This window comes from Labeo rohita, unplaced genomic scaffold, assembly GCF_022985175.1.
Source record: "Labeo rohita strain BAU-BD-2019 unplaced genomic scaffold, IGBB_LRoh.1.0 scaffold_86, whole genome shotgun sequence".
Classification (NCBI taxonomy): Eukaryota; Metazoa; Chordata; class Actinopteri; order Cypriniformes; family Cyprinidae; genus Labeo; species Labeo rohita.
The window spans coordinates 385,512-619,026 of NW_026129810.1; the positions used below are offsets into that span (position 1 = coordinate 385,512).

At 40.1% G+C, this 233,515-nt stretch overlaps 10 protein-coding genes and 1 long non-coding RNA gene across 21 annotated transcripts; 5 read left to right on the forward strand and 6 right to left on the reverse strand.

Moving 5' to 3' along the window:
- Positions 1-2,083: 2,083 nt before the first annotated feature.
- Positions 2,084-4,847, reverse strand: LOC127162218 (uncharacterized). Its single transcript, XR_007827276.1, has 3 exons — positions 4,544-4,847; positions 3,836-4,184; positions 2,084-3,081 (listed from the first exon to the last, which is right to left on the reverse strand). It is a non-coding gene; the product is annotated as an uncharacterized LOC127162218 (long non-coding RNA).
- Positions 4,077-32,145, forward strand: l1camb (L1 cell adhesion molecule, paralog b). 3 transcript variants are annotated; one of them, XM_051104986.1, is made up of 28 exons: positions 4,077-4,221; positions 8,076-8,090; positions 8,413-8,515; positions 9,543-9,712; positions 10,623-10,748; positions 10,852-11,022; positions 11,893-12,007; positions 13,894-14,078; positions 15,013-15,144; positions 16,388-16,531; positions 16,777-16,888; positions 19,803-19,963; positions 20,131-20,290; positions 20,598-20,725; positions 20,820-20,921; positions 21,436-21,636; positions 22,222-22,292; positions 22,590-22,815; positions 22,906-23,021; positions 24,468-24,675; positions 24,769-24,891; positions 25,274-25,450; positions 25,563-25,676; positions 26,215-26,355; positions 26,428-26,559; positions 28,017-28,089; positions 30,178-30,189; positions 30,282-32,145. In XM_051104986.1, the coding sequence occupies exons 1-28, from the start codon at positions 4,119-4,121 to the stop codon at positions 30,544-30,546; spliced, it is 3,786 nt and encodes a 1,261-aa protein (XP_050960943.1). In that variant the 5' UTR covers positions 4,077-4,118; the 3' UTR covers positions 30,547-32,145. The 3 variants fall into 3 exon arrangements, with proteins under 3 accessions (XP_050960943.1, XP_050960944.1, XP_050960945.1); XM_051104987.1 differs by lacking the exon at positions 30,178-30,189; XM_051104988.1 differs by lacking the exon at positions 8,076-8,090 and having other exon boundaries at positions 4,082-4,221.
- A 9,121-nt stretch (positions 32,146-41,266) lies between these two features.
- Positions 41,267-56,825, reverse strand: samhd1 (SAM domain and HD domain 1). Its single transcript, XM_051104998.1, has 16 exons — positions 56,573-56,825; positions 55,342-55,408; positions 55,149-55,221; positions 54,888-55,048; positions 54,551-54,666; positions 53,996-54,066; positions 50,711-50,866; positions 50,269-50,369; positions 50,085-50,193; positions 48,666-48,757; positions 48,462-48,577; positions 46,213-46,352; positions 45,866-45,955; positions 45,119-45,223; positions 42,419-42,556; positions 41,267-41,631 (listed from the first exon to the last, which is right to left on the reverse strand). The coding sequence occupies exons 1-16, from the start codon at positions 56,712-56,714 to the stop codon at positions 41,437-41,439; spliced, it is 1,872 nt and encodes a 623-aa protein (XP_050960955.1). The 5' UTR covers positions 56,715-56,825; the 3' UTR covers positions 41,267-41,436.
- An 8,734-nt stretch (positions 56,826-65,559) lies between these two features.
- mtg2 (mitochondrial ribosome-associated GTPase 2) lies at positions 65,560-68,867 on the reverse strand. Its single transcript, XM_051104985.1, is given in 7 exon segments — positions 65,560-66,344; positions 66,690-66,828; positions 67,455-67,673; positions 67,762-67,877; positions 68,460-68,490; positions 68,492-68,608; positions 68,679-68,867. Coding segments are annotated over 7 exon segments (1,110 nt in total). The 5' UTR covers positions 68,793-68,867; the 3' UTR covers positions 65,560-65,970.
- Positions 68,868-69,290: 423 nt separating this feature from the next.
- lsm14b (LSM family member 14B) lies at positions 69,291-72,637 on the forward strand. The gene is given in 10 exon segments (XM_051104984.1): positions 69,291-69,547; positions 69,946-70,109; positions 70,182-70,323; positions 70,414-70,526; positions 70,528-70,600; positions 71,051-71,128; positions 71,201-71,362; positions 71,472-71,628; positions 71,702-71,872; positions 72,169-72,637. Coding segments are annotated over 9 exon segments (1,173 nt in total). The 5' UTR covers positions 69,291-69,426; the 3' UTR covers positions 71,865-71,872; positions 72,169-72,637.
- Positions 72,638-74,629: 1,992 nt separating this feature from the next.
- On the forward strand, positions 74,630-128,632 carry LOC127162209 (calcium-responsive transactivator-like). Of its 5 annotated transcripts, XM_051104979.1 has the most exons (12): positions 74,630-74,881; positions 75,167-75,216; positions 75,899-75,975; positions 100,828-100,912; positions 102,893-103,022; positions 103,269-103,436; positions 107,658-107,819; positions 114,549-114,650; positions 115,400-115,492; positions 126,895-127,014; positions 127,137-127,264; positions 127,524-128,632. In XM_051104979.1, exons 3-12 carry the CDS (start codon positions 75,899-75,901, stop codon positions 127,548-127,550), a joined length of 1,092 nt encoding a protein of 363 aa, XP_050960936.1. In that variant the 5' UTR covers positions 74,630-74,881; positions 75,167-75,216; the 3' UTR covers positions 127,551-128,632. The 5 variants fall into 5 exon arrangements, with proteins under 5 accessions (XP_050960936.1, XP_050960937.1, XP_050960935.1 ...); XM_051104978.1 differs by lacking the exon at positions 74,630-74,881 and having other exon boundaries at positions 74,916-75,216; XM_051104980.1 differs by lacking the exons at positions 74,630-74,881; positions 114,549-114,650 and having other exon boundaries at positions 74,915-75,216.
- Positions 128,633-128,741: 109 nt separating this feature from the next.
- Positions 128,742-135,759, reverse strand: kcnk15 (potassium channel, subfamily K, member 15). The gene is made up of 2 exons (XM_051104977.1): positions 134,834-135,759; positions 128,742-132,422 (listed from the first exon to the last, which is right to left on the reverse strand). The coding sequence occupies exons 1-2, from the start codon at positions 135,120-135,122 to the stop codon at positions 131,533-131,535; spliced, it is 1,179 nt and encodes a 392-aa protein (XP_050960934.1). The 5' UTR covers positions 135,123-135,759; the 3' UTR covers positions 128,742-131,532.
- A 9,778-nt stretch (positions 135,760-145,537) lies between these two features.
- ogfr (opioid growth factor receptor) lies at positions 145,538-156,031 on the forward strand. The gene is made up of 7 exons (XM_051104999.1): positions 145,538-145,808; positions 147,631-147,699; positions 147,803-147,884; positions 147,999-148,077; positions 148,197-148,263; positions 148,361-148,509; positions 154,428-156,031. The coding sequence occupies exons 1-7, from the start codon at positions 145,704-145,706 to the stop codon at positions 155,401-155,403; spliced, it is 1,527 nt and encodes a 508-aa protein (XP_050960956.1). The 5' UTR covers positions 145,538-145,703; the 3' UTR covers positions 155,404-156,031.
- A 4,956-nt stretch (positions 156,032-160,987) lies between these two features.
- On the forward strand, positions 160,988-182,677 carry col9a3 (collagen, type IX, alpha 3). Its single transcript, XM_051104971.1, has 32 exons — positions 160,988-161,095; positions 161,806-161,877; positions 162,470-162,505; positions 162,861-162,932; positions 163,045-163,098; positions 165,776-165,811; positions 166,044-166,067; positions 166,194-166,247; positions 166,600-166,653; positions 166,735-166,776; positions 168,459-168,515; positions 171,166-171,219; positions 171,330-171,383; positions 172,157-172,210; positions 172,307-172,360; positions 172,472-172,525; positions 172,632-172,685; positions 172,764-172,817; positions 172,898-172,951; positions 173,224-173,268; positions 174,747-174,800; positions 174,995-175,048; positions 175,331-175,384; positions 175,606-175,677; positions 175,978-176,013; positions 176,500-176,544; positions 176,626-176,658; positions 180,462-180,608; positions 180,694-180,748; positions 180,832-181,014; positions 182,016-182,093; positions 182,399-182,677. The coding sequence occupies exons 1-32, from the start codon at positions 161,030-161,032 to the stop codon at positions 182,581-182,583; spliced, it is 2,040 nt and encodes a 679-aa protein (XP_050960928.1). The 5' UTR covers positions 160,988-161,029; the 3' UTR covers positions 182,584-182,677.
- Positions 182,678-183,345: 668 nt separating this feature from the next.
- Positions 183,346-190,591, reverse strand: LOC127162204 (uncharacterized). 5 transcript variants are annotated; one of them, XM_051104973.1, is made up of 8 exons: positions 190,563-190,591; positions 189,443-189,958; positions 187,607-187,742; positions 187,333-187,474; positions 185,482-185,677; positions 185,228-185,369; positions 183,652-183,759; positions 183,346-183,570 (listed from the first exon to the last, which is right to left on the reverse strand). In XM_051104973.1, exons 2-7 carry the CDS (start codon positions 189,955-189,957, stop codon positions 183,676-183,678), a joined length of 1,215 nt encoding a protein of 404 aa, XP_050960930.1. In that variant the 5' UTR covers position 189,958; positions 190,563-190,591; the 3' UTR covers positions 183,346-183,570; positions 183,652-183,675. The 5 variants fall into 5 exon arrangements, with proteins under 5 accessions (XP_050960930.1, XP_050960933.1, XP_050960932.1 ...); XM_051104976.1 differs by lacking the exon at positions 190,563-190,591 and adding an exon at positions 190,363-190,406 and having other exon boundaries at positions 187,333-187,462; XM_051104975.1 differs by lacking the exon at positions 190,563-190,591 and adding an exon at positions 190,363-190,406 and having other exon boundaries at positions 187,333-187,465.
- Positions 190,592-192,512: 1,921 nt separating this feature from the next.
- On the reverse strand, positions 192,513-214,616 carry si:ch73-181d5.4 (death-inducer obliterator 1). Its single transcript, XM_051104983.1, has 15 exons — positions 214,449-214,616; positions 212,588-213,390; positions 210,716-210,911; positions 208,633-208,848; positions 204,814-204,988; positions 201,643-202,009; positions 200,673-200,832; positions 200,503-200,586; positions 200,297-200,416; positions 199,348-199,486; positions 198,176-198,653; positions 197,885-198,026; positions 197,655-197,744; positions 197,371-197,566; positions 192,513-197,281 (listed from the first exon to the last, which is right to left on the reverse strand). The coding sequence occupies exons 2-15, from the start codon at positions 213,388-213,390 to the stop codon at positions 193,470-193,472; spliced, it is 6,978 nt and encodes a 2,325-aa protein (XP_050960940.1). The 5' UTR covers positions 214,449-214,616; the 3' UTR covers positions 192,513-193,469.
- Positions 214,617-233,515: the final 18,899 nt, after the last annotated feature.

Below are 233,515 nucleotides of genomic sequence, written 5' to 3' on the forward strand. Positions count from 1 at the left end.
CGGAACCGAACAATGTACGGGACTTCCTAAGCTAGTCGCATCCAAAGCCATATCTAATGCCCTCACATTCTTACTATCCTCGATTAAAGTTTGGATGCGTGTCTCTAGTTCTGAAATCTTCTCTGTCAGCCTAACTATTTCCCTGCATTTATCACATGTGAATCCCTCGCTGCCGACAGAGATTGATAAACTATACATATGACAGGTGATGCAGGTTACCAGGAAAGGAGAAGAAGCCATTACTCACCGTAGATGTAGAATGATTTCAACTCACCACTGTTGTCTGATGAACTTGTGTAGAAAAAGGCGTAGAGAAAAATTAAAAGTGAATGGCAAGCTAACCGGCTAACACACTACAAACACGCTGCACTCGCGGTTGTAGAATAAAAACGAGCGATCAACGAGAGCGAGGGAAGAAAGGAAAGCGGTAGTAGACGTGAATAGAGACGTGAGTGGGAACGCAAATGGCAGGCTAACCGGCAAACGGAATGCTAACGCACAGCGCGGCGTTGCACTGGCGGTTATAGATTAAAAGCGAGCGATCGGATTAGTTTGATGGATAATAACAGAAATCTGGTGGGGAAAAAAGCTATATTTTATCACTTTAAACAACAGAAAGTAATCAAATGCCTATTTTGGTTTGTTATTTAGCATTAAGAGATTGTGTTAATCGCTCCCAAAACACAGAACTGTAAATTCCTGTGCAGAGATTGCGCTGATTTCAATGTAAATGTGAACGTGCTCTGACAGATGACATGTAACGTGAGGAGAAGCTTGAATGGGAAACACAAATGGGATGCTCTGCTTTTGTTCGGAGGAGCTCCTCTAGGGTCGGGATTATTGAGTTATTTTGGCAGGGTCCTGTGGGGAATACGGGGCTCATTAATTCTGGGCTCTGCTGTGTGTGTGTGTGTGTGTAAAAGTGTCACAGTCTTGCTTTGGCTTCCAGATGGTCTGTGTCTGATGACATCCTGACATTAAACATTGCCTAACCAATGAAACTGACGCTTTGGTTTGGACTGGAGCCGCTACTGTGGCGGGTGGCGTTGTCGCTTCTCTATTACAATGTGTTTACAGTACTGTACAACAGGGAAAACGTTTGTTCATTTATTTTTTTTTTCTCTGGTTTATTATTTGCATGTTCTTACCAAAAGATCATAGATGAGATTTCGTAAGCTTAGCAGGCTAACAGGCGAACGGTATACTCAGCTACTATACTGAGAGATTTCACAGTCCAGCTCAAAAATAGCTTTGTTTCTTTACCATTATTAGGAACATCATTTAAATGTCAATTATATTTACATGAGTTCAGTGTGTAGTTTGTCTAATGACTTTCAAAAGTTTGGAATTTGGAATTGGTGCCCTGCATTTAACCTATTCAAGTGCACACAAACAGCAGTGAGTAGCGAACACACACACACGCAAACACACACAAAAACAGGACATTTTTGCTGCAGCACCCAGGAAGCAGTTGGGGGTTAGGTGTCTCGCTCAAGAGGCTCATCTCGGTCGTGAGAGCACTGGTTATTCACTGCCATCACCTACAATCTGTGCTGGTACCAAGACTTACACCCACAACCTTTGAGTAACTTACGGGTCTGAGTCACTAACCATTAGGATATGACTGCCTTTAAAGGGTTACTCCACCCCAAAATGAACGTTTTGTCATAATCACTTACCCCAAACACGTAAAAGCATTGCTCGCCTTCGAAAACAAAAACAACGTCTTTATTGAGCAATTTGTCTCCTCCGCATTTGTGTTCCGAATATGAACGAAGCTTTTACGGGTTTGGAACGACGAAGGGGTAAGTGACTAATGACAAAATTTTCATTTGGGGGTGGGGTAACCCTTTAAGGGAATAAAGGGCCTTTTAAGGTCCTTTCAGCCATTTTTCTAGGACAGTGGTCAGCAACCGTTTCAAGCCTTAGCACAATCTACCTATTAAAGAACTGATAGACAAAGACAGTCTAGATTGTACTTTCAAATTAAGGCCTTTTATTTAGTATTTTAATTAGTGATGTGTGCACTGAACGTGATTTTTTTATGGCTGATTCAGATTCCAATATTTTTTTCACAAGCAAATTGACCGCTTCTGAACTGAATTTTTACCATTTTTTAAAGCAAATTTACTTATTGTTTGGTTGTTCTACAAGAAGCAAACTGGCCTTAAACATAATCATTTCAAATTGGAGGCAATCACCGCATTTTAATCATGACCCAAACAAAGATGCCACACACAAGTTCCCTGAGCCGTTGTTTTTTATTTGAATTAGATTATAAAAATTCAACAAAACGGTCCGACTTTATCTTTGTGAAATTATACTACACAAAACATCTTCATGAAACAGAAACAGCAGATGGACTGAATGGACTCTGACAGCAGGTGGCGCTTCTGGAACAGATTTCTTTTATTGGTTACCGCAGGAAAAAAAAGTGACAGTGAAAAAATGAGAGAAAAAGAAGTACAAAAAGATACAGTACAAAGAAATGTGTTTTTTTCTGTTCTGTTTTTTTCGAGAGTTACCGGAACAGGGATAAAGATCGACGAGTTGACGACCACTGGGCTAAGAGGAGCCTTCTATCCATGACAGCAGCTGTTGATCTTCATAGCCAGTCTATCTGCATGGGTTCCAGAGCGACCGGACAGTCAGGGGACAGGATGCTGGATGGTCAGTCTGTGACCTGATGGCAGCTCTGTGGAAAAGGTCCATACGTTTGGCAGCCCGACCGCTGTGTTCTGTCGGTTGTGAGCCAGTTTCTGCTTTAAGCTGGTTTCTGGGATATGGAGACTATGTGCAATAGTTGCTTGTGTTGAACAGAGTCAGAGCTTGCTTAATGTGGTTTTGGCGTCCTGCTGCCATATCCGTGACAGCGTTGGCGACCGTCAGCGCTGGGCTGCTTCACACACAGCGGTCGGGTATCCGCGTGTTCCTCCGGTGTGGGGGATTCCGAGGGGATTCCGTTGTCATGGAAATGGAGATGAAGAGGAGGCGGTGATCCATGCGTGAACGCTCTCAATACACCTGCGCGTTCTTCACAGGCAGCGTGTTTGACGGGAACAGCATTTTGCTGGTTTCTGTCTAAAAACACACTGATGTGATTATATGTACGAATATTAGCACACATTGAAATAATACATACACACAATAAAAGCGTTTGATACATTAGAGAAGTGCAGGGTGTGGCAGACTGATGAAACAGACAGAGCGAATCCTCTGACTCAGCATGATCGAATCAACTGTCTGGAAAACAAATACAGATGGACGGACGGATGGACAGAACGATAAATGTCTGCTCCCCCATTTCATCCATTAATGGCACTTACCACCACAGCTGCCACTGCTCAATATTTCAGTGCACACACACACACACACGCGCTGCACCCCTCCCTGCTGCTCACGCTCAGAACAAGACAAAGAAGAGCGGTATTAATTTAAAAATAGCTATAATAATCAAAGCTCTAATTAATGAATGTTAATGTGTGTGTTTTAAATATTTTGTTTATTTAAAATCAATTCTGTAAAAACCCAGAGCTGATGGTATTATGTGTAGCTGATGAGATCACGTGAGATTTTCAGTAAACTGACATCAGACCTCACTCAGGGTGACTTTCTCAGATGGTTCCTATGCTACTAACCTTACTGTCTTATATGAGTGGTCTTGTTATTTAATAGGCCTAATATCCAAATCTGTCATTTTCTTTCTTTCTTTTTTTAATTTATTTTGTTGTTGTCTTCTGTGTAGGCAATGACATTTCACACTTTCTTGAGGAAAGTTCATGTTTTTAGAATGGTGTCATTAGCATTATACACACACATATATATGAATACATACCTTTCTGTTTCACTGCCATTTCTTCTTTGCTGTTTGTATTTCTCTGTTGGATTTCCCATGCTTTCGTATGGACTGATGGGTTAGGGTAAATCTTCCATCTGTTCTAATTCGGTCTCTTGCTTGTGTTGTCCTACAGCCCTCCCTTCATCCGCCTCTCGTCTCTCTCTTGCAGGACATCAGAAGTGAGCCCCATCTCCAGCCGCCTTTCGGTCTGCGCTTCCTCCGGTGGAGGCTGTCTGGACCCAGCTGTGTTTTCACGCAGTGGCTGCTGGTTTGATGCAGAATGCCGGCAGGCAGGAGAGGACGCGACAGGACGCAGCTTCATCTGCTGCTCCTCTTCCTCAGTGTGCTACAAACACATGGATACATTCTAATCCCTCCTGATTGTAAGCACTACCCCTTCCAGACTCTAAACCGCTTTCAGAAACAATCTTGTATAACGTGCAGTTGCAGTGTTTTAGCAGTCGTTCCTCTAACGGCGATTAACAAACACCACCCGGGTGTAGTTTCACAAGTTTTGATACACAACTATGTATTTGGTGGTTTGTATTTTACGCATAGATATTTCGTACGTATTCATTCAGATAAATGTACCACTCAACTCTATTTTACTTCCGAATTCTAGATTTAATGACTTGTAGATAAAATAACTAACAAAAATGTGACAGATTTACACTGAGACACTTTTACTGAAACATATTTGCTCACCATGGCAGGGCTCTCAAGTGTCACGCATTGAGCGTGACAGTCACTCATTTCGGTCTATTGTCACGCACTCCCGCCACACATTGTATTTCTCACGCAGAAAAAACTATTTATAATATATTTAATATACCGCAGCGCCCAACATTTCTCTGGCCGCGCCGCTCTCGCTATGGAACCGGCAGGATTCAAGCGCGTCTCCCCTGGAGTTCTTAGTCGAGCCTGCCACTTATCACCCAATCAAAAAAAAGAAATAGGCTACACAATAGCCAATCAGAAAATAGCACTATTGTATCTGGGTAAGATTTAACGCAACAACCAATGAAAAAAGCATCCTGAAATTATTCACCATCTTCCTCGTTCATCCACAGAGGAAACCACTGGAGCTAGGGCTGTTCGATTCCGAAAATTTTGGAATCGAGTCCGATTCCGATTCCTGGTTCTGGAATCGACGGGATTCGATTCCAAGAATCGATTCCTTACTGTTGTTTTCTATTCTTTTTCGATTCTTGTTTTTTTTTTTTTTTTAGGTTGGAGGAACCTAATTTCACCATGACTGTAGGATAAAGGTCTTAGAAAGTAACCTTATCATAATATGAAGCTTTGTTTTTAAAAATTATGATACATTTCTGTATTTTTTTTTTTTATCTGCATCACCCATGAAATTAGTCATAGCCCACAGCTGAGCAGTGGACATGCGTTTATTGCATAAATTAAACAAGAAGTGTACAGTTAAGCTGAATGATGTTTACTTCAACCGTATGCGTTGCACAGAATTATAACGCTCGTTTGAAAGGCGCCCATATATACGCTTTTTGAACTGAAAACGGCTCTGCATGGTGAGTCGATTCCCCCTGATGGAATCGATTCCGACCTTTGGAATCGACTCTCGATTCCCAAAGCGTCGGAATCGAAGAATCGATTCTTTTTTGAGATTGAGATGTCACTCTTGCCTGTCTTCAAAACTTGAGAGGCCTGCCATGGTATTGTAACATGGACAAAGAGACAAATAACTTCCTGCACCTGGTGTACTTCATATTTCAGTACAATACTAAAAAAGTACTAAAAAGTGCTACAAATTTCTGATAGTAGTAATTTTTTAATAAATTCAAAAACAAAACAAAAAAAAGCTAGAATTGAAATGACATGAGCTAATGATTGATCCCGATTTACAGGCTATAATGGTAATTTCATGTCATATTCATCATAAAAGTCTTTGTTTTCTGTCAGGTGACATTTTATGAATAAAAAGTGAATATTTCAAGTGAATTTCACTGCACAGCTGAAGAGTTGAGAAATAATAAAGGCTTCAAAATATTATAAGTGTTATTATAACATGTGTTCATGAATATGAAGGTAAGTTATTGATGATCAAGAATACATTATAATGTTGTTTGCAAGATAGCATTGCTGGCTAGCTAACATTAGCCTAAACAGTTGTGATAGTGTTTAGTGTCAGCATTTAAATGTACAAGTAGGTATCTAGGTACTGTCCTGGGATTAGCAGGATTTCATTTTGTTAAATGTTGTTAAACAGAATGAAGTTGTAAATTAATACCATTATCATTATTTACAGTGGTTGCAATTGTTTTGTATTCCAGCTAGAAATTTGTCACATTCTGGTAATGTTTTCAGTGGCAAGTTTTATTTTAGTTCCCAGAATGTTCTGCTAAAAGGTAGGATCACATTCTCTAAAAACACTCTACAAATGTTTATTGATAACGTTGTTAGAACATTATCCTCTAATATTCTAATAAAGATGTGGACTTACATTGCTCAGATGTCAAATTTTGGTTGAAAGTGAAAACCCAACCTTTGTTTGATGTCAAGCTCCAGCGTCATTAAATAACTCCAAAAACAGCATTACCAGCTTCACTTATTATAAACTGAATTATTCTATCTCACATTTACAGTAGAGTCTAATCTATGCAAATAACTTCATATTAGCGACTGTAGAAAAACATTGCAACTACATAAGAGCCGGCAGGGTTTTAATCAAACAACCTATATTTGTATCTATAAATTTTTAAAACACATCATTCGCCAACCACTTTGAACTACTGAATGTTTAGACACACACAAACATCAAGAATCAGTGTATGAATTTCAACAATGGAGACATGCATTGCATTGCAACATGAAGCACGTCACCATTGTTGAGATTCATACACTGATGTTTGTGACAGTGAAGGTTGTTTTTTTTTTTAGTTCTTGAAATTGTATGATTAAAATTCTGTTGGATCTCAGTTTGTGGAACCATTGTATTGCCATTATAAATAATGTGCAGCTAACACCATAGATTAGACTAGATATAATCAGACCATTACTTGATAGCATCTTAATCATCAACAAACACACAGCATCATTTAACATTTTCTCTTGCTGTTTTCACCATAACAAACACAGTTACAACAACTAGAGAAAAACATTGAAAAGTCAAGAGTCAAATTGCCCAACTAAAGCAAAGCAAAAACTATTACTTTTAAACAGACATCAACATCTAAAGCTCTGTTAATCTCAAAAAAACGTGTATAAATGTACAACAGAAATAAAGTCAGTCTGGTTTATAATAAGTGAAGCTGGTAATGCTGTTTTTGGAGTTATTTAATGAAGTTGGAGCTTCATCAAACAAAGGTTGGGTTTTTACTTTCAACCAAAATTGGACATCTGAGTCCACATCCAATGTCCAGTGGGAAGCTTCCCGATTAAATCTTTATTAGAATGTAAGAGGATAATGTTCTAACAATGTTATCAATAAACAGAACTGATAGACAGAATAAACAGAATTGATTTTGGAAAGTTTTTAGAGAGCTTTAGGAGAATATTCTGGGAACTAAAATAAAACTTGCTGCTGAAAACATTACCAGAACATAGCATAATATTCTCGGAACATTCTTGGAACAATAACATTCCTAGCTGGGATACCACAACATCAAATGGCATTTCACTGGAAGTTCTCGAGCTGATTTATCTAGAGAATGCTCTGTGCAGTCCTTTCAACTCCTGGATGGCCACTGTCCCTCAGAGTGTAACTCCAAAATAGTTGGTTTTGGAGTTTGTAGTGATCCTGCAGACCTCAATTAACTCATTCAAGTGTGTTTCATTAGATTAAGAGCTGAACTTTGCAGGACAGTGGCCCTCCAGGAACTGAGTTTGACACCCCGGTCTACCTCCTGGTAAATAAGACTTTATGGGCTCATTCAAACCGAACTGGAAAAAAAATCTTTGAAAGCTGCCTCCCCTTAGTTCAGACAGTTAGCCAGAAATCAAAATTGCCTGATCCCTTATATATTAAATGCATGTAAAGGAGTGACCTCAAAGACATGGACATGGACGGATTCATTTGGGATTTGATTTCTTTTTCAATGTTGTTAGGAAAAAACACTTTGATAAATCCTTTTCTCAATAGGATGCTATCCCATGTCAACAGAAATGCCTGAGTGAAAGTCTGAGTGCCTGCATGACGCTACCTAACCCTGTGCTCTCTCTCTCTCTCTCTCTCTCTCTCATTTACTGCTTCCTTCTGCCGCTCTATCAGACAAATATAATGACCGTAAGTACTTCAGCTTCTTCTGTACATGTATTCCTTTATTTCTGTCTCTGTGTCTCCGTGAATGAGCGTCTCATACAATTGTGTTTTTAAAAGATACCTACAACAAATTGTGCTGTGAGACCGTATATTATTTTGTGCAATCATACTATAACAATGGCTAGATATGGTCACTATTTTTTGCAGACTTTATTCAAATGTTTATCAGTGTTTTAGGAGGAAAAAACATGACGAGGAAGTTAGGGTTATGTTTAGGAGCATTGTTATTTTCATAGCAGTTTTTTTCATTGCTATCGTTTTATACTCCGATCATTTTTCCCCCCAGTGAAACAAGCTCCGAAGATCATGGCTCAGCCCGTGTCTCACACCGCTTTCTCTCTGGACGATGTCAATCTGGCCTGTGAAGCGGATGGGGACCCGACACCCAGGTGAGTCTGAGAGTCAACTGCCAAACATAAACTCCTCAACCAGCATTCAAACTTTAGAGCTGGGTGGGTCAGATACTGTACATACAAAATGTGCAGTACTATAGACTCCCAGGACTTAGAAAGTTAAAGATCAGGTCAGAACATGAGTTTTGAGCAATTTTTATTGATTTTTACCATGAATCATTATTGGTGATTGATAATTTCTCTGGAGTCACTACGTACAGCAGGGCTGCACAATTCTGTTCCTGGAAATCTGCTTTATTTTCCAGAGCAGGGGTCACCAAACTTGTTCCTGGAGGGCCAGTGCCCTGGAGTTGGAGTTGGAGTTTGCCTCCAACTTTCCTCAACACACCTGCCTGGAAGTTTCAAGTATACCTATTAAGACCTTGATTAGCTGGTTCAGGTGTGTTTGATTAGGGTCGGAGCTAAACTCTGCAGGGACACCAGCCCTCCAGGGCCGGGTCTGGTGACCCCTGCTCCAAAGCACTTGGTGATTACAGACAGCTGTGTTGATGCAGGGTTTGCACTGAACTCTGCAGGAAGGTGGATCCAAAGGAACAGGATTGGGCAGCCCTGATTTTTGCGGTCAGCTTTTGTAATAGTTGTGTGTGAGTCCCTCAGTCATCCTCAGGGTGAAAACCACACAGTTACTAATGGGAAGGGTTCACATATACAAATGACGCTGGACAAGCAAAGAATGTGCAGGATCTGGAGGATTTTTCGAAACAGTGGACAGTTTAACTGCTCAGGATAAACAAGGGACTCATATACAGCTGTTACAAAACATACAACCAGTTGTGGATCACCCATGAAATGATATTAAGGTAAACTTTTGAACAGGCTGATTATTTTGTCTTGTGGATCATATGGAAACATCTGTTATGTGAGTCTGTAGTTTAGCGCAGGACATTTAGCATATTCTGTGAACTTGTGACTGCAACTGTATGTACCCCTTTGTGTTTTTCCCTCTCCGTCTTTCTGAATTTACATTTAAAATAGTCATTTTTTTCTTGCCTCACACTGACAGTTTCCGCTGGGTCAAAGACGGCAAACAGTTTAGGGATGTTCTGCTTGAGTCTGGAACCCTGACAGCAGATGACAAAGAGGAACTGCGATTCTATCAGGGCTCGTACCGTTGCTACGTGGCCAATGAGCTGGGAACCGCCGTCTCAGACCTGGTGCACCTGATCACAGAGCGTGAGTCTTTCCTCCAACACCACAAGCACTATGTCTATATATATCAACACTATGTCTGCAGCATACATTATGGTTACCTGTGCATTATATGCAACATTGCTGTAGAACACCGGGATGACCCACCACATTCTCAACAGCTTAGCGCAGAATGATAGCATGCGTCAGTATGAGTGGAGAAAATGAGTCCCAACACCCTGCTTGGGTGACGAAACGAAGTGCGATGACCCGCTGCTTCTACCTCACAGACTGACAATAAAATCTTCAGCATCAGGTGCTGAGGGCAATCTCACAGCAAAGGACAGAACGCTGAGCAAAGCAATGCAGAAGACTGTCACGTACATGCACAAACCACCACAACAAAATGAATAAAAAAATCAAGACTGAATCCTTGTCCATTATGGATGTGTTTTAAGCCAGCTCGAGAAAACAAAATGAAAGACGGATCAATATTTCCACTGTGAGTCAGCAGCAGTTAGTGAGCAGACTTTGTGCCTCCAGAAAGATAGAGGTCAGTATACAGTCCAAAAGCACTGTGACTATCAGGTACAACAAAAGAGCCCGAGGTCACCTATGAGTCATTTTTCACTCATTGAAATCAAATGTGAAAGATGCCCCAGACTAAAATTGCTGAATTACATTCAGTGCCGTAAGCAGATGGGACACAGCATTACGATGTTTTATCACTGAAATATGTTTGAAGATTATGTCAAAGAGGAAGGTAACTAGGCAGTACACAGCACATAATGCACAGCCAGTGTGAGAGTCTGACATCATTCATGTTGCTTAGTTACTGTATGATGTCATCAGAGTTGCTGCTGTCTTTGTGAAGACATAAATATGACAGAGCCCTCCGAATAAACAGTGAACATTGCATAAACTGATACAATGATTGATTTTGGCTATTTCACAGCCATCCCAACCTTGGCCAAAGAGAAGAGGCAGAAAAAAAGATCATTTGAGGAGGGACAAAGCGCAGTCCTCTACTGTAACCCTCCCAAGAGTTCTGTCGCTCCCAAAATACACTGGATGGATATGCGTAAGTGTTCTTTTCAATCTCAGTTGCCAGACTAAATTGCCCTGCATAGTACTTGAATTGATGAAACTGAACCCCCTTTCTTTTTTATTTATTTTTTGACCAGAGTTGCGCCACATCCCTTTGAATGAGCGGGTGACGACCAGCCTTGATGGAAATCTGTACTTCGCCAACTTACTAGTCAGCGACAGCAGAGAAGATTACACCTGCAATGCCTACTACATCAACGCCAGCGTCATCCTACCTAAAGATCCCATCGCCATCAGCGTCACACCCTGTGTGTAAACTTTCTTCTGACTAGTGATCAGTTACACAACTCGACTGTAAAATTGAAATCAACTAAAATGAAAATAACAACACCCAGGGATGCTTTACAATACAAAACAAAAAGTAGGAAACTAAACCATGTCTAATGAAATCAACACCAGCTGAAAAGTGGTCAAAACATTTTGATCGCACCCTGGTGGCTGGATGCAGAATAGGTCATAAACCCCTTAAGCCCTTTCATCTAAACCAGAGGCGCTCAGACCTGTTCCTGGAGATCGACCTTCCTGCAGAGTTCAGCTCCAACCCTGATCAAACACACCTGAACCACCTGAAGGAGCACTTGATAATTACATACAGGTGTGTTTGATCAGAATTGGAACTAAACTCTGCACGAACGTAGATCTCCAGGAACAGGGTCGGGCATCCCTGATCTAAACGAACGGGACGTGGGCCAAACTAAATAATCAAATACAAAAGACACGTCAAATACATTTTCCCAAAGATTAAATAATCACCATTTTAGGTTTTTTGTATATCAAGCTGTTAGTTAGTTATAGAAACAAAACGCTGTGGTGACATGATTGTGAGCTTGCGTTTGGGTCTGCGGGAGTTTGGGCGGGACTTTGATACAGCGGTTCCAGCCTCAGGATCACTACTGCGCAGACTCGCTCGCCAATGAATCACTGTTGCACAGACTCTGCCTCCAAACTAATCGCTCCTGCGCAGACTCAGGCTCCAAATGACCTCCCATACTGGGATGTTTTGCCTTCACTTTTCTGCATGCAGAAGTGGAGACACTGTTTGACAGAGCTTCATGTGGAAATAAATATTCTTTTTAGACATTGAAATGAGTGAAATTTGTGTTCTTCTATTTTCACAGCAAATTCTGTGGTGAAGAATCGACAGCCCAAGCTGCAAAAGCCAGCGGGATCCCACAGTTCCTATCTGGTGCTCAGGGGCCAAACGCTGACTCTAGAGTGCATCCCAGAAGGCCTGTGAGTATTCAGCGTTCAGTCTTGTCATGGCCGCTGAATTTACAATCAACAACAACAAAGACAAACACTATGCACTCTTCAGCCGACAAAAACAACAAATAATCAGTCAGTAAGCATTTTGATCATACATGTAAGGACATGTTCACTGTAGTTTACAAGTATTTTGACAGTTTAAATGTCTGAATAAAACATTAGGCATGAGGATGTGTCAGGTGTGAGCTCAGGTGAACAAACCTGGAGGAATCAGACTGCTGCTGCTATCTGAAATTCAAAAAGCACATTCAAAGCTTTACTGTCAGGTGTACAGAATTCAATATTTAATGTACAGTGGCATTTATGAACCTTTCTTCTCAAGATTAAGACAGATTTGTACAAATATAACAAACAGACACATGGCTAAACATACTGAAGACACAAATCAAATAAACTGGTAACTATGCCTATAATGGTTACTATACGTATCTATTTTTTGTATTCAACGGCTAGCTGTACATTACGCAATTTGAAATAGAATGTTACAATGACAATAATCACCCGAGAAAAAAACAGACATATTCAAGTAATAATAATGCTGCTTATGTCATGGTCACTGGACAAGTGAAAGCTGTGATTGGTGTTTGCGAAGCAAAGGTTTACTGGAAGGGTAAATAATGGTTTTAAGTACTTAATATTCTTCTTTTATTGAGTCATTCTATAATTAGGGGGACATTTACAATTTCACAATGTAAAGAAAAACGTTCTCCTGTTTCCCAAAAACCCAAACATGACCTTACATAGCTGCTTTGAAACAATCCATATTGTATAAAGTGCTCTATAAATAAAGGTGATCTGTAGGAATTTGTGCATAAAATACCATCTGTGCTTGCTACTGTCCACCATCAACTCAGCATGGAAGCCTAGACCTACTGAGCGTATGGTAACATTAGAAATATATTTTCATGAACAAAACGTAAGTTTTAGTTAAATTGTCTTGTTAAAAATTGTAGCAATAATACTTGTGTAACACTGTTGACAGTCAATGAATCCACAAACAGGTTTGCTAGTTTAACCAATATTAGGGGAAAGAGAGAGAACATCACTTCTAGTGTTTCATTCATGTGCTTCTACATGAAATATCATCACACTCTGCAAATTATGCGAGAATGGGACAAACCATTCCAAATAAAACAAGTTATATCATAATAAACATTTATTATTTTTGAAGCGCACACTCAAATGTCTTGATAACCTAATCTAACTGAAGGCAAAACTATGAAATTAATTTATATTTAAGGTCATTTTCATGCTTAAATGCAGAGTAGAATGAGCAACTTCAGCAAACAGCTGAATACCAGGGTTGTATGTGATTTGAACATCATTTCTGAACAAACGATATGGCTTTTTTAACATATAGTAGTGTGACTGGGAAAAATATAATTGTGTACTAGAAAATTAACCATCAGGTCTTTATATTGCTGAAAATATACTAAAAATATGCTTCACGGACATGAGATGTACCCACAATTATAGAATGACCCTAATAATCTCTCTTCATTTTTGTCCAACCATTCAAAGTCTGCAAAACTTGAGAAAGTACATCGTAAATATAATCCATATGAATCAAATGAAAGACACACACAAATTGACCTTTACATTTTTTTTTCTTTTGTCTACAGCAGCTTCTAAAGAACAAAAAACAAAGGAATTCATCAAAAAGCCAATAATATTCGTAGATGTACAGTGCCGGCATTATTAGGAAGCAGTTTTTCAAAGTTTGTTTTATTATTATGAATGGCTCTTGCACATCAGTTCTTCGTCTGACCACTGGAAAGGCATCAGTGGGCTTATCTGACTGAACTGTAAGTCTTTAAGGACGGCTTTGCTGACTATTGCCTCCTCTGATTAAGACCGACTCCAGAAGTGCACTGGGAGAGGATGGACAGCGCTCTCTCGCCCACCCGTGCCAAGAAGCTGAACCACGACCGCTGGCTTCAGATCAAGAGCGTGTCGGAGGCGGACGATGGCGACTACACGTGCACCGCCCAAAACAGCCAGGGCTCCGTTAAACATCACTACGCCGTCTCAGTAGAGGGTAAGACGGAAACACTCCTCACACACGTTGTGGACTTACTGTAGTGAGAACAGCAAGTTATGCATAAATGCTTCTAGTGCAAACTGGTATTTGTTATCGCTTTATTTGAATGCGTCATCCTAATCACGAACGCACTGGTTTGTAGCTCATACAGTTTTACCGTTTATTGCAGTTTGTTACTTGCCTGTAGTGGCTAATGAAATCTCTTAACACAAAATCACTTCCATGCCGAAAAATGGTGTTAATGATATTGCTCAGTACTTACCCGTGCAGCAGCGACACTTTGAAGTGGACCCACACGCACTGCTCTTGGTCAGACTGGATAACACAACGGGTTGCACTCACCTGCTGTATAGTAACCCCATGGGTTAAGGTTAGGTTTCAGAGTAGGTTCAGTGTTAGCACCTAGTTATTACCCAGTAATTGTTATCGCTATAATAAGTTTTGCTGTAATGAAGCGTGCTCAGTTGACTCATTATGGCGGATGTCGCAGGTAATCCGACACACCCCTTATTTGTAACTCGTTGTTACAAATTGTTACTGTATATCAGGGCTGTGGGAAAACATTGTGCTGGTACCATAACTATACATTAGTAGACATCTTGCATTGTGGATTTTTGCATGTTTTTATTAGCACTCTGTGTATATCTGTCTTTACTAATATTGATAACTTTGTTATTCAGCTGTGCAGTCAGTGTAGTTACAGAGTAAACTAGCGGCAAACAGCGGCAGTTTTAACGTTTTTCTAGAGACGTGCGTGATATCCTTACTATAGGCACCAAGCTATCTCTTCCATCCATTCCCCTCACATCTCGTCTGTGTTGATTAAAATGTGTTTCTGTCTTGACGCTGCCAGGTGTCACAGTACGTAACTGAATATAGACAATGCTTTTATTACAGTTTAAACAGTTTCAGTTGTTTTTATCGTTCACAGCCGCTCCTTACTGGACCAAGTGGCCTGAAGACCACCTGTACGCCCCAGGAGAGACTGTGAGACTGGACTGTCAGGCTGAAGGGATCCCCACCCCAAATATCACGTGGAGCATCAACGGTGTTCCTATCGCAGGTACACAAGCGCCAACGCATTATCAGCAAATGCTTCATTTCGGCTGATCATCAGACACCATATGAGGAGCTGTCTGTAAACTTCCAAAACAAATTGTTGACTGGCCAGCGAGCGGCAGTCACGTTTCTCATGATGACACTCAAATAACCTTGTGAATTATGATGGCTGCTCAGACAAAGACATCGCAGGCCGATTTAGAAGTTGCCTGGACCGGCGGTTTCAGTAGTTGGAGCCAACTGCATGTTTGTTCTCTTTTATAGTGCCATCAAGTGGCCAAGCCTCACTACTTCAGCGTATATGTCCTAGATTGATGCTTGACATAAGTGTTTCATATTTAGTGAAAACAGATTGTGTTTATTAGTTCTATCTGTTAATGTAAAGCAGCAATCTTTTCAGGCTCCTTGGTGATGTGACAAATACCAGGTTTCATTACAACACGACGCGCTGCTGCTGTGTTAGCTGACACATCTTCATGGTGTTGGGCAGCTAAAGATTTGCTGCTGTAGTGGCAGCATGTCAGTTTTTAGGGGTGTGTTCCATAACATAGATAGTCTCTTCAAATTTAAGCAGAAAAAAGAATGACATAAAAGTAAGTAAACACAAAAGTAATAAAACAAGACAGAATAGAGAGGAAGTGCTGGATTTCCTCTGCAAACAGCAGCCGCATTACACGTTTGCAGTCACTTGTATGCCGCAACCTGTCAGGAGAAAGAGAAAAGCAAAACCACTAAACACAAACACTACAAGGGAAAAAAAAACATTAATAAACCAATTCATATTAAATCATTATAAAGAATCTTTTTATTAGTTTATTTATATGCACATTTCATGCACTGTGGTAATTCAAAGTGATTTTCATAGAACAAGTGATCTTAAAAGATGCATAAGAAATAATAAAAAAATACAATAAAAGTCAGAGGAAAAAATGTATTAAAAATGAGATATGGTTATACATTAAAATAAACATGAGATACATAAAAGGAAGAGAGGATTAAAAACAGTTCAGTGTTTATACATGTATGTTTTTATATATGACTGTGAATTGTCTTCATTATTAGCAAGTGAGGTTCTGACAACGAACAGCATTAATAGATTTGTTTTTTCTTCAGTAAATGCCACCCGATTGGAAATGTGTCTTGGTTTTCATTACTTCCTTTTTATGTGAACAATCTTGCAGTGTTTTGAGACAATTTTCTCTCTGCTGTTCAAGTCTCATGTTTTTCCTCATCTCTGTGTGTCGCAGGGACGGATTTGGACCCGAGACGTCACGTGAGTTCTGGCACGCTGATCCTGACCGATGTTCAGTACAGCGATACGGCGATCTATCAGTGCGAGGCCACCAATAAACACGGCAATATCCTGGTCAACACACGCGTCCATGTAGCTGGTGAGCATCATTAGAGTAACGAACGCCCTTTGATCATTCGCACCACACCGTAGAAAGCCTGGGAGTGCTGCCGCTCCAGAACGGCTCCAAATCAAGTGACTTCCTGTTAGAATATGGATTTGTGCTTAAAAATTGGGGGAAAAAGTTTGTAAATGATTCATGCCAACAGCATACTGAAAACAACTGAAAATCTGCTGTCGGCCTTGTGACGTCTTTTAATAAAAAACTTATCTTCTGCCTGTCAGAACTGCCTCCTCAGATCCTGACGGAGGATGGGATCGTGTACAAGGCCACAGAAGGGCAAACGGCTGTGCTGCAGTGCAGAACGTTTGGCTCCCCTCAACCCAAAGTGGAGTGGTGAGCATCTGTTTTTTATTGTTCATTTTCTGAACACTTTTATTATGTAGGGTGACCATATTTTACTTTTCAAAAAAAAGTGGACAGTGGGGGCATGATGGGTGGGTGTGGGGGTGTGTGGTTGTTAAAATAAAATACATCAAAATTAGCGCAATGACCATATCCCATATAAAAACTCAAAATATGTCATTTCCATACCTAAAACAGTGACCCTTGTGCAGATTGACCATAAACACAGCTAAAAGGCTTCCTACAAAACTTAACATCTCGCACAGTTTTATTATAGGTAGAATACAACATTTTCAATACAAGCATTTCAGTCAAATGTACTTTATGCAATAATTTTTAAACATTTATCCCATGGGAGAAAATCAACCCGTCGCAAATGTTTAAAAGTAGCCCAGTTTCCTGAAAAAAATGTGGATTGATTTGGCAACGCTGCACCCAACACAAGCTGCAGGTCAGGAGTCAGATTTGACTGATATCACGGGTCGAGAGTAAGGAGAGGTGACTGACAGACCGTGTCGGAGGATTTGCTGCTCAACAGATAATGAGCTCTCTTTATACAGGGTGCGTGCGATCGCGAAATCGAAAGTTAAAGTGAACAGCGACCGCTCATTCAAAAGAGATTTGAATACTCTGCATAAGATAGCAGCTCCCTGATGTGTTTATGTATAAAAATTACGTATAATCTTTATTATTGCATATATGCAATATTAGAATGATTGCGTGAGCAGGCGGTAATGGTCAGAAAACAGTCCCGCAATACAAAAACGCACACAATGAATGGCTACTGTAGGAAGCAAAAGCCGAATCCCAGACATTTTGGGCGATTTAGAAATCCTGGCCGGACGCATTTTTCTTTTTTTAGGTCCAAAAGGAGGACATGTCTAGGGAAAAGAGGACATATGGTCACCCTATTATTATGTATTAAAGGGATTGTGACATCAGAAATCAATTTTCCCTTAATAAGAGGTATTTGTACCATTCTTCAAGTTTCATGGCTTAAACATCCTCCTCCTCCATTTATATAATAGGATACTATTTCCTATTGACCATTTGCACGCTTACTTCCTTGTTTTAGACAAACCAGCTCAGTCATTTCCGGTGAGGAAAAAATGGATAAAAAATGATGCGTGCAAATCTGCTAAATATGCGTGAGTCCTTTGATCTGATTGACAATAATAACCGAACCAAACATCTGACAAGCCGATGTCAAAAACTGAGCTGTGCGTTAAATGATTCAGAGTAAATTCAGAGAAACAAAACTACAGCAGTAACAAGTTTGTGTTGGTTGAATATTGGCTATTTAATAGCTTTTACAGTTCAAGATAAAACTTAAAAGATGTAGTTATTCAATTAAATTATATTTCAAATTTATATTGACTCATATTAAATGCATTATTTAATTCTTATACCATTAATATTTCACTTATTTAATTTGTAGTGAACTATATATAAGTATTCAAATAATTCACACTTCTAGTCTGTTTGTGTCTGAGTTTATTTCTTTTATTGACTTTCTGCACTTGCTATACAATATACTTCAGTGCGGTAAAACTACTAAAAATTGTTATACTAGTAATTTTATAACAAATCGAAAAGCAAGACTAATAAAAACGTCGAAAATGAACGTAGAAAAGTCAAAATGGCAGCTGCAGCCAATGAGTGATCCTCTACTGCCATCTTCTGGTCATTTTCATCTTAAAAAGTTGTTGTTTTCCGTGAAAAGACATTTTTTTATCTCTTCTTTATGAATGAAAAGTGAATTTTTGAAGTGAATTTTACTGCACAGCTGTAGAGTTGTAAAATAATAAAGGCTTTAAAATATTACAAGATTTTAAAAATGTGTTCATGACTACGAAGGAAAGTTGTTGCTTATCAAGAATACTATTAAGATGTTGTTGAAGAGAAGCATCTAACGTTAGCCTAAACACTTCTGATAGTGTTTAGCTGTCAGCATTTAAATGTACAACTACATGTCTATGTAATCTCCTGGGATTACCAGCTCTTTATATGTTGTTACATAACATGAAACTGAACGATCATGCCGCTATCATTATTTACGATGTTGCAGTTATTATTTTTCTCAGTTTCTGATAAGAACGAGGCAGGAGAGGAGTCTCAAGAGTCTCCACTTATATCTAAGCACTTATAAAATGAGCAAGTTTACGAGCTGGTTTATCATTATGCGGAAGTTCAAAAGGATTCTCCGTGCATATGGTCAATTTCACTGTGGTTAGCCGGTCATAACAGCGGCCGTTTAATGACAGGCCCGAAGGGACCCAAGCCATGAACCCTTTAATGCGAAGCAATGATGTATTTAATCTTTGTAGTTTTCAATGAAAAGACAAATTTTTATAATACAATTATAAAGTAATTAAGCTGTGTTTACGGTTACAGCTATCGTTTACACTACTCCAGGGTTTTCAACCCTCAAAAACGGAGACTTCTGAAAATGCAAAACGGAGACTGTAGAAAACAATGGCGTGGAAGCTCACATTCGCTCTGTGTATTCTTGACGACCGCATAAACAGTAACATCATGCTCGTTGTTGTAGCCATAGATTTGTATAGGTAGATTCCCCATTCAACCGCTTCAAGCCATCTAAATAACAGGGCATCTACCTATACATATCTATCTTTGTACCTGCATGACTGGGCATGTGACATGTGTTTTCAGTTGTGTAGTGTAGACGGAGATCGTTTCTGAAACGCACTGAAAACGGCAGTGTAAACGAGGATCATTTTCATTTTAAAACGAAAACGCACTGGTGTAAACATGGCCTTAATTTATTTCACACACACTCTGGAATTCTAGAAACTGGAGAAAAAAAGAATGCACTAATAATGCAGCTTTTTTTGTTTGTTTCGTTGTTTTGAGTGAGTAATCCAGTGGGTTTGAATGTTTGCAGGAAGATTTCAGACTCTGATTCAGTTCTGGCTAACGCTAGAATGTCTCAGACGGCCGATGGAAATCTTAAGATCAGTAACGTGAGTGAAGAAGACACCAACATTTACACATGCTCGGTGAAGGGCAGCAACAACAGCATCAGTGCTGAGCTGGAGGTCTTGAGTAAGTATCACACTTGACACTGAAGGTACAGTAGCTCACTTGATACACTTAATACACTTTTTTTTGTAAATGTAGAAAGAACTTTAGCTTCTTTTGAGCTTTCAACCGTACTTTATGGGTAAAAAGTAAAATGGGTCGTGAATGTCGTTTCATGTTCTTGTTTCCAGACAGAACTAAGATTGTGGGCCCTCCCCAGGATCTGCAGGTTTTACGTGGAAATGATGCTGTTTTGCAGTGCAAATTCACAGTGGACCACAAGTTGAAGCAACCCACGATTCAGTGGAAGAAGGACAAGCAGAAGATCAGATCATCTGCTTACGATGACAAGTAAACACACGACATAAAACATTTCAAACTAGCCGCATCTCTGCTATTTTGAGCTTATCGGTGTCAGCCGATCTACAGTTCGACTAAAGTGGTTAAAAGTGTGTGCAAGTTTGATTACATTTTATCAGCCACTCTTTTTCGAGATACCCTATCAACTGATCAAAACAACCCCATGAGGGCGTAAACATCACATACAGCGATAACATCAGTGCACTGCTGTCAAAGCAACTGCTCATTTCTTGTAAGAACTGCATTTTATCGCAGTGGATTTGCTGGTGTTCATAGATTGCGATTTCACTGGTTGCAGATACACTGACTACCCAGACGGCTCTCTAAAGATCACTGATGCGCAAATAGAGGACACGGGAATCTACAGCTGTGAGATCAGCACTAAACTCGACTCGGTCGGCGCCACCGGCTCCATTACCGTACAGGGTGAGTCTGTCGCTTCCACGTAAATGTCACGAAATACAATGTGGTTGTATATTTCTTTGCTTCTAAAGACACTGACGTGTTGGACGCTCCTCAGATAAACCCGATTCTCCTCAGTCTCTGGAGTTGTCTGAAAAGGAGCAGCGTAGTGTCACGCTGTCCTGGATGCCAGGCCCTGAAAACAACAGTCCTGTATCTGGTAAGCGAAATCAAATATTTGACCGTGTTCAGAATAGCCCAGCGCTCACTCCTTTCTATGTTTTTATGATATTTATTCAGTCTTGACATCATTATACATCATTAGAAAGGTCTTTTTAACCTCTGTTTTATTACAAACGTCTTATAGTGTAATATGAAAAAAAAAAAAAAAAATTCATCTCATTCTCATCAGAGCCCTTTACAAAACATTGTTCATTAGGGCTTTTGGTCCAAAAGATTCAGATTTCTTTAAAAAGGAGTATAATTTTATTTATTTTTTACCCAAAATGAGGCGATGTGAGCATTACGGAGCGCCCCTATTGATCAAATCCTCAATACACTCCGGATGCTCCAAAACAAACCCCTCTCCTTTTAATCCTTTTTCGTGAACAAAACCTCCGGACTCTACGGCAGGCGCTTGTTGTTTGAGTTTGTGAGTAAAAGATCTGACTTGACAAGAATCAGACATTGCAATTGATTGGATTGTCTGACCTTTCATCCCTGTTGTCCACCAGAGTATGTCATTGAGATGAAAGAGGAGCAGATTCCAGAAAAAGGCCAGTGGGAGGAGTACAGTAGAGTTCCTCAAGACATCAGACGCCTGCAGATCCATCTGCAGCCATACAGCACGTACCGCTTCCAGGTCAGGGCTGTTAATGACATAGGAACCAGCGGGCCCAGTCCTCCCTCAGAGTCACACACCACCGCACCGGCCAGTAAGACTCTCCAGCATATTCTACTTTAGCATTGATGCCTCCGGCCACACGAGTGAATAAGAACACGTTTTACTCACACCAACATTTTTTTTAACTGCAAAAGCAAGTTTTCTTCCTCTGTATTTTATAGTCTTGTTTTCTAGTCCAGAGACCAAGATACATTTCTCTGAATAATGTAAGATTCTGGAAAAAAAAAAAAAATCAAATGTGTTTTATGCTTAAAAACAAGACAATATATCTGCCAGTGGAGTAAGAATAATAAATAACAATATTAGTTTTCTGACTTTTTCAATAAATTTGGAAAAATGTCTACGTTTCGCTAAACAGACTACAGCCTACATTAAATCTCCATTAAACACATGGAAAACTGCAATGGAAGTTCGACCCCAGTCTCATGAAAAATACAATTTTACAAGGTGGTGATTTCTCATGAACTGGTAACGATGCCATTAAACCTAACCCATCAGTGGAACTTTCTATGGCTCCAGTGGGAAAAAAAATCTTTCAGTGCAAAGTCTTATTGGTGAGAAACGTGTTAATTGTGATTAAGAGAGACTTCGTGTTAATGATCTCTTTTGCACACAGAACCTGACGTGAACCCAGAGAATGTGTCGACGGTGTCTACTGATCCACACAGTTTGGTCATCACGTGGAAGGTGATTAACAGTCTTCCAGTAAAGAAAGAGTCTCCAGCGCTGCTCCTGGTGAGCTACAATTCTGCAGATTTCAGCTCCAACTCCAGTCAAACACACCTGAAGCGGCCGATGGAGGTGTTCGGCGTTGATCGTTACAGGCAGACGTGTCGGAGCAGAGTTTGACCTGAAGTCTGCAGGACGCTCGCTCTCCAGGACTCTCCTCCAAATGAGAAATCCGTATCACACATGACAAAGAGAAGATGATGAGGATGTAATCGTCACGTTTAACCTCTTTTGTTGTTGTTTTCACTTTGGAAGGAACTGGAGCGACGGCAGTTTAACGGTCCTGGTTTTAAGTACAAAGTCTACTGGCGTCAAGCTTCACACAGGGATTCAGTTTGGAAGGAAAGCAGCGTCTCCAATCCTCCGTTCGTCGTGAACGAGACGGGGACCTTCGTGCCCTTTGAGATTAAAGTTCAGGCGCTCAACGAGCTTGGTGCAGGACCAGAACCAGATGCTGAGATCGGCCACTCGGGAGAAGACAGTGCGTTCTTGAACATTTCAAAATGATTTTTCAGTTTATTTTTAGAAATCTTTTGACAGTTTCATAGTAACGCCTCTCAATCTCTCACAGTACCTCTGGAAGCTCCTTCAGAGGTGAGAGTGACCGAGCTGAACAAAACCGCCGTCATGGTAAGATGGAGTCCAGTCAGCACGGAATCTGTCCGCGGACACTTGCTAGGCTACAAGGTACATCATCTGTTAGTGCTGCGCAACGATTAATCGCATCCAAAATAAACGTTTTTGTTTACGCAGTATATGTGTGCGTACTGGGTGTATTTATTATGTATATATAAATACACACACATGCATGGATATATTTAAGAAAAAATAGTTATGTTTATGTATTAAAAATAATTGGGTTACCCTTTATTTTGATAGTCCACTTTAGACATTCTACTAAGTATAAATAACTTTGCAACTACATGTCAACTAATTCTCATTCATTTGCAAGTCTACTAACTCTCAGAGCAGACAGGTTAGGTTTAGGGTTAGTAGAATAAGTTAACATATACTTGCAAAGTTTAGAAGAGTGTGAAGATATTAAGCAGACAGTCTACTAATACTCTAATGACTAGTGGACATGCAGTTGCAAAGTTACTTACTGTTAGTAGAATGTCTAAAATGGACTATCAAAATAAAGTGTTACCAATAATTGATAATAGATATAAATATGTGTCTAAAAATACATTACATGTAAATAGAGGGTATGCACGTGACGTCACCTTCAGCTGGAGCGGCCGCGGCTCCGCCCGCCGAGTGGCAAAAAGACCAGTGACTGCACTGGTTTTCGACGTGAATGCTGCGACAGAACACACAAGACACATCTAAAACCAGAAAGAGCTTTGCGATTTACTGTACAAAGAGAGTTGACAAAAAACTTCAGGTATATTTTTACAGACGGCCGAAATCTACAGAAAAGAGAAGCAAATTAATCGCTGTAACTCAAAGAAACATGGATTTGCAGTTAAATATGTTGAATTTTGCAGTAAAATCATACCCTATATATTGTATTACAATATTTCGTATTGACTGCTGCATAGCTGGATGTTTTTAAATAAACACTGACAAAAATGATACAAGTTTAGGGCTGGACGATATAACATTGATCTAAGCGATCACCGGGGTTTAGACCAACCTATTTAGCATTTACAAAATTTGCAAATTTGCTTTATTTATTTTCCCGGCATATAAATGTCAGAAAACACGATTCCTGGCTGCATACCAGTATCCATGGATCACTGGATATTTGGTAAGTTGTAAGCAACGCTACATCTAGTCCAGCAACGTTTAGTTTAAACCGATTACCGTTTGTTTTTGCAGCTTCCGTATCACATCTATTCACGCAGCAGCTCTTTTGCCGCTCCGTCCGGCTGAGGGGGCGCGTTCCGGCGGGAAAGTGATGTCGATGCATACCTTCTATATTTTCAAAATGTGTGTATATTTACATACATACTAATATACACAGTACACACACATATGTAAACAAAAACTTTTATTTTGTATGCAATTAATAGTTGCACAGCACTATTATGTATTAACCATAATTTATAGTCTCTTGGCTGCTGATTCACATAGCTGTTGTCTCACTGCTGCTTTCCCTCTCTCTCTCTCTTTCTCTCTCTCTCTCTCTAGATCCATCTGAGAAAGAAAGACCCCAGAACTCAACGAAGTACAGAGTACTCGAACAAGAACAGAGTGATCGAGGTTCACGGAAATAAGGTGGAGGCGGTCGTGAGCGACTTGCAGTTTTACTCGACCTATACTCTGACAATTGCACCGTTCAACAGCAGAGGTGAAGGTCCGCATTCTGAGGTGTATCACTTTACCACTCCAGAGGGCCGTAAGGACACTTTTTTACATTTTTACAGCGCATATGAAAACCTCTAAGAATGTGGATTTAGATCAGCTGAACTTGTGCTCCTCTGCCCTCTAGCTCCTGGACCAATTTCGTTGTTGACCTTTGACAGCCCATCTGAGACAGAGATCACCCTGTTCTGGGAAGCTCCAGACAAACCCAACGGAGTGCTCACAGGCTACCTGCTACAGCACCACGAAAGTGGGTGAACTCTGGGTTACTTGTTTCAAGTTTAAAAGCACTTTACATAATACAGATACAGTACCAACAGTGTCTCACAAAAATGAGCAGGAATCAACAATTATACAGATTATACTGAAGAAAAACCTTGTGGGAAACCAGGGTTTACGGTATGAGCTCAGTGTGATCAATGAGTCCAAGCCCGAGCACAGTCAGACGTTTATAAACACATTGAAACAGCTTGAGATACGGTTATGCCTATTGGTGATTTTTAGATGGTCCCCTTTAATGCATTTAAGAATACGTTATCAGTTATTAATGAGCACCTTTACAAACCTTTACAAAGCAACGTTTATTGTAAAGTCTTATTCATTGCGATGGGTTTCTGTTCTGTCCTGTTTAGTTGAGCCTGGAATTTCGAGCCCTCAACAGGTGGAATCCATCGATCTGCCTCTCGTCACTAAGTTCACACTGAAGGGTCTGAATCCTCAGAGTCTATACCGCTTCGAACTTCGAGCACGCAACGCTGCTGGTGATGGGGAGCCTATAGTAACGGAGGCCGCCACCTTGCTGAATGGAGGTGAAACTGCACAGCCAATATTTCAGCATTCTAATTGTTTACTGTGTTAGCAGGACACAAGCTAATATTTTCTGATCTACAATATTGTGTTGTCTACACGTTCCCTCCGCAGAACCGCCATCTGTGATCAACATAACTTCCGGACAAACATCGGTTAACTTCACTTGGGTGCCGGGAGAAAGACAGCGTAACTGTGCCTTTAGATTCCGTTACCTGAAGAAAAGCGGTGAGCGCCTGATGGAGGTCAACACTTTTATGTGTTGGATCCTAGAGGAATGTCACATACTGTGTTTTCCCCTCTGTCATAGTGTCATCCTTGGTGTTGTTGATCATCATGATCAAACATTAGCAATGCTTTGCAATCGTAATTTTTGTAAATTTTTGTATATTTTTGCGTGTTCGGATGTATATAACATCATTTCTAATTTAAGTTCCATTTCTAAGTAAGTTTGTAGTTGATATTATAGTTGGGTACAATGGAGTGTTTACTTTCATCCCCACGGCCCTTAGTTTAAATTTCTTGGCATTATGCTCAAAGGCTCACATAGTGGACAAAGTCATTCGCACTTAGTATGTATGGCTGAAATGTAATGGTATGAAATACAGGTGAAACCCTATCAATGCTTCAGTGTCAGTGTAGTGATCAGTACTGATTTGTGTGAGTTGGAGGTACAGGTTTTCCCCAGATGTTCCCAAAAAACGGAAAAAAAGTACACCATTCATGCTGAGCTTGTGAATGACGATGCTGTTTGTGTGTATGGTAGCGGGCAGTGAATGGGAAGAGTCGGAGAAGGTCAACTCTACGCAGGCGTTCTATCAGCTGCAGGGTCTGACACCGGGCGTTCATTACCACCTGCAAATCCTGCCCGGAAACAGCTCCTGGCATTTCGAAACGGCCGGACCAGGTACAGGCTAGTACCGACCACCTCCGTGTGGTTTTATCTGTTCTGTGCTTTCACGTGTTGTCTCTTTCCCAGAGCTGCACGAGTTGCCCAGTAGCTTTGCGACCCAGGGCTGGTTCATCGGACTCATCAGCGCCATTGTTCTGCTGCTGCTGGTGCTGCTCATTCTGTGCTACATCAAGAAGAGCAAAGGAGGGAAGTATTCAGGTAACACTCGAAGCACTTCTCACAGTTTGCTGAAAAAAATCATGACGTGTCTCTCTGGAATATTTGAACCTTCTTGGTGATCCTGCGGCCTGATGGTGGTCTGATGTTTTTGACTTAATTAAACCTTGGGCTGCCAAAACGTCGACCAGATGGAAATAGTTTTATCATTAATTACAAGAAAGTGTTCTTTATACCATGCAACAATACTGAATATCTCATTAACGTAACGCCAAAAGTCCTTATCCTTATACAGAAGGCCAAGACTGGCAGTATCATCTGAAAATTTTACAATAATATTCCCAGGATGGTGACTCGTTAGTGTACAGTGTAAATAACAGTGGTGAACACGCACACCCTTGGGGAACGGCGGTACTAACCTGCTTTTGGAAAGTGTCTGCTTAACTTGTTGAGCCCTACCAGTAAGAAATGAATGAAACCATTTGATACTGTATGGATTGACAGCCGAGCTGTTAAGTTTAGAGAGCATTAGGTGTGGCTGCACAGAACTGAAAGCAGAGCTTGGATCAAGGAAGAACAGCCTGGCATAAGCCTCAGGATCCTCCAGATGTTTCACCACATGATGCACAGGCTGACAAACTGACAGGGGGTCAAAATGGTCCTTAAGGTTTGGAACAACACGAGTGATTAATGACAGAATTTTCATTTTTGGGCGAACTGTCCCTTTCTTTAAATAAATAATGTGTATGAGTTTCTCTTATTCTGTGATTAAGCTTTTTGAGCCGGTTTATTTCATAAGATCAGTGCCCTTCTGATTAAAAGCCAAGCCTTTCTGTTTTTTACATTCTTCAACCTCCTTGGTGATACAAGACTTGTTGTTTGGAAAAAGTTTAACCTGGTTAACTGGTATCACAGAATCTACACAGAACTTGATACATGCAGACCTGATTTCATTATGCCCGTGAATGCCTAGATCTTACAGCACTTCCCAATGAAAACAGCCTTTTTTAATATCTCCACATTCTCTGGAGACCAAAGTCTCATCACCTTGGTTACAGGGTTTCTTGAATTCCGCAAATTTGCTAGTGGTGGTTTAACTATTGCTCCTATAACGCTCCAAAATATTAGCGTTTCTTGTGTTACATCTGACATATTTTTGAAAACCAGGAAGAAACTGTCCAAGACAACATTGGTTGAAAAACAAAAACAAACCTAAAACACTTGAAAAATAATGCTATGGGGAAGACCTTCAGTGTTTGCCAGTTCTGAAGCCCTTTAAACAACACCAGTTCTATTGGCCGAGGCAGTCATGTGACATCGTTCGGCACGCTGGCATGAATATATAATCGCATCGAGTTTGATTTGTCTGAAAGAAGAAGCGCAGGCATCAGGCACGCCTGAAATATGGTAAAGCGACGCAACATATGGTTCTTAGAGAACCGGGGTCACATATATAAGCTCTCAAACCACAAATTGATTTTTATTTTTTTATGTTTCAGTGAAAGATAAAGAGGAGGATCAGGTCAACGCTGGGGCCCGCCCGATGAAAGAGGATGCGTTTGGCGAGTACAGGTAAGTGCGGTCAGTCATTGCCGTCACAAGTAGTTCTGACATGTCCTGTTGTTTCCAGATTAACCTCACAGAACCTGTCAAGAACTGGTCAGTGGCCTAGAGAGTGACTAAAAATTAGCATTTTTGTTTTATTCTATAAACTGTTGACAACAGCATTCGATCTCGGGCTCCTGGACCTCGAGTGCGGTAGCATATCAGTTGCCTCAAGTTGCTAGCGGTGCCGCTTGCAATAGACCAGGGGTGGCGAACTCCGGTCCTGCTGAGTTCAGCTCCAACCCTAATAAAATCTCATCTGCCTGTAGCTTTCTAGTAAGCCTTCAGACTTTGATTAGCTTGTTATGGTGTGTTTGAATAGGGTTAAAGCAAAACTCGGCAGGGCCGCGGCTCTCCAGGAATAACCAATTTTGTCCATTGCTTCAGATCAGACATGCGCTCATCTGGACGGACAACATTGTGACGGTTGCGTACATAGACCGTCAAGGTGGGGTATGCTCTCATTGCATGCTTAAATCGCTGCGTGCCATTCACATCCCAGAGGAGCCAACGCACTCTTATGTCCTCCCATTGCCAGCTGTTTTATTCCCTGGCCGAGCACCGTTTTGGTGTCTGGATCTCTAGAACCTCGACATGTGGCTTCTGGATGGGGTTGAGCAGACTTAAGTGGCTCATCACAGGCAGTGACAGACACCATCACTCAGCAGGATAGAGCCCCCTCTGCTAGACAGGCTTATGCTCTGAAGTGGAGTATATATTTATGAGCTGTGTTCTTCTCACCAAGAAGCTCCCTGGAGATGCCCGTTCAGAGCGGTGCTTTCTTTTCTGCAGTGAAGGCTGGAGCGGAGGCTGGCCCCTTCCACCTTCAAAGTGTATGTTGCCACCGTGTGGGACATTACAACGCAGTGGAAGGCAGGTCCTGGGAAAGCATGACCTGATCATCAGGTGTTTGAGTAGTGTTAGAAGGACTACAGATCCTGAATTTTAAGAGAGCTGTCTTGGCTGCACTCACTTCCATCGAGAGGGTGGGAGTCCTGCAGGTATTTTCAGTTGACAAAATGCGCCTTGAATTTGTACCGTCTGATTCTCATATGATCTTGAGACCCCAGCCTGGAAATGTGCCCAAAGTTCCCCCCACTCCCTTACGGGATCAGGTGGTGAACCTGCAAGTGCTCCTGGAGGGGGCAGACCCAGCCCTTGCTTTGCTGTGTCCCGTTCGCTGAAGATGCTCTGATTAGCTCTTTGTCTGCTTTGGAGGTCAGCAGAAAGGAAAGGTTGTCTCGCTGGCTAGTGGACGCCATCATACGCAAGGCTGAAAATGTAAAGTTTACGGACAATGAGAAAATAACAAATTAGCTCTGCACTAAATTTTTTGACCCCCAAATCAAATTTCTTTACAATCTCCAGTAAACACTGCCTGCAAGTACTTAGAAGCATCTGCAGAAACTTCTGGTTTATTAATAATCTTTGGCTTTCATGCTGCCACTGCTTTCCTCAAATTACACCAGATATTTTCAATGAGATTTAAATCTGGAGACTGAACTAACCATTCAAGAATATTATACAACCAGTCCCTGAATAGCGATAGTTGCCCTTCTGTCAAATGATAATCAGCTTCAGTCTCTGCAACACAGGCATCACAGTCTTTGCCAAAATGGCCTAATACTCCAAAGAATCCACAATGTCCTTCACACAGTAGTTTTTTTTCTCAGTTGCTCAGGCACTGTATGATCAGTACTGTTGGCTCCTTGAGGAATTGTCTTTATTTGTCTTTTTATTCGTCTTCAAGTTGCTTTGAATAAAAGCGCCTGGTAAATGGCTAAATATAAATGTAAACTATAATACAGTAAAAACATTACAGCAGTACTGATTTTTTACTCAAAATGACACAAATAAAACGGTAGCACAACAATGTATGTATGCGCGATGTATAAACACGGGTTAAATTCTGGGAGAAGCGCGCTTCTTTGACGTGAAATAATGACAGTGGGGAAAAAAAAAAGATTTTGGGTACATTTTGAGCCTGGCATGTAGATTAATCTAATGCTGATTGTTTGTCTCTGCTTTCACACTCATGCTAACACACACACACAGGTCTCTGGAGAGGTAAGAACAGCTTTCGTTTACCAACTTTGTCGTGACTGTACTCCAGTTTGCGGTCTGCTGTAATCAAAGCATCTGCTCTGTGTGTTCTTCAGCGATAACGAGAAGTGCTCCATCAGTCAGCAGTCCGTCTGCGAGAGCAAACGCAGCAGCAACGACAGCCTAGCCGACTACGGAGACAGCGTCGACATCCAGTTTAACGAGGACGGCTCCTTCATCGGCCAGTACAGCGGACGCAGAGATCCGAGCGGCCACGGCGCTCACGGCAGCTCGGGCGCCGCGTCTCCCGTCAATCCCAACATGCCTCCACCCAGCATCAGCTTTCCCACGTCTGTGACAGGATTTCTGGGGCCAAATTAGCACCGATTGAATGAGGGGCCCTGATGGTATTAGACGGGATATTGATTTCAGGACAGACAGTCAATTACTGAACGACGCAAGAAACACCGCCGGCTTCACTCTCGCGCACTAACGACACACACGCATCCGACAGACACGAATAACGTGCGGGACAGTTGCTTATAACATTCCATCCGAAAACCGTTTACAATGCTCACCTCGCTGCTTCAAGTGACGTTTGGACTGTAATTCTCCCTCGCTGGTAGTGTTTTCAGTTCTCTTGCTGAATTCCTGTAAAATAAGGTGTGATAGACTACAGACGCAAGCGGGGAAAAGGCATTAGAAACAGCTGTTTGAGAGTGTAGGGCTGACTTACTGTAGGCCTTGTTCACGTGGCACACAATCCGACTTGTTTTGAGGACGGGATCCGTAGGAGTGACAGCCTGCGCTGATTTTTACAGTCAGTAGAACTGAAGCTGACCGATTAGACGGTGTAGTCAGTCTGTAATAACGTACAGCAGACGTCAGAATGATGCTCTCTAACATGTTGACAAGACACATGAAACCACTATTTACCACATAGGAAATGGGACAGAGCTCACTATTAAGTAAACGAGTGACTGAAAAACTAGTGAATTTGAACACTGCACACTTTCCTACACAAACAAACGACAGTCCAGACTAAGATGCATCTCCAGAAATCACATGAACGAATTGGATTTTTTTTGAAACCGTTCAGACTAAAGATGCACACCAAAACAAACCGATTGTGCTGCCTCTCTGAACAATGCCTTAAGTAGAATACATCAGCTGAAATCACTGCAGTCAACAGAAGTCAGGTCTTAAAGGCTGAAAAGCAAGATTCTTTTTTAATATTTGTTATGATTTGAAATCATTCTTTTCCCACTCACGATTACGAAACGTTACCGTTATTTTAAGTATTGCTTTTGTATTATTCTTATACATGTTCTTACATTTTTTTTAATATATGATATACGTGTATATACATCATATATTTTGTTTCATAAAGGCTAATATATTTGGTTTATATCATCATTTTTTTTATTTGTTTATTATTATTTCATTTTTTGCTTGTGATGCGTTTATCTTTTGTAATACAGTATGTATGAAGATTATTACTCTGCCATGTGTGTCTCTCTGTCTCAATAATCAAAAGTTCAGGGCTTTTATCCGTGTATCATTTGTACTGTCGCCCGAGTGTGTTTCCCAAGTAAGTTTTTAAAATAATGGTGTTTTTGATGCAATTTATTACGTTAAATCCCTTTGAAGTACATACAGCCGCTGCACTAAAGCCAAATTTTGTGATCTTGACACTAACATATATTTTTAAAAGAAAAAAAACAATGACAAAAAAAAGTATGTATCAGCTAGAATTGATTTCCTGCAGCAAATAACAGCATGAGATGTAGTGCTAGGCTAGTCGATGTAGTGTGAGGCCGTGCCTGTTGTTCTGCTGTAACGCTGAGGCCAAACCGCGTCAGAGTCGGAGAACGTCTGTGTCATCAGTCTGTCAGCTTGCAAATATTAATAACACTCGAATGTTGCTAATTATGTACAGTGAATTATTACTAACAATAACAGTCATACAGTATAATGCATCACGCATTTGTCTCGTGTCATCAATTGTTCTTCCTAGTGTGGGCATTCCTCCTTGAAATAAACGTAGCTGGGCTGTTCCTGTCTGAAGGAAACGGCCTCCAACAATATCACGAGCCGCCGGCAGCAGGGCTGCGAATAGACACAGACTACAGAAGAACAAATTGATGGTTCATATTCTGAATGTAAGTCATCTGTTACAACCATTATTTGGTGTTTTCACCTTCTTTATTACTGTTGTATTTATACCATATCGAGCTCTGTTACAGATTTAGTGTTTTCAGGGCATTTTCCTCTTATTACGCTTCATCTGATCTTTAGTATAGAAAACAGGTCCTAAGTAAAATGCAATGTTTATCAGATTTCTTCTGAATAACCAATTTCTTTAAATGCATTTGGGGTCTGAGAGGAGCGGTGATGATGTCACGAGGGGCCTGCGGTTTCATGACATCTCAACCGGCCCGTCTGAAGACTGTGGAGCGAGACATCGGTGGCCTGATACTTCATTTGGTTTTATGTTAGAAGTAGTAGAAAGATCTTCAGACATTAATTATGGCTTTGAGTTCTCACTGTAACCTTATTTGTCTCTCTTGCATTTGCCACTCACACAGCATCCTGAATTGTACCGATCGAACGCCCGGTCAAAATCAGATTGTTAGGAATATTTACAACAAATGTATGTAAGATTATGTAGCCTGTGTACACATTAAAATCTATTTTCCTACGAAAAGGATTTGAGCTGAACGGGTGGCAATGCAGTGCATGGCTTTATACGACGAGCTGCGAAAGAGCTAAAGCGAACCTACGCCGCAAAGCACGTCACCATCCTTCCCAGCTGTGTGGGATATCTCCATATTGTATGTAAGCTTCTTCTTACCTCTGCTTTCTATTTGTAAATCGAAACACTAAAATGACAATAAAAATGTAGTCGGAGTGGTATTTCAAACAGCCACAGCCTCTACGAGTGGTATCTGACCTCCGCTGAGAGACGACCGTCGTGACGGATGTAGCGGGAATGTGACGGGTCGGGCCTGGAGGTTCCGCAGTGCTGCCATGTGCTGTTTCCGAATACAACTAAATAAAATGACATCGATTATGCAGAAAATACTGTGAGACCCTTTTTATTTATGCTTCTCATTCGTATGTGTATCCAATTATATTTTAGAATATGACTTCACCAAAGATAACTTTAATCTTCTTCTTGCTGACTTTGAGTCCTAATCAGTCCTTAAAATGCATAACTCATTCATGATTACATATCTGTCCAACCTCAAGAGCCTGAAATACAAGAGCAGCACACAAATCACCCAAAACATGAAAAGTCACAAAGCAGAACAAGAAACGACGGGGCAGCGAGAAGAGCCTTCCCGATTCAGGCACATCACGGGCCGTCCCAACAACAGCCGCACCTGCAGTCTGCAGCATGCGACCACTCCCTCTAGTTACATGACACGTGTTTCCTGTTTTTGGCTCAGCTATTTAAGTGGACACGAAGAGCAAGGGTGTAGAACGAGGGGTTACGTAGATAACCTGGTTCTGTGAATTAAGTCAACACATCACAGTACGGGTCAATTGCTTAGGGAGATAAAACCCAAGCAGGGCAACAAAACTCAGGGAAAACAACTCATGCCAACAGAACATTTTATTAGCTTTTCTGTTATATACACCGTTAAATCAGCAAGTTTTAGAACCTTGATATTGTTTACATCATGCCTGTTCTGCAGTCTACAGGAACATCCAGACGACATAATGACTCGACTGTCATGCTGTCTGAATGAACAAACACCTGCTTCTCCTGGAGCTGAGGAAGAAAATGGATCAAAGCCCGAAATACCGACTCTCACTCCAAGAGGTTTATGGCGCTCCTATTCACGAGGGATCTAATTTTCCCTGCACTGTATTGCCTAGCCTGCCTGGGAGACGTCTGTTGTTACAGTCTCCCTTGAATATAACAGACACAGCTTGACTCCCTCCTTCAGGCCTGGAGCTGAGTGCCACCACTTGACTGGTGGAAGACAATTCAAGGCCTGTATTCACAAAACATCTTAAAGCTAATAGTAGCTCATAACTTGATTTAGTTAAAAAGTCCTAAATTTCAGACTCTTAAATTTTTGCTCTAAGAGTATTTCACAAAGCGTATTTTTAAACCTTTATTTGAATGACAACATAATAATCACGCTTTACAATATTTCTATGAACAAATCTCTGACAGAGACTCCTCCCCTATCAGCCAATCACTGTGTGCATAGTTAGTAAGCATGCTGACATCATCCATAGCAATGAGGTCAACCCACCCTTACTCTTAGCTTAAGACTTCTCTCTATTCCTTAGTAAAAGTTTGTCTCAGCAGCTTTGTGAATAGGTTTTAAAGGAGAAAACTCTTGGCTTAAAACGTTTACTGCTATTTAGGAGAACTCTTAGTGGTAAGATAAAATGTTGTGTGAATACGGGCAAAGGTCTCTTGGACTCGCTTTGTACTTTGCTGACCATCGCTGCAGTGGGTGCACCTCAAAGGCAGCATCTGACTGGCTGGTGCCTTTAGGCCAAGCAGTCTCCGGCCCGTCCTCACTGTAACTTGCTCCTCTTTGAGGAACTTGGACAGGCACTCCTTCAACAGTGACTGCCTCTGTGGAGTCAGAGATGCTCTCATTGTAGTCAAATTCAGACTCAAGCCTAGATATGTCACTACCCACATGAGACAAGTCTATTTGCTGTTCAGGGTCAGCCCCAGTTTCTGCAAGTGGGCTAGGACCAACTTAGTGTTGCTCCCGGCCTGCTTCTCTGTAGGAGAGCAAATTACCCAATCGTCCAGGTAATTGTCTACACATATTCCCTGGCTGCAATGGGGAGTGAGTGCCACATCCATACATTTGGTGAAGGTGCGGGCAGCCAACGACAGACCGAAGGTGAAAACGCTCTACTCGTAAGTGTTGCCCTGAAAGAGGAATCTGAGGTACCTCCTGTGGCCCTTGTGAACTGGGATGTGGAAATGAGTGTCTTTGAGATCCACTGTTGTGAATCAATCTCCACTTCTGATGGAGGTTAAAAGGGTTGAAAAGCAAAGCATACTGAAGGGCAGTTGCTGTAAATAATGATTGAGCTTCCTGAGATTCAGGATAGCCCGAAGACCCCCACCTTTCTTTGTAATCAGGAAATAGGTTGAATAAAACCCCTGCCCTATTGATCCTGCAGGCAGGTGTGTTATTGCTCTATTTCCTAAAAGAACTGAGACCTCGTCTGTCAGAGACCTGGACTGTGTCTATCCTCTCTCATCAGTAGAAACAATACCACCTATAGACACCGAGTGCACTGGCGCCAGTGAAAGTGATGTTGACTGGAAAATTTCTTCCCCATTGTTTCTTCCATCGTGTGCTGGAAGACTGTCCAATGGAAACAGTATCTGAGGCCTCCAAAGAACTATCCCCCTTTTTTCTGACTCAGAGATGTCCAGGTGCTACTGAAGCTGACCACTGTTCCCTTTTGCATGCTTGCATTTACGAGCGTGTTTACATCTGACCCCTTTCTCCTGAGGATCCCGTTCAGACCAAAGTGGCTCTTTGTCTGCAGGCATTCTAGAGGATAAACCAGTAGTGTCCTCCTCTTGCATCATAACACAAGGAAACTTAAACCAGTTCGTAAAGCAGCTTTCGTCTCGAGAGACTAAGAGGCCTCTTTGTCTGAATTGTAATAAGACTCCCACACTGTGATCACAAACCGCTCAGATTTATGTGGTAGCTTTTACCCTTACAGGTGAAGAGGCCCCTTTTGGCTACCTACCCCTACTATGAAACTACAAACTATAAATAAGTTTAAATATAAATACTATAGCATGTATAGGAACCTATATTGAGCGTGTTACGGTACTGTGCAAAGAAAAATAAAAGTTGTTAGACGTTATGGTTGGCTGTTGCGTTGTCCATCCTATGAAAGGTTAATGTTGTACCTACTAAATGACAGAACATGGTGTCAGAAGTATAGAAAGTAAGCGATAAGCTCGTACGCGAGTTAACAAAGTTGCATTCAATAGAGTTTTGGTTTCGTGGGAAGAGTGGACGAGACGAGTTAGTGGCACCATCATGAATCGGTTTCAAGTCTCTCCGCCAGAGAAATTCATGTTCAAAGTGGATAAAACTTTTTGAAAGTTGGCTTGAAGACACAGGTGGATGAAAATCAAGTGAATGCCTTGACGATGGGGAAGGAAGCCGAGGATATACTAACCTCCCTGCATTTAAGTCCTCAAGGGGCGAGTGACTGTGGTAGTAAAGAACAGATTATACGATCATTTCGCAGGAACATGATTTTTGGGAGGGCTAAATTTAATCAGCGGCAGCAAGGAGTGGGCGAGTCCGTGGATCACTTCATAACGGCACTGCACTGTTTAGCCGAGCGCCGTGGATACAGGGATCTGCACAACGAGATGGTAAGAGATAGGCTCGTCGTGGGTCTGACAGACAAAAGGCTGTCAGAACAGTTACAGCTTGACCCTGAAGGCTGTTGTACGAGTTCGACAGAGTGAAAAAGTAAAAAAAACAAAACAAAAAGAACTGCTCAAGTCAAACTTTAAAGGGGAAATTACAAACGAAGAGCTGGATAGTGTACAAACTAAACAGTACAGTAATGTGAAATCAAAACAAGCAAAGCTACTACATGGACAACCGGCAAAGAAAACAATAAGAAAGACCTAAAAAGCAGACGCAGTATACTAGATGCAGTGGCACAAAAGGGCATAATCTGCAGCAATGCCCCGCAAGAGATGCAAGTCATCACTGTTATAAAAAGCTACATTACGCTATGTCAAATAAAGTATATGAGGTGAATATAGCAACGTTAACTTCGGATACAAAGAAGGACATTGCATTCCTTGGTTCACTGACATCTAATGTAACAGGAAGTCCCTGGATGACTGAGATAAAAATTGACAATTTTCGAGAATATGTTCAAAATTGTCACAGCTCACATGTTCAAAACTGGGTGTACAGCAGTTCTTGTGACACTGTACACCCAGGGCCAGTTCCAAAAACTGAAACCTCCTAGAAAAATCCTCCAGGGATCAGGTGGAAGGTCACTGAAGGTAAAAGGGACCCTCAGATAGCACAAAAAGTGTACAAATCAGGACATTTATGTTGTGGACGGATTGTACATGTGTTTGTTGGGCAGACCAACAGTAACCGCACTTCAGCTGGTAGCCAGGCTGCACGTTGTCAGCTTAACCTCAAAAGAAAATGTGGAAAGGGAGTTTCCAAAACTCTTTAGTGGCTTAGGCAAAATGGAGGGTATGTACAGCATTGCGCTAAAAACGGGTTCAAAACTTTTCCCTCCCTCTCTTATCAAAGGTGAAGGAAGAATTGACGAGTATGGAACAGCAGGGTGTAATTTCAAAGGTGGAGGAGCCAACTGAATGGTGTGCTCCCATGGTTGTGGTCCCGAAGAGTACAGGTAAAGTGAGAATTATGCACAGAGCTCACTGAACTGAACAAATCAGTTATGAGAGAAAAACACCCTCTCCCTTCTGTAGAAAGTACCTTGGGACAACTTGCAGGAGCCAAGGTGTTTTCCAAACTTGATGCCAATGCAGGTTTTTGGCAGATTTCACTTTCGAAGGAATCCTCTTTGCTCACCACCTTTATAACTCCATTTGGCCGATATCGTTATAATCGTCTATGCTTTGGAATCTCTACTGCACCAGAGCATTTCCAAAAGCGCATGTCCAGGATTCTTGAGGGACTAAAAGGTGTTGTTTGTCAAATGGATCATGTGCTCGTCTGGGGGTCGTCGCAGAGTTGCGATGATTAGAGGATGATTAGAGATTAGATGATTAGAGGCTTTCAAGACTTTAGGAAGCAGAAGTCACTCAACGAGAAATGTTCTTGTTTTCCAAGGTGAAAATCAAGTTCCTTGGACAGATCATTAAGGCGTCAAGGGTAAGTGCAGACCCAGACAAGCTGGAAGCAGTTAAAGCAATGAGACAACCATGTAATGTAAGGTGGGTTTTGGGAATGGTCAACCACCTTGGAGAATTCTTACCACATTTGGCAGCGAAACCACAGCCACTCAGAGACTTACTGAGAAAGTCCAATATGTGGGTGTGGGGGTCACATCAGCAAGAGGCCTTCGAGAAAATGAAAGAGGAACTGACAACCCCCCAGGTTTGGCGCTGTATGATCCAAACAAGGATACAGTTGTTTCTGCGGATGCCTCTTCACTTGGACTAGGTGTGGTTCTCCTCCAGAAGCAAGCAGACAACACGTGGAAACCTGTGGCAGATGTGTTGTCTAGAGCTCCCATAAACAGTACAGCAGAAGGGCTTTCAGAAGACGACATCAATTTGTATGCTGGCAAGCCTTCCAGCTACAGAAAGGAGGCTCAAAGAGATCCAAGAGCACCAAGACAAAGATTCTATACTCCAGCAGCTGAAGAAGTACTGTGTGGAAGGTTGGCCAGATAAGTCCTCTGTTGACAAAACTTTCCAGCCTTACATGGCATTCTCAGGGGACATTTCAGCACAAACTGGGCTCTTATTGAATGGAATCAGAATTGTCATTCCAAAAATCACTCCAAGCTAATCCTGGAAAAATAGCATGAGGGACATCTTGGCATAACAAAGTGCAGAGAGAGAGCTAAGCAGTCAGTTTGGTGGCCAGGTCTCAGCAAAACCTTACAAAATTATTGACAACTGTAACACTTGTGCTCGAGAGAGAATAAGCTTCAATGAAACAAGGCTGTGGTCTACAGCAGGAGCAGATTTGTTCCAAAAAGGTAAAAAGCACTACTTGGTCATCGTGGACTACTTTTCTAGTTTTTTTTTTTTTTTGAAGTTTCCAAACTGACCTCAACAACAGCGGAAGCTGTAATTGAACACTTCAAATCCATCTTAAGGAGAAACAGGTTTCATCTCCAACTCCAAAAAGCTCCTGTGATATCGGACCTTCCAGACTCAACTGAGATACAGGGATCTCTGTGCTCTGAAAGTTCAACCATCATGCCAGAATTTCAGATGGTATGCCAACCGACCTCACCATGTACCAGTCGGTATCCTTCCCTGATTAGGGCTCCTCCCGGGTATTTAAAGGACTTTGTTTGTAGTTAGAGATACCCTGGAGAAACACTGAGTGGTCAGTGGGGCAAAATAATCCCCACACTTGGTTAAAGGTTTTGGGTAGTCCATCTAATCCTTCTAGGTAGAGAAACTGTTGTTTTTACTTTTCTTTTGTGTGAAAAAAAAAAAAAAGATGTACACAATTGTTATTTACATGTATGAATGTTCAATGTCTAATAAGACAAGTATAATCATTGCTAGTTTATTTCGCTCCACCAAAAATGAAAAGAAAAAAAAAAAAGAGAAAGAATCATATTTGGATGTAGTATTTGGTTCTATTCGGTAACGTTATAATGCATATAGCATGTGTGGGAACCTATACTGAGCGTGTTACGGTACTGTGGAAAGAAGAATAAAAGTTGTCAGACGTTATGGCTGGCTGTCGCGTCCATCCTGAAAAAGGTTAATGTGGTACCTACTAAACGACAGAACGCCGCTCATGCCGACATGGCAGGTCGCTTCCACCCTCACAGCCGAAGAGGCTCCTTTAACCTGTACCGCCCATGGTACATTTTTTGTGATTGTAAACTTTGGCACTTTAAATATTCACATCCTAATCTAATATAAAACACACATACTAATGTATGCACTAATGAAATGTGGAACATGTGGAAATGTGTTACTATCAAATTACGTCTGGCCCGTGTCTCAGGTGTGGCAGGTGTTCTCCTTACATCTGGGGGTTTCTTCAAGCCCGGCACAATTGGATGAATTTCAAAGCAGTGGTGCTGCTGGGATGTTGAAGAACTGATGGATGTGAAATGGCTCGTTTCCACTAAGCGGTATGGATCAGTACGGTACGATTCGGGAAGGAACACCCTGATTCATGTTGCAAACATCACACGAGCATCACTACAGGGGCAGAAAATGTCCGACTTGACGTCTCTGCTTTCAATTCCACCCCCGAGTCTTCTGGCACACACCTCTAGACTACACTATAAAGCAGACTACTGTTAACGTGTACACTACAACTGAAGTGTGAACACCCACAGGCGATTCCTGACCTGTGAGCAGCCACGTCGCTGGCCTGCCCTACAAACCCCTCCTGACCGGAGAACCAGCAGCTTCTTCTTCAGGTAACATCAGAAGACTCTCTGGCCACTTCCAGTTCAGCTGCAGTTTATTGGTATAAGAGGAAAATGTACATTTGGAATCACAGACAAATTTCCAAGGTCTGCAACAAAACCCCGGATCGGAGTCAAAGCGCTGCTTATTGCTGTCGCTGATGCTCATCATGCATGAGTGGGTCGGTGACGTGATCCGAGCTGCTGCAACAGTTTCAAACCTGTTTAATATCACCACCTGATCTCGCAGTGTTCGCCACAAAACAACAGAGAAACTGATGCAGCCACACACACCAAAAAAACACTACAAATGTGCCCAGTCTACCAGTAAAACTGCTTCTTTGCACAGCCTTTTCAATCTTTCGCTGGATTTGGTGACGTCTGCATTGTTTCAGCACGACATCTTTAAGCATGACACGCACAACGTGCAATCCTTAAATGAACCTTTTTCAGTAAATCAGACTTGTGATGTGATTGTGCTGTGAGAATTTTAATATTTCAGTACAGACTGTAATGAGAATAACACAATCAGGTAGATTTCTGTTCACAGCAAAAGTCTGTACTGATGATGAAAACATCTGAAACAAGATCAAGACAATCACACCATCATAACCCATCACTATTATATAAACTATCTGTAGTGTAAAATATATAGCCTGCTCAAAATAGATATATAAAAGGTCATCACAGTTGAGAAAAGACCCATTGTAACAAAAATCGAGTAGATCCATGAGTTTTTACACACGACAGGTGAGTGGAGGGCCACTTAACAAAAGAAAGAAGTAACAGCAAGTCCCTGATAAAATGTTTTAAATAAATAAAAGGATGAACAAAAGAACGCCAAAACGCATACTTTTTTTGCCCTCTGCACTGAAACATAATGTTGGAGAGAGACATTCATTCTGAATTGATGCATAATAAAGCGTTTCTGTGTCAGAGGTGCGAGTAGCATTAAAACCCTGGCAAACGTGATATTAAAGCTGAAAATAAAAGCAAACGGGCAAACACAGTTTAAATAAAGAGCAAAAACAATGAGCTTCTGGTGATCTCTCCAGATATTCTCAATGAGAGAAGCACAGGGCTGAGCAAAGCTTTACAACGGATCGAGATCCCTGAGAGCCGACAGCTGGTAATTCAGAGTCTGCTTCCTCCCTGAGCTTGAAAAAGGTTGACTTTCACTTGACGTCCAGCCTTTCTAGGCGTTTCGTCTCTCGTTCCGGGACGAGCGCCTTCACCGTTGTCATCCGGCTCACTGTCCTCGTCGTCTCGCTCCAGCGTGTGCCAGTCACGTTTGAGTGGAGTGAGCTCTGGAGCAATTACATCTCCGTCCTGAAACACATTCACATACGCACCGGTGTTACTGCACAACGAATGAGGGGCGGGGAACACGCGAGGTGTGCGCTTCACCGCATGGACGAAGAAAACAGTGAGCACGTTCACATGCACCAATACAATGATGCACCAGAACTAACCAGCGGACTGAAATCAGCCATTTTACTGATTTACATGCAGACGGACAGCCCTTGTAAAGTCACATTCACAAGAATGAAAAGGATCAGGTTATTATTTCCCATTACTGCACAGCAAAACGGTTAATGCGATTACACGACCGCAGATAGTCAGCTTATTTTGAGTCATACAGTTTTTAAACGACGTGACGATGAATAAATGACATTGATTCAACTTTCGATTGACCACAAAACAAAACAAAACAATAAAAAATGTATTTTTTAACAAGACATGTTTATGGTTCACAAACTTTTAGCAAGTTAATTTCTCAGAAGTTCTCCAGCTCTTTGTGAATAATGATTCATGATTTCCAAACTTAACCTCACAGAAATGGCAGCATCCAGCCAATGTTATTCACTTCTATGAAATCACACCTGTAATATCGCCTGATGCTTTTAGGTTTTGCATCACAATCAGCACGTGTGATTTTGGTCATTCTCAATTAATTATTACACTATATACATTTAAAAAATAAAATAAAATAAAACAAACACTGTCTGTGAATACTGAAATATACTGAACAAATTCAATTGCTGAAAGTAGCAAGTATATTTGAAGATAACAGTGAAACCTGAGTGATTACACAATTGGAAATGCAGAGTCTTGCCTGGGGTTTGGTGAAGTTCCTGTCCATGCACCACTGGACAAAGTACTTCTTAGCAGCTTCTAGGCTCTTGTCGTCTGTCTTCTTACAGTAAACCCTGATCAGCTGCTCGGCGAAGCGCTCCGGCAGGAGTTTGGACACCTGTTGTACGACACGGACATCAGGAACACAGGCCTTCATTTTGTCTGGCTTATAAAATTAGTCCAGGCAACGTCTTTCCTCAAAACAACACGCATTTCCCACAAACGATATACTGAGGATATCTTCTTCTTTTGGACTAGAAGCAATACAATATAACATACACGCTCTCTCATGTAACATGGAAATGAAACCAACTTTCTAGACATTTCTTTGTGTGGGTCACTGACAGAAATGTTCACATTAGGCACATGACCGTATCAGATATTCATGCTGCAGTATTTGCTAAAGGTTTTATCACAGTATATGCAGTAAGTAAAAAAAAAAAAAAGTAATTATAACTTATAATTATACTTTTTTGTAAATCATAAAATGAACTCTATACATTGTCAGTCTACGTCAGTGGTTCCCAACCCGCAGCCCGTCACGAATCCAAATGCGGCACATTACAATTACACATTACAAAATAACTTACCGTTTTACGATTCATTTGTGTTTTTAAATTAATTTAAAAATGTACTAAAAAAATATAAACTCTAATGTTTCTATATGAAATAATAATTTGTTTTTCATATATTATTTTCAGACATTAACAATTACAAGTGCACGCTTTGGCAGAATTCAGTTCATATAGTCATCATCATCAGCCATTAGTTCAGTAAAATTACACATCAGAATGAACAAAATTGTTAAGGGAGAAAAACGAAACGTAATGCGGAAAATGCCAACAAAGGAATATGTACATACAAACAAGGAAAGTCCCAGTATCATCAGTGAAGGTAGGAGAGTGCTGACTTTCGCCATCATTCGTGAACGCACATTTTCTGCAATGTTGCGCATCAAGTCACGCTTCCATGCGTGTCTTACAGACAGACAGCATTTCAGAATCGCAACTTCATTGTGCTGTTACTCCTTTCGAGGCGAATTTCATAAAAACGGTATTAATAGTGAGCAGAATTATTTATTTACAGTGGTGTAGTGCAGCCTACTCAATTCTTTATCAGTCAGCTCTGTGTATACCCAATTCTAAAACCCTGTGATGTGCATCATTCAGTAGTGTCCTGCATTAGTGAAAGTCATGACAGTCCACCACATGAATAGCATGTGAATAAATGCAAATATTCCCTAAAACACCCAGTCATGACGGTGGCGTCAGCTTCCTTTGAAAACGTTTGATGATTGCGTCTCATGCGCCCGCGTCATCCGCTCCCACACACCCCAAATACTGTCTGTTCACACGCGAGAGCGTGTCAGGGGAGGCGCGCAGACTGGTATAATAATTACTGTTAATTACTAATTTGAGTCAGTACATTAAAACCCAAACAATACCTTAAAAATGAAAAGCAGCAGGTTTTTTTACAATCAGAAATTTCTTAAACCAGTGAATAATTTATTCCAGGGGTATCGTTTACATATCATAATATTTATAATATTATAAATCTGGTTGGTTTGTATTGGTGATGTAATATGTAAATGATATGCGGCCCGTGAGACTTGCACTTGGACCATAGTGCGGCCCAGTGGACAAAAGGTTGAGAACCACTGCTCTATGTTACAGGCATGAGAATGGGTCAGGGGTGAAAAAGGTGAGAAGGGTGCTCGAGGGGTGATGTGGCCTCTGATGAGGCCGGGAGGTGGGGGGACTCCCACAGAATAAATATTACGGCCTCATTAGGGGACATGCTGTAACTTAACTTATTTATTCTTCCATCATGATTGACAGCCAAGTTTTTTGTTTGTTTTTTTGGGCAAAGAAATCAACCTAGTAAGTGTTTTCTACCATTATCGAAAAACATACCATCAACCACAAATGCTATTTGCTATTGCAGACAGAGCATGCCAGAAAAAAACTTGTTTGATAAAAGTTTCCCTTTGCCAATTTTACAGTAGCCAAATAAGTTGAATGGAATAATAAGCCAAGCACAGGTTCTGAAAAAATACTGTACTGACATTTGTCTAAAGACACATGAAATAGAGCTGCATCGTTCTGCCCGAACACACTCATACTGCAAAAATAATGTTTGTATTAGTGTTAACGATACTTTAGCATTAAATGTAACTTACTCTCTTAAGGGCACGTTCACATGAAGCGTCTAAAAACGCGTGGAAAACGCGAGGCGCGTCGCTTCCTCCAATTTCAGAGCGCGTGGGCGCTCGTGCTTCTGTAGCGTCTGCTGTTACTAGGCAACCATGAAGGCGCTGTCAGTTACAAAAACATTTCTGCTTTGGATTTTAAACTGCGCGGCTCCATTGAAAATAAATAGCTTGCGCGCGCAAAACGCGCCGCATGTGAACGGCGACTAAGCTAGGGCATGCTGTAGTCCAGGAAAACAAAAACAAAAAAAACAGCAAAAAAGTTTGAAAATGAAATCATGTTTCAATTAGTTTGAAAATCGGATGAACAGCACTGCCAATACAAAAATCTGAATGACCATTATAAAGACTGAAACGCTCCTCAACCTCTTTGTCCTGACCCATGTCGCCTGGCTTTGTGTTTTTTCTTTGGAGATGGAGATGAAGTGACAGGGGACACTGCTGCGGTGACGGTGTGTTTCTGGAGCGTACCTGCTTTTTGCGGATCTTTATGGCTTTGGTGGGATCTTTCTTGCAGTAGAAGTGGACATTGTTGATGGGGTTTTTCTCCTTCATTCCATAATCCATGTAAATGACCTAAAGAACAAAAGTATTATTTTAAACAACATTTTTAAGCACACAGTTTTTGTAAGCTCACGTTAACTGAGAAACTAGAGTTGTCGTTCAGATCAGCTAATGACTCGCCCTCGCAGCGCGTGACGCGTGTCTTAATGCTCGAGATACATTTGACAGAGGTATCGCCCCTGTGACTGATGGACAGACGTCACGCGAGTCAGCAAGGTGTAAACAAAGGTGTAATTTACAACAGCTTGGAATGCGGCTCGACCAATCAGAATCAAGGACCGGAACTGTCCGTTTGATAAAGGTCGTCACGTGATGAACGCGGCGATTCCAAATGCTGCCATTCCACAAGTCCATTCATGACCCATTTAACCAAGTACATTTAAAACAAAAATCAGTGTTCAAAAACGTTCCCTTCACAACTTATAGTAATGGTATATAATCTGAGCTGTTGGGTTGAATTTCATGGGAAGTGTCGGTTTTAATGTCATCTGACTTTGTGTGGTTATGTAACATCTGTAAACAGGAGAAGGTCAGACTATTACAGCATGTGTGTGGTGTGATGGGAGCTGGGTTCGACTGACAGCTTGTAGTAGTAGGCAAACCATCTGAGGAATCAGCCACTGTTTAAAAAAGAAAAAAAAAACAACAACGTACACTAACTACAAAGTCCTCAGCTATCAGGTTGGCGTCTGTGCCGCTGGGTTTTGAACGGGCTACTTCCTTCGCCCAGTCTAGAAGTTTCTCCTGCAAGAGATCACAGAAGTGATTGTGGTTATTTAATCAGCAGCAACTCAGTCACTTCGCACATACGGCTCACACACTTTGATCTTTCTTTATCAACTGGATCTACAATCTTTCCTCTCTCATTATTTTTATTGAAAAATGAAAGTCACACCACCGCATCAAAAATACACACATTGTGTAATCAAATATGAGTAAATCCTGCCCCTTTACATTTTACATGAACAAAATTAAAAGTCAGAATCTCTTAAGCCGCTCACCTGCGAGGCGTCCACATGCGTCTCCGGCGTGGTCTGACCCACACACTTATACAGCCGCCTGCAGACGATGTTGTTGAGGATGGCTCGCGCCTCAGACAGCTCTGGCTCAGACGAGTACAGAATCTGCTCAAATATGTGATCTAAAACAGGATACGTTCATATTAAAAAAAATAAATAAATAAATAAAAATCCCTTATCAAATAACCCTCATTTCAGCATTTACATCTTTCAGCACTAAAGAATGTCATTCTGTAACATTTAGTTCAACATTCTGCTTTCTAATCCTCAAATAGAGCGGGAGACCCGTGATGTTAAACAGAGTTATTAAGCGCAATAAGCAGCGAAAGAGACTTGTTCTTGAACGGTCAAATACAGGCAAAATGATGTCAAAATGCCCATCATGTGGAGTACTGACATAAACGCAGTCGATATGTCTTCAGCGAACGTAAACAGTTCGTAACCATCAATATACTGTGTCTTATAAATATGATTTTTGTCATGTCACCCACCCCTGCCACCACCGACTGAGTGTTAAAAAATAAATAAATAAATAAAACAGGTGTTCAGTCAATTTGCGATTAATTCGATGAATTAACTGGCACATCATGTAATTACTTCAATTAAAAATGTTTAATTTGTCGACAGCCCCCAAACTAAAATGCAGCAGGATTTCTGTGAGGGTTACGGAAAACGAACGAGAGCAAGCGATCACAGAAATATCACTGGACCGGTACGAGTGGCCCGCAGGATCGGGAAGGCGATGGGGGTCGACCGTTTATCGGCGCCGATAGTAGGCATTTTTATGATAACCGGTATCGGTCATTTTCAAAACAGATTCTCAGATCATATGATTTTATTTTAAAACGGCTCTGATGCAGCCTGTCGGATCTCACCACTCTGTGGCCGAAAGCAATCTCCGCCCACCGCCCATCAGATTGTTGGGAATCACGAGTCCGACCAATCAACGCGGAAGGCTGAAGGCACTGAGTTTTGCACTCCCTCACACCAAAGCGCTTGCTAACTGGAGCTGCTTCAGTGATCACTCACGCATCAGTTGTCGCTCAAAGTTAAGGCAGCAGCAGAAATTGCTGAAGTTGCAATCAATCACAATACACTAAAGATACACTGAAGTTGCAAAACACCTCAATATTACCTATGATTTCTGCAATACGGAAAACACGTCATACGTGGAATTTCCTGTATAACGCGGAATGTCACGGAATTTGAAAGTTTGGATGAATCAATCAATAGTGGGACAATACACTTGAATCGAGTCCCAGTGTGGACTAATATCTGTAAATATTAAGCCACAAATATACTATTTAAGTATGGATCCTGCATGTTCTGCGTGTCCGTGTATGTGAATGGCAAGGACGCACATATTTATGTACTGCGCAGACTGACGCTTGCCGGGATTTCAGCGTCTGTCGTCTCACTAAATGAGGACATAAATACATGAACAACATCTCTAAAACTATCGTCATATCATGTTTAATAGGCTATAGAAACTTAAAAGGTCCTCATGGCAACCCATCAAAATATAAGATCCGTCTAAAAGAAACTGTCAGAAATATATTACTGTGGTGCAGTAGATTAGAATATACGTAATAGGCTACTACTAGTACACATATTACAATTGTGTTTAAAAGAATAATTACACTGCGCTAGTTCAAACCCCTATGTTTAACTCTTATTTGATTCAAAAATAAATGAGACTGTACTGTAAATTAAAACTAACTGAACTTTTTTAGTGTCACATGGGCCAAGATTAGGATGATATAAACTGAGACATTTCAATAGGCTGCTTAACTAAGTGTGCCTATATTAGTCTATTAGTGTTATAGTTTCATGGAAATAGTTCTACAATGGAGCTATGAAGACAATTCAATTATTTACACATTCTCAGAAAATAATTAATGAGGAATTCCGAGAGGTTATGCTATTACACATACATTTCCACAAGATGTTTAGCTGTTGTCCACCATTCGTAGGCTTCATCATGAAGCATACAGTGGCCCCACTCTTAATTCTCTCTATATATATTACTCTCATTGTACATGAATGAACAAAGGAAGACAAAAGTAAGAAGTGCAGTGTGGGAGTACTACACTCGACCAACACCAGGGAAGGCAGTTTTTGTCAGAGCCCTTGTTCAAAATATCGGCTAATACGTGTACTTGATCTGTAATAATCGGTATCTGCGTCGGCCCTGAAAACACATATCGGCCGACCCCTAGAAGGTGACGCACCTGTGAGTTTGGTGTAGGCCTCCATGTCTTCTATAGCTGAAGAGATGGTGAAGATCTTCCCCGAGGAGCCCTGGATCCGAATATGAGGATCAGCTTTTACAAAAGCCTCCGCTATCCTGACACAAAACAACCACGACAGAACACTTCAGTCAAACCGAAAACTACGAAAATAACTGTGTGCTGTTAAATGATGCTAATACACACATGGTCTCGATGATGTTGGCCACTTTGTGTTGATACGCCCGCCGATGGAGGCAGTTACGAGTGTGAAACATGTCATAGAGATTGCCAACTTCCTGTGAACAATAAAACAATTCAGCATGCAAAATCAGAAAGGCCTTTTTATTTCTTTGAAATTCTGACTGATACAGAATCACACCTCTTCAAGATTTATTACGTATAAGAGAATTCAATCGGTCAATCAAACTAAACTGAACAGAAGACTCCAGGGGGCTTTAAAAAGGTCCTCTGCTTTTTCTAATAAACTGGATATTTCAAAATCACAATGACGGTAAGAAATAAATGAACTACTCAGGTTACAAAAACAATGACTTTGGGAGATTTGGCAATGACGAACGTTAGCATCAGCGTATCATAGTTGTCCTAACTCAGCGGAGATCATATGCTGTACATATTCTGTATTGTGTTGGATCTTTCTTTCTGTGGTCTGTCTGAGCACATCACGATCAGCCGCGCTGGTGTGTCTCTCAAGAAATCATCATCTAAGGTTTCACGTCTCTCGATCCAAATCCTCAGCAACAGTGTCACTATTCAGTTTAATTCAGTTCAAGTTCTGTTCTCATAGGGTAGCGTCAGTGCTGTTGATATAATAAAAGAGTAAGAAGAGATGACTGAGGACGATGGGGAATGATTTACAGATCCTGAGCACCACTGACAAGCATCTAATCTTGTAAAATGTGTGGTAAGACCTGCCGCTGTACTATACGCAGAGCACATGCGATGGCAAGTCTCCGAAGCGAAAGTACAAAGTGATTGTGCATTCAAAAGTAGTTTCAGTGCCACACATATTAATAGCGGCTCCCCGATTAAATATATATTTCCCCCGTGCGTTTCCTTCCTGCTGTGTGAGCTACTGAAATGAGCCGCACTGTGAAACAGCCAATCGGAGCAGAGCTCATGGTTATTACTCATGACCCTTCCAAACAAGGTAATAATAGGCCATTTCATTCTAGGGATGTAAATGGACATGTAAACCATTTCTGGAGAATTTTTGCCCTTACCTAAGCCACATACCTTCTATGTAGATATCAGAGAACAATTTGAAATACTGTATCAATGCATTCTATGGCACCTTAGCAGTACTAAAATATTTGTTGTTGGACAATAAATGTGCCAAATTTTTATGTCATACTATCATAATGTTTTATGTTCTGTAAACATACAACATTAAATATATATAGAATTTTTTTTCTTTACATGAAATAATTTGCTGTCACCATACTGTCTTTATGGTTCTTTTCTAAATGACTGCCTGACTCGGCTGAATAAATAAATGCAGCCAAAAAGGATTTTTTAAAAAACAGGCACTGAAATCGGTCAAGCACTGTACGATAAACTAAATCAACAGATGTACACAGTCAGTATAACAACTGCAAAACGTACCTTGTCTCTGGTGCAGATATGTTTCTTTCCTCTCACTTCACACACGCGCGCAAACTTGAGGAAGCGCTGGTAGTCAAAGTTGTTCTGAATGCCGAGGTGGTAGCAGTCCCTGAACACGTTTCAGTTAGTTGAATAAGGGTTAGCGACGCTGAAAACAACATCAGCTTGGTGTAAATCACCTTACCTTGCGAAATAGTCCCACTTATCCACGTCGATGCCGTTCCTTTTGTTCGCTACTATCTCGTACAGGAACGATTTCTCCAACGGCCTGCCCTTATACGGCCACTGTGGGGGGAAGAGTGAGCAATTTGCTTCAGCCGTTACAGTATGGACAAAGACTGTTTTCCAGAACAAGGAAACTCATACAGAAATGACAGAATCGAACCATTGCATAAAGGCTTTGTCACATTATTTCCAACAATAACCGTTAATAAACTGTTTCCATGGAAACAGTGGCTTGGGAAAGTTACTGAAACTGAAATATCAAAGTCTAATTATTTTGACCTTGATATTTTTTTTTGAACGGCAACAACAAAGCTCTACAAAAACACAAACGTCACGTTCATGTCAAACGACGCTTTGCCGTAACGTTTTTGCACGAGGCAGCAGACGACACGCGTACGTACCGAACTGTCCAAGACGGAGTTGTCCAGGGGGCCGGCGATCTGCTCCTTAATAAATATAAGGTCGTCAGGAAGAGTCAACCCGTGGTGAACCATGACCTCCTCCAGACCGTTGACCTTCACCAGGTGGTCAAACATCTGAACCGATGCCACCTCATGCTGCGGAGAGAGAAAACCAGCAGAAATCAGTTTTGGCGTCTGTGAATATTACTGACTGATCAGATCTACAGGTACCTACACAGAGCTGCAGGAATAAATGTGTTTCTATCATCTGTGTGTCAACCGGTACGACCTCCACACGCACACAGTAAAATTCACAGAGTAAAATTAACTCTAGTCAGAGAACATTTGGTCCCTCTCTAAATAGAGTTAAATTAACACTGAAGCAGAGTTAAAGTTAATGAGATAATTAAGTGATCAATTAAAAGGTGATTGAGCATTAGTGATGAACACCTGCTGTTAACAAACAGAATCACTGAAGAAAAGAGAAACACAAGAACTACAACTGATTTCAGACACAGATTAAATCAACTGAAATAAAAGACAGTAAATCTCTCAAAATCGGATTAAACAACTCCACAAACAGCATCACCAGCTTCACTCATTACTAAGCAGACTGGCTTAATTGTAATAATAATAATAATAATAATAATAATAAAATAAAAAAAAATAAAAAAAACATAATGCTACCATAATTGTGGTCAAGGTTTGCTTTAGTTTGTCTCTTGACCCTTTTAATAACTTACAATAATTTTGTTTCACAACAAACATTTGTGTATTGCTGAATCAAATGTTTGAAGCAACAGATTATTTTACACTTTCTGCTTATAGCTCATTTGTGTGAACGTTATGAAGCGATCTTTCGCTTTGGTTTATTGATGATCATATTGCTGAAAAAAGGTCCTGTTAAACAATCACCACCATAAAGCTTCAATTTTGAAAAAAAAAGAGGTGCATTTACTCAGGATTTTAGACATGAACACTTATCATATGATCCTCAACAGTGGTGACAATAATTATTCATACTGCAGTGCATGATGGGAGTTTTTACTATGTTGTTACCCAGCATGCATTGCAGCATGAAGAATTTTGTTGATTGTCACCATTGCTGAGATTCATATGCTGGTACTTGATGTCTGTGTGTCTCTGAGTAATAGTGGTGTTTACTTATTCTTTACTATTACATCATAGTTTTTTTTTTTTCTTTTCACTGCTGAAGTTTCACAGGGTTGGTTATGGTTATCTAAATGCATAAATTGAGAAAAAGTTACCCTGGATGTAATTGAATCATCTCACAATAAACATCTCAACATAAAAAGTCAATTAAAATGTGCTTAATGTAAAGCATTGACCACTCTGTTTTACAACATTACACATACAGTTAAACAGAGATCGAACCCAAAAACTGAAGGGTCAAGATCTAAACTAAAGCAAATGCTGATCTCCATGATGGTGGCATCATTTTAACCACTAAAACAACAACTTTTGATCCTCTGTAAATCTCAATAAGACCTTCTGTAGACGTGTGACAAAAATAAAGTCAGTCTGGTTAATAATGAGTGAAGCTGTTTGTGGAGTTGTTTAATCATCATCTGCTGAGATATTGAGGGATTTAATCACTTATTTTATTTCAGTTGATTTAATCTGTGGCTGAAATCAGTTGTAGTTCTTGTGTTTGTCTTTTCTTCATTGATTCTGCTTGTTAAGAGCAGGTGTTCATCACTAATGCTCAATCACCTTTTAATTGATCACTTAATTATCTGATCAACTTTAACTCTGCTTCAGTGTTAATTTAACTCTATTTAGAGAGGGACCAAATGTTCTCTGAATAGAGTTAATTTTACTCTGTGGATTTTACTGTGCACTCTCCAACAAAACCCAGGCATAAGATTATGAAATTAGATTTGTGAAAATAAATTTCACGAAACCAGAGATTTTTTATTTGTTTTCTTGAAACTTAGTTTTACAACATTTAGCACAAATCTAAAGTAAATAAGTAAGTCATTATTTACTCAGCCTCATGTCGTTCCAAACCCTCAAGACCTTCGTTCATCTTCTGAACACAAATTAAGATAAGAGTTCTGATGAAATCTGAGAGCTTTCTGACCAGGGACTCATTTTTATCATTCATAAATCTGCTGCTGTCAACAAAAAGAAGCACTGAGGTCTTCCTGTGGGTTTCCAGCTAAATAAAAGCTGATAAAAACTCCATCAACATTCTTACATGTTAGTATTGTAATTTTACTGTTGTTCTGGTAAAATAAAATTAAAAAAGACAATAATAATGATATTAATAATTATAGCATATAATTCTATAAGTTCTATTAATGCATTATAACATTCACACACAGTGTTCAAATTGGGATCTGTAATATTTTCTAATATTTTAAAAGACGTCTCTTCCGCTCAGCAAGGCTGCATTTATTTGTACAGTAAAAAAAACTCACGTCTGATTCGAGAAGGAGTTTTAAATGTGTCCAAAAAAAATTATTTTACCAACTTCTTAATTTTAAGTGAAATTGCGCTTTGTTGGTATAATGTCTGCTAGAATATGAACAAAAGTTCAGTCTTTAATACTTTTAAGGAGCCGGCGTTCTCACGTAATACACACATGCACTGCGGCTCGTTTACAAGCAGAGAAACGCACACGCGTGTTGTGGTACTCTCGTGAACGCACGCTGAACGCTGAAGAGAAGAAACTGTTGAATAAAGTTGTTATTTTCACTTGCTTTGCAGCCAGAAAGTATTCTCATAGCTTCATAAATTTATCATTGAACCACTGAAGTCACATGGACTATTTGAACTATGTCTTTACTACCTTTCGGGGCTTTGAGCGTGTCAGTTGCGTTGCTGTCTGTGGAGGTGTCAGCGAGCTCTCGGATTTCATCAAAAACATCTTAACTTGTGTTCTGAAGATGAACAAAGATCATGAACATGATCATGAGGGTAAATAATTAATGACAGCATTTTCATTTTTGGGTGAACCATACCTTTAACTGTGCACAAACTAACGAGAGTAGAGAAGTGCAGTCAAGGTAGTCTTTCATCAGTGATGTTTTTTTTTGCTTACACTTTATTTGAAGGTGTCCTTGTTACAGTGTAAATATACATTTAAAAACTGAGTAATATTAATTAACTACATGTACTTACTGTACGGTTAGGGTTAGGATTAGGGTTACTCGTATGTAATTATTCATTATTAATTGGTATTGTAATAGTATGTAGAAGTAACGTGTGTAACAAGGACACCTTAAAATAAAGCGTTAACATTTTTCCCCCCAGACGTACCTTCCATTTCTCACCAGGTCTGACTTTAGGGATGAACATGCCATCAAACATATGAGAAAACGGGCCGTGACCTGAACAAAAGACAAAGGGCTATTTTAAAGAATGAAGATGCAAAGCCATTAAAGCCATTAGCATGTGCTATCAGATCAGCCGTGATGACTCAGGAAATCCGATCTGCCCATCTGAATCCTGAAAAACGTCCAGTCACCCGCCTGCCGATCGTTCCCGGTTTGTGGTCACATTTCGTAAATTGGGCCCAAATTACAAAGAACGAGAGATGATGTGAGAACTTTTTCTGGAAAGAAGGCCCAAAGTCAGTCATCAAATCTCAGAAAGTATCTTGATTATGAAAATGTCCTTTTAAATCAATCATTTCATCATTTGATTGTAACGGATATGAGTCACGTGAGGAGCGGACAGGTCGACACGTGCAGCTTATCTTCACGGTTCCAGAGAATCCCGGCTGAGCAAGATGCTTCTGAACCTGAATGCAATTGGCTGTAAGGATGTGAAACCTACAGAGGAAGTCAAGATCCGCACGTGTGCGTCACTCACCCAAGTCATGGCACAGGCCAGCGATCTGCACACACAGGACATCTTGTTTTGTTATGAGGAGCTCTGGCTGTCTTTCACTGAGAGCCCGCACTAGACATCCGGCCAGATATCCCACCCTGCATCACACAAACACAAAGCCGCACCAACACGTAAGAAAGCAACTTTGTAGAAAACACAAATCCAAACCGCCCCTGCCTGAACGCACGTTACTGAAATACTGCGCAAGATTCACCTGTGCTCGATAACCCCGATAAAAATAGCGATTATATCACGGACATGCAAAAACCTGCTCTTTCACGACACAGTCAAAAGCTGACGGACGCACTTCCACACCTACCCGACAGAGTGCTCGAAGCGGTTGTGCGAAGCCCCGGGGAAGACCAGGTAAGTCGCTCCCAGCTGCTTGATGTGGCGAAGCCTCTGAAACTGAGGCGTGTCAATGAACTGCACCAGCAGAGGGTGCAGCTCGATGTGGCCGTGGATGGGGTCGTTGAACACCTGCGACACAAACACGTGAGCTCTGGAAAGGTCTGGCGCGAGCGCGAGAGAGGCCGGCGTTTCGAAAAGTCAGCAAGCGCTGTGCGAGGCTTTCGCGTACCTTCATGGGCTCGTTCGAGATCTGCCAGAGTTTCTGAAGGCAGTGGAGGATTTCCAGACGTGATCCCAGAGGACTGAATCAAGGAACACAGAATTAATGCATTTAAAGCTCAACTGCACGCCATGTACAAAACAGGTTTGACTGTGGCAGAACCCTACGTTTCTGATCACTGCGGTAATGGAGTAACACTTACGACACACCCATCTTCTCCAAATGCGCTTCGGTGAGGTACAGTAGCCCTGGCCCGGTCATGCCATGCTCTGAGAAACAGAAAAAAACGGAATCAAATGCACGTACACAGAACAGCACTTTTGTCAGGGGACATGCAGCTGCTGTAATCGTTGGGTTTTCCGTCGTGAAAACTTAAGAGAGAAAAACCCCCCACAAAACTCAAATCATCATGCGATGCAATAAAACAGCTTCTCTTCCCTGCAAACAACACAGTGAAGAATGAATGAATGTTTAACTTAAAGACAAAAACAAAACAAAAGATAAGCAGGTATCTGTACAGAGAATGAGCAGTAACCGAGGCAACGGATAATGTATTCCGCTGATACGGCGGGGCACCTTCCCAAAATGCAACAGAGCGGAAACATTGTGACATAACTCCTCATTCTCTTTTACAAAAACAACTTTTCAAACCAACATCACAACTAAATTTACTGAGCGGTATCTGTGTCCGATTTTAAAGGTTACTTCCTTCACTTTGTCTGTCAATAAATATTTGTTTGGTAAAGTCCAGAGATGGCCTCCCATCAGTGCACTGCAATAAGTGTGACAGATGTCTTTTTGAAGTAAAGAAGGAACAGTTTATTCATATTATCTATATCTCCCGCAAACACACATTTTTCTAACTGCAGTATCAAGTAAATCAAAAGCGGAAGGGGCACAATACTAATTTGGTTATCCGACCTGAATAATGTCAAAACCCCTGCGAGAAAGAACTTCATGACAGTAGAAAACAAGTGAGCAACAAGTCTCCTGTTTTAATAATTGATTAGCACCTATTACGCCTGCCAAAACTAACAAAAACCATAAATAATCCCGCTCGATAATGAAAGCGTCGGTTTCTGCCGGCGGTCCTCGCCCATTTAACGTGGCGGCTTCAGCAGCGCCGCGGGACTGAGCGATCACGGCTGTTTGGACGCGTGTCGTTACACCGACCAAACTTACCTCTCTTGAGCCACACAGTGTTCAGTCTCTGGAGCACCGCAGTATTTCGCAGACGCGCCGCTTCTCTGTAATTACGGTCCTCTACACACACGGATCGTGTCATACGAGACAACCATTATGAAATTCTAGTGCAATATTTCTTGTGAATATGTTATTAGTGAGTGTCATTTGAATAATATAATCATTGTTAAAGTCAAGTCTAACGTTTCTTGTTGTGAATATGTTATTGGTGTTATTGATCATCGCTGTACCTCTGAATTTCTGCTCCCATTTTCCAAACCCGGCTCTACGCAGATAGACAACGGTTTCCTCGACGTCCCAGCGCCTGAAGTCAGAGACGTGATTCTCACAGTCTTCGTCTCGTCTTGGGCGTTTCGTTCCTCTCTCCATCATGAAACACTTGTAAATGATCACACTCTGCACACTGTCCCTCGGTTCGCCACCGGCGCCTATTAAGATAGATCGGCATTTCCTCTGAGTTCGCGCGTTCGCGCCGCCTGTCGGGGAGGAGCGTGCGCGGGCCGTGACGCAGTGCCGCAAAGAGGGCGGAGTCAGGCACGTTTTTTACATTTCCGTCTAAATGATATGAACTGATAATCTGCTAAAACAGTAAATCTGTGCACGAATTTTGTTATAGGTTGTTTGCAGTCACGTGATTCTGAGGACGCGCGAAATGCAGCTGGAGGGCAGGAAGTGATTTTTCTCTATAGGAGTCAATAGCAGAATCTCAAAATGACTGTGTTTTCAGTTGTTTATGGAAATCGGTCAAATCGAGAAGTTTTATTTCATATCGTGTATGAACATCTGCTGTTGCGTAAGGTGGAAAAGGCAAGAAATTGACTGAAAAAAATTGGGAAAAGTGGCTTGTAAAGCTGCGTCTGCGGTCAAGAGGAGAGTCAGATAATGCTTGTGTGTGCGAATGGTTAAGAAAAGATGAATAATATTAAGATATGAAGAAATATATAAATAGACACAGGGTGAGACAGTGAGAATTCACTCAATGCTAAATGCCACACGTACATACAATGCAAATAGGATATTATATCTGCAGTTGATGACAGTTGAACCTCGTGAGATTGCGATAAATTGAAGTGAGTCACAGCTTTTTAGTGACTATATGAAAGCGCTATTTGCTCGCTTTCTAGGCTATAATCAATTCAGAATTTGAAAACAATATATCTTGCATCCTTCATATAAATGTGGGAATCACTTTCGAAAGAGTTTGTTTGCTATCAGGCTTAACGTTAGTTGCGTAGCTTATTTCCACCGCCTCGATGACAGACAACTGAGGCAGCTATTTCAGTTTAGTTGAAAAATCACTCCTCTTCGTAACATAAGGATCACATCTAACGTGTTGTGATTTTCTGTTTGTACAGTACAGACTTTCGTTTCTCTACGTTTCTCTTGTACTGTAATAACTTTTGGCTGTTGGTCCTGTTAGCAGCACGTAAAGCGAAACTTTTATTCAAATTCCGAACTGATTATAGTAAGCGAACAAATAGCGCTTCCATATAGTCACTAAAAAGCTGTCACTCACTACAATTCATTGCAATCTCACAATGTTCCGTTATAATCAATGACGCTCTCGGAACTACAAATATAAAATCTTACATTGTGTCTACATGTGGCGTTTAGCATTAGGTGAATTCTCACTGTCTCACCCTGTGTATATTTATATATTTCTTTATTAATATCTTAACATATTATTATTAGGGCTGTCAAATGATTAATCATGATTAATCGCATACAAAATAAAAGTTTGAGTTTGCCTAATTTATGTGTGTGTACTGTGTGTCATTATGTATATATAAATACAAACATTCATGTATATATTTAAGAAATATTTACAAGTATATGTATTTATTATAATTTTTATATAATTTATATTATCTGTAAATAAAAATATTTTGTACATAAAAACATATTTCTCTTAAATATACACATTAGTTTGTGTGTATTTATATAAACATAATAATTCCACACAGTACACACACATATTAGACAAACTCAAACTTTTATTTTGTATGCGATTAATCGCGATTAATCGTTTGACAGCCCTAATTATTATATCTATTCTTAACCATTTGCACACACGAGCATTATCCGACTCTCCTCCTGACCACAGACTGAGGTTTACAAGCCACTTTTTCCTGCGCTTTTCAGTCAATTTCTTGCCTTTCCGCCGTTATGAACAGCAAATTTTCATACATGATAAAAGATATTTTGTGGTTTCTCGGTTTGACCAATTTGAGCATCCATAAACAACACAAAACATAGGCATTTTTGAGTTTCTGCTAGTGATTCCCAATGGAGAAATATCACTTCCTGCCCTCCAGCTGCATTTCGCGCCACAGCAATGACGTCATGTGCAAACAACCTATTAGGGCCCGAGCACTGCAGTGCGAGGACCCTACTGGAATTGCTCCGTTTATTGGTCTTCTTCTTCTCCAAAGTAAATTGCATTTTTGAGGCCCTAAACATGCTCGAAAACTCACAAAACTTTGCACATGGCGAAAATTTACATCTGATACGGGTTTCAGAAGTGGGTGTGGCAAAATGGCTCGATAGCTCCACCTATAAAATTTCAACGGTGCGCGCCTCGAGCTACGTTTCACGTACACGTACGAAACTCTTGTCGCAGTGTCCTTATACAACCGGCAAACGTCCTATTGCTTTGGCCAGTTATCACAAACAAGCATTGCTTTACTGGGCACTTCTATACAAACACAATTACAAGTCATTATACATGGAGAATTGAGTTCGGCATAACATATTAATCGGTCTTTGTCAGGTGACGTCACACTCACGAGAATCGAATTGCATTTTGGGTATCGCCGCCATTTGTAAGGTATCAAAGCTGAGGTGTTCTGCAGTTGCAGAATCATCCTTTTGATTTGCTTCAAAATGGTATGTTTTTGTTGTGTTAAAGTCAGCGATGGTAAATTGCAGGATAGAAAAGGTTAAAAACTGACCACGAGGAAAGATATTTTAGGTCTCCCACTTGAAAGACAACATGCAGCGGAAATAACCAAGAAGCGTCGTATGGCCTGCGTAGCAGCGGTGATACGCAAAATCATCATATTTGCGCTCGACATTTTCATAAAGGTAAGTAAGCGATTTTTTAGTTTGTGCTTATTTTCTCTTTTTTTAGTACCTAATGTTATATCCACATGTTGTTTTGGGTTATCAATGCTATTCAGTGGTGTAGTGCAGGTATACGGCGTAATGACAAGTGTGGATAAATGCAAATATTCCCTAAGAGCACCCAGTAAAGACAGTGATGCGGTCAGGAACATGGCGCCGGATTCCTTCGAAATATATTTGATGGTTGCGCCGGCGCGTCCCCCCACCACAGATGCTGCCTGTTCATACGCGAGAGCCTGTCAGCTTATATAATTATTATTGATAACTAATTTGAATCAGTACATTATAACGAAAACAATACCTTAAGAATGAAAAGCAGGTTTTTAAACCGATGAACCGGTTAGTGGTGCCAGGGCAGCACTAAACAGGCAGCGAGGGAGCAGAAACGCGTCACGTACCATGCGATGTCACGCAATCGTTTCATGCATGGGTGTAGAGATTTATTTTATTTCACTACTGAAATTCTTAACTAAATACTTAACTGAATACCCAACTAAAATAAATTGTTAATGTTTTTATTTTTTATGTATTTCTGTATTTCATATAGGTTGGTTGCAGCCAGCTGAGATGATGACACCAGGCTGGAGGAGATGTTCAGCTCCACACTGAAGGCTGGAGGAGATGGCCGACACCACTCGATGCCACAAACTGAATGTAACTTGTGTGTACACAGAAGAAAACGGACTGCTTTTTGTGTCAGACATAAGGGAAATTCTCACTTCATTTTAAATACTTGTGTTAACTTCATGCACCTCAGATTGAATCTGCCTGCACAAACACTGTTTTACACTGTTACAGGCACAAAATTATCCCTCATTAGTTTGTGGAGTCCTTTGGACACAGTATAGCGATGATTGACTGCTGTGAGATTTCCACAGAGAAACCATTCAGTGTAAAAGTGTGTGCCAGAATGTGTTCTACCTACAAACTATTAATTATGTGTCAGATCATCTAGCACTTTTAAGAATCCATGTAGGGTCATCAGAAATGTTTGGCAGAAGCATCAAATCATCATCATCATCACATTATTATTAATATTATTAATTTTATTATTTATTTTCATTTTATTATTATTCAACTTTCTTTGTAGTACTTGCACTGTGTCCACTTAGCAGTATGTTGATGTTCATCATGCTTGTCACATCTTCTGTTATGCATTTTGAAGCTGATTTTTAACACAGTGTTGTATTTATAATAAAGTATGTATAATGACATTTTCATAAATGTGTTTTTGATTGACTCCTCATCAGTACTTGTTATCAGCCAAAAGAAGTATGGAAAATGTTGAACAAACAGGGTAAAGTTTAATGGTATTAATGGTGTAAGGGAATGTGCAAATCAATGGTAGACAAAAACAGAACATATAAGTGTATTTGTAAGTAAATAATATACGTTTTTATACCGTAAACAAGAGCACGTCATATTTCCAACTAGGTTTAACACCGGCAGCACTCAACTTTTTGCAGTCAGGTAACGTTAATATGGATCAGCGTTAATTGTTAATGACAAATTATGTAAGTTAGGGTTCCTAAAACTTCTGCTGAGATGATCTCGGTCCCATATCTACTTGGTTTGCTTCTGTTTCTCCAGTATGATGATTTAAACGGGCTTTACTGTACGGCTCTGTATACCTTCAGTTCACGGCTCAGTGCGACGATGCCTTCAAAATGGCGCCTCAGTGCCGTCACAGATAATAAACGCACGTGACTGACAAAGACCGATTGTTGAAGAACGGGCAATGGTACACTTATTCTAATGTTATTACAAAATATGGCTTTTTTTTGTAAATGAAAAAGAATTTAACAAAGTAATTAAGGCTTTTCCCAATGGCATAATAACTTAAAAAAAAAAACATCTCAGATACAAACACTAATAATACAACCCTAGAAAATCCCCAACTTTTTGTAAATGGTCTTTCTTTATTTGATGAAAGTAAAAGAATACTGTACAAAATTGTTCACAGATGTTACCCTGTAAATGTAGCCGTCAGCAGATATATTAATAGTTTGTGATAAATGTACTTTTTGTAATATATATGTAGAAGATACTGAACATTTCTTTTTCTATCACCCTTATGCTATTTTGGACTGACTTTAAAATAGACATAACAAAGAAATTAAGCAAACCCCTTAATTTAGATTTTCATGGTATTTTACTTTGTTTTCAAAACCCCTCTTTTTCTGATAAACAGGTTTATATTATAAATCTTGTAATTATCTTTGCAAAGTTTTATATTCACAAGTCAAAAGTAAGTCAGAAGAAACTATTATATATTACATTTTGTAACACTTATCTTAAAATTGACCTTGAAACTCTCTCCAATATGAGATCTTAAAGTAAGAAGCTCATAAAAACAAAACAAATGTTAAAGCTTTTCACATTTATGTAACTGCCCTGGAATTTTCTTTGTTTTGTTTTTTTTTGGTATGTTTGTGTTTATTTTGTGTTTTCTCTTTCTGCTGTTGTTTATTTATTGTTTTGCAAATGAATTTGCAATTTGAAATGTGCGATGTTGCCGTGTCTTTTTGTTTGATGATGAAACTGAATTTAAAAAAAAAAAAAAAAAACATGTATGAAACTCGGTACACACCTGTAACACACCAATACCTACAAAAAAAGTCTCCTGGCACAACATCCGAAACCCAACAGGAAGTCCGTTATATTGAATTTCCGGTATGATTTTTGTGCAGTTTTTGCCATTTTCAGGCCCCGTACTTTAACAAACTCCTCCTACAGTTTTAATCCAATCTTCCGATCTTAATCCGATTCTTGACAAATTTCGATGTTTCGCCATGAAAAAGGAAGTGGCTGTAACTCAGGCAAACAATGTCCGATCTGCCTCAAACGTCACACGTTTGATAACAGTCCGGTCCTGAACACATCAGTGCCCATATTCAGTTATAGTCATAGCGCCACATGCTGACAACAGGAAGTGACATGTTTAACACTGTGGTGGACTATTAAAAGCACAGCAAAATATGCCATTTTGTGCTAAACATGCTAGCAGCACTTACTAAGTGCTAATGCATCTTATTAATGCCATGAAAGAGGCATGCAATGTCCAATCTGCCCCAAACTTCACTTGTTTGGTAAGAGTCCTGACCTGAAGACATGTGAAAGGCCAATATTCAGTTATAATCATAGCGCCACCTGCTGACAACAACATACGTCATGCTTTGCACTAACTCATTCATACCATGTTCAATCTGCACCAAACTTCATATGTTTGATAATAGTGCTTACCTGAACACATACACACGGCTAATATTCAGCTATAGGCATAGCGCCACCAGCTGGCACATGTAAATGACTTTGACATATTCCTCCTGTATTTACTATATTAAAGGCATACTGCCCACCGTTCGCTGTTTTTCCTAACGCCACCGGTCGGCGGTGAGCCCGGGTGCGAGGGCCCTTTCATCGCTGCTTGCAGCTTTAATTAAAGAATGAATTTGTTGCCATGCTCTTAGAATTATTTTTCCGTGGAGAAATCAAATACTTTGAGCTTTGCACCGACAAAAAAAAAAAAAAATAAAGCTGTGAAATGATTAACTACGAAAACCAGTGTTTTTTTTCTACGGTCGCCGTGATTTTGCCAAGTGCGACATGTTCCTGGATCAACATCTTTTGTTGATCCTGGATCAACATCACTGTCCAAAAATATAGACTTAACCCATTCCCTACCCCTAAACCTAACCATAACTATAACTTATTCCTAAAATCAGAAGGAAATGATAGCTGATTAACACGGGTGTAGAAGCATCAAACTCTGATCGTAAGCCTAAAACTGATATTTCCTGAAAAGTTATCCCTCAATTCTGATCGGCTGATTGAAATGCTGTTCCAGGATCAACAAGGATGTCGATCCAGGAACACGTTGTACTTGGCGCAGTCACGTTCACCTTTGTTCTACTGTTGTTCCCAATCCTGTGCGAGATTCTCTCTTCTGTTGAACACAAATGTTATGATGAAGAATTTCCCCATACTGTGGAGTCAGTGCAGCATTTCATTTAAAGGTTAATTCCAAAATGAACTACTCCTTTAATAGTCAGCTGTATAAAGTTTGAGTGCTGTTTAAATTATTATTGTAATTCAGTTTTATTATTTAAATGTCTTTTTGGTTTTCGTGTGACGAATTCAAGGCTTTGTCTTATATGTATGATAATGTATACAACGTATTGGACATTAAAAATGGCCGTACTATGTCTTAAATTTGCAAAGACATAAAAGTGAAGGAAATAATATTGTCACGTAATCCATTGGTTGGGTTATGATGAATATCATTTAATAAAAAAAGCCTTTACATTTTTTGGTTAACATAATTGAAACATTTCTTAACATATTTTTAAAGTGTAAAAGGCTTTGCCATCTTTTGTTGCAAAAGCAATGAGTGTCACTAACCAAACTGCACACTTTCACATCAGATTCTGATTGTGCAGCTCATCCTTTATTAACAATGTACTACATTAAAGAGATCAAACGTCATTTTAGTGATTATGGTGCATTCACTGAAACTAATATAGGTCAAATAAATAAAACATTCAAGTCCTTTGTTTGTTCACAGGCAGGGATCACATATGAATTAATCCTGAATTAATCATATGCACATATGAATTAACATCATCCCATTAAATGATTTAAAAGCAAAAAAAACCTCTCTGATACATACATACAAACTGTTTCTAGAGGAGGCGTCGGCAGAAATCACATTCTGGGTGTGCTGTGCTGTGCCGCAGAGGTCAGGGGTCACGGTGATCTGGACGGCCGGATCGGCTCCACGCGGCGCTGACGCGGCCCACAAACACTAAGAAACAGCGTGCGAATAACGTCTCGTTCTGCGGTCGAGGTCGGCGCGTCTGGGAAGAGACTAGGGAGTCTGATAACATATTTTCAATTAAAAATATTTACAGATAACAGGTGGGCATATTATGGGATGTTGAGGAAGACCAGTGTGGATGAAGATCAACCGGAAAGCCTTAAGATAATCTGTTCCTCTGTTGATCCGATCAGCTTTGAAAGCCTCTGTCAGCGTGACCTTACTGAATAAACACTCTGTTCTGCTTAGAGCTGCTGAAGTGTGTTTTGGCTGTAAGAGCACAGCTGCAGACAAATAAGTTAAATTTGATCATTTTAGCACTGACTGGTCTGACCAGAAATGTACAGGTGAACTCCCATTGCAGCACATACGTTGTTCTCATCAAACTGGTATGTCTGGTCCTGGAGGCTGAACACATAGATGTGTTTTTTTGTGGGTTGCAGTCAGAGCGCCATCCACTGGCAGCAAGAAGTGTGGCACACACAACAGACTTTGACTGCCTTCTGGTGATGTGCAAATTACCTTCAACTTCAACCTGCAAGAACTGACAGAAAGTTTCTGAACATAAGCTGACTTTAGTACATTGTGTCAAAGTTCGGATCGAGGTTGTCTGCTCCGCTTCTACGGGCCGGGTTCACGCGCACACGAGAGATTCGACAGGGCTTTAGATCGGAGAAAGGAGTTTGCCCAGAACTGCAGCCGCCGGCACCACGCTGTAAAAAACAAGTTGTTGAGTCAACTTAAAATAATTTGTAACCTGGCTGCCTTACAATTTTAAGTTCAGTCAACTCAGAAAAAGTTTGTTCAACTTGAAATGTTAAATTATAGTGACAACTTAGATATTGGAGTTGAATCAACTTCAGATTTTAAGGCAGCTGGGTTACTTACCCATCTGTTAAGTTTGGCAAACACAAATATCTAAGTTGTTACTTAGTACAACTTAACATTTCAAGTCGACTAAACTTATTTTAGTTGACTGAACTTAAAATTTTAAGGCAGCAGGGCAACAAATTATTTTAAGCTGACTCAACAAATTGTGTTTTTTATTTTTTAGTGCACATCTCAGAAACGGAGGTTTTCCCATCATCACATCTGAACACTCCATTTCACACATTTCCTCAGTTGAACGTTAGTTTAGAGGAACCTAGATTGCGACACCAGCACCATGACCTGAACATATCTGACACGTCTGAGACCAGCTCATTTAATGCATTGCTTCTAAACCAGAAAATTAGAAACCATTATTAAATCGAACAGCGTGTAATGATTTACTTACAATAATATAATTAAGGTTTATTAATAAAAAAACAGAAAATACATTAAATACAAAATATTTTTTACACTGCAGCAGCCTATAAGCTCGTGTGAGTGACGAGAGCCAGATGTGCAGAAGCTCGGGTTTATTTTGCAGTAATGACCGGCCGACTATACCAGTGTGCACGAGCTCTGAGTCACATGACTTCCCTTTTTGGCATCCTCACGTGTAGAGAGCAAAAAGTCCCTGCTCTATGTCATTATGACAGCACTGAAAGACTGATGTGCAGTAGCTTGTCATGTTCAGTGTAATTCAGGTCTAATGGCTGTCGCCTGATCACAAGTGCTTTTCTAGATCAACGGCAGAAACAGACGGAAGGCCTCAGCTACATCCGTGGAAATGAAGATTTCTTGGAATCTGGAAGATCTCTTCATCTACGAGCAGGCGGCGTTTTGCGGGTAGCTGTCGTACATCTCTCTGAGGTGCAGGATGAGCCGTCCCATGTTGTGTCCGGTCAGCGCAGACACGGGAATGACCGTCTGATGGACGCGGCTCCTCAGAGCCTCCAGATTCTCTCTGGCCTCCGGCAGGTCCATTTTGTTGGCCACGATGGCACAAGGTCTTTGGGACAGATGAGGTTTGTACTGGTCCAGCTCGAAGCACAGCTGCTGGAACTGCTCCCAGGGCTCCGCGGACGACACGTCCAACACGAACAGCAGAACCCGACAGCGCTCGATGTGCCTCAGGAAAGAGACGCCGAGCCCGCGGTTCAGATGAGCGCCGGGAATCAGTCCGGGAATATCGGCCACTGTCATTGAAACGGGGAGAGACAGAACAAGGGCTGTAACGGCTGACGAGTCGGTGCTTCAGCGGTTCTCTTAACAACACCAAGCACACACACACACGTTGTGTTTCCATGTTTTATGGGGACATTCCATAGGCGTAATTTTATTATACTGTAAAAAACTGTATTTTCTATCTCCCTACACCTAAACCTAGCCCTCACAGAAAACAAGTTTGCATCGTTACACTTTCAGATAAACATCATTTACTATTTTTCATCATTTTTTAACCCACAATGTCAAAAATTTCAGGTTTTACTATCCTTTTGGTCCCCACAATGTAGCAAAAACAAGTACACACACACACACACCTGCCAGCTGCTGGTGGTCTCTGTACGTGACGATGCCCACGTGAGGTTTGAGCGTGGTGAAGGGGTACGCCGCCACAGCCGGACGCGCGTTACTGATGGCCCGCAACAAAGATGACTTGCCTGCATTCGGAAAACCAACCTGCCAAACCAAGAGACACGACTTCAGTCAACAGACACTTGATCGCAGTCAGAAAAAATGCCATTTCCCATCACAAAAATCATGCATCTTTCTACAGTACATACACAATGGACGGTTCTATGCTTGTAATTTGTTTATTGTTCTTTTGTGCATTTGTTGCTTAAATATTGTTATGAGATTGACTAGTCATTTTTACAGTGATATTGGAGTCCTTAAGTGTACGTAAAGTGTGTGTATTATATTTCTGTCTTTACTATTATTATTATTATTATTATTTCTAATATATATGTAAAAAAATATAGTAATATACTACAGTCGCAATATGACAAATTTTGCCCAAATATTGCCTTTAAAAAAAAACAAAAAAAAACATCATTTTGTTTACGTGTATGTCATTACCAATATCATTAGCGCCATGTTTTGTGTGCAAAGTCAGTTGTTATTTTGTTGTGTGGTCTACAGTTTATGAAAACATCTTTTAGCTACAAATATTGCTCCAAATATTGGTTGACTACACACATTTTTCAAAATATCTTTTTCTGTGTTGCACAGAAGAATAAACTGCATGAGGGTTTGGAAGGACATGACAGTGAGTGAGTGATTTTGGACACTGGACGAGCACTGACCAGTGCGGCGTGGGCCATGGTGCGCAGCTCCAGCTGAACCACTCGCTCCTGGCCCTTCTCTCCTGGCGTGGCCGTCAGCGGCGCTCGGTTCTCATTGGACAAGAAAAAGCGGTTCCCCTTCCCCCCCGCGCCTCCGTATGCAGCCGTGTACAGCTGGCCGTGGTGCGAGAGGTCTGCCAGCGTCCGGCCCTCCTCTTTCACAACGGTGCCTACAGGAACCTGCGTTCAAAGCGTGACGCAATACACCTGACTTCACACGCAAAAAAGCAGTTACTACATCCTGCATGTGCTCGTAAGGGAAACTTACCGAGATGTAGGTGGGGCTGGCATTGCGTCCAAAGCAGTTTTTACCGCTTCCTGCCTCTCCATCTTTCCCACGATACACCGTTGACACGGAGGACAGCGATTTCACCTGCTGGTCCACTGCGAATAAGAGCGACGGGAAAGGCGCTGTCAAGTTAACTCGACAGAGTGGAATATTTCTTTATCACCGCACAACTCACTCAGAATAAGAGTGACATTAATATACAGTGACATTCACATTTATTAACACGGTCTTTGACGTGGACGTGTGTTCAGCGTCTCGTCGGTGTGTAAGCAGACACAGGTGTACACACTCGTACACGTAGCGAAGCTGTAGTACTGCAGGTAATATAAGCAAATTCTTGCCACCTGCTTAAAAATAACGTGAATATCATTTTTTATATAAAAAATATATAACTTCATAAAGCCGGTAAAATAATGTGAACTTTCCTTTCTCTGCATCACATGCACATCAGTCTACATTTGACAACCCATAATGACAGAACAACAAAAAAAAACATCTTTGAGAAAACTCTGCTATGACACTTGATCCTCTCAGAGGAGCCGCCGTACAGCAGTTTCCCTGTGAGAAACATTCCGTAGAACTATTTATTATTCTACAGTACAACTGTAGTTTTTCAGTAATGTGTGTACGAAAGGCAATAAATAATAAGTTAGTAAATGCACGGTTTAACGCATTACCTTTGATGATGATGTCTCCTCCCGCGCCTCCGTTCCCCCCCGTCTGGGCCGCCCCACTCTTTCCGGGGCTCACTGTGGAAAGTGGAGGCTCCGTTCCCTCCCGATCCTGCCACAACCTTCACCCTGCGATGATCCACGAAATAGCGGCTCTGTGAGGAGACAGACAGGTGGAGTCAGACGCTCGTTGTGAGGCGTGTGTCTGTGGAGGATCATACACACCAGCTTCTTCTCGGAGAGCCGCGCTGCTCTGTGTTTGTGCGCCCGCTGGAGCAGCAGCAGCCCGGGACACACAGTCCTGCCGCACAGCCGCGCCATGTGCTTCTCAAACAACATAGCAGCGGATCAGATATGGCATTACTCTACTCAACTGTAACGTGACGAACGTGACACGTCTACTTCTTCTTCTATTATTTTTAATGGCGAGCTGGTGTCATGAGCACATGGCGCCACCTACCGCTCAGTGTCTGTCATTTCTTGCCTTTCCACACACACATTTATTTACCGCGAGTCCAGATCCAGAACTGCTGCGTGTCCAGCTCCTCCAGATTCCCTCTGGACCCATGCTGACCTGACATGTCTTCTTCTTCTTCTTAATTTATTGGCGGTTGGCAGACAAGCTCAGCGCCTTATTATGGAAGCATGTGAATAAAGTTGGGCTTTTCCCAAGAAATTCCTGTGCGTTACGGACTTTTTAAAAATTTTCTTTAAAAACGAATTTCCTAAATAAATATCCGTTTTGTACATAACAAATGCCGTATTTGTTTAGTGAAAATGTGGGACAGGTGCAGCGGGTCAAATGATGGGCGGGGTAAATCATCATCTCTTATAAATCACAGTGGTGAGCGCCTTCTTTCTTTACTACAGCTTAGACTTGAGGAGCGTCAGGATGGCGGCAGTGTTGCAGATGTGCATCTGAAGCGATTTCGTCAGATTCGAGCTCCGTTTAAAAGTTGTTTGTGTTGACACAATGAGCAGCGGTACTCCTTACATCGGCAGTAAGATCAGTCTGATCTCTAAAGCTCAGATTCGCTATGAGGGAATATTATACACTATTGACACCGACAATTCGACTGTGGCCCTGGCGAAAGGTGAGTGTCCTGTCCTGTGAATATATAGGCCAGTTCAACCTGGTTTCCACGTGGTAAACTGATCGTAGGCATCCAAAAGGACGAAAACGAGTAGTTTTTTTCCGAGCCAGTTCTGTTAAATCTGATCATAGAATGTGTTTAAACGCTCAGAGAATGTTCGTGTGTCACGTGTTCACAAAATCTGCTGTTTTTAATCCGTTAGTAGAAACGGTCCAGAAAATTATTAACGAAGACCTGATCAAACGTAACACAACTTCCTGTTCGTTTCATAGTAATTGCTTATAGTGTGTGACGCTGTCCCGTCACTGGTTTCATGGAGGGGTGAAGTTCGGTTCAGTCTGAGCTCTAATTTTCTTGAAGATGCAGTCTCACGGCAGCTTTTGTTTTGTTTTCGTCAGTGAGGTCTTTTGGAACGGAGGGCCGACCGACAGACCGGCCCGTGCCGCCGAGGGATGAGATCTTCGAGTACATCATCTTCAGAGGAAGTGACATCAAAGATATCACCGTCTGTGAGCCTCTGAAGATCCACCATAGTCTTCCTCAGGACCCCGCTATTGTTCAGGTGCGTTTCGTTCCGACAAGCGTCCCTTGTTTCAGATGGCAGCGCTGTGATTTTTATTTCTCTCTCCGTCAGTCGTCTGTCGGGACGTCGTCCATTCATTACCCTTCGCAGGGCGGCTACAGTCCTTACAGGAGCATGCTGCCCTCGTACAGCCAGCTCGCGGCCAGCTCGCTCTTCAACCAGCAGTACGCGGCGGCGGCGGCTCTGGGCCTCGGTAAGCTGACGCTAGGTGCTTTTCTGAAATGTCTCCCTTCACGTTTTAGTCCCATCGCCTAAAGTGACTTTCGTCGTCGCTCTTTCTAAGGGTCTGGTTTGCATGGCGTTCCTGTGAGGAGAGGCCCAATGGTCGAACAGGCTGTTCAGACCGTACCAGCGGAAAAAAACGACGCAGAAGAAAGGCTTGACCGGAGCGCAGCAGCAAGGCGGAGAAACGGGCAGAGCGCAGAGAGGCGGCAGAGGACCGCAGGCCCAGAGAGGTGCTGCCGTCAGCGGTGAGTCACAATCGGAGTAAGAGCTGAGGGATGTTCTGGGAAGCAGACGTGGTTTGTGCTGATCTAGACATGTCCAGTGTTTGGACCCCCCCCAAAAAAAAATCAGTGCTGAATTCAGTAGTTCGTATGTAGCTGACAATGCAACAGATTAATTGTAGCACTTCCTTCCTGTTTTGTAAGCGTCGCTAGCATTCTTCACTTGTCTCTGCACTAATACAATGTGCGTCTGTAGCAGTACTGAAGGTGGATTTGGTGTTTAAGGCACTCCGATAGCCAAGACCACAAACGTAGGTGTCGGGACAGGCCTCGGCCTCCAATACCCTAAAATGAAAATGGTAACTGACTTGGCCTGTTTTCTAGGATCCCTCATGCTGCTTGTTAGTGTTTATTTTTCTTTATCCTCTCGTTCATTTCCTCGCAGCGTAAGCCTTCTGTCTGCTGTCGTTTCAGCTGCACAGCAAGGAGCCTTGAAAGGACCGAGTCAAACCAATGACGAGAACAAGCCTCCGACCAGCAGGAGAAGACAGGGTAAAGGTGGAAGGGTTTGTTGTCCTGTAGAAATGAATGCAGCGTCCCGTTCACACGTGCGGTGTCTTGCAGGAACGCGACGGTCCAGGAACCGCGGCCGAGGTCAAATCCTCGTGGGCAACGCGAAGCCCAGCACCCTGCAGTTTGAGTCCGACTTTGATTTTGAAATGGCAAATGCTCAGTTTAATAAAGACGACCTGGAGAAAGAGATTGAAGACAAGCTGAGCGTAACGGGTAACGCTGCGCTTCTCCACGCACATCCTGCCCTTCATCTGCCGTCTTCTGTTTTTGAGCCTGCAGTGAGTCGTGGTGTCTTTTGTGCGTTTCTCCGTTGTCCCGTCAGAACCAAAAGAGACTCCGGAGGAAAGCGGCGATAAAGAGCAGGACAAGCCTGACCCTGACCCAGGACAAGCCGTCGAGGAGGATCCTCTCGGGCCCAAGTGCTTTTACAATAAAGCGAAGTGCTTCTTCGATAACGTCTCCTCGGAGCTCAAGTCAAGGTAGAAGTCGTTTGTATTTTTTTCGGCAGGAGCGTTTCTTTTGGGTGACTCTCTCTGTCGGTCTCTCTCCCAGGCGAACCACGTGGGCTGAGGAAAGAAAACTCAACGTCGAGACCTTCGGCGTTCCCGGTCGGTTTCTGAGAGGCCGTGGTTTTCGGGGTAATTACAGAGGGCGGCGAGGCAGAGGGGCCGTGCAGCATCCCGTTCCGCAAAGAGTAGGGAGCGGACGACTGTGAGACCTGAAGTGAGTGCATCTTGCTCCATTTGCTAAACTACATGTCATCGAGTAGGACGGCACTGTAAAATGCAGGATATTTGTAGTTTTAAGTCCATAAAGAGAGAAGCGTCCTGAACATGAACGGTTCGCCTGTGTGTTTATGGCGACGTGTTGTCAGTCTTCCTCTGTTTCTGAAATCTGCCCGTCATCACAGATCCCTCTTCACTGTCTGCTCGATTCCTGATGAGCTGTGCATGTTGGCTGTAAGTGAATGGCTCCTGCTTTGGCTGAAATTGCTCTTCCTTTATACCCCTTTCCTCCAGATACATCCCGCCTTCCTCTGGGACATGGTGATTTGGTTTTGTCTATGAGTTTGATTTTTTCCAGTGTCCCAAACCTTCAGTGGTAAATATCACTAGACTGTTCTCCTCCTCTTGCCCTCCTGTGAAAAACAGCTACATCGTTTGTTACTTTTCATTTGATGTTGAAACGGCGTTTTCCTTTTTGTTTAATGTGTGTGAAGAATCTCGCAACTTTAACCTGTGAGTGCACCTTAATCGATCAGTGATTTTTGCATTTGAATTGGGATGGCACTTTTATTTGCATGTACGGCCAATTAAACAGCCATTCAGGAAAATCCATTTAGATGGAGTAGATAAACTTCAGCCTATGGTATGTGATCCCCCATACATTCTTATTTAGTATTACCCCTTTTGTTTTTGTGCGTGTGTAAAATTGTAAGGGGATCTTGTTCTTGATTGTAACTAATAATAAACATAGGAAATGAAAGTCTTGATTCTGTATGCTGTGGTGGTTGTATGGACTCTGTCTTGTCACGGAATGTGTTTAAGTTGACACTTTGTGAATGGCTTTTAATTCCTCAAACCTCAATAATACAATCAGAGTGTTTAAAATCATTGAGAGGGGTAGGAAAAAAAAATTGCCTTCTGAAATGTAGATGAGTTCGTTTCTTCATCAGATTTGGAGAAATGTAGCATTGCCTCTACAGTGAATGGGTTCCGTCAGAATGAGTCCAAACGGCCGATTAAAAATGTGGAATCACAATCCACAAGTTCACTCCAGTCCATCAGTTAACATCTTGATGAAATGCTAAGTTTTGTTCCAATTTTATTATACATGTAATGTTTATTAATATGTGGCTTTATGTAGCAAAAAATAATAAAGTTATAGACCACATTTTGGGAGAAAGGTCTTATCAGTGCTTTTCAGTTTTGTTCAGGGTAAGTGAAGCCACTTATTATACTTCATACATTTTTTTTTTTTTTTTTTTTTTTTTTTTTTTTTTTTTTTTTTTAAAATGTGCAGGTATATGTGGGGTAAAAAGTGCCTCTTATGTTAAGGCTGAATGTACCGTAATGGATGGAAGTTAAAACGGGTTGGGTTGGGGGGTTGGGGGGGTTTGAAACAATATTTAAAAATATTTACAAATATTTATCGTAGTAGTTACTGCTTTCTCGTGTGTGTGTGTGTATAAAGTGTCTATACTGTCTAAATACTGTGTGTATATACCTTGAATTACAGAATCTCTAGTGTTTTCAGAAAATGATTGTTTTGAATGTGTTAATGTGGTTATTTTTCAAAACTTATTACTTATTTATCCCATGCTGGTGTGTGTTTTTTCTCTACGTAAAAGACATACATTTATACGAGTATTATTATAAAGATTAAAAAAGACACTTTAATGAGTTGTTTTAGTACAAAATCAAAGGAAATAAATTGGGATGTGTTCCCAGGTTTATTTGGCAGGCTGTGTCTGACCTGCCATGTCATGAAGTGCTGTCTACATTTGAAATATCCTATTAATATTGTGTCTTTTTTTTTTTTTTTTTTTTTTTTTTTTTTGAGGGGGGTTATTTTGAAGGATGCATCAAGTGTATCCCATGTGTCCTTCAGTCTCCCACAGTGCTTTGCACACGTTCCAATTCACAAAAAAAGGATTGGTGGAGAAAATAATCAACATGGAGCCTGTCCGATTTGATTATGGTGCAAAAATAAATGAAAGCATTGTTTTCTTTTTAGTTATAAATTAATCACAAAGTGCTTAACAGTCTGTAGTCCACCGCCTGGCCAAAAAAAGTCACCATCTGGACTTAAATGAGATACATGTTAGTATTTAATCATTATAGCAGTGATTAATACATTTCTGGCTTGTTGCATGTTTTGCAACAATTCTTTGCAACAGTAACCTTAACTACAGTGTGTAGCTTTTTGTTTCTCAAACAACCATATTCATGAGCATCACATCCTCATGTGTTCATATTCCAGGATGACTAGAACAGGCACCACTCTGTTCCTTCAGTAAAAATTAAAAAAAGTTTAATCAAATTATTATTATTATTGTTGTTGTTGTTGTTGTTGTTGTTTTAGCAGAAACGTTAGCTACTTAACATGCATTGCTCTACACAATCATTTGGCTCAGCTCGACGCGTTCACCTCCCAAATGGATCTTCAATACAACTTCTGGTTTTTACAATTAAGACAAATTAACTGATTTAATGTAATTATACTAAACATTACAGTTTTATAATACCTTTTTTACAATTAGTCTGATAAATAAAAACATCAAACATTACACGTTTGATACATTCAAGAATTATATTATTCAAAAGAAATCATACTCCAAACAGTACACGGTGTGCCACAAAAAAAAAAAAAAAAAAAAAATCAATTACAATGTGTAAATGGCTGAATCGTAGTATTGCTGTGAATGTTGAGATCGTGTGCACGTGCACGTGTGACTGATGACATCAAAACAACATTCTGTGTCAGCGCACGGAGGCGTTTGAGCGCGCAGTGTGGCAAAAAACAAAACAAACCATATTTCACTGTCTGCATGAAGTTACAAAATGCCCGTTCTCTTTGTTCACTCAAAGGAGCCGTTCACGAACATCACTGTGGCTTTGTCCGTCGTTTCCGTGGGAAAATGACGTATTCTATTGGTGAATCCAAAACAGCGTGACGGACCGCACCGGCCCAATAGAGTCGAATAGATTATACCAAGAGAGACAGGAGGAGGTCAGGTTCTTCCCTACATAATACATTTATTTATGAATGAGCGCGAAAATTGCATCTCCAGCTTGCTGCAGCACAATTCGACGCGCTTGTGTGCTTGACATCGGCCAGTTATCGCAACGGTTCATTTTATGCGAGACTGTGACACTCAGGCGCTGAGACTCCCCTGTGTTTCAACAGCAATACTCGCCCGGAGTGTAATAAGCGCCTCAACGCGGAATAATATATTCGGATAAAACATTTATTATTATCATTTTTACACTGAAAACATGTCTGTTACATTTTCAGCTGTGCGTCCGAGGGGGAAAGGAGAGGTCACACAACAAACCATACAGAAGGTAAGCGGTATTGTTTGGACCGGATCCGATGATGAATGTTGAGCGTCCGCGGCGGACAGACGGCGCTTCACTCCTGAACAAACAGACGCAGAAAATGACACACAAATGTCGGAACACCGGAACACTTTTACTGCTTCTGTGTCCCAGTCGAACCCGAGCGCGCGGTTATTCCGCTATGACACATCAGTGTACTTGACCAGATTCACTGATTAGCGATTAAATGCGCTGACACCAAAAACACACACACTGTACCGCATTATTACTAATCGTTCAGGTTTACGTTAGAAAGTTGTTTTGTGCGATTTTGAGTTCAGTAAACACGAGTGAATATTTGCGCTTGGTTGGCGGGATGTCACTTACAGAGTCTCGGTTGAAATCAGACAGTCACTACTAGTGAACCAGCTAATGTCAGCAATATTATATGTAATATAATTTCCAATAATATCAGTCGAAGTAAAATCAGAGGGTGATGTCAGCAAAAGTCAACTCAAAGTAATATCGATCGGTCTGCTTTAGAAACGCCTGTCCTTTCTGTAGCATGCGATTCATGTTTGTGAAGTGCACTTACTATCCGTAGATTTGCCACTTAAAATCAATTTGCTGTTCTTCGACTATTGTTGTGTAATAGCAGCAGCAGTTATCTGAGCTCACGAAGCTTCTTCTTTGCTTTGTTCTTGCATAGATGCTGGATGAAAATCATCACCTGATACAGTGCATCATGGACTATCAGAGCAAAGGCAAAACAGCTGAATGTACACAGTATGTATTTGTCCTGTATGTTCAAGGCCGACGATCTTTTAACATTTCGTACATTTCCTAATTCTTTAATGAACACACAGAAATGTTTTACGTTTAAAAGTGCAGTCTTTTTTTATCAGTAAAAACAGTTTTACAAATCAAGTACTGAGCAGTGCATTTGAGTCTCACTCACAAGAGACGAAGACACCAGACCGATCCGCTGGGCCGCTGCTATTACTGTGTTTGCTATACTGTATAAAACGCTTTCAAACACTTCTTTCTAACTTTTACAAAGCATAAAATCATTAAGGTAGACAGACAAAACAAGCAAACCAAACAATATAACAACAAATAAAACTTCCATGTTGAAATGGACTGATTGACTGATTCAGACTTCCCGAGTAAGCACTGAACCAGCATCACTGTCAGTAAACGAACAATATGTGTCCTGAAAGAGTCTGGAACCGTCTGTTCTTTAGAGAGGAATAAAGGCTGAAGTACACTACACGATTTTTGCTCTAATTTTCTGTATTTATTTTTTGAAGCTGACACTAGTGTGATTTGACAGATTTCGTAGAAAATCAAGTAGTGCGTGATGGTCACAGACTCCAGTGGGAGGATGTCAAACACACTTTGTTTTCATTTGTCATGCAACAAAGCACAGGACTCTGCATGTGATCAGAACAGCTTTAAAATCTCGAAGTGTACGATTCTCGGTCGTTTCGTGTATTATGGCCAGTTTTTCCTTCTGTGACTGTTTACAAAATCAGTAAGTGTTTGATGCACAGTGTTTTAAAAATCTCGTCTGATCTTAAGTCATGTAGTGCTTTCCAGCCTTAAGAGTCAGATAATCATAAGCAACAACTTATTGAGTTTACCTTGAAAAGAAAAAAAGTTTTCAAACATATTCATATTTTACTTTTTAAGCTGTCATGATATAAGATGGATTGCATATTGGGGAAGTGATCCTATTAAGCACACCTTAAATGGTTGTTTTTTTTTTGTGGAAAAAATCACCCTGGGCTTGTTTTAATGCCATATGCCCCTTTTTTCCTCAGACCACAGAAGGAGAATTAAAAAAATGCCCAGCTTGTAATTGTCCATATAATGGAAATGGATAGCAATCGGCATCAAGCTTTTTAAAAAAAACATAATCAGGAATGGACCCATGTGACACCCGTCATATACTGATAGGGTTTAGTGAAAAATGAACCAGAATGTAATGTATTATTTAAAGAAAAACTTGGCTTTGGCTGTCTTTTGTGTGCAGCCGCATATTCACGAGACACTGTTACAACAGCAGTTCACTCCGACTCACCCAGAAAAAGAACACAAGTTGTGAGAAATCTTTTCTTTTAACTTATTTATTTATTTGTTGATGCATTTCATGTTCTGAAAAAGACAGAACGGCATACTGAACAATGACAGGGTGAGTAAATAATGACTGAAGTTTCATTTTTGGGTGAGCTATACCTTTAACCCCTTACATGTAGATGTGTGAATAATAATGTGGCAAAATAAGATACAGGTAGATATGTAGCAGTTACGGCCACCTGTGTTCTAAATAAGCCCACTACAGCTTTTTATATAATCACTTCAAATGTATTAAATAATGACATTTTTAACTTTTATCTGGATGTTTCTTTTGTCTTAATGTCTGTGGCCTACACTTCTATCTGATCTTAAAGGGGTCATCGGATGCTAAGTTCGCTTTTACATGTTGTTTGAACATTAATGTGTGTTGTCAGTGTATGTACAAATCTACATTATAATGATAAAAATCCATGCAGTGGTTTTTAATTAATCTGTAAAAATAATATCCCCTTTTTCAAATCGAGCCGTTCTCAGATGCCTGTCGTTGTGGCGTCACACCCACAGAGGCCGCTCCCACGATAGTTGATTGACATGAGCGTCTTACCTGAGACCAGCTGTAACAGGCCAACCTCTTTGTTTCGATGTCGGAGCAGGGATGTAAGTTAGACAAGAATATCTCAGATTGAGCGATTGAAGTGTTGTGTTGCTGGATGTAATAATGAACATAGTGGTCGTCATTTACTCCCGACATCTGAGCCGCTGAAGATGCAGTGGATTACAAGCTCATTTGCATTTAAATCAGCCTCGACCAGAATGAGATGATTTTTGCAGAGCTGATTTTGACAAGGTAAAAAGGGTGTTGTTTTACAAAACCATTGAGAATTTTTAACCAAAGTATATTATAGAGTTTTCATAAAGACCCAAAAGAATCATATCAGCTTGTGGAAAATGGGCATCCGATGACCCCTTTAAGATCCTTAACCCTGTCTCAGTTTCTTCCTATCAACTCTTTCTTATGAGACTTTTCTTATTGTTTAACCTTACAACTTATAGTAGTTAAAATCACAAATTAAAAGCATGTGTTTAGAGCACAATTAATGAATTTACTGCTTTTTATCTGAGGTTTGGTGGGTTCTGAGCTTATTTGCAGTAGTGTACAGTAGAGCGTAGATGTATTCTGTGGGTAGGATGAGTCCCTACCACATTGTTGCAGAAGTTGATTTGGTCCCCACCACTTTCTGAAAGCCATTAAAAAAAAACAACAATAAAACACTTGTAAAGTGTCTTATGCAAAGAAAAGGCATCTCAGCTCGGTCGTTCAGAATCCCAGTCTTACACATAACACAAAATACATTTGTGCTAATGAGATCTACACGTATCAGGATTTATCAGACATTATAATAGTGTGTGCAGCGCCGCTCATATGCACTCTTATACTGTGTGATTGAAGAGATGAAGTAAACAGTGCTTTCCATACATTCATTTACATGAAACGTGTCAATGACATGAAAGTATTATACAGAAGTTCCAAAAATGATAAGAATTAAACAGAAATATATAATGCATGTGCTCCTTTTGAAACACTTGTCCCATTACATGCTTTTTTAAAGTGTTAATGACAGCAGTGATTACGTGGCTTTGATTCTGGTTTAATTCTTGGATTAAAGTCTGCTTTAAATTGTGTTTTGTATTGCAGAAATCACAGTCTGAGCTGTAAGAAAATATTTTCACTTTTATTATTAAATAATGGATAAGTGATGGCTTAGCAATGTACAGTACATCCACGGACAGATGCCTTTGGCCTACTGTACAACCGCTGTCACAAATGACCATTTTATGTGCTAGTTTTTGAAGACCTACACATCTGTCTCTGCTTACCCCGACACTCAATTCTGATCATATCCTAACAATCAGTACAAATTAAGCTCATATATTTCTTGCGACTATTATTATTCTATTATTATATATAGAGAGTTTCAATCGTTTTAGGTTTTATTGTTAATACTTCACTAGTATCACAGTCCTGTAACGGGACTCTTGAGAAGAGTGATAGATCCAGGTGCAAGCTTTATTAAACACAACGTAGTCAAGACAGGCAGGGTCGATCTCCAAACACACAGCAAAACGTAGGGCAAGACAAAAGCGTGATCCAAAATAAGCAGGCAGAAGGTCAAAATCCAAGAGAGCAGTCCGAAGTAACAAATGAACAAGGCTAAGAAACTAGGCAAAAACTTTGGCAATGAAGCTAGGCAAAACTATGGCTAGTTCATGCCTAATTCAACTAGTTCATGATAGGCCTCCTTGGCCGTGACACGATGGGCAGAGAGTTCATGATAGGAGGACGCTGCCCCCTTAGGAGGTTCTGCAGCAGGAGACGCCACCTCCGGAGGTATTGGCGCAGACTCATGGTCAGATGAGATCTCTGGAGTAGACTCATGGGCAGACAAGACGGTGAGTTCATGAATGGACGTCACCTCCTTAGGAGGTTCTACAGCGTATGCTGACACCTCAGGAGGTACTGGCGCAAACTCGTGGTCAGATGAGACCTCAGGAGCAGACTCGTGGTCAGACGAGGCCTCTGGAGCAGACTTGTGGTCAGACGAGGCCTCTGGAGCACAGTGTGTAGCCCACACGCTCAAAATGGCAACAGCCATTACAGGCAGCACAGTAGATAGTGGGATGCCTGCCGGTCTTGAGGGTGTGGACGCTGTGGACATGTGGCCTGGGAGCGTGGGCTCTGCATGGCTTGGGAGATTAGACGAGACTTGGAGAGGCTTTGGAGGGACGGCTGAGACCTGACGAGGGATGTCAGCTGATACGTGACGAGGCTCTGGGAGGTCTGCCGTCACTTGACTTGACTCAGGGAGGTCTGCCGTGACCTGACTTGACTCAACAATGACTTGACTCGACTCGTGAAGAACAGCTGTGACTTGACTTGGCTCAGAAAGATCAGCTGTGGCTTGACTTGGCTCAGGAACAACAGCAGTAACTTGACTTGGCTCATGAAGATCTGCTGTAACTTGGCTTGGCTCATGAAGATCTGCTGTAACTTGGCTTGGCTCATGAAGATCAAGTGTGGCTTGGCTTGGCTCGGGGACAACAGCAGTAACTTGACTTGGCTCATGAAGATCTGCTGTAACTTGACTTGGCTCATGAAGATCTGCTGTAACTTGGCTCATGAAGATCTGCTGTAACTTGACTTGGCTCATGAAGATCTGCTGTAACTTGGCTTGGCTCATGAAGATCTGCTGTAACTTGGCTTGGCTCATGAAGATCAAGTGTGGCTTGGCTTGGCTTGGCTCATGAAGATCTGCTGTAACTTGGCTTGGCTCATGAAGATCAAGTGTGGCTTGGCTTGGCTCGGGGACAACAACAGCAACTTGACTTGGCTCATGAAGATCTGCTGTAACTTGGCTTGACTCAGGAACAACAGCTGTGACTTGGCTTGACTCATGGAGAACAGCTGTGACTTGGCTTGATTCATGGAGAACAGCTGTAACTTGACGCGGCTCATGAAACACAGTTGTCACTTGACTTGAAAGTGCAGCCCTGACTTGACTTGACACCGATCAGTCATCACTTGATTAGTTTTGGGTGTGGCAGATATGGGATGAGATTCAAATGAGATGATTTTGTACTGATGTGGCTCAGGCGTGGCAGCCATCTTGGCCAGGGACTCAGATGGGGCGGCCATCTTGTGAACAGGCTTGGGGATGGCGGCCATCTTGTGAACAGGCTCTGGGATGGCAGCCATGTTGTGAACAGGCTCGGGGATGGCGGCCATGTTGTGAACAGGCTCGGGGATGGTGGCCATCTTATGGACTGGCTTTGGGATGGCGGCCATCTTGTAGACTGGCTTGGAGATGGCGGTCATGACAGGTGCAGACTCTGGAAGGGCGGCCATGACGTGAGCAGGCCCTGGAGCGGCAGGCGTGGCGTGAGCAGGTTTTGGCTTGGCAGGCTTGGCATGAGAAGGCTGTGGCTTGGTGGACATGACTTGAGCAGGCTTTGGCTTGGCAAGTTTGGCATGAGGGGGCTCTGGCATGATGGTGACAATACCGGACATGACATAAGAGTTCTTTGGTGTGGCAGATACTGGAGAATGGCAAGGTTTATCATCAGCGATCCCCACAGTGAATGCAGAGCCGCTCAGAAGCAACGCAAAGTCAGTGTAATGTACCAGTGACCAGTGCCGGTGATGACCAGGCATTTTATTAGAAATGTCTTTACATAAACCAAAGAAGAAAATGTCCTTGAGAAAGCTCTCTTTAAAGTCCACCAAGTGACATAGTTCACAAAAGTCCATAACGTACAGCTCAATAGGTCGGTTACCTTGACAGAGTTGAACGAGGCGTGATGCTGGATCCATGGTGACTGTTGGTCGTGTGTTCGGTAAGCCGCTGGATTTTTGGTAGGCGAAGTATTCTGTAACAGGACTCTTGAGAAGCGTGATAGATCCAGGTGTGAGCTTTATTAAACAAAATGTAGTCAAGACAGGCAGGGTCGATCTCTAAACAAACAGCAATACGTAGGGCAAGACAAAAGCGTGATCCAAAATAAGCAGGCAGAAGGTCAAAATCCAAGAGAGCAGTCCGAAGTAACAAATGAACAAGGCTAAGAAGCTAGGCAAAACTATGGCAAAGAAACAAGGCAAAACTATGACTATGAACCAAAACCGTGGAAATAACAAAAACAAGGCAATGAAAACAGGGAAGACGCTTGGTAGCGTCTGCACAGACAAAACAATACTTCGCTATAGTTGTTTGGCATGGCCTTCCTTATATGGCTGCCAAACAGAAAGTAACCATAGAAGCAGCAGAGGGAGCGATAACAGTCAGTCAATGGGTGAGTGCTCCCTCTGCTGGCGTGGTGTTACAAGTCCCCACCACTTTTTAAGACAAAATTACAGCAGTGCAAGAGAGCCATTCACTATACTGGATTTAAAAAAGGCATTTTGTAAAAGCTAAATTCACTTTCAATTCATCATGCCACAGATTTGTTTCAATTATGATCTTCCATGACTGATCTATTAGGTTTTGATTAGGTTTCTGTCGGGGAGAAAAAGCTTCATAATTTTTTAATTGGGATTGCAGTCTCATTGATGCGCAAGTAAATTGTAGTGGTTCGACAGATCACAAAACTCACGATTTGTGTCATATTATGGTTTTTGAGTCAAATCAGCGTCAAATCAACTTTTTCCATTTATTACTTAGCTAAGTGCTTCTTTGATACTACAGCAAAAACTACTAGCGTAGCTAAGAAAGATCAGAAAAAAATAAAAATAAATAAATAAAAATAAAAAAATAAATAAGCATAGATGAATACAACAGAACAACGGTACAAATAAAATAAGGTCGATTGTATTCAGGCAGAGAAATGTAGTAATTAAGTAGGGCTGATTATTTTGTTAATCAAGTAATCAGGTAATTATAATGATAATGATTTTTTTCTGATTCTTTGTTTGTTTTTCTTGTGGTAATAAAAATAGATCCAAGTTAACATCAGCCTATAGAATTACTTAAAATACACACATAATAGCAATAGCAACAGTAATTAGTTCAAATAAAGTGTCAAAAACGACTAATCATATGGTTTTATTGAAAAGAACTGTTAAAATACAGAATGTATTATAAACAACAGAGCTAATGTACATTACGCATTATAACAATGACTGCAGTAAACTCCTGACAAATGTTTTTACACTTAATTGCGTAATATTGATTAAACAACATTTAATTCAGATGTGCACTTAATCTTTAATATTCGGTTGTTTCCTTACACCACTGGAATATGTGGACATCCAAAACGTGTAAACTCAGAGCGAGAGTTTAAGCTTTTAATCGAATCGTAGCGTGAATTCACAACAGCATTATTCTTTATTATGATTTGTAAATGGGTTTAATATATCTGAATTTTTGCCAATTACTCGACACAGGCAAAATGCAATTGAGGATTTTTTAAAATCGAGTACTCAAATTGAATCGAGGAATCATGACAGCCCTATAATTAAGTGTAAAATAACGCAGTGTTCACTGTATAAATTTAACTAGCATTAATAAGGCTGCTGTCCCTTTAAGACCTGATGAACAGATCCAGTACAATAATACAGATCCGATTCTTTTCTCCGTTGTTTTCATTCACTTAAGACATATCCGACTGCATTTAGCAGAACAATTGTCATAATTTTATGTGTCTGTTCAAACGCAAGGAGGATTCAGTTTGGCGCTCACACGCTGTGTGAAACGCGCCTCTCTGCACTGGAATGGCTTAAAATTGTGTGTAAACATGTACGAATTATAAACTTTAACTATTGTTATGGAGGAAACGAGGTGAGGAGCGGACGGATTCATACGCAAGCTTTTATTGACATTAGAGAGAAACATGGTCATAAACAGGCTGGGTCGAACACTGGCAAACAGGTATACAGACAGCAAGACACAAGAGTATTCCACGAACAGGCGAGGGTCGATCAACGGCGAACGTGATCTAGGGGTCTTGGCAAAAGGGTAATCCAATGAACATGCGAGAGATCCAGGGCAGGCAGTGAAACAAACAAGATGAGATAACATGGCTAGAAAACAAGGCTTGAATGACAAAACAAGAAATAATTAGAACAAAAAACTAGGAAGAGGCTCCGTAACGCAGCTAACACTAGACGAGTGCCTAACACTGTACAATACTCAGCCCAGAATAGTGGGAAGGGCCTCGTATTTATGCTTTTCGTGATTGGCTGCAGCTGTGAGGTGGAGCATGGGAACAGTCTGTGTATTGGCAAGGCCTCTGGTGGCAAGCGGACCGAAGATCAGGACCAGACTTGTGACAGTTATGGTTAAGTTTTGCAATTAATCCCAATCACACGTGTGCCGAAACCTTGGGGCCTGGTCCGTATGAATCATGAATCAACTGCTACTTCTAGTAGCAATTAATACACAATTAATATGCTGTGCTGCTGTTTGCAGTGCGCTTCTAAAAGAGTGTTTGACACAACTAAGAAAGTAACATGACTGCCCCTAATGATCGCATGTGCAGTCTCTTTGATGCGCATTCTCAGTGGCCAAATCTGTACAACTGTACATCAGAAGCTCCACAAAATTAAGCCGTTATCACCCGAGTACTATTTTCAAACAGGTTACTTCCTGTTTGGTAGCATTTATCCACCTTATTTTGCAATGCAGAAATAAGCATTTTTCCTGTGAATATGCAAGACTTCTGGTTCATTAGTTGCTATCCATAAATAACTAGAAGAACATAAAACTGTTTGTGCTACTGTTTATAATAATGACAATACATTACAATAGTATGCTAACAAAAAATACCAGTTTGCAATATAAAGTAGCATAATGGACTGATTTGTACTGCTAAAAATAACTAGAAAGCAAATGACACCAGAAGTCTTGCACATTCAAGGTAAAAATGGTAGCATGCTAAAAATAAGGTGGATAGCACCAGGGTGCATCTTATCCTTGCAAAGTCTTGTTTGCACATGTACTGCATACTGAGCATTTTAATTCTCCTGTTCATTCATTTGTTGTCTCCTGTTTCTTACTGGTTTGGAGGCTTTGTTGGACTGATAACTTGGTTTTGACCCATGCTCTGAGATTGATGTAAACCATGTGCTGATAGTTGGCGAAATGTTGACGATCTGCTGCGTGAGATCACATGAATCTTGATAATAAATCTTAATATCTTGTAGTGTATGATGCGCCACAATTTTCAAATCTTGTAGTGTGTGTATGTTTAACATTTGAAAGAAAAAAATCTGTGAATATTCTCCTGTGTCAGCTGATTTCATAGTCATTTAGGATTTTGGTCTAAATCTTGTAAGCACTCATCAAGGAGAAGTCCACTTCCAGAACAACAATTTACAGATAATGTACTCACCCCCTTGTTATCCAAAGATGTTCATGTCTTACTTTCTTCAGTCGTACAGAAATTGTGTTTTTTGAGGAAAAAAAAAAAAATCCATTTCAGGATTTTTCTCCATATAATGGACTGATATTGTGCCCTGAGTTTGAACTTCCAAGATGCAGTTTAAATGCGGCTGTAAACGATCCCAGCCCAGGAAGAAGGGTCTTACCTAGCGAAACGATTGGTTATTTTCATTAAAAAATACAATTTATATATATTTTTTTAAATCTCAAATGCTTGTCTTGTCTTTCTGTCCCTGAATTCTGTGTATTCTGACTCAAGACAGTTAGGGAATGTCGAAAAACTCCAATTGTATTTCCTCCCTCAACTTCAAAATCATTTCAAAATCATCCTGCAGAAGTACCGATACAGTCTTTGCAAACACCAAACATCAAATACCCTTAACAAAAAAGGTAAACAGCGATATAAGACAATTTTGAAGACGAGGGAGAACATGAGATAGGAGTTTTTCGGAATACCCTAACTGTCATGAACCGAACAAAAACATGAACATGAACAAAAACAGCCCAGGCAGAGTAGGACAAGATGAGCGTTTGAGATTAAAAAGTATATAAATTGTGTTATTTTAATGAAAACAACCGATCGTTCCACTAGATAAGACCCTTCTCTCTTGGCTGGGATCGCTTACAACTGCATTTGGGATTGTTTGAAGGTGCATTTAAATGTTTCCCTCAAAAAACATATTTTTTTTTTTACAGCTGAAGAAAGAAAGACATGAACATCTTGGATGACAAGGGGTGAGTACATTATCTGTCAATTTTTGTTCTGGAAGTGGACTTCACCTTTAAGAGTGAGCAGGTCAAATCAGGACCCTGCGAATGTTCGTAATTCAAAGATCATTTACAGTATGTTCCATTGCAGTCAAAAAAACACTCAAATACTTCCTTTTTGTGGATGGTAAACACCATGGTGTGGAAGATAATTGTTCTACTTGGCCCTTCAGTTCATTAAGAGGAACTACCTCTGCATTCAATTCTTCTTGAATTCCTTTTTCAAACTTTGCAAACACTGCTCTGCAAATTGATAATGATTTGGAAGAATTAGACTGTTTCTAAACAATAATGCCTATCTTGCATCTTTACTAGGTTCTGTAATATTTCAGTAAATCTTTTGTTCTGTATGGACATTTCTAGTGTCTCATCTGCTCCCTTTTCATTAAAATCATGATTATATTGTTGTATCAACAACTCTTGAAAATTCTTCAAGCTCCACCACCACAACAGAAGCAGCCTTACGCATAAGTTTGTTCAGTCTATCGGCGTCAGCTACCTTCAGTCCCCTGCCCCTGCATACAACAGCAAAGATAGCTCTGCCACCACAGACTCGTAGAACATCTTCAGCATCGTCCTACAGATGTTAGAGGACTTAAGTCTCCTCAAAAAATAGAGGTGGCTCTGGGCCTTCTTGTAGACGGCTTCAGAGTTCTTAGTCCAGTCCAGTCCAGTTTATTATTCATCCTCTACAATATCCACTGAGACCCAATGAATAGAAACCGGGGTCATAAGTGCCATAGTCCTCCGCAATTTGACCACCAGCCCCTTTGTTTTTGTCACAGTGAGCTGTAGATGGTTCCGCTCACACCATGTGACAACGTTTTCCGCTGTAGTCCTGTACTCAGTCTCCTCACCACCACTGATGCAGCTAACTATAGCGGAGTCATCAAAACAATTCTGAAGATGGCAGGACTCAGTACAATAGCTGAAATCTGCGGTGTACATGGTGAAGAGAAAAGGAGACAGAACAGTTCCCTGTGGAGCTCCAGTTTTCCGAATCACTCTGTCTGACACACAGTGCTGCAAAAGAACATATTGTGGTCTGCCAGGCAGATAGTTCACAATCCAGGACACGAGGGAGGCATCCAACCGCACTGCTATCAGCTTTTCCCCCACTAGAGCCAGATGAATGGTGTTATAGGCACTGGAGAAGTCAAAAAAACATGACTCTCACAGTGCTTGCTGCCTTTTCCAGGTGAGTATAAGCTCGAGCCAGCATGTACGCTGACCAAAATTATATTTGTTAAAATTATATTATTTTGTTTTTGCCCCCATTTTTAATGAGCTGAATTCAAAGATCTAAGACTTTTTCTATGTACACAAAAGGACTATTTCTCTCAAATATTGTTCACAAATCTGTCTAAATCTGTGTTAGTGAGCACTTCTCCTTTGCCGAGATAATCCATACACCTCACAGGTGTGGCATATCAAGATGCTGATTAGACAGCATGATTATTGCACATGTGTGCCTTAGGCTGGCCACAATAAAAGGCCACTCTAAAATGTGCAGTTTTATCACACAGTACAATGCCACAGATGTCACAAGTTTTGAGGGAGCGTGCAATTGGCATGCTGACTGCAGGAATGTTCACCAGAGCTGTTCATTTCTCTACCATAAGCCGTCTCCAAAGGTGTTAAAGAGAATTTGGCAGTACATCCAACCGGCCTCACAACCGTAGACCATGTGTAACCACACCAGCCACGTGTATCCACATCCAGCATCTTCACCTCCAAGATCATCTGAGACCAGCTACCTGGACAGCTGCTGCAACAATCGGTTTGCATAACCAAAGAATTTCTGCACAAACTGTCAGAAACTGTCTCAGGGAAGCTCATCTGCATGCTCGTCGTCCTCATTGGGGTCTCGAGCTGATTGCAGTGGGCAAATGCTCACATTTGATGGTGTCTGGCACTTTGGAGAGGTGTTCTCTTCACGGATGAAGCCCGGTTTTCACTGCACAGGGCAGATGGCAGACAGCGTGTATGGCATCGTGTGGGTGAGCGGTTTGCTGATGTCAACGTTGTGGATCGAGTGGCCCATGGTGGCGGTGGGGTTATGGTATGGGCAGGCATTTGTTATGGACAACAAACACAGGTGCATTTTATTGATGGCATTTTAAATACACAGAGATCCTGAGGCCCATTGTTGTGCCATTCATCCATGACCATCACCTCATGTTGCAGCATGATAATGCACGGCCCCATGTTGCAAGGATCTGTGAATAATTCCTGGAAGCTGAAAGCATCCCAGTTCTTGCATGGCCAGCATACTCACCGGACATGTCACCCATTGAGCACGTTTGGGATGCTCTGGATCGGCGTATACGACAGCGTGTTCCAGTTCCTGCCAATATCCAGCAACTTCATACAGCCATTGAAGAGGAGTGGACCAACATTCCACAGGCCACAATCAACAACCTGATCAACTCTATGCGAAGGAGATGTGTTTCACTGCGTGAGGCAAATGGTGGTCACACCAGATACTGACTGGCTTTCGGACCCCCTGGACCCCAATACAGTAAAACTGCACATTTTAGAGTGGCCTTTTATTGTGGCCAGCCTAAGGTACAGCTGAGCAATAATCATGCTGTCTAATCAGCATCTTGATATGCCACACCTGTGAGGTGGATGGATTATCTCGGCAAAGAAGAAGCGTTCACTAACACAGATTTAGACAGATTTGTGAACACTATTTGAGAGAAATAGGCCTTTTGTGTACATAGAAAAAGTCTTAGATCTTTGAGTTCAGCTCAAACAAAAGTGTTGCAAGTGTTGCATTTATAATTTTGGTCAGTGTAGATAATGGCATCCTCAACTCCTAGATGGGGCTGTGGGGAAACTGAAGAGGATTTATACAAGGCCAAACCATGGGCCTGAGCTCCTCCAGCACCAGTCTCTCCAGAATCTGGGACATTAATGCCACGGGCCTGTAATCCTTAGGGTCACTGGAACAAGACTTTTTTGGAACAAGGACGATAACAGAGGGACCTTCTGCAGTCTCAGGTTCATGCTGTAAACATGGTGAAGTACACCACAAAGCTGGGAGGCACAGGCTTTAAGAACACTAGGATGGATCTTATCCGAGCCTCCAGCCTCGCTGGAGTGAAGCTTTCTCAGCTGTCTTCTCACATGGTCAGGTGTAAAGTGCAGTGTAGAGGTGATAGAGGAAAATGGTGCAGAGTCCAGTTGGAGAGGGCAGGATGAGGGTGAAGAAAGTGAAGGCTGTAAGCAGTTAGTGAGACCATGTGGAGGCGGAGGTTCAGAGAATTGAGCGACTAATGATGGTGGATAAACAGAGGAGGACATTGGCCCTTTCTATACCACCACCAACACCTTCACTAGTGGACCTCTGAAAACAAGTGATGGTCCTCATGCCACTCCAAACCTCTCTTAATTTGTTCTGCTGAAGCTTCCCCTCCAACTTTCTATATGTGTCTTTAGCCTCTTAGATTTTTACTTTTTAGTTCCCTCTGAACTCTCTTCACCTCCACTCTGTTCCCCTCCCTAAATGCTCTCTTCTTTGCATTCAGGGTGGCCTTGATATCTTTTGTTATCCATGGCTTGTTGTTTGGATAACAATGGAAAGTGCTTGATGGTACGGTGAAGTCAACACAGAAATTAATATAATTGGTGATGCACACTGTGAGTCCATCATTATCCTCTCTGTGTGGCTCACAGAGTGCCTGCCAGTTCATAACCTCAAAACCTCAAGCCTGAAGTGCCTCATAAGCCTCATCTGTCCATCTCCTCATGGTTCTGGTGGTCACAGGCTTGCTCTTAACCAGAGGCATATAACAGGGGTTAAGGTACACCAAATTTTGGTACCTTATTTGAAACGGTAGATACTCCATGAATGAATGAATGGATGAATGAATGAACGAACGAACATGGTAAAAAAAAACCTCACAGACAACCAGTGTATCCAAGCCAAGTGTATTACACATATAATAACAAAGTGCCCGATCAAGATAGCCCCGTACAATACAAAATTGTGCGAGTGTGCGTGACATCTCTCAGCGTCCAAACTGTACACAATATACAAGAATGAGTTCGGATTGTTCTCACCGGTAATGTCTTTTAGCGCGAATCCATACAGTGCTGGTGATTTAAATGGCCTTCAAGGTGAGTATCCCAAAGAAAAAAACATACTCCACAAGAAGATGCTGACACAGTCAACAGGGGAAAAACAGCCAACAAAGAAATCCACAAGATCGATCACGAGAAGTCTTGAGAAACTTTTGAGTGATGCCTCTCCTGAACGCCGCTCCATATATGGAAAAAGTACTACAAACTTCTCGCTTGGATTACACAACACCACATGACGATGGAGCGCGAGCAATTGTGATGTAACATTATGAATGACGCTGCTCGTCGACTCTAGGTTAGCTGATGGCAGAATATAAACAGCTACTACAAAGACATGTGAAATCTCTCTGGGCAGATAATGAGGCAGAAGCCCCACGGCTAATAGTTCAATGTCCAGGCAACATATTCACTCCTTAACTGTAATATGACATGGGTTGCACCATCAGTTCTCAACTAGAAGGCAAGCCCCCCTCCTGTCTCTTACTGCTTTAATTGCAAACCCGGTCGCCCCGAACTGTCTGAAGCCCTCGACGGAGACGTTCTGATCTGGTATGTCCTGATGTAACCATGTCTCCTTGAAGCAGATGATACTACATTCCCAGTGCTCCTTCTGGCTTCTGACTATCCCTGTGAGCTCCTCCATTTTATTAGCCAGCGATCTCACATTGGCCATAATAAGAGAGGGAAGACTCGGCTTAAATCTTCTCCTCTCCTCAAGTCTCTCCCATCTCAGCCCAGCTCTCTTCCCCCGCTGTTTTGTTCCTCCCCTACTACATCCTCTGAGTTTTCCTCCAGATTTCAGTAGGTGAATACACTGGCCGGCTTTAGATCGTTCAGCTGATCCTGGGAGTACTAGGATACTAATACTTCAAGTTTTGCAAGCAAAATTTTTGTACAACCTGGCCAGTATTCCAGTACATTACATTACCTTGCTCGCTGTAGTCTATTCATAAGATTCTATATTTGAATCTGTTTCAGAGATATTTGCAAGAAGAAATTTTGCTCATTTGAACAGCATCTGAAGCTACTGCAGACATGCAGTATTGTGACATTTTTGAAACAAATCCCACGCCTCATATTGAATCAATTATTAGAATATTTGGAAGAATTATTCTCTTTCTTTTTTTTATCTCTTTGTTTTTTTATATAGCCAGATGATTCAGGTGCAAAAATAACTGTGTTCACACTTTTTCAGCACTAATTCTTCACTGCTCATCACTATTTTAATGCCAAAAGACGGTTTGCGCTGATGCAAGCTGTTAGTAAATCTGGCCCTTAAGGTCTCTGACACTTTAGAATTACCCAGTGTTAATTATTTAAACCCCAGGTAAATGGGATCCCAGGTAATCTTATTATACGTTACACACTGTTCGAGATTGATTCAGTGTGCATCAAGGACACTGCGCTTTGGCCTTTTTAAGACCAGGGACAGTCTTGCGCACTTACGTCCTGCCGCATCTCAAGCGGCCAAGGCCGCAAGTGTGAGTATTTGGACAGGGCAGCACTCTTTACTTCAACTTTCTTTTTTTCTTTGTGCAGCCCTTGGGTTACCCAACATCTCACTAGTGCCACCCACAGGACAGTTAGTAACACCACAAGGGGTCAAAACCAAAGGAAACAAAAGTCCAAACAGTAAATCCGAAAGACAAAACCTGAGACAGAAGAACAGAACAACAAACAGGCAGAGGTCGAAGCATGGGGTATGTCCAAAATGTAGGAAAATGCTCATAATTGCAATACGGATACTGGCATGACTTTGCAAAGAACGAATGACCTAGGGTGTCTGTTTTCAGAAATGGTGGAAAAAAGTTTCTTTCAAAATTTGAGAATGCAGGTGTTGGCAGAAGCGAAGACCAGGAGCTCTTGCAGTCCTCAAAAGTCTGCAGTCCTCAAAAGTCTGACTAAGGCAGTGATACATTGTAGTTTATATACATTTAGGGGGCAGTCCCCTAAAATGTAGACAAAGCACCTGGGTGATGATCCTAAACAAAGCATGCAAATGAAGTACTCAAGTGTAGCCAAGTGCCCCATTTACACCAGTCCTAATCCAATCATCATAACTACTCAAAGACTGGGCAGAGGCACCGAGAGCCATTACAAACAAAAGGTGAACATCTCAGTAATCTGGCTCATTTGACTTACAATAAAAGAACAGGAACTGGCAGGGACATCTTGCTACAAACTTTGCTTGAGAGAATCATTTGTCTGATAACCTCATATTTACCTTAAATGTTAAATACAATGTACTTTACCTTAGTTTTATTGTGATGCTATGTCAGAACATAGGATCAGCATATTTTCAACAGATTCTTAAATTTGTAATCCTACAGTCCCCCTTTGAGAGTTTTAATAACTCTCACATAATACAAATTTAAACACTTAAAAAAGTTCTGTGTTGATTGTCTGTAGTCATGAACAGCATGCTGACACAGAAACAAACATGCTTCTAGGGTCCGTGAAGTTCTTACGGGTAATAGTCTTTTCTGGTTGGAACTGTTGTTTCCTCATGATGGTCGTGAGTCATTTGTTGAATGAAACACTTGATACTGTGGACGCATAGATAGTATACCAGTAGGAAGAATAACAGCAGAATTGCTATTTCCTTGATCCACAGCCAGGGTTTACCTAACAGTTCTCCGAACCATGAAGAATTATCTTCAGTCATTTGGTGTAATTTGTCTGATCATGTTGATGGATGACTGAAGTTCTTTTTTTAATTCTCGTTGTGTTTTTTTTTTTTTTTTTTTTATGTTCTGTCTTCCGTGACAGTTGGCTCGGCAGTGGGTCTAGTTGTCCTTTAAAGTTTGTAGCTTCATACACAGGTGAGGGGGTCGATGTGTATGGGTCTCGGGACAGCCATCAAGGGGTATCTGCACAGAGTAAGAAAGAAAACAAAAGACGACAGAGCAGTATTTGTTGTAAAAGGCTGCAAACAATAGAGTTGTAGCCTCTGTTTAATCTGAGTCTAGTCTTGTTGTTCCTTCTTTCCCTAGTTCTTAATTCCCGTGTGACACCTAAAGAACAGTGAGGTAAGGATGGACTAGTGGATGGGGAAGGCCTATGAGGAAGTCTTCACCTCAGGGTTGGCCCCGAAGCCTGTTGCATTCGGTTCTTCCCTGGGCTCCTCACTGGTCTGTGTGTCCTATCCTATCCCTGTAGGTGGGGGAACAACTTTACAGTGTGACACATGAGTCCAGGTTTTCCTTCCCTGACACAAAACTGCAGCTGCTGTAATCAACATCACTTGATGTGGTCCGTGCCACTTAGGCTCTAATGGTTTGTTTTTGAATGACTTTATCATAACCCACTGACCTGGGATGATTGTGTGTCCACCTTCTGGTGGATTCTGCCAACATGACTCAACTCTTTCTCTGGAACTCTGTACTGCCTTTGTAAGGTTTTCACAATAAGTGATCAGGGCATCTGAGGCAATGTGCACATCAGCATTTCTAAGATCAATCACACCTGGCATCTGCATTGGGCGTCCTGTAATAATCTCATGAGGGCTTAGACCTACTGATCTGTTAGGTGATGCTCTCAGACTACACAGTACCGCTGGCAGCGCTTCGACCCATACTACTCCTTCCTGATGCATTTTGCTTAGCCTGGTTTTGATTGATCTGTTTGCACGTTCGACTTGCGCCGATGCTTGTGGCCTATAAGGACAGTGAAGATTCCACTTAATTTTCAACATTTTAGACACTTCCTTGACTACCTGTCCTGTGAAGTGGGTTCCTTGATCTGAGTCAATGCTATCTGGTAATCCCCATCTGGGAATGAAATCAGTGACAAGACATTTAGCAGTATGTGCAGCTGTGGCACGCCCTGTTGGATAAGCTTCTATCCATCTTGAGAACTTGTCTATTACTATCAAAACGTCAGTTTTTCCCTTACAAGGAGGCAATGATATGTAATCAACTTGTAGGTGACGAAACGGTCCTGGTGGAGCTGGGGTATGTGTTGCTGCTGTAGTTGCTGCTGGCACATCATTATTTTTTTGACATGTAACGCATCTCTTGACTGTTTCAGTGGCTACATTTCTGAATTTTGGATTCCACCATTGATTTGAGAACCTGTGATTCATTGTTGCTGGACCACTGTGACCCAAATTGTGTATTTGTTGAGCCAAATATGGCAGCAGTGATTCGGGAGCAACATATTTTCCTCCTTTGGTCCAGCAACCAGATGAATCCACTGTGGCTCCTTTGTCTAGCCATGTCCATGCTTCATATAAAGGAACATCTTTGTACAGATCAATGATTGATTCAGGAGGCAGAATTGTCTTCTGTGCTGTACTACCTGAACACACCTGTACATTTGCATATGAACAAGCCTGTTTAGCAGCTACATCAGCAAGAGCATTACCTTTAGCTTCCGTAGTATTAGTTGTGAGATGTGCTTTCACTTTGATCACAGCTAATTTCTTTGGAAGTTTCATGGCAAACATTAGATCTTTCACTAATCCAGCATGCTTAATGGGTGATCCAGCAGAAGTTAAAAACTGTCTACTTTGCCAAATGATACCAAAATCATGAATTACCCCAAAAGCATACCTGGAATCAGTGTAGATATTTGCAGTTGATCCTGACGCTAGCGTGCATGCTCTAGTTAAGGCTACTAGTTCTGCAGCTTGAGCTGAAAAATGATCTGGAAGACGACCTGAAGCTACGACTTCAGTGGTAGAAGTTACTGCATAACCTGCTCGTCTGTTACCTTCAATAACTTGAGCTGAACCATCAACATACAACTCCAATTCGGCATTATCTATGGGAGTTTCTGTTATTTCACTTGTAGGTGTGTATGTAAGCGTAACACAATCATGAGCCATTTCTCCTTCATCCTCTAAGACAACTTCAGTCATTGCAGACATCATACATGAGGATGGGTTTGTGACTGGTGCACGCTGTAAAACAATGTTCGGGGCTGTGAGGGTTGTTAACCAATTTCCCCAACGAGAGGATGTGACAGAAGTGACTTTTGCTTGATTCATTAGTGCAGACACTGCATGAGGGCATCTTACATTTACAGTCTGTCCTAACACCATTCCTGATGAGGCCTGAAGAGCTAGATGAACTGCCTGTACTGCTCTGAGACATGGGCCCATACCTTGAGCGACTATGTCAAGTTTGCCAGAATAGTAATGAATTGGGCGTAAATTGCCCCCATGATCTTGCATTAGACATGCAGTCATAAAGCCTAAGTGTTCATGAACATAAAGCACAAAGGGCCTATCAGATTGGGCAATTCCTAATGCTGGCGCTTGACATAGTGCTCTCTTCAAATCATTGAAAGCTTTGAGGTGAATTTCTTCCATACAAACTGTATCGGAATCTCTAACCTGACCTTTCAACAAGTCATAGAGTGGCTGAGCAATCGAGGCATAGTCTTCTATCCAAGGTCTACAGTAACCTGCTGTTCCTAAAAATGATCTTAGTGTTTTAATGTTAGTAGGCGGAGGTATTGCTTTGACTGAAGCGGCTCGATCCTGTGTAATGGATCTATTTCCTGTACCAATTGTTTGACCCAGAAATGTAACTTGATTTTTAGCAATTTGAGCTTTGTGAAAGCTACATTTATGTCCTTTTTCTGCAAATAGTCCAACAATGCTGTCAATTCAGTTTGATGTACCTCATGATCTGTTGAGGCAAATAAAATATCATCGATATATTGAATCATAGTGGACTGTTTGACTGGACATTCTGGGTCACACAAATCACGTCTGAGAGCCTGATGGTATATGGTTGGGGAATTTTGAAATCCCTGGGGCAAACGTGTCCACTGATATTGTTCATAGTCAACTGTGAAAGCTAACCATGGCTGGCTGTCAGCGTGCAAGGGTACAGAAAAGAATCCATTAGACATATCAATTACTGAAAAAACCTTACAATCTAATGGTAAGCCATTACAAATTGTAGATGGATCGGCTACTAGGGGGGGTGATTTTTTCAGTATGCTTATTGGCTACTCTGTAGTCTATTGTGAGTCTCCATGACCCATTGGCTTTCTTGATGGGCCATATGGGTGAATTACAGGGACTGTTGGTTTTAACGAGCACTCCTTGCTTCAGCAATTTTTCTACAATAGGTTTGACTCCCTGTATAGCTTCCTTACTGATCGGGTATTGTTTGGTAACAGGAGGGGCGGTTCCTGTTAATTTGGCTGGTTCTACACCAGTGAGAAACCCGCAATCATCTTTGTCTTTAGCCCAAATTGGATGATTCTGTAAGAAAGCATACTCAGGAGTGATTGCATTACTGGTAGAAACTTGTGCTGAAGCAATTTTTATGCTAGCAGATTCTGAGGACATGTCTAAAGTTAAATGTACTTGTCTCAGTAGATCCATGCCTAGAATTGCACCTGTATTTAATGGAGCACATAACAATTTTGTAGTCAGAGTTTTCGGGCCTAATTGTACCTCTATGGGTGGAGTTTCATACAAAACAGAATCTTCACCTACTACACCAGTTAAACAAAGTTTAGTTTTCTTGTACGGAATGTTTAAATCTTTAGCCAATTTTGTAGGAACTACTGTGATTTCTGCACCTGTATCAAGCAAAAAGTCAATCTCTTTCTCTTGTATGCTACCTTTCACAAAAATTCTTTTGTCATTGTGATGTATTACAGGGGAAAGGTAGCTACTCACAGCCCCAACAATTAGTTTTTTTCCTGCTCTTTTTGTGCTCTTAGAAGAGCCTGAGCGAGCTGTCCTAACGTTTCACTGGTCACTGGTGGAACTACTTCAGGGTTGTAGGCGGGCTGAGAAGGAGCAGAATTATGCATAGCATTTCTTTTATTATCTTGCAACTTCTTCCTACACTCTTTCTCCCAATGTCCTAGTTTTCCACAATAATTGCATTTCCCTTCTTTTTTTAGACCATCTCTTGTCTCGATTTGTTGTGCTAAACGTAGCTGCTGCTACTCTCACTTTTGCCTTAACATCAGAATCTCTTTCCCAAGTAGCTAACGTGTCTAAGTTACTTCTGAGAGTTTTGTTAGACCAAGTTAGATCTAGGAATGGCAAGGCTTTTCTGTACTCAGCTACAAGGCCATCTGACCAGATGCGGACTAAGGGTCCCTTGTCATCTAGCACACTTTCAGGATCATCAACTATTCCACTGTAAGTTACAGCTGACTGGCAAAACTTCTCAGTGTATTCACTTACAGTTTCCTCTTTCTTTTGTACACAGTTAGTGATTCTGGACCAGTCTATTTTGGGTCCCATAATATTCTTTAGAATTTTCAAAACACCTTCTCTCAAATCCGCTTTACTGGCATGTCGTAGTTCAGAAGTAACAGCAGACTCAAAACTGTTGAATTCAGATTCAGTTAGAATTTGTGACATCAGCTGTGTGACTTCTACTAACGACATGTCGTAGAGACGCATTTTGCTAATCAGTGCTCTTCTAAATTCACAAAAATTTGTGCGTGCTGAGGGTAAGCCCTGGGACAATCTCTCTATATCTTTAGGTTCCAGCATTTTTGCAATTGCTTGAACCTGGACAACAGCAGAGTTGGGAGGAACACTTTCAATTCCCTCAATTCCCTGAGATCTTCTCCTAGCACCACATACCTTCACCGAATCTACAGGCACATCAGTTACTGATTGGATGGCTACATCTTTTTCAAAGAAAGCTTGTAAGTCAGGATAAATGTTATCAGGCTGACTAACTTCCATATCAGTTTTTTCTAAAGCTTTGTTGTGGTTCAATTTCTTAGTCAAAGCGGATATTCTAGCCCGAAGCTCTTTGTTCTGTTCCTCTAGCTCTGAGTTACGCTGAGACTGTTGTGTAGCTAGCGCTAAACCAAATTCTCTGTGGCAGCAGATAATGCCTTTCACATTGTTCTTACGAATACATGCTCCAAGTACTTTTTTACACTCATCTACAGACCAAGTCTTGTCTGGATGGATCTCATATTTCTTAGTCAATTCTTGTCTAACTTTTTCAGTTACTATTAGGTTCATTTGCACTCCTAACAGTGATTTGAATTCGCTATCTGACCACAAAGGAGTTGCGAGACCACCTTTTTCAGTTGTGGGGATCAGCCTAGCGTTCTTTCTAACCATTTTGTGAGTTTCTTTGTTACCACACAATCACAACACTAAAACTTCTCTGATCAACAGAGGGTACGCTTGTTAACACAGATCAACTATAGTTAACCTTTCCTGAATTAACAGAAGACAACACAAACTACTAGCACTTTACACTAGTCTTCTCTGCCTAAACAGAGGGTAACAGATATTAGCACTTTACGCTAAACTTCTCTCTCTGAAGAGAGGATCAACAATTCTTCTCTGCCGAAACAAAGGATAACAGATATTAGCACGTAATGCTAATCTTCTCTACCTGAAATAGAGGATATTAGCTGAAACAAAGGTAGATGCTAATCTTCTCTACCTGAAATAGAGGATAACTGATATTAGCACGTAATGCTAATCTTCTCTACCTGAAATAGAGGATAACTTGTCTGTTAAACAAACCCTGCAGCTGTTTGTTAACACTTCTCTGGCGGCGCAGAGGATAACCACATGTACTGGCTTCTAATGGTTCTTTTGGATAGAGTGATACTCACCAACCCTTGGTACAGAAAGATTCAGTCTGGAACGAAGTCAGATCTTTGTTGAGCTTGAAGTTTCAATCTGGATTCAGGTGAGGAGCTCTATCCGGGTCACGGCACCAAAACTGTTGGAAACTCAGAAGCGAAGACCAGGAGACTCTTGGGTATCTTCAGCAGAATTCTTTATTGAGAATGCGCTGCGTAGCTCTGCAGTCCTCAAAAGTCTGACTAAGGCAGTGATACATTGTAGTTTATATACATTTAGGGGCAGTCCCCTAAAATGTAGACAAAGCACCTGGGTGACGATCCTAAACAAAGCATGCAAATGAAGTACTCAAGTGTAGCCAAGTGCCCCATTTACACCAGTCCTAATCCAATCATCATAACTACTCAAAGACTGGGCAGAGGCACCGAGAGCCATTACAAACAAAAGGTGAACATCTCAGTAATCTGGCTCATTTGACTTACAATAAAAGAACAGGAACTGGCAGGGACATCTTGCTACAAACTTTGCTTGAGAGAATCATTTGTCTGATAACCTCATATTTACCTTAAATGTTAAATACAATGTACTTTACCTTAGTTTTATTGTGATGCTATGTCAGAACATAGGATCAGCATATTTTCAACAGATTCTTAAATTTGTAATCCTTTGAACTCTGGGCTGAACATTAGTATACACCGGGGTTGGGCAAAAAAAAAGGGAAAACCAATTATTATAGGGTTAACATTTGCGTCTACTACATTTAAAAGCTGAAGCATCTGTCACCCTAACAGCCCTGTTGTTTGGTGAACAACAGACTTTGTGGTTTTGACTGCAGACACAAAGCACAGCAAGACTTCGTCAGCAAAGATTAGTGGCCAAAATCAAAAGTGAATGATGTGTCCAAACAAGACAGAGCTACTTTGGCAAACTTCAGTATTCACTCTGAAGACCACAAAACTGACCACAAAGAATAAAGAAACCAACATCCACAAAAGTGCTGTACCTGCTTCAACTTTAATCAGAGACATCAGTGTTAAAATGTGAAAAATATGGAGTCAAGATCATGAAACCTGGACCAAGATGTTGGCATACCAACTTCAACATCTGCCATGGTCAGAGATATGTCTTGACTTGAATATTGTCAAACATTTATGGGTAGTTTTGGAGAGGAGTGAGAGGCAGATTCTCTGAAGCACCTGACAAAGGTTTTGATAGATGACGTTCTGCTGCAGACTATTCAGCGGTTGTATGAATCTACGTTGCAAGCAGCATTAACGGTGGTAAAACACCTCACTGGTACTCCCATTGTTTTGTCCAACCCCTGTCTATATGTTGTAGATTTGTGGTAACCCAGGTCATGTCCTGTGAAAACTGACAGCATGCCACATATGCTGTTGGGGGAGTGCATTTGAGTTTGGTCCGGTGTCTCAACTGGGTTTCCATCCAACTATTTTGTTGCTCATTTTAAAATTGTGCACAAGATATTCTGAATGGAAATGCTTAAAATGTGAATTCTCAAAATTTGCACACAAATTCACTTCTCTAGGCACAGATGAATTACCTAGCGTTGTGCATTCATTGGCAATGACATAGCGTTACATAGAACTGCTCAAACGAACCGTTAGACAGAAGGAGGCTGGTGACGTATGGGAAGTGAGCCATCACTATGTGAGCTGTAGACCTCGGTCATGTTAGGCACCACACTGAATTTGACAAACATTATGAAAATGATGCTGTGAGGGATCAGTGGTGTACACCGGTCCTAGATCACATGTATTTGACCACTTTCAAAACAGTTTTTCTCTACTGAAAGTTGGAAAGACAAAAACATTGTTGTTAAGCAATGGTACAGTCTGTTGAACGTGCTGTATCGCTGTCCCTCACATCATTTGATTTCCTGTTTAAAAAAAAGAAACATAGTGCTACCCTGACTAAGGTCCATTGCACCTTTTCTGTGACACGTTATAAAGTATATTTGCTTTGTTACAGTAAAAACATTTTTCCTTGAAGCAAGAAGTTCATTCAGCTGCTCCATCATGACAAGGCGGCCTCCTTCAAGATGACACGCATCATAAAATGATTCATGTGTTCTTTATTCACTTTTTTTTATTATTTATTTATGGTTTTTTTCTTTAGAAATGCACATAACAAATGCTACACATTTGGATGGAAACTCAGCTCATGAATGATTAGCTTGATGTCTCAATGATTTCTCTTGCATCTTCCCAGGTATCAGCAGATTTTGCACAGAAACTTGGTCTACCTAGCAACGATAGCAGACTCTAATCAGAATATGCAGTCTCTTTTACCAGCGGTAGGTTATGACTGGAAGCTTTACCAGCTTTCTTTCTTTCTTTCTTTGACAAAGAGTGGTGGAGTCCTCTGACTTAAAAAAAATAATAATAATCAAAACAGCTAAATTTGTTAGCTTTTCTCAAATTATTTTTATGGTTTGGTTTAAATCTTAAAACCTTTATGTAATATTAATAAAAATATTTATTTTCTCAAATACAAAAATGAATACAATGTAAAAAGTTTATTAATTACAAAGGCCAGCTTGAACGGTCAAATACACTCATGTACACTTAAAGTGTCTTTACACGCTGAGCGCACCATGAGCACTACAACTGAGAAACATTTTTCTTGCCAGTATTTCAGCAGCTATTTGTGTCCTGTATTTTTGTCATTTAAACGAGCCATGATATTAATTATGAGTAATCCTTCTTTTGAGCTGGTTCTTTCTTAGGTTGTTTTTTTTTTTTTTTTTTTTTTTTTTATCATTTGTTGCATTTGGTTGCACTTTCACTGATTCATCTGAAGTGGTTTAATTCAATGAAACAGACCATATCAAGCAGGAGCTCATTGCTCTTGTTGATTGTTTTATCTGAAGAGTTTCTTAAAGGAGAAGTTCACTTCCAGAACAGAAATGTACAGATAATGTACTTACCCCTTATCATCCAAGATGTTCATTTCTTTTTTTCTTCAGTCATAAAGAAATTATGTTTTATAAGGAAAACATTTCAGCATTTTTCTCCATATAATGGACTGATATGGTGCCCCGAGTTTGAACTTCCAAGATGCAGTTTAAATGCAGCTTCAAACGATCACAAATGCGGTTGTAAATGATCCCAGCCGAGGAAGAAGGGTCTTACCTAGCGAAACGATTGGTTATTTTCATTTTTTTTAAAAATTACAATTTCTATACTTTTTCATCTCAAATGCTCGTCTTGTCTCGCTCTGCATGAACTCTTTGTATTCCGGTTCAAGACACCCAACTCTCATCTCATTTTCTTCTCCAACTTCAAAATCATCCTACATCGCTGCAAAAGTACCGACCCAGTGTTTACAAAATGAATGTGCAAAGAAGATCAAACGCCCTTTACAAAAAAAGGTAAAATAGCAACGTAGGATCATTTTGAAGTTGGAGGAGAAAATGAGATGGGAGTGTTTCGACATACCCTAACTGTATTGACTGGAATACACAGAGTTCACATTTTATTATACATGTACATTCATTTGGCAGACACCTTTTTCCAAAACTTACATTTGCATACACGTTTACATTTTAGCAGTTCTTGCCTTTCCTGGAAATAGAATGCACAACCTTGGTGCTGCAGGGCCCTGCTCTACTGTTTGAGCTAAAGAAACTGTGGCCCTGTCCCCAGTGGCATCCTAAATCCTAACGGTCTTCTGAGTCTACACTTTGGTGATGTAATGATGCTTTGAGTGCCTGGCAGGCTTGCGGGCTCCGCAGAAGTGCGTGTCGAGGGGGCGCTCGCAAGCACCCTTCTGAAAGCTAAAGTGACGAATGGGACACCCTATGGTCTCGTGGACCTAACGGACACGCGCACACGGCGGCCATTGTCCTCAAGACCGAAAGCGCACATGAAGTGTCATTTGGGACAGGGCCTATACTGACTTTTTGTGTCATTCTAAAGAGCATTTTAGCCTGGTGCGCCCCGTTGTACCCCATTTGTTGATTTGCAATTTCACTGATGAAAAGATTTACTTTACCGTTCTGCCACCACTTTTTTTTTTTAAGCAAAAAAAATAAAAACTATGGTTTATATGTTTGTAAACTAAAAAATGGATAAAGTGACAAGAGCTTAATAAGGGTAATTGAAAATGTGTATTAAATAAGGGACACGCTGTTAGTAGTTCACAGTCACTTCCTATAACAAGAATGGCTAAAAATAACGAAAGAAATATTTAGATAGAAATTTCTTACTTTTTCCTCTTCATCTGTTCTTTATCTCTGTCCGTTTCTCTTTCTCTTGCTTTGTCTTCACTTTAGCCTCCCAACCCCAATCTAAATATAGGTCCAGGTGGTGGAGGTCAGTCTCTGCACTCTCAGACTAATATGAATGATAGTATGGGCACTGGCTTGCCACCCACCTCACTAATGCAGAGCCAAATGAGCAATGGTGAGACCCTCTGTGCATCCGACAACCGCTTATGTGTCTGTGCTGTATGCTTGAGCTTGCTTATTTCTTTGTGAAATTTCTTTTCACCATACTTACATTCAGTGTTTTTACACACACCCGTATACTTTTCCACAGCTTGACTGGCTCTTAACAACACAACGTGCCCTTTCATTTGCTGTCTTTGTGTTGTAGCGTCTTGATGAACTGAATGTGTGCTTCATCCTGACTGTGAGTGTGTGTTGTCAGGCCCCAGCCACGCCCCCACGCAGCAGCAGCCCAGCACATCCATGAGCCTGCCCGCCAGCAGCCATGGCACGGGGCCTGGGTACAGCCACTCGGTGCCTACCTCTCAGGGTCAGGTGGCCTATTCGTCCATGGCCTCTCGTGCCAACCTCAACATGCAGTCCAGCCAAGGTGAGCCCGGGATGGAGCTCACCTGAAAGTCCCATCCAGAAATCATTGTAATTGGATAAGAGAATGGGTGATGAGGGCTTAGAGGAAGGCTTTATTCAGAAATTATTAATGTAATGTATGCTATGTTTATGTATATTGCATAAAAATAATGAAGCTCATCTTAGCCATGTACACCCCACAGGTAAATTCGTTAATCAGTTCACCTTTTAGTGATTAATTCCGTTCTGTACACACACAGTTCAGTCATTTACGGGAATGACAACCACATTCTACAATCAAACTGACTGCCGAAAAAAGCAGGTAGCGACAACTGCATTTACAAAATTCTACGCAATGTGTATGGAACTGAACTGAACAGCTAGTTGTTAGTGATGGATTCAAGACCAAACAAGGCCAAACATCGCGAATTGCCCACTTTAATATCTCCATAAACTAAATATTAAATAGCTTTATGACATGGCAACACTTCAAAAGCGTGCTCTGCAAAGCAGTCTTACGAACATAAACAAAACACAATGGCTCTGTTGATGGGGTTTAGTTAAATGTTTTTGGTCACTATAATGTTACATTTGAAAATAGTAGCAAACACATGAAACGCTATAAAGTTGATATGTAGACCATGCTGTCAGTGGCAATTTCGGGATTGGGTCATGTTTCTTACACCAATAAAATGAAGATTTAGAGGTAGGGATTCACCGAAATGAAAATTCTGGGCTAGCTCTTTTTCAAACTTTGCTCTGTTTCACTATGGGCATGGCCAACAGCGGAAGCTCCTATGACATCATTTCTGTCTTTGACCTCCCAAAATCATTTGTGCTTTCTTCCCGTGGGGCCTGTAGCAAGCTCTCTTAGCACATCCTGGCTTTGCTGATTTTGCTAAACTTCTCAACATGTGGGCCGTCATTGGAATCCATCAATGAACGCAAGGTCAGTTGGACTGGAATGTGATAAGTGACATCCTTAACAATTGGAATAGTGTCACATCAAGGCGAGCTAATCAGCCTATTGTGTATTAAATTACTGCGGTAGGTGACGTCAAGTCAGCTAGAGGATTCACACGTCAAGGCAAGCTCTCAGAAGGTTTAATGACCTTAAACCGTCAGGCTAACATGTTGTGACGAGTCTGAGGTTTACTCACTTATGTCGAATACCATCACTCCCACCACAGGGAATGAGTCGAAAATTAGGGAGGTTGCATCCCATGTCCATCCTCATGTGGAGCTACCTCGGACAGGAATCCTCACCCCATGTGCATCGTCCATATGCACAAAAGCACGCACAAACGTCGCTGCCGAATCCAAAAACATGCGCTCACTGTGCGTCATTGCAGGTGAAAATCTTAGAAATGAGGCTGAGAGTGGTGGTGGCTAACAAGCAGGACTCACGTCTGTCTGAAGCGGCCACACAATCTGTGTGACTGACCATGTCACATGAGCTAGTACAAGCGGGGCGGACATGATGGAAGCTGAATCCCCCTATATGCTTCCGGTCCTTGCTTATATGCAAGGACCCCCAGCGGTAGAGTCTTCAGAGGCTCATCACCTCCATCCAAATCGCCGCTCTGTTTCTTCCTCCCCTATTGATACTATAAATAATATCAAGCCAAGATTTTGGAGGAGATGGGGTGACAGCTGGACTCCGGAGCGCCAAACCTAGCACTCTGCTGCATCAGTGTGAGCCAGCACGGTGACCATGATGACGTCATCAATGTGTGACGCGGGGCGGGTGGAAGTGTATGGAGTGCACTGTATCTCTGCACATGCACAATCCATCCGTGGGTTTTGTCAATGATTTCATGGAGATACAGGCTTCAGTTCACCATAAAACCACTCCATTTAATGGGGTGATTGAGTCAGTGGCCGAGGGAGAATCAGCCTATGCCCTGACAGCCGAAATTTTCACAGTGGTTGCTTACATCAATCAGCAGGGGGTGAACCAGATATGGCAGAGGTACGGTCAGGCAGCCGTAGATCTCTTTACCTTGCAAGAAAACACTCAGTGTCCTCTGTATTTCTCTCTAGCAGATGAAAATGCACCACTAGGTGTGGATGTTCTAGCCCACCCATGGCCAGACGTCCTTCTTTACGTATTTCCTCCTCTGAGCTTAATTTCCCCCACTCTAGCCAGGGCCTGTTATTAATACTGATAGCTCCATGCTGGCCCGTGAGAGGTGGAATTTGAATGCAGCGGACCTGTCTCCATCAGTCATACATACTATACAGAGTGCAAGGGCCTCCTCCACTCGCTCACTTTATAGCAATAAATGGCGAGTATTTGAAGGATGGTGTGAGCAGACTTATGTTATCCCTTTTTCAATGCTCCGTAGGGAATATTTTATGTTTTCTAAAAAGGGGAAGGCCTTCTCTACCATTAAGGTGTATTTAGCAGCTATTTCAGCTTGTCATGTAGATTTTAGTGAGAAATTGGCAGGCCAGTAATGGGTCTGGCAGCTCGTTGCTTTTGACAGTGCTCAATCCCCTCAATGCCCCTTCCTGGACCCACAAGGACACCAGCATGCATGCACAGGGAAGAGACCGGTCTCTAGAGGAGAGGCACGCTCACCATTTCAACAGCGGCGGTGATGAGGCTTCATTTGCGTCAGGTGTGCCTCATCACACGCCGCCAGTCCTGGCTGTTTCGGCACTCCTCCTCTCTTGCACACCCACAGGCGGCGATTAAGGGACGGGGAGATGCTGATAAGTAGGGGGAGACATTCGACTCGTCACAATATGTATGTGAAAAGAACAGCAGGTTTTAGGACTCATGACCAGCTGTTTGTGTCATAGGCTACCCCTCACAAAGGGAAGCCATTGTCTCATTAACGGTTGTCTCATTGGATCATAGAGGCTATATCTTTAGCATATAGTTGCAAGGGTCTTCAATCTTCAAGGCAGGGGTCACCACACTTGGTCCTGGAGGGTCCTACAGAGTTTAGCTCCAACCTTAATCAAACACACCTGAACCCTGAAGCTAATCAAGGTCTTAATAGGTATACTTGAAACATCCAGGCAGGTGTGTTGAGGACACCAGCCCTCCAGGATCAAGTTTGGTGACCCCTGACCTAAGGGCTTGAGAGCCCACTCCACTTGGGGGATGACTACATCCTGGGCCTTATTCAGGGGAGTTTCAGGTTCATGTTATTTGTTCAGCAGCAAGTTGAGCTACGCCACATACTTTTGTGTGGTTCTATAGACTTTGATATTTCTGAGCCTTCCTTGGCACACACAGTGCCAGAGTCAGTCAGTCTAAGCCCATTTAATTTAGTTACAGAGGAGTGGAGTGAAAAGGGTGCAATCAGGGAGTGGTCTGTATCTCTCATAGTAAAACGCCAAGCGAAGTTAGAAAAGAACAATGGGTTACTTTACATTAACCCAGGTTGTTTGATAACAGATTGAGGTGTTTCACCAGCATTTTGCTCCTTGCATGGGCACGGGAAAAAATCTCTCTATAAAGATTTAGGGAGAGGTTGACCTGACTGATGTAGGTGGGGCGGAGCCTGGTCTCAGGTCAACCTGTCTATCAGAAGCTTCCGCAGTGGGTCACGCCCAAAGCCATTGTGAAACACCTCACTCTGTTTTCAAACAACCCAGGTTATGTTAAGTAGCCCATTGTTTCCGTGTCCCCTTACCCTTAAACCTAGCCCTCACACAAAACGTTATGATATTTTAGATTTTCAAAAAACTTTATTCAGTATGATTTAAAAGCTTCCTTATGGGCCCCAAAAAATGACCCCACAAGGTCAACATTACTGCTATTACTATCCATAACAGAGAAACGCACATTTTGGAAAAAATATAACAAGGGCATGTTCTTGACAGGTTTCTTGATTTTCATCCAGATGCTACTGTTGTATTATTCTTCTGCATGGATAAAGGTATCCTATTAGAAATAGCTTTTGACCCTCAGGAGAGATTAAACACATTCAGTTCATCAGCAGGAGGCTGCTCCCTTCCTCTGACTTTTGATTTAATCCTCTTTTTAGGCATTCTTCGAATCTTTAAAACCCTGAAATGCTGCCCTCTATCCTTAACTGACAGTGTTTCTTTCTTGACTCTACCCCAGCTTCTTTTGGTTATTAGTAGAACATCTTTGGCATCTCAGAAACTGTACAGAAACATTTAGTCCTGGATATAACCTCAGTGCTTTTTGTAAACACTGTCAAGAGTTTTGTTTAAACTGTAATTTCAATGTTGCAATGTTTGTGGTGCTGGTTCCCATTAGTTTCTATGATGCATCAGCAAGGCACTGGACCCCATTACTCGTCCACCACAGCAGGGGGTCAGCATTACCAGGGGCAGCAGACTGGAATAATGGGACAGGGAAACCAAGGGAACAGCATGATGTCACAAAGGCCCATGGGAAGTTATCGTGCCCCACAGCAAGGTAAGAGCTGGCACCATTATTTTGTTTAACTAGTTTTGCTTTTTCTGCTGTTTTCCTATGTTTGTCTACCAGAAGCTGCTTATGGTATGTTTTATTGTGCTATTGTGTTATTAACTTTCATCAAGCGCCAAATGTGAGTAAAAATCAGCTTTTGTAAGTATTTGAATGTGAATATGTAATCTGGTGTGCTGCGGGTTTCAGAGTGTCTTAGAACGGTTCACAGTATATGCTTCTCCACATGAACGCCATCTCTCTCTAATTGCTTATTAGGGGTGGGGGAAAAAACGATTCACATATGAATCTGTCTTCTAGCGAATTGTATCGATTCACAGATTCCAAATATCAATTTTCTAGTTAATATAATAATAATAACGTTATGTTGTTGGAACAAAACAGCAACAGCAATGGAGGAGGAAACACAAATTCATCCTGCCCAGAGGTTGCGTTGGACTTTAACATTGTCCATCATTTAGACGGACAGGGTCATCAAAATTCCATCATAATCTATTATTATCCATCATTTCATTCTCATATTTTGATTGTAATAACACATTTAATTGCTTTTATTTTTGTTAACATTTTCATTTTTAATCATGAACCTACAGGACGAGTATATAGGCTTATGAATTTATTTGGAGCGGATGAACAAAGACTGTGTGTCACTTTTCATGTTCAACACCACACCCACTAAAACAACACAAAAACGCTAGGGCTGGGTAAATAAAAAATAAAGAAATAAAAACAATAAATTGATTTCTCAGTTTTGATACATTCTCATTTTTATGAAGCGATATTGATTGTTAAATCCCAATTGACCCTTTGGTCTATGCTTTTTTCAGCTGACAAAAGAACAGTACATAATACGCCTCCCATCTGATAAATCGCAATAGGCTAAGCTTTGTGCTTTGTTACTTTTGATACAATATTACTTTTACTTTTACAAAAGATCACCCTCAGTGTAATCTGTCAGTGACAGACAGCCTCCAGATTTTTCCATCACTACAAAAAGAAAAATTGTAAATGGGGGACAATTTTCAGTTAACGCGACCTCTGATCCTGCCCTATTTTCAGCAAGGGCAACTGTTTGGAAAAATATTATATTACTTAATCATAAATATTATATTAATTAATCATATTAATTATTGATCTTTGGTTATTATGAGAAATAGGGATGTGCTCAAATAGTGAATCCTTATTCGGAAAGTCACAGAAAATGAAAAACGCATATTATGGAGCTACTATAGAGACATGGTTAGGTGCTTGGTACTTATAGGCACATATTACTAACGCACCTTTTAAATAAATAAAAAAAATACTGCGCCACTGACTTTAGACCAGGTTTTATGTAAACAACCAGCCTATAATGGTAAAAATCCACCCACTCATTTTTTATAATCCCAATAAATCATAAACAGCCTCTCAGAACAAGCGATTTCAGATTCTCCTTTCATACACGTCATTGGAGGGAAAAGGTCCCGCCCATTTGTGACAATCTCTGCACTATTAGCATAAACACAGCCCTGCGTGAGAAGCAGCAGTCTGCCATTACTGGAGATAAATAACAGGGGTGCTCAACCCTGCTCCTGGAGATTGACCTTCCTGCAGATTTCAGCTCCAACCCTGATCAAACACACCTGAACCAACTAATTAGGATCTGAAGGGGCACTTGATAGTTTACATACAGGTGTTTGATCACGGTTGGAACTAAACAAAATTTGTAGTAGAGCCAGAGGGACGAGGCTAGGCCGGAGGAATGGAGTCCCGAGGCTCAGGATGGTCGACGCCAGACCAAGGCGGAGCCGGAGGGATGAGGGAGCCCGGTGGAGAGGAGGAAGCTAGGAGCCATGATGGAGCCGCTGGTTTACCAGGCCGAGGCAAAGTCTAGGACTCTGAGGCTGGAGGCGGAGGTGAGGGATTGTCCAGCCATGGTGACGATGGAGAATGGCAGCCCCGCGGAGTTCACACCGTATAGACGGTGGGCTGAGGGTGAGCAGAGGGGCTGTCAGACGACAGCAGTGGAGGAGGCAGGAGCGGGCATTTGTGAGCTTGCGGGCTTTCGGGGATGCACATGGGGAGGGAAAACACAAACAAAACGAGTTTTTTTTTTTTTTTTTTCCATTTTTCAAAGTTTTCATTTAGACACGATTAAAACTAAATTTTTAATGTGAACTCAAAAAGTGAATAACTTACATCCCTTTTTAAATGATACTTGTATACGTACATACAGTGAATGCAAGCAAATACTGAATTTAAACCAAATGGTGCTAAAAAGGCATTCAGCAAACCATTTTTATGCCCTTATATGTACAGTATACATATTGTGGCGGGAGGAGCAAAACGACGGACACAGTTGGCGTGACGTCAGGCCTCGGAGAGGCTTTTATTAAACAATATAAACAAAAGTGTCCAAAAGGGGATATAAAAGTGTCCAAAATAAATAGGGGATCTGGTGTCCTCGACGTGCAGGGGTTCCATGAAGGAGGGGCAGTGTTCAGAAGGGAAAGGTCCAGGTAAGGGGTGGAGTCCGGCGGCCCGGCATCCTAGCCCGCAGCCGTCTGGGTGCAGCTTACGTCCGGACCGCAGGTCCGGCAGCTCGTCCATCATTTCGGCGGCGCTCGATCCCTCTACGCTCCCTTCCTGGACCCACGAGGACACCAGCGTGCATGCACGGGGAAGAGACCAGTCTCCTGAGGAGAGGCACGCTCGGCATTTTAACAGCGGCGGTGATGAGGCTTCATTCACATCAGGTGTGCCGCATCACACGCCGCCAGACCTGGCTGTTTCAGTGCCCCTCCTCTCTCGCACACCCACTCCCGTCGGGAGCCTGGTGAAGGGCGGCGATTACGGACGGGGTGACGATGATAATTAGGGGGGAGGCAGCCGACTCGTCAAATTATGAATTGATATTGAATCAAGATCGAAATCTCCAAGATAACAGGTTTGTACTAATAGTGGATAGTGGACTAATAGTTTATTTGCGAAGGCCAGCACCAGCATGAGCTCTTGAAGCTCTGCCCTCTTCTCCTTGAGCACCAGCTCATTTGCATCCAAAGTGACAGGACATCAGATACTTATTTTACATGTTGTATAAAGGGGCATAATAGGTCAGCTCTAAGTGGTCAATGGCGCAATTGTTTTTAGTTGTCTCAAAATAGCAACGCGCCAACAATGTGCCTGAACACACCTCGTTTTCAGACAACTACACCTATGGGCGAACAGATGGGCGCAAGTGCATTTGCTATTTAAACAAAGGGGCGCTAAAAAATGGGGCGTTAAAATGATAACTGCGTTGGGCTGAAAGTAGCAAAAACACTTGCGTCGTGCTTGACGTCAGGTATATGATAAGGCCCCTAATCTTTCCGCTCCTGAGTATACACAGAGTACAGGTGATTGTGAATTGTGAATACGAGTGATTGCAAAGTGAAAATAAAAAGCAAGTGCACATTCAAACGTGATTTCAGTGCCCCACATATTAATAACGGCTCTCTGATGCCCGCAATGACATACAGTATAATTTTCCAATAAAAATATTTGTGAGAGAAAGCATTGAAATGTCTTTCCTACCATTTCATATTTATTCCCCTTACAGATTTCGTAGTACATATCATTTCCTTTCTGAACACAGTATTTGGATTTGGGAAGTGTAAAATATTTTTGATTTATTAGTTAATGGAAAACACTAATTTCTTGAGTCAGCACTAACCATTTTTGTATCAAAATACTGGTGCGTTTCATGTCCAGTATGGAAAAAAAAAATGTATGAAAAATTGTGAATCATAATTAAAAGTCTAAAAATTGATTTTTAATCAAATCATGACCCCAAGAATCGATATGAATTCAATCGTGAGATACCAAATGATTCCCACCCTTATTGCTTATGATGTGCATTTTCAAATGCAACATGCGGCAAACATCTTTTTGAAATGTAAAAAAAGAATTGTAAAGAGAATAAAAATTGCTTGTTTACAGAGGAAAAACAACAAAGAATTCCAACATGAGAGAAAACAAATTAGACAACAATGCATGTGAAATCATGGAAAAGGGAAAAAAAAGACAAAAGTGCAATTAATTTAGGGTATTGTGGAAACGCTATGCAGATAGAGCGAGAATGGCAGGCAACAACCTGATCTTTTTCCTGGTATTGTTATACTTTTACTAACTGTAAGTATAAAGTGTTCTCACAGTTAATGACATGTGATGTTGTAACGCTGCTAGAGCATTTACGGTAGTTTTGTGTCAGACTGACAACTGCGCTTGTGCATACGTGTGCCTGTACGTTCTGGAAAGGTGAAGGGATGACTCGCTCTACCAACATCTGTCTCTCTTTATTTTTTTATTTCCTTTCTGTTTGTAACCTGAGTTGGATACATGCTTGTGTACATTTCTCCTCGCTCGATCCCCATGTATGTGGACGAGTGTGTCGATGTGTGAGGCGTTTTATTAAACTTTGGGAAAATCTACCATCTTCCTATCTCCCGTGCATTATTAGCACCACACAGTTTTCCTATTCTGGGCTGTTGAACATTTCAACAATGTAATGGTGTTACAATGTATTGTAGAAATGTTGTCTCTGGTCGTCTAGTCTGTCCTCGTAGATGCGTTCGGGAAGCGTGGCTTTGAATGATGATTTGCTGGGAGGGCTGGACGCTAGCTTTCAGTGCAATTAGGCAAAAGTTGTTAGCATTTTCCAAGATCTTCTACTGGACCTTTAAACATACAAAATTGTGTCTCCACAGGACATTAAATAGGTGGGAGAGAATGATTTTGAACAGATTTTGAATGGACAGAATTACAGTTAATGGGGCTGCAGTCAACTATAAACTAGACACGAGGGCAGCTGTGACTGATGTTTTAGAGAAAATCTAGAACTGAGTGCCATGTATTGAGTGCCACAAGGTTACAGCTACACCCAAGTTGTGATGTTTGAGATGTGTCCCAGCTGTTGGAGTGATCCTGTCTGGCAAATGTAGAAAGAGTACTAGGGAGGCCCACCATCTTTGCAAAATGTTACCACAGCATGTTTAGTGTAATATGCCACCAAAAGAACAGTTCAGACAAAGAAACAAATGGGTATGACACAAACCTCAGAGACAGGCTGTCTGCAGGCTGAAAGAGGAATGTCTCAGTTATGTATGTAACCCTCGTTCCTCGAAGGATGGAATGGAGACGTTACGTCGATACTGACATATAGGGGTCTCACTTGGGAGCCCAATCACCTCTAAGTAGTACAAGAAACAGCCAGTAAATATTGGCAAGTGGAATTTGCATGTCTAGCCGCTCCCTGAATATTTGGATATATAAGATGGTGGCGTTCAGGTTTATACTGAGGAGCCATTCCCTCTCCGTTCCCTCCTTAAGGGACACCTGCACCACTCACCGGCCTCGCTCCGCTCCCACGGCTCTTAGTAATGAGAATACAAGATACATTGATTTTAATTTATTGTTTGAATGCACTTCTGTAATGAATGTCCAAGATTTATCAAAAACAGCTGTCGTTGTAAGACAGATGGCAACTCTGTTTGTTGGTCTGAGTGGGCAACAGTAACTAAAGGGGTCGAGGCTTACAGTATCAATAGGTCATTTGTAATATGTCTGAAATCACCTCGGCGGTCACGATATAGGGGAAGGAAAATTAAAAGGCTGATGGCTTTTTTATTTGCCTGTTTTTTGTTTGTTTTTTTATTTAATTTAAAGTTACTTTCTTTTTCTTCCAGCATGGGAAAAAAAAAAAAAAAAGATTGTATGTTAAGAGAGAATTTACACGTCTGTGTGATTTTTCTGCAAAGGCCCACAATGTTAGACATAAACTACTGAACTTTATTTATTTAACTTTGTTAAACTTTGTTTTGTTTTGTTTTTTGGTGATGAAGTCTTGTTAAGTAATGCATAACCAGGAACACTGAGTTAAATGGGTAACACTTTAGTTTTGGGACCAGTTTTCAGTTTTAACTAGTTGCTTATTAGCATGCATAATACTAGCATATTGATGACCATATTTTAGATCCCTTAATCCTACCCGATACCTAAGCTTAACAACCACTTAAATAGTTATAAATAAGCAGCAAAAGTCATAGTTTGGTAATAGTTGGTCCCCAAACTAAAGTGTGGCCATTAAATGCTGTTGTTCGGATTGTGAGACTGTAAATGTGACAAATAATAAATCTGACTATTAACAAGTAGCCTGGGTCTTAGTGTCATTTGAATGTAACTGTAATGTGTATGATTTGGATTACGTTTGAAAGGATATAGTGATATCTGGAGTTTCTGCACACTACCACTATAGTACTCCATATATCCATGCATTTATTTATTTACTTATTTGAATAAATAATAATAATAATAATGATGATAATTCAAATTGGTTTATTGAAACATACAAAGAACATCTGCATTTCATATCATTCACTATGTTTTCTTTTTCTTTCCTTTTATTATTTATTATTATTATAATTAGAGAACGGAGGTTACTATGACTTGTATACTGATGTAAATGAAGTTTTTCCTGCTTACACAGAGGTCTTATTAAAGACTTGCATCTAGATTTATCCAGTTCAAGAATACTGATAACTCGCTCGTCTTGAATTTAGAAAGATGCCAAAATATCTTCTGCCTACAGACAGCTAGAGCACTTTCTCTCCCTCAGAGAAGCCCAAAATCTCCCGAGTCCGTTCTTCCGAAGCTGCTGTCAGATCGGCTGATTAACCAACCGTGGTGTCGCCTGTCTTACAGGATCAGCCCCGCAGTACATGGGCCAGGACGAGTTCTACGGAGAGCAGTATGGACACGCTCAGAGCTCCAGCGAGCCTGTTAGCCAACAGTATTACTCAGATGGTAACCAAGCTCTCATCCGGAAATTTTCTACATTCATTCGTTCATTCATTTCACATCACTTACCTGTTTCTACTTTCGTTTATCTCGGAATCTTCAAGTCATGTCTTTATGTCTGTAATATTTATTTTTTCCCGTTAAAAATGTTGCTAAAATAGACTTGAGAGCAACAAGCGTCTTTCAGAGTGTCTTCATTGCCTGCAAATCTTTTTCTTCTTCTTGTTCTTCTTTCTTTCTTTTGGTGTGCTGAAATTTCAGATTTGGCTTTCCTTCCTCGTTTTGTTGTTGCTGGGCTAAAAGTTCATTTGAGGCTTGAGTTTGTGTATGTCAATTCAAAGTCAGATGCGCACATCCAAAATCACTTAAGCAGGTGCTCGATCAAAAGAAAGTTTAGATGAAATGCAAAAAGACTGGTGTACTGTTATTTTTGCTTCCAAAAAAAAAAAAGAAGTATGTATATTAATGAACCACAGGCCTTCCTTAGCAGGCAAAAACACAGCAAATATCAACTTTTATAGCAACACAATGAACGATCATACCTGATAAGGTCAATCAACAAATCTGTTAAAATTCTGTTGTTTAATTTACATGATTTTTAAATTAGACGACAAATAACAGTGTGCTGGTCTTTTTGCGTTACAGACGAGTTTGTTCATGTGTAAGCAGTTGTCTGAATGTCTGCGAGCTGCAAGGCCCGTTTGTTCTGCTGTTTTTTCCTTGTGGGTGTGTACTATTATGTTTTCCCTCAACAGGTCATGGGGAGTATTCCTATCAGCAGTCTTCCTATGGAGAACAGAGTTATGAGAGACCCTTTGACGAGTCGTCACAACACTATTACGAAGGCGGTGAGTTCCAACTCCAGTATGTTAAGGAGCAGACTGAAAAAAAAGTATTTTTATAATATAGGGTTTACCACACACGTTGGTAAATGTGGTTTATAGGCACCCTCTATATGTGGAATGTTAAATGTTTTTTTTAATTGTACAAACTGTATTTTCTATCCCCTTTGCCTAAAACTACCCCTCACACAAAAGCTTTGTTGTTGAGATGCAAAATATAATAGGTAATAAACCATGACAAAAAGCTCTTGATTCAAATGCCGGTCCATGACAGATTCTGCTCGCATTTCCTTTGCAAAGAGGAATTGCGTAGCGATGGACCACATCTACTTCTACTCTCTTTGACTTTGTTTCCAGCACTTTAAGAGCATCTCTGTCCTGCATGGATTGTGTAATGTCTTTCACTGGCTGAGAAGGACGTATGTCTACCTGCCACAAGTGGCCTGATCGAGGTAAATTGTGCAGGTACAGTGTTCATGGTAAGGATGCTTTTGTTGATGTTGGACTCCATTGTGTGGAGAACTGATATGGCTTGTTCACCACAGTTGTCACATGGCTTTTTTCAGGATGTGGTTTGCAAGCTCGCGTTCACATGTGTCCATTATTTCAGTTTGCTATGCGTTTATGGATGGTTTTGAGTTTTCGCTTAGCGTACGCTCTAATTTGAGATTTGCCAGTAGTTTAGAGTGAGCATTTAAAGTCTCGATCTTTGTGATATCTATATTTTTGTCTCTTTTCCCTTTTTTTGTTCTCTTAAACTTTTTCATACAACGAAGAAGCAGAGACCTTTTTTTTTGTTTGTTGCTCTTTGGTGTGTTTACTGGCTTGATTTGGAAGTACGGCAGGGCCAGGGTGCTCAGTAGCGCCTACTTCTTGGGGCATTGTTCAAAACATTAGTTCCTTTTCGATACTACACTCGTACTGCGTCGCTAGACACTATGGGAAAAAGTCCTTTTTTCTCCTTGACTGAAGCTTTTTTTAATAATGCAGTGAAACTGCACGAACGTTGGATCGCACAGTGAAACGAAACGAACCAATGACTCGGCAGCAGTGCTGCACGAGCCTATGGCGACGAAGCCTGCCGTGGCCCGCCAGAAGGGGCAGGGCCATACGGCTATATAATCGGCCACGTCACCATAGGATTCTCAGATTTCTTCTCCTTCAGCGACGATGTTCTTCGCTGATCTATGAGACAGCAGTCCCAGCTGATTCCCCTGCCGCCATCCGGCGAGCCTAAAGAGCTTATTTCTAAGAGGTAAGTTTTGTAGTGACGTTGTTGTAAATGTCGCGCTGCGAGTGTGGCTCGTGCAGCATGCACAGTGCAGAAGAGCAGTGAGTGCACACTCACTAAGACAGAATGCTCTTCTCTGTCGCCGACCTCCTCCACGGAGACAGCCCAGCTCTGTCTTTTTTTCTCTCTCAAAGCTCGTAGAATAAAACAGCGGAGTCAGGGAGCTATGCAACCGAGCGATCTCGCGCCGGCGCTGAGCCCGCGTGCTCATTCTCTCCGCGGCATTTTGATCCGTCTGCGTGTCTTACACGTGAGGATCATTGCCCCTCGATATACTGAGTGGCTCTATCCCTTTAGGCGGATCGGAACAGAGCACTGTTACCGACAGCTTTGCATTTGTGTGTGTGTGTGTCGCTAAGGGAGACGGGCTGCTTTCTCTACGAAAGCGGTCTGCCCCTGTTCTCCCGCGGAAGGCGGCCCCACCTCCCCTGCTCTCCTGTTTCTTTCCTCCCAGTTTTCTCTGAGGATGTAACGGTGAGCTCGCGAGTTGAGCGATCAGGTTTGAGCATTCTCATGCCGACACACATTCTATGTGTTTCACTTGATCTGCCAGGCTGTGTTACACGCAAGGATCAGCGCCCCTCGTTACACTGAGCAGCTTATTCCTCCTAGGCAGATCGGAGCAGAACGCTGCCATACTCCATACTGCCTTGATCTGCCAGTGTGTTTTACACGTGAGGATAGGCGCCTCTCGTTTCTTGAGCGGCTCAACTCTTCTGAGCGGATCGGAGCAGAACGCTGTCACCTTAATGCTATATCGCTGACAGCTTCATATTTGAATGCGCCTCTCGCCTGGGCCATGCCCACACTGAGGCTGCACTCGCTGAGACAGACACGCTTTCACTACGAATGTTTATGTCTCGGGCTGCTTTGCTCGCGGCTCAATGAACACGGTCCCGTCCCTCCCCTCGTCCGCTACGGGGGAATCTGAGAGAAAGCGCACAGCACTTTTCATCTGCCGGTGTGTTTACACATAAAGATCATCAGTACTCCTCTTCTAATGAGCAGTCTGATCTTTTTAGATGGATTAATGGAGAATGCTGTCACTAATGATTGTTATCACTGACATCTTCCAGTTTGACCCGTCTGGGCCACGCCCACACTGAGGCAGCGCGTGCAGGGCTGACTGCTCTTACTATGAGAGCATTAAGTATAGCAAAGCATTTTTTGAGAGCACCCCATTCAGTTTCGGGTGCCTAAGGCATATGTTTGTTGTGAATACTGGGCCCGTTCATGTGCCCACACAACTATCCGCTGTGATAGCGGGCAAATAAAACTTGTTGTTTTCAAAAGAGAGCTAAACCCACTAAAATTAATCCAACCCCTTGTCACGTGGGCTGAGGCCTGGCAGGCCATCCCCGGAGTGTCAGACTGGGTTTTGGGGATAATAAAAGGCTGTACACTTCAATTCGCTCAGAGACACCCGTGTTCAGCGGCGTGGTCTCCACCTTGGTTCAGAGCAAGGATGCACATGTCTTGTGCACCAAGGTGATGAATCTGCTGGCTTGAGGAGTCATAGAAAATGTCCCCCCAGCTCAGAGCGAGTCAGGCTGCTATGGCAGCTACTGCCTCATCCCCAAGAAGGATGGTGGTCAAAGGCCCATCCTCAATCTCAGACACCTGAATCACGCCCTCATGAGACGGTCGTTCAGGATGATTACATTAAAGCAGATCCTCCTGTAAGCCTGCCCAGGGGACTTACTTTCACAGACGATTCTTGAGATTCGCCTTCAAGGGAGTGGCATCCCAGTATACGCACATTCTCTTTGTACTGTGCATAGTTCCTCACAGTTATACAAAGTGCATGGGTGCGGCTACTTCGGCCCAGTGCTAAGGCTGGGCCTGCTTCGTATGCGGCCCCTTCAGTATTGGTTAAAACCACGGGTTCCATCTCATGCGTGTCGTCACAGACACTTGCGTATCAGGGTGGACCAGGCCTGTGTAAAAGCCCTGATCCCCTGGAAGGACTCGCAATGGATGGAGAGAGGTGTGCAGCAGGAAGATGGTCACGACAGATGCTTCCAACATGGGTTGGGGAGCTCTGTACGATGGCGCTTTCTGGAATGGGCTCAGCTTAACTTGCATTCGCTGAGGGCAACGCACGTACGTGCAGATATGCTATCACGAAGCAATGTTCCCTCTGGGGAGTGGACACTTCACACACAGATGGTTCAGAGAATCTGGGAGATCTTTGGCAAGGCAGAGGTTGACCTTTTTACCTCAGAAGACAACTCTCATTGTCCAGTTTACTATTTAAAGGACAGGGACGTGTTGGCCCACAGCTGGCCCAAGCTCCTCCTTTACACTTTTTCCTTGATGTTCTTGATCCCTCAAGTAATCAGGTGAGTCAGGGAACAGAAGCACAAGCTTCTTCTGTTGGCCCCTCTCTGGAGAAACCAACATCGGTTCTCAGAGCTGTGCCAGCTGCTTGTAGCAGCCCCCCCTGGCCTATTCCCCTGAGACGGGACCTCCTCTCTGAGGTGAATGGGACAATATTGCACCCCCAGCCCAAGCTGTGGGCTCTGCACCTTTGGTCTCTGGACAGGAGTCTGTGAACCTCCCAGAGAGTGTTCTGAACACTATCTCTCAAGCTAGAGCTCCATCTACAAGATGCCTCTACGCTCTTAAATGGTCTGTTCTTTCTGCCTGGTGTTCAACCTGCGGCGAAGACCCAGCCTCCTGTGACATATCGGCTTAAGGTTTACATAGCTGCTATAACAGCTTCCAATGCCCCAATAGCACGCCAGTCAGTAGGCAGGCAGGAACAACTTGGTTGTTTGATTCTTGAAGGGACCCAGGAGGTTGAACCCTCCTCGTCCCCTCACTATCCCCACTTGGGACCTCTCTAAGGTCTTGAGGGCACTGAAGGGCCCGCCTTTTTAAACCATTACGGGGTTTAGACCTTAAACCCCTAACGTTTAAAGCTGCTTTGCTGCTGGCTTTAGCATCAGTCAAGCATATGGGAGATTTACAGGCACTCTCTGTAAACCCCTTCTATCTTGAGTTCAGACCAGGCGACTCTAAGTCATCTTGAAACCGAGACATGGATATGTACCTAAAGTGCCCTCAACTCCCTTTCGGACACAAGTAATTATGCTCTCTGTGTTCCCTCCCTCAGAGGAGGACCAGGAGTTGAATTTACTCTGCCTGGTCAGGGCATTGAGGATTTACACTGAGCATTCCACCCCCTTTAGGCAGTCGGAACAGCTCTTTGTTTGCTTCGGTAGCTGCAATAAAGACATCCAGTGAAGCAGGGACCTTCTAGGTAGATAGTCACTATCACATTAGCTTACTCCACATTGGGGCTGCAATGTCCTATCGGGGTATGTGCCGACTCCACCAGAGGCATAGCCTCGTCTTTGGCGTGGTCTATTGGTGTGTCCATTGCAGTGGTGTGGCGGCCAACTGGGCCGTCCACTTTCACTAGGTTCTACAACCTGGACGTCCCCGCCCTACAGACGAGGGTGGTTTCTGTATAATGGAGCTAGTTCTGTGCATGACTGAGTTGCCGCACTGAGCCGCCCGCACGCTCCTGGGTTACCGAGGATTGTGCGGGCCCCATGGGAGCAACTTCAGGCTACATCTGCAGGCTATATTAATTTTTGCTGTATTCTAGGCCCCCAAAGGGTGCTTGGGCAAAAGTTTATTAGTCGTTCCTCTACCATGACAAGGCGTGTATGGAACAGTTCCCATAGCGTCTAGCGACGCAGTACGAGTGTAGTATCGAAAGGGAACGTACTCGGTTACTATCGTAACCTTGGTTCCCTGAGATAAGGGAACGAGTACTTGCGTTACTAGCCGTGCCATGTCACTGCACGACTTAGTCGTTGCTTCAGTCGAAGTAACCTGAGGATCCTATGGTGACGTAGGCTCGTGCAGCACTGCTGCAGAGTCATTGGTTCGTTTCATTTCACTGCACGATCCAATGTCCGTGCAGTTTCACTGCATTATTAAAAAAGCTTCAGTCAAGGAGAAAAAAGGACTTTTTCCCATAGCGTCTAGCGACACAGTACTCGTTTCCATATCTCAGGGAACCGAGGTTACGACAGTAACCGAGTACGTTCTCTGTTTCCAGAATATTGATGTGCAATGTTGCCTCATCATTTTTTTTTTAACTGCTTGGGAATTACTCCTCATAGAAAAAATATGAGTATTCGTTACCAAACACATGCTTATATACATTGCCAAGGCTAAAACCTTTAGTGTTTTCACCTCTGGCAGTCAAGGAGTTTGTCTCTAAAAAGCGAATCAAGCTCTCCAGGACTAAAATTACTACACTGAACATTGGACTTCAAGGGCCAAAACTGAGAAAGTCCCAAGTTTACTTGGTGCAGTTTTATACATACCATATGTGACTGTCACACACCTGGTGTTGAGACAGGATCAGTTACTGACAGCGACTTATTCCCTCATCATGGCTACATATGATAATGTGAATGTTATATTTGGTCAAAAATGTTGCTTGTTTTTGTTCTTTGAACTGTTTTCAATCCCTTTCCAAAAAGTCACCCGGCATGTATTCAAGGTCCAAATGACTGGCACTGAATTAAAAAGAAATAAAAAAAATAAATGAATAAAATTTTTTTTTAAAATGTTATGTCGTGAAAACTACACTGTAAAATCTAATTAGTAGTTGAAATAGTATGTTGTGCTGACAAATGCTTAGTTATTATGGTTTACATACACAAGAGTTCTAATAACTAAAGAAGAACTGTAGGGGGTACTTGATCCTGAACTGTTTACTGTTTACTCTAGACTTAGTTTAGCAGTGGTTCTCAATCCTGGTCCTGGAGGTCCGTTGCTCTGCACATTTTGCATGTCTTCCTTATTTAACACACCTGATTGAGATCATCAACTCATTAGGAGAGAGATCCATGAACTGAACTAATGAGCTGATGATCTCAGATGATCTGACCCTCAGGACCAGGATTGAGAACCACTGTAGTGTCCACCTTATTCTTCCCATAAGAGTGGGTGCAGCCATTTGTAAATTTTTTTTTTTGTGTGTGTCTGGCTTCTGTTTTACCGTTTGCCGCACTTCGATATTCTTCTCTTATTTCCCTATGGTGGATTATGAACCGGACGTCTAACACATTACCAGAAAACAGCTTACTTCCGCATTAAACATTAAGGTGGATAGCTGCTCACTCATTCCCAGAGTGCGTTGCGCTATGAATGAATTATGCAATTGCTTTGTTTTACTGTTGTTGTTTTTATTTGCTGTCTTGTATCAGTAGTAATTCTATTTTTGATAAAAAATGAAATACTATTGCTTGGTGATTTCAATAAGAATTGGTTGGATAAATCATCTGACAAAGAAAAAAATATATTTAATAGTTTAAATCTTACGCAATTGATTACTCAGCCAACTAGAGTTAGTGCTCAATCACAGTCCCTTCTTGACTGGATACTTGTTTCACATCCTAATGATTTTTAATGGCAGGTGTAATGTCTGACTGCTTTAGGAGCTTTGGATTAATTCTGAAATTCTTAGTCTTTTTAGGCAAAGGGATGAAGCATAGTATTTCATCAGACAAGAAGTAATGCAAAGTGGGAAGTTTATAGGCAGTTGAGAAATTTGAGTAAGACAAAAGTACAAAATGCAAAATCTGCTTATTATAAAGAAGGTCTTTCTCAGCATTTTAAGAACTCAAAATATTTTTGTAATAAAATTAAACACTTATTTAGTACTTCAGATAAACATTCAATTAATCAAATTGGAGTTAATACTATATTACATGTTTCTTTATCGATTGCTCAGTTATTTAATCAGCATTTTTCATCAGTTTGTTCTACTTTAGTGTCTGACTCTTATTTGAATACTGATACTACTTATGATAATTTATCTTGTAGTAGTTCTTTTAAATTTAGGTTGATTTCACCTATCAAAGTTCAGGATGCTATTAATGAATTAAGTGGGTCTAGTGGTGTTGGATTGGATGGTATTGAAAATAAGTTCCTTAAATTATCCTCTCATATTCTTAAGTATCCACTTGCTGAGTTATTTAATTTGTCTTTGTCCACATGTGAGTTGCCTGCTATTTGGAAATGTGCACATATTACTCCATTGTACAAGGGAGGTGATGTACTTGAACTCAATAATTACAGACCTATATCTATAATATGTTCTATATCTAAAGTTTTTGAAAAACTAATATACAAACAACTTTTTACAACAGATTATTTAAGTATTAATAATATTTGATCACCATATCAATCTGGCTTTAGATCCAATCATTCTACAACTACTGCACTGCTTAAGTTTACTAATGATGTGTTCTCAGCTGCTGATGATGGTAAACTCACAGGTGTGATTTTTCTTGATTTTTCCCAAGCCTTTAATGTAGTTAATCGATATTTACTTTTAGATAAACTTCATGCTATTGGTTTATCTGAAAATGCAATTAGGTGGTTTAATTTATACTTGCATAATAGAAAACAGTGTGTAGTATTAAATGGAATAAGTCAGATTTTTTTGGCTCAACAAAGAGGCGTGCCCCAAGGTTCAATATTAGGACCACTTATTTTTTTAACTATTTGTGTTAATAATTTACCATGAATTTCCAATAATTGTAAAGTTCAACTTTATGCTGATAACACTGTCATATATGTATCTAATTCTGATATTCTAGTTATCTCTTCAGTATGGTTTTAATATTTTACAAGATTGGCTTTTGGACAATAAATGAATCAAACTTAATAAAACTAAGTCCTATATTATGATTTTTGGTTCTAGACAGAAACTTAAACCTAAAAGTAATTCCTGTGTTATATCATGTAAAGACGGTACTTCTTTGTATGAAGTTGATTCTATCAAATACCTTGGAGTATGGCTTGGATATAGTGCTTTTTACAATGCAGTGTCAAAGCAGCTTTACAGTATTAACAGGGAAATAGTGTGCCGCAATAGTGTTCCCTTCTCCTCTGGCCAGACGAAACCAGCAGTTTAATTTAAGGCTGCAACAAAGTCAGATTGTGCAGAGGACTCATCTGGCCCCCGTAGTCTTGTTGCGATGACCATCTAGGTGACATTTCTAGGGCTCATGTAGTTGACATGGTCTCTGCTGACATTCAGGTATCAATCTATGACAATCTAGGTGCTGATCCACCATCTGATCTGGATACAGACTGGAGCTAGGTGGCTACAGTGACCTCGGAATGAGAATATTAGTGTAGCTGCCATTCTTCTTATGATGTAACAAATTGTTAAGGGTGTTCCCAGTTCCGGTTGACCTAATTAATGCAGCCTAACAATCCTTTAACGGATTTGAATTATAGAAATGTGTTATGTGTAAGCCAGGTTAAAGAGATGGGTCTTTAATCTAGATTTAAACTGACAGAGTGTGTCTGCATCCCGAACAGTGTTAGGTAGATTGTTCCAGAGTTTGGGCACTAGATAAGAAAATGATCTGCCGCCCGTGGTTGATTTTGATATTCTAGGTATTATCAAATTGCCAAAGTTTTGAGAACGCAGCGGACGTGAGGGACTATAATGCGATAAGAGCTCGCTCAGGTACTGAGGAGCTAAACCATTCAGGGCTTTATAAGTAATTAGCAAGATTTTAAAATCTATACGATGTTTAATAGGGAGCCAGTGCAGTGTAGACAGAACCGGGCTAATATGATCATACTTTTTGGTTCTAGTAAGAACTCTAGTTTATTAAGCGAGCAGAACAACCACCCAATAAAGCATTACAATAATCTAATCTTGAGGTCATAAACACATGAATTAATGTTTCAGCACTTGACATTGAGAGCATAGGTCGCAATTTAGATATATTCTTAAGACAGAAAACTGTGGTTTTGCAAATGCTAGAGATGTGGTTTTCGAAGGAAAGATTGCCATCAAATAGCACACCGAGGTTACTAACTAATGACGAAAATGGACAGAGCAACCATCAAATATTAGACAGTGTTTTAGGTCATTAAATGTGGAGGTTCTAGATTTTTTATATCAACTATGCATTCCATTAGTTTTAAAAATTGGTATGTTTTGTTGGGCCACAAAGAAATATAGAGCTGAGTATCATCAGCATAACAGTGAAAGCTAACACCATGTTTCCTAATGATATCTCCCAAGGGTAACGTAAAGCGTGAAAAGTAACAGTCCTAGAACTGAACCTTGAGGTACTCCATACTGCACTTGTGATCGATATGATACCTCTTCATTCACATGGTTTTGGGGACATATCCTAATGACAGTGATGAATTAATAAAATTATTCAAAAGAAGATCTATGACTTCTGGAATAGGGTCTAACATACATGTTTCCTATTGAAGAAAATGAGTTAAATTGTTCCTCAGGGGATCTACAGTGCACTGATGTGATACGGCTGCATGATGGCAATTTTATCTTAAATATTATCGATCTTGGAAGTAAAGTAGTTCATAAAATCATTACTACTGTGCTTTTGGGAAATGTCTGCACCTGCTGATGTTATTTTTTGTTAATTTAGCAACTGTTTTGAATAAATACTTGGGGTTGTGTTTGTTAGGGGGTTTTTTTTTTCTAAAAGAGATGAAAAGTAATGATATCTAGCAGTTAAGACCTTTCTGTAAGAGAAAGTACTTTCCACGAGACTGGATAATGATGGATAACGAGATATCATTGCTTTGCTGCAGAATCAAAATTCAAAGCAGTAAGTAAATTGTTTTATTTGCCTTAAAATTAGCTGTAACTTAATAAAATCTAATAAGTAAAGATAACTAACTATGTTTAGGTAAGGTAAATTTTGAATTTGTATAATGTAATAAAACCCGGCTGTTTGAAATGAAATATTTGTAAATATAGTTATTGCATACTATGCAGTTATTTAAATAATTTCTTACTATTGCATCAAACTTACCTTGCAATGGCATATAGATGCAGAATCACATTTCTTTTCTTCTTTCAAAATTTCAATTTTCATATTTAAAACAGTTTTTTTCTTCCACTGTTTTCTTTTAAAATGTTGTATTGCTACTTATTTTAGCAATGCAACATTTTATGATTTCCTGAATAATATTGACAATCGATCGAGCAGACTGTCAGGATAAAACAAACTAACAGATGTTAGAAAAGATTTATTGACAGGTTTGGAGTATGAATATTCAGTCAAACTGAGTAAGTGATGGTAAATGGAGACTGATTTGGAAGTCTTTGCAGGAACCAGGACTTGGAGGTGACGAGAAGTGCAGGACGTGACGGGAACAGAGAAGAGCACCTGCCTAAACGTAGATGGGTGAGTATCCAGGTGAGTAGCAGGTGATGGATGAGTGGGTCAAGAGACATTCAGGTGAGTATCACAAGTAACATTCTGTGCACACTTTCGAGGCCAAACAACGAGCGACTGCGAGGTGTGCTCTTATAGTGCTTCTGATGAGGGAACAGGTGAGCATGATTAGTTATGATGAGGCGACTGTGAGCGCTGAGTGCTGGTGCTGGAACAGTACATCTCCAAAGAGCCCTAATATAACTTCTAAATAGATCAATTGCTGAATTTGTTAAGGTTCAGAAGGGGTTGTGCTCATCTATGCTGAGTACTGTAGATCATTTAAAAATAAAGATAAAAAAATGGGCTGATGTGGTCATATTTCTTAGTTTCAGTAAGCACTCTAGCTGCGGCATTTTGAACCAGCTGAAGCGTATCGATGCAGGACATCCACCCAATAAGGCATTACAGTAATGTCATCTCGAGCTCATGAAGGTTGAGGTGTGGAATCTTTGTACTTGCCACGGCACAAGGAATGTACAGAGATCACATTAAAATATTTAAATAGCATCAAACATTATACACTGGCCCCAGCTTCACTACTTTGGTGGTGTCCATCAAAAAATGTGTTGATGCACCACACAAGAACAAATCTATGAAAGCGGAATTCTGAAGAGAAACTGGAATTTAAACTAGAATCAATCTTTTTTTCCTTACTCATTTGTCATTTTTTCATGTTGGTTTTCTTATATTTGCAGAGTGATCCCATTACACGACTTTATAATCTACCAAATGAATTAAAAAACAAGTAGACATCATCATTATCATCATCATCATTATAGCAGGCTTGCAAATGCCATGTAGATTATAATAGACTAGGAATGTATTCGGTTCCCCCTTCATGTATGATCTCACTAATGTTTCAGGAAACTCTCAGTACAGCCAACAGCAGACGCAGTACCAGCAGGGCTCTGGGACGCACCAGACGTTCAGCCAACAGCAGTACCCGTCCCAAGCCGGCTACAGCGCTCAACCTCAGGGATACGGTAACCGACTGCATCACACCATCCAGGATTAAAGTCCTGTATTCGGACTGATTTCATTCGGTGTGAATTGATCTCTACAGATTATATGCAGCAAACTGACTTCTCCCTTTCTGGCTGTGAAGGTCCAGGGCAGGGCGGCTCTTCCCAATATCCTCAGTATCAGCAGGGCCAGAGTCAGCAGTACCCATCATACCGCTCCATACAGCCAGGACCAGCCGCTCAGTCACAGAGGTCCTACCCTTTTGAACAGGTGAGCACTATTACTGTCCTGTACAGGTGACAAAGCAATATGTTCTGTAAGCATCCCAAACCCAGCCCAGAAATGAAAGGGTCATTTCACCCCCTTTCTCAACGCATAAGGCATGCATTCATTTTTCAAGTGACAATATTTGTCATATTCAGATTTTTGGGTCAACCGTAGTTTTTTTTTTTTTTTTTTTAAATCAAAAAGCTGTAGTCACATTGCTGATGCCTTTTATTAAATGTCTATATATTTTTTCTCTGTGAAGGGCCAGTATGGAAACTATCAGCAATAAAGAGACACATGGTAGGAAACATGGGTAATGTTGGGGGCAGGCTTTTGTGTACATCCCTCTCTACGCTGAACAACAGAGGATTCTCCACCAGCCCTGGCTCACAGGCTTGATACGGAATCAAAATCAAACTCTATAAACGGTGACCTTTTCGAGTGATAAATAAATGACATTTGTTACCAGGGTCTGGAGGTTATTTTTTAATCCTACTTTTGTCATACAGGATAGCTTATTTTCTATACCAGCACACAGAAGCGTCAGATACTTTTGCTTTTTTGTGGAATCATTTGTTTATTTTGCACTTTAAGTTTTGCCGATTGTCTGAATGGACGGGTGAGTGGATGGCACAAATGGAAATAATGATCTACCACAGATATCCATTTTTATTTTATTATTTATTTAGTTTCATTTATTTATCAAGGGAACGCAAAATTGCAGACAAAGAGCCAAAGTTCAGATTTACTCATATAATATGTTGTATATAGATTTCTTTTTTGGAATCCTCGCGCGTATATTTATTTCTGTGTATAGTACGATCTTCTTCTGCAGTTTAATGCGTGACATGACGGCGTGATGTTGTTCTCATCATGTTTTAGGCGACTGAGTGTTTAGAATGTAGACATTTTCATGCCTTACACTGTATACGGTATCATATGAACAAATGTTAGGGTTATTTATGCCTAAAAAAAAAAACAAAAAACATTTTTAATGGTAGTTACAGATGGATTTACCCATAAGGGGACAGCACACTCAAAAACTGTGGCAAATTGACATTAAAGATAATTATGACTGGCTGTTAAACAGCTTTTATACCATATTGCACAAATAAACTGTGACAATCGCGGGATACTCGTGTTTATTTAGCTAAATGTATTGTTTTCTGTAATTTGATTACTGATATTGAGTATGCATATGCAGTATGTAGTATACGCACTTGTGTGAAAACATCTAGTTAGCACAATTGTAAAGACTTTTGTGATCATTTAAACAAATATCTTACATCTCCATCTTCACTGTTCTGTAATATATGGAGGGTTTTTTTTTTATTGGTCAAAATAAAAAATAAATGAATTTCCATCCCTGTCCTTCAGCGTTGCTCTGGTTTCCTTGTGTTCTATGACAGTCTAAGGATTTTTTCAACTTTGTGCAGATAAGCAGAAGTCGAGGTGCCACACCAAACAGAATTCTAAATTACACGCTGAAAACTGTAGTCCATTATGTATTCTATTAGATTACACATTAGATGTACGATATTGCGTTTATGTAACATGATAAAATATTAAAAAGGAACAATCTACATTCCATTGCTTTTTCGTTCTATTTTATCTTATTCATACTCAACATGGACAGAACATGAAAAAAAGAAAGTCAAATGGAATATATTAATACACAGAAATATTCACAATGTGGGAAGTTTATGAAAAATAGTTTTTAAATAGGCCATTTACAGGACATCATCAGGAAGTTCCTTGTTTTCCACAAGAGGCTAAAAGCTGCAAATATATACCATACATACATATATATATATATATACAGCTGGATTTATTTATGTATTTATTTTTAATTGTAGTGTCATTACCAACTTAACCTCTCCTGGCAGTTGATAACTATTTAACATTTTGGCGAATTGGTGGGTAATTCATGCGAATTTGTACAATCTCAGTGGTTAGCAAAGTGGAGTTTGTTTGGGTAATGGCTGTTGCTCTTAAGAGGAAGCAGAGAGGGAAATATGTGCTGCCAGTCACATTTTTAGTAATGAATGAATTGTAAACGAAAAAGAGAGAAACCCTCAAAATTTTGGCCATGTGTTCATTCATGTCATATACAGACCAAACATGACAATAAGTTTCTACATTTGTTCCAAATGTTCTTGCTTTATCTGAGTTGCTAGTTCAGTGCAAAATAGACATGCATTACCTAATACAGTCTTATATACTACTCACTGGGTTGTTTAGGTTATTAAATTTTTAACAAAATAGCAAGAACATTACAAATTTTCAAATGTTTTCCAAGTCCCTCCCCGCTTTGATTTCATTGGTCAACTGACCTGCCGATTCTGCCCTCATTCAGTAAAATTACTTTGACAACAGTTACATTGTAAAATTGCTCAGAAAAAAATGAGAAAATTACCCAGTAAAAAGACATTCTTGCATTTTTTTTTTTCACTCTTTCTATTGACTGTTGTAAGCAACAAATGAAAACCAGGACGTGTAACAATTGTTTATTTGTTTACAATTGTTTACCATAGAAGTTAATAGACATAAGATTTACAGCAAGTGGCTCTCCTTAAATATTAAAGGAGTCATCGGATACAAAACTCACTTTTACGTGTTGTTTGAACATTAATGTGTGTTGGCAGTGTGTGTACACAACCACCCTATAATGATAAAAATCCATCCAGTGGTATTTTTGTAATAAGAAATATCCCCTTTTTCAAATCAAGCCATTCTCAGATTCTTGACGGTGTAACGTCACACAGACCAGGAATGTGCCGGCCATCTACATAAATGCGTCTATGTTTGCATGAATCATTCGTGATGCAGCTTCACCTACAGCAGAAGTGAGTATAATGGGGTTTTTTATGTATCTTTGCAAATCGCCTTTCTTAATAATGTGCTAGTTAGCAAGTTTCACGGCTAAATGCGCCTAATGTAAACAGACCCACAGAAGAGAGGGGCGGGGTGAGCAGAGCTCATTAGCATTTAAAGGAACACTTCTCATTAAGACCCTAAAGAATCATGTCAGCTTGTGAAAAATGAGCATCCGATGACCCCTTTAAACAATCAGATGAAAACCTACTGCACATCTTGCTGAGGGTTTTTAATTGTAAACTCATTGACAAAATTATTTCCATGAGAATTTAAATTTTAGACTTTCACAATGAAAGTGTCCTGCAGGCCAGAGAGGTTCAGTTTCATCTCCACATTCACTTTGACACACTTTTCCTTTTCTGGTTACATGCTCATGCTAAACTACTGAAGAAAAAAAAAAAAAAACAAAGCAAAAAGAAAACACAGTAAATTAATAAGCATAGCCAAATGCGTTAACCTTCCGTTATATATTGTGCAAGCATTGCAAAACAAGCAAAACATGCACAAACTTTAATACTGAAACCAAATATGATTTTCCCAATTGTGTACATTCATACTGATATGTCTGACGTCTGTGAGCAGAAGACTTGAATGTATTTGACGAGCGAGTACTCGTACTGAATATGACCTACAAGTGAATGACCACACTGTAAACTTCTCCCGCAGTCGCCTCCATGGGGTTCAGTGTCTCGCTCAAAGGCACAATGATGAGATCTGTCTCTCAGTAAATCTCACATTTTTAGATCATCACACCTCATGTAAAAACATCACATGGCATAACTTGTGCAGTTCCTAATTTAATACAGCGGACATTTAAAGGCTTGAGATGATCAGTGTTTCTCTCCACAGTCACGGTATGTATTTGAATGACAACAGGTTTAAAATGCCCAAAATTTTGATTTTAAGATATTGTTATGGTTGCTATATATGTAATCTCCTTTCACATTATAGTCAGGGTTGGGAAGGTTACTTTTAAAATGAATCTTGTTCATTTACACAGCGGTTTGTAATTTGTGGATACTAATGAAGTATGTAACACAAAGGGTCCTCTAGAGGAAAAATGACATCTACACATTATTTTGGACACATTATTGTTCCCCAATATCAGTTTTACACATTAATTCTGAAAGGGACAAAATGCAGATGATCTTTAGAGATAAAGAAAAAAAAAAGATTCCACTAAAGGCAACATGATGCATTAAAACATTTTCAATTGGATAATGTGAATTTGAACATGTATTCTGTTACTGCCCAACCCTAATTATAATGGAAAATACTCCATTGCTGTTTAATGTTTAAAAACACATCTTTCAAACTCTCTTTCACGAACTCGTGCTACAAAATGTATGCTCTTACTCACTGTCCGAAATAGACGCTTTGAAAGTCCTCTGCTGTTACACTGACTTCCTCCTGAAGCGCGGCAGGTCTCTGAAGCTGAGCCCAGGAGAAAGCGTGCTGCCTGGAGAGGACAGAAGCGTATTGTTCCTGGTGGAGCAGCCGCCTTGGATCTTGTAGGAAACAGAGTTGTAGTACACGGAGTTAATATTGCACTCTGGGCACTTGTTTTGGGACGGGGCGGAGCTGTCGCAGAGACCCAAGCGACAGCAAACGCAGCTGCACAGCAAGCTCAGTCGGGACCTGGATCGCCCGCGCTCCTCCGCCGGGGACAGGATGAGGTTAGTGCAGCTGGTGCCCTCCTCTATGGGCAAGAACAGGTTGCTATGGCAGTGATTGTCCTGCCCCAAACTCAAGGCCGTAAGGTTACGACCCCTCTTCAACGAGGCCCGTTCCTGCGCGTCCCGCTTCTCGTCCTCACTGTTCATCGTGAGGAACCTCAACACAACCAAGTTGAGGAAGGCTCCGATCACCGTCAGCCCCACGAGGATGTACATAAAACTGAAGACTACGTAAGGTGTCTTTTCTTGGAGGTCCTCCTTCTTCTGAAGAGCCACAAAGTCCCCGAAGCCGATGGTGGTGAGCGTGATGAAGCAGTAGTAGTAGGCGTGGAAGAACGTCCAGCCCTCAAAGTGCGAGAAGGCGGCGGCCCCCACGCACAGAGTTCCCAGGCAGGACAGGAAACCCACCAAAACCATGTTTTCCATGGAAATCTCTGTGCGATGAAGCCCTACGCACTTCTTGACGCGGCTGAGGAGGTAGCGGACGAACGTGTTCATCCTCTCGCCTAGACTCTGGAACATCACCAGCGTGAGGGGGATGCCCAGAACCGCGTAGAACATGCAGAAGACCTTTCCCGCGTCTGTGCCGGGTGCCGCGTGGCCGTAACCTGCGGAAAAGCATTGACGAAGAAACGTCTCAGTTAGATCGGACGACTAAGGCAGAGATCGTGGAAACCCATGCTCTGTAGATACTGAACTGAGATAGGACAGATTGTCAGTGCTGCTTTGCACGTTTGGTTACACTTTATTTTAATGAGGTGTTACCATCTCATTACACTAATAAGTAACAAATTACAGGGTTGTTGTGTTTTTTTTAACAGCCTGTATTACTGAACTCACAGCAAGCTGTGTTGGACTATGAATTCTGGGAGATGACATGTGGTCTTGCATCAACATTTGATGCCTGAGGAAGAATCACTTGTAACATTGCTTTCACATTAAACTCACAGCAGAAATCTAACATATTCATTGTTTATGTTGACAGCCATTGTTTTTTTTGTTTGTTTTTTTTTTTTTTCTGGATTTAGGCTAAAACAAATACTTTCGTAGCACCTCAAAGAAACACAGCTATTATTGAGTTTGCTACTTCTCACGCAGTGAGAAAAAGGAGCGGTGAAGAAAGTTTCAAAAGCTTTCATAAGCTGGAAGTAGATAATAGCTCTTGTGTGATGTGGATGTTGTTTTCATCTGTCGCCCATGATCTAGACGCCCATGTATCCCAACTGAACAAAAGTATATTCTTTGTCTCAAAGCACAGGGAATCTTAGATAGTAAGAACAAGTGCAATCTTCCTAAGATGAAGATCTTAAACAAAACAAACACCACTGTAGACTCTGACTGAAGACTGTATCCTCATCCTGTCATTGTCTTCATCCACATGCGAGTCTTTGTACATCTGGCGAGAAAAGGTTGCCTGTGCTCAGATACGCTTACAGAAGTTGATGTGTTTCTGTAATTTTTAAGTCATATTGTTTTCTGCCACATTGCTTGAAAAAAGATATGCTTACTTAGACCAAAGGGAAGAATACATAATCAGGGTCTGAGTCTGTAATGGATCTATTATATGGCAAAATATTGGTCATGATTAAGTACACCGCTGCAACCCTGAACAAAGCAGAATAACAACTACAAAGACATTTGGCCTGTCAGATTTGGCCCATTATGGGAGCAAACTATTTTGGCTCCCTGGAAAGTTTTAGAAGCTCCATTACACCTACAATTCAACATTTACATCGGAAAAAAAAACAAAAAAAAAAACATTAAGATGTTTTTAAATGTATGTAAGTTTAAATTCACAGTCATGTAAACTGAGCCAGTGGGTAAGTTGACCCAACCCCTGTATCTTGGCAACTGTACTCTTTTACTGTCATGTGACCATGTATTTTGGAATCACACATCATTTCTGCCAGACTGTGAAAAGGAGAAACACACGGGAAGAGTGGAAGGCACCCATTTACTCTAAAAACTGTTTTTTGGCTTGTCAAGGGAAAATTTGAGCATCAAAACAAATTTATCCAGGTCTAAAAATATTGCCTATGATGCATTTTCCAAAATGCCAGCTATGGGACAAAGTGAGCCAAATGCTGTGGGGTAAGTTGAGCCAACACTTTAACTTACCCCACCATAAGGCACTGAAGTTAAGCTAGATGTCTGAGGTATAAACTGGTATGTTAATGGTTTAGTTGATCATATATAGAGATGTTTGATAGGGACGGTGTACAAGTGAACCAGAAGATGCTTTTCAACATTACAACCATATATATCTTTCCACCTGTAGCTCCTAATGGCCGGTTTGACATTGCAGAAAAGCTTCCGTGGCAATAATCTTTTGACTAAAATATTTATTTGTTTCAGTGACATTTATTCCTTCACTCTAGTTCAGTTTTATTTAATTTTACTCCACAGACCTTCTGTTTAGTCTGTTTTTGGGAGAGTTAAAACTTTGGTGTTCAACACATAGTTTCAGAAATGCAAACATTTAAAGACTGAAAATTAAACTTTATTTGATTTATTTTATTTTGTTTAAGTTAGCTTTAAGAAATATGACTGTTTGTGAAATGAAATTTGATATTTAAAATTTCACATGAGTTTAAATCAGAAGTCAGTTTTCACCCAGATGGTGCATCTTACCCCCTGGCTTGGGTCAATGTACCCCTAACCTGGGACAAATTGAGCCACAAGAAGCCATATTTTTAAAACCCTTTGTCATAGACATAAGAAGGCTCATCTTACCCCACTCTCCTCTACATCCAAAAAGTAACTTCCTCTATGGTGAAATGATTTTGCTCCTTTTCCACAGGCAGAGAGAATCCTACAGACCTGTGCAGGTCAAGTGTCATCACTCTAGCGCGTTTCCTATTGGAGGATTTGAGTGCGTAACTGTGCCCTGTTACAGCTGCCCCCGTCTCCCCTGCTTATACCGTGTAACAAGCACACTGTAAAATGAAGTTTTGCAACAGTTGCTTTTTAGCAGTGCTCTTTTTCTTTTCCTTCTAAAAGGCTAAACGTTGCAACTCACCTATGGTGGTGATGACAGTTATGGCAAAGTAAAAAGATCCAGCGAATTTCCACTGTCTGCCGGCGCGATGGGGCTCTGCTTGCAGCACCACTCGCTCGATCTCTCGATAGTCATCCTCAGTGAAACGATACTTCCTCTTCATGTCGTTGCGTTTCTGCTCTAGGATGCGTTTCCGCGCGCTCTCAGTCTCGGACTCCAAGGCGTCAAAGACCGCGGCGCCCACGAGCAGGTAAGAGAACATGCAGAGGATGAGCGAGAGCGTGCGCACGTTCTGCTTCTTCATCTTCATCTTCAGAGGAGCTCGAACAGGTTGCGCGATTCAGTGCATCGGTATTAGCGCTCAGTCTGTGGGCTTTTGGGGGGTTTACGAAACATCGAGTGACAGAGAATCCAGGTTTTGGTTTAGACGCATATCGGAAGAAGAATATAGTCCGTCGTCTGCATGTCTTCGTTTCCTTTTGTAGGCAAATTCGGTGTGTGCTAGAGATCAAACTAACTGAGCTCTCCTGTTTTAAACCAGTCTTCCTGTTCTGCGCAAATCGTGCGAAGGAGGTTTCGAAACTGAATCTGTCATGACTGGCGACCAATAAAATTTCCTGTAGTCCAGCTGCACGCACGGTCAGTCACAAGACATGCCGAGACCCTAAAGTGTGGGAAGATTTTCTTGTCGGTTACTGCAGGTGTGTGATCAGTGCGGGCTCGACCAACAAGAAAACCACAATTGACGTGTGAAGATGTGAGGAGGCGTTGCTCGTCGCTGTCCGCGGTGCTGAAGCTCAAAGCTTCGTCAGCACTGCGATCACCGCTCTCTAGTGAGTTACTGCTGAATCTGTAAAATGAGTGGCTTGTGACTTACCATGGCCCAAAACGTTTTTTGGACACTTATCTATAAATGTTGTAATATTTGTTTCATCAAGCAGAAAGATTTTTAAAAGCAAAACATTTAACAACAACAACAACAAAAGTTTGTTAGGTTTCTGGTTGTCAAATGTTAGCGGAGCATGTCCGCATTTAGTGACTATTTGCATTTTGGATTTTTGTACTAGGGGAGAGTGGGGGCGGTTGCAATGAGGGGCAGTTGTAACACGTTTTTTTTTTTTTTTCAGACAGTGATGATATTTATACTGCACATGCTCTATTAGCCCTTTATCCTGTCCCCTGTTGTGGGGTCAGGTGCAACATTTCACTCTGTCTATTCAAGTATATTATATCATATTATATCATGTTATATTATGTCTATATCAAGTATTGTACATATATAAACATATGTACAATTTTATTGTACTAAAAGTTTGCCTTTCTACTCAAACAGTCCCTGAGAAACTAAAGGAAATGCAAAAAGTGTTGCAACCGTCCCCACTCTCCCCTACACAAGCATGTTAAGCTGCATAACTTGAAATTCTAAGCTAACTAATACAATTACAGTCAAAACAGCACATCTGCACACGTCTACAGGAAAGTGAATTCAGTCAGCTCATAAATGGGGGTCGGGGTCAACAGACACAGACCACATGAGGGAGCACTAGTGCACCATTAGCAAAGTATTTCAGTTAATAAATATATAATACAAAGCTCACACAACTGGATTTCTGGTGTGCAGTGACAGTAAACAGTGCACATGCTCTCTAAATGTATGCATCATACCACATAACTCAAAGAGACAACAACACCATTTCAGTGCTATTAAAATACCTGTGTGTGTATGAAACCTAAAAAGATTCTCAAGTTCTACTAACTTAAATCTGGAGTTTTTTATGTTAAACTTTATATTTTCATATTTGCACTACACAAGCATGCTGCAATTAAATTGAAATAGTGGGGTAAAATCTGATTGCACATAATGTACAGCAAGCTCATGGAAAATGTGGGATGACCAACACAGAATGTCAGACACTGTGCTGAGTATATCATAGAGGAGAAAGTACTGAGTGGTTAGTTAGAATTTCTCAAGTGTGATTGTGATCACATGGTCAAGGAAAGAATAAAAGAAGATGTGATGTTTGTTTGCTTTGTTTGCTACTTCTGTGATTACTTTTTGTCTTCAGTCGTTATAGTCCTGTACATTAATGCAAGTGTGCGGCAGTCATTAATCCTGTTGGTCTTTCATTTTATCAAAAAAAGAGAAAAATTACAAAAATCGAAATTTCATTGGATAATGAGAATTTAAAACAGGGGTAAAATCTAATTAAGAAACAAATGTTTTTCTCTAATTCACACTGGCCACAATTAATCATACTTTTTGCAATATCCTTTTCCCAAGATAACGGCTCTGAGTCTTCTCTTATAATGGCTGATGATTTTGGAGAACACCTGACAAAAGACCAGAGCTCATTCCTTCATCCAGAAACTCTCCAGATCGTTCAGATTCCCAGATCTCCTCTTCAGTTCATCCCACTCATTTTCTACAGGGTTTAGGTCAGGAGACTGGGATGGCAATGGCACAAGCTTCATTTTATGCTCAGTGACACATTCTTGTGTTGATTTTGATGGTTGGTTTGATGCTTTTTGAATCATTGTCCTGATGGAAGATCCAGCCTAGGCCCATTATAAGATTTCTAACAGAGGCAATCAGGTCTGCTGTTATTTGACAGAATCCATGATGCTGTCTATCGGAATAAAACACCCAGGATCTCTGGCAGAAAAATAGGCCCACAACATTAAAGATCCAGCAGCATATTTATATTACACTTATTTTACACTTATTGTACTTGTACCAAACCCATCTGAAAAAAAAGTTTCATTTGACCATAAAAGCCGGTCCCCTTTGGTATTCCAGAGGTGTGTAGCTAATGAATATGCTGGAGTTTGTTTTTTGGATAAGAGCAATTTGTTTTCTTGTTGTTTTTTTTTTTTTGGAGGCTTCCTGACCCCGAGACTCAACTATTTTCTGCAATTCTCTAGCTGTGATCCTTCGACAGTTTTTGCCACTTCAAACTATCCTTTTTGTCTTGCTTTAAGACAATATAGAGACACGTCCTCTTCCAGGCAGATTTGTACCATGTCCTGTTGATTGGAACTTCTTAATTATTGCCCTGATGGTGGAAATGGGAGTTTTCAATGCTTTAGTTCTTTTCTTACAGACACTTTTGAATTTGTGAAGCTCAACAGTCTTTCGCTGTACATCAGAACAAAATTCCCTAGTTTTAAGTCAAGTCAAGTCACCTTTATTTATATAGCACTTTAAACAATACAGATTGTGTCAAAGCAGCTTTATTGTATTAAATAGGAAAATAGTGTCAATAATGAGTCTCCAGCCCGTGTTACTAGATCAGCAAAGTTCTGAGTCTCCCATCTGGTGAGTCAATAGCAGATACGCTGTTCTGAGTCTCCAGCCTGTGAAGGTGAGACAGTACCAGAAACACCAAGGGCTGAGTCTCTGGGCCGTGAGGGAGAGACAGCAACACATAACGTTCTGCATCTCCAGCTTTTGAGGCAGCAACAGATTTAACCACGTTCTGAGCCTCCAGTCTGTGAGGAAAGACATGCCCTACATTCAGAGTCTTCATCCAGCGAGACAACGACAGATGCAGCGTCCTGAGTCTCCATCCTAGAGAGACAGAACTAGAGAAAGTTCCGAGTCTCTAGCCCAGAAGACACACAAAATCAACAACACCCAACTGAATGCCTTGCCTTTTTTATGCATCTTATGCACTTTATTCCTTTTTTCATTCATGCTGTTCATTTAGTAGTTGTTGGCTACTTTTGTTTGTCTTTTGTCAATAAAATGTATTAGATCACACGTGTGTCTTTCTTTGTGTTGATAATACAGTAAGAGGCTCTACAAGTTAGAGATCCCACCGGTCTTTCAGATAAATCAGATGACCGATTTCCTCCAGTGTGTATTCATTTGTAAATAACAGTTGGGACAGTTCTCATACTGCCAAGGTAAAAGGGTAGAAGTGGCCTGATGTGCTGGTAACCGCTGGAGTGACAACGGTGCGTAACCCATCACTACAGTATTTCACCTCCCTTGGTGGGCAAAAGCAAAATCACTACAACAATAATACATATACGTTTTGGTTGGACAGCAAATAAAGATGTTACGACTCTAAACAGGACACTTAAAAATAAAAACCTGGGGTAGTGATGATTCAGAGAAATTGTTAAAAATTTTATAAAGGGAAAGAACCACAGCTGGCGTATCCAGAACATCTTATCTTTTTTAGCTTCAAAAATATGTAATACAAGCCACTGTCAAATACCCAGAAGCTTGGTGGACTTACAAAGAAATAAAATCCACTGTCTAGCCAATAGAGAAGTGAAGGCTGCTTGGATGAAACTTTGAGAACCCAAAGATTGCAGTAGTAGGGCAAACATCAGCCTTGATTTGAAACGTTCTGGAAATAGAGTCAAAACAGCGTTTACAATGGCACTGGACAGAAAAAAACAAAAACATACCAGCCACATATCAGCCATTCAACTCAATTTCAAAGAAGCAGTGAAACTATTTAACTACATTAGTTAACATGAACTAAGAACGAGCAATACTTCTACAGCATTTATTGACTTTAGTTTATATTTTGAATAAATATAAGCATATTTTACCAATAAAACGTTCAGAAGTGAGAGAGGCCTGTACAAATGCAAGAAATGGGATCTTTATCCTTCTTTATAAATAGTATTATGGAAGCTTGAGACATTGTCTTCAGCAAAAAGCCGCTCTGCATAAATGAGTAAGGAGTAAAATATGCCCTCTTAAATGTCCTCGACATGGGGCATCGAGAGCATTAGAAATAGCTGGATCAGCTGCAGGGGCTTCTAGGTCCTGTAAGAAAGAAGTCATTACACTGGTATCAGATGAGAATTCAGTTGAATACACAGTGTTATTTATCAGTACAACAGGATTCAGAATAAGATCCTGCAGCCCAAAGTCTCTCTTTCTCTCTCTGATCAGGCATTAGGTGAGATCACAGAGTTCAGTGACTACCATGGAAAGATGAGCAGAATACTCTGAACGTGTAATATGAGCTGCCTTTATCTGACTTATTATCATCTCCTCTTCATTACAGCTGTTGCCATGGTAACCGAATTCAGAAATAGCAGTCCAGTGCTGAGGCCAATCAGTCGTACAGTCTCTGGATGCAGATGATGCTATTTATAGCCGCTGCTGGTGCGCTGAGTGTGTGACACGCGGAGACGTGTTAACTGTCCTGTTAGTCGTGTCGGCAGAGAAAACAGCCCAAAGAAGGCAAACTTTAGAGATAGTTACAGTAGAGACAACGTCAAATGCAGTCAAAATGAGGAACTGCCAAAAAAAAACAAAAAAACAATGCCATTGGCGGCATCTTGTCCACGACTGATTAGATCCGGGCCACGGACTTAACATCCAGCTCTTCTACGCTAGTCTACAGACAGGCAGACACGAGCGCATGTGAATGAGCACAGGAAATGGATAATGTGTGGATGGTTCATGTCTCGTGAGGCAGCGCACATACTGTACACCGATGCATCAGTGAGCTGTATTCAAAGGCTGCGTGTGCTTGAAATGTTCATATACGGCCTAATGACTTTTAGTGTGTAGCCCTAATGTCAATCATTACAGAGCGCTCACATACGGTTATGCTGCTCCAGCTGTGCCGTGACCATAAGCAAAACGTTGTTGAAAGGACCCATCGCTGCGTTCATTAAACCCCTAAAATGACCCTTCAATCTGTTCTTGCACAGCTGTTTCACTATCAAACAAAGGTGTAAATTAATGAAGCATTTTTACTTTTCAAGTGTCTCTGCTTTATCATAGTGTTTTACTTTACTTCACCACATTCCAAAGCGTAATATTGTATTTTTTTTTCTGCACTACGCTTCATATCAAATATCATTTAATACGTAATTACTTTGGAAATCTACTTTCTTACTTTTATTCAAGTAAACATTAATTTAAATATTACTACATATACAAAAATTACTACATTTTTAATGTTCTTGAGGTGAACAGAAGGTGAACAAAAAACAACTTTTATTTATGAAACATAATGCAGCTTTGGAATGTAGTGAAGTAAAAGTTTTCCAAAGAAAAACACTCTGATAAACTACAGACACTTTTTAGATTTACTTGAATAAAGTAAAAATACTTCCTTACTGTCCACCTCTACTGTCAACAAACAGCAGTTAGTTAAAAAAGTCATTCATAAAAGAAACAAGAAGAAAATGACAAACATCACTAATAGTACATAGGAAAAAAAAGAAAAAAAAAAAGATTCAAATGAAAACAATGCAGCCTACTAAATATAAGAACCTTCTTTACAGAAACTGAACAAAGTGATCAAATGTTAAAATGAAACGCTGCATAGTCTTCATTCAATAAATTTAACATACATTCTTATTAAAGTTAGTCAGTGAAAAGCAGTAAATGATTCTCGCTTTCTTTTTCTTTTTCTTTATTCTTGTTTTCTTTTTTTTTTGCTGTCTCTTTAGCTGCTGTGACCACATGCATACTGACAAGCATTCAGCAGTACTAATACTAATACTAGTACTAATACTAATTACTCTGTCCTAATGACACTGGCAGGGTCTGTTTTGCATTTATGATCATGATACACTACAGGGCTCTGTACTACAAATAGCTTTGTCAGACTGGGGGGATTGGAACAAATTAAATTCTGAAGTTGGCCAAGGTCTAGATTTGACAAAAAGGTTGCAGACTCAACTGCAAAACTATATTGTTACACACTGTAAGAAGAAGAAAGTTAAAGTTAAAAGATAGTTCACACAAAAAATGACAATTCTGTTATCATTTACGCCCCCTCATGCCATTCCAAACCTGCAGGACTTTCACTCGTCTTCTGAACACAAATGATATTTGTAATGAAATCTGAGAGACTTCTGTCCCTCCACTGACCGTTCATGAAAAGTTCATAAAGAGATCATAACACAAATCCATGTGAATTGAGCTGTTTTTATATGATGAACCGATTTATTTAGGCTTTCATTCACATATATACACTGATCAGCAAACAAGCCTCAATGGTTCAAATGTGCTGCACAATAACCAGAACGAAACGCATCAGTTCTCACACGTCAAGCAAGCGTGCTTGAGCGTCTGTTTGTTATTAATGACGTGTGAAAAAAATGTATGAAAGCAAAATTGATACTACGGAATATTTCAGTTTTATTATTTGCATTTAGACATTTAGCAGACGCTTTTATTCAAAACTACTTACAAAAGAGGACAATGGAAGCAATCAAAATCAACAAAAGAGCAATGACATGCAAGTGCTATGGCAAGTGACTTGTCATAAGTCTCAGTAGCAAGGCAAGGTTTTTTTTTTTTTTAATTATATAATAAATAAAAAGAAAACAGATAGAATAGAAAAAGAAAAGGCAAGCTAGTGTTAGAGGCCTTACAAAAAGAACAGAGAAGCTAGTTTTTTTTTTTTTTAAAGAAAACAAGTAGTAAGTAAATTAATAGAGTATAAGTCTAAAAGGGCAAGTATATATATATATATATATTATTATTTTTTTTTTTAAGAATATAATTAGAATAGAGAGTGCTAGAGTTAAAGGGTCAAATAAAGATGGAAGAGATGTGTTTTTAGCTGATTCTTGAAGATGTCTAAGGACTCGGATTGAGTTGGGCAGGTCATTTCACCAGGAGGGTTCATGTAATGTGAAAGTCCGTAAAAGTGATTGTGTGCCTCTTTGAGATGGTACAATAAGCTTCTAGAGGGCACATGAGTCTGAAGTAATGAATTAAGGTAAAGGGGTGCAGAGCCAGTGCTGGTGATTACACATGATTTATCTGTATTATCTTCTACTCTCCGGAAAACTGTCAATCACATGAGATCAGCAATCAAATGATGATTCATTCGGTTCCTGAGGGACAAAATCCTGCTCTACATTTTTTTTCACATTCAAGAAGCCGTTTCACTCAGATGTGTGGAAATTGAGAAAAGTTGAACAGGCTTTTGTGGACAACGAGCAGATGTGTTTTCATCAAATAAAACAACGCTACCACTCGTGGAGAACAAGAGGGGGGGTTAACATGAACATACGGTGACCCCCACGCCCGAACCGTATGTTCCTCTCACAGGAGAAACACGTTTTGCCATGTGGCCAAAGCCAAAATGGAAGAACAGGCCTTCACATGCATTCACACAAAACTGATTAAACCTTCTTCACATCCATTTACAGAACTGTATATACTTAATGAGTGCTGTTTGCAATACAACGTATGCAGTCTTACATATTAAGGTATATACTGTATATATGAAAAACATGGGTAAAAGATCAACAAGCTGCAAATACTGACTGATGAGAAACATGGAAACTAACAGAGACAGGAGAGATCCACGTAAACTACAAAATAGAAGTCGCAGAACAAAAAAAAAAAAATATCCACAGGATTAATATAACACGGATGAAGCCTTGTCGAGCCAACATCAAAGTTCATCAGTGACCAATGACAGTTCAAACATCATGTGATTATGTGATTGTGTTGCTCATGAACTGACATTGGTCCTCACAGTGTCCAGTCTGCTGCTGCTGTCATCTGCTTCCTTTGAGCTGTCTAAATAAATACACACGATTGCGAGAATATTTCTTTCGAAGTGTTTTCAAGCCATCTCTGGTATTTTCACTAGAATAAGGGTATTTATAATACAGTCCACCAATATGAATGTATTGCATCCACGTGAGTTTATAAAACAGCAGAGAGCGAAGAGCAGGTCAGTGTACGGTTGAGATTTTGCAATCATTTAAAATCTCCAGGGATCCTCATGGGAATATTTGACATCAAAAGTTAGGGAATATCTGCTTTACAATAATGTCCCATTGCTGCCATCTACTGTGCACTGTTTTCTGCTGTACTAAAATGTTATTCTACCTAGTTATGGGGACTTATTCTCAGATAAATCATAGAAACCTTTCGTCATTAGATTACCCACATTTGCAGTGATTTATGATTGGCCATTTGAAGAGAAGTTAACTCCATGCTGGAGCAGCTTTGCTTACTGAAGGCAAGGCTGACATTTGTCAAACTGTCAGAGGCCTCCTTCTCTGTCCTCTGGTGAACAACACTCCTTACATTCACCTTACGCCTCCAGACACAGCAAGTAACTTAGTAACACCGTTAGTTGCTTTTACATGGAGTAACGCAGTATTGTAATGTATTACTTTTAGAAGTAACTTTCCCCAATATTGCTGGTAGGTCACATGACAATGACAACATGAAGAATGTAGGACGTCCAGATTACATTCATACGACACCAGTGTCAGTCGCTGGTGTGCCTCTTTACATCAGAGAAGTTTACCCGCTCTGCTCGTACTAGCTGGCCTCCATCACATTAGCAACCACCTATCAACACCCCGGCAACCCCTCATACACATTAGCAACAGCCTAGCGCCCACCTAGCTGCTTCAGTTGGCCAAAGACCACCTACGTAGGCCATCTGATTGACATGTGAAGCAACCAGTGACAGTTTGTTTTCCTCATAGTCATATCTCAGTAAATACAGTAATTTTTAGTGCCCACAAGCAATGCAGGTGATCTGAAAACACTACTAAATCAACTGGCTGTGATGTGACTGACAGTATTTTAAAACGTAATCACATCTGCTGCTTACAGATATTCCCCTATCTATTCCCTTTGAGTTTTCTCCAGTGAAATACTGCCGTTCCCCAGTAAAATATAACTGATCAAATCCTTGTCCGATGGTGGAAGTTACTGTATACTCATCTGTAAGTCATTTTCGCCTGATCATATTTCAGCGATCATGTCTGGTGCGTGTCTGTGTTTCAGAAGTAGTCGTTCACAAATTCTTATATTTTTAACTGTTCATTTTCATTTTTCAACTATTTTTTTTTAAGACAAAAAGAACAATAGCGCTGCCTGAGGTAATATTTACTTGCAATCCTCGGAGACGTCTATTTGACGTCTGCATTTACATCTGCAAGATGCATTTTTCAGAGTGTTTGCTCATCTGCAATACGTCTATAGGACGTTTCTTTTCAGATGTCAAATAGACGTCCATTAGACGTCTTTAAGATGTTTATAATTTAGAATGTATGTAAAACTGAGATCTTACAGACGTCTGTCCGACGTTTGTACACAGCAGCTGCTTTCCAGATTAATTGACGTTTAACAGACATCTTGCAGACGTACGTGTGCTATCTGGGTTGTGAACGGGCAACAGTCTATAGCTACTGCAGATATAGACACGTTCTATCATGTCAAACAACGTTCATTTATTTTATGTTCATACAAGCACCTTAAACCTGATACAGGCTCCAAAAATGAGTGCCTTCAGAAACATTTTAAAATCCAGCATGTATTTGCACACACACCTGGCTCCTTGAAATCCAGAAGTCGGCCAATCAGATTTAGACTTCTGACTTTGCAAAGGTGTTTCCAGTTTGTGCATCATATGTTCAGTGAACATATGGGTGGTCCGTGGCCATGGGATTTTTAATGTTTATATCTATGTATTTTACAGGCATATGCGCTTTGAATTGGTAAATACCATGTTCCTTCTTTATTTGATCCAAAAAAAGGGGGGTTATAAAAGCAGAAGTCATTCTGGATTAATTGTGAGCATGTTTGTCCTTTGTGGTTTAAAAAACACATATGGTTGCACTTAATCATGAGTTTGACACCCATGTACTAATAATAATAATAATACGAAAAGCATGTAATAATAATGCATATAATCCGCTGTACATGGCGAGATGATAAGAGCAGCAGCAGCGGTCGGCGGGTGTGATGAGGCTCCACTGAGAGTGAGGGAGCGACTGTGATGAGAGCAGTGAGTCAGTGAGTCAGTGAGTCAGTGAGCTGCTGCAGGCCCGCGGACAACTGCACATCCAATGGAGCTGTGCGGATTTTCATCCAACTCCAGGTTATTGATCACATTTATCATCATTCATATGATCTTTAGGGATGGACGACGATCTAGTGTGTGAATATGACTCCACCTGGGACACGGAGAGCGACGGAGACGAGCTGGAAAACACCGGCCGCAGCAAGAAAACACGGCCCGCATTCGTACGTTATTCTCTCTCATTCATCTATGAACTACTGCATTGTGCAATGTTTACAAATCGTGCGCTTTGGCTTCGTGGAGCGGTCGGCTTAATGCGGCGTGTTGTGATTCATTCTGTTTGTGTGTCGTGTGAGAGACGGACACGAGCCTGCGCTCAGATCCGCCGGAGGAGGGAAGTGTGTAAATAAACCCCGTCGAGTTATTTCTTTGCAGCTGGTTTACTTCTGACATTTGACCGTTTTGGATAGAATAGCACGTTAGCTAGTTTTTTAATAGCGGCTCCGCTGACCGGAAGTGCGTCACTCGTAGCCGATCTTCACATCATCTGCTGGACGTCACATTAGGCCACAGATGATCACAAGTTGTTTGAAACACCGTTGGTCTGCGGCTGTCTTTCACAGCATTTGCTCATGACTCCAGTCCTAACAATAAGCATGATGCACAACACATGAACGCATGACTGTCAGATTTTAATCGGAATATCCTGTTATATCAGATACGACCTATAATCATTTGGCTCATTGCCACTGAATTTTAGCCTTCAGCGACGCAGTAAATGATCTTCCTGCGTTTCCTAATAATGTACATTTGATACACCACAGCGTTTCCTTACGGTATTTTACATTTAGGGTGAGAAATACAGTATGTGGCTTTATTTTAAAAAAAAAGTAACATTTAGATACAAGTTAGCATGCGCAAGATGATGATGCATCAGCCAATGTGTCACTGTGGGAAACAGAACAGAAACATTTCCTTATTTAGTTGTAATGGCAAAACATGTAAAATATTGTGAGAAAAAAATTTAAAATAGTAAACAATTATTTTAGTTGAAAAACTGATTAACCAATAAAAAAGCAGAATCCCAGTAAAAGAGATTAGCTTGAAAGGTAAAATTAGCCTATTCTGTGACATATATATGAATATGTGCATATTTGCCCATAGTTTAATTGAAGATGTGCCACAATGGCAATACTATGACTGCTCATGCAATGACTTAACTCGACTGACCTATAGGTTTTAATAAAAGCAAAGATGTCTGAAACGTGCTAAAACACAACGCTAGGGTCCTTCTGCTTGCCCCATCACTTTTACTCTCCAAATCTAAAAACCCTCATTAACAAATCAGCGTAAAAAAAAAAAAACGTTGATCTTTATAAAATGTCATAGATCACTATTTTCCAGAGACACAAAATCAGATCATTTAACCTCAGAACTGTTTTGATGGAGTACATCTCACACACGTCGAAAGTCAAATAAGAAAACAGAATTAAAAATAGCCATTCATGTGATTTCGTGCCATCTGTGGTCAAAAAGTGAAGCTGGTGGATCGTGTTGGAGGGCGTCTTACTCCGCTGACCCTGACCAGCCGCAGTCATTCGACAGCTGAACCTAAACAAAGATCTTTAAAAGAAAGAGCTCTGTTGTGTAACAAAAAGTGTATTGGTTTGTACTTAATTAAGAAAGAATAAATGAATTAGATTACATTTGAGCTGGTGTTGTGCAGGAATCATTGTATTGTTTATTAGAGAGTAAACTGCATACTGTTAATAATTAGCAAGAATGGATTGAGCAGCTTTGTGCAGTGTAGTCGAAATTTCACAGGAATCTCCTACAATGACTGGTATGAGCAAACAGCGAGATACGATGCATTTTGGACGATTCCCTTCAGACCGTCTTTGCACTTTGAATATTCACAGTAGAACGATTATGAGCCTAAACACTAAAGTATGCGGTTCACTGAATCCCGTCAGTTGTTTGGGAATAGGGACGCAGCCAATTAAAGCAGGAAGTTGAAGCTAATGTCTGGCCCTTCGTTCTTTTCAGTGGTCCAACTCTTCTTCAAGAAACCTCAGAGCGGCCAAGGACATGCAGAACTATAGACATGGATATCCAGTAAGAGTCTGGCACTGCTGTAAATGAAATGAAAAAGTGCTCTTTGAATTCATTAAAAACCCCTAACGTGCTGCTGTGATGATCTTCTATCGTCTCCCTACAGAACATCAATGAAGAGGAGTGTCCAGAAGAAAGAATGACTAATTTAAAATTCTATCTAAATGAAATTAAATCATCGCCTGATGGTACGTCTGTACTTTCTCTTGAGCTGCAATAACGCGTCCCTAAGTTCAGGTGTGTTGCCCTTCTTTGCTTTGTTTTTGAGCTCTCCTCATGGTGTTTTTTTTTGTGGGCTTTAGATGTGTCGATTGAGACGTTTCACACAGAGTGGAAAACAGACTACAAAAGACTGGAGAGAGTTCATTCCTACATTCAGTGGTAACGTATCCTCACGTCGATTTGTTTGCTCCGTGAGGGCTTGTGACCGTATCCGTCAACGTCTGCTTTTAACTTGGGTTTTGTGAAGCAGATGAAACGTAAAGCTGTTCTGTTTTCAGGTTGTTTCCTCTGCGAGAGCCAGGGGTGAACTACATGGCCGCAGAGCTCACCAAGAAGGAAATCCAAGTGAGTTTATAAAGTGTCAGAAACTCTGTCGTCTCGTACGTGTGCGCTGGATGTGTCCGGGACGGTGCTGAAGCCGTTCTCGTCCTGTTGTCCGCAGGCATTCAGGGAAAACGACGAGGCTAAGAGTCGCCTTCTGGATTCCTACGAGCTCATGCTTGGTTTCTACGGCATACAGCTGCTCAACAGAGAAACCGGGGAGGTGAAGCGCGCCGAGAACTGGAGGGAGCGATTCGCCAATCTAGAGAGGTGAGGCACACGTGAGCCCTGCCTCTCCTGAGATCAGTTCAGGTTTTTGGAGATATTATTCCTAAAACATGCGCTTTAAGTTCTCAGTCAAATTAAAAGTTGGCTGAATTCTACATTCGTTTTCTGTTTAGTGTCCTAGGCGTTGAGTAAGTCCCTTCACCAGTGCTGGGTCACAGCCCCCCCCATCAAAAAACCATGGCCGTACTTTGATGCCCTTTTTTTTTTTTTTTTTTTTTTTTTTTTTTAATAGTGTTTTGGATGTGGATATAAATGATCTTTACCTGCATCGTCACTGATAGAAGACATTTGCCAGTTTTGTTTCCTACAGTGGATTGTAAGTAAATATTCAGCTCATGAATTGCTCCTTTTTCTGTCTTACGAAATATCCCATCAATATTGTGATGTGAAAAACCGCTGCAAACGATGAGTAAACTGTCCAAACGACTCAAATTGAATTGTGAACAGTTTTAAACTTTTTGCAAACCCGTTTTACTGATCAGATCAAAGGAGCGATTCATTCCTGAATTTGTAATCGCTGAGTGGAAACAGCTGAGAGAAAACAAACACAACTCGACTGCTGAAATATATGAATTCTCAGGTCAGTTTATGTCAATCCCATTGACGCTCAAGAATTTGTTAGTGATACTTTACTGGGGCTTGTGTTCTAGTAAAAATGGGCTAGTGACGCCCCCGATCTCAGGTGTGGACAAGGGCACTACAACTAAAACTGGTCATAACTTCCATTATATCAAGGAAAATTACATTTGATTTGTACCTTGGACAAGTGCTAACAACCATGAAAAATCAATTGTACAAATCAACAAAATCAATTCAGATTGTAGCAGCTAATTACACTGGAAAAGATTGACCGTTATTAAATTGAGCATATATGGAAGTACATGAGGTAACAGATATTGAGTGATTGGAGTATTGTAAACACTTCACAAAACACATGAAAAACAGGACATTGTGATGAAACATTTCATAATTACAGCCATTTCAATGTTAACCCAATTATTATTAGGACAGATGAAGGCTGTAATACTGATGTTGTGTACTGGAGGATAAGAAAATCTTTTAGGGCTCATAGTTTAGCATTAGTGTAAATTGTTCAATAGCTTCACATTCTGTACAAAGCAGCCAAAAAAAAAAAAAACCTCTGCGACCATGGTACACTTAACACATCTAGTCAGGCTAACCGTGGTGTCCCGTCCATATAAGCTGTGTGCTCCACATACCCAGGCTGTCGATGAGCTTGTGGGTTAATTAATATAAACATGGTTATAAGTTGATCTCTTGTCATTTAAGATGTAACTTAAACATCTTAAGCGATAAAGTGTTAAGTACGTAAAAATATTTTTTTTGACAAACAACGATCATTTTCTGTAAATCTACGTCAGTTACGGAAGCTTCCAGATTCTCCACAGCTCTGGTGTCTTCCTATTGTAGGTCTATAGTTCTCTGTGTTTTGCTGACATGCAGCTGATTTGATGCGAGAGGTAAGCAAAGCACTCGCCTATGCCGAAAAATGCCATGTTGCTGCCAGATCTTGTTTGCCAAAAATAACATTGAGTTTGATGCAAAACTAACTTGACTAAACCAAACGAAAAAAAACAAAACAAAACAAAGGAAACAAAGATTTACAGATAATGTACTCACCCCCTTGTCATCCAAGATGTTCATGTCTTTCTTTCTTCAGTCGTAAAGAAATTCTGTTTTTTTTTGAGGAAAACATTTCAGGATTTTTCTCCATATAATGGACTGATATGGTGCCCTGAGTTTGAACTTCCAAAATGCAGTTTAAATGCAGCTTCAAGCGATCACAAATGCGGTTGTAAATGATCCCAGTTGAGGAAGAAGGGTCTGATCAAGCGAAATGATCGGTTATTTTCATTAAAAAAAAACAAATTAAATACTTTTTAATCTCAGACGCTCGTCTTGTCTTTCTCTCCCTGAACTCTGTGTATTCTGGTTCAAGACAGTTCGGGTATGTCGAAAAACTCCAATCGTATTTTCTCCCTCAACTTCAAAAATCATTTCAAAATCATCCTACATCACTGCAGAAGTACCGACACAGTCTTTATAAAATGAACATGCAAAGAAGATCAAACACCCTTAACAAAAAAGGTAAAACAGTGATATAGGACGATTTTTAAGTTGAGGTTTTTTAAAGTTGAGTTTTTTTTGACATACACTAACTGACATGAACCAGAACAAAAACAGTCCAGGCAGAGAAAGACAAGACGAGCGTTTGACATTTAAAGTATATAAATTGTGTTATTTTTTTTATTAAAATAACCAATCGTTTCGCTAGATAAGACCCTTCTTCCGCATCTGGGATCGTTTACAACCGCATTTGTGATTGTTTGAAGCTGCATTTAAAGGGGTGCTATTATGCTTTTTCACTTTGTGAGTTTTAGTCAGTGTGTATGTCTGGGCATAAAAAAAAAGATCTACAAAGTTACAAATCTCAAAGTCCAGTCCAAAGGGAGATATTTCGTTTTTTTAAAAAAATGTTTTTCCAAGGACTACAACGTTTGTTTTTCACATGCAATGATGTCACAATGCAGACCATTAGAATATCATTAAAACGAGGTGGGGGATTGTAGACAGTGTAGATAGCTTCACTTATAACGCCAGTGTTTTTTTTTTTTTTTTGTAATGCATAAACTTGCATTAGAATAGGCTAGGCTGATCAGTGATGATGTTCTTTGATAATGTTAGGCTGCTTTTAGCCTCATGCTGGAGCTGGTTTTGGGCAATGAAACTAAATATTTAAATAGTTGTGTGTGTGTATATATATATATATATATATATATATATATATATATATATAAATTTTGATGCCATAAAATAATCCCCAGACAACTGTCAATATCTATCAGAAGACTGATGTGGCCATTGCAGAATATTCCATTTTTTAACCTTCGAAGACTCCTGCGGCCTGTAACATGAAGCGAGATGAACAAACTCAGAGTTTCAGAGTAAGTTTAGAGTTGACAAGACCAAACAAATACAACCTGGTTTAGATCAGGATCAGAGGGGTCATAAAGCTCAATAAAAACATTCTCTGTCAGCAAAGCGTCAGTTGGAATCAGCACAATTCACTGTTCTGTTGAAGATTAAGAGATGTCGTTATTAAAATTGTAATAAATTTAAATGATTTACAAGGCAGAAATAAACATTTCCGCTGCAGCAAAAGTGTAAGAAGGCAGCAGAAAGAAAATATGACTATGCAAAAGACTCAACTGAATGTCATTATTTATAGTTTCACACAGAGCTCAAAGGAAACAGGTTTACCGCTGGTTTCACAGACAAGGCATAAACCTAATCTCAGTCTGAGCTGTTTCAGCTGAACAAAACACTTGCAATAACTGATCTTAAAATTTATCGGAGCCTTTGTTTTGAAACATTCCATCACTAATGTTTTTTTCCTTAGCACGTTTATAAAAAAATACTTAATACTCTAAAAATACTCTAATTGAACTATGGCCTAATTCTGGCTTAGTCTGAGCCCTGTCTGTGAAACCGGGCCTTAGTCACTTTAAAAGTTGGATATAATAAAGCTTTTATTTTAAATGCAATTTTAATTTAATGAATTGGCACTTCATATAATACTTATATGAATATAAGTAGCCACAAAAGTCAGGTGAATTTGTCTCTAAAATTCTAATTGTTTTAATTTGTAATTAGAGATATGGGGGAGTGGCTTCACTGCGTCAGATATATGTCACTTTGCTCACAGCTGATTGGTCAGGTTTGGGTTTGCGATCTTTAACCCAGAATAAAACCTGCTCCGCGGCGGGGTATCTGTGTAGCGTTACCATGGTGACAAAACCCGCTCAGAAACTCAGAGTTTGCTCAAACTGAACGTGATCTTACCTGGGTAAAAACTGAAACCGGCTTCATGCTACAGGCCGCTAGGTTGCTTTTGCTGTATGTTGTGGGTCATCGTCCATTTGTACTATAAAGCGCCACCCAATCTGACTGCTCCATTTGACTGAATCTGGGCAGACAGTATATCCCTATACACTTGAGAATTCATCCAGCTGCTTGTGTCTTCTGTCACATCATCAATTATCACCAGAAACCCAGTGCCACTGGAAGCCATGCACGCTCATGCATCACACTGCTCCACCATGTTTACAGATGGTGTTGTATGATTTGGATCATGAGCCGTAAGTCTTCTCCATACTTTATTCCTCCAGTCATTCTGGTACAGGTTGATCTTAATTTCAGCCGCCCAAATAATGTTTTTCCAGAAGTGGTCTGGCTTTTTTTTTTTTTTTTTTTTTTAATAAATTTTTTCAAGCCTAATCTGGCCTTGTTTGCACTTTGTAGTGAACCTTCTGTGTTTGCTCTGGTGAAGTTTTCTCTGGATTGTAGACTTTGACAGTGACATGTCTACTTCCTGAAGAATGTTCTTCACCACCCAGTTGCTTCTCAAAACTAGTCCAAAACTAGCCCAACCACGTTCAAGGGGGTAAATATCGTGTCAGTGGGGTCGCAAAGTTGAAAAACAACCCACGGCAACAGTGGAAAAATTAGCTGTGGATTTTTTTTTCCAAACTGTGGATTTTCCAACACTGCTGCAGAAACCAGCGAAATTATGCACAGGCAATATGAAAAATAAAGACAAGGATGTGACAAAAGACAGCAGAGTTTTTAACTATAATGATACGAGCCCTCATGTTTTGCCTGTATGTAGTTGTCACTGTAATACTTATCACTGTACTTCAACTGACTACCTTCACAACTGTCTTGATCATTATGGGTATGTAAAATCACAGAATTATGACGAATGTCCATCTAGAGTGACGTAAGGGTCGCATGAATTCCGACATGACCGTTCACATCTGACCTGTGTCGGATTTAGCATTACGTATGGAGGTGGCACAAATCAGAATTGAAAAAAACAGATTCCACGCGGTTTGTGCTGTTCACACTGCCGTGACAAAAACAGATCTAAGTCACATGAGAGCAAAAAAAATGATTTTTTTTTCTCCAAATTTGGGCCACATTTGCCTGCAGTGTGAACGTAGCCTTAGAATCAACTCCAGACCTTTTAGCTGCTTAACTGATGTAGAAAAAATGAATTGAGTCAACTGTCCAATTACTTATGGTCCCTTGAAAAAGAGGGAAGTTACATATTAAAGAGCTGAAATTCCTTAACCTCTCCTCCAATTTTGATGAAATTAAAAAGTTTTAAACGACACAAACTGATGATCTGATTCAGATCAACACCAAATTTGGATTTTGTGATCTAATCTGATTCCATTTTCAAGGTTTGATCCAGTTCGATGGGCAAAAACCGATCCGATAACTTTTGAACAACTGGCCCCTAATGATACTGAAACTGTATTTGTCAGTTGTATTTGTATGTTGAATATTTTGCTTCCCTATTAAAAATAGGTGAAAATATCAGTGTTCTCTGTTAATATATAGCATTACATTTCTTTGAAGAGATACTTAAAGACGCTTTATTCCTGTAATGATAACATCAAAAACATTTTATATAATCATGTTTCTGTCAGACTTTTTTTTTATTTTTTTTATTTGAACTGTTATTAAATCTGGTTTACTATTCTAGCACATTAAATTAAACTTTACTGAAATGCTGAGCTGAAGAATAACAATACACTGATTTCTTCAAATGTACTTGACAATTTCAATAAATGGTTTTAACAAATTGACTGTATTCAACTGAAGTTGAAGTGATGTTTTCTTGTAGATATACAACAGAATTTAGCTGATAAGAAGTGAAATGACAATAATGTGTGTTTGCTAGAAATAACTGCATTTTAAAATAACAAACGAGGCTTATAGTGTTTATTAGGGTGTATCAAAACCGTCCAGGTAGCTCACTGTTATTTTGTCTTTCACATGGCACTAAAACATAATTTCGTATTTGTTTTCAGAAACATGCACAATAATCTCCGGATTACAAGGATCCTCAAGAGCCTGGGAGAGCTGGGTTTCGAGCATTTCCAAGCCCCTCTCGTGCGCTTTTTCCTCGAGGAGACCCTCGTCAGAAAGACCCTCGGCAGCGTCAAACGCAGCGTGCTCGACTACTTCCTATTTGCCGTGCGGGACAAGCGTGAGCGCAGGAAGCTGGTCCGCTTCGCCTTTCAGCACTTTGAGCCCAAAGACAAGTTTGTGTGGTGCCCCAGAAAAATCCAAAAACGCTTCAAGAAGAAGTCCGAGAAGCGACAGAACTCTTCGGTTGGTGGCGGAGAGAGCGCGGCGCACGACGAAGGTCATTTGCGATACAAAAACAAGGACGGAGAAGCCGCGAGCGAGCCGAAACACAGCAAGCCGGTCGTCGATCTCATAGATGCGAAGAAGCAAGTGGACAGTGACTCAGTAATGAAAGTCGACTCCGAAAAACACTCGGAGGGCTCGTCAGAGGATCACGAGCCAAATCTGGACGCTGCTTCTGTAGAATTACCTCTCAACAACGGCACCAGTGTGAACAACGGAGAGATCGTCAGCGACGAGTCAAGCGGCGTCGAAGGCCAACAAGTCATCCAGAAACCCGAACAAGCGCCGGAGGTCTCGAATGCTAATCGGGAACGTCTAGCTGCTTCTAACGCAGGATCGGCAGACTGCGACGACCCTCGAGATGAAATGGACAGTCCGCCCTGTCCTGCTGACTCCCAGGATGAACTCGAAGGAACCGCCTCAGGTACGAGCAAGGAAAGGACAGTGACTGACAGCCCTAAACACAATTCACCAACACAGCCTGAGAAGTTTCCCAGACCCGACTCGATGATGATGAGCGTCCAGCCGGAGAGCCACGAGAAGAACGGAGTGAACTGCAACCAGTCAAACGGATCGGAGAAGGAAGAGCCGATGGACATTGTGGACATGAGTTCATACCTCACCCACGAATGATTCCTGAACATGGCAAAGCACTGAAAATGGACACTTTATGAACTTATTACAAGACTAGATATGAACTGAGTTTTTTTAAAGAGGGCAAGATTCATTTAAACATGTTTTCTGTGTATTGGTTCAGTTAATGAGAATGTTATTGTCACTTGCAGTGACGAGGCCAAATCTACATCTTTCTTGTTAAAGCTGTTTGTCCCCCCCTAGTTTATATGTTTATTTGTCCGTACTTTCATATTTATAGTTTTTTTTTTTTTTGGTTAAACTGAAACTCTGAAAGAGGAATGTACATTCAACTAATAAGAAACAACTATTGATTGACACATTTCCACAGTAAATACATGGAGTTAGGATACTGTTTTCAGCTGATATACTGTATCCCAAAACTCTATCATGTTTTTAACTAATGGAAAAGTACAAACAATTTAATTTCACATCTGTGGTCATATAAATTATGAAAGCATTAATAATTCAATAATCCCTCTGATCAGAAGCTGTATAAATAAATCCTTTAGTGATTCTTTGAATGTGCATCACATGCAGTAACTCCAAATTTATAATTACATTTTTTCTCACATTGACCCTTCATGAAGTGTTCTAGAATAAATAAAAAAACATTTTCAGCTATGAATTACTGTTTATATATAGTTTTTCTGTTCAGTAATAATAAAGGCAGAGGATCTTAAGGGAATAAAGGAAATGTGTATGTTTTATCAATTTGTCCTGAAAGCAGAGTGAGAGCTAATCCTGTTTTAAATCTGTAAAACCTCCTGAGATCGAGCCGTTTAAGAGTAAGAGGATGCAGTGTTTTGTAGCTCATGCAGAAGATGTGAACAGCGTGGCAGTGAATGTGAAGGATTATTGGACTATTTTTTCCAACGCTCACCAATGTCTGTCATTGAAATAATAAGTTCTCATTTCTGGATCTACAAAATAATATGTATTGGCCTGCCAACATTTCTATGCATAAGACTACATACAGTACTTAGACGAATGAAGAAATTGTCAGTACTGTGTTATGACAGAAATAAATGGAAGTTTAAAAAATGATTAAAAAAAAATATGATTATCAAATACTTTAAAGTACTTTCAAATATCCTGTGCTATATTATCCTATGAATGTGTGGTTTAAGTATATGGTAGAATACAGGGCAGGGCTTATAGGGCGTAAGTCACTGTTTGGGCCCTACTTACTAAACTAAAACATGATTGAGTCGCACAAAACAAAAAAGTAAACTATGCTATGAGGACGAATATGCTACGAATATACAACATGCCTCATCTAGAGCAGTGTTTCTCAACCCTGTTCCTGGAGGCACACCAACACTACACATTTTCCAACTTTTCCTGATCAAACACACCTGAATCAACTCATCATCTCATTAGTAGAGACTCGAGGACCAGAAATATACTGGTCAGATAAGGGAGACAACCAAAATGTGCACTGTTGGTGTGCCTCCAGGAACAGGGTTGGGAAACACTGATCTAGAGGTTGGAGATGTCCCGATCAGGCTTTTTTGTGCCCCTGATCTGATCTGAGTTATTGAGTATCCGCCGGTACCGAGTCCCCTACTTCACTCTTAAAAATAAAGGTTTCATCGCTGTTTTTGCAGTGATGCCATAGAAGAACCATTTTTGGTTCTCCAAAGAACCTTTCAGTGAACCGTTCCTAAAAGAACCATTCTGAAGAACACTTTAAAAATCTAAAGGACCTTTTTCGACTATAAAGAACCTTTTCTGCATTCCATGGATGTTCAAGGTTCTTCATGAAACCACTGATGCCAGTCATGCTTTATTTTTAAGAGTGTTGTGTTTTCCTATTGCTTGGTGCACACTTCAAGTACCTTAAAGTTATTAAATCAAATTTATACAAGGATGTGCAGAGAATTTCTCAGGGACTCAAAAAAAATTACTATGGTAATTTGACTCATCCTCTTAAAATCCATTTTGTAGTTGTTTATTGAGGCCCAGGTCTGCTAGATAACTTTTTAGAGTTGTGTGTTGCTCTCAAGCTTCCCTGAGGATGGTACTCCTTTGGTTATGTTTGGAGACGTCTGCATCCGCTTAGATAAACCTCAGCCTCTTTTGATCTCAAGCTACTCGGGGGGAGTGAATAAGCAGCGCTCTCTCCACCCTCAATACCACGACTGAGTTGAATCCCTTGAGCAAGGCACCGATTCCCCCAACCGCTCTCCGGGCGCCGCAGCGATAGCAATATGGCTGCCCACTGCTCCGGGTGTGTGTGCGCACTTGGATGGGTTACGTCATGTCCTTTCCTTTTCCTTTTCCTCACAAACTACTCACAAATCAGGCAACCAACTGGACCTTATTTACACACGACACTGCTCCGCTGATCATGTGCTGGTTACTCCACTGCACACCTCGGATCCTCACTCTTAACCTCATCGTGGTTCCTGACACACACACCCCTCCACATGTCAACTTTCGACGTAACCTCCCTCCCAGCTGTCTACTATGGTTTTATCTTCGCTTTCTTCCCCTAATCAGTTCTCATCGCTTGATGCCAGCAGTGTCAATCATACTTTCTGCTCCACTCTTACAGCTTGTTTAGACACTGCCTGCTCCCTGTCTTCCAGGCCGGCCCGTATCACCCCTTCTGCCCCTTGGGTGTCTGATGTTCTAAGCTCGGGGCTGCTGAAAGGGTATGGCGTAAATAAAAAAAGCCCTACTGACCTCAACGTGCATCAGTCACCCCCCCTCCTTCTCTGCTAATGTCTCCACTGCTAAAACGACATACTATCATAACAAAAATAACAATTCGTCTCCCTCCTATGTCTTCCTCCTCCCCCTCCTTCATCAACAGCCATAGTAACAGCTGATGACTTTGCCACATTCTTCACTAATAAAATAACAGCCATCAGTACTTATTTTTCCACACCACAAAGTGTCAAACACATCTTACCAGCAAACATATGTCCTTCTCTCCATTCTCAGAAGCAGACGTCTCCAAACTCATCCTTTCCAAATTGTTCTAATTGTCTGCTATATCATCATCTCATCTCCTTCACACCATTTCTTCTTCAGCTGTACCTGCACTCAGTCACATCATTAACACATCCCTTCACACTGGTGTTTTTCCCTCAGCATTTAAACATGCTTGGATAATCCCTCTGCTTAAGAAGAACCCACGGATGTCCCTTCTTCCTTTCATTGCAAAAACACTTGCACGAGCTGCGTTGAACCAAGTGAAAAACAAGGTGGACAGGCAAGTAATGTAACTGAGACCGTAAGTCACATGACAGTGACAACATGGTTCGTTCATACTGCCCGTATTCATACTGTATAGAAACGTCTTCATTCTGCAGACACAGAATGAGCATTGAATCATTGATTCATCCAACTGATTCAAGAGCACAGTGTTTCATTCAGGAATGAAAAACTGTTATTCAGAGACACACAGAGGTTTTGCCGTGGTCTCGTTTCCAATTTTCTTTACATTTGCGATCATTCTTTTTTTCCAGTGCATTTCATTAAACCAAACGGAGCTTGTTTACTTTAGTTGAAATTAAATTTTTGGCTAGCATACAAAATTCATGAACAAGTAAGAAATCTCTTGTGATTGGTGCTATCCCAATTATTGCTCATTAAATTCAGTAACAGCACAGTCAGCAGTCATGTGGCTACACACAGCTTAACCAGCTCTTAACCAGCTCTCCTCTTCAGCACAAAAACTAGTGACAGCAAACACTATAACACCTACGTTCAATATTTTATCTGTATTCATTTTTTTCTCAGCACAAAGCCTTAAACTCTTTTTATGAAAACCACACATTTTCAGCATGACTAGATTAGAGCTGACATTATCTGAAAATACATCACTGTGATTTCCTGGTTCATTTGCGGTGGCAAAGCATTACATTTTAGAAAAAGGTAAGATACACTGTAAAATCTAATTAGTTGGGCTTACTTAAAAAAAGCATGCAAACCGATTGCCTTAAAAAAACTAAGTAAAGTGAAATAGGAATAGTATATTGTACTGACAAATGCTTAGTTAGTATAGTTTACTTACACGAGAGTTCTAGTAACTAAAAAAGAACTGTAGGGGGTACTTGATCCTTTACTTTAGACTTAGTATAGCTACTCACTGACTCCCAGAGTGCATTGCGGCATGAATAAATTATGCAATTGCTTTGTTTTATTGTTGTTGTTTTTATTTGCTAATTTTATTTACTGTTTTGTGTCAGTAGTAGCACTACAAAAAAAGAAAAGAAAATAATAAAATAGTTATTGTCACAATTAATAAAAATAAATAAAATTGAATTGTTACCATTGTTGTGATTCACGTGCTGAATGTTAAAGTCTCACTAAAAAAAGTAAAGTAGCACATTACCACAAATATCAAAGGATTGTCTTACTCTAAGTTTCTTAAGGTGTTTATGGTGAACATTAAAATTGTTAAAGATCATTTATAAATATATTAAAAAATATCAGCTAATTAATTAAGTTGTTAATTAAGAAAAACCAGTGGATTACTTTCTAAAAGTAATCCACTTATTATTTTTCTTCCCTTGAAATCAAAATTTATGATTTCATGTTGCATTGCTGCATCAAGAGGAAAAAAAATTACAACGAGATAAACAAAGTTCCAAGTGCCCAACCAAAGGGAACATTAATCACTATAATGGTAAGTGAAAAACAAAGACAACCCCCCCCCCCCCCCCACCACATTTTACGAAAATCAACATCAATTTATGAAGTCAGCTTATATGATGTTCTACACAATATTTCAGTTGTATTGAAACAACATTCAAGATGACTTTGGAAAATGAGTGAATGTAACTAGTGAAAAATAATTGCAGATTAAAAATTGCCACCTCAAAAACTTTTCTTCTTCTTCTGTTTTTATTTTGCAAATTAGCAACATATTAGTGCACTGCTGCCTCTCACTGGTTGATTAATGTCATTGGTTCCTTTGTGGCTACTTGAATATTTTAAGTAAGCGTCACTCAAAGTAGTAAGTAAATTGTTTTACTTGCCTTGAAAGTAGATGTAACTTGCTAAAACCTAGTAAGTATAGCATCTAAGTAAAGATAACTAATTATATCTAAGTAAGGTAAACTTGGATTTTACAGTGTATGTGTATTTTGTTGGGTGAAAACAATTGGTACAATGTAAGTTTGTTTGTTTTTACTTTTCAAGATGCATGCTGCATGGGATCAGTTGCATATGTCCAGTCTCCCATGAAAAACAAGAATCAGTGTAGGCTGTAAATAACTGCAGGGCCCATGAGAACTCATAATCACCATTATTACTTATGTGCATGCTGCTTTTGGTTTTCAGTTGCTGATATGGACTAAGGGACTTATTGCCAGTATTACACTGGCAGAACAGCACTCGTCAAGCTGCCAAGACACTTGATTCCATTGAAACAACTGATAATTTGTTCACTGGTTGATTTGACTTAATTTGCGCGAAGCTGTCGCCTAAATGTTTCACCTGTGATGAGTGTTGACTGGTGTCAGAGTGAGCTGTGCAGTGGAATCCCGAGCATCCGTCCGCGCTGAGCTCATGTCCGCCCCCTCCGCCGGACTCAGCGCTGCCCCTTTATCTGCAATCATACTGAGAGTCGTCCAGCACAGGGCACAGGACTGAGGGGAGCACAGGAGCCATGGCCGTGTTCTCAGCGCTGCATTTACTCTTTCTTTTCCAGCTGTTAACATCGTCTCTCGCTCAGGTAAGACAGACGCGCGTTCTGCCCGTTAATCGACCGGACAGTTTGCCTAAAAACCTGCCGCTTCTGCTCGATCATGTGCCGCCTACAGTAACATCGAGGCTGAGAACCGCAACCTGTGGCGCGGTGTAGAAACAAAGTTAGTGCACATCAGTCTCTAGCTAATGAGTTTGTTAAATCTAAGGAAGTATATTAATAGCATCCATGCATTTTTATTTTCTTGGTTTCTAAACGCTTTGTGGACTGACTGTAATGTGTGTATTGTAAGGTTAAACAGTGCAGGTGTTTCCCCTGACCCTTAAAATGACTTTTGTTGGTGCACAGATATATATTTTACATGAATAAATCTGTTCATATTGATATTAGTAAAAAAAAAGTTAAAAACACGTTAGCTTATACAACAGTTTCTCACAGTGTAATGTGATCGTCACACAACGGCATCTTTGTGAGATCTTTGCGGTGTTTGTTCATTCGTTTCACCTCGCTTGTGTTCATCGTGTTGGTCTTTTTGTGTCTGAATATGTTACATTTCCATGCAAATCACACTGTGACTAGTTTATTTTCATGTATGAACAGATTTAATTCCAGTTGCGTTCAGATTTCACTCAGAAACTTGGCATTTTGTGCTGACTCCTAAAGGGCATTTGTTTGATTTACATCGATTTCTTTATTTGATTATGCCAATCTGGATTTTGTGTCCTTTATGTTTATAGCAAAGGCCGGGGCCGCGGGGTGCACCTGGAGCGCCGGGGCCGCCGGGACCCCCAGGGAAAGATGGCATTGATGTGAGTTCCAGATTAATGTGTCCATGTTTTATATATGCTCATATGTTTATTTATTCTGCTTGTGTTTGTTGCACATTTTAGGTGAGAAACAACAGAGGGACAAAAAGATTTATTTGAAAAGATTTTCTTTCTGTGAATTAAACAAATCTCGTATCAATAGTCTAAAACCTTGATGTAAATGAGCTTTATTATATTGCATGTGTGAACAGCAGTGTTTGACTGTTTGAGACGGGCTGTTAACGGTGAAGGAAAAAACTCTCAGGAATTTACGCATGTAAACGAGGAAAGCGGCGAATGTTTCCTTAGTAAACGAAAATCTGCTTAGCCCGAGCAGCAGGGGTGCAGTGACAGAGGGCCCATTCATTCGGCCTCAAATCAAACACAAGCATCTAAAGTTTCCCCAGCCCCCTCCACCTTCACTCTCCTGCTCTCCACACTTTCTCGCATTGAATATCATTCAGCTCAGAACAGACCTTCGTGGAGAAGGAGAACAGCACTACCTTTTGTAACACAAAGTAAGACATGACGATCACTGTGGACTGTTGTCTAGTCACTGATATGTCTAACGTAACTATGATTGTGATCTGTGCAGGGTAAACCTGGCCCTGCCGGACTTCCAGGAAAGCCTGTGAGTATCTGTGGATGTGCTGCTTGTAAAATCCCCTCACGTCCGATACTTTAAAGCACTGATTTTACTAGTTTACTTTGCTCGTGCATTTAACGTGCATCCCAATGCTAAAGGCGCAGAATTGTTCGCTCGCCTCATATCTCTGGTGATTTTTCTGACAGTGCTTTTCAGTCAAGATTTTGTGTAAATAATGAGTCGAATGTCACGTTTGAACCCCATCCAGCTACTTACAATATTTCCTTCCAAAGACTACAAGCAAAGTCGGTCTGTTAGATGCAGTTAATAACATGTAAACACAAAGTCGATGCACAAATCGTATTTTTGAAATGAAATTCGAATTCTCTTTTGATCGCAGGGGCCGAAAGGTAAAGCAGGTAAACCTGGGGCCGCAGGAAGCCCGGGACTGCCTGGCCTCCCTGGTGTGGATGTAAGTCACGGATGCCGCACGCACACTCTCTTTTCCTTTTATTTATAGAAGGGAAATCATTTAAGCACAACGCAACATTGGCTCCTGGTCATGAACATGTCCTGTTCTGTAGGGTTTGACCGGTCCGGACGGTCCAGCTGGCAAGGACGGACCACCAGGAGCAGCAGTAAGTGACTCTCAGTTTTGTTTGAGTTGAGTTGTCCATCTTTTCTGTTTTTGAGGTGTGATTAAAATGTCTGAAGCTCATCTGCTGTAGTATATGTGTTCCATATGACCATTTAAAAGTATTAATAACTCTTGTAGTTTGGATTTTCAAACTATATTTTGTGCTCATAAATTGTGGCCTGAGCACAGTGTGCATCCGCTAGCAAACGTTTTAATGAGGATCAGGTGACTTCAGACGAATCCGTAGTTTTCTCTAATCCAGCCTGGAATGTGAAGTCGTCCCACCGCAGGTTTTTTGTTAATTAGTCTCTTGGAATCAGCAGAAATCACTGTAATTCTGCGCGGCTGATGGCAGTGAGCTGTGGATGGAGTGTGACGCTCATGTGATGTGTCTTATAACAGTGTGATTCATAATAAATGGCCTGAACGGTTTGACAGCGATAGAATGCGACATACTGTAGATGTCAGTTAATCTTATTTAGCTGCAGTTCATCGAGGGATCTTTAGGAATGTGCTGTTATCTGTATTATCAGTTCAATTTTGTGTAAAAAAAAAAAGATTTTGTTTGTCATAAGCAGTGTTGCACAGTCAAATGTTTTGTTTACCACTCCATTTAATAGGAAATATATAATTAATAAACAAACTATATCTAGTGAACATAATATGTAATGAACAAACCAAATTGCAGATTTAAAGGTGGTAGGTGGTCAAATCTACAGTGAACGGTATTAAAGGCCAGCGCATGTGTGCTCATGTGTTTGCCAGCTGTCATGAGGGACGTCTGCTGTCAGCTCTGCTGACTTTGAGTGACAGTTTCTGTTGTGGGGAACTGAAAAAAAGTTGAACGACCATTACTATTCATTTCAAGTACTTTTTATATTTTATATTTTTTATATTTTATGCATGATCTAATCATAAACCATGATTTTCATTTAAGCCCATTTTGTTCAGTTTGGATAAAAAATAAAAAAGCAAATAACTCTTTACATGGAATAAAAGAAACTATTTTATTTAGTTTTAATAGTATTTTCATGTGACATCAGAGTGCTGATGTGCAGAACACATACTGACTGCAGACACTGTACTTTTGTCTGCTGTATTTATTTATTTAGTTATTTATTTGCTTGCACGTGTTGCTCTTTTGTTGGTTTGATTGTTTTTTCTGTGGATCATTTGTGGATAAAAGCATCTGCTAAATGAACGTAAATCTAAATGTATTTATTGTTAGTACGTAACAGAAAATATGCTGCCTATTTTAAACAGAAGCCGAAGTCTTAATTAATCTAAATTAAAAACTGATTGAAAAACAGCTTTTAGCTTTATCATAATGAAAATTGAACTTTCATATTACAGCTTGTTTATGTTTTGTTTTGGTGGGAAGAATTTGTAAAAAGCCAAATTATTTTATTTAATTATTGTTTTGTGTTTTTGAGCAAGATGAAAAAGGGGGAGACTTGATCAAGACTTGAACTTAATTTGCAACTGTTAAAGAAGTGTGCTCCATATAGTGTGAATGAAGTTCAGACATACTGTACATCCGCCATGTTGTCATTGTGACATGAGCGAATAGCGACTGGCTTCACTGCCATTCACAAATCCCCTCCCATGGCCTCATGGGATAGTAAAATGTCCATCAATTGCGTACTTAAGAATCCGGACAGAACTAGTAGCGGGCTCCAGGTTTGCTTACTTTTTTTTCTTTGTGTAGTCAGCGTTGAGGAATAACAGAATACATGTAAATTAGTTACGCATTTAAAATGCAAAATGTGAGTATTTCATTACAGTTTCATCTTAAATGGGTGGTAATCAAATTACAGTTACATCCGAAATATATTTTAGATGAATGAAGTGATTTCTTTAAAATTGGAGGTCATGTATTTTGTTTAAACATGAATGTAAACTGTACCGGACAATTAATAGAAACAGAAATCGGTGATTCTCCGACAGTCAGCAAAAGCGTCCTAAACTATGGTTTTCAAGTTTTTTACTCCTTGCAGAATATGCTAAATTTGAATCATTTAACAACATTAGATGGATCGTAACAATTGCGTGTTATTTTTATTTAGTACTGTCCTGAATAAGCGGTGCCACACAGCACGTCTACATTTACTCCACACAACAAAATAACTGAATTTATAAAAATTGTACATACCCTTTAATCTTAACTGTCTGTGGTTACCTGGATGATCCACGACTGTTTTCCTGTTTTGTGCGAGTTGTTCATGGGTCCCTTGTTTGTCCTGAGGAATTTAATCTGTCCGCTGATCTTCAGAAAAATCTCCTGCACATTCTCAGGTTTTCCAGCATCTTTCACACACTTGACCTCTTTCCAACAATGACGGTTTGATTTAGAGATTCTTCTCTTCACACTGAGGGCAGTTGAGGGACTCAACTACTACAAAAGGTGACACCATTTACTAATGCCTTAGGAGACCAGGGGATGTAAACTATTGAACAGGATGATGTGTAAAGGTTTTTTTTATTTTGACGTCACGCAGTCATGCGTGTACAGAGCGAACGCGTGGCAGGGAAGAGTATGATCGGTGTGCCGTTCACACCTTGCTTTAACATGCTAGTTACAGTTGTGATGTACTGACTGCTTCTCAGCCTGCCAGCTCAGACCTTTATTTTGAACATTATTTTGAGCTCAGAATATTATTTTGTGTGTGTTGCTGTAGGGTGACCGAGGACCTCCTGGACCAGATGGACCGCCTGTAGGTGCCTAGCATCAGTCAATCCACAGTAAACACAGTAAACATATGACATTTCAACCTGTTTCCAACAGCACAGGACCAAAAGATGTTCTCCAGTTTAAGCCCACACCATACTTTTGTCACTTAAACATACAACCGCCATTACAGACATTCACAAAACGTTTGTCTAGTGTAGTATCGTGACAAACACGTCATCGACTTGTCTTACGTTCTCTTCTCTTGTCATCCTCAGGGCAGAGGCAGACCGGGAGCTCTGGTGAGTACAACCCATCCAAAATAGGAATTAGAGGAGGAATGATCTGAGGATACTTAAGAAAAGAAAATGTACAGCCAGTATCAAGCATTTGCACTGTGTGTGTGTGTGTGTGTTTTCTGATCTCAGGGTCTTGCTGGAGCTAATGGACTTCCAGGTGGACCAGGACCTCAGGGTCCCCCAGTGAGTAACTGTTCAAATGGTTTTTGTTTATGTTGCTGGTCGTGTGCTAGAACACTGTCTGCACTGCACAAATGAAAAACAACATCTTGGTCATGAGGAGTTCAGCAGCACAGAGACGAGCAGATGAGACATGATGCACATAATGTTTGTGTCACACGAGCTTTGACTGTGAAGTCAGTAATATTTGAAGCGCATCACTCTTCAGTCCATGGAGAATAAATAAACACGTAGATGTGTTTTTAGCAGGTTGAATTGGCAGGAAGTACAAACGTTCTGTAAGATAATGGTGATAGCAGGTTTGTCTGTGGACGAGTGCTGTGATGAGTGACTCAGGTTTGTGTGATGGTTGTAGGGACCCGAGGGTCTTCCAGGACTTCCTGGTCTTCCAGGCCCAGATGGACCTCCTGTAAGTACCTGCAACACTAAGTGCAAAAACACTTTGATTTTATTCAAACAATTCAATTTCATGTTTACTTCTTCTTTTTAGGGACTCCCAGGAACCCTTCCTGAAGGCAGTGGAGATCTGCTGGTACGTTATGACGCGTTGCCACTTTTGAATGAAAACTATTGTAACGTACTACATTGAAAAAAAAACCAAAAAACTTTGTACAAACTAAAAAAAAAACAAAAAAAAACATAAACTGACCATTTGCACGCTTACTTCCTTGTTTTAGACAAACCAGCTCAGTCATTTCCGGTCAGCTGTACTCTCGACATAATCCATTCACAATTTGAAGAAAAGTTTTGTTTGTCTAAGAGGACCAAACATTCATGTTATACTGTTTCAAGAATGACAAACGCAGGTGTAAAAAATGTCATTGCTGTGATTGACAATAATAACCGAACCAAACATCTGACAAACCGATGTCAAAAACTGAGCTGTGCGTTAAATGATTCAGAGTAAATTCAGAGAAACAAAACTACAGCAGTAACAAGTTTGTGTTGGTGGAGCTATTTAATAGCTTTTACAGTTCAAGATAAAACTTAAAAGATGTAGTTATTAAATTAAATATTAACTATTTCACATTGATATTGATTCATATTAAATGCATTATTTAATTCTTATACCATTAATATTTCACTTATTTAATTTGTGGTGAACTATATATAGGTATTTAAATAATTCGCCCTTATAGGCTGTTTGTGTCTGGGCGTATTTATTTATTTTAATGACTTTCTGCACTTGCTATACAATATACTTGTGTGGTAAAAGTACTAAAAATTGTTATACTAGTAATTTTGTAATAAATAGAAAAGCAAGACTACTGAAAACTAGGGAGTTGAAATGGCAGCTGCAGCCAATGAGTGATCCTCTACTGCCATCTTCTGGTCGAATACAATTTCTTTTCATCCATCCTCAGCCTAATCAAAAGCGCAGCGCTAACCCAATGATGTATGCGTTAAATCCCATCGTAGCTGAACATTAAACACTATCAAGTCTTACATTTTTCAAATCTCAAAAATAATACTTCATTTCAAAATGTTTCAGAAGTTCAGAAGCGAAACATTTTCATTTTGTAGACTGGAGATATGATGGATCGGATAAAGCTGCGTTTTTTTTGCACTGTACCACATTTGACATATGTTTTTTAGAAATGTCACTGAATGTAGGTGAAGATATATGTAGGCTTTTTAACTTTAACAAAAGATAATTAAGATATTATATTAAAGTCGATCTTTTCATTTTTAATCTTATTTTGAAGATAAATTAAGATTTAAAAAATGGTTAGTCGATGTTTAATTTAGTTTACTTTCTTTGAGAAATCTTGATTCTAGCCGGTTTGTGTTGTGCACATCATCACTCTGGTGTCAAGCAAAAATACCAAAATGATTTCTTTTCAATTATTTTATGGGGAGTGGTATTTGCTTTTAGACGAACTGAGCAAAACAGGTTTAAAGGGAAATCTTGATTTTCGATCAGATACTTTAAGTAATAAAATCACTTTTATTTCTGTGTACTGCATGTAAACAGCATAGACGCCATCAGCATTTACATCTACGGTGCTTGCAATGTGTAGAGAGATCTGTTGTAAGTGTAATTGCATTTTCAGCACAGATCTTTATGAACATGAAGATGAACAAACATAAATCTAACGTTCATCTCAACCTTCCATCATTGCTAGTTAAGTTTGCCTTATTAGGGAGGATCAATCTTCAGCGGTCTTGTTTTTCTTTGCATGCAGATTGATTGCATCATTGTCTTGTTTGCAGTGTCCGGCCATCTGTCCTCCGGGTCCTCCTGGACCGCCGGGAATGCCTGGATTCAAGGTACTCGATCACAATGACACTGCTGCCCGATTGGACCGAACTCAAGCGTTTGTAGAGCTGCTTATTACGCTTCAAATGAATGAACTTCACGCTGTCGTTGATCTAAAATGAACCAACACTGAACTGATTTGAGCAGAATCTGAACTGTCCATTCTTGAGTTTCCATAATTGACTCTGCTATTTCCTGTTGATCTTTTTGAAGCGCATTAGACACAATCTGTACGGTGTGAAGTGCTATAGAAATAAATGTGACTTGACATCTGCAGTGACCTGATAAAACTAGAGATGCACTGATGGCAATTTTCTCGGCCGATTCCGATTTTCTTTCTAAGAACTATAATTGACAGCCTAAAAAAAAAAAAAAATCTGTAATGGAGCGTAGCGTTAGTTCTGGCAGGTCACGTTAGTCAGCTCATTCACGTCTACCTCTAGGAATACGACGCCAATCATAACGCCCTTTATACGGCCCTTTCAGGTGCTAATCACCCACCTCCATGCCCAACTCCTCCTCTGATCCAGTCAGGACTTGGCATTGGATTTTTCTCGTGGAGTCAGGCCACTGAATTATGTTGTTACAAGAAATAATCACTTAAAACATTAATGATATCTGCTACATTAATCATTAATGTTTGTTCTGTTCTCTGTGGGGTTATTTATGCTCTCCTTGCTCCTGTCCATGCTAGGCTGCATGAATGGACAGGGAGTGTTTGCCCAGAACAGAACCATACCCCCAACCTAAAATGTATGCTAATATAAGTAATCTGACAGAACATTTTTTAAATGCAAAAAAATCTTTGCATAATAAGAATCCTTCCATTCAATGCTCCGTGACTGGAAGGAGGAGGTAGAAATAACAACTGACTGAAAAGGAGTTGCTGTATATAAAACAGATGTCATTTCCCACTATGATTGTAAATGGGCATTTTCCCCCTAACCTCATTAAATGTGTCATCTTTCACATCAAATTCTTACACTGGGTCAATTATCAGTATGAAATCAGTATCAACAAACTCCATCTTTCCACTACAGAAGAAACTGAATCTGCAGACGTGGCATTAGATGTGTTTACCTGGACTGTGCCATAAATGCATTCACACTGCAAGTTTCATGTTTCAAATATTTTTCAAACATACAAATAAGAAATGTTGGGAAAAATGCAATGATACTTTTTAATATGAAACCAAACCAGCAGCAGTGTTGGGGAGGAGCTAGTTACATGTAACAGAATTGCATCATTTAATTACAAAATAAATGTAATTGTAATTAGTTACAGTTACTGAGAAAAAATATATAATTAAATTACAGTTACCTTTGAAAAATGTTAATGATTACAAAGGGGGTTACATCTGAATATTTTCACACATCCACATACAGACTTCTTTTATAAACTGCATTGACTGCTCTAAAATGACACACAAATGTTTCAGGAGTTTAGGACACAAAATAGGACACATGCTTATTTGATATCTGTTTTCTTTCCTATTTGGGTTTATGCATATACTTTAGTTTTTAAGATTAATAGTTTTTTTTCCAAGGCATTGTTAGATGCCAGTGTTTCCTGTCATAACTATGCAAACATTTGATTTCAAAACCAGTATCATAGCTATTAAACTATTACTTATGATTTCAAATCTGAATTTAACCTCAGAATGATCTAAAATGATGTAAACACAAGTAAATAAGAGGTGTTAGGTCTGAATTTGGGGTGTCTGTGCTTTAAATTAAATTATTACACAGCTCTGTGGAAAGCTTGATTGAGCTGTGTAATAAATGGGATAATGTACATCCAGCCAGTTGTTAGTGCAGTATTTACCTTTACTTATTCTTAATTGAAGTGATGAAGGATTTTAAAGTCTGACAGTAATCAGTGTTGAGTGCTACTGTAAGGTTCACTCTGCCTGCTTTAAATGCTTCAAAATGATTAACAGTTGACAATTTTAGAAATGTAGAAAAGTTATCAAAAAGTAATCAAAAGTACTTATTACATTTTAAATTGAGTAACTTGTAATCTGTAACCTGTTACATTTCCAAAGTAACCTTCCCAACACTGACTACCAGTAGGTGGCGGCAAATGACTGCTTTAATGAGTGAGTCACGTAGACATTCATTCGACCGATTTGTACAAACGGCTGATTCATTCAGAAACGGGGCGATAGGCTGTTGTTACGAATGGGTTACTGAATCATTGACTCGCTCGATTCCTTCAAAAACGTGGATTCGTTCAGTAAGGAAACGTTGCTGTTTTGCTCAGAGACACACAACAGTTCTGCTGTGGCAATGAAATTGAGCAAAAATAGTCAATATTGTGTCTAAAATGTAAGTCACTTTGTTTTACTTCTTGTTTATTGAGCTACTATTGTATGAAATCAACGTCACATTGCAACCTTGTTGAAGTGTCGTGCAATGTTGCGTACCTAAATCATATTATAAATATCTTTTTTGTCTAGCGCAGTATGCATCTGTAACTTTCTGCACGAGTCTCTCCCATATACTCACTCTGGCGCCAGGGTGACACCAAAACAGGCTGATAAATCGGTTAATTCCGGTCCCTGGCCAGAGGATCAGTGCATCTCTAGACAAAATATCTTTTTTTTTTTTTTTGTTGCAAAGGATATCACAAACTATAATCTGCTTCTGTGCTTTCATGTAGGGTCATACAGGTCATAAAGGCAGTAAAGGAGAGGTGGGGAAAGACGGCGAGAAGGTGAGACTGTTACGTAACAGACTGAAGCACTATTGTAAAGTTGAAGAATTAACCTAAAGCAGAGAGCAGCATGTTGGTAATGTGTTTCTGTGGCTGTCTCTTCCCATCAGGGCGATCAGGGCCCGCCGGGGCCGCCGGGAATCCCAGGGACAGTGGGTTTACAGGTGCGACTGATTCACAGCCCATCTCAGCTACACCTGCGGCAGCGCTTAGCAAGACTGCAACCGTGTCTTAAACTGATGTTTTGGCTGGGGGTGCGGAGAGGGTTGCTCTCGAAAATATGTCATTTATTCTTTTGTAGTTAAAGAGAAAAAAAAAAACAATAACAAGTACTAGTAGAAGAACACAATATTTCATGTCATCAACTGCCTGTAACAATTCTGTCATAAAACAGTGGTTACTTAAATCTTACCTTGCGCTCGACCACTGTTAAACTTGAAGGATCTGTGAACGGTAAAGCCCGTCTTCTCAAATTTGATCGGCATGTCAGTTGTTTTGGCTCTACAAGCATCAAAAATGTAACTTTTTAAACTGTTTATCATCCTAACAGCAATGAGAGTAATGGAGTACAGCGGAGCAGCATCAACAATATGAAATTAAAATGTGGCGGCATCTAATTATTGGGTGATATGGTGGTTACGGGCCCAGTCTGAGGATCCGTCAGCACTGTTTACAGTACACCTGCTGCTTTGGTCAAATCAACGTCTCCTTTATTTCTTTTATAAAATGGAGCGCTATGATAAAAGAGCACAGGGTTAAATAGAAGAGCTGAACAGGATAGAATAGAGTAGAATCAAGTAGAGTTGATCAAAATAAGCAAAGTGACACATTCTGCTCCAAAAATATACCACACTGTATGTTGTGGGAAACACAAATATCATGTCCAGATTTTAGTACCTTTTCCATTCACTCTTTTGTGTGTATTGGTGTGTTTAAGGGCTCTCGAGGGCTGAGAGGACTGCAGGGTCCGGTGGGAGCAGTAGGAGACAGAGTAAGACCTCAGTAACATTTTACCAAAACCGATACGAGCGTATGCCGCGTCCAAACAGCCGTGTCCTTCATCGTTTCCATCTACTTCTCTGTGTAGGGATTGCCTGGATTCAGAGGAAAACCCGGAATTGCTGGCGTCATTGGAAAGACCGTGAGTGTTTCATCACTCCTTTGCGCATTTCTTTTTTTTTTTTCTTTAGTGTGTGTGCTTCTGTTAATAAATAATGAAATCGTAAAACGTTTGATGTTGCTCTTCTGATAGGGTGATGCTGGCGATAAAGGACCGCAAGGTTTCAAGGGGCCCAAAGGAGAGATAGTAAGCGAATGACTTGCTGGAGGCCCTTCATACTTATTTCAGTGTAGACCTTCATTTCTTGTGATTGTGATACTGTGACAATGTGTCAATGTCATCCTCTTCATAGGGGAAAATAGGCCCCAAGGGACTACCTGGAGGTGCGGGACCTAAAGGCGAACCTGTAAGGAACTGTATTATTTCCTGACTCTTTTGATGAGTGTTAGATTTCCCCATTATAATGCTGTGTGTGGAACCGCAGGGCATCCCGGGCAGGGACGGGAAGGATGGAACTCAAGGACTAGACGGCGAAAAGGTAACGAGCAGCTCGTTTCTGCCGAGACGCGTCTTGGCGTCGTTTCTTGTGATGCTGATGGTGTTTGCTTGTGTTGACAGGGAGATGCTGGTAGACCTGGAGTACCTGGTGAGAAAGGACCTAATGGTCTGCCTGTACGTATCACCGTTCATTACACTGTTGTAAAAATGCACACAGCACACAAATTAAAATTGAGACAAGAAATGCTGTGATTATGTGATCTTTTTCCATTCGTCTCTGCTTGTTTTTTTAATCTGGAACGTTTTCATTCACCCATGAGATCATTTGGTTGTTCTGTTTAATAATAACTTTTGAGTGCTTCATCACTTTTCAGTAGCTTTGTTTGCTGGGCTTTGTATCTTTGCGCAACTCACAAGAAGTCTAAATCTATTTGTGTGTAATTCAGGGCTTGCCAGGAAAAGCTGGTGCAAAAGGGGCCAAAGGAGGAGTTGTAAGTATATCAATCTATTTGCCACTTATTTGAGAGCCATTAATACCTGAAATATATTCAGTTGAAATATAGTCAGATAAGACATACAAAATGTCATCACATTTGTCATTATAATTTTATTATTATTTTTTTGCTATATCAGCCAAAGAGGAAACGTGTCATTTTTTGAGATTAGAGTTCCTCAGCGAGATTGTATAAACTTACTTGCCCTTCACACACAATGAATTTTTACATCGTCCCTCCATGTGTGACCTTTACGATCACATCTTTTGCAGCGTTTTGTTTTGTTCTAAACACATATTGCTCAAGTTAAAAGAAGTTATTTATTTGTTCATTCCACCACTCCGCATCTCACTTTTTTTTAGTCCAAAAATTGGACCATCAAATTGGAACACAGTAGAATTTAAAATAAAAATATTTACACTGAGAGATGTAGATCAGGACGATTGTAGATTTTTTTTTTTATTTAAGCATAAATGTAACCATATGTTAGGATGTTTAGATATTATTACTTCTTTGTCAAGTGATAATATCTAAACATACTTGAATTGATTTTGCAGTGTAAAACGCTGCTGTCTGAACTTTATTTGAAGAAATGAAACGAGCGAAGCTTACTGTTTACTGCGAAGACCACATTGGGAGGTTATCATTGGGATAAGGTCGGGATGCTCACTGCACTACTGCAACAGCATATACTGTTTGTCATTATACCAAGATAGATGTAAATTATATCAGACTGTCTGTCTGTGTTAAGTGTTCAGCAAAATATTTTCTTTACAGTTAAACCATGATTTTGAAGGCAGAGCATCCACTGCCATCCACTATTTGTGAATTTAAGCTTAAATTCATGTAATTCAGTTCAGATAACTCCTGGACAATACTTTTATGTCATCTGAGTGCTTAACTTTATTCATGAGAGTGGCATATTTCATTGAGTTATGTTCTCTTCAGTACTTGGCCGGTCTTCAGTGTGCTGACAGCAGGAGCTCTAAAAGACCTGCGGTGCTTCTTATTAGTACATCTGTGTTTCTGCTCCCTGTGTTCTAGCTGGGAAACCAGGGCAGAAGAATTGACGAAATAAGTATTTGGAAATGGGAATATTACTAATCACTACAGTCACACTCAAGGCACCTGCCCTTATGTCGTTCAAGCTTGGTTAGTTTCTAAATGAATGTTAAAAACCAAGGTGCACTGAGGAAGTTTGTGGCGAAACCGCAAAGATGAAAGGGGAATATAAATGTATGCTTCAGTGCCCTCGCTAAACTTCCTCCGGCCTCAGTGAGGCAACGGCAGTTTAAGAAATGATCAGCAGCTCTGGAGAGAGGCTTCTGTTAGCAGGGTGCCTGGGAAATGCGTGATCTGGAGGTGGACAGCTCTCCCATCTTTTGTTCTGACTCTACATGAATCAGACTGTAAGACCATCTGAGATCCACTGTACCCTGATGTGGTGTATAATGCAAGAATCCTTCTCCGTTTAGGGCAATTCAGGAGAGATGGGAGAAGCAGGACCCTCTGGAGAGCCAGGTATACCTGTATGTATCTGACCTATGACCTGATATGAACCCTTTCTGACAGCTGTAGTGTAGTAATGCATGCTGTAAAATCACATTCACATTCTCAGCCAGTGTTACTGCACTGACAACTTCTGTGACTATATACAGGTCATTTAGTAGGATGAGGCTACTGGTGTGCAATGGCTGCTTACTAAACGTGTCTCCTCCCACAGGGTGAGATTGGCATCCCAGGAGAGAGAGGAGAGGCCGGACCCAGAGGTGTGGCTGTAAGTAAAAACAAAGCCGACATCAGATGCTGGTTAAAACAGAATTTTATGTGAAGTGCTAGAGGTCAGCTGTGTGCTTCTGACATCACAAAACCACAAGTGAAAATCCCCATCTATCCTTTTCTGAATGAAGTCCTTGGAGTAAGACTGTGGTGGTGATGCCATGACACGCTCATCTGAAAGGAAGGTCAAACAGCTAAATCCCGAGAGATGATCATGTCATGTGCTGACAGGATTTGTGGCTGTTCATTGTCAAACTGACAGGATGTGCTTGTTTAATAGGGTGGCGTCGGACTATCTGGAAACCCCGGACCACAAGGTGTTAAAGGATTCCAGGTGAGCTGCATTATGGGATCATGTCAAGTGCCACAATGGAAAAATGTCTCTAATAACTGAAATGTGTGAAACATGCTTCATATTCCACGTCTTCTGAAGCCATAGGATAGGGTTTGGTGACGGTGAATGTCATTTATTATCTAGCAAACATCAGCAGCAATCGAATCTCTGACATCCGATTCCTTGGTTTATTAACGGGATTATTTCGTGTTTTTGTACAGGGTGTTAAAGGAGCTATAGGTGATCCAGGTCTGCCTGGTCCTACTGGAATCAGAGGCGGCTTTGGCGAGCGGGTGGGTGACGCTTACGAAAACATCTGTCTGTCTGATATTAGGAGTGTTCATCCTGTGTATTTTCAAATGTCTCTCAAAATGTCTTTTCTGTTTTAAACATCAACGTTCTTCATGAACTATATATTATATACATATATTACGTAGTTTAATCACAGACACGGTAAAGAACACAGCTCATATTTTAGTCGACATCTAGAGGTCCTGGTGACCTGTCTGTCCAGAGCTCCTGCCACAGAACAAAGGCCTTCTGTGTTCTCAGGCCTCCTTCATTCAGACACACATTCTCTCTCTCTCTCTCAGGGTCCAGTTGGAGCTGGAGGGCCTAAAGGAGACATGGTAAGAGCCATATCTGCACTGTTAAAAATGTTTGTGTGAAATTACAGTATATCCCAGGTTAATAATCCACAGTGGCACTTCACTTGTATCAAACTGCACGTTCAGAAATCGTAATCTTCATGCTTAAATAATGCTAAAATAAAATGGTCATCTTCATGCTAAGAATAGTTTGACTAACCTAAAGTCTGGCAATTATTTCATAATCTAGCTTGTCACCCACTAAATTTCTCACAGTGGGACGGGTAAACACAGCTTTATAATGTGAATTCACAGTAAAACAGGAGCAGTAAATCACTGTGATGTTAGCATCGTTGTGCTGTTCATTCAGTCATTTTTTAAGAATAAATCAACCCAGTATGCATTGATTTCACAGTACATTTCTGACTACAGCCATTTATTATAAAATAATCCTCTTTTTTTTTTTTACAGTGATGATCAATTATATATGTATGTTTTGGTAAGCTGACGTGTGCTTCTGTGTTTTAGGGAGTTGCTGGAAGTGACGGTTTACCGGGGGAGAACGGGGAGCCCGTACGTAACGTTGTTTATTTGCCACATGCAGCTGATTAGTCTTCTGATCCCTGACACAGACTCTGTTTCCTCTTATTTCAGGGTCCTTATGGTCCCGTCGGACAGAAAGGAGAGGTGAGATCTCATTTCATTTGAACACATTTTCCTGTTTTTGTACTATTCTAACCAGTTGCATATTTTGTCGAATGAAGAATTTAGAGGTCTGCTTTTACTTCAAAACCAGTGGACTGTATGATGATTCCCAAAATTATATACTTTGATACATTTAATTGACAGTACAATTATTAACATTGTTTTCATGTTACAGCATTTAACAGTCTAAATCAAAGAACACATATTTTATTTTAGAAAGTAATTACTGTTAAAACATCATCAGGTTGACTGATTATTAAAGGGGTCATGAACTGCCTTTTTTTATTTTGTAGTTCTCTGAGGTCCACTTATAATGTTATCAAGAATTTCTCAACAAAAACATCATAATTTAGAAGTTTAGACAGGCTATTTCGCTCTGTTTGAGTAGGCGTGGCGGATTGTAAACTCGGAAGTAAACGCCACTGCTATGATTGGCTAACGCTGTTTATTCATTCCTCATAGATGGATGCCACTGTGATTTAGGTTTTAAATGCATAAGTAACTTCATACATAACGATCTGCAAGAAGAGACAAAGCAATAGTGAGCACGTAATGAAAACAGTTACCCACACTTTTGTTGCGACATCACTGGTGGATCCAATATAGTCTTTTAGTGTTGATCTTTATAAAAAATCCAGCATCGAATTGTATCACTTACAGGACGTTTTTATAGTACAGTGACCTCTGGTATGTCAGAAGATCAAGGGAATTTTGGTTTCTCAGTTCATGACCCCTTTAATGACTGAATTTGCACTGTCCCATAGCTCATGTGTAGGGTTAAATACATTCTAACCTATGAGGCAGCAAATAAGGGTTACAAAAGTAAATGAAAGCATACTGTAGTTGGTGTGTTGGGCCCCCAAATCACTAAATCCACCCCTCAGTAGCCAAGGCTATTTTTAACCCAATTCAGAACCCACTGATAGTATTTTCAAAGGTGCCATATTTGCCTATTAGTGTTTACACTGTGAAGTTTCACATTTACAACATGATCACAGAATGACAGAAATGTCTGTTGAGCGCATGAACAGAATCAGAGTCCAGTCAGAGGGATTAACATGGCACGGAAACGACTCGATCAATAAAGCGCGCAACAGTTGAGCACAAGTTCACTGACACTCATTATAACCTACAAAGTGCAGGCGCGATATAAACGAGAGGAAGCAGTGTGCTGTAGTTAAACGACATCCTCTGTCCAGATCCTGGAGACCTCGATTAGCTTGTCCCGACGTGTTTGATTACAGTCGTGATAGGGTTGTGCAAGATGGGGGGAAAAAAAAAAAACTGACATTGTAATATTTTGCTTTTCTGCAATATATTTTGATATTGTCATTTTCACCAGATGATTTAAATAGCGATTTAAAAAAAACAAAAAAAAAAAAAATCTTTTTACACTTTTTGTAGGCCACATACCTATTGTTTTTTGTTCAATTTGACTATATCATTAAAAGTGTAATTGTTATCATTGTCATGATATTAAACAAATGACAAATATATCGTAATAATACTGTAAAATGACAATACTGATATTTCTATCTTAATTTCTTAACTTTCAATGGGTAAACTATCAATCAAGCTTTTATTCTGATGGGTTGCCAACAGTTTCAGAGTGAAGCTCAGCTGTGTGTTCAAGCAGCCCATGATATCAGTGTGTCAGAACAGTTCGATTCACAGTTTTCAGTCTCATGAACTGCGTAAAGGTGTGTAAACAGTTCAAGTGTTCGCCTGCCCATCCAGTGGTAAACGAATTTGCCTTGTTGTCCTCAATGGAGGCTCGAACCCGACACTCGGCTTGAGCTCAGAGTTCAAACCCCCCATTGCGGTACTACCTATAGGCAGAATAAAAGAAATAGAGGAGGAGATGGGGAGGTGGAGGGATGACGGAAGAACCGCAGCCCTGCAGAGTTCAGATGCAACCCTAATTAAACACACCTGATCCAACTAATCAAGTCCTTCAGGCTTAATTGAAAACTGTGTAGTATGTGTGTTGGAGCAAGGTTGGAACAAAACTCTGCAGGGCTGCAGCCCTTCAGGAACTGAGTTTGACACCCCTGGTGTAAGGAGTGTTGCTTATATAGGCTCGTAATGATGATTGACAGGACTGAATGTTTAGGCTCCTCCCGAACCTACGTTTGGAGCTTCATTTTGTGCTTAAAACTGGTAAAGCATCCATTTAAATAAATTGCCACCTGGCAATCACTGACAACCACACTAAGACACATCATAATAATGAATTTAATTTGGTACATTGTTCATCCCTAAGAGGGAGTGACATTTTGCAGGAAAGTGGACCTTAAGGGGCCAAAGATGTAAACCCTTTGATTAGGCTAGAAGTTCCCATTTTAATTCTGCTAATGTGGTGCAGTTCAGGCGGCCGCCTTGATGTCAAACGAGTCGGTCGAGTGTGAAATTGAATTAGCGCTGCTATCCGATAACAGGTCAGGTGTTCTGTTAAGTCTTGCAGGTGTGGGTCATCGCAGTGTCAATTGTTTTACTGCTTTTAGAAAATAGTAACTACATAGTTTCAGTTTCAGTCATGAATAAACCTTTAGCATGGTAATGGACATTCTTCCTTAAATGATCTCACGTCACTCTTAATTTCTTTTCTTAAATCACTTATTTGCCTGCTTAATAGTTTGAAGACCCACATAAATTGCATTCTGTTCACCTTCACCTCTTAGCTCAGCTTCCCCCTCGTCACCATCCCTTTGAAGCGAAGTGCCTACATCTTTGATTATACTTCGTTCAGTCCCTTTTGTTTGATCACTAAAAGTTGTCTGACTCTTCGTTCACTGTTTAAACATCACACAAGGTTAAAATTTGAATTTCTGGCGCTATCTCGTGACCAGTTTGTACTTATTTTACAAGGTGGCTAATTCTGACCTAGTGACAGGTAGGTTTAGGGGCGGGATTAGAGCTAGGTCATTTGTACAAATTTATACGAATTGGGGAACTTGGGAACTAAAAAATTAGCCACCTCGTAAAATGTGGGGTTGGAATTTCAGGGGATTATTCAAACAGACTGTCTGGAGCTACTGATTATGCAGGTGTTCATGCCGCTATTTCAACCAGAAGACCATTTGTTCTGCTTGCTACTGCTAAGACTGCAGCGAGCATGTGAAAGTACTGCTGCAGTTGCACAAATGCACATACGAAAATGCCCTCGAAGCAAATCCAGACAAGTGGCACTGGGGAGGAGGAGGGTTAAGGAAAAATTTCTGGCATGTTGCAATGAACCAGTTTACACTACCGCTGGAGTATTTACATGTTGACATTAAATGGAGCACAACAAATTACAAGTACCTGTCTAATCTAATATTTATGACGACTGCACATTTACTAGTACCAGTTTTCCATGTCTCTGGACTGTGGTGGAAAACAGCACCCTGAGAAAATCAACGCAAACACCACACAGAAATTGTCCTCTGGGATTCAACCCTTCATTCTCTGAGGCGGCAGCACGACCTACTGAGCCACCGTTCCTCCCAGCATGACTCTTGTAAATTGTTAGTATTTCCTCCTGTGAAGAATATGTAAATATCTTCTGAAGAACAGTGTTGCATAAGATCTTAAAAGAGATGGGACAAAATGAAAAACATCTTGCAGAGTCTACAAAGGGTGTATGCAGACTTATGACCTCAACTGTACATAGCAGTTAGCTGAACACGTCATAGCTCTTATCTCGAGTAGAGCTGGAGTGACTGAAACACTGACCAAATGCGAAATCTTTTATGCTGCTACTTGAAGGCAATCATTTCCTCCGTGTCGTTTTCTCCGTGTTATAGCCTGGTAAGCGTGGTGAGCTGGGAGCCAAAGGAGTTGTAGGACCACAGGGAGAGACCGGAGCCAGAGGAGCACCTGGAAAACCAGGACCGATGGGATTCCAAGGAGAGCAAGGTTTTCCAGGGGTCTCTGGAAAGACTGGTGTTCCTGTAAGCAACTGCCTGACAATATATTTTGACACTGTGTTTTAAACACACCATATGTCTCATGAGTACTGTTGTGATTCTGTTGTAGGGCAAATTGGCTAGTGAGCAGCACATCAGAGAACTGTGTGGCTCAATGATTGATGGTAAGACCTTTGTTCACCCATAAACTGCATTTGTGAAAAGCTTCAGGATGCAGACTGTAGCGCTTTGCTTGCGTTCATCTTAGATCAGATAGCTCAGCTCGCCGCTAACCTGAGAAGACCTCTGGCTCCGGGTGCCGTGGGACGCCCAGGACCACCTGGGCCTCCGGGAAAGCAAGGAGAAGTTGGATCCATCGGTCACCCTGGAGCCCTTGGCCCACCAGGTTATAGAGGACTGCCAGGAGACCTTGGTGATCCTGGTCCTCGAGGTGAGAGACTGATCATGTTTTTTTAACAAATGGTTAAAGGGATAAATGTGCACAAAGCTACCATTTAGGGTGCATTTTAATTAGGTAATGAAGTGCATTTGTTAAGAGTATTCATCTTTTTATGTTTATGTTAGTTAAATACAACTGTTCTTTGTTAGGCCCAGGTCCACTGAATAATAATGAGATAACTTTTGTAAATTTTAGTAAATGTTGAAATTACTATTGTGCAAGTAATAAATGCTTTTTATTGCTAGTTCAGGTTAACTAATGTTAATTAAACAGAACCCTTATTATAAAGTGTTAGCCAGATTTCCTCAGGACAGGCTTTATGTAGCTATAGAATATAATGTCAGTGAAACATTTCTCAAGTCACTTTTTCAAAATTTCACATCCATAATGCACTAACAGTACCAAAACTCTTCATACATGTCTCAAATCATTCTTTGTCACTCACAAAACAAGCTAAAATGCTAATATCAATTAGCGTTACACGGTGTTCTCTTCTGTAAAATTTCTTTACTGAACAAGAATAAAATCATTTGTGTAGGCAGTAATGAAACCAAACACTAACAGATACTCAGCTACATCTAATTATTTTGATAGTATTTTTATTTTTAGATTTGGAATGTTTATTACACTGTAGTATCAGTGTACCTTGTTCGGTTTTGAAAAAAACTGTTTTAAAAAGTGTACATTAACATGGAACTTGTCCTGTAGGTACATGTGAATTTGGTGATGTTTGTGTTGGAGTGAGAAATCATGTTGTGTGAAAGATTTAGTCTCCAAGTGTATTTTGTGTCAAAGCAATGGAAAATGAGCCACACTTTAGCCCACATGGACTGCTGTTGTGCTCACTGTGTGACGTTTTGAAAGCGACTGTTTTCACAGCTGTGAAAATGTTACTGCATTCATACACATAATAGCAAATATCAATGTTATATCCTAAAATGAATTCATATATCGCATTCCAGAATAAATTTCCATGCATGTTCATTCTGCAGGGGATGTTGGGGAGCCAGGTGATAAGGGGGCTGTAGGTAAAGCCATCGAAGGGCCCGCTGGAGACCAGGGTGATCCAGGTATGTACAGTCTTTTCAGCAGTACATTAAGCATGTCAAATACATTATCAATGCAGCTTGTCAATGTGAAGTAGCTTATTAAGAAAAAAAAAACATTGGCTGCACAGCAGGGCTGTGTGTTAAAAAAAATTCAAATATTAACCCAAAAAATGCACTTTTTCTAAATGATTAGCATGTAAATAGTATGTTAGATGGGTCAGAGGCGGTAGTACTCTTCTTTCCTCAAATTCAGTATTGCTGGGCATCGATCCCAGGATTGTTCCAAGTGATTCATCATTCTAATCGTTCCTCTCTGTGGCCGTCAGGTCTGCCAGGCGTGAATGGCATCGTCAAAGACGGCCGCGACGGAGCACCTGGAGATCCAGGAGAGGCAGGAGAAGCAGGAAGACCCGGCAGACCAGGACACCAGGGATCACCCGGAATCTGTGACACGTCAGCGTGCCAAGGAGCCGCGGTTCACGGGAAGTCCTCCAACCCCAAGAACCATTAACGCGAGAAACAACACGAGAAATTCCCTTTCAGGAATGCTTCTGGAGGAGAAACGGAACTGAAGAAGTGTCAGAGGACGTCAAAAATAGCGTTTTCAGAGCCGAATGAACATTGAGCATCGGAGCGGAACGTTCAAGATTCCATCTGTGTGACTCAAGAGACTTGAAGTACCAACATGTGTAGATACAACAAAAGACTAAAAACATCACACCGTGAAACTAGCTGATGTGAAAAATAAGAATTCAGTCCTTGTGTTAGCAGTCTTCTTGTACAGCACCCTGTAAAAGTGTAATGGAGTACAACTTTATGCTTCATGATTACAGTACCTCAAAATCTGACCTCGACCACAGCAAAAACAAAAAACTAGAGGCTTGTTTGAGGCATCATGAAATGAAACAAATATTTTGGATGTTTTACTGCAAATTGATTTTATTTGCCATTTTATTCTTACGTTTACGTTTAGTTCCTAAATGTTTAACATTCAACGTCACTGTTTGATGAACAAACTTCAAGCATCGACTGAGATGCTTCAGACACACTTACTGTAAAATATGTCATTGGCCATCTGTGGGCTTTATCAACCTTATCCACTAGATAATGGTGCTGTAAAACTATTAAATATGATTTTAAATAATATTTATTATTTCTGAGTTACTGTTGTGTGTACAGTGGGTTTCTACAGCATGGTATTGTAAGAAAAACTGAATAAAGCCACTTTTCAGTAAATTATTTCTTTTAGAGCTCATGTCTCTGAACCTTCGTAATAACACTTATATAACAGACATTAATACAACGAATGGTCATGCCTTTCAAACAAATAAGGCCTGAAAAATACAAACGATTTTTAAACTATGTTACAGTAGACTTTCAAAGGGCACCGAGTGTCTTCTGCAGACTTGGGGAAAAAAAGGAGCAATGGGTTGTGCTTCGTTTCACACTCCAGCTGGTCTGCGAGAACAAACGGTCAGGGTCTTCTGGACACGAACTTCTGGAAAAGAGAAACTAGCATCACACAATAAATCCATATGAAAAACTTTAATGAAACGACAAACTACGGTTACACACTCACAGAAAGTTGTGCGAGGACAAGTTTTTAGGCTTTGTCAATAAGTGTCACCGAAACACAACTAGGCTTCAACCGCAGTCCAGTCTTGCCACAGAAAGCGCTCTGGAAATCCTGAAACAGAGAGCAGATTTCTGCATGTTCATGAACTGAACTGTAAGAAGTAACAGCCGTAACTGCTTCACTGACGCACAGAGCACTTCAGGAACAGTTTCAAAAGACTGTAGCCTGATGAGCCTGTAGTGTTGACGGTACCTTTCTGATGTCAGGTATGCATCGACTATTCTCAGCTTCTCCTTAGAGCGCTTCACGTTTCGTATTAATTGTGTAATTGCCGTAACACTTGAGATTCTTTTTAGCCTCACTTTTGTAAACCGTTTCAGGACCAGTAGGTGGTGTTTAACACTGCTTTCTGAAGCCACCTTATTCAATGCATCTCCAAATAAAACTTTTCTACACGATTAACCCTTAAAGAGGCAATGTGCACCACGGGATAGTCTCTTGTGGGAGGCACGAAAAATAATTTTTTATATATATATATATATCTCTCCAATACTGTTACTGGAGTATGGGGATTATCAATTGCATCAAGTAGATCCCCCTCAGTAGAAATCACATTCCAGGGCCTCTGGGCCCCCTGTGCAAAGTCCCCTTTCTATTTATTCTGAGTTTAAAAATTGTGCAAATATTAATATTTGCATGTAAAACTGATATTATTACATTTAGTTGACTACATATGCGCATTTTTAACTAGACTTTTTTTTTTTTTTGCAGGGTTTCACACAGCTCATTTTATGGTATAACAGGGGTGTCCAACCCTGCTCCTGGAGCGCCACCATTCTGCAGTGTTTAGCTCCTGATCAAACTCATCTGAAAAATCTAAAAAAAAAAAAAAAAAAAAAATCTGTTGTTACATAAGTTACGTTATATGAGTGTTCAGGGATGGAGCTAAACCGTGCAGGACAGTGGATCTCAAGGGGTTCTCAACCTGAGAAACAAGACGAGACGGATCAGAAATGTAAAAATACCAGAAATGTCTGTGCCTCAATTTCATGTCATACAAGCAGCATATTTTGAACATTACATATTTGTTTGCATCAAATAAATCATAGAATTATTCATGACTTGGGCTGTTTTTTGTACCCTAATAGAGCAACGTATCCTGGGAAATGCAACTCATTAAATCCAAAAGATAACAAATATGCCAACAATTGACTTAATCCAGATGGTATAATATGTGACATGGATTTTTCTTATATATTAAAGAATAGCAGACTTACATAATGATAAACCACAGCTACATAATGATAAAGGCACAGAGAAACGAATCATGAATCACAGAACAATTTTTTCTAGCTGATGAACGATAAAAACATCGACATCCAATCAGAATCAATCTTGCTATCACAAGCTCGAGAACTTAAAGCGCCAGACGAGCGTGCGCTTAGATTAAACAATTAATGAATAGCTATCCTTACAGTTATCATTCCTGGTGTGAATGGGCCTTAAGGATAAATGCATCATATGAGCCTGTCACATTTACACTCGTCTGAAAAGAAAACAATGACATGATTGAGAGAACCTGCTTGAGTCGATCTCCATGTATTTCCTGAATGTATTTGAGGAAGGCTGTGGTCCATTGCAGTGTGGTGGCTTTATCAGTGTCAGCATAACAGAACGGCACCAGCAGGTTTAACTCGTCACAGCACAGACGGATTCTTCTCCTGAACTCACGGTTTGTGCAAAAGATAAACATGCTTCATGTCATCTCTGTACAGTGGGTGCTACAGGTGAAACAGTAAGCATCTGAAACGTCTTTAACGCTGCCGAGCCCACCTGCGATCACGTTCCTTTCTGTTGTGCTCTTCTTTGCGCCGAGTTCGATCCACGAGAGGTCTCGTCCTGCCACGTTTAGTACTGGACGTACCTGCGCACGGCTTCCGGTTCTCTGAGCCCTGTGTGATGTTAGATGACCTGAGAGGCCTTGTCTGGACACACCTGATGGGGTGCACAGATTTATCCACCACCTCATCTTCAGTGAAAAGACAAAGTAAAAAAAAAACACAAATAAAGAATCAAACGTAAACACGCTCCGTGCTTTTCATGCATTAAAACAGAATGCAACAAGATGTAAAGCAGGCTTTATTCACCCCAATGAAAGCATATTTACACTGTCTAACACACTCCCTGTGCCACTCACAAGATAAGAAAAGTGAAAGAGTGATACACTGAAATACAACATCAAAACAACAGCTCACAGAAGTGCATAATTAATTTACAAAATGCTTTTTGCTTTGCCTATCCCTGCCCTGGACTAACTTTACTGCAAGTTACTGCAATGTCGGTCCTGGAGTGCCGATGGCCTGCAGAGTTCAGTTCCAACCCTGAAAAAACCTCACCTGCCTATAGCCCTAGTGATCCTAAAGACCTTGATTAGCTTGTTCAACTGTGTTTGATTAGAGTTGGAACTAAACTCTGCAGGTCATCGGCACTCCAGGACCAACGTTGCCTATCCCTGGTCCATGGTAACTAATGAATGAAGTAATGTTAAAACGTAGCAATGCAACTTAAAGATTAAGAAATGTAAACAAACAGATCACTATGTGGACCACACTGTCTGTTGTTGGAGTCTTTGTGCATACAAGCATCTTTCTGGATTTTTAAAATAAATAGCCAAAATTATATTTATAAAGAAATGTAAACTAATATTTCCTACCAGCATACTAAAGCAAGAGATCAAGATGTTTTTTTTTTTTTAAATTTGGTAGCTCTTTTTTTTAACTATGACTTTTCCCTCTATAAATTCCTAATTTGCTGCTTATTAATAGTTAGTAAGGTACTTGTTACGTTTAGGTATTGGATTAGAGATGCAGAATAAGGTCATGTAGAATAAGGCATTAATATCTGCTTAATTAGTACTTATAAATGGCTAATATTCTAGTAATATGCATGCTAATAAGCAACTAGTTAAGAGACCGTAAAATTAAGTGTTTCCTAAAATTTTAACTAGCAAGTAAAAGCAAGTCAAATTTTTAATCTAATTAATTACATGATTAATTAATGTCATCAAATTTTGCTGAGAAATTACCCCCAAAAAATCCATTATTGCGTTGAATGAGAAAAGCATCAAATTACAAAAAGTAGCTTTAGATAGAAATCTTTAACAGACAATGCACCGACTGCAATTTTTTTTTTTTTTTTGTAGTATGACCTGCTGGTACAACTTTTTTTGTCAATTCCAATTTTGTTAGAACTATAATTGCCCGCATATACAAACAAAAACGTTCATTATAAAATAAATGATTAAACAATATAATTGTTATATATAATTTAGATGGTTATTTAGAATGATTTTTATGGAATTCAGAATTCTCAATAATTATAGTAATTGTAATTATAGGGTTTGAATGTGCACTGATGTGGAAAAGAGCTACAGAAGAAAGGAACATTTTTCAGTGCATGGGTTCAATCAAACACTTTTATGGTACTTTTTCCATCATTGGAGCTTGACAGCCCCTGATCACTGTACGGAAACAAAAAGAAAGTCTTCTGTGTTCCACTGGTGACGGAAATTCATATAGTTTTTAACTAACATTTATAACATTTAGCATTTACTTATTTTAAAATGAACAATAACTCGATAAGATAATTGTTTGTGTTTTAGTGAACAATCTTAAAGACTCTTACTCTTCAGTGAGGCTGCAGTTTGCTGGTCAGCAGTGTCAGTGTAAATGACAAGCGGAGCTCTCATCACAGACTCTGAGCCTTTATCTGCTCTGAACGTTACAGTCAGCTCTGTAGGGATGATGAGCTCAGACTGCTGACCACCCTCCAGTGAGAAAGAAAGGCAAAGACCACAGGACAAAACTCATTACCAGCAGAAAACAAAGAGAGCTCATACATAAAACTAAAAAACAAAAATATTGTAGTGCATTTGAATGACACGAAGATCAGCACTCACCGTTTTGAACAGACGTCCTTCATATGGATATGTGCCTTGTTTTTTTGATATCTTATCTGGTTTACTCCATTTCTCTATTTGTGCATGTGCGGGTATTCCTGAAGTGTTTGTAGAATGACAAAGTACTGATAAAAATCTGAAAGACAAATTATCAAACCACAGTTATGATTAATTGCAGGAACTGAACCACTTTGACCTAAAACAGGGTTTTTCAAACAAAGGTCCGTGAGGGAACTGCACAGGGATCGTTATGAAAAGCTAATGATTAATGACATCGTAAAAACAGTTTAGTGTGACTATCAAATCACAAAAGCCTGCAATTTATTCTGATGCAACGCATCACTGCATTCACAGCACTGTGTTCATTTACACGTAAGCAGCTCATGATCGGGTGTTTTCAGAAATGATTCAGGGAACGTTACCACAGGTCCTGTTTGATAAACCCAGGCCTGCAATAATCGACAGAACAATTACAACTGATCTCCCCATTGCAAGATCCATCAAAAATCTTTTAGAGATGTATATATAAAAAAAAAAATAAAATACAGAGCACGCATACACGAGTTGGTTTGCCAGGTAAAAATGCAATCACGTGTACGCTATAGTCACAGTCCCATGAAACGATAAATGGCAAATAACGCATATACTACATTTCCGTTATGTTTTGTTTTTTTAGTAAAATCAAATGACCTTGTTGTTTGCAACAAATGTCTGCCCTGAGACCGCACACAACACTTCCACTAGGAGAGACAGTGGCAGCCGCGTGGCGATTCCAAAATATTGAGATTTTTATTTTTTCATTTTTTTGTCAATATCGCACACCCCGAATGCGTGGTGATGCACTCGCAAAAATGCGACCACCTCAAATTTTAACTCGCACATTCTCAAAAAATGGTCGCAGTCTAAAGCCCTGTATTTTTTCATGTTTAATACTTGTAAAGGGATAGTTTACCAAAAAGCTAATTCATTAAGTACTCACTCTCATGTTGTTCCAAACCCGTAAGACCTTCGTTCATCTTCAAAACACCAATTAAGATATTTAAGACATCGTTAAAATAGCTCACGTGACATAAGTGGTTCAACTGTCATGTTACGAAGCTACAAAAATTATTTTTTTGTGCGCAAAGAAAACAAAAACAATGACTTCATTCAACAATTTCTTCTCTTCCATGTCAGTCTTCATCACACGTTCACAAAAGTAACACGACGCACAATGCGTGTGGTGCAGCCGACGCAGGAGCCGGCGTTCTCATGTAGAACACACACGCACTGCGGCTCGTTCGCAAGCAGAAGAACGCACACGCGACAGGGAAGAGAAGAAATTGTTGAATGAAGTTATTTTTGTTTTCTTTGCGCACAAAAAGTATTCTCATAGCTTCATAACATTACGGTTGAACTACTGATGTCACATGGACTATTTTATCGATGTCATAACTACATTTCTGGGCCTTGAACGTGGTAATTACGCCGCTGTCTGTGGAGGGTCAGAAAGCTCTTGGATTTCATTAAAAATATCTTAATTTGTGTTTCTAAGATGAATAAAGTACAACATGAGAGTGAGTAAATAATGACATAATTTTCATTTCCTTTCTCACTGTTGTCATTTTTGTTGTTTGTTTGTTGATGTTGATGTTGAGAGAAAAGTGAGTAGCACATATTAGCATATTTATCCAAAGGCCGCTCTCAGCAGTGCGGATGGTGTCGGTGTATGTTCGCTAACAGTAAACTTCTTTTGTCCAAAAAAACACTATCATTATAAAGTAAATTCCTTTTAAAAAAAACACATATCACGACCCTGACGGTAAGACAGCCGTGTGTCACTGTTTGCATTTTTACCTTTTCTCCAGGCAAACACGTGCAGGTGGACTTGGTCTCCCCTCCAGGGGCCGTGTCGCTCTCTGGCGGCGCTCATCTGTCCTCTCCTCCACGACGCACACAACATCGCTTGGCACCTCTGCGCTGCTGGCGGGTGTCGTCTCACATCCCGGTGCGCTGTTTGACTCATTTAGCAACAGCATTTTAATCTCCTGAATGTCCACCGGACCTGTATTACTGGACTCCTCTGATGTGACGTCTGGTTCGCACGCTAACGGGGTGTGGGGCGAGCAGCTGATACGCCCATCTCGGTCATCGTGCAAGTTTTCTTCAAGGTGTGAAAGACCTGAGCTGTCTGTCTCAGTCACCTGAGCATCAATATGGCTCTGAATGATGTGCTGTAAGTACTCTACCTCCATCATTTCCATCAGGTTAAACTCTGAACTTTGACTGACTTTGACACCAATAGGTTCAAACACATAAACATCTGCTGCAGATGCTGCACGTTGACTCTCACAGGCCACAGACGTGCTCATTCTGAAAGACGTCAAACGATACTTGAGTTAGATTTGCTATAAAAACACATTTCTCTGCGTAAGTCACTGCATTTCCTGTTTAACTCTAAATATGTGACATTAAGATCAAAGTAAAATGAGCTGTGGATTTCATGTCAACTTTCAGTGGATACCTAACACTATAAAACAAAACCTACCATACATGAATATGACATGACTACAGTTACCATAGTTCCTATCAAAATAGCATAAATACTGCAGCAAAAAATAAATAAATAAATAATAATAATCCATCCATTTTTAAAAGACATCTCTAACTGATTTGCTATATTTAACAGTAAACAAAGCCATTTTCTTAAAAAGCATAATTTATAATATTAACTTTAACCAAAACATTTCTTATAGCCATAGTTTGTTAGCATCAACCTGCAGCGTGTCCGTCAATACAACGGCCTCAGCTCAGAGTTTTCCCGCCCTCACATCCCGGATCTAACGACTCGATCACAGCCATTAGTAGAGTATTAATGATGGAAATAAATGTGTCCCGAACATGAGTCCAACGTAGATAGTACAAACAACAGTGAGGCGCTGAGTTCAAATTATATGCGATTAAAGGCTCAACTTACCTGACACACAACCGCTGAAACTGAACAGGATAAACGTTTGTGCGCTGCGCTGCTTGGCGTCGTTAGTGACGTCACATCCCATTTGTCATTTAATTTTTATTTAATTTTTAATTTTTATAAAAACAAAAAACAAAACAAAACAAAAACAGACAAACAACAACAACAACAATAATAAATGCATTTTTCGTACATTAAGACCATTGTTAAAGACCCAATGATGCGATCTGTTTCAGGACTGCAAAATAACCCGTACGGTGCCAACCGTCCAAGCCATAAGGAAGGCAGCTTGTCCCGCATACGCCGTTATGTTCACCTAGACTAGACACAGAGAACGGAATCGCACTAACGACAATTCCTTTCATTGTCCAATTTTGATTTTGATTTTGATCATTTTGATCGAATGCAAACATGAGTCTGTTCCTGAGTCCAGCATCTAGCCACGCCAGAAAAAAACATGCACTCTATCTCAGGGAAAGACGTGATCATAAAGGAAAGCATTGCACTGCGTAAGTCAATGTTGTTAAATAGAGAAAAAAAAACATTTACTAACTTTTAGCGTATTCTTGAAATACAAAACGACCAAAACATTGTCATGCCCCAGAAGCAGTCCATACTAATTCCACGTTCTCTTTCATTTAAAAAATATTCATAGGCTATAGCTATGTTTTATTTATACTGTATAAACATACACATATCCTGGCACATATCCTTGTGAATGAACGCTTTGGATCTAAAATAAGCTGATTTTAAAATATAACCACCTAAAAAAGTGGTCACTTGGCTCAACTTGCCCCCAGTGAGGGGTAAGTTGAGCCACATGGAGTTAAAACTGCCCCACTATTTCTGCTGACAAAAAAATGGACATTTTCACCTCACGCTATTATCGAAATAAGAGAAATTGAATAAAAATGAGCATTTATCCAGGGAGTTTTTCTGCCTGTGACGCAAGACACTTGCTTGACTTTGAGACCAAACTGAGTTAAAAAATAAGGGGGGGAAAACGTTAGTTGCATAACTGGGTTAATGTTGCAGGGAAATGCAACGGCCAGTTTTAAAAGTCCTGTTTAAAAGACGAAGAACATCGAACATAATCAAAAAATGTTGAACATAATCTAAAATTAATTAAATATCATGTAGAATTACAATAAAATAATACTTTATAATCATAAGACTGGATGATCCACTTGCTCAACTTACCTTTCAGCTTAGAATAACTGATTGACTTCTACCATTTTAGCAAACTTAACATTATAAGCACTTATTATGACCTCCTAAAGCACAGATAAACCTAGTTTTTAACTAGGTTTTTTTTTTTTTTTTCATTTTTTATTAGTAAATGCAATCCTTCTATAAATGTGAATAAAACCACTGAAAATGTTTACTTCTGTGTTTGGAACAAAGTGCTGCCATGCTTCTCTTCAACGTAGTGGATTTTTATTTTTTTCAAATTACAACAGGCAGAGCCTTACTGCTGTTTGACTGGATGATAAACATCCAATTTCATGAACAGCAGGCTTAAATTAGATGAAATTTTTCACTGAAATGGATGCAGGGTCCGAAGGGTTAAAACTGAGAGATGGCTTATTATTTTTTTTAAACCCCATTTAATGTTTCAGCTTTCCATCAAAACTCATTGGCAATTTAAATAAACTGAGAAACCTGTCCTGTACTACAGTAATGTAGTGACATCATTTACAGTAATAAAATGTTAAAGTTTTGTCATTCCAAAATAAGTATGCATGCATGCGTGTGTGTGTCATTTCTTCTGTGGAACAAAAGCTTTTTGATACAACTGAAGTCAGTGGGTTGATGAATCTCATTGTTCTACAAACTTTATTCTTTTGTGTTATGCAAAAGAAAAAACAAACCACGTATTGGAACCACGTAAGGGAAAGTGAATTATGACTATTTTCTGAGGGCGGACACATTTAGAGACCATAAGTGCACTGGTTAGGCTGGGTGGTTCAGTAGTTTAATAAATGAAATCAGTGGACATTGCAAAAGATTCCATTTTTTCAGTTTCTGAAATACTTACAAATGTACATTTAAAAAATTACATAAAATTCTATGAACAAATGTACACTGCTATTTATAGATCATGAGAACTTTGTCATTGCAAGAGAAAAATGTTTACAAACTTGTCAGTAGTTAACATGACCATGTCCTACTTCCACAAACAAACCAAAACATTTTTTCCATAATCAACTTAAAGTAATTACGTTGGTACGGCAGGATGAACAAACCTTTGGGCGATGAAGAAAATTCAAACAGATTTATCAGAAACTGCTTTACTGACATGCATTGCTTCACTTTCCAGAACAGACAATGAACACAGACAGTGTACTGGCGTAGAACAATGCTTCTGAAGAATGCTTGAACTTGCAAATATTCATTGAAAACTTCAGAGGGGCAGTCTTGCTCCTTTATCCCATCCACTGTAATTCTAAACATTTTGCAAACTAAAGCCTAGGACTACAATTTTACAGTACCTCATAACAGTAACCCATAGTTTAAATCTTGACTACGCAGCCAAAAACTGCAAGATCGCTCCTCTCATTCGTATATAGTCTGCAGCCAAGTGTTCTTGCATTTCCTCTATGTTAACAATACATATATATATATATATATATATATTTTAAATGAATCAGTCTACTCTTCATCATTTTTCTTCTCTGTTGTGTAGATTGTTTCAAAATATCTGCCATTTCGTCCTCTTGACTGTCCGCATGCTCCAACTACTGTCCTGAACACTTGGTTCTTCGTGTCTACTTTCACGCTCAACACTTTGTTCTTCCTGAATTACACTTTTTGAGTTATCACTTCGCTGAGGGTTAAAGCCACTACCGATGCTTGGTTTCTCTTCACGAATGCAACGACCACTAACGTCCTTTGCAACATGACCTTGTCTTATGTCAAGTAGTCCCTGTGACATTCATTGGGAGAGTTCTGTCTGTGTAGCCGTGAGAGGGTCTGTCTGATCGGACCTCCGGGTGGAGTGGGAAGTAGTGGACCTGACAGTCGTAAAGGGCGTACGTTACCCTGTCTGAGCTGGCACTCCACATTTGCGGGTGGCTGCCCCAAATGCTGATGCTGTGGTTTTTTAAACTGAGTGGGAGTGGGAGTGGGGGTGGAATAGTTGGGAAAATCAGATGAATGGGTTTCATTATGATCGTTGAAACTATCACAATTTTGAGGTGCAGGTCTTCTCCGTCCATGTAAATCAGGAGATGGTTTTCTTTGGCCCATAAACTGTTGTGGTGAATCAAAGCAAGGTCCCCTTATTTGTGCCTTATTTTTATGATCCCTGGTATAAAACGGTCCCCCAGTGCCCCTTCTGCATCCTCTGAACGCTCTTGGTTGACCCTTGATTTCAGTAAATTGTTGTCCTTCAAGCTGGCCATGCATTGGGTCCTGAGAGTGTGTCGGAGCCTGTCTTGAAAAACATGTTTCTGTATCCTCTGCAAATGTTCGATGGCAGTCAGGGCTTTGTAGTTCACAAACATCTTGCTGGGAAGCATGTCTACTTGCAACCTTAGTCTGGTTATTTGGAAAACGTATGAAAACAGACTGTCCCTCATGAAAATGGTCAGACGGTGGATACGGTGGGTCTCTGGCATCATTCTGTCTCTCTGATGGCCCTTCAACATTAGGAATGCTCATTTGTTTAGTTGAATTCAGCAGATGGGTTCTATCATGCATTACCTGACGTGAACCCCTGCGACTACCGATACCCTGCGGAAAAGAACATTGCCTTGGAGGTGGGTCCTTTGATCCAAGTGTTTGAGAAGGTCCGGGCTGAGGATCTTTAGTCAGGCCTTCGTATGTTGCAAAACCTGAGGACTGGCCCCTAGGTCCAAAGTTCGTAGAAGTACTAGAACTGCCATCTCTAGGACTTGCCCGTTTTATTACAGACGGATGGCCTCTCAAAGGTTTGGACTTATCGAAAGTGGAAGGGTGAAGGTACTCTCTAGGATTAGGAGATCTAAAATTGCCCTTGTGCACAGGGACAGGCCCTAAAAGCAACTCTCTTTGCTGAAACTGGACAGATTCGTCCTCATGAAAATTCTGCCCTTGCATAGAAGATCTATATTTTTTGTGACATAATCTAGTGGTTTCAGATTCTTCAAAGTTGCATTCATGTGACTGGTCAGGCCTGGGTGGCTGACTTTGATGAACCTGATCTGTCACTTCCGCCGGAAACCGTCTGAGTGTGTCATGTGGATGTTTTTGGCGAATGAACTTGCCTGTGGAGAATCCTTCCTGTTTGTGAGATACATAGGATTGCTTCTTGTCTGCATCATGCATAAATTTTCCTCTTTTATTTTGAGGCAGTTCCCTGGAATAGAACTGATCGGTGTCAGGTTCTGATGAATTCCTATACCGTGAACGGAAAGCTCTTTGAGGGTAATCTCCCGAATGCAGTTTGTCTGCCTCGCTACGTGAATAAATTGGCCTTTGCTTCGAGGGCACATCTCTCTTTTGATCAATCTGGCCAGGCTCAGAAAAATGATCTGTTTGGTTATGTGGTGGCTGGGTGGATGGGCTTCTGGAATTATGGTGAAAAACATCCGTCTGAATTCCAGATGGCTGTATTGCTGGTATATCTCTGTGTGAAGGCAGGTCAGTAGCACCATAGGCAGTATTACCAGTGTGTAGACAGGGTGTAGGCAGTAGTGCTCCTTGGTTAGAGGAGTCCGTTACGTTTGGGAGCGAATTCTCTCTAATTTCAAATAAGGCAGAAAATGGTAGATTTTTGTCATATGACTTGTTTAACAGAGGCTGTGAACACCCCTCCCCAGGATTTTGAGACACCTGAAATTCCTGGTTTTGATCAGCCTCGTGCTTTGTATTTGAAGAACCACCATGCTGAACTTCTGCCAAATGTTTGTCTTTGCCATTAGTGGCTTCATCCTGTACTTTAACACTCGCTCCTGATGCGTATGCAGGTTGCACACTATCGCTGTCTGGCACCTGCTCAGATTCACATTGAGAAGGTTTAATGTTATGCTCTGACAACGGCCCAAGTTCCTGCTGGTCAGTCTTGCGTGACTGGTCACTGTCGTCCTGTGATGATTTGTCTCTCCGGCTTGCATGTGAATCGGTGGAATAATGACGTCTCGTCCTATACCGTGGAGGTGAAGATGAGTCTCTGTGATGGTGATGATGCCTTTTCCTTGACGGCGACGCTCCTTTTTTGTCACTGTAACGTCCCCTGGAGAGATGCCCTGCAGAGTGTCTACTTCTATGGTGTTTGTCTGAGACTTCCTTTGAGGATCTAACTGAACGCGACGCTCTTGAAGAAGCCCCGTCTTGGTGGTATGACCTGTGCTCGTGCCACGACCTCCTTCTTGATGACCTATATGTGCTTAGCGTGGACCTTCTGCTGCCTCGTTTTTTGTAGGTATACTCCGAGTGTGAGCTTTTAGTGTTCTCTGGTTGTGCAGTTTCAGTGTCTGGTGATCCTTCTTTCTTGGTGGCTATTGATTTCTTCAGGACTACATCCTCAGCAGCCTGCGTGTTAAATATTTTTTGTGCACATTCTTTACCTATGGCCTCACATTCAGCATCATCGAACGGCACATCCTGGCTTGTTTTTCGACACATGCGTGGATCCCTATTCTGATGAACGACAGGACAATAGGGTATGTCTTCGAAGGTTTCCTCTTCATCCCTATCAAACTGAGTTGGTGACATCAGAGCTTTAGAAACAGAGAAATGGGCCATAGAAACACCAATTGCTTCCTTCTGTAGGCGTAGAGTTTCCGTCTGCTCTTCTAACTGCCTCTTCTGTTCCTCTATCTGCCTATTCAACTCTTCAAGAATTTTTTGTTGCTCAGAGAATGTTGTAATTGAGCTATTATCCTTGTAATGTGACGTGTTATGTTCAGAGATGGTGGATTTGTGAGGTACAGCATTACTTGCAAGGTAATTTTGCATCTCCTCAAACATCGTCTCATCTTCCGGATCGTAAGCTACATCACTGGTAACTGCAGAGGTCTCTTCCGCGTTTTTAGCCTGTGATACTTTGGGTGTATTATTTCTGACAGTATCACCACTGGCAACTGCACTGTACTCCTCCTCAGGGTCATATGGTCTATCATCGTCATCATCAGTAACTGCAGATGGAAGTTTAGGTTGCAAAACTTCAGCTGGACTGAAAGAACCCATGACCCCATTACAAAGAGCCGGATCATACTCCTCGGGATCGTAAGGCCTATCATCGTCTAATATCATTGCGTCGTCATCTTTGCAAGTCTGCTGACAAATCTGAACCGTATCTGTTAATGAGCTTATCTTAGACTCTGTGTTATCTGAGGGCTGTTTCTTTTGCCCAAATAATGTGTTAAGGATGGTCTGAAGTGGGGTGGCATTGGAGGAGTCTTTGGATGGGCCCGCACTGACAGACGGGGTGGGTTTTGACGTGCTAGGGAGAGAAGATGGGGCACGTAGAGAGCTGGCAGAGCATGATGGGTCTGGTAACCCAACTAGAGGTAAAGATGCAGAAGGATTTGGGTCGAGGAGGATATCAGCATCACAAGTCTTAATGTTATGTTGTCCAAGATCATTTAGTGAGGTAGGATCGCTGGTTTCCTTGCCGTCCGAACAAGTCAAGGTCCTAGAATTCTTTTCAGCAACATCTTGTGGCAATCCATCGAGACGCTTCGTTTTTTGACAGACTGCTAACCCTATTAGGAGGTTAGGGTGATCGTCTTCAAGCCCTAAGAAAAGTCATAACATATCCAAGGTTAAACTCATTATAGTGTGATGTCCAAGTATGATGTCAGTACACAATCTGTGTGTGATATACCTGGTCCCTCCATGGGAAGAAGCACCGCAGGGATGGACTGTTTTGAACACAGCGGAATGAGGTAAAGATCTTTGATGTGTTTACAAATATTAGAAACAACCCCAAATCTCCGACGACTGTTGAAATATGAAAACAGAGAGACATATGCAACCTCTTCTTCATCAGATGCTGGATGGAACCGGATTAATGACAGCTCCTGCATTCAAAGAAATAGTGCAAACAGATTTTATTAAAGGCATTTACCTAAGTGATGTGCATTTAACACATCAGATTCAAGGTCTTACCTTTGCCTCTGACGTCTTTATCAAATCAACATATTCCCACACAGTTTGAGGTAATATCCTACCTCCAACGTGTATAGTGTCTGGTAAATCCTGAACAGAGAAAATGCACATATTTAACACCCATCGGCCACATTCACACCCCCCTACACATACAGCACGATACTTGAGAAAATCATTAAAAAGCATATGCATGTAAAATCATTTCATTTAGTTAAGCTTAAAAGGCTAACCTCTTTTAGAAATTCAGGAGAGCCAGAAATTAAGTATCCCTTTGTGACGAATTTGGCCACCGTTGGCATGTTAAGAAACCCTTTCCATAAAATGTTCTGCTTAGATAAAAATTGTTTTGTTCCTTTATCACAATCTGCCAGCCTTGAAAAAGACGGAAACACCATTAAAATGAATAATAAAAAAAAAAAAAGAAAAAAAAAAGTAGCATATAAGTTAATAATACATTTAACAATACAACTACTTGTATTAGTTACGGTTGAAATGACATGCAAAAAACAATCTGCATGCACCTTGCTGTTGAGCCATACGAAGTGTCCAGCGCAGCTGGCGAAGGCTTCATGAGGATAGATTTTGGCATAGGAGCAGGCAAATGTACGGACACATGGGGTGGATGAGTCTCTTTCAGAGATTCTGTTACATTCTTTACTGGGTGCGGATGCTGGTGTGGGTTTGAGACAGACTCTGGGCCAGCACATAATGACGGAGCCTGCCGAAATTGTGCTGTACGGGGATCTCTTCTTGAGATGGACACGGTGGGAACTGAAGGTATCAACACAGGAGAGAAATCTGCTGAGGGTGTTTGTGAGTCTAAGTCCTCCCCACTAGGAGAAGCAGGAGACTCAATTATATCAGAGTTCAGCGCAGGTGAATCCAACGCTTCATCGATCACGTGAACAACCCATGCAGATTTCTCCTTTTCTGTATCATCTTTTGTCACCTTCATCTTGGGTTTCTTGGTTTCAGGATCACCATCAGTGGATAATTGGCCTGCAGGTGGTAAAAAAATTATATTTAACAAATTGTACCATTTTCAAAATATACTTGCATAACTTTTTAACTACTTTTGCAATTTCTTAGCTGTTATTTTTGAGTATCTCTGAAAAATGGTGTTTGGTCAACATGCAGTTACAGGAGAATGCTGCAGGGATTATTTGTTGAGTCTGGTTTGCAAACATTTATTGTACTAAAGACTGTTATTGCTTTGGATACTGATTGGTCATAACAGTGGCCCAGTCAATTATTTTAATTTATTTTAATATGTATATCAAGTAGTTTTAAAATATTGTAACAGCTGAAAGACATGCAACACCTGAACTTTGCATATCCATGGAGTTCCATCTGGTGAAGACATGAATACTCAGAGACAAGCAATATTACCTATACATAAAAAATATATAGTGTTTGTCCCGACCCTCCTTAACTGTGATTGGTTAGCTGAGCAAAAAGTGAAAGTGATGAGCGCTGTGTTTTACCCAAAGTTACACATTCTTCAACTATCGGCAGAGCGCTCCCATTGAAAACAACTGACACAAATATGCTAGCCTCGGAGAAAACAAACAAACAAAAAAACGCTTTGGTGGACACACAGCTTAATGCTCGAAGACATGAATTTCCAAGTAAACAAACAGTGCATGTAAAGGTTTTTTTTTTTTTTTCTCCAATGTGTTTTAGAAGGTCATACCTGTACATATCCTGCAATTAAGGTCAAAGAGATGGCGTTTATGTTCTGCTGTAGTATCTTTCAGCATGCTGCTGACCACATCTGGAGCATCTAACCTTGTTTCCTTCTCCTGAGTTTGCTTCAGTGATGATTTCTCCTCCTACAGACAGACAAAATGCTTGATCTTTCAGAAAGGAACAGGAATGCCACTTTGCTCTAGCCAGTACAGGGGAAAAAAAAACAAAACAAAAAAAAAGCCCTAAGATACAGATCTGTTCACACTTGTATTCCGGTGCGTCTGGTCCTTCTCAAAATGGAAATGGACACATTTAGTCCTGGTTCATGGTGTCATTTTTAGCACCAAACCTAAAGGTACCGAACAAAAGGCAAAATGATGTGGTCACAGTCTGACTGGACAGCTTTTATGACGTATATTTGGTGAGTGAACTTATTAAACATTAAAAGCAACGCTGTGTGCTGGGCTAAATGTGCTCGTATGCATGTATTTTTACCAGCTGAGAACTCACAAAGAGTTTATAAAATGTGAAAAGGTGTTTAAGCAGCATCATGAAAATCTGCTGCAGGGAGACAGCAATTCCAACCAATGTACTAAATTGTAATAGGCCATACGACAAGTTCACATTGCTCGTCACGGCTCCTATGACAAGAAAGGAAAGTTTTTGGTTCACTACATCAGAGTTTGTTTGGAAGTGGCCCAAGACCCATCTTTTCAAAGGGGACTCGGCCCACTTGTTTGGTGCACACCAAGGTTTGGACGGCAGCGTTCACACTTACGCTAACTGAATCTATCCTGCCAAGAGTGAACACACCCTAAGATTGCGTAACCAAGCTGTTGTGAATGATTTGCAATGTCCTTGTCTAAAAATTAGTTAGAGAGAAGCAGATGAATGATAAAGGTTATGATTCCTTTGTTATGATCACATTTGTAAGAAACTAAACATCAGCTCACTGAAGGACTGGTAGCTTGTATCACTTTCTCAGGAGTAGCAGCTGGTTCTTCCGCATCCTCAGAAAAATGGGACGATTCCTTCTTCAAAGACATCTGAATCAGAGGTTCAGCAGCGGATTCCTGTCAAAAAAAAAAAAACAGTCAAGAAGTCAAATGCTATACATCAACTTCACATGAATTTCTTTGTGTTGTACGTGGTGCTTTACCTCAACAAACATTGTGTCCTGCTGACTCAACTGAATGAGCTTCAATGAAGGTATGTTTCCCTTCAAAACCTGATGACACACTTCCTGAAAACGTAAGAATAAATTCATGATTCACACATTATACAAATATTTTTAATAAAATAATTGTGTACAACAACAACAACAACCACCTTGTTTTTGGGATCTTTCAAGGTGAGGACGAGGTAATGGTATTTGTTCTTATACTCCTCATCTGTTGTGTAACACATATTGAACATTTCTTTCTCCATGTCCACAGCCAACTTTTCAACTTCACTCTCACAAATGTTTAAATCATCCCTCTGATTGAACCTGATGACAAGATTAAAAGAAACACAGCTGTAAGCAACAGCAAACAAACGGTAAAATATGGACTGAATATAGAATGCAAAGTGGTCTACTAAACCATAAGCATTAATTACTTACAATGTAATAACAGTGATTTTAACTTGACCAATATGTGACACTGCCACCACACACTATGATACGCCACAGCTGTGTTTATTAAGGATTAAAGCTAAACTCTGCAGCGTAGTAGTCCTCCATGAGCTTTTTATTTTTATTTTAAATTCTGAACTGTTGACACTGTTTGGCCGAACATTAGGTACCATTCACTCTGTATGCCTCGAAATTTAAAAGAAAAAAAACGGGCCAGTCTTATGATGTTAGGACAAACTAATGTGAAACAAACAAAACAAAAAAAAAAAAAGTTTCATTTCTTGGTCAGCATGTGGCACTATACTAAAACCGCACTGATTCATTCACAAAAGAGCCGTCAAGACACAACCTTTAGTTCTGATTTGTGTGCTCACAATTTAATTGAATGCTTTGGTCTTTCAGAAAACGTTCAGACTTTTTGCCAACGATCCATCCATGATGATTTGAGCCAGATTTAGTGAAGACCTAATGAACAAAACGACTGATTTGGCTTTAACTCTAGAGCTCACCTACTCTATGTATGATTCTATAGACTGAAAGAAGTATGATGATTGCGGTATGATGACGATGATGATGACGACTGACGTTGTGTATTTGCACCTGGATCGATAATTAACATTCATTATAAAATGAAAATGAAGCGTTTAAATAAAGACATAACTTGACAAGGTTTCCTTCTCTAACCTTCTAAACAGAATTTTACTTAGTGAGCGGCGAATGTTTTGTCGTATCAGGAGAGGACTGACGCGAGGGGAGGGCTCATCCGCGGCGGGTCTGCTGGTAAGAGCTTCTGGGGGTTTGCTGGACTCGACAGGTGCCTTGGATTCAGAGGGCTTTTTAGAGCAAGGTAAAGGGCTTTTACTGAGAGCCCCTTTCAGAAGCTCCAGTCGTGGAGAGCCTGGCATGGTTTTCTTTGCTCTTCCTGGAGTGGATTTCTTAATTGGTGGGGCTGCAGGAGTTTTTTCAGTAGAGGGAATGTCTGGGGTCAAATCTGAAGGCTGGCTCTGTGGTGTGCTGGTATTGCACTCAACTTCATCTTTGTCCTTAACGGCTGAAAGAAACGATAAAGAGAAGGACATAAAGACTTAAAAACATCAAGAGAATTTAGGAAAAAAAGGAGTTCACATACATGTTTTCAACCAGTTCAATATGACTATAAAATAATAAGCATCATGATTTTATTGTGATTATTGATTGTAATCTTGAGAATGTGATATAAAACAGAAATATTACAAATACTGTAAAATAATAATACAATAAATTCTATACATCTTATTACTGTAAAATTACAACACTAAGATGTATGTCTTTATTTATTAACTTCTTTATTCATGTTTTTCAGTGTTGCTCAGCTCTGCATTCATGTAGCCCAAGATATACAGGGGTTGGACAATGAAACTGAAACACTGGCCAATATAGTGTTGGAGGTTTCATGGCTATATTTATGCAGCCTGGTGGCCAGTCTTTACTGATCGCACATTCCACCAATAAGAGCAGAGTGTGAAGGTTGACTTTGTGCACCCAATAGCTCAAACATTGTACCCTGAAGGTGGTGCCGTGTATTAGGATGATAATGCACCAATACACACAGCAAGACTGGTGACAAGAGTGATTTGATGAACATGAAAGTAAAGTTAAACATCTCCCATGGCCTGCACAGTCACCAGATCTGAATATTATTGAGCCACTTTGGGGTGTTTTGGAGGAGCGAGTCAGGAAATGTTTTCATACACCAACATCACATAGTGACCTGGCCACTGTTCTGCGAAAGGAATGGCTCAAAATCCTTCTGGCTACTGTGCAGGACTTGTATTTGTCATTCCCAAGATGAAATAATGCTGTATTGGCTGCAAAAGGAGGCCAAACGGCATACTAATTGTGGTCTAAACCCAGGTGTTTCAGTTTCACTGTCCAACCCCTGTAAGTGTAGATCTGTTTAATTAAAACACAGCCGGCATCATTTGTGGCATCACAGCATCAGAGTATCGAACATTCAGATTTACATCTTTAACCATGGTTTTCTGTTTGGTTCTGATGGCTTTGCACAGAGCATTTGTTTTTGTGATTTGCAAATTAAAATTATATTTAAAAAAAAAAAAACAACAACAACTCTAAAACTGTTTGCACTTAAATTAAAACTCCAGTACACTGTAGAAAAACACATTATCATATGTCCACTGCAAGGGAGAGAAGAATTACTTTTTTGAACTGGCCATTATTTAGTGCTATAAACACATGTAATGTCGGTTTATAGTTTGAGGACATGCAACAGGAATGAGCGCAATTGGCATTGGAAGGCGAGGAGTCATAAGTTGACTTATCCACGGTTTAATATGCCTCCGGTCATAGAGGATTTTTAGATCGAGCAGAATCCGTTTCACTATGCCAACTTGGCAACCTGGGGTGTTGAACTCGGCACAGAGCGAACATTTAAAAGTAAAAAAAACTGGCTGTAGCATTGTTTCTCAGGAAAAAAAAAACCATGTATGTGAACTCAGCGCGTTTCCTGAATATCCCCAATGACAAACTGAGCAATTGATGGAGAAAAGCCCTGGTTAGACTGGTGACCAAGAAGCTGATGGTCACTCTAGTGGAGCTCCACGATCAAATATGCAGATGGGAGAAACCCACAGAAGGACAAACATCACTGCAACACTCCACCGATCCGGTGTGGATCAATCCTCTGCTCAGTGAAGACACATGAATTCACACTTGGCATTTGCAAAAAAGCACCTACAGAACTCTCAGACAGAGAGTTGTGAGTGTTTCTTGTGAGAAACAAGACTCTCTGGTCTGACGAACCTCAATTCCAAGCACCATGTTTGAAGGAAACCAGCTCTGCACATCACCTGCACAGTAGCATCACAAAAGTAAAGTGTGCTGATAGCAACCTCATGCTGTGGGGCTGTTTTTCAGAAAAGCTCAACACAGCAAAAACAAATCTGTTTTGTGGTTTGTCATTATGGTGTACTGAATGTAGACCGATGTGGGGGGAAAGAAGTAATTTAAAGCAGTTTAACATATGAATATTTTCACAGGGCACTGTATATAAGAATCTTATTGTTCTCTCTTACACACATCTTTGATTATACTACTTTTTGGGGTCCTAATATCCCTACAAAGATAGTAAAAACTGAAATGTGCTACTTTGTGGGATCCTTTAGTTGGACATCTTATACATGATAATAAAGATGTTTTATAGAATGCAACAAAAAATAATAACACTTTATAAATCTGTAGATTTAGATTTTAAGTTGTAGATGTATACGCAAGCTAATAACCCAGCAAGCAAGAAAATATATATTATATATTTTTCTTTTAAATAATGTAATTTCCCAGTTATGACGTTGCATAATCACCTGTGCATCTGACTCTGCGCTTATTCCATTTGTTATTCGAGTTGTGACGTTAAAGGGACAGTTCAACCAGAAATGACAACGGTAATCATTTACTCAGCCTCAAGTAGTTCCAAGAATTCCTTTCTTCCGTTGAACACAAAAGAAGGTATTTTGAAGAATGTGTCTGGGCCAACAGCTGGGGACCACAAACTGTTTGGTTGCCCATATTCTTCAAAATCATTTCTGGGTGAACTATTCCTTTTAAAGCCTTAAAACCCACATGGTATTACAAATGTCAGCCGAAACCTTTCACAGACTCATTCTCCTCATGTTTGCAGTTTGACTGTAGCTCCGCTGGCTGCACAAGATTTAATTCTAATTTCTCGAGTCAAGAAAGAGTCAGAGAGTACATTATATCAGCTTAACCATAATTAGTTTAATAACGTGCACGTAAATGCGCTTACAGAGAGCGATAACGCATCTCCTAGTGTCCGTGAGGAGAGAACATGATACCTACTGCGTCTGTAATCTGGAGCAGGAGTTGATGATATGGCAAACTGTACAGGCTCGACAACTGTCGCTGAACACAATGACTCTTCGTCCACTTCTTGCTTGCTCACGTGCTCTTCCGGTGCAGGCGTCTTACTGATCTTCACCTTGAAAAGCTTTGCAAGAAATGATCGTTTCTCGCCCTGAAATGTAAAGGCATAAGTGTGAACCGACTATACTATCAAACACTGAATTAATGCAAAATGTGATTCGATTCCACAACTAATTCAATGTTTTTTGTGTCACGCTGTTAATTTTTTACATTTAAATGTATGATATTTTTTTAAAACTGACACTGACAACCTGATGACTAAGTTAGCTCAATTTAGCTTCGGTCACGCTGCATGACAGTATATGACAGCACACAGTTTATTCTGCATTTGCTGCTCTTAGCATTCAGAAAAAGTACATTATTGCTATAAATGTTAGACATTTTCGAATTGGTAAACAACAACTACAATATTGTCACACAGACACACACACAGAGTGGCACCGAGTAGAGTCTGTAAATCTTATTAAAAAAACCTTAATATGGAGAGTTCTTCTAATGATTTTTAAGGGAGTTTGTTAATGAGATATTAATTTAATACAACAGTTAAATAAACAAGTTAATATTTGCTTTTCGTAAAATCGATTTTGCTCTATTTCATCGTCAATAGTTTGAAACAAAGTCACAACTGAGCTGCTGCGCATCTCCATTCAAACACAGCCCTGTTTCGATTACGAATGAACGTGTTTTCTAGCGAGTCAATGAATCAATTACCCATTTACAAAAAGAGTCACTTTCTTTATTCCTGAATAAATCAGCTGTTCGAAGGAATCAAATGAATGATATGATTCAGAAATTAAATCAGTGGTTTGCCGCCACCTACTGGCACCATTAGTTTCATTTTTATCTTCTTTTTAGTTATTAAAATCATTTAATATTTCTATGTTCAAAATTGTATATTTAAAACATTAATCTCATCAAGAGTTTATGAATTTGATTGCACTTATGCCATCTGAGCCTCATTAAACATTAAAATATATCTAAAACTCACTTCTGTGCTCTTCTGTGCCACTTCTTTACAAATGAATTTCATTAATACTGATTTCATTTGATTGATAACTTATTCTTATTCTGTTGTTTTAATTAGAAATTTTATAAATATAAGCTTATAATATATATATATATATATATATATATATATATATATATATATATATATATATATATATACACACACATATACACATATACATATATAAATATATATATATATATATATATATATATATATATATATATATGATATTTTAAAATTTGACAAAAGATGACGAACTTTTAATAAAGTAAAAAAATGCCATTACAAAGGTAACAAAATTCCCCTTTTATTCACTTTAAGAAGTCAAATATCAGGAAAAATAATCATTTTTTGTAATAAATCTTTGAAAATCAAAATCTGGATTAGAATTTTTAATGTTATTATAACCTAAAGATGCTATGTTAAAGTTTGAAAAAGAAAATAGAGGTTTTCATCTAGCCATTTTCTTGGTAAAGAAAACACATTTTTACTCAACTTAATCTTAATGGATTTATAGCGTTTTTTCACCAGTTCTGTCAAAAGGGGGTGCTACACCCCCCCCAACAAATATTTATATATTTATGTATTACTGTATATAGATGTATATTATGTATCCCACGAGACGAGACATGAGACGGGGTTCACGAGAACAAGACGAGACAAGATTTTTAAACTGTTAAAAACATATAGTCATTTAAACAAAAAACAAAAAAAAAAAAAAAACATTTAATGGAGGAGTCAGTGTCTCACTTCATTAAGACTTGTTTGACTATTGAAATCTCCTGAATGACATACTTCTTTTTTTTTTTTTTTTTTTTTTTTTAAACGGGCAGTTGTCGCCACCAACCTGGTGGAAAAGGATAAGCGTTACTATACATACAAGTGTTAAGATACTTTCATTTTGATCGCTACTGTAGAGAGTAAGTGTTTATACCCAAACTATTATCATTTTTATCCCAGTACTTCTATTATTTAAATGTCTGTAACACAGAAATAATGATTATGGTTAATGGTTGAATTCGTTGCGTTTTCTGCGTTCACATGTACCCTGACCCTCTAAATCATTAACATAAGCAGCGACAAAACATGCTTCTTACGCTCCACTGACAGTATGTGTATATATATATATATATTGTAAATATACATATTTTACAACCAATTACAACCAAAATTAACTGAAAGACTACAACTAACAGACTTGATAAAACAAAATCTTAATTACGTGAAATTGAAAACCACAGAATGTAAATTTAAAACATATAGAACAGAAATTTTGCTTATGCCTGGTCTGCAAGTTTTAAACACTCGGGGAGCACTGCATGAAAGAGAGACGATTAATCCTCTCTGAAGTTGCATATGAACGATTCTCAACTAACCATTCTTTTACCTGCCATAAACACTCATTAAAACATGCAAATATGAAAATAACCAAAATTAAAATGCCTGTCATTTTGACTCTTTTTGACTAGCTCTAAAATGACATTTTGAAACCAGCAAGAGAGGCTTGAGAGGAAAAGTGTGAGAAATTAGTTCTAAGAACATTTTAGCCAGTGTTCTAAAATTAAACTCTTTGCAAAATGGCCACATTACTGCCTTGGGTGTGCGTTATTTTCAATAAATCAGCAGCACGTCGACAGTTATTTCTTACTTATTCTTCTGCCGCTGCTTCCAAATAAACAGTGCACCAGAGTGAGCTGCTGTGCTAACAGAGTCTCATGAATGAGCAGTCCATGTCAGGACCTGACATTAAAATTTTAGTTTGTTTTTCCACCAAACCCTACTGTGCGCCCTCAGAACATGTGGAAAATACAGCAGTCAGTCAGGAGGGGATTACCAACGGTACGGTACGGTACTTTTTTCGGTACATTACTCTCTGTGTAATAACAAAAACATTTATTTCAGTGAAAAAAATAAGTTGAAAAATCTCAATTTCAACATTTTGAACAATAGGGCCCTACAATCTTTTTCTTTCTTTTTTTTTTCATAAATTCTTGTGTTTTAATTTTTCTGATAATCAAATACAGGCATTAAATATTTATTTATTTTTAATGAAATGAAAATTATACCTTTTTATTTGTTGCTAAACAAACAGAGTTTTCTGTTATTATTATAATTTAAGCATTTAATTGTTTAATTAAATTTGCCAGAAATTGGAATATTTAAACACCTACATTATACTGTACAAAAGTAATACAAGACTAATACATTTCTGTTACATGTATTCTATGTTAAACCATACTTTTATTTTGACAGGTTGCCGGTTAGTTTTTGTGTGTATACACTACGGTATGATGCTAATTTTCTCAAATGAAACAGTAAAATTTACATGAAGTGACTCTCACAGCAGTTCTGGAGATTACGTTCATGCATTTATGTCGTCATATAATGAGACGCAGAAGCCGAAAATAACTGCGAGCGTCACGTGCGCTTCACTATTTGTGAAGTAAACAAAGCCTCGTCTCCGTCATTCATTCATACAGAGCCAAGCGGAACACAGAGGATTCATATTTAAACAGCCTTTTGCGTTTTAAATATTTACAGACAATAGTCCATATCGCGATTCGAATTAAGTGAGAGACCTACTTTTGATTTATTAAGCCAAAAATTAACGAATTCAGCGGCATCCTGCGCTACTGGACCGCCCCCCTAATATAATGGCAGGGGAAACACTGCAGTGTTATGACTTGAACCACACGTCGGAGCTGCACTCAAATGATATTTACCTTGAGAGACGGTTCAGCGGGTGGAGCAGCAGATTTCATCTCAATTTTGGGTTCAGAGAGAGACTTCATGGCTACCGCCGCGTGCCGGACAATACACTGGTGACCGCAGTACACCGACTCCGGCAGAGAGTCATTACTGCAGCCTGGACCGATGCATTTAGGTAAAGCTGCCTTCTCCGTCTCCATCTCTTCCTCCACTGGCTGCTCAATCCCCACCTGAGACACAACACACAGATTAGGTAAAGTAATAGCAAGAAAAACCATGCACAATTTAGACTCTTAAGTGTGTCAGCATAAGGCTGAACGAGTTTGGTGACGATTGCATAAAAACCCTAGGAGAACTAGGAGTGGGCTATCTGACGATTTTGAGATGCTGCGCGTCTCTCTCTAATTAATTACTTTAAAAACACTGATTTTACCACCTTGTTGCTGAAGAACATAACGAAGCGATCTAGTATCTAGGCTATTTTATTAATAAAAATTGCGGGGAAGTGTTGACAGCAAGTTTATTTGTGTGCGCAGAGCAATCTTCGATCTCCAACCTCTCTCTCTCTATCTGTGTGTGTGTGTGAGATTGTGTGCATCAATTAAAGCAGCACATTAATATAAAACGGTGATTAAACTGACTTGGCCTACCTGTGCATTAAACAGTTTTATGGAATCCAGTATTCAGACTGACCATGGAATAAATACAAATATTAAATACAATGCAGTAGACCATTCAGGTAATGCCAGCCTTTTCAACTAGTTACTACCACAAGTGTATCTCAGTTCTGTGAGAAACTGTTGAATCAGATGTTTTATCATCATATTTTCAAGTGCTAATCCCCATCAGACGTACAGAGCGGCACCGTTTAATGCCTGTATTCTTTCTTTTGTCTGTGGGACACAAAAGATGATCATTTGTTCGTCCACATAATGAAAGGCTGTGAAATATGTTCTTTTGTTTTCAACTAAAAAGTCAGATGGATTTGGAACGACATGAGGGCGAGTAAGCTGATCATTTTCATTTTTGCATGAACTATCCCTTTAAATCTTGCCAATACGACATCAGCTTGATTGCGGTGATAATTTAACTTGCTGTTATCAGAAATGCACTTTCCTTAAATGGTTTCTTTTGAAGAAGTGGCTTATATTTTTAAAGGGGTCATCGGATGCTAAGTTCACTTTTTCATGTTGTTTGAACATTAATGTGTGTTGTCAGTGTATGTACAAATCGACCCTATAATGATAAAAATCCATGCAGTGGTTTTTAATTAATCTGTAAAAATAATATCCCCTTTTTCAAATCGAGCCGTTCTCAGATGTCTGTCGTTGTGCCGTCACACCCACAGAGGACACACCCACAATAGCTGATTGACATGAGCGTTTTACCTCAGACCAGCTGTCAGAGTCCAGTAACCTTTCTTGTTTTGATGCTGTAGCAGGGATGTAAATTAGACAAGAATATCTCTGATTGAGCAATTGAGGTGTTGTGTTGCTGGATGTAATAATGAACATAGTGGTCGTCATTTACTCTCGACATCTGAGCCGCTGAAGATGTAGATTACATTTGTTTGTGAAGGGAATGCTCCTCCCGATCTACATACATCCGTCTAAGTTCACGCGAATCATTCATGATCCAGCTTCACTTACAGCAGAAGTGTGTACAAGCATTTTTTTTTTGTATGAATCTTTGCGATCGCCTTTCCTTATAACGTGGTAGTTAGGAAGTTTAGCGGCTAAACGCAGCTAATGTAAACAAGATCGTCACTCCACAGAGAGAAGAGAGGGCGGGGCGAGCAGAGCTCATTTGCATTTAAAGGAACAACCCCTTAGAATTTTGCAGAGCTGATTTTGACAAGGTAAAAAGGGTGTTGTTTTACAAAACCATTGAGAATTTTTAATCAAAGTATATTAGAGACTTTTCATTAAGACCCTAAAGAATCATATCAACTTGTGGAAAATGGGCATCCGATGACCCCTTTAAAGAGCTTTCAGAAATACTCTACAGTGGGTCTGGAGAATACAACCTGCGGTTCATATTCTAATATACTTAATGACTCAAAAGCAGATAATTAGAAAAAAAAAACAAGAAAATTACCACATGAGTTGAGTCGATTTCATGGTTTTCATCAAGACCGTTCGTCGTCGTGGTCTTGCCCGTGACATCCCAGTCATCAGAGCATGAGGGACAAACGTATTCTCGGTTCCTCTGCAGGAGATGAGCACAAGCCTCTGTGATGCCCACACAGTCGACGTGATGCCTCCTTTGGCAGGACTCACAGCAGATCATCAACCTAATAGATGGAGTCGTTAGTTTGGACAGAGGCTGAAAAATCAGACCGATATGAATATACATTATATATTATTGAATATACATTCAATCAGTTCACAAAGAAGCTTAATGAATAAAGATAACAGACTTAAAGGGATAGCGCACCCAAAAATGAAAATTGTGATTAATTCCAAACCTGTGATTATATTACTTTTGATGAAATCCGAGAGCTTTGTGACCCTGCATAACATTACGGCTGAACCACTGATGTCACGTGGACAAATTTACCGATACATTTTTTTACAATTTTGCTACATTTTTGGATCATAAAATGTTTCCGCTGGATTGCCGTCTATACAGGGTCAGAAATCATCAAAAATATCTTAATTTCTGTTCTGAAGATTAACAAAGGTCTTACTGGTTTGTAATGAGAGCAAGTTATTAATGACAATTTTATTTTTGGGTCAACCATCCCTTTAACGTACACATATTCAAAAGAACTCCACAATCAAATAAGATTGAACAGACTGTAACAAAACTACTAAAGCAAACTCAATCAAACACACATATAACAATAATAGTAATGCGAGTTGCAAGGTGAAGTAAAAATGAAACTTCTAAATAAATAAATAATTGGTTCACTCCAAGAAGAATCAGTAAAAAACTTTTGTCCATGATGAAGATTCAAGATCATTTATTTCAAGATAATAAAAATGTTTGCTGCATGATTTAAAAATATATAAATTATAAAAACACACTACTCATAAAAAGTTGCATATTCTATGCATCACATTTTAGTATAGCATTCAGACATACTGTAGACTAAAACACCAGTAAATAAAGCAAAAAAAAAAAAAAAAAACACCATAAACACAGCTACAGGTTATTTTAGTTCCCTTCTCTCCACAACAAATCCTCTACAGTTTTTAGGCTACATAAACATCAAGCCAAAACGAATTCATTTAAAGTGAAACTGAAGCCTACCTCTCTCATTCGGCACAAATTAAATGTAAATATTATTTATTACATAAACTACTGCTTTGTACTTCACTTGCATTATTGACCTAAAACAACACCTTCACATAGAAGTTAACAGCACAGCGTGTCGGTGATCGTGCTGAACAGCACAGACTGTACTACAGACTATTTAAATTGAGCAGTGTAACTTATATGTTTATATGAACCTTTAACTGGATTTTATTTTTATAATGAACAGGCTGTGATGTCAAGTTAGCAAAATACACACTACATTGAGTCACAATAGACCAGACCTCTGCACAATTTTTTCTTTTGTTTTGTTAATCTGTAAATGATTTAAGTGAAATATTTAGTGTATAGGCCTATATATTCCTCTTTATTAATAGAGTTTTACTTGGTTTTCTCCGTTCACAGAAGCGCTGCAGGTGCATAATGTGACCTTTGTGTGAATCCATGTTTTACACCACCCTGCAACTAAAACTGCATATTACCTGCCATTCATTTTCACTTAAATGTGGGCCTAATTCTTAATGGTTAGTGACACTTCCTCAGAAGACCTGCTTTTGCCATTGCAACTTACCCATGTTGAATTTACGGCTGCGCGTCAGCATTTCACTCACACCGTACGAGTCAATGTCACATTTGCATAGGCAGAAAATGTTGGACCGGTTCAGTGTCAGAAAATGTTGGAAGGAAAAATTGTATTTCGACTGTTCTCACCTGTTACCGTGTCCTTGTTGACATGTGCAACAGACAGCATCATGATTCGTGTCTTCCTCGCTATTTTCAGAGAATTCCTCCTGTTCTTCATCCTGATGCTCGTCCTCTCCAAACTCATAGTCTTTCCTTGCTCTTTTAGCTCTTCTACCTCCAGCAGTTTTGTGAGCTCCTGCTGCAGCAACAGAATTCCCACCTGCCCCTCTGGCTGTAGAAGAACACGCCATTCCTCCTTTTGATGTGACATCCGTTTCATCGAACACGTTCACTTCCTGTTTCATCAGTAATCTCATCCCTATGTCGATATCTTCTGTACCTTTCGCACCACCGTTATCTTCATGCTTGAGTTCTTGTAGCCGTCGAGCCACAGCCCGCTTACGAATCTCTTGGAGATTGAGATCGTCGCTGTCTTCGGCTCGATCCGACGCGACTCCTTCGCTGACGCTTTCCTCGCCCGATTTCAGCTCCGCGGCGACACGGCAACCCCTTTCTGCGTCCGCCCGAGCTTCGATTTCGCTGCTCGGCTTATCATCTGCGGGTGCGAGCGCAGGCACCGGCGCGTGTCCTCGACCCCCTCGACCTCGACCTCGTCTAGAGGCTACGGAGATCACAGGGCTCTCGTCAGCCCGTTTGCCTCGGCCACGACCCCTGCCTCGACCCCTGGGCGGGCGACCTCGGCGGCGCTGGACCGGAGGGCTGCTGTCCGCAGAGCCAACAGCTTCTATGAACTCCCGCCTAGCGATGGTGCTCCGGCGGAAGCCCCAGGTCTTGGCTGTCGCCGTAGCGCCGGAGCCTTCCACGTCCATCTGACTCAAAGGAGTAAAGAAAATACTGCATTATCTTCATGGTTAACTTCCACCGCACACGACTCACTTCTAGAACAACTACACATAAAATAATCTAAATTGAATCTCAATTTCAAATTGCATCGTCACTAATTGCTGAATTTTTTCAAATGATCTAGCAGTTTCTGTTCCAGCCTCTAAACCCAACGTATAAGTTAAGTAACACTGTGGAGCCTCCTCACAGCGTCATCCATCAAGCTGGATTGATCCGTTAGCTCTGTGGTCTAATTGTGGCTTTATCTGTAAATGTCCACACACACACACACACTCTTATATAAACGTACAGACTTGACTCCCACTCTAACGGATAAAATTATAATTGTTTATTTACTTGCTTATTTTTATTGTTTCTTTGCAAGACTCGTGTATTTTAAAAGACATAAACAGCAGTAGTTTACATACAGTAGTAACAACAAACAACAACAAACAACTGACAAACTAACCACATTAACATACCAATCATTATTTTAGATTTTACATTTAAGAATTGGATTAAAAAATATATATATATATTCCAAAAACATCCATTAGAGAACTTTGTGTACACAGGCCAGTCATGTCTAACTGTGTGGGTCAGGCTTTAAAAAAAAAAAAAAAAGAGAAAGAGAAATTCTTTTATTCTGTTTTTAATGGTTATCTCTTGGGAAGGAGGCCACAGGACAACAGAACGAACCAATATTTTGAGTCCTTGTAACATTCAAACGAAATTTGACTAAAATAACGATTTAGTCGTTCTCAGCACCAATTAAAGTTTTATTTAGGACCACACGGGCTTGTATTTGCTGCACTGAACTTGGGGGAAAATCAGTGGACTGTAATAAAACATAGCAAAATGTTGTGAAGGGAGTTAAGGCACTACATTGTTCTTGACAACAGAAGGCATAACATAATTAAGCAAATATTAAAAAAAAGAAAAGAAAAGGTGAGCGCTACAAAGAACTTGGTGAACCAAATTGCAATACCCTTCGCTCAGCGGCACTATCAAGTCTTCTATAGCAATGGTTTACAATGAAACTCACCCTTCAACGCAAGCTCACTCCGCACAGCGTAATGTCTGCGTTTACATGCACGCTCTGATTTATGTTAGCAAATGTATTAATGATTATCAAAGTGTAGTGCACTCAAACAAACAAACGCGGAATGTTTCGTCCATTTTGTCCATGAGAGGGGCGTGACGCACTACAGGAGGCGGTAGCAAAGCCGCCACGCGACGCATCTCCGGAAACGAAGAGCGACACTGGTGGACTGGATGACAAACAGCATTTGTATGTCAACATTTGTATACAAAGCCTACAAAACCTTCTATCATTTGACAAACTGCAAAATAAAACAATTCTAGAGAGCTTGAATTAGTAAGAACGAGAAAGGTGTAAAAAATATATAGCTACAAATCTACGAGGAAAGTCCACTGATTAGGGCCCTATGAAATTTTATTTATTTAGTTAGTTTTACTTTCCCCTAAATTTCATTTAGTTTTTTCCCCAATTCCTTATTTTTTTTCCTGTTTTATTTTATTTTTTCGAATTTTTATTTTTTTTAATTTGTTTGGAATTAAACTTCATTAATCAAAAAGAATGTCTAATTCATTAAAATAATGAAATGTATAACAGAAAACAGCAATTTATTAAAAGTTCGAGTTTTATAATCAAATCCATCGTTTTACATTTTAACGGTTTAATAAAATTGTAATCAAGACTCTTTGAAACAATAATAGAACCCTAAGTTTAGTTTTTCCCAGGAATTCTGTGTTATGCACTTAATTTTTTTCTGTCAATCGAATGATACAATATGACATCAGTTTAATTTTTCTTTTAATCACATGTTAATCACATGAAAATTAACCAAACCCTTTCATTTTTTGAGGCAAACAAAGTGCTGTACAACAGAGGTTTACTGCTAAAATGAAAATATGGAAGATCATTTGTGTGATAGGGATGTAACGATATGAAAATTTCTAATTACGATTATAGTGACCAAAATTATCGTGGTTATCAGTATTATCACGGTATTGTTAAAATGTACTGGAAATGTTCAAAAAGAACTGACACATAAATCACTTCACCACGTTTTATATTTAAAATCAACAAACAACAAATAAAATGACTTTTTGTTTGCATAATCACTGAAAAAACAACAACAGTAGCCTGCCAATGATGTCCGGATTTTAAAGGACAACATGACTGACAACAGTTTAACTAATAGCATGTTCACATACCTAATGTACATTTTAAATAAAGCTTTGAAAAAAGTTTCATAAAAAGATAAACCTCACATTTCAGCCTTTAAATAAAGAAAAGGGTTAAGTCAAAATAAGTGATTTAATATGTATTTTATCTGTTTCATAAATAATCTAGATAACTTCTTTGAATTTTTTAAATGTGTAGAATCCACTTAAGGTTTTTTTTTTTTTTGTTTGTTTGTTTTTTTGGCTACAGCTGGGCATGCAAATTCAGTCCGTTTTTTGGCCAGACAAAAACTGCACACAATGTAAATGTAAGTCTCTGTAAATCCACTGTATGACACTAGATGGCACTTATGGAAAAGATGAATTACAGCCAGAGGCGAACCAAGGTGAAGTGGGGGCCCCAGGCAAAATGAATAGATGAGGCCCTTCTAAAAGATTATTTCGTTAATATATCTTTGTTACCTAAATATACATTTGTACAACATTAAAAAAAAGTAGTCAAAACACATAATATAACATAAATAGTTTATTTTTTTAAACAAAGTGCATATTCTTTGACAAAATATTAATCTACAATCTTAAAGATACAGAACAATCTTCTTATTTACAGTAATGGATTGTCACCTTAAAAATGGTGCTTACGAGCCTTAGCTACAGCAAATGCTGCTCATGATCATTAAAAATCTTTGGCCATTTTGCAGGGTCGTCAGACAATAGGCAACTTGTAGTACCTTTGTCAAGAACATCAATATTGCTGCAAGTGGATGATGTGAATGGCATTTCCTCCTCATTACCAGGCAGGGGGGGAAAGGGACAAAAATTCAGCCCTGGCACTGTAGCCACACCAGCCCACATTACCACACCGACACAGCCCCACCCACGGACATGCACATTCACTACTTATATTGGTGTACAGATGGTGAAATAATATAAGCAGTACCATATGTAATAGATATTTAAACAAGTATGTGACTGGAACAAAAACAACCCGTTTATAACAAATTTATACATACAGTAAAAACTAAATAAAAAATAATCTGTGAATCTTGTAGAGTCCGTGTGCTGTCTGTTTATGCCGTTTGTCTGCTATTACTTATGATAGGACTAACCTGTGAATGTGTATCACACACACACACACACACACACACACACACCTTTACACACAAATGGAGATGCAGCACTAGCAACACTTCAGCATACTTTAATTCACAAATAACTATATATCATGAACTTAAAGGTGTGTATGTGTGTGTGTGATACACATTCACATTCATTTTTCTGATTCCTTAATTTGTTTATTCTAATTTGTTGTAGACCACACATACACACCAACCCACATGGATACCCCAAAGTGATTGTTAGCACTTGCATGCTCAGTACTTGTTGGAAACTTTGTGGAAAGAATAAAGAATCAAAAGAATTCTGGATTGATTGCATCTCATTGTCTTTGACCGGACATCTGTGGTGAACTAGTCCCCCACTGGCAACCCCTAACTGGTTTCTATATCAGTTTTCTATACAGTATTAAGAAACTGTCAGCATTTGTGTCAGGGTGTGTCTCTCTCATTGCTGTCTTCCTACCTCCATGATGCTATCTGCACTGGGTCCAGAAACATTCTAGTTTTGAATAGATGAACACACGATTCAGTCAAGGGAGAACAGAAGCAAGCCAATGTCTCATTTTACATTGTCTAACTATTGCATAGATATATTCCACTATTTCCTGTAATAGAAGTCTATGTTCCACCCTACCTAAGGATTAATTACATACTGTAACCTATGCATGTATTTAATGTTTTACTTTAAAGACTAGCTATGTATTCAGAGTTCACTACAAATGCCTACAGTACTATGGTTATAGCTATAGGTTCTTTTGCATGTTAGACTATATTGCTAGTAGCATACAGCAGTCTGTATACCCTAAATCCCATGTTATCTGCTGATAATGACATTTTAAAATGTATGGGAGTTCTTCGCTAAGCTTACAACTGTTAAACACAGTGTAGGTTACTGTCAAAAACTGTCAGAAGTAGCGTGAATGGCGTGAAAATTACTTAGAATATTTTAGTATAATGACTTAGACGTTTTCTGTTTTCTTCTTACCTCCTCTACCGCGCTATTGTCCTCCGATGCAGCAACGCTGCCGAATTTAAACCATTCGAGAATATTTCAGTTAATTGTATGCATTTGGCAGCATCTGATTTTAGATGATTTGATTTTTTTTGCTTTCTCAGAGCTTTTCGGCACCGCCTTTCCTTTTTTACGGCCAATCTCTGACTCTGACCAAGTATCTGACAATTAGCAAGTGTTGCACTTACTGTTTGACATTCTTGCCAGATTTTGATTACGTCTGCGTAACCTCTGATTGGGTTGGATTGGGTCGGCCCATCTCGAAACCAGCCGGGCGTCGCCGATCGGGCCAAATGCTTAACATTTATTATTATTATTACTATTATTATTATCATCATCATCATAATATTCACATCTTGCAAGAGATAAAAGCTGCCTGCATGTAAAAACAATACATATTTAAAAAAAAAACAACAACAACAACAACAACAACAACTGACCGGCCCACATTTAAAAAATGGTCCGGCCCTTCTGGCATTTGCCAGAATTGCCAGATGGCCAATCCGCCCCTGTTACCAGGTAGTTGTTGTTGCAGTGTCAAGGTGGATGGTACTAAAAACATACAGTAAACATATTTAGTCAAAAAAATTTCAAAGAGCACATATCAACTTCATTAGGACTACATCTGACATGCTGAACTTACCATTTTCACTGTCAGGAGGCTGGACTGGGGTATCTTCTGTCTGAGGCAGTGGTGATAGGGACTTAAGCAATGCTTCTATTTATAGAAATATATGGTAATCATCTTAATTTATTATTTATTATTAGTTTATCAACTGCCCTTGTCAAAAAATCCTATTGGAATTTTAGTTTATCCTTTAGGATCTTACTGGATTCTTAACATCCTATTGGACAATCTGATTTATTTTAATGGAATTTTTACTTTGTCCTATTGGATTTTAGAATCTTATTGGACATTCTGATTTATCTTACAGGAATTTCACTTTGTCCTATTGGATTTTAGAATCTTATTGGACATTCTGATTTATCTTACAGGAATTTCACTTTGTCCTATAGGATTTTAGAATCTTATTGGACATTCTGATTTATTTTAATGGAATTTCACTTTGTCCTGTAGGATTTTAGAATATTATTGGACATTCTGATTTATTTTAATGGAATTTCACTTTGTCCAATAAGAATTTAGAATCTTATTACACATTCTGATTTATTTTAATTGAATTTTACTTTGTCCTGTAGGATTTTGTATTTTTATTTTTTAATGGGATTTTAATTTCTCCTGACTTTTTATTGATTCATGGAATCTTATTGGAATTTGTGATTTTTAAATGGAATTTCACTTTGCCCTGTATTATCTTATTTGATTCTGTTATTCAATTACTTTTTAATTGTGTGTGTGTGTGTGTGTGTGTGTGTGTACTTGTACACAATAAAAATGCTGCATATATGAAAACACAAATATAAACACTGAAATCCATAATATTACAGTAAGACGAAGATAATAGATATGATATTTTATAATGTACAAATAAGTTTAAGTGTATTATATGTGACTAAGAATCCACAGAAACACAAACATCTATATAGGGTATTGTCCTGACGCTTCCCCTTTAAGAAATCCGAATGTAGTGCGCGTGCAACTGTAGCGCGCATATATGAACAGTAACGGTCAACGACAGAAGAAGCTGAGTGATTAACGTTATTTAACTCGTTAAAAGTTGACTGTAAGACACTACCAAGGAAGAAATACTGGTAACGCTTATCTGGTCTGCATCCTATACGAACAATTTTTGGGTGAACGACATCTGTCGGTGAGTTGTTGAACTTGTTTGACTGTTTCTGGTGATTAGCATAAAAGTCTGCCGTACGTCAAAAGCTATGAATCTGCGTAACTGAAATATTGATGTATGCTCTGTATAATGAAATTTCATTGTAGAGTACAAACTGCCTGTTCTGCCAACATTTTGAGCTGTTTGAGCTGTTTTACAAAACAACGTTGATGGTTTTGTATAGCGTTAGTTTAATTACGTAATGTCTAACGTTATTTACACTAAGTGCAAATAGCTCGCCTTGTTGCCAGAGGCTACTTACAAGTGAAAATAGCTGCTGCCTTTTAATTATTTGTGGAGTAATATGATGTTCTTATGGCCTGTCCAGGTCAGGTTCCAGTTAAAAAGTTTGACATGGACAAAGATTCTTCCGTGAAATGTGTGTGTGTATGGAGAAGACTTGCGTAACAAGAGAGTTAAGATGGCGATGGCGAGCCAACCCCAATTGTGAATTTCATCTCTTCATCAGCGTATGGACCTGTTGTGTGGACTGGGAACCTTTACTTTATACAGAGCATTAGGAGTGATTGCTTCATTTGAAATAGATTGGATACGATCTTCTTCCTACTTTTTTTTTTTTTTTCTGAACTGAATTAGATGGGTTTTTTTCTCCCACTCTTTACATTACACACAAACAAAGTTTATTTCAGACAAATTGAACTTTATTAAATTTATATTGTTTAATATTTTAGTGTTCTGTGTTATGATGTGATTTTGATTTGCCTTGAGAACAAGTTATTATTTTGCCTGTGAAGGAAAAAAGTTACACATATTATTATTATTATTATTATTATTATTATTTTGTGTGTGTGTGTGAGATCAATCCATTATTAGAGCTTTAGAAATGTTTTGCAATGCTATGTGCTGCACAAATCACCTATGTTGTTTACAATGTTATTGCAGGTTGTGCAACATACAATGTACAATGTCTATATCAGGGTGAGTTTAAGCAAACTGCAAGTACTATCTATAAAGAATTCCCATATAGATATGACCAGCTGCCTAATTGGATCCCATTAAAATCCTATAGGAATGGTCCTACAGAATATTAATGTCTTGTCCTATAAGACTCTTCCTATCAGAATCCTATAGGAATGGTCCTACAGAATATTAATGTCTTGTCCTATAAGACTCTTCCTATCAGAATCCTATAGGAATGGTCCTACAGAATATTAATGTCTTGTCCTATAAGACTCTTCCTATCAGAATCCTATAGGAATGGTTCCAAAATATGATAGAAATTCTTATTAGAATCCTGTACAGGTTTCCCATTGGAATCCTATAGGATTTTTTGACAAGGGTGGCTATGTTAACTAATTTTCTAGAGTTGTAAAGTAAATGTATTGATATAGTAACACTATATCTAACATGCTGAGCTTACCATTTTCACTGTCAGAAGGATGGACTGGGGTATCTCCCTGAGGTGGTGGTGGTGACAGGAAATTAAGCACTGCTCCTGAATGCAGAAATATATGATTAGCATTTTAATTTAATCGTTTTAATTTCATTTACAGTTTATTAACTATTAGTTCATTTTTAGTTGACAACTAATTATGTTAACTCAACTATTTTAATGTAGAAGAGCTAAATAAAAATGTCAACTAAGTAAATGTAATGATATTTATTTAAATTGTTTTGTGAGCTCTCCACTGGCAGCAAAACACAGTACCAAAACTTGCCAAGTGGTGATGTTCACCTCATTAACATTATCAGCCTATTAATACCTGCATAAAATACATGCTGCTGCTACAGTACGTGTAACCCTAGCTAGTAACCCTATTAGAAATTAGACAATCTAGAAAATGATTAAACGAAAATAAGCTGGAACAACAAAAACACTGGTTTGTCATATAATTATCATTAAGTCATCAATGATCATTATCTCCATCACTTAACTTACCGCTGTCATGTTTCCTCTTTTTCTCTTCTTGTCTTTTTTCCGCTTTTGGCTGCCAGATCCTTTTCATTTTTAAAAAAGCCTAGTAATAAGTGCTGCTGTGCCAGTTTGAAAACCGCGGCTGACGCATCACGAAGAAAAAGCAAGCACATCCAGCGTAACGCGAAAGGCAGCCCTCTAGGGGGGATGCGGATATATTGCTCCATGTTGCGTGTATGTTTTTAATAATGACATTTCAGATTGCTCAAATGGTCAGCTGTCGGGGCCCCCTCAAAATGCGGGGCCCCAGGCAATTGCCTGTCTTGCCTGCCCTATTGCTACGCCCCTGATTACAGCTTCCCGTGAACTCCGTGGATAAAGCAGCATTGCGATTAAGAACACTTCTTTAGATTATTACATGGAGTGAAGATAAAAAAAAAAAAAAAACATCGAATCTTTTCTGAAGACCGTCAGAACCTTCAGTTATAATTCCGATTTCTGCCGGTGGGTGCTCAACCCCCAATTGCTTAGCGAAACGCACGGACTGCAAATAATCAGTTACCAAATAATACACACATTCTTTCTATGAAGGAAAATGTTTGAGGACGCACACATGATGTGCGCAGAGCCATGATCACTATATACACTGGAGAGGAAGCCGCCGCAAGCCGAGAGATTCGTGCTGGCACCCTCTCATACAGTAATGCATTCTTGACATTTACCATTAAAATAACGCCAAAAACGGCTTCAAATGAACTATGAAAAGGAGAACTAAGTCGTAAAAGCTGCAATGAATTTCTTATTGCTTAAAACGAACGAACTATATCTCGCGTTTTTTCGTGGGTGCTCGACTATTTCCATGAGGATCGGCGCCTATGCCTTTAACACTATTTTAAAACATTTAAGCTTGTCCGCCGTCTTTTTTTTACACAAAACAAAACTACTGAGACTGTTATTTAAAACTGTGCTTTATGCTGTACAGTATTTATCTATCATCAGTTGTTCAAATCGTGGTAATCGAATACGGTTTTAATGATATTAAAATATGAAACGGTAATACTAACCGTGGGAAATTTTAAATTTTAAATTTATCGTCAAACCGGTAATCGTTACATCCATATTGTGTGATTATTGCTTGAAAACAATGGGCCTCATTCATGAAACAGGAACAGAACAAATTTTTCTGTAAATCGTTCGTAAAGCTGTTCTGACGTAAATTTTCGAAAACGGTGCGTAAAACGCTCTGTGTTCTTTTTGGCAAACTGACACAGAATTTTGATGCACTGCCATAATAATTACATGTTCATTTGCCCTTTGATCTCTTTTGGATGGTTTTTTGGTTTTTTGTTTTGTAGCTGTGTTGATAACTGTAAAACAGCGCTCGTTACCCAGCAGTAAATGGAGGACAGGTGGGACAAATCCCGACACAACTGCCTACAACAATGAAGAAGTAAACATTACTGATTACTGCTTTTTATATTAAGTAAAATTCTTTAAAACGAGATACTAGTAATACGTTGCCGCCGTGCATAGCCTATTCCAAATCATAGCAACTAAAGCGTTTCAGCTGGAAAAACGCTGTCACCAAGGTGTTTTCAAGCGCCACCAGCTGGTCATAAAAAGAAGTGTGCCTGACATTTTTTCAACTGGCTAAAAACTCCTTGGTGGACACATGTTATTGAATATTTATTGTTAGGCATATAGCCTATTAGTCTTTTTTGCATTTATGCAATATACTTAAGTCAAACCTGAGAAAGTTGACCAGAATATTCCACTGCATTCCTGGACATGCAATTTGCATAGCTGTAATTCATAGGCGGGGATTATGCTAATTGTGAATGAGCGTGCACGAGCGCCCTATTTACGAATGATTGGAATTCATTTACATACACGTTTAACTATCAAATCGGACATTTACGAAGCGTTTGTGAATCCAGAGGAGAGTTTTCGGGAAGGTCTGTTTTACGCGCAAATTACGAATTTACTCATATATTTACGCAAGTTTCATGAATGAGGCCCAATGTTTGTTATTTTTAAAAATGTAGCAGCAGTACCAGTAGTAGCAAGAAAACAACACAATAAAAGTAGTAAACCTCATGCTGTTATAATCAGACAGTCCATAACACCATACCCTAAACAGCCCAAATGAGTTCCAGTGTTTTGATGTGCCTGTTGAAAGAAAAAAAAAATGGGTAGCTGGTTTAAGATGGTCCTAAGCTAGTTATATAAGATGGTTATGAGCTGGTTTAATCTGGTCATGTACTGGTAAGCAACTAGCTCTTGCTCAGACCAGCTCATAACCAGCTCAGGACCAGCTTAAACCAGCATGTGCTGTTTTTTCAACAGGGTAGTCCCAAATGCAAGTGTCCAACAATGTATATACAATCCAAGTGTAAGTCAAAATGCTTGTAACTGGAAAGATGCACAGCCAAAGCACAGCCAAATCCAAAACAAAACAAACAAAAACTCCACAGGATTGGCAATTACCAACACATTTTAACTCATTTTAAATACATAAGAAACATCTTACAGTGGTATGCGAAAGTTTGGGAACTCATTTTTACAAGATAAGAGTGAGCATACAAAATGCATGCTATTGTTTTTTAAGTACTGTCCTGAGTAAAATATTTTACATAAAAGATGTTTACATATAGTCCACAAGACAAAAACAGCTGAAATTGTTCAAATAACCCTTGGTTCTTAATACTGTGTTCAGGTCTGACCCTAAATTTAAAACAAGTGGAAAGTAATGGCTATCCATAATTGGGCTTTGAAAGAAAGAGTGCATACAGTACAAGAGGAGGTTAAGTACTTGGGGGTTAAAATCACCAAGAATTCTGTCAATAGAGAGCATTCAAATTTTAATCCAAAAATGGAAGGTATGGAAACATCTTTAAATCGCTGGTTATCTAGAGACCTTTCTGTATTGGGCAGAATCTGGGGAATATCCAAGATTTTCGATTTATATACAGTCATGTTCCATATATATTTGGGCACTGACACAATTTTCATAATTCCGGTTCTGTATGTCTCTAGAATTGATTTAAAATTAAACAAATCAAAATGAAATTGAAGTGCAGGCTTTAAGCTTTAAATAGCCATATATTGAGAATCCTTTGCAGGCAGTGACTGCCTTTAAGTCTGGAACTCATGAACATCACTGGGTTTCCTCCTTTGTGATGCATTTCTGTAACGGGACTCGACAGACAGCGTAAATAGATCCAAGTGCGAGCTTTATTGGAACACAACATAGTCAAGCAGGCAGGGTCGATCTCCAAACAAACAGTGATAACCAGGGCAAAACAAAAGTGTAATCCAAAAACAAGCAAAAAGGTCAAAATACCAGAGAGCAGACCAAAGTAGCAAATGAAACAAGGCAATGATACAAGGCTATGGAACTTGGCAATGACAATGAAACAGAGCGCCTGACATCTTGGCAAATTTAAAAGTGCTGGCTAATGCTAAACGCAAATTCAGTAAGATCGTTATTCACGTCGGCACAAATGATGTTCGACTTCGCCAGTCAGAGATCACTAAAAATAATGTTAAAGAGGTGTGTGAACTTGCAAGTACGATGTCAGACACTGTAATTTGCTCTGGCCCCCTCCCTGCGTATCATGGTGACGAGATACATAGCAGACTGTCGTCACTAAATGGCTGGATGTCTAAGTGGTGCCCGCAGAATAACGTAGGTTTCATAAACAATTGGACAAGTTTTTGGGGCAGACCTGACCTGTCGAAAAGAGATGGTCTTCATCCCTCCAGGGGTGGTGCTGCTCTTCTCTCTAGTAATATGGCATATAGTCTTAGAGTTTGCACTTGACTAACTGGGGCCCAGGTCAGGAAGCAGACAGACTGGCTAATCCGACCGTCTGCTAGCCGCCTCACGTCACCAAAATCAGTTATTTCTCAGCACATAGAGACCCTTTCACCTAGATATCATGCTATAGAGACTGTGTCTGTTCCCGAGCTAGACAATACAAAAGACGTCCAAACCAATTATGGAGTAACAATCTAATCAACATTCAACAAATAAAAAATGTACATAATACAGAGAAACAAATGATAAAACTTGGCCTTTTGAATATCAGGTCCCTCTCTACAAAAGCGCTTTTTGTAAATGATATGATCATTGATCATAACCTAGATGTGCTATGTTTGACAGAAACCTGGCTTAAACCAGATGATTACATTATCTTAAATGAGTCTACCCCTCATGATTACTGTTATAAACATGAGCCACGTCTAAAAGGTAAAGGGGGAGGTGTTTCTACAATTTATAGAGATATTTTTTAGTGTTTCTCAGAGAGGGGGCTTCAAGTATAACTCATTTGAATGGTGCTTCATGTAACATTATCCAGAAAAACAAGTGTTAATGATAAATCCCCCATGACGTTTGTACTTGCTACTGTATACAGGCCACCATAAAATTGCCACCATGCAGCCGTCAATTACAGTTTCGCATCAGAAAGTGTCCTGTAGATCTCCTGGGGAACAATTCCACTCATTCTCTACTATAGGTCAGGATGAATTGTATAAACTTGTTAAAGCATCTAAACCAACAACTTGTATGCTAGACCCTATTCCATCTAGGCTACTAAAAGACTTGCTCCCAGAACTCATAGATCCTCTGCTAAATATTATTAATTCATCACTGTCATTAGGATATGTCCCCAAAACCTTCAAACTGGCTGCTATTAAGCCTCTCATTAAAAAAACACAACTTGACCCCAAAGAATTAATTAATTACAGACCTATCTCAAATCTCCCATTTCTGTCAAAGATATTAGAAAAGGTTGTATCCTCACAATTATCTTCCTTCCTACAGAAAAATGATATCTGTGAGGATTTCCAGTCACGTTTTAGACCGTACCATAGTACTGAGACTGCTCTTATTAGAGTTACAAATGATCTGCTCTTGTCATCCGATCGTGGTTGTATCTCTCTGTTAGTGCTACTGGATCTTAGTGCTGGGTTTGATACTGTTGACCACGACATTCTCTTGAACAGACTTGAAAATTATGTTGGCATTAGGGGTAGTGCATTGGCATGGTTCAAATCATTTATATGGTTCTTATCTGAGTGCCATCAATTCGTGGCAGTAAATGAATAGGTATCATATCGGTCACAAGTGCAGTATGGAGTACCGCAAGGCTCAGTGCTAGGGACATTACTTTTTATGCTTTACGTGTTACCCTTGGGTGATATGATCAGGAAATATGTGTTAGCTTTCACTGTTACGCTGATGATACTCAGCTCTATATTTCTTTGCGGCCCGGCGAAACATACCAATTTGAAAAACTAACAGATTGTGTAGTTGAGTTAAAAAATTGGATGACAAGTAATTTCTTACTGCTAAATTCTGAAAAAAAAACAGGTGTTAATTATTGGACCTAAAACCTCAGCGTGCAATAACCTAAAACACTGTCTAATACTTGATGGCTGCTCTGTCAATTCTTCGTCATCAGTTAGGAACCTAGGTGTGCTATTTGATGCCAATCTTTCCTTTAAAAACCACATCTCTAGTATTTGCAAAACTGCATTTTTCCATCTCAAAAATATATCTAAATTATGACCTATGCTCTCAATGTCAAATGCTGAAACATTAATTCATGCGTTTATGACCTCAAGATTAGATTATTGTAATGCTTTATTGGGTGGTTGTTCTGCTCGCTTAATAAACAAACTCCAGCTGGTCCAAAATGCAGCAGCTAGAGTTCTTACTAGAACCAAAAAGTATGATCATATTAGCCCGGTTCTGTCAACACTGCACTGGCTCCCTATTAAACATCGTATAGATTTTAAAATCTTGCTAATTACTTATAAAGCCCTGAATGGTTTAGCTCCTCAGTACCTGAGCGAGCTCTTATCGCATTATAGTCCCTCACGTCTGCTGCATTCTCAAAACTCTGGAAATTTGATAATACCTAGAATATCAAAATCAACCGCAGGTGGCAGATCATTTTCTTATTTGGTGCCCAAACTCTGGAACAATCTACCCACCACTGTTCGGGACGCAGACACACTCTGTCAGCTTAAATCTAGATTAAAGATCTCTTTAACCTGTCTTACACATAACACATTAACACACTTCTATAATTCAAATCCGTTAAAGGATTGTTAGGCTGCACTAATTAGGTCAGCCGGAACCAGGAACACTTCCCATAACACCTGATGTACTGAAGAATGGCATCTACGCTAATATTAGTCTGTTTCTTTCTTATTCCGAGGTCACCTTAACCACCAAATCCAGTCCGTATCCAGATCAGATGGTCACTGCAGTCCTCCGGATCCAGTCCGTACCCAGCCCAGACGGTGGATCAGCACCTAGAGACGACCTCTACAGCACTGAATGTCAGCGGAGACCACATTGACTAGATTACCCCAGAGACAGATCCCCAGTGAAGACCTCGTCGCCTAGACAGCTGTCGGCACAAGACCACGGGAACCTGGTGAGTCCTCTGTGTCTGGCCAGAGGAGAACTGGCCCCCTGGCCCCCGACTGAGCCTGGTTTCTCCCAAGGTTTTTTTCTCCATTTGTCACCGATGGAGTTTTGGTTCCTTGCCGCTGTTGCCTCTGGCTTGCTTAGTTGGGGACACTTTATCTTCACTTTATCTTCACACAATATTGTATTTATTTTATTGTATTTGATTAACTACCTTTACCTGAAAATTGAGTGTTTACTGTTGCCCTTGGCATTGTTGATGTACTATTTCCTATTTAATACTGTACAGCCGCCTTGTCACAATTCTGTATTGTTAAAGGCGGTATATAAATAAAGATGACTTGACTTGACGAGGCTCTGGGATGTCAGCTGATACGTGACGAAGCTCAGGGAGGTCAGCTGAGACGTTACGAGGCTCTAGACGATCAGCTGAGACATGACGAGGTCCTGGGAGGTCAACTGAGATATGATAAGCTTCTGGGAGGTCAGCTGAGATGTGATTTGGTTCAGGTGTAACAGCAGTATCTTGACTTGGCTCATGAAGATCAGATGTGGCTTGACTTGGCTCATGAACAACAGTTCTGACTTTGCTTGACTCAGGAACACCAGCAGTAACTTGACTTGACTTGTGAAGAACAGCTGTGACTTGACTTGACTCAGGATACACAGCTGTAATTTGACTTGGCACTGAAAGTGCAGCTCTGACTTGACACCAGAAGTTCAGCCATCACTTGACTTGCTTTGGGTATGGCAGCCATGTCAGGATGAGATTCTGGTAGGATAACCTTGGCATGGCGAGGCTCAGGCGTGGCATCTTGGCCGTGGGCTCAAATGGGGTGGCCTTCTTGTGAACAGGAATAGGGATGGAGGCCATCTTGTGAACTGGTTCTGGGAGGGCATCCATTTTGTGAGCTGGCTCTGGAAGGGCAGCCATGAGAGGTGCAGGCTGTGGCTTGGCAGACGTTAATAGTACAGGCTGTGGCTTGGCAGACATGACGTGTGCAGGCCCTGGAGTGGCAGGTGTGACGTTGTAACGCTCAGCCTATAAGGCAGGCTACACAAATAAATAATTCTTCTTTCCCTTTCCTACTGAAGTTGTTTGGATCAGTACACAAAAAAACCTCCACAACTATTAACAATGAATGCAAACCAAGGTGTATTAAATACAAACAAAGAAACAACAGGAAACACAATATATACAATATTTACAATAAATGAATGTGCGTGCGTTTTCTACTGTCCTTTAAGTCCAATATTGTTTTCGTGTAAGTGTGTGTATTTTAGATCGGCCTCACCGGTGAAGCGTTTGAGTCCGGGAGCGCGATGTGGAACAGCGCTGTCCTGTGACGGAATCCCCAAGCAAAAATAGTCCAAAATAAGTAAATCCAAAACGAGGTATTTTGACAAAGACTACAATTTTGCAGGTTGGTTGAAGACTCACAGACGGAGACAGCAAAGAGTAATGAATGTGATCGATAGTTGTGTTAAGCCGGTCGAACGTTGCTCCTTCTTTTATCGGACGTGAAAAATCAGCTGACTGAGATGACATCAGGGGATTCCCAGATGCGTCACGGTGGAACTCTCGCGAGAGTAAACAAGTTCACAAACACTCAACGGGGCAATACAAACAGAGGGACAATAATAACAGCTGAGATATATCAACAATCACATCAGTTTTCTCAACAGCAGTATAAATAGCTCCCTTTATGTGGCCGTGCTACATAGATCCCCCCCCAGCCTACGGCGTCAGAGGTAAGCGTCCATAATACCGCTTCAAATTGACCACATTAATCACATCGGTTTTAGGTGGGTTGCCTGGAAAGAGGATGGGTTTTTAACCAAACTAAGTCTCCCGGTTGAAACTGCGCATTTTTCTACGGTAATTATAATACTTAGCTTGTTTGGCTTGGCTCATCCTCATCCTACTTTTAACCTCCTCCGCCATGATGTTCTGTCGTTCCACCAGGGAATATGCAGCCTGATCAGGTGAAGGTGGTCGGTGGATTAGGCGTTCCAGTGGTTCCAGCACTTGCCTGCCCAGCATGAGCTCCGCAGGTGTCTTCCCTGTGCTTTCCTGCTGGGTGGTGTTAATGGGATAGCGGAATTCTGGTAGCCACTGGTCCCAGGTTTGGTGTTGTTGTCCAACATAGGCAGCAATCATGGTTTTTACAGTCCGGTTACTTCTTTTGGTTAAGTTTGCTTGGGGGTGATAGCTTGTTGTTAACCTCTGACACAACCCCATGTCTTGCACAAATCACTCCACAACACTGGAGGTAAACTGAGGACCCCTGTTGGATACCAGGTACTTTGGGACCCCTCCAATGTGTAAAAATCTCCTCCTGGAGAATTTTCACTATTTTCTGGGTCTTGGCATCCCTAAGTGAGAACATTTCCACCCACTTAGTGTAATAATCCACCACGACAAGGAGGTAAGTGTTCAGTTTTTTACTAGTGGGGAATGGACCCATTAGATCCATCCCTAGCGTGTGTCCAGGTTCTGTGATCTGTGAACTTTGTAAAAATCCAGATGGCTTTGTATTACTGGCTTTGTATTTCTGGCATACCTCACAGCCTTTGACGTACGCCCAGACGTTCTTCCTGACGGACGGCCACCATGCCACCTGGGTCATTCCAGCTGGAATCATCAAATGGTCCCCACCTGACCCCCTCAGATTTGTCTGAAAAAAATCTGTGATGGGTAATATGCCCAATAGATCATATACAAAAATTCAGATCTCTACTGTGCATACTTTTTTTTTTTTATAAAAAATCTGTAAAAAAGTTTATTTTTCACCCCGTTTTGGCATCACTGTCTGAGTGACCATGTTCCTACCAAAATATCTCCAGAACTATTTGTGCCAGGTCCATGAAATTTTCTGGGCTAAGAGTCTTAGTCCAGAACTGCAAGAATTACAACTCACAGCATTGTTACTGAATTTACACCTGAATGCTGGCCCTCTACTTTTCTTTGAAACTATTACTTGAAGCGTTTTCAGATGTCCATAGAAACCTCAATTTTCAATGTATAAGCATCAAACTTGGTAAATGGTCTGATATGTACCATGTCTTTCACATCCTATGACATCAGACAATAGAGTCTTATGGATGTTGAGATATTAAGGTCCAAAAATGGAAAAAAACTCATTTACACCAATGTTCAGAGCAATATTTCCCATGAATGACACCAGGTGTGAACATGAAACTTTTTTTTTTGAAAGAGCATGTTCTTATTGATAAAATATAAAAAAAATGGGATGGGGTTTTGCCTTATTTTTCTGTAATAATTTTTTTAAAAATCATTGTTGTGTGACATTCACAACTACTGTAGTACCAGCTATTTTGAACTCATATGCCTAAATTAATGCTATAATGCAGCATTCCATTGTGCTCGGGACTCGGGGAAATCCGACCTCCACCTCGGGAAAGTGCAATGGAACGGCCACTTAAGTTGGGGTTCCGAAACACACACTCGGGCCAGTTCAGTGCAGACAGAGTCAGTTGGAATTATCCATAGGCATCCATATTTTTGCCAACTGTTACAATGGAACGCATTTAAGACGGACATGGGGAGAACTAACTCGGATTCACCGACTACCGACATTCAATGGAATGCAACATAAGTACCTAATCTTGATGTTCCACCCAGTCCAGTGAATAATACATCCATTTTCATTGAGAAAGCAGGGCAATATTGATTAGAAATAATAATATTCAGGTGTTATGAGATCTAGCATCAATCAATCAATCAGTCAATCAGTCAACAATGATCAATTTTGAGGTCAGTCGAGTATCAGGAACACCAGGATTCCATGTCAACTTTGAGGTTGACCCAGTTGAACAAGGCCTTCACATCACAGATATGGCCCCAGGACAATATGTTACTTGTGTGTATGACCGACAATCGTGGGTTGGTATCATCAGAGACGTCTCTGACACAGAGCAAGACATTCAAGTGCTTTTTTTGCATCCCCATGGCCCAGCTAGAGGCTACTTTTGGCCAAAAAGGGAAGATGTCTGTTGGGTGCCTCTCCAGCACATCATAATGAAAATTGATGTGCCAGTTACTTCCACTGGACGATGCTATGTCATAAAAGAAAATGAAACTGTGGATTCAGACACTTTCATGAACAACTTTCAGTAACTGTTATGTCACACATTTATTTGTGTTGGTGGTATACATTATTAAAGTGACTCATGTCTGGAAGTACGTTTTTTGTATTTTGTATTTTTTGTATAAGTGGAACATTAATAAATTCTGTTGAAATGCCCATACCAAGTTGAACAGCAAAAGTGAACAATAGGATCAGTGACGAAACTCTGAGTTTTAAAAAAATCATTACAGAAAAATGAGGCAAAACCCCATCCTAATTTTTTTTTATATTTTATCAATAACAATATGGTCTTTCAAAAAAAACAAGTTTTATGTTCACACCTAGTGTCATTCATGGGAAATATTGCTCTGAACATTGGTGTAAATGAGTTTTTTTCCATGTTTGGACCTTAATATCTCAACATCCATCAGACTCTATTGTCTGATATCAAAGGATGTGAAAGACATGGTACATATCAGACCATTTACCAAGTTTGATGCTTATACATTGAAAATTGAGGTTTCTATGGACATCTGAAAACGCTTCAAGTAATAGTTTCAAAGAAAAGTAGAGGGCCAGCATTCAGGTGTAAATTCAGTAACAATGCTGTGAGTTGTAATTCATGCAGTTCTGGACTAGGACTCTTAGCCCAGAAAATTTCATGGACCTGGCACAACTAGTTCTGGAGATATTTCAGTCTGAACATGGTCACTCAGACTGTGATGCCAAAACGGGGTAAAAAACAAACTTTTTTACAGATTTTTTGTGAAAAAAGTACGCACAGTAGAGATGAAATTTTGTATATGATCTATTGGGCGTATTACCCATCACATGGATTTTTTTCAGACAAATCTGAGGAGGTCAGGTGGGGAACTTTTCCAAAATTTGATGATTCCAGCTGGAATGACCCACCTCCAAGATTTTCAGCAGGGTTTTTAACTGTCCAAGATGGCCTCCTAGAGGATTGTCATGGTAATAATGCAGGAAGTTGTTTATTAGAGAGTGTGGTACTACCAGTTGATATTTTTCTCCCTTGCTTTTCAGTGGGATTTTTCGGTACCATACCCCTTGCTGTTCTTCAAAGGTGATGGGTTGTTCTTTGACTGAGCGAGGTTGCATGCCAGCCTGCAGGTGAGTGATGGTATTGTCCACACATTGAGCTTTAGCAATTTCCTCTAGAGAATGTGGTAAAGTCGTTGCGTGATGAGACGAAATTGAGAGGCAAGGGGCAGCAGTATTAGAAGGTGGCTCATATACTCTGGATAAGGCATCTGGGCCCATGTTAAGGTAGTCCTTCCTATGATGGACCTGAAAGCTGAATTGTTGCAGTCGGAGCGTCCAGCGAGTGAGGCGTGAGGAGGTTTTGGGGCAACTGAAGGCCCAGGCGAGTGCAGTATGGTCTGTAAAAACGTCAAACTGACTTCCCTCCAGGTAATGCCTCCACTTTTCAACAGCCCAAACCACAGCTAAACATTATTTTTCAGATGTGCTATAATTTCTCTCAGCCCCTGTTAGGGTTCGTGAAGCATATGCCACCACCTTTTCTCCTTCCACAGTGTGTTGAGTGAG

Excerpts from the sequence above, each read along its gene's own strand:
- l1camb (XM_051104986.1), top strand. The coding sequence starts at position 4,119 with ATGCCGGCAGGCAGGAGAGGACGCGACAGGACGCAGCTTCATCTGCTG. Across the intron at positions 20,291-20,597 it reads TCATCTGCTTACGATGACAA|ATACACTGACTACCCAGACG; the intron begins GTAAACACACGA and ends CACTGGTTGCAG. Across the intron at positions 24,676-24,768 it reads CTTTACCACTCCAGAGGGCC|CTCCTGGACCAATTTCGTTG; the intron begins GTAAGGACACTT and ends TCTGCCCTCTAG.
- samhd1 (XM_051104998.1), bottom strand. The coding sequence starts at position 56,714 with ATGATGGAGAGAGGAACGAAACGCCCAAGACGAGACGAAGACTGTGAG. Across the intron at positions 55,049-55,148 it reads TCTCGAACGAGCCCATGAAG|GTGTTCAACGACCCCATCCA; the intron begins GTACGCGAAAGC and ends TTTGTGTCGCAG. Across the intron at positions 41,632-42,418 it reads GGAACTTCACCAAACCCCAG|GACGGAGATGTAATTGCTCC; the intron begins GCAAGACTCTGC and ends AATGTGTTTCAG.
- LOC127162209 (XM_051104978.1), top strand. The coding sequence starts at position 75,148 with ATGTCTGTTACATTTTCAGCTGTGCGTCCGAGGGGGAAAGGAGAGGTC. Across the intron at positions 107,820-114,548 it reads TTATCGTGCCCCACAGCAAG|GATCAGCCCCGCAGTACATG; the intron begins GTAAGAGCTGGC and ends CCTGTCTTACAG. Across the intron at positions 114,651-115,399 it reads CCAACAGTATTACTCAGATG|GTCATGGGGAGTATTCCTAT; the intron begins GTAACCAAGCTC and ends TTCCCTCAACAG.
- kcnk15 (XM_051104977.1), bottom strand. The coding sequence starts at position 135,122 with ATGAAGATGAAGAAGCAGAACGTGCGCACGCTCTCGCTCATCCTCTGC. Across the intron at positions 132,423-134,833 it reads AACTGTCATCACCACCATAG|GTTACGGCCACGCGGCACCC; the intron begins GTGAGTTGCAAC and ends GCTTTTCCGCAG.
- ogfr (XM_051104999.1), top strand. The coding sequence starts at position 145,704 with ATGGACGACGATCTAGTGTGTGAATATGACTCCACCTGGGACACGGAG. Across the intron at positions 145,809-147,630 it reads AGAAAACACGGCCCGCATTC|TGGTCCAACTCTTCTTCAAG; the intron begins GTACGTTATTCT and ends CGTTCTTTTCAG. Across the intron at positions 148,264-148,360 it reads TCACCAAGAAGGAAATCCAA|GCATTCAGGGAAAACGACGA; the intron begins GTGAGTTTATAA and ends TGTTGTCCGCAG.
- col9a3 (XM_051104971.1), top strand. The coding sequence starts at position 161,030 with ATGGCCGTGTTCTCAGCGCTGCATTTACTCTTTCTTTTCCAGCTGTTA. Across the intron at positions 166,068-166,193 it reads GAGGCAGACCGGGAGCTCTG|GGTCTTGCTGGAGCTAATGG; the intron begins GTGAGTACAACC and ends TTCTGATCTCAG. Across the intron at positions 173,269-174,746 it reads AAGGGGCCAAAGGAGGAGTT|GGCAATTCAGGAGAGATGGG; the intron begins GTAAGTATATCA and ends TTCTCCGTTTAG.
- LOC127162204 (XM_051104973.1), bottom strand. The coding sequence starts at position 189,957 with ATGAGCACGTCTGTGGCCTGTGAGAGTCAACGTGCAGCATCTGCAGCA. Across the intron at positions 187,475-187,606 it reads AAGGACGTCTGTTCAAAACG|GGTGGTCAGCAGTCTGAGCT; the intron begins GTGAGTGCTGAT and ends TTCTCACTGGAG. Across the intron at positions 183,760-185,227 it reads ATGGAGATCGACTCAAGCAG|GATTTCCAGAGCGCTTTCTG; the intron begins GTTCTCTCAATC and ends TCTCTGTTTCAG.
- si:ch73-181d5.4 (XM_051104983.1), bottom strand. The coding sequence starts at position 213,390 with ATGGACGTGGAAGGCTCCGGCGCTACGGCGACAGCCAAGACCTGGGGC. Across the intron at positions 200,587-200,672 it reads TGAAAGATCCCAAAAACAAG|GAAGTGTGTCATCAGGTTTT; the intron begins GTGGTTGTTGTT and ends TTACGTTTTCAG. Across the intron at positions 197,282-197,370 it reads TCTTCCCATGGAGGGACCAG|GGCTTGAAGACGATCACCCT; the intron begins GTATATCACACA and ends GACTTTTCTTAG.